The sequence below is a fragment of the Neopsephotus bourkii genome, unplaced genomic scaffold (assembly GCF_033783945.1).
Source record: "Neopsephotus bourkii isolate Nb327-2 ecotype Australia unplaced genomic scaffold, CSIRO-AGI_Nbou_v1 NB_1792, whole genome shotgun sequence".
NCBI lineage: Eukaryota > Metazoa > Chordata > Aves > Psittaciformes > Psittacidae > Neopsephotus > Neopsephotus bourkii.
The window spans coordinates 12061569-12349926 of record NW_026902266.1 but is presented as its reverse complement, the minus strand read 5'-3'; the positions used below and the strand labels follow the sequence as shown (position 1 = coordinate 12349926).

Below are 288358 nucleotides of genomic sequence, written 5' to 3'. Positions count from 1 at the left end.
ACCAGCATTTAGTAATGATTATGAAATGGAAAAAGGCACACTCTCAGTGACACAGCAGCTTCACAGAAGGCATCATTCAAGAGCTGATGTGTGAGAAATGGTTGTGTATGCACAGCTTATGTTAGGGGGTGAAAACACAGTGGTAGGGACTAACTTGTACTGTCAGTCCATTATTCAGACAGATCTCAGCACATAAGAAGAAATCTTAAGAGTCTCACTTGACATCCCCAGCACTACAAGTGATAACTATCCCAGCAGTCTGTTAATGATGCATCAGCCAGATCAGCCCAGACAGAGCCAGAAGCCATCCCTGAACCACAGAATTTTTGAACAATTAGGACATACTTGAAATAATAGGATTGTGGCATGCGAGGTCACAGAAGCACAGTCCTTATCACTTTTTCTGGTTACCAACAGTATCTCTTAAAGAGAGTGAATCTAAGGACTGGGTGTCCAGACTGCAGGAATTCACAGGAACATCCCAAGTAAGCCACCTGCACCAGACTTTCTGAGGCTAAGACAATGTGGCTGTTTATGGAACTTGTTCCCCAAAAAAAACCCCATGAAGGCTTAGAGAAAGGAAGGTAAACACAGATCAGTTGTACAAACTTTTCTCCATGACCCAATGGCTGATGTTTTCTACCATTGACGGGAGCTGCAGGAACAACCTAAGGCACAGGTTTTATCATCTTTTCTGTCAGTACTAAAGCAGGTCAGTGAGAAGATGAGGGTCGTTCATGCTCTGTTATCTTTCTTCTTTTACAACAGTAGCATAATAGGCATAAATATGATTCCAAGTGGAAACCTTAAGCCCCTAATTCTCCCTTCCAAAACAGGAACTCTTGAAAAGAAGCCAGCTGATAAAACTACAGTTTTTAAGTGCAAGAAGCATTTTGGCAGTCCAGAAGTTTGCATGGGGAATTAAAGCCAAGTCAGTGTTTACACACAGGTTATAAAAATCATACTGAAGCATGGTGGTGGGCTCAGCCACTACAGTGAGAAGGATTATGTGGGAACATACTCATGAGTCATCAAACTAACTTACAGAAAATCACCTTACTCTCAAGTCTTCTCCCAGCCCCAAAAAGCTTACACAACACCATCCTTTTCTGTGCTGTTAGATGAAGTGGTCCATTGATTTTTATATTTGAACTCCACAATCCCTCACTGAAAAGCTCTTTTAATAAAAAATCCAGTTTCACAACAGACTTAAAGTGACATGAAATTGACTGCAAAACACAAGCAAACTTCCGTTGCCCTGAAAAAAAGAGGTACGGTTATCTCAAGTATGCCTTTTGCATTAGTATTAAACAAATTGAAGGCCTGAACTAATTTGAAGTCACTTAAATACAGCATAAGGGTGATCTTTAGTAAGAGTCTCCCCACCCACAAGTGCACTGAACTCTGTCATTTTTGTGTCACAACTTGATTCAGCAGTCAGGTAGTCTGTACTCGATTAGTACATGCCAGAGTGCATGCAGAACTATGACATGATCTTTCTTGCACTTAGCATGTGATTGGAATTCTTGTAGCATCATGAGAGGATAGATTTGGGCATCCTTCTGTATCCCTCTCTGATTTTATTTTGAAAATTACTTAATGTGTATAAGCCTGAGAGAAAAAGAGAAGTGCCTGCTTAGGAATACCCTTACAAATAAAACCCAGTTCTCACTGCTGCTCATCAGTGCCCAAGAGGGTTGCACGTGACATCTGACACTATAGCAGCTGCTTTGCACTTCAAGCAGCCTTGAGCTCTGCAGTTGAGAGATTCTGTTAACTGTAAGGGATGTTAATGTTATGACCTTCATATGACACTTTAGCTATTAAAAGAAAGGCACCTCTCAAGTGTGTCAAGGTCCCTCTGGAAGGCATCCCTTCCCTCCAGCATATCAACTGAACCACACAGCTTGGTGTCATCAGCAAACTTGCTAAGGGTGCACTCAATCCACTGTCCATGCCACCAACAAAGATGTTGAACAGGATCAGTTCCAATATCAACCCCTGAGGGACACCAACCATTACCCATCTCCAGTTGGACATTAAGCTGTTGACTACAACTCTCTGCGTACAGCCATCCAGCCAGTTCCTTATCCACGACATGTTCATCAAATTGATGTCTCTCCAGTTTAGACAAGGTAGTCATGCAGTACACACTTGAACACTTTGCACAAATGGAACAGACATCTTCCAGTCCTTCCTACCCCTGTTCCAGCATTCATCAATTCTACTTCTGTCTCCTGACACATCTTGTAATTTGCTATGGATTAACTATGCAACTTTTATGTTATTCACAATTTTTGCCTAAGTTGTCATTGGTATAATTTGACCAGAATCAAACTTACACCAACTAATTGCAACTGGGTGATGTGTCAGTTTGTTGGGAGTGGAGTTCATTTTCTTAGCAGTTTCTTGACATCACTTACTTCTATGATGAAGATCATGCTACAGTTGCCTCAGCTGGCAGTGTGATCAGGTGGCCAAGCAGGACAACAGCATCCTGGCTTGTATCAGACATAGCGTGGCCAGCAAGACTAGGAGAGTCATTGTTCCCCTATACTCAGCACTGGTGAGGCTGCACCTCAAACACTGTGTTCAGGTTTGAGCCCCTCAAGACAAACATTAAGATGCAGGAGCAGGTCCAGAGAAGGGCAACAAAGCTGGTGAAGGGTCTGGAGCATAAATCTTACAAGGAGTGCCTGAGAGAACTGGGGTTGTTTAGCCCAGAGACGAGAAGGCTCAGGGGGAACCTTAATGCTTTCCACAACTACCTGAAAGGAGGATAAAGCAAGGTGGGTGTCAGTCTCTGCTTCCAAGTAACAAGTGATAGGACAAGAAGAAACAGCCTCCAGCTGTGCCAGGGAAGGTTTAGATTGAGTATTAGGGAAGATTTCTCCCCAAAAAGGGTTGTCAGGTATTGTAACAGGCTGCCCAGGGAAGTGGTTAAGTCAACATCCCTGGAGGTATTTAAAAGACCTGCAGGTGGCACTTAGGGAAATGGTTTAGTGATGGACTGATATATCTAATTTAACTGAGCTCTGGTAGAACAGATCAAGTTGGATGATTGCACAGTTTCAGTGCTCAGTGGCAAGCCATGAGTTTTATGTCACTTCTCCAGGTTTTGGGGCAAACAGAAAGCCTTTTGTGGACTCTTACATGATCAAAAAATATGCTCTTACCCACAGAAGCCCTTCCATGTGGGAAAGGGCATGGCAAAAGCAGAATTTGTCCTATATACCACCTACGGCAGCAGGCAAAGGACTAGGCCACTGCCTACACCCTGTCATGAGATTAAGCCTACTGCAGAGGATGTGGAAAGCTGCTGACCTCAGCACACAAAAGGCAAAGGTAAGAAGCTGATGAGTTACAGACAGCACTGCAAAGAATGACTGGTCTTCACAGGTGGTAACAGGGAAGATTCATGAAACACAGATGGAGTCCATTGATGACTGAAGGAGACTGCGCAGACTGAAGATCAGAATTGTGCTATGCCAGCAGCATTTAGGTACTATCAGTAACACCACAAAAGGCTGGGATTATCTAGGTAATGCTATCAGAAATGACAAATCTGGATACAGTGCAAAAAACAGGGAAAAAAAGCAGGGAAGGAATAAGGCAAGGCAGGGAATGCAAAAGACTAGGCTGGAGAAATGGAGGTATGTCGGCAGCAAAAATGAGGTCTAGGAAATGGGAAAATGGATAATAAGGTATGAAAGTCTTGCTGCCTTCATGTCCTAGTTTCAGCTAGGATAGAGTTCATTTTCTCCCCAGTAGCTGGTGCAGTGCTGTCATTCAGCTTTACCTGAGAACAGTGCTGATAGCACACTGATGTTTTAGTTGTTGCTCAGTGTTACCCCAGTCAAGGACCTTTCAAGTCTCTCATGCTCTGCCAGTGAGGAGGAGCACAAGAAGCTGGGAGGCAGCAGAGAAAGGACACCTGACCCAGACTAACCAAAGGGGTATTCCATACCACAGCACATCATGCCCAATATATATACTGGGGGGAGTTACCAGAAAGGACTGACTGCTGCTCGGGTGAGACTGGATATTGGTCAGTGGGTGGTGAGCAATTGTATTGTGCATCACTTGTGTTTATTGTCTTTTTACCTTTTGCCTTTCAGTTTTATATTCTCTCCCCCTTGTTACTTCCCTTTTCATTGTTATTATTAGTTGTAGTATATTGTACTTTAGATATTAAACCATTCTTACTTCAACCCGTTGCGTTTACATTCTTTCGATTCTCCTCCCCATCCCACTGGGGCAGGGTGGGGGAAAGAAAGGGAGATGTGAGCAAACACAGTGCTGAGTTACCAGCTGGGGTTAGACAATGACACTTGTGTGCTTGCTGGGAAGCACTGTGTTCAATCATCTCAGCCTAAATCAAGACAATAAAATAAAACCTGTTGTTCTGGCCATGCCACACAGCCGAAGCCAACTCCCATAGTTACGGGACACAGGAGGAAAGAAGTACTTTCCATAGCAAGCAAGGGAACCGCCAACATACAGAGTACGCATGCTAGTATTGTGATGGTGCCTGTTCCAGAAACATCTCATAGTATTATCACTTCCTTAAGAGACTACCAAATGTTTTCTGAGTCCCTGACACCCTTGGTTAACTAAACACTATTGTGACAATTATTCCGATGCTGCTGAATCCAGATACAATACAGAAACTAGCTAAAATATGCTGCTTTTATCAGATTAATAGAGGTCTTAGAAAACTTACTACCCAGAATGAAAGGAAACCTAGACTTTGGAATTTCCTGCACTGCAACCATCACTTACTGTCATGAGCATACAATTGGCATGAAGATCCTCTTAGCTAACACACTCCTAACCAGGATAAGGACAACTTGAGGTCCTTACAATATAATTTGCAAAGCAGTGAAAAGCTGCATTTTGAGATCCTCAGAACTAATTATTTACAGATCAACTTTTTGCCTCAATGGAAAAGCACATGACTAATTCAGTGTTATATCCATCACAGTACTGAGTTTAACTACTGGCTCAATTTAGAGTTCTACCATCCAGCTATAACTGACACATGGTTGATGGCTGTATATAAATGCCAATTTTAACACTCTCTGACTTGGATTTTTAGTAAGAACGTCATCTGCTTCTCACTCTCTGAAGCAGGAGGAACTGCTAGTGGCTGTCTGTGCCAGACATTAACATAATAATAACATTCACATGTATTCCACGTTTTCCTCTGAATTTCTGAACATCCCATTTTATGGAGCTTGGATAAATGTGAGCATCTGCATCACAGGCCACGTAACTGCAGAACTGTTAGACAGTAACAGTGAAAATATCTTTTCATCTGAAAGAATCCATTCTCACACTTTGCTCAGAAAGGATCACTTTCCATAACAGAGGCTGCTATTGGCCAATAGCCCCTTTTAAAGCCAGACTGCAAAGCAGCCATATAAGCAAGAGACCTGCTTATGCAGGAATATAGTGTTAACTGAAGAAGAGATTTATACATATACACATATATAATTTTTTTTTTCTTAAAAAAGGCAAATACAAACCATTCAGTATGCCAGGAGCTACCTATTTTAGGTTACCTAAGCAATGACATACAAACAGGCTCTAAAACTATCATTACTAATGAGAGTAATAAGACATTCTTAAGCCTATTTCCTATTTGGTTTCTGAGCTTTGAAATTCTTGTTCAATCAGAACAAGACTGAAATGTAATCCTTGTTGTATTTCAGGTAATTCTGATTCCAGTATAGAAGGTCCTAAATCAATTAATATGAACACAGGTAGCTAGAAAGCTAGCTTGCATCATTTTCTCCTTATATTTTCAGATGTTACTAAAGCTGTACTTAGAAACTGAAGAATTGCTTGGGAATTGCAAGTGTTCAGGAAACTGCCTGTGACAGGAATGACCTCGTTTATCCCAGATAATAACAGAAGGGGTTACAGGCTGTAACTACAGTTACAGGGGTTACAGGGGTTACAGGCTGTAGGACTGTACACTGAGCTAACCAGCTTCCATGTCAGTGGATTTTGATCAGCTTATAGTTATATATAATAGTTATGATTCACTTTCTTTGCTGTTTGTTGGACTTTATCTGCAGCTTGAGCAGCATCAGTCATTTAATTAATATCGTGCCAAGGAAAATGTAAATGCTGTTTAATCTTATCTAGAAAAAATGAGTTTGTAATACTATTGTCAGCAAGCAAGCTTGGCTAACATCGTTTGGATCAACACACTAGGAAATTTTAAGTTGACTCAATTGTGCTTCTCACAGCACTAGCAGTAATCCAGACACGCATCACTGCACACAAGAACATCCATAAAATCTTCACAACAGCAAGTTTCTGTAGAAGTTAACCGCAAACCTTTTAGGTTATTTAACATTTAAATTCATGCAAAAAGTCAGCATAACTTCAACAATTAAGTCCAGCTTTTTACAGTTAGATTATTATTTTCAACAATTCCAATTTTAGGTGTTCATTAGAGCAAGCGTGAGCTTTGCCTATGAATTGAGGCCGTTTCTCTCTTCTCCATACAGAGGGAGTTATATATATGTATATGTCTGTGGGTGACAGATAGAAATAGTTAATGAAATGGATCCAGGCATTATTGTCCTGGCCCGGCTTAAGCCTTGTGAATGGTGAAGAAAATACCAGGTGCTGTTGCCCTGGACGGGCTCAATCCTGGGGAACTGTGAAGAAAACATCAGGTGTTAATGCCCTGCTCGGGCCTAAGCCTTGGGAACTGTAAAGAGAACTATGAAGGGTAAAGATGGTTAGCGAAACAAAGCAGGCGGTTTGCAAGATAAGGCAGAATGTGCATCTCAAACACAGACCAAACAGCGTGAATATTTGTAACCCTTAGTAGTGTTGATAAATCGGGATGATAAGGGAGTAAAAGAGTGGAAAGTCATGGCTTAGCACTTAGTAGACTATAAAAGGGATGAGAGGCAACCAATCAAAGAATGTGTGATCTCGTGTAATGGAAGTGGAATGAAATAAATATGCGCTTGTCACACAATAAAGGGTCTTATGCTGGATTCAGACTGGATTGGGTATAGTCCATTTCCTCCCTCATATATCCTGTAGGTTCTGATCATTTCATAAATATCCTGCTGCAGCAAGTCAGCTTCACAATCCAAGTAAATTGGTCATCAAAGGAAAAGTCAACACTAAAACCAGTATGATAACCAAGGCAATGGAACTGGATTCATCTCTCAGCATGACAAATGCTACTCTATTATCAGAGCTACAGATTAGGACGATAGCCCTGTAGAAACATCAAAGTATTTCTGCCAACCATCAGTAGAAATTAAGTAATATATCCTGCATTACTTCCCCACACACTATGAAATGGATTCATATGAAAACATCTGATATATTTGACTGATAAAACCCAATTTCACTATGCAAATTTTCTTTAAGCTGGATAGGTTGGTGTTAGAAATGCTTAGGAAATTTTTAACAAGAAAGTGTTACCTTGGGGGGGGAAGGGCAAATGGGAAACAGAAAATACCCACAGATTTTTCCTTACTTTTGGCATAGCTTCTGTGAAAAAAGCACTTCCTTATGTACTTTGGGTCCCATACATATAAAAGTACAAATGTTGTGCCTTCTCTCCTCCACCATTTAAAAATTTCTCTGTCTCTCTCTGGATCAACCTGTGACCCAGGCTCACTCCTGCCTCCACTGTGTTGATTTAATTGTGTGGAACGTTGCTTCACAAACCAGACAACTGAAATATTTGAGTTAAAGATGTAAAAAGAAAAGCTCAGTGGTTAAATCATCTCCTCAGAATGCAAGAGAAATTCTGAACAAGATTTACATCCAAACACTCTTCTCCATTGTACATCATATATCAAGCAGTGATTGACTTCTTTTTTTAATCCCAGGGAACATCCAGTTTGAAAGGTTTTTTATTTAAAAACGGAGATAAACCGGGGAGGGGGGAAATGAGAGAGGAAGCTATCCAAGCAACAATAGATGAACAAAGAAATAAATCTTTAAAAATCCTTACAAGATCACAAGACAGGAATGTAGGTTTTCACCTGTGCAATAATTGGCTAACTAGCTTTGATAACATAGACCCTTCTATCATCAAGATAAGATAGGTGTTTAAAATGTTTTCACTCATTTGACTAGGAATGGTGGCAACCTCTTTATAAACCAAGTCAGCTTGAAAAAGAAAACTCCCATAATCTTATGAGGAAAAAAAAACCACCGCAAAACCAAACACACAAAAAACCCAAACTAGAGCCAAACAAATCAAGACTAACATTTCCTGGAATTCTATGTAGAAAGATAGCGTTGTAAGAACATTGACAGGAAAGCTGCAAAGAAGAGTTCAATCTCTCTTTGAGCTATAAATAAAGTGACTAAAATTGTCAGAAGTTGATATCTTTTCCGAAGGGATTCTAAAGCTTCTGAACTTATGTCAGTTGGTATTTCTGCATTCCTAAAACACCAAAGAACTCTGACATTAAACCCTAATTCCACAGCACTGCTTTGATGATGGCTGTTTAATGAGGAAAGCTCAAAGGTACTCACTGCAGAACATATAATGCAAAGCAACAACAAAAGTGCTATCTTTTCCTTGTGAAGAAAACAATAGTAATGCAACACAGACAGAAAATTAAGTAAACTGATTTTACAAAGCTTGATTCAATAGCAATCCTTCAGCCATTTTCTTACTACACTATTATTTAATTCCACACTCATTGGAAATCTTGGAAAAAAATAATAATGTTGGTGCAGTAGGGTCATTGGTTTTTGTTCTGCAGAGGAAACAGAGAACCTGTTTCCTCTTCTATCTACTGCCAACTTCCCCATGGCATAAAGTGATTAGTAAGCTGTCAACTTTTCATGATGATAACTTAAAGAAGAAAAAACCTTCAAGACTCCCAATAACATGCTGAATGTACCTTAGGAGGAGAAATAATGAAGCAAAAATGTAAAAAGTCAATACTATGTTTAGGGCATTTTCAAGACAGAAATGGTGCTATTTTAATGCAAATTAAATGCAATTTTTAATGCAAAATGTCCTGTATTTCCATCTCTTCAGGAGCCCCCAAGCAGAACGAGGAGTCTGATTCTTTTTTACCTTTTTTCAATCCCTTTACTTTTGCCACCTTTCCATGCTTTAATTCTCTAAAGGCTCACACTGTTCAGAAGTAACATATTCCTGGACTCTTGCCTATATTTAATATTTCACATATTTCCAAGGAAACCAGAAGTACATAGATTCCTATCGCTATGTTTCCTGTTTCAGCTCTAGAAAACACAGCATTGATCCCTGTGTGTTGTATTTACATTATTGCCAAATGTAAAAAGAGAAATTCTCCTTTACTTCATACATTTAGCACCTGCTAGGTAGCAGCAATTTCATTTAACCCATGTGTCTTAATCTTGCCCCAGTGAGAGCATTTCTAAGATGACATCTATACACAATTTAAATGTTAACAGTTTAATCTGTGAAGTCATTAAAAGTGCTAGTGAAAACAGGGCTAGTCAGAACAGGATTTCAAGCACCTGCAAATAAATTCAGTGCCTAAATATAGTGTCAACACACTTCTTGCACCCTACTATTTCATATTTCCTAGAGCCACCATTGACAGTACCACATACAATTCAGGAAATTATCTGATACTTCAGTTACCACTGCCTTCTTCCTTTATATGATGTCAAAAGCACAGATGTGGTTAGCTATAGCAACTAAATAATTTCTCAGACTGGTATGTTTCATTCATAAATTGATTCCCACAGTGAATTGGGACAGCATACTGGACCAGTCTGACTCTTAGCAACAAATTACTGCACTGTCCAAGATACACTGTGCTACTGATCCATGTGTTTGGATCACTACCCATGGCAAGAAAATTGACACATTGCCAGTGTGTAAAAACACCTAAATGCTACTCCAGTATTTGTTTATGAATTGTAATGTGATTCAAGAGAAAAAAAACACTGCTGTTCAGGGAGATTCTTGCCATTCATTTCCAGAGTAATAGGTAAGACACAGTCCTTTATATACACTGTTTCCTGTGAACTTATTTAAGCTCTCTTCCTTCCACACTTTCATTTATCTGGATATTTCAGATGATTTATGTATTTTTTTCCAGTACCTAGACACAGTCCGCTGCTGCTACCACCACATCTGCTTTACTGCAAGACACATTCCCAAATGTAAGAAAACAGAGTGCAACTTCTTCCAGTTTAAAACAATAACAAATCCATTACAGTCTAAACAAAATACTAAATACGCTGTTACTGAAGCATAATCAAACTTCAGAAATGAGTAATATTTAATGGAACAACTGATCTAACTGATCGCATTGGAAAGCATCAGTATCTCCCGCTAAGCTCCAGGCCTGCATGACTCCATCAGCTCCTTAGGCTTCCCTCAGGCAAGATTCAGACAATAGTCACACATTAAGGGATGCTATTTCAGCACAGAAACAAACACAAAGCACAATCTGTGATATTATCCTTAAATTGCATCATTTTTCTTTTTAACAGTGGTGCAGAGTTTTGAATTCAATATTGGAAATTTAAAGAAGTTTACTTTTTTTTTTTTTAAGTCTTAACAAGCATATAAATGAATCTACAAGTAATGTGAATACAACAGAAGAGCTTTCCTCTATAAAAACTGATACCAGAACAGTTCTGTAAAGCTATAATATGCCATTCAACTCATGTCTCTCTATTTTTTGCCAGGGGGAAGGTGAGAAAACTTCTTTCAACAGGAAAATCATGATGAATGGTATTATGAGATAATCATACAATCAAACCCATCAACAATGTGCATTTCAATGTCTCAAGCAAACATATGTTCAGGATAAGATGAAATAACCACACCTTATTAAGAATTAAGCAATTATGGATGGACACAGAGAAAAGGGGTGTAGGTTTACTATCACATATACCAAATGTCTAAAAGAACCTGAGGGAGGTATATTTCCCAGGTGGACAAATATCTACATATTCAGAGTGCCCCATCCCACCCTTTCCAGACTAATCAGGCTATAAGCTATGAGGCGTATTTGTAGATCCTGAATACATACTGAATACTATTAAATATACTAATCGTTATAATTGCCAATGTTTTCATCAGAAACCTCAAGGAAAATGGAATATTAATATTAAAACTATATTCTTCCAAACAGGAACAAAAAGTCTGTATAGGAGTAACATGAAACCAAAGTACCAGAGTACCAGATCAATTCACAGAATGACCAAAAAGATCTTAGATTCCTCACTGCATTTAGTAGAGCAGATGCTGCAACAAATAGTCCAAGTTGCTGCTCTCTGGATAGGATGTTTCTTGGTGTTCATGCAGATGTTTTACAAGCACAGGTTCTAATCCCATCTGCTTTTTCACTATCCTTTCATTTGTTCCCCACTCCAGAGGCTGTACATGGGTCAGGTGATCATACACAAACTGTCAGCCATCTCTTTAGCAGACACTAACAAGAAATCAGCTTTGTTAGTGTCTGAAAGATCAAAGCAACAAGGCAGCCAAGGGCTGTGTGCATAAGCTGCAATAATTTAGACCTGCTTATGTTTGTATAACAACTCACAGATGAGACTGGAATATAAACAAGTTGATTTGGCATTTATGGCACACACATGGCATAAGCATTACTGACAACTGAAAAACTTTGTAAGTTAAAACAGATTGGCATACTTAACCTCTGTGTTGTTTCTAGCTGTTCAAACTAGCTCTGTGAGAGCAAAAGCCACCCATAGTACACAACTTCCAAACTTCACTTTCAGCTCACGAGTTTACTGTAATATGCAGTCACAGGGAAGGGAGAGGAGGTTCCTGCATCTATATAAATTTTGTCCCCTCTGCTCTGACTTTGAATTAAAGCAGTGTGACAGAAGTATCAAAGACATGAACTTCACAAATCACCTTAAAGGAATGTTGTTCATTTCAAAACTCATTTGTGGCCATATATGCTGACATTGTTAGCATCAAGCCAAAGAGCCAAACACCCAGGTTCTGTCATTGAAATGTAATCACAGAGGGTCAGCTACGTGCTGGTTTGTGTGACCCTGAGGGGCACTGCAAAATAAAATGCCACAGAACCAGAAGCATCCTGTGACAGCTTAATAGAACACATGCTAACAAAGCCAAAGTATGGTATATTTTAAATTGCTGCTTCTAACAGAGCATTGCAGAATGTCAACTAATAGCAGTTTAGCTCACTGGCATAACCTAAAATGACTTTCAGGAGTATATTTATGAAGGTCAATTCTCTCACGTATACTGAATGTACAAAATGGGCAGCAAGTGATAGAAAGGAATACAATTTTGTCTATGCCACACACTTTTGTCTTGGGACTGTAGAAAAGCTACATCTCCCACATGTCACTTGATACTGGAGACAGGAATGGCTTTATTTGTGGATGCTTCAAATGAAATAGATAAACACATACTTGTGTATGCAGAGGCTCTGCTGAGGATTAGGAAATGCAAACACTGTACTGGCATCCTCTCATCCCACAGTATCCCACTATGACCCACAGAGATCCAAGGGCATTAAGCAGAAATAGGATTGGCAATGCTGAAACACCCTCTTGTCTAGGGAGGATGCCCCTTTTGGGTCCATAGAATAATGCTCCCTGCAACCACTGGAAGCCATTCTGTAAGCTGTAAACTAGGAAGTTTGAGGTCAAGGATTAGTGAATATAGTCATATACTGTATGGCAGGCTGCTGCATTTTTCCCCTAGAAACAGGTAAAAAAGAAGCTATCCTTTTCCTCCTGAAAGCCACGTCAGACAACTAACATTTTTTTGTCTTATTACACATTATTTTATCCACTGATAAAAATAAAGATGAATAATAATGAACACAGCATTTAATCTACTCTTTGAGATTAAAAGCACATAGAATTCATGAGAACATGAGTTTACAAAGCTCTAAGACAAAATTAAGTTTTCCATCGATATCCATCTGTATAGCTAAATTATTATGTTTTAGCAGACATCTTTCTAGCAGAATCTTTTTATTTAACAGCTCCATTAAAAAAAAAAAAAAAAGCCAAGGAGACGAAATAAGAAAACCTTAAACATCAAATGAAAAAGAAAGCCTGTTATGGAGTATCAGGTCTACCAAGCACAGAGGAATTGCATGCACATCCTCTTCACCACTGAAAATCTTACCCAAGTACTTTGCTATATTATTAAGTTCCACAAATTCATCCCTATTCAAAAACACACTAGAATCACACAAGTAAAAACTGACTCCACAGATCATCGTTAACATTTTAAGCTCTTTTTTCCCCCTTAAAAAAGAAATATTTTAATATATATATGTATATATATATATATGAATTCTTAAAGGCTTCTATAAGGTTACATAAACCTCTTTAAAAAACACTAACCAAAACCAAACAAACCAAGTATCAGGTTTATGTAAACAATGCCTTAGCATTAGGCTACCAAAGTTCTAAGCTAAGAGTGACATCCAGTGGAAAGACAGTAAGAAGGTCTATATTCTTTCCTTCATGCTATTGTGGAGGCAGTTTTTAGTCAGATAAAACCCATCATAATACATTTAGGTTATGAATATTCAGAAAGGTAGGGCTATCTTGTATTATATATGTCACTGGGAAGGCAGAGGTGTGCCAGAATGGCAAATATGGCTGGATTTCCATAGAGATGAAAGTTCTGCCATACCTTGATTCATTTCGCCCAAGAGAAAAAATTCCTAATGTTGTTTCATTGCAACAAATAATCTGTTTTAGAGTTAACTATTAAACTAGGGAGCAACTGGACATTTTGCATTAAAGAGTAACAGGCTTCTGATAACACATTTGCACAGGTATTTACTGTCATAACTAATCAAGTTATCCTTAGGAATACTCTATCCAACATCTTAGTGGCAATTGGTTCTACAAGGAAAGAGAGATACTATAAACTCAGAAGCTGCTGTGTTTTGATCTAATGGAAGTGAACTATGAAAAAGCTAGATGAAGGCTGACAAAATGAATTTTTTTGGTAACAAGATGGAAGCTAATCCCTTGTATATGAACAAGACTGTTTCTCTGACTCAGCTCTTGAGTGAAGGGGAGAAAACCAAAGAAAAACCAAAACCAAACAGAAAAAGCTAGACACCACGCACAAAAAAACCCCGCCTCAAAACAAAACACAGACACAGAAAAAGCACAAGAAGAACACATTTCATGAAATCCATGTACACTTGAGAGCTGTGGGAGAAGTTAATACTTAAGCAAAGGGAGATGTGCTCCACATCACCAGAATCGTTTTCCCTACTTTCTTTCCTATACATGCAAGAAGGAAGAACAAGCACCCATGATGCTACTCTCCCTCTTCCTCTCTGGGTTTCCCAATGGTTCCAGCACACATTGGTTCTTATTTCATTATTGTCTGATCAGAGTGGGAAGAAAGCTTCCCACTATTCTGGCTCTATTTTAACAATCTCTGCCTTCTACCATGGAGCAGTTAGTTGTGGGAATAAGCGTAATGACTAAGCAATATTGCATAATAGAGTGTATTTTAACATAAACTAGAAATCAAGTAAAACAGAACACTGAAATAACCCCTTGTAACAAATAGAAAGCATGCATATCTTCTAATTACTGAAGAAGATAGAGCTGGTTAAACCAGAACACAACTGGAAATGTGAAGTATTGGAAAGATCTTTCTTCCGAGACAGAAATAGTTGCTATATAATCAAGAATGATTATGTCATAGGACATTCTGGACTGAAAATATGGAACACAACGTAGATAAAAATAGAAGGGCATGCCTTGATGCACTGGGTATGCTATAATTATGAGTGCAATTTTCCTCAGTAGAGGAAAAACTGTTCCTGATTACTGAATCTTTTGAAAGTAGATTGTCACTTCCCTCCCCTCCCCATCCATTTATACCTCAGTCCTGCAGCTGAAGACGTATGAAGAGACATTTATTCTTTTTGTATTACACCTTTAGTGGAGATTTAATTTCCTTGAAAAATATATCAGCCTTAATATCTAGCACATTTACGCAACAGCTCAAGAAATATTCTTCTTAAGGACAGAAAAAAAAAAGAATATAAAGTCCTACTTCTCAAAAACAGAAAAGTAAAAAGATACTATAAACCTAGTACTGAAATCATTGAGCACATCTTAAATTGCAAGCACTGCAACTAGCCCCAGTCATTTTTCTGTGGCTACTTAAGTATCTACAACATAGCATGTACAATTTGAGAATCACAAAACATTAAAAACAGAGGATATTTCTTTCACTGGTTTAAAGCAAAATAATTTCATTTAAGTCAACAAACTATGAATACTGCATCAGTTCAAATGAGAATTTGTCATATTGAGAAAAAAGGCAGTTGATTACAAAACTGTTGTTTACATGTTTTACCCTACCACACCAAAAAATTACATAAACAGGGAGCTGACACAACTCCAGTAGCCGAAGAGAAGACACAACAGATAAAACAGGCTTCAAGCTACAAACAATAACCAGAACCCAGGACACTGAATCAAACAGCAATCCCTACAAAGTCAATATTGTGAATGAAACAGAGGAACAAGAGCAACAAGACATTAGGAGTGACTTGCACAGGCAGCATAGAGGACGGGACTAGAGTCCCTCACTAGAGAATAAGAAGAGATCAGAAAGAGTAAGCAGTAGAAAATAATGTTTCTGTTCCTCAAACCTCTCTTAACAACAGAAGAATAAAAATTTTCCCTCTGGTCCAAATTCTGCAAAGGGAGGAAAGATAACTGCCTGCACCAAACTTCCATCGGCCTTGGGCTTAGCTTCTATGCACCCAGTGATTTGTCAGTAAAAGCTGACAAAAAATTTAAACAGTAACTATGCATCACAGAGGGCAGCAAATTAATAGTAAAGAAAGAGTTTTGTAAATAGATTTAAATTGATACCTAATAATATCAATATAAAAATATATTTAATTTGTATTAAAAGGCAAAAGGAATTTAATTTCACAGTGTAAAGCACACCACCTAGGGACAAACCAAAAGAAAGAACTATATATTAAATAAGACAACTGTACTTCAAAGTTGGTAAAAAGAACAAATGAGGCTCTCTGAAGGCAGTTACAGTAAGTTACCAGCTCACAATGACAATATGAGAAGGAAAAATGGGTACAAAGATTCATTGCCTTCACAGAAAAACAGTTACAGAATATAATGCAACTCTCAGGGTAGGTTATGTTATTGTTAAAACAAATTATGGGTAAGCATAATCTGTGTTTCCTTACTTAAGGTTCTGAAGCTTTGAGGGACAAGCAGTCATTAAATTTGGAGCTCTAGGTTTTCCCAGTACCTCATGAGGCATGACACTCAAATCTGAACAGGGATCCGCTAGCTATTCACAGTAAAAACAGGAGGAAGGAGAACTTTTAAAGTACTCACCTTTTCCCTCAATTATTTTTTCTGCATGAAGAATGTGGCCTGAAACACTGTGAATAACACTATGCATTAAGTCATTGTGTTTTACTTGTCCAAACAGTTTCAGAGGGAATGCAAATCAGACTTTCCCCTCTTACAGCAAGAATTCCACAGAACTAGAATTAAATACGGAAGCAGCAAGACATATCTGCCATAGGTACCAGGAAAAGCTTAAAAAACATCATGAAAATAAAAACAAAACAGAAAAGAGGACACGAGCCTTCTAACAATACAACAGTTTTGTTTTTAAATGAAGTGGGAAAAATTGTCAATTTGCTGTAAATTATAGCCCTGATAGAATACTGAACATTAAGTAACAACACTGAGTGACTGCTGTAACAGGCATAAATTCTCTAGAAGTGGCTGGTACTACAGCACTGACAAGCAAAGTGAGCGTCTCTAAGGCACTCAGGAACATACCATTACTGGAATGGTCACTGCAGATTCCTTTTGCACAACAAAACCTAATGAATTCAAATAGTAAAAAAAGTCTGGATCCGCTGTGGTTGCCTTACAACTAATGGTCCAGGATAATGCATACCATGAGGATTATAAGTGCATTGAGAAGTTCTGGCATGCTGGGGTGGAATTTGCGGTTTCTTGATGTTTGTTTGTTTGCGTATTGTTTTATTTTGTTGGGTTTTTTTCTATATGTATTGCAGCTACAGGTTGGGTGGAGAAGAGATACAGAGCAGCCCTGTGGAGAACAACTTGGGGGTGTTGGTCAATGAGAAAATGCCAGCTTCAGTGAGCACTGGCAGCCCAGAAAACCAACCGTACCCTGGGCTGCATCAAAAGGAGTGTGACCAGCAGGTCAAAGGAGGTGATCCTGCCCCTTTATTCCGCTCTCGTGAGACGTCCCTCACTTGGAATATCGTGTGCAGTTCTGGTGTCCTCAACATAAAAAGGACATGGAACTGTTGGAACAAGTCCAGAGGAAGGCCATGAGGATGATCAGGGGACTGGAGCACCTCCTGTATGAAGATAGGCTGAGAAAGTTGGGGCTGTTCAGCCTGCAGAAGAGAAGGCTGCATGGAGACCTCATAGCAGCCTTCCAGTATCTGAAGGGGATGCTGGGGAGGGACACTTCATTAGGGACTGTAGTGATAGGACAAGGGGTAATGGGTTCAAACTTAAACAGGGGAAGTTTAGATTGGATATAAGTTCTTTACTGTAAGGGTGGTGAGGCACTGGAATGGGTTGCCCAGGGAAGTTGTGAATGTTCCATCCCTGGCAGTGTTCAAGGCCGGATTGGACAAAGCCTTGGGTGACATGGTTTAGCGTGAGGTGTCCCTGCACATGGCAGGGAGGTTGGAACTAGATGATCTTAAGATCCTTTCCAACCCTAAGCATCCTATGATTCTATGAGTTTACATATATGTGTATATATATATTATTATCTTTTTTTTCCATTGTGAATTGATTTCAATGGAGGGAGAGGTAACTACTGTGAAAAATGTCAGAAAAGCAGTTCCAAAAAAATAGCCCAATTTCTCTTGAAAAGATTTCAGATCCTCATTTAAAAGCTACAGGTTTCATTTTTTTGCCTAAGCATGCGGCAGGAGACTTCTGGAAATCGTTTTAATTATGCTGAAAACACTTTTTTAAGTTCTGTGCTTAATGGGTGGTTAGAAAATTCATACTCTTACTTAAAACATGCTATAATTACAGAATGGAACAAACACTAAGGAAGCACACAGAAATTGATAGCATAACTATTGAAAGTACGAACTAAGTTGGCACTTAATCATCTTTTGAAGCATTTGCTTTGTTGCAACCTACATTTCACTTAGACTGCCATTTTACAGTCCCTCGAGGACTGGTAATTTCTAACCTCAAAGCCATGGTAGAGTTCGAAGCAGTAGCATTTAGAGAATTTAAGCTGCTTAATAAGCAAAATTTGGAGATGCATGAGAAAGATCTCAGTAAAGGATTAAACCTATCTTTAAGGGGAAAAACCCCATCTTTAAGGGGAAAAAAAAAAAGGACGGTCAGATGAAGGCACATTTCACATTTTCTGTGTACTGAAATGGGACACAGGCTGAGTCTCCAGAGACCCTGAAATGCTTGTCCCTTTGACATCGTATTCCCTCAGTCATTTCACTGCCATGATAATTCTGAAAGTTTATACAATTAAATATCAGTATCGCTGTTTTCTTGCTAATTATTGTACTTTAAAAAAACAAAATCTAGTTGAGGACGTCAGCCACTGTTTGGGATGCCTTCACTGTGCAGACATTGCAGAACACATACTACTGCAGGATTGTGATGGTAAGAAACTGGGTGTTCAAGACATTATCTTTCATTCTAGCACAGAATGATGCAATTTGGTAATTCATGTTTGAACAAGGACTTGATCCTTCAAATAATCTTTCTCCCCCCTGCCCCTTCCATTTCAACACTCAGGAAATAATTTGGTGTTCTGTGATATAACCACAACGGAAATGTTAAAAGTGACAGAAATATAACTTTTCTGCAGAGAGCTAAGGGGGGAAGGCTAAAAAAGGCTGTAAGAAGGCAAGCCTACTTTTAGAAATTAGTATCTGCTTTTCTAGAGGGTTCTTTCACCAGATATCAAGTAATTTAATTTATTTTTGTTGATTTGTCTGAAAGTTTCTTCCAGTGCTATTACCCCCTTCAGATGCATTAAAAATAAATTCAAATATTCAACAGAAAGCAAACTAATTGCTTGGTAATGACCTTTTAAACACCCAGATTAACCTTAATGGCTTTAAATGGAATTCTAATGAGTTATTCCAAGTATACTCAATTATTTACTATTTATATGCATAGACACGGTCAGAGTATTGTTGATTAAATTAATTTTTAGCTTAAGATGTTGTTTTAAGCTTCATTATTTGCAAAGAGATATACCACAGTAGAAGCATACATACATATATTTTCGCGTACACTTGTGCTCTGACTTCATAAGCCTGTCTAATGGCATGGTTTGAAACAGAGGATCCATATTCAGGTCCATGCTCTGCCTGACTCTGGATAATGCAAGATAAACTGCTCTGAACCAAGAACAGAGATTTAAATCTAAATCTCCCACATTACACGCTAGTGCCCTATGCACAATATGCATATTGGTGACAGACAAATGCACACTTCCCAAAATGAAAAAGCTGAAATTCTGACTTTAACAACCCAATTTCATGAAAATGGTCAAAGCATTTCATAGTACTCTGACATGAAAAAGAACCTGAAGTATCAGAAGCTCCAGAAAAAAAGTAGAAAAAAAAGTGTATGGAGTGTAGATTTTCGCAAGTGCCTGACTATGAAAAAATCCATTTTATCTTCTGGAGGAAGGAGGTAAGGAAGCCACACCTGCCAGAGTCCTCATTTATTTACCCTCTCAGTCAACTGACAACATCAAGACATGAGGTTTTGCTTTGTTTTCAATGTGGGTTTGTTTGTTCAAAGGTGTTGTGGTTTAACCCCAGCCAGACAGCTTGTTCACTCACTCCCCCCCTTCTTGCCCTGCCCCTATTCTCGGAGGGACGGAGAGGAGAATCAAAAAGAATGCAACTCCCACAGGTTGAGATAAGAACAGTTTAGTAACTAAGGTATAAAACAAATCACTACTGCTACCACCAATAATAGTAATGATAAAGGAAATAACAAGGGAAGAGAATACAAGACCTCATCACCAGGCAACCGATAACTCGCTCCCCCCAGCTCGACCAAGCACCGACCGAAACCTCCTCCAACCCTGCAGTTCATTCTGCCCTTCCAGGTAACTCTCCGTTACCTCCTGGGCATGATGTGCTGTGGCATGGAATACTTCTTTTGTAAGTTTGGGTCAGGTCTCCTGTCTCTGCTTCCTCCCAGCTTTCCTCCTCCCTGGCAGAGCATGAGGCTCACAAAGTCCTTGGCCAAACCAAAACATCATTTTTATCAGCTCTGTTCCCAGCCTGAAAGTCAAAACACAGCACTGCACCAGCTACCAAAGAGAAAAATGACTGCTACTGCTAAACCCAGGACAAAAGGGATAGACAAGCTATGCCTCTTTTACAACTCTGAATTCCAGTCTCTCCGGTTCCAAGGGTAAAGACTGAGGCAACAGACTACTACTAATTAAATTTACAAAGGCTAGAGAGAAAACAAGAGACAGCATTAGAAGTTTGCTTACAAGCTTGGGAAGGAGATGAAGAACAGTGGATATTTTGAAAAACTGGCTTCCTTCAGAGGTCAGTAAAACCAACTCTGATGTGTGCTGTAGCACAGCATAAATGTGGACATAAGTATTAGTATTCTTGAGTTTGAGCTTGAACATTTATATATCTTACAGATAACTGTCAAATGAGCTTCATCCACCTCCATTTCAGCTACCCTAAAAACAAGTATCAAAATGTTTTAAATAAGGCTGCATGAAATTGCCTTTAACTGAGAGCATTTCACCTCACTATCACCAAAGTTCAAGATGTAATAACCCCAAAAAAAGTGCAGATAATTGAGTTCTACTCTGTTGGTCTTAATTTAGATTAATTCACTCATTTTTATTCTACCTCTCATTAAAACAAATGTAATATCTCATCTTGTATGACATCTGCCATCTAAGATGTTCATATACAAAACTGAAAGATCTGAAAGTTACTTAAAATAACTATGAGAAAGTGACTTTTTCCCATTGGTTTCCTATATGATGAAAGTTTTTACACACCAAAACAAACCAAAATCAGGTTTTAAGCCACATTTAGGAAAACTAGTAAATAGCTACATTAATTTCTTCTCAGGTAGACTCAGCAAATTAAAAAAACAAACAAACAAACAAACAAACAAAACCCCCAAAAACCCCACACAGGTACACAGGTGGGATTACCTTACAGGATCTGAGAAAAGAGATATCAAATTTGGGAACCTACGGCTAAACACCATGTCTTTGGGCAAAACGCACATTTGCTTCAATTAAAGGAGCATTCTACTTTGCTTTTCTGGCAAGATATCACCCTCATTGTATTTCCTAACAACAAAGGAACCAGGAACAGGAGTCAGCCACAATCATCCATACCCTCACCTCTCCAAAATTCTTAATTGAAATTATTTACAAAAATATTTGGGGGGTGAGGGAGGAGATTTAACTCTAGTTCAGATTACAATAACATCTCGAGTCAGGTATTCTACCATGATGTCTAACAGGTATCTCACACTACACTAAAACCAATGGCCAAGTTCCTTTATCAATCACATGACAGCTTTTATGGGCAAGATGCTTTATAATGAAGAGCCTAGCCACAACAGAAGAATATAATAAAAATAAAAATAAAGAAAATCATGCCTTTGAGTGGGAAAAATGAGGGCAACAAAATACAGTTTGCATGAGTTAAGACACTGGAAGAGCAGAATTCGTATTTTATAAATTATTATAAGATACCACCCCCCAGACACTATCAGATTCTTTTTTTTCTTGGTCAGTGTATCAAAACTTAGTTCTGAATGGCAAGTTTTCAAACAGAACTGAACTCAGTGGAAATTAAAAGATCTGTTCATCCCTGTAACAGTTAAAACAGAAAATCTTCAGAGGAAAACTGTTATTTAAAACCCAAAACTTGAGTTTCCAAAGATGAAGTGTTCCATTTTTGGCTTCCTAAAGTGACTGAAGACATTTCAGCAATTTCAGTATTAGTGCAGGCTTTTCCTTATTGCTGCACTACTCTTTTCATTAAAAGACGTAAAATTCATTCCAATATAGATACTTTTTTTTGCTGTTGTTTTTCAATGTTCATATGAACAGTTTCAAAATCCCATGAGTTTCATGTTTTATCATTAAAAAATATTCTAATGGAAATGTTAGTTTTCTGTATGTTACATAATGATTTTTGTATACATAAATTTGTTAATGTGTTCAGCAATCTTCATCCCTTTATCTTTTCATATTTATACAATATGCTTCTGGCTACAGTAACTTTTCTTAATTACCCTCTGAAATACATGCAAATGTCAAACAGAGCTCTGGTTTTAGCAGTTCTATTCAAAATCATGCACTGATTGAAATAACAAAAGAACTCAAGTCATATTTTCACAAGTTTTGTAAACTGGTTCATACAGTTCTCTACAAGAATGTTAAAGTAATTACACATACCTTTAGGTAGCTAACAAAAAAAGCAATGCAAGTTTATGAGTCAGCTTAATAGATTCTTTACAGGAACTGTTGGCAGAATTCCTCCAAGTAGCTACTATGCTCTGTCATATTTCTGAGAGTAAAGTTATCTTTGAAGTCTGAGAAGTTCACTGGACAAATCTGGGTGCAGAACCATTCTAAAAAGTAATAAAATCCTAATATAATACTTTAGAGTACAAGCAGTGAGCAGAGAAGAAGGACATGTAGCCTAAATCCTATGAGGACCTAGGTTCTCACACAGAACCTGTATCTTCATTGTAATTGATACATCCTGATACCCTTAATCTTCAGCAGGGCCGATTACAAGGCTACAATGTACAGAATACTTTTACATTTATTTGGAAATAGAGGTGTTCCTTAGACAAACATGTATTTGCCATCATGCCAGACAGTACAGCAGTACATGTCCTGATACTAGTAACAATACAAATAGCTGAGTAGGTCTTCTATTTTCCTGTTCAGGAAAGGCAGAAAACAGAAAGAAAAAAAACTCAAGCTTTTTCATTTGCAATTCTTCTAAACATAGGATACAGTATAACCTGAAATAAAAATAAATAAATAAAAATGGATACTCATAGACTCAGAAAAAGTTGTAATTGTGTACCAACATTTGCAGAGCTATAACACTGCTACATATCACAGAATTCCCATACAGTGAATAGCAGTACAGTGCTATTAATACCACTTTCAGTTTCATGGTTAACTTATGAAATCTTAATTTAAATGTTCTTGACACCAAAGGGCTAGCAATTCCAGATTAACAGAGGTTGGTGGGGGTTTTTTTGTTGGGTTGGGGGGGGCTATTTTCAGTACAAATTAGGCATATCTTTAGTAAGCGGATCACAGGAATCTGTAAGGGCTTGGGGGTGGGGTGGGTTTGGGTTTCTTTAAAACACTCCTTACTATCATCTCACAATTTCAACACATCAGCCTGTGAGGAAGAGCATCTGAAAATCACGACATGGCAAAAATAAAAGCAGTTTAACAGTAGCTGCAGAAGATTCCACATTAAGTAAGCATAATTAAAGTGTAAGTAGAATAAAGTGATAAATACAATAAAAAGCTTACATACAGATGCTGTAATAGGTATATTTACCATTGCCCTCAAATCAGAGTCCACGACCTTCAGAGAAGTTGCCACACACCCTACACTCAGGAAGGGATAAAACTCAGGGCTCAGGAAGGGATAAAACAAACTTAAGTCACCAGGAAAAGAGCAGCATTGCTAAAAGCTAGTATAGACAAAACTTTTTTTATAGACAACAGTATGTCTCTAAATATCTTCTTCAGGTTTCATGGAAAGTATTTCATTCTCTAGAGATCCATAGCCTACATCTCGCCCCCCCCCAGAAATGTATATATTTCTTAAAGAGCTCATTGGCTTCTGTTCTCCTCCTGCAGAACGTAACTTAAGGAAAAGTTTCTAGTGTTCATGGAAGAGTCTCATTATCACCTATGAAATAAAAAGCTCAGCTCTGATTTTCTCCTGAGAATGAGGGAGCTCATATTCACATCCTCCATTTTCCCAGAGAATGCATTAACAAGCAAGCTGGAAACTATTCTACAACTTTCAGCTGAAGCTGCACTACTGTAAGGAAAGTAATTCAAAACTTCTCAGGCCAGGCAGAAGGATCACATGTGAGAGTGCAATTCAGTGTCTCAATAACAATTCTTACATTTGTTCTTAGTCATAGAAACTTTACCGGAAGCCAGAACAAGCACTCAAGATACTCCTCTTACACAGATGCTCTACTGATGGGAATACAAAAATAACTTACATAGGCCTTTAAAGCCTACTCACCACATACTTACTTACACAAAAGAATAACAATTCCATTTTGTAGCTCTCAAGTGGTCAAACTGAAGAAGTTTTAATTGTACCAGGGAACTTCCAATTATACAAACAAAACAAAACCAGACTCCAGATGACACCAAGAAACATTTGAAAGCATTTTCAGAATTACAATTTAAACATGCAAATTTGACAAAAATTACATCTTTAAATGCCTAATCTTTTGGGAAAAGGACTAAGATGCAGGCTTTTACTCTATGACAGTGAACACGTACAAACAGAAAACAGCCACAGAAAACCAAACCAAACATACAAAAAAAAGGGCACAAAATCCAGAATGTTACAATATGCTATAGTCTTCCACTGTTAGTCTTCTGACAGGGGTTTGGTGTTTGAAGAGACTAAAAGTCGAATAAATCCTGTAACTTTTAGCAGGACCAGAGACAGGTCAGCCAGGAAATATGAAAGTTAAATTTCTACCTTGTGTAGTCTCATTTTCAACACAAAATGCTACAAAGAAACAGGCATTTTTCCATGTCTAGCCCTTAAACACCATCCTTCCTTCAATGTAAACTTACCAGGGAGAAAGATGGCACCAAACTGACATCCTGAAGTGCTAAAAATATATTTCTGCTTCCCTACTGCAGCTCTGGGGCAACTGAAGCACGGACTCCAGTTGTGATGCAACCAAAATAATTTATTGAGCGAGCTTATAGGCTTTTTATAGACCCCTGCCTAGCGATCAGTAATTGCTGTTTCTTTTTAGCACTTTCTGCAACATCATATGCTTTTCTCAACCAATCACATTATTGTTCATGCGCCTTTGCTTGAACAACTTATTTTTCTCAGATGTATAAGCACATTTCTCTGTTAACACTTTCTGCCACATTATTACTTTCCATTTTCCTTGAACACACATTCTTTGTCCCCTTAGTCCACAATGGAGACTTTCATTAGCTCCTGGGAAAGTTCAAGGTACATTACATCTTTGTTTTCAGTGACTTCTTTGTTTCAACATCCACAGTTCTCAGAGATTATCTCAGTGTTCTGACTCCTCTTGACTCCCATGGTTTGCAGCTGATGAGGGTCAGGATGTTTGTGCTCTTGTTCAGGTCTGCTGGTGCAGCCTCTTGTGCAGCATTCCCCACACAGCTCCAAGCTTGAAATTGTTCCATAATATTTGCTCTATAATGTCTACTGGATAACGGTATTCTTTCTCAGCCTTAATGACAAGAGAGTTTTGAAGTTAACTTTCTGGAACATTTAAAATAACCCATATTTGACAATTGCAGCAACGGGTGCTACATAGACATATGCTACAGGGCATAGACAAAACTATGCCCTGTACCCCTCACAGGTAGCAACTCCAGCATTTTAACCTCACTTGTAGAATACCTGCAGAATGGCAAAACAAAGGTTTTTATGCCCTGTAAAAATAGCAGTGTAAGATCACTAGCATTAGACCAGACACAGACCTCCTAAAGAGGCAAGACAACAGAAAGTTTATTTAAAAATCTCCCCCAGTTAAGTGTTCTTATCTCAGGTGATTAAATAACTGCCTGACTAGTAAAGATGTCCAAGAGAGTAATCAAACAAGTGGACTAGCAAGCAGGTAAATACTACCATTGTTTGATAGAAAGTTAATTTAAAACCAACAAAATTCATAAATAAATAAATAAATAAAATCTGTTGATGCTATTAAACTGAGGAAAATATTTGGCATTAAACACGCTCAAACTGTTCACATTGCTTGTCACAATAACATTCTTGATAAATAACTGAATAAATATGAGTCAAGCTCAGTGTACTGCCTCTGAGGAACTAGAGGTCCCTTACCAATATCATTATCTAAACCTAATTAGTAGTTTTATTGATGATTGGTGATTGTAGCCTGATGGAAGCTGATTAACATTCCTCAGAAACAAACAGGGCGGGGGGGGGGGGGAGGTATTTCCCTTTTGCTCAACCTCAGTAGAAAGGGAATTAAATAATTAAATATTATACCTGTGCACACTGAAGTTCAGTTTCTTTCATTCATCTATAAAACATGGTGATATTGAAAGTGCACGAGGCATTTTCATTGCTTGACATCTATTGAATTCTGAGTATTTTTGCCTGGTTGAATGGAATGACAGAAATAGAACACTTTAAGTGTAATTAAATATTTTATTACCATAGTCTAATTAAAAAAATACTGGATTAACTTGTCAAAGCAGATTTCACTGGAATGTTAGAACAGCATTTTCAATTTTCTTCTTGAATGTAATCTGTGCCTAAACACTGTGATGATTAGTATAATTACTTTAAATAGTACTAGGTGCATTCAGAGGAGAGGGATGGACCAATGTCCTGGGTTCAGCAGTAACAGTCTCTTTTCTCCTTCTTAGTAGCTGGTGCAGTGCTGTGCTTTGACTTTCGGCCTGGGAACAGCACTGATAAAACTGACGTTTTGGTCTGGCTCAAGGACTTTGTGAGCCTCATGCTCTGCCAGGGAGGAGGGGAAGCCAGGAGGAAGCAGAGACAGGACACTTGACCCAAACTGACCAAAGAGGTATTCCATACCACAGCACATCATGCCCAGGATGTAACTGGGAGTTACCTGGAAGGGCTGCGGGGTTGAAGGAGGTATCGGTCGGTGCTTGGTCAGGCTGGGCGGGCGAGCTATCAGTCAGCTGGTGGTGAGGTGTGGTATTCTCTTCCCTTGTTATTTCCCTTATCATTATTATTATTGGTGGCAGCAGTAGTGATTTGTGTTTTACATTAGTTACTAAACTATTCTTATCTCAACCCCTGGGAGCTGCATTCTTTTCTATTCTCCTCTCTGTCCCTCCGGGAGTAGGGGAAGGGCAAGAAGGGGGGGAGTGAGTGAACGAGCTGTCTGGCTGGGTTTAAACCACGACAACCAATTACTGGGTATTCCATGGAAAACACTTCCTTTCATTTCCCTAATATTATCCTATGTAACCATTTTCCTTCTTTCTGAATTGAAGAATGAGTTCATTTAAAACTCCTAAACTGAAGTTTAGGTTAAAGTTAAGTTCTGTTGCAGAAGAAAGCCCTGTAGTGTGACACAGAATCATAGAATCACAGATTGGTGTGGGTTGGAAGGGACCTTAGGGCTCAGCTAGTCCCAGCCCCCTGCCACAGGCAGGGACATCTTCCACTAGAGCAGGTTGCTCCAAGCCTCGTCCAACCCAGCCCTGAACACTGCCAGGGATGGAGTAGCCACAGCTTCTCTGGGCAACCTGTATGCCAGTGCCTCACTATCCTCATGGGGAAGAACTTCCTAAGACATAAGTCTCCGTGTCTTATTTAGCGGACAAAGAGTCAGTTTGCACAGAAATTAAAAAGAATTTAGATATCTGTATTGGAAAATTTTCCTTTTGCTACTATCCAGCCTCCATGTAAAACATATAAATAGTTTATGCCCAATGTAAATCCCCACTGTAGTAAAAGATCAGATGAACAGGAAGAAGTGAAGTTTTACTTGTATCTCTGTTGGTGTCTATATGGTGAGAAATACAAATCTACGCACATATATTAACATACATAGACACATATGGACAAAGTATGGAAAGAAAACACATCCGTCAACCCTGCCTCAGACAAAGCAGGGTGAGGCTTAAACTCCTTTTTTTGATTAAAAAGCCCTAGATTTAATCACTGTGACACAGCTGGGAGGAGTCAGTGCTAAGCAGCACACTGCGGGACATTACTGACCTCCAGTGGATGCAGGTGTACAGCATTATCATCAAAATTCTTAGGGCTTTTTCTGAAGGTTTCTTCATTAGTTTAAATATTTTCCTTTACTTGGGATGGGAGGAGACATGATTATCTTTTTATTTTTAAGTACTAAGAGAAAGCTAGCATTCACAAAGTCGTAAGTACACAAAAATGTGCTACATTAGCATTATAAAGTATACTTGCTTTGATAAAAAATTTGAGCCAGAAATAACCATGGCACAAATTAAAGGACAAATAGTATGCTGTATCTAAATCTAAAGTCTGTATTTGTGCTATACCTCAACTACAAGTTCTAGAAATTTTAGTCAAAGTCATTTATTTATAACAAGATTAATTACAACTCACATATTGTGTGCAACATTCAAATCAGGGCTTAGTGCTAGAAATACACAAGAATGAAATATTTGTATAATGGACTTTGTTCATCAGGTTAGAACAAAACTAAAACCCTTATGTTTCTTGAGCTTTGGATTTTAATGAAGGTATTTATAAGGCTGCATTTATACTGTTCAGAATCAAAAGAAATTCAAAATTCATATGCAGCAACAGAAATAAAATTACACGGATCCTTCTGATTAGTCTGCAAGCCGATAGCTACCTTTTATATAAACACACGTGTGAATGTTACAGAATTTTCCAGTCTAAATTGGACTGCATGCATTCAGTGACTCTAACCTAGGTTAGGAGGACATCATGTGGCAGAATAACATATGAATGGATCCTGTAATTCCCACAGTGAAAAAACCTTGTCTACAGTTGTTACTCCTTGCAACCAAAAATATTAAAAACTGTTGACAGACTCTGTGATGATAGCTAAAAGACAGGATTATTAAAATGACCTAAAATTCTGTTACAAATGTTGGATGAACATTTGGACTCAGAGGAGGTTTACTAAGCCCTAAGCAGCCATTTTTAAATGTTAGAAGTACACAGTTCCACCTACAGGATAAAATTTCACCTTTGTACGCACTTAGCTCAAACTGTCTTTGCAGAGCCCTGCCAAAAGCAGTAATTTGTGCGTCTGTGACCTGAAAGCACCAATAAGCAACTGCAACAAATATATGAAAGACTCCCATCCCACCTCATCAGTAAAATCCCCCCTGAACCAACTCCATGATTACTAGCACATGAATTCAAAAAATACAGTGCTAGACAGGTATTTCTGAAGCTATGTAGTTTATTTTGCATTTCTCTAAAAAAAAATTCCATATTATTTCGTTTGGCAGAGTCTGATATTAAAATCCTTAGAATATCAGATGAAGATGCAATCTACTTAAACCTTAATTTTTTAATTAAAAATAAAGCAATCCACTTTAGTTAAAATAGTCATAAACTATGGAATCTATTCAGATTGTTATGGTACCAGTCCAAGAAATCAGACAGAACTGGAAGAATAGAGAACAATTTAATAGCATGGCTAAGGATGGACAAACCTCTACATGTTTAGAACCTCGTTGCAGATAGCCACTGAAGACAAAGGAAGTTGTGAATCACAAAAAAAGCTGGAAATCAGAAATTCTAAGGAGATTTTTCTGTTTCCCATTTCTGGCCAGAAAACATAGGCTCAGGTTATGTGATTATTTCACAGAATCTTAGAATTGTTCTTGAAGTTTTGGTTTCTTTTCACTGAATTGGAAAAGCTGACTTAGCAGTAGTGCTGTTAGAGATGGGGAAGCTTATTATGAAGAGCTAGCAGTGAGCAGAGCTGAGGCCTTTGAAGTTCATGAACAGCATTTTTAACAGCAGGATATTTCAGTAGAGGTGAGGTGGGTGAAGAGGTAGTTTCAAGACTGAGTTTGGTTGATTTTAGAGGGATTTATAAAACGTGATGCCTGCTGCAGCAGGGAGGTGGATTAACTGATCCAAAGAGACACTTCCAGTCTCATATTCCTATTCTACAGGCAGAAAATTGGGAAGTATTGGAAAACTAACAGCAGCAATTCGCACCAAGATCATAGTTCTTCACTGCTTTGGTCCAAAACAGACTTTAATACAAAAGAAACCTGCTTTTCAGATTACCCTGACAGGGCAAAAAGGAAAAGTGTATGACTAAAATCACACCATATGAAATGGGTCATAAGCTCATGATATCTCCCAGTGGCTACATAAAGAAAATTTGTGACTCAAAAAAAAAAATAAAAAATTACATTTACCTGCTCTCATCAAACCTGCCATTGAGTAGTGAACAGTATAAAGGTGCTCTTCTGACATGCTCACTTCATCTCCTCTACTTTATATGCTTTTGCTTCTCCCTAGACAAATACATCAGTAGACACAATATAAAAATAGAAAAAAAATCAGTATAAATGAAATCACATTGGTATTGCAGAGGAGGCATGTACTTGAGCATCCCTCCAGATCTATTCAAGTCACACAGGGATTACAGAGAATGTACCATCAGAGCTTTATTTTCCTAGTGAATGGGGGAAGGGAAAAGAGGTATATTTACAAATGTACATACTGGTTTTAGAACCCTCAAGGAACACCTCCTGAAGTCTATGTACCAAGTACTTCCTGTAAGGACAGAGGAATCTCAGCATGCCAGCAAGGGAGCTTACACAATGGGATTTGTCTTGCCTGCTCACTTTAATCGTGACTGGTAAAGCTAGCTGGGTGAAATGCAAAAAAGTAGGAATGCAAATTTCTTCAGTCACAGTGTTCAGGCAGCAAGGAAAAGGCTTCTATCAGCCAGCATCTAAAATAACCTAAGGTCAGATTTCCTGGAACTCAGCTGCAGAGTGCATGCACTTGAGCATACAACCCTCTGCCATTCTTGTATCTCTTGATTCTCTCCAGGCTACTGATTTACATCTCCCACCTGCTGGGTAATCATACGCTATCAGTAAGATCAGTAAGATTTGTTCACACTGTTGCATGGATTGCTGGTTTTATTCTCTGGATTGTTGAAGTCCAAAATCTCAGGTGACTACCCTCTGATACAGTTCCAAATGTAATCTGAAAGGAGTTTTTAGTTGCCTAAGTCACAATTGTACAGACTTGCTTGGCAGGTATTTTGAAAGGATTTTCCATTTCATCTTGTTGCCTGTCAGCAGTCAGATGAAAAATTTCTTGAGCATCTGGGATGACATATATTTGTGGTTTTACACTTAGTCAAAAAATATTTATCCAACAGATGGAAACATGATAAACTAGTCTCTAAAGTAAGCATGCCTTTTGAAAATCTCATGCCTGAGTCAACATCCATAGCTGGCAGTAGGCTGCTACAATTTCAAAAGCGTCACTGCACACAACTAAGAAAATGTCAGAATCAATCTTCCTTCTTTTTTATATAAAATACAATGTGTTTATAACCTAAGAAACATATGGGTAATCTGAGTAATTGAGAAAAATTTCATACCTTAGAGGAGCTATATATACACAGAGCGAGTCAAAATTACATTTGCTTTATGTACTGTAATAAATTAACCCAATCTTTGCTAACATCCTCAATAAGGCCTGATATGCAATTCAGAGTTCTTGCCATCCTAGCCAGGTTGACTAGGGGGAAGCAGAAAAAATCACACCCATATTCAATACTTTTATGCATCAGTGTAATACTTCAGGCACTCCATGAAGACGTAACTGTATTTGAGAAAATAAAATTGCTTTAGAGTTTATTTTATTAAGCTGTAGAGGCAAAAAAATTATCTGTTTAAGATGGTTTTATGCAAGTGGAGATTGACAATATAAGCACAGAAAACTATGGCAGGAAACAAACTAAACACTAGACCTAAACTAAACAACAAATATAACATTTTTATTAAATTGGTCAGTTTTGGTATTTAGTTCCAGATTTGAACTTTACAGACAGAATTTTTATCTAACTAGTAAGAGGAGGTACAGCTGTGTTTGTATTAGCAGACGTAAATTATTACCACCATTTTCCATCATATATTGTGGCGTTAGAGGTACAGAGAACTTAAAAACCTTCTGAGCATGAAGACATAACAAACTCTTTCCTATGATAATGAACAAAGATTACAGGGGCAAAATATTGTGGAGTTATTTGTTCTCCTAGGTCTCAGGTCAGCTGGCAGTAAAATTCCTGACCCTTTCTGTTTCAGCTGTCCTACGAAAGGCTGGGGTAGGGAAATGTCATTTTGGTATTTTACTGTGACCATTTTTAATTTTTTTAACTATAGTTGCTTAGCTGCTGAATACATATGAACATGCAGAAAGATCCAGAAAACCAGACTGGGAGTTGAAAAAAAAAATACAATGACCTGCAGGGAATTAATGAATTCTTACAGATGTCACGGCCTAAGGTGGGTTGTTTTTTTTTTTTCCAAAAAATGACCCTGAGGGACCAAGCAGTATTTAATAATAAACCAACAGTTAGAATTACTCAGGCCCTAAATATGATTAAAAAGTAGATGTTCACAGTAAGATATTAAAGCTCAAATATTCAAGAGGTCACAGACTTTTCAAATGTGTTGCGCTAGACTATGCTCTTCTTTGCCAAATGAGAGGCTGAGGATGCTGGCAGAAACCTAGCAGAATTTTAAAACTCCTCCAACTCAAACAAATGAAACGCTGTTCACCAGACCAAATGATCTTAAAATCAGCAGTATGATGAAAGGACTTTCCAACTCCTAGATTTCTGCTGAGTTGTGAGGAAGATACGGGTTCTCTTAGCCAACTCCCTCAATATATTATGGCTACTAGCCCCATGCTAGCTCTGCTGCCAGCCTTTCAATAATATGCAATAATGGCTTGACACTTTAGACTGCAAAACTCTGGCAAAACTCCCACTGACCAGCAGACATGCTGACATACTGCGGAAGGAAGTACCACACATGGAACCAATATATGTGGTTCAGAAAATGGGGAAGTTTGAGTTTAAAGAAAGTGTGTACAACTTTTAAATTATGGATTGATTTCCTTTACATAAAGCCAATAATACTCATGTTTAAAGCTACATAAATGCTTCAGCTATCGTGTAAAGGTTTGTAAAAGCTTTGGTAACAAACTTCAATATGGTTCATTATCTCCATTCACTTGATCCACTACCTCTTTTTAGCAAAGTCTGAATAAAAAGTAAGATGGCCTCTCTTTTTAGTTTTACCTATGTAGTACATATTATCAGTTTCCACTGAGAACCATATCAAACATAAGTGCAATAAAGCATCGTGAATTCAGTTATTTAAATAGAGTTTGAACACTAAGATGTAGGGTTCATGCTTTAGTATTCCATTATTAGGATACCTCATGAAAATGAATGCATTCACTGCTCAGTCCTGATTCACCTCAGTAAGATTGCAGAATTAGCCTCCTCATATCATCTTTCTTCATGGCTTCTGTATTAGAGCTCCTGTAAACAACCACAGTCTCAGAAGACAAGCCTTGGCAAGAAATACATAATTCTACTGATTTCACAAGTGTTTGCATTACATGACCTTCTTCAGTTCCATCATTATTACAGAACTATTTTATTTCTCTGCATTCACTGCTGTAGCATTTTACAGTAAGGACTCAGAAGAATAAAGTTAGCAACAGTGTCCCTGTATTGTCTGTGATTAATATTATAGAATTAAGCGGTGTACTGGACTTCATGCAAGACCTTAAATTTATCAGTTTTCAGATTATGGAAATTAAAAATTTCAAAAACAGGGAAAGTTCTCGTCATTCTATATATTAAAAAAAAAGTAAATAGTGAAGGCTTTCAAACAGTGATTTCACTTACACAGAGGGCACATTTCTGTTCATGAACCCTCCATTTTAGTTTTGAAACAGAATGTCTTATCAGCTTAGTCCTTTGTTATTAACTTAACAACTAGCTTCCACTGTGAACACCCTTATATTCTATCATGTTTCCCCACCCTAGCACAGAGAATTTATACTGGCATAATTCTTTTAAGAATCAGTGAATACAGAAATAATTTATTTTCAAAGGGGAGAAGGTACTAATTCCCTGCAGCCTGGTTGAATATGTTAGCTTTTCAAACCATCCAATCAATGGATGCACCTACATGAGTCTGTAAGTTCAGATCACGAGTATGCTTTTGAAGTAAATCTCCTATTCAGTCCCCCTTACTTTACTTTGTTTTATGCAGCACAGGTCAGTGTACAGCTAGATGTCCCCCAAATGAAACAAAGCTGAAAGATTTCCTCCACAGAGCATATAATGTGCTCCAACTACTAACGCTCTTTCAGTTGACAGGAGCAAATTATAGCTAGTTCAAAACAGATTCCCACCTTTTCCCCATTCACATATAATGTGGATATAAGGTTTTTGGCACCAACTATAGATTGGCTCTTCCTGCACAACCCTACTTGTTAATACAGACATGGACAATATTAGCTCAGGTGGTGGGGACGCTGGAGCCAAATTCTGTGTGTCAGGATGTATTTCCTTCTTCCATCTCAGCTTTCCTCTTCATAAAATTTCCTTTGATGAAATGATTTTAAAAATAGAACTTCTTGTTTGCATGGGAGTAATGGATGCAAGTTAGAGTCACGTATGTCAGGAAGTCTGAGATGAAAAATCCAAGTTCTAGCCATCACAGCCTGACACATTATATGTATGTGCACGTTACTGGCATGTACAAAGATGTGTGGTTTATACAGTTCTTTTTATCATGTTTAGAATCTGCTATGACACTTATCCTGTGACTCCACTACATTTTACCTGAAGTTTAAAAATCCAGGTATTTAATTCAGAACATTTTGTGGCAAACAGATTCATGTCTCCATTGAAGTACTGTATATAATATAAAAAAAAAAAAAAAAAGCAAGGTTGGAAATCACAGCTATGTCACTGAGAGAGAACTAAGAAATCTGATAGATTAATAAAATGCACTTATTTAGTTTGGGTGTGAAGTCATGATTGAGATGAGTTTTGCTATTTCTGAAGCACCATCATGGAAAGGCTGAGGAGGGTGGATGAACAAGCTCTATTATAAGACTGAAGTGTTTTTTTTTAAATAACATACATTTTTCTCTCAAGCTGTAAAATAAATGTATGAAAAGACAGAACAGCTCATTTCAATTGGAAGGGACTTACAATGATTATCTAGTCCAACTGCCTGACCAGTTCAGGGCTGATCAAATGTTAAGGCATAATATTAAGGGCACTGTTCTTAACACTGACAGGCATGGGGCATTAACCACCTCTCTAGGAAGCCTGTTCCTATTATATTTTCACAGAATCTTAGTTCACAGAAAATGTAGATACAAGTTTGTATGATCTATAGATATGGTGATGTAGTTAAGAAAATTCTTAAGAAAACAAAAACAACAGGCTTTTTTTAGTGAAACCAAGCTAAACTCACAAAAATATAGGGGGTTTCATGGGATAAAATATAAAAATATTAACATTGGAGGTGTTATATATAATTATTTAGTAGTGTATTGTTTTCATGCATTCAACTGTAACATCTTATAAATAGCTACTCTGCAACAGAAATCTCATATTCCAAGGGAGAAAAAAAGACTGGCTAGAATCAGTAAGATAAAATAGCCAGTGTATAATATTGTATTGATAATAATATTTATAGTAGATGCAGCCTGGTTGGATGTAGGCACATGAGATTTAAACTTAAATTTATAACTGAACAATATGAAATATTATAACCTTATTTTGTGGATATTGGGCAGCTTAGTGAATTCCTAAATGGAGGATGCAAGCCTCTCTTTAATCTGAAAGATATTTGATGTCTTATATAGAATACATCTGCATTTGTTTAGTTTACATCAGAGATGTACATCACCACAACCAACATTATGTTTTGCAGCTCAAGGAAAGGCTAACTGCTGCAGACATACGTAACAGTGAAATTTCCTCTTCAGAAGCACTCTCTTCCCTGAAGAAATTGAGAGAGAAACTTACTTTCTACATGTTCTGTGCCCTCAGCCTTCTTTATGCACTCAAGACAACTGATGACCACAAACTGTCACATGGACTAGCCTGCGGAACTGTGCTGTCACTCCCACCAGAACACTTGGCCCCATCAGCCTGTGTTTTCCTCCACTCCGGAACAGTAACAATGTCTCTCCAGTACAAACACCTGAATCTGCACAGACTGACAGCAGAGGAAAACAGAGAGGGCTTCAGCATCTCCCTTCTGATCTCCCACATCTTTGGCACAGCTGACAACACTACCAAGTATAGTGCAGGCCTACAGTTTTCCCACCTCTCCTCAATGGTACTTGCCAGATTGCCTCAGCTCCTAAATACAGCGAGTGAGACTGAAGAGGTGAGAAAAGCAGTGGTGCTGTGTGGGAAATGCAAATAATAGTGGTGCTATGACAGCAAAGCAGAAAAAAAGGTTTAAACCCTACCTCCACCTGAAGCCCCATTCCATGGGATCACCCACAGCATGCGATCATTTCTATTTATAAATGCTATATTTTCTAACATGAGTCAGTTACCCATCTATTTCTGATCGGAACAGGAAGGACAGGGGAACAACTTTAATCACAGCTGAACTAAAATTAGAACTGAAAATGGATCAGTTCAGTTCCTTTATTTATACTAACCAACTCTAGGTGTGCCTATATGAGCCAGTCAGAATAAAAAAGAGCTTCTTCTGCAGATACCTGAAGATCAGAAGTTGGTTTAAAGTGTAATTCAAAACACAGAACAGGGTATTGGAAGGCTCCCGTTCTCTCCAAAGCTTTTTCTTAGAAAACTGGCTATGTAATTCAGTCAGCTAAATCAGGTGCTCATCTAAGGGGTGGTGACAGTAGCATGCCTAAGCAGCGCCTGTAAGATTCACCTCTCCGTCACCTTGGTTTCATCACAGTGTTTGTGTGGATCCAAGCACATTGAGGCCCTGGCAGAGATGGGAGCTTCTAAACAACAATACAGAACAGGGGAGCATGTTGAACGTGAGTCAGCAATGCTCTTCCACAGTTATGATGACAAATCACATACCCAACCTCTTCAGCACAAGCGTAACTAGCATACTGGGGGAAGCCATTACTTCCTTTTAATCAGCACTTGCAAGGCCGCATCTAGAATACTTTTACTGGAATATTGTGTCCAGTTTTAGCACTCAGAAGAAAGACAGACAAACTGGACAGAGTGCAGAGGCAGCCTCCTCCAATGTCTAGGGGACTGCAGCACATTACATGAGACAAGACTAAGAGAAATGGGCTTATTTTATTTAGCAAGGAAAAAAAACCACAAAAAAAACCAACCCAAAACACATAAAAAGAACCTGCAAGGAACCCAAATGCAGTTTACTGCCACCTGGGGAGCAGTTACAGAGAAGACAAAAGCAGATGCTCTCCAGAGCTGCAAAGAACAAAAGGCACAAGGAAAAAAGTCTTCATCACAGGACTGCAGCAAAGTCCTGGAGGGGATGCGCAGACTTCATCTGTGGAGATTTTAAAAAATCGAACAGGAGAATCTGAGATTAAGCATGCCTTGAACAGGACTGTGAATGAGAGCACCTCCACACATCCTTTCTGACTTTAATTCTACAATTCTAAAACTGAGACTCGGACATCGCACATATGAATATACATGCTGAAAACATGACATGAACTAGTTAAAAATCAATATAAAAGTTTTTTTAAAAAGGTCATGCCAATCTGACATCAGAAGCCTTTTTCTCCATGGCAGAACACTGATTCTCTAGCTACGAAAATGATGTTGATGAAAAGAAGTCTAAATCCTTAGTAATAAGGCTATAATGTTATTGAGAACATCTTATCAGAAGATCAACAAAATAAGCTGGATGGCACTGGAAATGTAATCAAGCACCAAGATAACAGATATGAACTCATTAAAATATTAAATGTATAGGCTTTCTTAAAACTTCAGAGAGGCTACTGTCTGTACAATCTTCTGAAGCCCTGCTGTTGGGTTTTCAAACTAACTCCTCAGTCTCATAGTTGCTTTCGAAAACCTGCAAAAAGAGAATTACAGTAATCAAAATCTTACAGAGACATTAATAAAAATATGGAAGTATCCTGATGTAAGAAGATAGAGATGGTAGTGGTTAATATATAAACAGCTCTTCTTTTAATAGCCCAAATACAAAAGTAATTTTCAGCTCTAAGACTGCCCTTACAGCTAGCTGCATATGAAGGAAATATATCTAAAAAGGGGGAAGTAAAAACCCATGTCTTTTTCCAAGCTATTTTGGCTACTAAAAACTCAGTTTCAAGATAAATTCAATATGTGTAATATATGCAGCATGTTTATATTTGGTGTTTACATCTGCACTTAGGTAATTTTACAGATGTATGGGTAGATAACCATAGGGCCAGACATGGATACAGCAAACTCCGTAACACAGAGATGGAGCCTTCTTGTTTAGTTGCCTAGCAATAAGATCTGACTCCTGAAAGCTAACAAGTACAGATCAGAAAATGGAATAGAGTTAGTTCATGTATCTAATGCATCATACAAAAAGGAACATAAGGCTATTGAAGAAAGAGAAATGGTAGGGCAGGAAAAAAAAAAAAAAAACAACACAAAACCAAAAACCTTACAATTCTGTCCAGAGGAAATATGTGACAGGAAGAAACTACAGTATCTAAATTAAAGAAAGCCTCAATCTGTTCACTCTGTCTGTATTTTTCATTGTTTTTTTTCTTTTAGCAAAAAGTCTAATTCCATCTTGGCTAATGGATCTGGCTTTTGGATTGCTGTCTTTAACTTTGTCCAGCCCCCTCAATAGTGTTTGGAAGCTGGAGAAAGAGATTTTTTTTTAATTGCAATCTGTGAACATGATGGCATTTCTCTTCTTGGAAAGCACAGCATGATACTAATGGAAAGTCAGATGACATTTACTATACTGGTAGAGAGGCAAAAATTCACACATTTTATTTGTTATGGAGAGCTTTAAAATTGCACTGATGCCTTTTAACACATTTATAAGGTCTCTTGTCTCAGTTCTTTCAGTATTACGAACATTTTTCTCTCAGTACTTCAGAGGTAGAACAGGAAGGTCACAAGCCAAGGATAGGCAGCATACTACAAGTCCAACACACTGGAAGTACTTCATTTTTTTGAGCAGTACTGACATTTGATTTTTGTCCCTTACTCTCTAAATTTAAATAGATTAATCTGCATTAAAACTGAGAAAACAGAGACCACTGGATAGTATTCCAGCATTATAAGCAGTGTGGACTTGTAATGCACTATTCATGCATTATTTAAACTTGAAACAAGAAACGTGACTCCTCTTTCTGCTATTTCCAACCTTTTTTAAAAATCTTCTTTAACAAAGCCTTTAAATGCCTCTCAAGACCTGCTTCTATTAGATCTGTCAGCAGTATTCTGTCTGCTTGGGAGAAACAGACATAAAATTTCTGTCAAGTGTCCTGCTACAGCAGCATCAATCTAGAGGAACTCCACAGACTTCCTGTGTGACACACGTAATTGGGGTTTGTCTACACAAGGAAGTATATATAAAGGAAAATCAGCCTCAATTCAGAGCACAGTACCAACTGTGAAGTAACTGCCAGTATAAACATTCTTACCACCCAGAAAGCAAAGGCAGCTTTTCCCACTCAGAATATGCATTAAAATACATTGAACAAAGACAGTCCTAGCAAAATCCAAAGGTGTAATCACATTCCCCAACACAAAAATAAAGTTTTAGTATCAGAAGCAGCATGTCTTCCATCTAGTCATATTATATGTCCTGCTTCTCAAATGTTCCCTCTTTTATTTAGGGGTAGTTTTAGATACTACACATAGCTTTGCATTTTGGCATGAAAATACCCTTTCACTGCCCATAACATACACTTGTACAGAATAGCCACAACTTCCTACTTAAATAGCACTCATTTTTCCACTAAGAATGCCTTTATTTTTTAATCTTCCTTCCCCAGTTGCAGAGACTGCTACACAGACTAATTAACTACATCTTGATTTGGTCTTATGTTATGCTCCTTTGTCCTTCTTACAGCAGTGTGAAACATCCTTTAACAGGACATAAATTATATTTACTACATGAAAAGTCTTGATAAAAAAGAAATTTATATTAGCAATTTTTCTATGTTGTGCAGCCACTATGGTGATAGAAACTACAGAAATACCTAGAAAAGCAAAATCAGATTAAAATGCAGGACATGCGAGTGAACATTACCCTGATATGAATCATAGTAAGCAATTCAACTAGTGTTAATTTACTGAGATGCAAATTCATTAATGTTTCATTACAGTACCTTCTATATAATAGTAATTTACAGGTTTCTAATAATTGACTCACTTATGCTCCTGCCATCTGTATGTTAAAAAAGCTAAGAGACAGTAATACTTACTTGCACACAACATCCCTTAGCAGACACTTGCTGTTTACGGAGATCTGCCAAAAAAGAATAGATGGTCTGGGATGAAAAGCATTGTTCCTAGCCCTTTCTACACACATCTGCCATTTTGAGACTGTACAAAAACATGCAATCAACCATCTCTTCTCATCTCTCTCACAGATCCCCACAACAATCTGGTACTAAGGAAATCTACATGTTCAATGTGAAAAAAATATCTCATTGGAGAGGGAGTAGGGACACAGAGTTGGTTCTGCTCTCTTCTTGATTCTCGCAAGTTTCATAAACATTCTGTGGTATAAATGGTAATTTCAGAGTTTCTGAAATAGAAAAACTTGAATAAAAATCCTCCAAGGTGGAAGTAATTAGTTTATTTATCTGAGGCATTGTGGCAATCTTTGCAGCTATACTCACACTGTAAGTACGGAATCCAACTTTCACTTTTTTTCTTATGCCATAAGAAATAATAGCTTGAGCTATTAATGGGTCTGCAATTCACACCTGTAATTGACCTCTGCTCTTCACTCTTTTTTTTATCTCTTTTGAAAACTCACAAGGAATTTAACATACTGAGTTAGAACTTAGTCAATTGTGAATTAAGAGTTCTGTCTACCCCACTTCACTGTCTACCCCACTTTCCTATTTCCACATCACTATTAGCTTAAACAATATTCAAAGATCTGCTGACAATTACATAGCAAAAGATCATGTCTAATTTCTAAAATTAATTGAAAGGAACTGGTGTTTATGAACATATTTACTTACAATACTACTGCTTGCAAACAAATCTATGTTGTCAGTGTACAAAACACTGTTTCTTGGTGTACTGTGACAGTAACAGGTTATTCTGCATTTGACATTTTTCAATGTTTTACACTGCATGAGAAGTAAAAATGCTTCATCTTCCCAACCAAGATCCAGTAATCCTGGTTACTTATGGTTACCCAAGTGTGGAAAATGTGAAAAGGAGATGCCCTGGTTAGCATGTATACACCCCTTGTATGAAGTGTGATTACTCTTCCCTTTTTCTAAATTATACACCAACAAATAGTAAAAAAAAACAAAACAAAAAAAAACCCAGAAACAAAAAAAAGAAAACACGCAAAAAACCCCTACTCACAAACCAAAACCTGTTATCATATTACACATATATATATATTTATACACATATATACCAAACCATTTTTTAGCCTGGCTTAATAGCAAAGGTTATCAAGCCAAATGCACCATATATTCTACCTACTCACAGTATCATAAGCAAGGTAGTAATGCCACTGTTTCTTCAATTAGATGTCAATATGGTGTATGTCACTTCAGGTAGTCTTACTGTCTTTCTTTTTTACCACCCAAACTACAGACCTTGCTTTCAGCGTCTAAAATTTCTTTCAAAAAAATTAGTGATTATAAGGCCTGCATAAATTCTGCAACTGAGTAACAAAAAAAGACATTTTGGAGCAAGCATATCTTGTATACTTTTATCTACAGATTTGGAAATTTACACTCCTTGTCTAAGCAAGCAGACATAAAATTGAGATAAAGCAAGTGTTGTACTTTCTCACTCTAAGTAGGAAATTCACATCCCACTTTTTGTGTTTACTGTCCTCTTAGCAAGGTACAAGGCAATATATTGTCCTTTAAGCAAACCCCTCTGAATTCCCCTTCTTAAAAAACAGTCCATGAAAGCAAAAATCAGTATTAAAGTAGTCTGACCGTAATTTTTTACTTAATTACAGTTGTTATCTGCAATAGGTTGTAACACCGTACAGAGGAGATGGCATCATGAAGCTAGATCATCAACTGACATCAAAAGGCCAACAGTGTTCTCAGTTGGTTTTTTGTGGTGTTTTTCTAGGCAGCCCCAGTTGCATTAGTAGTGATTTTCCTTCATGAGTTTAGTGACAGCAGTTCAGAGAGGGGACAGTAGAAGTGACAAGTTCTTGCATCTTGTAAAAGAACAAACTGTTTGAAACATTAATGCCAACCCTTTTAAGATCAGCTCTAGCAAGACTGAGGAGTGAGACTTCTGACACCAGGTTTTTTTGATATTTCGCAGTAAAATTGTACATGCAAAAGCTTCTTTTGAGTCCTGAGGTTCACCGATTATGAGATCTTGCTGGCCTAGGGTATAAATGCTGAAACTTTTTTTTTCTTAATAGCTGGCTAAACCCGAAAGAAAACAACAAATGCTTCTTAGTAATATTTACAGGGATTTTTTAGGGAAAAAAAAAAGATTACATTTCACTGATAAAATAAACATGCAATATTCTTGATATTAATTCATATCTGAAAATATAAATACCATAATGATTGCATTTTTAAAAGAAGCCTAAAGACTTCTTTTAGATTCTTTCTACCTAAACCATGGAAATCAATGAAACAGCAGTTTGAATAAAGGAGCAATAACTGATCAAATTTTCCCATAATAACTAGGATGTGCTCTCTGCTGAAATATCCTAGATCTTGATAAAGATTTGTAGCTTGTGAAAAAACATCTGTCCTTCAAAGATTTAAGGAAAGAGACCACTACCAGAATAGAGGAAGTCACTAATGAGTTAGTATATCACTGACGCAAGTATCAGGTCTTCAAATGCTTTATCCTACTCAGAATTTCTGCCAATCCAGACAGTCACTGGACCTGAAGGAGAATTATAACTTCTTTTAAAAGACTTTTTGTTCTTATTTCCATTGAGGAATGACAACAATCTCCAGCAACTATAGAGTTAAATTTCCTCTCCTGCTTTCACACAGGTGCTCCAGGTAGGTTACAGAGGCTGCACTGAAACTAGGTAAGATTATACTCAAAGGTTTATGGTGTTTATTCAACTTTGATAAGAGGAGAGAAAGGACTTCAGAAGTATACAAAACAGAGCTGCCAGAAGGTGGAACACATGCTCGCGTGAGTTGGGGTTTTGTCTATATTCTATATGATGTTTCTGTAACATTCATGACACAATTTGGGCAGGATGAAGCTTGCTACAGATAGAATCTGTCTTCTGTAACTTGGCTTCTACTGCTTTGCAACTTCTGCTAAAACATAAAAGAAAAAACAGTGAGAGAACTCTGCACCCAAAGTTCACCTCCAGTAAATTCTGAGCATACATGTTCTTGGCACCTTTATTTGCCTTGACTCTTCATGCTGTACTGCTGTTAATAATTTGGAGTGCAAAGCAATTGCAAGTACATTTATATGCATATTAAAAAAAAAAACAACATTACTTGTTAGACCAGTAACGAGTGGTGTCCCTCAGGGATCGGTGTCTGGACCAGTCTTGTTCAACATCTTTGTCAGTGACATGAAGAGTGGGGTTGAGTGCGCCCTCAGCAAGTTTGCCGATGACACCAAGCTGTGTGGTTCGGTTGATACGCTGGAGGGAAGGAATGCCATCCAGAGGGACCTTGACACACTTGTGAGGTGGGCTGATGCCAACCTGATGAAGTTTAACCATGCCAAGTGCAAGGTCCTACACCTGGGTCAGAGCAATCCCGGGCACAGCTACAGGCTGGGCAGAGAAGAGATTCAAAGCAGCCCTGCAGAGAAGGACTTGGGGGTGTTGGTCAATGAGAAACTTAACACAAGCCGGCTTCAGTGTGCGCTGGCAGCTCAGAAAGCCAACCGTATCCTGGGCTGCATCAAAAGGAGTGTGACCAGCAGGTCGAAGGAGGTGGTCCTGCCCCTCTACTCTGCTCTCGTGAGACCTCACTTGGGAGTATTGTGTGCAGTTCTGGTGTCCTCAACATAAAAAGGAACTGTTGGAACAAGTCCAGAGGAGGGCCACGAGGATGATCAGGGGACTGGAGCACCTCCAGTATGAAGACAGGCTGAGAAAGTTGGGGCTGCTCAGCCTGGAGAAGAGAAGGCTGCATGGAGACCTCATAGCAGCCTTCCAGTATCTGAAACGGGGCTATAGGGATCCTGGGGAGTGACTCTTCATTAGTGACTATAGTGAAAGGACAAGGGGCAACAGGTTAAAACTTAAACAGGGGAAGTTTAGATTGGATAAAAGGAGGAAGTTATTTACTGTAAGGGTGGTGAGGCACTGGAATGGGCTGCCCAGGGAAGTTAATGCTCCATCCCTGGTGGCGTTCAAGGCCAGGCTGGACAGAGCCTTGGGCGACATGGTTTAGTATGTGGTGTCCCTGGCCATAGCAGGGGGGTTGGAACTAGATGATCTTAAGGTCCTTTCCAACCCTAACTATTCTATGATTCTATCATTTTATAATAATAGGTACCTTTTCTGTGAGTAACCCTCCTGGCAATGCACTATCTGTAAATACAGTTGTGTGTTAAACAGGAATAGTACCATTTGGCTGATTTACAGGTAGGAAGGCAGATAATCTCCTATCCATTATATAATGTAGTTTTGTACTAGTTCTTCCTCATCTTAGTCAATTGATGAGACTGTTGCCTACCAACCTTAATTATCTATTGCCTTGAAAATAATGGTAACACTGAAGAAATTAACAGTATCCATGGTACGTACTAGGAAAATACAGAGGTTAAGGATCCCACCCTAAATCAGTTGTTAAAGAAACAAATGTACATTAACTTTTTATTATTAACTGAAAGGCACAAATATGAAAATAAGGAAGCTGTATTTTTTGGTTATGAGGATAATTTAAGTCAGGAACAGACAAAAAAAATAGAAGAAAATTGAAGTTCATGCTCAAAAAAAAGCACAAATGATCTGTTTTCCAGGTTTAGTACACACAAACACCATGGCCTATGTCATTAATATTTCTGAAGGAACAATATACCACTTGTTTTCCCCCTTTTGCATATGTTAGTATTGAAGAAAAAAAAAAAAAGGCATTTTTCCCTGTACATATTCTATCTAAAATCAGTCCTTTATAGGTTCTAATTGCCATGAAAAGTGAAACTAGGAAACATAGCTTAGAGTAGTGAAAATAGAGAAAAATTTTATAAATACTCCACAGGATATAGCTGCTGCTTTACTCCACTTTAAAGCCAGACATCTTCAGCCCTTGTTTACCTATTGCAGGTGAACTGCTTTTCTTAAGCCCGTGGACTCTTCTCTCTGGTTTCTGTGTAGGTATACACAGGAAAAGTACTCTTGGTTATGTGTGGGGGGTTTTTTTAAATTATCAGTTAAACTGTGCTATATTTCTAGATATTACTATTGCTCAAAATTAATTTGGTTTAACTCTTGGGTTGTTTTTAATTTATTAGCAAGTGCTTTAATAATTTAAGACACTCAGCTTAAAGCATCCAAATTCTAATTTTAATTGATCCATAAATTCTGAGCATTTGGACTCATCTTCCAGAGTGTTCTGATGACACATTCTCAGCCTTGTTCTTTTTCTGTTTGTCACTGTGCTATCATGATTCTGTATGTTTGGCAAAAAAAAACATCATGTGAGTATATTTACAATGTGTTTGCTGGAAGCGAGATGAATGGGGAGCTGGCTAAGAATGTATTTATTACTTAAGCAAATCAGGACCAAGGAAGAGAAGGGCAAGCGTAAGGAACACCAGAAAGCTTTTACCAAGCTGACTGAGAATAGAAATACCCATTGACAGGAATAGCTGTGACACTGTTTATATATGTTTTGGATTCTCTAGGTATTTTAGCCCCTTAGAGTAAGAATCTGAACTCTTACTGAAGTTTCCTACTGCTTCTAATCTGCAAAGCTGGACAAAGCTGTCTCCTTTAATCAGAACAGGCTCTAAACTTAAATTATTGACTCCTATTTTTCTTAAGATATTCCACCAATGTTCATTCATCAATGTTTAGGAAACAATGTAATTAACCTGTTATTTTCTAATGGAGCTAGATGAAAATAGACTTCTTGTATCTTTTAAGCAACCACCCTATAGCTTTGCTCCCAGCTAATTCTCTGAAAGCTGCTGCATTCAGTGAGTCAATAAAGTATGCAATATGGATAAAATGCTGAGTCAAATTAATCCCTATGAAAATTAACACTAAGTCAGTAGTTACAAGGCTATGGCCTTTTGTGTTTGTTTAGGGCCTAAACAGAGGTCCGCTTGCCAGAAATACAATAGTAGGAGTCTATAGAAGGAATAAAGGCTTTTGATTAGCTCAAGAGTGGTTTTTACATCAGTCTTTAAATACTTTAATTCCAGCAGTCTCAGCTCTCACAGTACCTGAACAATACTGAAACCAGAAATTATCCAGGAACTTAATCTCTAGAAAACACTATAATTCAACCCCGTATCATCCCAGTCTAGGGATTCAGCTATTTACATCTAAAACAAATACGTGCGTGGGCAGATGTGTTAACCTGGGATTCAGTGTATGTGGGACTTCTGCTTGACACACAGTATGTAAATGATAAGCCTGAAAGGTTTGTAAAATGAGAATAACTTCAGATTTAACATTGTCATAGAATGGGCTAGGTTGGAAGAGACATTTAAAGGCCATCTAGCCCAAACACCCTGCAATGAGCAGGGACATCTTCAACAAGAGCAGGTTGCTCAAAGCTCTGTCCAACCTGGCTTTCAATGTCTGTAGGGATGAGGAGGCCACAGCTTCTCTGGGCAACCTGTGCCAGTGTCTTATCACCCATCTCCTATTGAAATAAATAAATTAAAAGAAAAAAGATTATTATCTTCCTTAGAGGCTGAGTCTCTCCTCTTTTAGTTTAAAACCCTTACCTTCTGTCCTGTTGCTAAAGGCCCTATTAGAAAGTCTGTCTCCATCTTTCTTATAATCCACCTTTAAGGACTGAAAGGCTACAGTGAAGTCTCTTGGAGCCTTTTCTTCTTCGGGCTGAACAACCCCAACTCTCTCAGCCTTTGCTCACAGGAGAGGTGTTCCAAAGCTTGCAAAGAATGACAATGTAAGAATAATCTACAGAAATTGAAAACAATTTTAACACACTAAGTAAACTGCATTTAATAAATAGGTCAAGCAATGGAAAATCTGTTTATCATAATCTAATGTTCTTCAATCTATTTAAAAATTCAAGTTTGTAATAACATACTCATATGTACAAGCAATCATCTTTTCATATTAAGGAAAGGTTTTTAATTTTTCAGGCAGTTAACAAGGGAAAACACACGGGCTTCTGAAAGGTTAACCTGGATTTACTATTTGCCTGATTTCCCTGTATTTTTTGCTTCCTCTTGATGGCTGAAAAGGCTAAGTAGCTCTTCCTCACCCTTCTAGCTCAAGTGCACTTTTGATCCCTAAATAACAGAAATCTGGCCCTTACAGAAACCTAACAAGAGTATTAATGCTATCCTTTGTCATTAACAGAAATCGTATTAATAGCAACCATTGGTAACTCGTGTGAATATATTTTAAATTGTGAGAAGACACACTACGTCTCTCCCCATGCATAAACAGCAAGGAGTAGCTTACAATGTTCAACAAAAGCCCTTTTCTACAAGCAACTAAAAGTATATACATGTTCTGTGGTATATTCCTAGTGTTTTTACACACACACAAACCATGACACAACATTTTCTGCTATGAAAAGGTAATATGAAATTATTTTAATAACAGTAATATTCCTATCCATGTTTCTGATTTCATCAACAATCTATTTTTATAAAGTAATGCAATGCAGCTATAGGACACTGATGCTCTTCCAACTTAATCAACTGCAATTTGTGTTCAGCTCCAGCAGATGTTTATGAATATGATAAATATTTTATATAGAAGATAACTGCCACAAAACCACTTAAGCAGGCAGGTTACAGTGGAATCAAGCCAATACTTTTTAATACTGATAGGATTATCACTTCTTAAACACCACACAATTAAACCACAGAACTCATAAAGACATGATACTGGTAAGGCCGAAAGGGTGCCAAAACTGGACATCAACATAGAAAAATGAAATACTACTAACTATAAAATATGCTTTAAGGTAATTCAAACATGAACTGGCAGTGGTTAGGAGATAGAAAAGCTCTTCTCTTGGCAAATAATGAAAATGATAAATTTTAAAGCTTTCTCACTTTACTGTAAATCTGGTGCTAACCAATGTCAGACACAGAACATTGCAGTATACCACACTCACTCTCTTGATGCTAAAGAATATGAACAAATCTGTCATTTTAGAAGACTGGAGAATGTAGAACTTTTGCAGTTTACGTGTTCCACTGAATTAAACCTGCTGAGAAGACAGCCACTGTTGGGTTTGCGGGTTTTTGTTGGTTTTAGAGATGTATTTGGTTTTTGTGGGATTTTTTTGTTTGTTTTAGGGTTGGGGGTTTTTTATTCCCTAAATCACTCTGGTAATACATATGCAATCTTCCTCTTTGAAAGATATTATTATTATGCACTAACATAATTGTATTAGCTAAAAATATTAACTGTCTAAGTAAGACTCTGAAAGCAAGCTGTGAGCACTGCCTCACTTTAGCTGCCTGTATAAACATGTACTGATCAAGTATCAGTATCTGACACCTGAATATTCTAGGCAGTTTTCACTGGCTGACTATAAAGTCACACCCCAAATATCTTTCCAGCTTTCTGAAAAAGAACCACCATAAGAGTCCTGTGCAATTGTAACTGCAGACTAATCGTTATACTTAAGAAATCCAGCTGAAACCAGGACAAGGGTCTTAAATAGAGAATAAGATTTATTTAATGTATCTGGTAAAGGACTGGTTCTGAGCAGCAGGAAATCCAGGTCCTGAGTTAGGCTGTAGGCAAAAGCATTTCAGAAGACAAACAGATGAAAGCAAAATCATGGGTTTCATTACACAGAAGACTCACTGAAATCTACAAAGGATTTTCCAAAGAAAGGGAAAAAGAGAAGTGACCTCCCAGGCAGTTAGAAGTCCACCACTGTTTTGAAGGGTTGACATGCTCTTGCCTCAGTGAGTATCGTTAAATTGGCCACACTAAAACTCTACAGATTTTCAGAAGTTCAATACCACCATACACTCTGCAAATTAAAATCCTGTAGAGTACAACACTTTCACACCATCAGTGCTATACTGCGCAAATTAGGCACATAACCAGTGTATGAGTGCGTTTTTCCAAAACATAATGCAAGTAACTCTTACAATAGTGCATTTGCACAGTATAAATGGGGTTTTTGGTAACAGCATTCTGCTTCAGTAGAAGTGCCAAAAAAACTGTTTAAGTGACAAATATAGGTGTGTTTTTTAGTTTGGGTTTGATTTTTATTGTGTCATCATCCTCCCCACCCCCCATTTGTCCCCAAGCCTTTTTTCTACAGAACAGCTCTCCTTGAGACAGACTTCTATCACAGCAAAAAAAATTGTATGCACACATTTGGTTAAATGTTCATGACTGCTTCATTCATGAGGTGGGCCAGGAACTATATATGCATGGCTTTGGAAAAAACTTAGGCTCACTTAGAAAGCAGGCAGAAAAATTATCTGGAAAGTAAGAAGGTGCAGAAAGTGTGTATGTTGGAGAAATTAGCATGGAGTAAACTAGGGTGTGAACTTTCAGTGAATTACTCCAGACTGGTTCACATTATATGCACGTCTATACTACATTAACTGGGCACTCTGCATAAAACCCAACCTAGCAAGATCCACAACCAGTACAGTGATGAGATGAAGTATTTACAGAAGATGGTACAGTGCCACTGCTACAGCTACCCTGTCATCAGCAGTCTGGAATCTCCACCCAGCAGGGCTCAGTTTTGTAATCATGTCAATGCAACATACTACACAGGAAAAGTTATGGCAATTCCAGCTTGGCAATAGTAACGAAAAATTCCCAGTTCTGCAAAGCTCTTTTTCCAAATTTTATGGCTTGTTTTGGTAGATGACAGCAGCTAGTTCTGGTTCTGAGCAATGCCATATGCACTGCAAGAGATATTCCTCTTCCTCTCAGACAGATGCTGCATCTGTGCCAGCACCTCCTGCATCTGTGCCACACAGTCTGCAACACAGCAGGTTCCTCATGACACTTAACAGACAACCTTTGTCCTCCAAATAACCAGTGGCAGTGCAATCAAGTTGGAATTATGCTTAGATTCTGCAAGTTCAGACTTGTAGAAACAAATCCAGAACTACCACTATGTCAGTTGTAAAACAGCTTATTTGAATTAAAGCATCAGTGGTGTTCAGGGCAAGTAGAAGAAAGAAAGGGGAAAAAGAGGGAGTGGACACTAAGGTGACCAATGGATGCAAAGTGATACTGAAACTGACAGCTATTAAATGCCATTTGCTGATTTCTTTTTAATTATTTTGTAAATCAAGGAGACATTGAATAAGATTCCTTAGGCAAATTTGTTACTGAATAATCATATGAACAATTGGGCTGCTGCATTTTCAGACATGAATAATGGTGTCTTCCACATTAGTTCATGGAATATAAAAAGCAGGTGAATTGTATAAAATAGAAGCTATTTCACAATCTTTTTTTACCTCTGTACTACAGATTATTGCCTTCAATTGTACTAGTGCAGTTGGTCTGAGGCTGACAAAGCATGACACAGATGTGCAGAAAAGCTATGTGCAGCCAAGCACTGAAGCTTCTTAGGTTCCACACATGCCAAAGTCTGTGTGAGATGTAGAATAGCATATATCCTGCTGATGCAGCACTGAGTCCTAAAAAAACAATCAGAGTTTTAAGAAAACAGTGATCATTTGCTGCTGTTCTCTTACTGACCAAATGTTGATGGTTGTTTCTGTTGTTATGGTAATAAGTATTTTAGAGTATGCTTTCAAACAAAGAAGATGGTACTCTGGTCTGTCGATATGTACCTACCATGTTTTGCAGGTTTTCTATTCTCTTCTCTCATGTCCTCTCCCACACATCCCACCAAAAAAAAAAAAAAAAAAAAAGATAAATTCTCCTTCATTTTCACTCATGGGGTCTCTAACCCAAACAGTGTTGGAATGCTTATGCTGGAAACACTTTATGAGATTATTCTGCAACCCAGTGCAAAACAAAATCCTTAACTCTCACTTCTTTTTTAAGATTTACAAGTATTTTTACTAATTTATTACACTGAGAGTGTTTTGTTCAATAATATGAACTGAGTTTAATATTAGTTTAAATCTTGACTTTGCTGCTTTCTCTGTGCCTACTGACCCCGTCTTTGAAACCAGATTCCACTGATTTTGACTGATATCCAGACAGTTCTGTTCTTGCAGAGTCACATCCAAGGTCCAAGCTTTTGCAGTAATATAACTATTGTTAAATGCAGGAAAGTGTCATTACATAAAAATTCTGGTATCAGAAGTATCTGTCACAGTTATGTTCACCCTTACGCAACATATACATGCTCAAAACTTACTTTCAGGTAGTTTATTCATGATTTTCTGTAACATGATCTTATAAGCAAACTGTCCTTAACGCTTATGGGTATGCGATAGGGAAAAACCTACCTTGAACAACCTTCACCCCAGATAAGATGTGACATAAGAACTCCTGCATGACAGCACCCTTTAGGTCTTATATAACCCTTGGGACATTGTGGCACAGTGTGTTGAAAGCATTAGGAATGAGGCTGGCTCTGGGAAATCCAAGTTCTGCAGTATAGTTTGTTTGGACTTACTGTGTATATGGTTCAAGAGTTATTACCTGGATCACTTTCTCCCAGTCATCTGAATTATGAGTCATACAAACCGAAAGCGGAAGGCATGTGTGAGAACAAAGCAGATGTGGATGTCTGTGAAATTTGTTATAAAGTTTATTTAATTCTTGTTTTCTGTCCAGCCCAATCTAGGGCAAATAAGTCTGAATCTTTGGCAAGTCCAGGTAGCCTCAGTGACAATCGAGGCCTGAAACCTTACTGTTAAAGAATAAAACCTCACATTGATAAATCTCTGGAAATCTCTCAAGCCTCATACTTCCACCTATAGCGTAAAGCCTGGCCATCTTTGTTTTCACTGAGAAGACCAAAAAAAAATCCCACCAGCTGCATGCTTAGCATGATAAGTATATAAAAATGACTCTACAAAATCCTGGTTGTCCATGGGTTGCCTACAGGATGCCCTGCCATGGACAGGCCAGTTACCAGCCAAAAGCACATGCAGAGAGAGAAATAGTTTCCAAATCCAGAAAGCAAACCTGAAATTGGATCCATATAGACAGGCTCTAGGATCTCAAATGGCAAGTCTTCTCCTTTGGATCTGACTGCAAGCTCAGGACTATAGTCGACAATCCGCTAAATTCTTACCTCAACCAAATTTGAAATGTGGTCTGACTGAGGGAAAACCTAAGCTTAAATAAATCTACAATTAAAAAAAATCCCACAAAACCAAACCAAAACCAATCCCCAAGCCAAAAAAAAACTTATTAGAATATATATATTAAACTAGCCTTCTGTGAACGTGACAGAACTGTAACTCACACTCTAGGCCTCTAGAAGTAGGGCTCTCTGAAGGCTGAAGCACAGGACCTAACAGAGACAGCAAAATGCATCCAAGCTGCCGCCATTAAGCGGCTACGCCACTTGCGCAAATTTCCCTTCCCTTCTAGACCCTATCGCCAGCAACGTGCCGTAATGGCTTTCACGAATACGGATGCTGCACTGCGGCGCCGATACAATTCAACCAAACTTCCTTCCTCCTCTGCCCACTTGGGTGTTAAGGCCACCCCCTTTCTCGGTTGTGATTGGCAAGACGGGCGGAGCCCTTAGCGGTGATTGGTGGGTGGCAGAGGAAGGTGGGGTAGGTTGCGTGAACGGTAATAAAGTTAGTGGGGCTGGCTCGGTGCGCCTTAGACGCGGCAGCGAGCCGGCTCTCTATGGAGGTGGCGGAGAGAAGCGTTGTGCCGTTGCTGTTCCTGCTGTGGTGACTCGGAGGCTCGCCCTGTCTCGCGCGCTCCCCCCTTCCCCTCCCCAGCCCCGGTCCCCGGCTCCCTTCCCCTCCCCCCCCTCTTTTGCCTTTTCCCCTGCCCTTGGTAGCCGCCGGGACCCGGGGAAGCTGACAAGGCCTTAGAGAAGGTGAGAAATGCACGAGTGGAGGAATGATCTGGGGCCGGGAGGAGACGGGTACTGTTGCAGCTGCCGCCTAAAATGGCGGCTGCCTTAAGTGGCCGCCATTTTCTCGTCGTCTTCTTCTCCCCTCCGCGCAAAATGGCGGCTTGGGTCGATGGCCGCTTGTGCTTACCACTGTCGGGTTACCGCGGGTGCTAAGAGAAAACGTAAAGGAGATCGGCAGTCCCCGCTAAGTGCGGTGTGGAAGCTGAGTAGAAACGTTTGAGGTTGGAGCCTGCATATTTGCAGTGAGAGAGATGGGGTCGGGTCGTGGAGTACCAGTTGGAAGCTCTACTTCTCGGGGGATCGGATCAGTTGCCGCATCCAAATTCCTGGCTGAGGTCTTCGGCGGTCCCGGCCTCCGAGCTGTTTGCCCTTGAAGGGGGGTAGCTTGGGGCCGCATAGCTGACTGCCATGTTAAGATCTTTCAGAGTACGGGCTGGGGGAAGAGGGAGTTGCAGAGGGGCAAGTTTGTATGCAAGAGCAGGTGGTGAAAGCGTTTTTATATATATATATGTATTTAACTCGTATATTTGTGTTTTGTGTTTCTCGTTGGTGGGGAAGCAGACTACTGGAGAAGCCCTGTCTGCCGGCAGCAGCCTCGCCCATGTTTCCTGTTCAGACTTAGGCGGCGAGTAACGTGAAGGCGCTGCTTGAGCGGGGGTGGTGATGCGGGGAGGTGATACCGGCTGCTGCCTTCCCCTCCTTTTTCCGGGCCGACCGGGGCGGGTGCCGCGAGTGGCGGGCGCCGTTTTCCGCCGGCGGCGGAGGAGCGGAGCCCGCTCACCTCCTTCGCGGAGAACAAAGAGCCGGCTGGGCTCTTGACGGCGCCTGAGCCGGGAAACGGGCGGCGCCTGGTGGGGGAAGGGGAGGTGGCTCGGTGCACCCGGAGCCGCCAGTTCCATGCGGCAGGGAGGCGACTGCCTCCTGCGGGGGGCGCTCTTCCCGCTCCCGCAGCCCTTTTGTTCGGTGGCCGCCATGTTGAGAACCGTCCCTCGTGCCCGCGCAGGCGGTTTCTCCGGCAGGTTTTCCGAGGAGACGACTCTCTGCTCGGTGTATAGTGTATCGGAGCAGATCTGGGATGGAGACTGAAAATGTTTGAGCTTTTTTTTTATGTGTTTCTCGAGAGTTTCTATCCCCGTGACTTGTTTTCTGCAGCGTGAGCAGGGCAGTGAAAGTTTGATGCCTGCTGCTGTCTTGCAAGCTGAAATCTGAGGTGGGGAGGGGTGATACTTTTTTCATTATTTAGTGACATAATTGGCCGTTTGGACTTGGATGTAGAATGCATCACTCTTGCTATATTAATAGTTGTATTTTGTGGTCTGGAACTTCTCACTTTGAAAATTGCCTGTTTCGTGATACCACAGTCACAGTTTGTAAAGCATGGCAATAAAGGATTCATTTAATTGTACTGTACTAGCAAGGGGGCAAAAAACCACTTTAGGTCTTTTCTGCAAGTGCTTTTGGGGGGTTGACAGGGTGAATTCGAGGCACTTACTTTCTCAGTCTGCGATTCCATTAGCTCTGCTCCCTCACCCTCGTTGGTGAACATGGCTGTAATGATGAAACTGGCCTTTCTGTGAATATCCCATGTACTGCACAAGCAAGAGCTTTATACTTTTTGTGAAGTTTAGTGCTTGAGGGCTTTCCTTCTCTAACAGACGTTTGTATTTTTATTGTAAGGTCGATACTATGGATGCTCGTAAAACAGCTATAATATAAATGCTTGATTTGTCTTTCTAGGTTTTGTTTTTCCCCACCCCGTCAATTTAATTTTATTCTTTTGAAGATTCTTCGTTGTCAAGCCGCCAAAGTGGAGAGTGCGATTGCAGAAGGGGGTGCTTCTCGTTTCAGGTACTAGTTCATTGCTGTTTTGTTTGAGGACACTTAGTAGTGGGCACTGTTATTTGGGGAGAATTTAAGTTTATCTTAGGTTTATACTGAAAGTGACATGTAATTGAAAACTTTGGTAAATTAAACTCACGCGAGATTTCATGGTGGTTTTTAACAGTGCTTCTTCAGGCGGAGGAGGTGGTAGGGGTGCACCTCAGCACTATCCCAAGACTGCCAGCAACAGGTATATCATCTTGCTTTTTGATTTGGCATGCTTTTAAAAGCAGAGACTGCTTTATGGTGAATGCTGAGTTGAAAATAAAGTCTTTTCAGAGTTCTACGAGGAATGTCTAAGGATTTCATGGCATCTTAATGTTCTGTAGTCTGTGGCAGGGTAACATACAATCTGTTGAAAATGTGTGTCATGAGTGATACCAGGTGCTTAGGCTTTTTCATGCGTTTCACTTCAGAGGGTTTTCTGTGATTTATTGTTGTTGAGGCAATATTATGCAACGGATGTTGCAGTGTTTGTAAGTGCATGTTCTTAAAGTAGCAATGGAATTAGAGTAAAGCAATACTGAAAGGCTAGACAGCCAGTTCTTGAAATTGTTTTTGTTTGACAATCATATTAAAAATTTCACAGCGAGTTCCTGGGGAAAACCCCAGGGCAAAACGCTCAGAAATGGATTCCTTCACGAAGCACTAGACGAGATGACGACTCCGCAAACGACAAAGAACGACATGATGCAATCTTCAGGAAAGTAAGAGGGTAAGTTCCCTAAGATTGTTGTTCTGTTTTCCTTAGCAGTATGTATCTAATAAATGGGCTGGTTTAAAGGAAGACATTTGAGTCTTGAGTTCTGGGGTGGGGTGGGGGGGCAAGTATGTGGTCTTCTTTGGAAGGAAGAAGGCAGAATTTAATAGGCCAGCCAGCAGTAAACACTTGTGAAGTAAATCTTGAGAGGATTAGTCTTTTTAGTAATACTTTACACTGTAAAGATATCTAAAAAAAAAAAAAGGCAGGGGAACTGCACTACAGTTTGTTACGTAGACTGAAGAAATAAAAATTAACTTCAGTCTAGCATTATTTGTAGCATGCTTTTAGTATCTGTAATGTAAATTTTTATTTTTGTTTGCTCCTCTTTAGCATACTAAATAAGCTTACTCCTGAAAAGTTTGACAAGCTATGCCTTGAGCTCCTCAATGTGGGTGTAGAATCTAAGCTCATCCTAAAAGGGGTCATACTGCTGGTAAGCCGGTTGCATTTCTTTTAACTGCACTTTCCTTGCATGTTAAAAATGGAGATTGGCTGGTCTTGAGATATGGGAGTAATATTGCTAATGTTAATAATCTAAGTATACAGAAGAATCACAGATGCTTTTTGTGTAAAAATGATATGCTTGGGAGGAAGTGGACTTAATGCTCTAACTTACAGCAGTCTCAAGAGTCGCCAAACATGATTGGGTGGGGTTTTCTTTAGGGTTTTTTTGTTGTTGTTCATTTGTTGGGGGGGCAGGGAGTGGATTGGTCTGGGAATTTTTCATTTTTTTGGTCATCTGAGGTGCTAGCTAGCAGTCTTAATTCCCTGCCCTCCCCCCTCCTCCATTTCTCTTCCTTTTTCCCTGAAGAAAAGCCCAATGGTCTTTGAATAGTTACCACAGTTGATCTCTTAGTAGTCTTGTTTTAACTGTCATGTTGCTTTAATTTAAGATCAGATTGGGAAAACCTTTGTTCCTGGTGATAAACTTTAAATTTGTGCAATTTGTTGGCTAAGCATTATAGAAGCTCTTGGTAACACAGAGTAGCTATAAAAGCCACTTTTGCTTCAGCATTAAGAGTAGTATGAAAGCAGAATCCGTTATTTCTGTGTGTTTGAAATAGCAAAAACCAGATGTTCTGGATCATAGAGTAGTGATATTCCATTGTGTGTCTTGCAGCTCACTTAGCTAATGTTAGTTTGCAACCTGCTTCATCTGCCTACATACTACCTTACTTAAATTTATTTAGATCGTAGACAAAGCCCTTGAAGAGCCCAAGTATAGTTCACTGTATGCTCAACTATGTCTGCGACTGGCAGAAGATGCACCCAACTTTGATGGCCCATCAGCAGAGAGTCATCCAGGACAGAAGCAAAGCACAGTGAGTTTACCTTTCAGCCTGGAATGTAAATCTTGCTAGTATGTGTGGTTGCAGTGATTAACTTAATTGCTTTCTTTGTTCTCTCTTTTTAGACATTCAGACGCCTCCTAATATCTAAACTTCAAGATGAATTTGAAAACCGAACCAGAAATGTTGATAGTAAGTTTTAAAACCATTCTAATAAGGAATTAATTGATCTCGTCTTTCAAACCTGTGTTAAACAGGCTTCTTTGTTTTCCAGTCTATGATAAGCATGATGGTCCCCTCCTCCCTGAGGAGGAGGAACAGAGAGCCATTGCCAAGATTAAGATGCTGGGGAACATCAAATTCATTGGAGAACTTGGCAAGCTTGATCTTATTCATGAATCTATCCTTCATAAGTGCATCAAAACAGTGAGTATTCAGATCAAGTGTGAAATAGAACTTCTAAACAAGCAAATAAAGTAATGTCTGTGTTGCTTTGAGAATTTTGAAGCATAAAATACCACAAATATTTTTCTATCAGTTGTCTACACCCTGCTGTTTGAAATAGTCTGTTGGTGTGAATAGGAAGTAAAGTAGTCTTTGTTCAGTCATGGGAGTTGTCCCCAAGTAAAGATGTAGCTTGCTCTGTACAGAAACACCACAGGCACTTAAAAGCATAAGCACATACTTCAGTTATCAGTTCTTGAAAATAAGTTTTCAAGTCCATTTAATGTCAGAACAAGACACTTTTTGCAGGTGCTTGCACAGGAATTTGTCGATCATTATAAATTGTCATAATACAGTGAAATACCTAATTCCCCTTCAATGTTTCAGCTTTTGGAAAAGAAGAAGAGAGTCCAACTCAAAGATATGGGGGAGGATTTGGAGTGCCTCTGTCAGATAATGAGGACAGTGGGACCTAGATTAGACCATGCAAAAGCCAAGGTATGTGTATATTCACTGCAATCAGTCATTTAACCAGTTAAATACTATGGCAAAGACTTGTAATTGTCTGAACTTTCTGTATTCAATGTTGTAAGTATAATCAGAGGTCTGGATTCCAGAGAACAGGAGTGCCAAGTACTGTTCCTGCATCAGCTCTCTTGATAACAAAAGGGAGCTGATCTTTGAAATGGCTTTAAATGTCTTTCCAAAATGCAGGTAGGTGCACTGGGAAGTAATACAAGTGAGAATATTGTCCTCTAAATACTGACTGAAAAGATGTGCTGAGGACCTCCTACTCTGAGTTCCTGAGCGCAGTCTGTTACCTTTTATGTTGGCTGTCTTTGAATGTGGTCACCTTGCCTGAAAGTACTCAAGACATTGATAGAATTAGTCCTCACTTGTAGCCTCATTTCTGTTCCTCCAGTCCTTAATGGATCAGTACTTTGCCCGTATGCGCTCCTTGATGTCAAGTAAGGAATTGCCAGCAAGGATTCGTTTCCTGCTGCAGGTACGATGATAATACAGTTTACTGTTTTCTTTTTTTATTCTTTTAATCCTTTTTTTATTCTTTCTGCAACATTGTCTCAATTATTTTTCTAATAACTCATTATATTCCAAGGATACTGTGGAGTTGAGAGAACACAACTGGGTTCCTCGCAAAGCTTTTCTTGACAATGGACCAAAGACTATCAATCAAATCCGTCAAGATGCAGTAAAAGTAAGTGTTGCATATAAAGCCCTCGTGCTCAGCTTTTGCTGAAGTTAAAGGTGAATCCTCAGGCTGCTTACTCCATGTCAGAAAAACTTAGGCTGTGCAATTAGAGTTTAGGCAGAGTGTAACAGTAAAATTAAATGGACTTCTGTAGTTCAGAGTTAAAGCTTTGACTTTCTGAGTGATCATTACTCCAAACTAACTAAAATGGTAATTCCTGTTTTAAAGGATCTGGGAGTTTTTATTCCTGCTCCTATGTCTCAAGGGATGAGAGGCGACTTCTTTCTGGAGGGACCGTTTATGCCACCCAGGATGAAACTTGACAGGGACCCACTCGGAGGGCTTGCTGATATGTTTGGACAAATGCCAGGTACGTTCAAACTGCAAGGCTGCTTGGGATGACTCTGGGTGTGCTGCAGCTAACAACTAAAATTGTCTTTTGTCTCCATAATACAGGTAGCGGAATTGGTACTGGTCCAGGGGTTATTCAGGATAGATTTTCACCCACCATGGGACGCCATCGTTCCAACCAACTTTTCAATGGCCATGGGGGTCACCTCATGCCTTCTGTTCAATCCCAGTTTGGAGATCTAGGCAAATCTTTTCTGAAAAATCAGGTAAGGAAGATGTTGTTCACAGGATGACTTCAGTTTGTTTAGAAGCATTTCTACAAATGCGTGTGCTATGGATTGTAGTCTGCTTATGTTGGGAGACTTCCTCAGAATTTATTCTGATAAGAACTGATGCTCAGCTGATACGAAAATTCTAAACCACTTTTAAAAATTGTGCAAGAGATTCAAGGAATACACTTTTTTTTTTTTTTTTTTTTTGTTCAAGAAAAGGTGCATGTGGCTTTGGTGGGTCAGAAAGGTGTGTTTTAAATAAGATAGCCCTGTTTTTAGGGATAGATGCTACTCTCCCACCACCCCTGCTCCTTCTTTCTCCCTTCCTGGCGAGTAAAATCTTTGTGCCTCTGGTCCCTCTGGTACTACTTACCATATGATGTACGCCACTCCATCATCTGCACTTCTTTCTCTATATCTCCCTTTCTGAAATAGGGGCAAAGCCAGCTCTACCATAACCAGAATCAGGGACTCTTATCCCAGCAACAAGGACAGTCGAAGGATATGCCACCTCGGTTTTCTAAGAAAGGACAGCTTAATGCAGATGAGGTACATGACATGACTACATTACTTAAAGATTATTTTTCAATATTGCCCAATGATTATAGCAAGACGCGTTATTATGAGGACTAATGCTGGAACTCTTTCTCCTCCTCTTCCTTCTCCTTTGTCCCTTTCTCTTTCACCTTACCCCTCATTTTCCTTGGGGTATCCAGCGTCCTATGAGCAAGACTGAGATATGAGGGCAATTTCTTGGGGTGTCCCTTCCTCCACACCTCCCCAAGAATACTACTCTGACATCAGTTCCCATGCATCATACTGAGAACGACACATACAACTTCAGAAAGTCCTGAACTTCATAAATCCTGAAATGCTGCACCAGGCTAAATTTTTTTCTTTTGTTTTTTAGGATTGGTTAATAGGCAAAATTCCAAATGCATAGTAAACTACATTATTATTTTGAGTGTTAACCGGATGTGTATCCTGATTTCTGAGCAATTGGTAGACTCTTTAACTTTTCTGTAAAGTACATCAGCAAATCTGTTAGTATGTTTTTTGGGTGTCTAACATACTGCATCTAAAAGGAGCAATTCCAGGTACACCAGTGGAGCTAAATACTAGTAACTTCCAAGCACACAAATCAAGTTGTGCTTTTGGGGGAAGTGAGTACATGTGGCTTAATCTGTGCCCCAAGTGTTAACATTGTAGAAATGGAGAAGTCGTGCTTCAGTGTGATCAGTTGGTACTTTGTCCATGGCTGTGTGTTCTTAGTCAGAATAATTGAAACAGTTTGAGGTTTTCTCTGACTTATCTGTTTACAGATTAGCCTGAGACCTGCTCAGTCTTTTTTAATGAATAAAAGCCAAGTGCCAAAGCTTCAGCCCCAGATAACTATGATTCCTCCCAGTGCTCAACCACCACGCACTCAGACACCACCTTTGGGACAGGTAAATGTAAAAATTACTTAATATTGGTGGCTGTATTTAATTGCTCTACACATCTAAAACTGAAGTTAGTGTTCTTAAACTATATAAATACAGGTAGATGTACTGTGAAAAAACAAGTTTTGGTATCTTTTTCAGCCTCCTCAACTTGGTCTTAAAACAAATCCCCCACTTATACAAGAAAAGCCTGCAAAGACCACCAAGAAACCACCTCCTTCTAAAGAAGAACTACTTAAACAAACTGTAAGTTAAGTAGGTAGTGGTGATTCTTGAAGCATTGTATATGTGTGCCTTTAAAAATGAAGGTTTAACTATACTCTTTTTTCTAGGAAGCTGTTGTGACTGAGTATTTGAACAATGGAAATGCTAATGATGCTGTCAACACTGTGAGAGAAATGAGGGCTCCAAAGCACTTCATTCCTGAGATGTTGAGCAAAGTAATCATTCAGTCCCTAGATAGATCAGATGAAGACAAAGAGAAAGCAAGTACACTGATCAGCTTGCTCAAGCAGGAGGGAATAGCCACAAGTGACAACTTTATGCAGGTAATGTGGTTTTGTAGGCTCATGGTCCTAGTGCTTGGCTATTTGTGGTGCTTAGCTTGTGTAAAAGCAGTATGCAAATTCTTTAAAGTTCTGAGAGGTGACATAATGTATAAACCTATGAGGGGCCTAAGAAATGATGAAAGGAAGACATGTAGGTACAGGACTTCAGGAACTGGGAGGGGCGACTACTTGGCACGTCACTCAGTGCAGAAGAGAAGTATGAAACTCTTATGCAGTGAAAGTATTACTGTGCACAACGACAGAATTGCCTCAGAATTTCAACGTGTGTGTACTGTTTCTTAGGCATTCCTGAATGTATTGGACCAGTGCCCCAAACTGGAGGTGGACATCCCATTGGTGAAGTCCTACTTAGCACAGTTTGCAGCCCGTGCCATTATTTCAGAACTGGTGAGCATTTCCGAACTGGCTCAACCACTGGAAAGTGGCACCCACTTCCCTCTCTTCCTGCTTTGCCTTCAGCAGTTAGCTAAGTTACAAGATCGTGAATGGCTAACAGAATTGTTCCAACAAAGCAAAGTGAATATGCAGAAAATGTTACCAGGTAAGAGTTACCACATGGCTCTTCTGACACGTCATAGTGATGAGTATGCTGGATGCTTTTTCACGAGCTTTTTACACCAGAGTGAAATATATACGAAGTTAAATACCTTTGATACTCAGTATGATGTATGTACTCAGTATATATACTCATATAACTCAGTATAATGATAGTGTCATAATTATTAGGAGTGGTGTTTCTTAATAGGTTGTTAAACCCATGACTCATTGAGTTTATCTTTTGATTAGCACTTGACCTAAGTGTGTCTTGTGTTCTTTACTTGTCAGAAATTGACCAGAACAAGGACCGCATGCTGGAGATCTTAGAAGGGAAGGGGCTTAGTTTCTTGTTCCCGCTTCTGAAACTGGAGAAGGAACTGCTAAAGCAAATAAAGTCGGATCCATCCCCTCAAGCCATCTATAAGTGGATTAAAGATAACATTTCACCCAAACTTCATGTAGATAAGGGATTTGTGAATATATTGATGACCAGGTGAGATGGCATCTTGATGTAGTGAAGTAAATCACCTAGGTCTCTAAAGTCTGTCATGCAGCTCTGCAAAAAAAAAACATTTAGTACACAGGAGGGTAAATGGGCCTGAGTGAACCTCCCATGTTGAACAGCTGTTGTATTTGATACGTAAAGCAAGTCTCCAGGCTTGAATCAGTGTGAAGTGTTGTGGCCTTTCCTTAGGAAGGAAAAGTCTAGACTTGTATCTTTCTCCAAAATTCTAGAGCCATAAGGGAAGCAAAGATAGGATTTTCATGGTGCAGTCAAACCACAGTGCTAATCCACTGTGTATGCACCTAACTTCTGATACAAGCAGGAAGGTATTTTTAGTAATAGACTAAATTTGAGAGTACTTGCTGGTTTAGAACATTGTCTGGATGTTACATCTTGGCTTACAGAACTGTCTTTTGTCCAGTTTTTTGCAGTATATTTCTAGTGAAGTAAACCCACCTAGTGACGAACCGGATTCTTCATCTGCTCCATCTAAAGAGCAGCTAGAGCAGGAAAAACAGCTGCTTCTTTCCTTCAAGCCGGTAATGCAGAAGTTCCTCCATGACCATGTTGATCTGCAAGTGAGTGCTTTGTATGCGCTCCAGGTGCACTGCTACAACAATAACTTTCCAAAAGGTAGGTGCATCAGATCTTGCCAAGGTTCAGTGTGCGTCTGCTTGTGTCGGTATGGCTTTCTGGCTTGTTGATACATTTCTTGGAGTTGGTTAAGCTGTTCAGTAGGTTGTAAAGCTAACAATTCAAATTTACTTCTATAGGCATGTTACTGCGCTTCTTTGTTCATTTCTATGACATGGAGATCATTGAAGAAGAAGCCTTCTTGGCATGGAAAGAAGATATTACTCAAGAGTTTCCAGGGAAAGGCAAAGCTTTATTCCAGGTAAATTTGCTAATGTTGAAGTAGAGATTTGTCTTCTGTACACTGTCAAAGTATTTTAAGACTTGTTAATGTGTAGAAACTTCATGGAGTGTTCTACTAGGAAGGAGTGACAAAAGATGAACTTCCATCTTCTTTTATTTTGCCAGAGGCCTGCATTTAGTGCAAATTGGCTGAAAGATTTTTAAAATCAGTTGAGGGCGGGAAGCAGTGTTTCACCAGTGTACATAGTGGGGAATTAATTCCTGTTCCCTTAAACCAATTCTTTGTAGGTAAACCAGTGGTTAACTTGGTTGGAAACTGCTGAAGAAGAAGAATCTGAAGAAGAAGCTGACTAGAGAACCAGCCAAAGCCTTAAATTGTGCAAACATACTGTTGCTATGATGTAACTGCATTTGACCTAACCACTGCGAAAATTCATTCCGCTGTAATGTTTCACAATATTTAAAGCAGAAGTATGTCAGTAGGATATTCTCTGCAAAAGGTTTTTGTAGTATGTCTTAATAGTCTACAATAAAAATATTTTAGAGTATCTTTAATGTTTAGGTAACAGTGTATTAGCAGCATGCAATAATTACATCATAAGTTCTCGAGCAGAAGCAGTCTGTTGCAAGGGTCTTCTTTGCTGCCAGTTATCATAGGCTGTTTTTAAGTTAGAAAACTGAATAGCAACACTGAATACTGTAGAGATGCACTTTGCTCAGTGTAATACTTGAGTTGTTGCAATATTTGATTATCCATTTGGTTGTTACAGAGAATCCTTAACTGTAATCGATGGTTGTTGCCGTAATAGTATATTGCCTGTATTTCTACCTCTAGTAATGGGCTTTATGTGCTAGGTTTTAATATCCTTGAGCCTGGGCAAGTGCACAAGTCTTCTAAAAAGAAACCTTTTACTTGCACAGAACTGATCAGCTGAAAAGATGGTTTAATGCCCTTTGGAAGAGGTTTTCGTGGGTGTGAAACATGACATGGTGAGAAATTTGAATTGGCCCCTCTATAGTACTGAAATTAAATCTACTTAATTTATCAAGACATGTTCATGCCCTGATTTTATATACTTGTATCTATCAATAAACATTGTGATACTTGACCTGTTTCTGAATGTCTCCCAGTAGAAAACCCTTGACTGGCAACCAGATACTACAGAGGGACACAACAGTAGGAGCCAACTTAGACTGGGAGTATTTTAAGACTTTTTCTGTAACAGTTCTCTGAATATGCAAATGAATTAATGTCACAGACAAGTTTAGACACTACAGATTTGTTATGAAGGGAGGAAAATTTAAGAACTTCTGCAGAAGAACTGGTAGGACTTTGCCTTGTGGTCCAGTGTATGCTTTATCAGTGAGTATATGCTTTTTAACTTCCTAATTAATGCTTTGAACTTTCCCCAGGGCAGATGCATGTTTTTTAATCAAGTGGCATTGACTATTAGTTGTTTCTCAAATTAGCAAAAAAAAAAAAAAAAAACCACAGAAGAGTTCAATGTTGTTGCATTGTACAGGCTTAAAGTGTCATCTATTAAATACTACAAAGTAGCTTACTTCCTAGAACCTTGTCCTTAGTGAATTTTTTTCTAATTTGATACTTGGACTAACTACTGAAAAAAGATGTATTTGTAATGGCAAAACAGTAGGGTCTCCTTGACTGAAACTTGGTGTTGACAGTGGTGGAAATGCTTCAGGCTAGAATACTGTTCTCTTCATCATGGGAGATGGAGAAAGCATGAGAAAACAGAGATCATAAATGGACTTGCTTTGAGGGGGAGGGATTGTGTGCATTTACGTACCTTAAAGTGCTGTGACGGGGAGGTAGGTCTGGTTCTCCAGTTTTGCTGGCAGTTGAGTATGAAAGGCAGTCTTCCTACCTATAACTGTGAAGTAGTGGCCTCTTGGATGTTCAGTTCTTTCAGGGAATTTCTTCAGATGCCTCAGTAATTTGCTTTACAATCCCTAGCCCAGTAAATTGAGGTACTGTGCTTCTGTAATACCAGCAACATTTATCTAGGATATTGAAGTTCCTGAATTGCTGACAAAAATTGTGACACTGAAACACTATTTCAGAAGTGTGGTGTATCTAGCAGTCCTTGTGGGCTGTAGCTCCGTGGAGAGAAAGGAAAGTACTAATGAGGCCTTCTACAGGCAGCTGAGAGCAGCCTCACAGTCACAGGCCGTGGTTGTCGGGGGAGATTTTAGTTTCCCTGATGTTTGCTGGAAGGACTACTCGGCAACCCAGCCGCAGTCCAGGAGGTTCCTCCAGTGTATGGATGATAACTTCCTCATGCAAATGGTGGATGAGCCAACCAGGAGAGGAGCGCTGCTGGATCTCATCCTCACAAGGAGGGTCTGGTCGAAGCAGTAAAGGTTGAGGGCTGCCTTGGTTTCAGCGACCATGAGGTGGTGGAATTCAGGATCTTGTGTGATAGGGCCAGTAGAATAGCAAGTAGAATCGCAACCCTGGACTTCTGGCAAGGCAAACTTTGGCCTTTTCAAGCAATTGCTAGGGGAAATCCCATGGGCAAGGCTGTTTGAAGGTAAAGGGGCCCAAGATGGTTGGCATTCAAGGATTGCTTTTTCTGAGCTCAAGATCAGAGCATCCCAGCATGTAGGAAGTCAAGGAAGAGGGCCAGGAGACCTGCATGGCTAAATAGGGAATTGCTGGGTATGCTGAAGTGGAAGAGAAGAGTTTACAGGTCATGGAAGGAGGGGCTGGTCACTTGGGAAGAATATAAGGCTGCTGCTAGAGGATGTAGGAAGGCAGCTAGGATGACTAAGGCCTCTTTAGAATTAAATGTGGCAAGAGGGGTCAAGGACAGCAGTAAGCTTTTTCAAATACATGGCAGATAAAACTAACACCAGAGGCAGTGTAGGCCCACTGATGAATGGGATGGGTGCCTTGGTGACAGAAGATACAGAGATGGCAGAGTTACTGAATGACTTCTTTGTCTCTGTCTACTTTGCCGGAGGCAGTACTGAAGAGCCCTGTACCTCTGAGACCTCAGATGAAGTCAGGTCAATGGAGCAGTTTGCCTTAGTTGATAATGGGTTAAAGACCAGTTGAGCAATCTGGACATCCATAAATCCATGGGTCCAGATGGGATGCACCCACGGGTGCTGAGGGAACTGGCGGAGGTCATTGCTAGACCGCTCTCCATCATCTTTACCAAGTCTTGGGAAATGGGAGAGGTGCCTGAGGACTGGAGGAAAGCAAATGTCACTCCCGTCTTCAAAAAGGGCAAGAAGGAGGACCCGGGTAACTATAGACCGGTCAGGCTCACCTCCATTCCTGGGAAAGTGATGGAACACCTTATCCTTGGTGCTGTCTTAAGGCATATCAAGGATAAGAGGGTTATGAGGGGCAGTCAACATGGCTTCACCAAGGGGAAGTCATGCTTGACCAATCTCATAGCCTTTTATGAGGAAATAACACGGTGGATGGATGATGGCAGAGCGGTGGATGTGGTCTACCTTGACTTCAGCAAAGCGTTTGACACAGTCTCCCACAGCATCCTCGCAGCTAAATTGAGGAAGTGTGGTCTGGATGATTGGGTAGTGAGGTGGACTGTGAACTGGCTGAAGGAGAGAAGCCAGAGAGTTGTAGTCTATGGGGTGGAGTCTAGTTTGAGGCCTGTATCTAGTGGAGTGCCTCAAGGGTCAGTACTGGGACCAGTATTATTTAATATATTCATCAATGATTTAGATGAGGGAATTGAGTGTACTATCAGCAAGTTTGCTGATGACACTAAGCTGGGAGGAGTGGCTGACACGCCAGAAGGCTGTGCTGCCATCCAGTGAGACCTGGACAGGCTGGAGAGTTGGGCGGGGAATAACTTGATGAAATATAACAAGGGAAAGTGTAGAGTCCTGCATCTGGGCAGGAACAACCCCAGGTTCCAGTATAGGTTGGGGAACGACCTGTTAGAGAGCAGTGTAGGGGAGAGGGACCTGGGGGTCCTAGTGGACGACAGGGTGACCATGAGCCGACACTGTGCCCTTGTGGCCAAGAAGGCCAATGGCATCCTGGGGTGTATTAGAAGGGGGGTGGTTAGTAGGTCGAGAGAGGTCCTCCTTCCCCTCTACTCTGCCCTGGTGAGACCTCATCTGGAATATTGTGTCCAGTTCTGGGCCCCTCAGTTTAAGAAGGACAGGGACCTGCTGGAGAGAGTCCAGCACAGGGCAACTAAGATGATTAAGGGAGTGGAGCATCTCCCTTATGAGGAAAGACTGAGGGAGCTGGGTCTCTATAGTTTGGAGGAGACTGAGGGGTGACCTTATTAGTGTATATAAATATATAAAGGGGGAGTGTCACGAGGATGGAGCCAGGCTCTTCTCAGTGGCAAACAATGATAGGACAAGGGGCAATGGGTACAAACTGGAACACAAGAGATTCCACTTAAACTTGAGAAGAAACTTCTTCTCAGGGTGACAGAACACTGGAACAGGCTGCCCAGGGAGGTTGTGGAATCTCCTTCTCTGGAGACATTCCTGTATAACCTTATCTAGGTGTCCTGCTCGGGCAGGGGGATTGGACTAGATGATCTTTTGAGCTCCCTTCTACTCTCTAGCATACTGTGGTACTGTGAATTACAGTTAGCTTGAGGTCAGGAGCTGCCTGCCTTTAATAGAGCTGTAACTCGTGTGTGATTGGCAAGCAGCAACATCGTGGGGTCTCCAGAAAAGTTCTTGATGGTACTGTTGCTCCTAGTCATGTTGGCAGAGTAATCTTCATTTTCTGAAAGTATTTCCTGTCTGTAGAATAACAGAGTTGATGATACATCTACAGGGCTTTAGGGTTTACTGCTCATTTCATGTCCATTCTTGGGGGAGACAAAGATGCTTCTCAAGTGGATGTCCTTGATAGTCACTAAAGTTTTGCAATTAAATGCACTTTATTGGGTTGGAAGAACATAAGTATAGTTTCAGGGTTTCACTTACTCTGAATTTTAAATGCTGCAGTTTCAGAATTGCAGTTTTGAGTGTAGTGACATGCAGCATTTGTTTCAGTAACAGGGTTGTGTTTCTCTAAGTCTGCTAGTTTCATTGGGGTTTAATCTTTGCTGTGTGCCACTATAATACTACCTTTTGTGTTCTTCAGCTACAGGTCGTTAGTAAACAATGCACTTCATTCCTATGTGCTGCAAAGCTGAAGATGGGAAGGTACCACAAGTCACAAACAGTCCTAACCGGTAGTTTCCAACTAAAGTTAAGGTAGAGGTGGGAGACGAGGTAATAGTAAAATAAGGATGTGCAGGTAAAACAGTTCCTAGTCAAAACATACGGGAGTAGAGCCACATCCTGCAACTAATTTTTTGCCAAAGCCTTGTATTCTTGCCCAGTCTAAAATGTAATTACTACTATCTTAGGCACTTGTGTACAGAGGCTTTGCTGCTTGGCTTGTTTGTAACTAATCACAAAGTTAGGAACTCTGAAAACTCCTACAGGATAGAACCATGAACAAAAACGTGGACTTGAGCAGAGGCAGTAGAAAAGCCACTAAACTGTAGAACTACTTTCCATGAGACACTTCTGCAAAGTCTACATGCAAATAGCACGAACACATCTTGTTTTATAAAACTGGTATATAGAAAAGGCTTTCGTAACTGCAGTGATACATCACAATGGTCTTTCATAGATAGGGAAGGGGAGCAGCTTAACTTGATTGTTAACTATTATGTTTTCAGTGGTTGACTGCAGTGCTTGTGAATAAGTCAGTCTGGAAAAGGGGATGGGTATCCAGTTGGTCTGACTTTGTGTGGCTTTTAACTATGAGTTGTATTGTACTTCAGAGTGTGCTCAAATAGTAGAGTCAGTCAAAATTAAACCAATATAACTGATCAATGATAATGGCTTTTATTAGTGTTTTGTTAACTGTTGGTATAACAGCTGCACTCACAGGAGTATTGGAAGAAATTTCACACATATTAAGCATAATACCACTTAAATTTTACCTTCTGAAATGCTACCTAAACTGCAGTCACCATTTGGGAAACTCCATTTCTGTATGCCCTGGTTGCCTAATGTACTTGGCAGCCATGTGCGTGAAGGGCATGTCCCATCAGATTTAAAGGTTCCTGCAAGAGAAGATACAGGCTGCTTACTGGAAATTGTCACCTTTTCCAATAAATAATTAACGTAATAGTGGGATCCTGTTGATTGTCACTGTACATACCAGTAGAAGATTTTATCTCACTTTTTCAAGCTGTAATTGTACCTGGTGCTTTGTTATATTAAATTTGGGTATTTCAGGAGAAAGTGTTCTGATGAAAGCTTCTAAAAGTCAAAGCATCATACCTCCATGTAGACACTCTTTACTTTGGGGAAAATTGCAGGAAGAGGCCTTGGGGAGAGGAGGTTGGGAACAAAGCAAAATTGGTGTGAGCTGACCTGCCTTTTTGTAGATGGAAGTTTCCACATCAATGGGATCTGGAGGTGGTTTTCACATAATCGCAGCAGAGTCTTGAAGAGATGTTGCTGTAAATTTTAAAATGCATCTGAAACAATTAATGAAGCTTACATTGAGGTCCAGGTTAGTAGCTGTAGAGACTAATAAAATAATTTATGCCTAGTTCTCTGAGATGATGGAGAGGTGATGCAGTGAAGGGGAGAGGTTAACTTTTAAGCCTGAAGAAACTTCAGTGCATTAGCTGTTGCTTGCTACCATGTTCTCCTCAAATACACTGCTCACATAAAGCTTTGGCTGTTGCAAACAACTGCCCTGTGGCAGCAATGGCATCATGAGTACTCCCCTAATGTACAATTAATTAGGAGGAAGAGGTTGATAGTTGGAAAGCTGATGAATAGCAGTAGTGCAACTTGTACACTCCCCTATGTTTTAATTTGCTCTACCTCTCCCCCTGCAGCATGAGAAGTGCTGTGGGGCTGTTGGAGGAGGTAGTACTGGTACTGCTGTGCATACAGCCAAGGTGGGCTGCAGCACCAACCTGAGGGGGAAGCTAGGATGATAGGGGAGAAAGAGTAAAGCAGCAATAACTGCACCCTCCTGAAGGAGAGGGCCAGCTACAGAGGAAAAGGAGGGTGGTGGTGGATGACACATTACGTTGAAGTAATGCAGCATTGCTGAGTTGTAAGTACACCCTGATTAAAACAAGCTATGTTTTGAGTATTTTTTGACTGTTCTTACTTTTGAGACTCATGTTAATTTGAACAGTTACTTAAGTAATTGCAACACAAACCAGTTTTGAAATTGGAGACTTCATACAATTACGATTTGAACAAATACAGAAAAACGGAAATTGGAATGTGAGACTTAGTGACAGAATGTGTCAAGATGTCACATGACAGAGGGAGTACTTACTTATCAGATGCATGTGTGTGAAGCTGCTTTTCTCATCCCCTCACATAAATTGCTGTATCCTCTTCTAAATCTGCCGCTGCTTTTTATCTTGAGTAATGTTTGCCAGAGATCAGAAGTATTCAGGAGTTGTCTTGCTTCTACAGGCAGATGTGGACTCAGGTTTAGGGGAGAAATACCTGCTTATAGGCACATTGAATAGGTGTGGTTACTCATATCTTCAAATGTAAACTGGAGATAACTACATGCAGATGAGATTTAAACTGCTTACTGTAACAGGAAAAGAAGAAGAGGAATTGTATGGCAGAGTGGTAGTTGTAGAAATGGGTCTGGTAGAATGATAGTCATTTAAAGGAGACTGTATCAGCATGGCTCTTGAGATTTCTGCTGAGTTCTTCTGCATCTGCTTCCAGAAAAAACAAGACAGGCCATCCAAAAAGAGCTTACTGTTGCTTAAAAAACAGCTGCATGGAAAAACTTGGCTATCTAGTAAGATACACACTGGTTACAGGACCTCCCTGGATCCACTCCTGTCCAGGAATACTAGAATAAGCTTCACTTCTAAATGGGCAAGAATTCTCTGGAACAAAATTGGGCATTTACCTTTGAAGTTCAGGCACTGAGATCCTTTAGGTGGAAGGAGCTCCTTGAGTGGTGCAGCTTTTGATGTGCCGATGTTGAAGCAATAAAGGCTTATCTAGATTCATTTTATAGAGCCCACATCCATTTCCTCTTAACAGATTCCATATGGCTGGTAGTTGGAGACTAGTGAAATGTTATTTTTAATGAGTTGACTAAGCAGCCATGACAACAGTTACACTGGGCATAAATACAGGGCTGGAGTGAGGAAAGCAGCAGTCTCAGTGGGATATTTATCTTCAAATATTTTGAAGTTTATAACAACGTAAATCTTACGTTTAGTTTATGTTAGGAGTGGAAATGCCTGAAGGATCTGATGTGTGAGGTATTCCCAGAATTTTATTATCTAAGCAGCTCTGCAGAACACTATGATCCCTTTTTCTTTCATAAACTTAACTGGTTTGATAAGTGTGGGGAGGATGAAGAGTTTATAGAATTTGTTCTGATGTAAAATAGGATGGTTTTTTTTGTAGGACAAGGTGAAATTTGAGAAATGAAGGGTTAAAATACAAATACAAGTGAAGGCTTGATTTGTGTTCCTATGGTGATTCTGTTTAACCCTTTAAGGAGTAATTGCATATTCTTTCAGACTTCATAACCAGTTTTGTCTCCAGAGCGCAGAACACTGGGCAGCTGTCCTTTCTGAGAGGAATCTTACAGATTTGAACTAAATCACACCAAATTTAGCTTGCTTTACTTGTGCTGTTGGCCAGGGCTAGTACCATCATCTGCATCGGCTCAGGGCCCCTGTGGTGTGATCCAATACTTGAAAATGCATTTAAGTGGAACTGGTCTCTTACTATTTTTTGTATGTATTAGTAAAATTATAAACCCGAAGTCTAATACGTCTTTGTGTTGGGAATTTACACTCTGAGGAAATTAACTTTGCAGCTTCCTGTGCTGCTGGTCTGATTCGGTGATAAGGTGACATCATACAGATACACCTACGGAGAATCACTTCACAGCTGCTTCTTCGGAAAACAGTTGCTCTCCACAGCGAAGGAATAAACAAGGGACTGAGCACACCTGTTAGGCTCTCCCTGTATTTCTTCCAAGCCACAGGCATCAAGCAGGGGAAGGCCCCATTCTTTTTTCTGAACATACATAAACTCACATAAATGTATATTTAGTGTATTTGTGATATACATATCTAACCCACTTATCTGTGTTCTTTTTGTTCTTTTCAGACAAATGTCATTCAGTTACTCAGTTATTTTCAGCTTATATTGCTTGCTGGTTAGTAGTACAGATTTTGATTAACAGTAGAAGAACTCATATTAATCCCCTTTTCCAGTCTTGACACAACAAACCATCAGGAACCGTATTCCTGCCATTTTAACCTTAAATATTCTCAAAACACGTAGTGTGGTGAGCCAGCCTGAGAAGTGTAGGACGATCTCAATTTCATATGAAGAAAACTGCTTTAAACTAGAGCCTGAGCTAGGGTCAGTGCATGGCATTTATCTCTGATAAAATACAGCAGTAGTATAAGTCATGTGGAAGAAAACATTATTTTACCAGCCATCCTCCCTGAATTCTTGCCATTTCAATTCCATAATAAGCATGAAGGGCTGAAACAGAATTGAGGAAGTGGTCCAACATGCAAATGATGTAATGTTTTACACGTTCTCCTACAAAACACTGCATACAATCTGGTTTGTAAGAGAAAGCTTCACTGATTCAAACTCTTCCTTTCCCTCTTTCTTTTACAAAACAGGCTTCTCCTTGGTCAAACAATTAAGGTAATACTGTTATTTCTGGCATCATACAGACTTTGAATTTCATATTTAAATAGGGAACATACAAATAAAAAAGATTGAGTTGAATCGTGGTAATCCACCTATTACCTGTGCAGTAAAAGACATAACCAGCAGTTGGGAAAGCACACACTGCCCTAAAAACACTAGAACCTCAGAGACATCGGACTGGGCTCTCTGTGACACCAGTACATGCACGCCCACACTCACAGAGGAGCTGTTCCCCCATGCACTGCAACACTTAGTCTGGGTAAGTTACATGCTGTACAGCCTGTGTACTTGCCACAGCATCTGATAGTTCCAGCTTGCTTTCTCAGATGCTAGTTTGCTAGGTACTGTTAAGAGATGCTCAAGAGGTAATTCTTCAATTTAGCAGATGCTATGAGAAAAAAAGCTTGCTGTTGACTGAAACAGAAGACCTAACATACAATTTGGGAAAAACCTCCAATGTAACAAGAAAAAGCAATCTCAAAAAACCAAAATATGAAAGGATGTGGCAGATGGATACCAACTGGATGTAAGCTTGTTCTTGGAAAGCTCCCCTTAAGTTTTAGAGTGTGATCAAGGCTCATATAAACTTGATCCTACCCAATTGTTCTTGGGGCAGAGGGGGGAAGGAGAGGGGCAAGTTGAAAATAAGTAACAGAAATGTCAGAGCTACTGTTTTTCTGGGTGGGATTCCTCTTAAATTTAACTATCCAAATGTGTGTCTAGACATCTAGACACTCCTTAGGCAGCAGACAGAAACAGGCTCCTCAGAAGGTGAGTCATTCCACCTCCCTTAGATGATTATTCTTAGGATAGGATGCCAGTCCTCGTGCCTGTACAAGGTTTCTAGACTCCTCATTTTGAGATGTCTGAAGATAAATTCTATTTAGCTAAATCACCTGGCCATAGAGCACTGAAACAGAATTTACCGTAATGCCGTATTAACACATTACTATACGCAAAGTGTGTGCTGTCCTTGACCTCTGCCATGAGACGGCATACCCATATTCTGACACCTGCTGAAGGCACATGAGCAAGTGCCTGCTGGTTATCAGGACTAAGTTGTTAAAAATACATTTATCGTGACTTGATAAGATGAAATTAAATGCGGGAACCTAACAGGAAAGAATACACATTGAAACCCAGTTGCAAACTGTGTCTGTGGAACCAGCCAAGCTTCCTGCTTCTAGCAGTGTTCTACAAATACAAATATCTAGATTTCTAGAATTGACAGAAATTTAAATAGTTAATTCACAGAAGTTACCATTTCTTTTAAACTTAGTTCTCTGGAAAACCTAAGACCTTCTCTGGGGCCTGGCTGGGGACTCCTGACATTTTCCTACTTGGGTGTTTTCCAGCAGTTTTTAATTAATTCTTAAAAACTCATACCTTATTTCCTGTTTAAGTGATGTTCAGCTTTTAATCACAGTCTTGTCTTCCTTTTGGTGGTAAAGGAAAAGTGAAGAATCCAATTGATCTAATCTTAAATATCTTTTTTTTTTTTTTCTGATCACAGTGTTAGATTGACAACTCAGCTTTAGATAGAAGCTTAGAAATCAACATGGGAATTTTCTCCATACAGCACTTACAGTAACCCATTTAATTAGCATTTGAAATTCAGATAAATGACCTGTAAGAAAAATGAGATGTAATGTGATACAGGAAATGCATATATCTACATGAGAGAAAAAATAAATAGCAATACACGCTAAACCAATCTTGACTATAATGTCTCTCAAGGTCTCTAAAATTATGAGGCACTGGAACACGTTGCCCAAGGAGTTTGTGAATGCTCCATCCCTGGCAGTGTTCAGGGCCAGCTTGGACAAGGCCTTGGGTGACATGGTTTAGTGCAAGGTGTCCCTGCCCATGGCAAGGGGGTTGGAACTTGATGATCTTAAGGTCCTTTCCAACCCTAACTATTCTATGATTCTATGATCTCCCTTCCAATGCTCATTTTATCAAATTAGTAATCATTATATAGAGACTTACTTTGTCTTCTTGTTTTGTCTCCTTAATTTTCCTTCTGGAGACCTCAGGAGTTTATCCAAAACAGCTACAGGGCTACTGCGCTCTTTGCCTCTGTGGCAGTGTGCATGCCAGGTCATGCAAAAGGGAAGAAGCTGGTACAGTTGTACCCTGCTCACAGTGTTGGTTGGTTGGGTTTGGTTTTTTGTTACATACAATATTCCATGAGCTACTTAAGGCATATACAAGAAAGTATCTCCCACATATCAATCAAACCTGTCATCCTTGTCAGATAGATGCAAATCTGAAGGATTTCTGCTTTTAGAGAAAGAAATCTATTGGCTACAGAACAACTAGCCTTACTGTATCTTTTCTTCTACGCCCCTGAAGTTAGAACACAAGCTCATTTTAGTCATACCAGATTTAGTCATTCTTAGAGATCATAAAAATGCATTCTCAACACAAATGTCACATGGAAGTGATGCCTGCATTTGTAGCAATTTACAACATCGGAAGACACTTGACTAGTGAGTTTGTAACAAGATTACACGTGGGTGTTAAATCAAACTGGAAGGCAGGAGGAAGGATACAAAGACAAGCCTAGGCCTAGGGAGATACATTCACTAGGCTGCATCTAATGCAGTTCTAGTTAACTGATTCTGCTGTCATCTGTGGTCTTGTGGGTTTGTCTAGTGAAGCTTTTGCAGCCAATCCACGTAACAGAATTTATATCAGGCAGGATCTATACAGTTGTTTGAAATTATTCTTGATGTGAAGGCTGCTCCTCTCTGTTCAGCTGTTTTCTTCTTTTAAACTGTCTCAAGTACAGTTGTTTTTTTCATGAAAACTCTGCTTCTGGTTGTAAGCTTCTGCACAGAACTTCTCTGCCTCAGCTAGAGACAGAGACACCTCTGGTAAGTGTAAAGCACCAATCTGCTTTCTGCTGGGAAGCATACAGCTCTGGCCTCAGCTGCAAGAGGTCCAAAAGAGAAGATGAAAATTTCTATAACCCAGCCTCAAGCATGACACAAACACCAAGAAGAAATTTCCTAGGTAATTGTTCAGTTGGGTAGCTTCTTCAATAAATGCTGAAAGAAACATCTAAACTCAAACACATCTGCCACGTCCCCTGCTGTTAGGCAGGTCTGGAACCCTTTTTATCAGCTGTCTCTGAAATGATGCAGAGCACTGCAGGTGCCAGTGCCAGAGGAACTGGAACCTTAAAGGTCTTGGTTACCTCAGGGAAGGCTTAGTGTGCTTCTGGCACCAGGAAAACATCTCTTTCACCTCTACACTAGAAAGCTAACTACAGCATGATACTTCTGATGCAGTAAGTTAGCCAAGTTTTCCAGTGATTTACAAGCTGCTCTGTCATACTCATCTGCCTTTTGGGAGGTTTTTTTATGGGTTTTTGGTTCTGCATTTCATCTTCCCCCTGCCCCGTGATTGTTTTTTGGGGTGGTGGTGGGTTTTTTTTATTTGGGGGTTTTCTTTATTTGTTTGGGTTTTTTTTACCAAATCATCATGGGAAATATCCACAAACAAAATAGACACATGTGATGATTTGGCAATGTCTATGTAACTATAACTACAGCCTATGCTGAAGCTTTATAGAAAATATTAACTGCCTACAGAAAGTATTCTGAACAAAGCAAATATATTGTAGCAGTTTACTTTGGACAGGAATTGAACCAAGGCACTGCTGGCCCAAAACCTAGCTCTTCAATGTGGAGATCAGCAATGAAGATTAGCTTTTAGAAATAAAGGCTTAATTTTGCAAGACAATTCTGGCCCTAATCGGTTTGCAAGTCAGAGTCTTGGCCAGGACATCAACCTTTCTAATAGTAAAATTATGTGTTTATATTTTTCTCTTTTTAAATTAAACCGTACAAAACGAAACCCAGCTCATTTTCACTGGCCATTCCACTATGCAGAAGAAGTTGTAGTACATATTGGAGATAGTAATCTATTATTAATCAAACAATGCTTGTGATTTTATAAATCAAGTAAGATACAGTTTGTGCTCCAAAGATACCTTATATCAGTTAAAAAGTGTCTGATATGAACTATGGGACACTGCATTCTCCTGTTAGGAATTAATGGCTAAAAAAGATTGTCATCTTAGAATGTGAGGGAAAACACTGACCCAACATGTATTCTACTTTTTACAGTGATTTTTTTTTTTCCCCTCTGCCCATGGAAATGCTTATACATGCTTTCAATAGTCTAATTAAAGACAAGAAAATAAAATGGTTACAAACAGTCCAATAGTTTAAGAAAATATGTTATTGCATTATTATTAAAAGCAATAACCATAAAACTTTGAGAAATACTGGTTTAAAATAACAATTAGGTACTGTACAACTCAGTAAGAAATCATCCTGGCCCAAAGCAGCCTAAATTCTACTCAAGTCACATAAATTGTGAAAGGGGCAAAAAGACTGATTATTCCTGCACACAGAGGTATCAGCCAGAACATACTACCTGCAGTTCAGGTCTCCTGACGTACAGCATGGAGCCCAGCTCCTTGTCCACTATGCTTTCTTACACATTTCTTAAAAGAAACATCAAAGACAAATGTATGGAAGCAGTAAGAAATACTACATCACTTCAGCTGGGATAACAAAATGATACAGTACAGTTGAAGGTATCTGCTAATGTTTGTAGACAATTTAGACCAAGACAGTGAGCAAATTAAAATCTGCAATTCCTTTTTACCAAGAAATATTTCTATGTAAATCCTAAATATTACCAACCTTCCTCTTATGTACAAGCTTGCACTGCAGCCAGCTAATGTGAGCCTTGAGTTCTTCTTGGATGTCAGCACGATTTGATTGAACTGGAAAAATCTGCTTAGATTCACAATGTTGATAGACCATGGCAGTTGAAAGAGGTGGCGCCAAGGTGTGCTTTAATCCACACGGTTCATTCAAACTTAAATTCCCTTTACAAATGCATGTGACACCACTGATAATTCTGCTGCATATACAAGTACCTCTGCAACTGCATGGAGTGCTGATCTTACATGTTAATGACTGCCTGTCTCTAGATCATGTATTTTGTGATATATTTCTATTTTTTATATGTATTTTGCTTGATTTTACTGTTCAAGTTCCATTGTTTGATAGTGTCTTACAGTCTGATAGACCAATAGCTCTTGCATCTGAACTGAAAAAAAAAAAAAGTAAAAAATCCCTTCCTTTGCCTTGTTTAAAGACAACAGAAATGTCTGGAAATGGTCTTGAGGAAAATATGTGCCTCTGGGCATTAGTTATGAGTAAGTGAGTGCTGAGCAAAAGAGTCAGAAGTTTGAAACATGAAGACCCACTTAATAAAGTAACAAGATCATAAATAGTATCTATTTCAAACGCTGATCTGAGACATTGTTTCTTTCCTTGCCTGTTCCCTAACACCATTTTGTTTATATAGCAACACCTAATTACCTTATATCCCTAACTCAGCCAATGCCTGTAGGGCTCTTCTGCCTTGGACAAACCACAAACGGCCTACAGACTGAAGGAAGAAACAAGGAACACTTTGAGAAAGAGTTATGGGTTAAAACTCCTGCACGTACACATTAATTCCTCTGATGCTGTCACCGTAAATCAGAACAGATGCATGAAGATGAGGACTACTCTTTATGAACACTAGGCAGAAAACCCAGTGTATCCAGGTATACTTCTGGGGAAATGCTTTCCATTTTCTAAACCGAAAAGTCACCCTCTATAAACATCATTTAATAGAAACTCAAGTGATAATAATCTGAAAGAGATAAGATCTGACCAGAAGTAACAGCTCTGATATTGAGAGACAAAAAACTCATGAGGAGAGTGAGCAACTTGAGTACCTCTTTTAAGACATCATCAAAAGCAGACAAGTATGCCCCAGAAGCACTCTCTACCTATCATAAAGTGTAAGAATCCTTAACAAGTATGTCCTTGCTGAAATCTAGAAATAGGTGTGCAGGTGGTTAAAAACATATGTGCCTGGAAAGTCAAGATTATTTTGACTAAAATCACCAACTTGAATTTGTACATGAATATGCTTAGTTCCTGCAAACCCAAATGAGACATAATTCCACCTTCCTTTTTAGTGCTAGAAAATAGCTGCTGACAAGAATTCTTCCTCTCCAGCTGGTCCAGGACAGCTTCCTACAAGAAAAAATGAATGCTACCTTTTGCTTAGTCAGACTCCCAGGAGAATGGGACATGTACATGGGACATCATTTAGTACAACAGGGCAGATACAGACAGAAGAGCCAGTTTAGAGCAGTTTGAACTGCACAGAATTGGAACAAACCAGTTACCTGTCCTGAAGGAATGGAGATGGATGAAGAGATATTTCATATTATCTGATGCATCTTCAAAATTGGTAGTAAACTGTCACCAATGCAGGGAAAGTGAAGACTGGTATTTATTAGTATCGGTCTGAATCATGGGTCATCTACCGTCATCACCTGCGACTCCTGGAACGCTTTCATCAGCGCTGCCTCCGTACAATTCTAAACATCCATTGGACTGACTATGTGTCTAATGTCACTGTCCTCGAACAGGCAGGGGTCACCAGCATCGAGGCCACATTGCTGAAACTGCAGCTGCGCTGGGCAGGGCACGTCTCTAGAATGAAGGATCACCGCCTCCCCAAGATCGTGTTTTATGGTGAACTTGCCACTGGTAGCCGCAAGAGAGGTGCCCCAAAGAAGAGATACAAGGACTCCCTGAAACAATGCCTTAGCCTTGGCCATATTGACTACCATCAGTGGTCCACCTTGGCCTCCAATCGGGAGACTTGGAGGCACACCATACATAATGCCGCTGACTCCTTTGAGAGTTCACGAAGAACTAGTCTCGAGGAGAAAAGACAACGCAGGAAGAATCGTGTCCCACCTGTTCCACCCAAGGAGACCTTCTGCTGTGCTTTTTGTAGCCGGATTTGCCTATCCCACATTGGCCTTCTTAGTCATCAGCGCGCTTGTAGTAAGCGTGGGTAAATGCCCTTCCCAAATCTTTGTTCGCGAAGTCAAGCCATGATGATGATGATGATGATGCCTCTGCTTCAAAGAGTCCTGCTTAAAACAGCCTACTGATTTAGCAGATATAGTCAGAACCTTCAGGTGCAAAGGTGAATCTAAAGACAATTCTCCAAACAGATTCATAGTAAACAGCCAGAGGAAATGTAGCACTGCTACAATCTCCTCTGTCCTACTGTTATAAAATGAGCAGCTACCAAAATTCTCACTAGCTCTGTAGCCTGAATTAGAAAGTCACTTATGCATTAGAAAAATCAGTCTAAGCCAGAAAGTTCCAGGCTGTATCTATTACTGAAGGAATTATGCAACCAGTGAACTGCACTTTTGACAGGAGACCAGTGATCTGAGCCCCAAATGCTGGAGTGGACCCATGATATTCCCAATGTGTCCAAGAATGTGCTGGCTGTTGCAATTAGCTTCAGGATATCTACACAGTCTTCAAGAGAGGCCAGAGAGCATTCATCTACTAAGAACTCTGAAGGGTTAAAAAATGTTCAAAGACCCAGAACACTGCCTGGACCCTTTTAAGGTTACAGAAACCACGACGGAAGTCACTGCCATGTGACTAGGTGCTAACAGAAACTCTCTGGTTAAAGCAGGGTATTTGTATTTTAATTGACAAAGAATGGGTGGGAAGGTACAAGACTTGCACTCTATTCAGCCAAACACAGCACATATGAAGTTCAAGCAACACCGTAAGACATTCAAGGCCAGGCTGGATGTGGTTCTGGGCAAGCTGCTCTAGTTAAAGAGGTCTCTGCTCATTGCAGGGGAGTTGGACTAGATGAACTTTAAAGGTCCCTTCCAAGCCAAACAGTCAGATACGGGACATGCATAAGATAAGGATGATACAGAGTTAGAAGTAACAACACAGACTCTTCAGCATGTATTGTTTCAAATGGAACCGTCAGAAAAACGTAAACTCAATCAAGTCTAACAATTTGACCCGGTTTGCAGGAAAAATACTTTGCCGGTCCCAAACTCTGAAGGTTGCAGAGAAAGGAGGGGTTTTGGCTAAGAGTGAAGGAAAATTATAGAAGGAAAACAGGGGGACACCTCTATCCCTGACAATGAATAAACTTAATTCAAAGAACAGAACTATGATAAGCATTCTTAATTTCACTCACACTTACAGACCACAGGAAGAAAAATACATGAGCTACATGACTAATAAACTGTACTTTCTATAGGTCTGCCAAGACTAAAAAAAAATAAAACCCCATTTCTAGTATAAACAGCACAAAGTTTGGGTGGATGTGGACTGAAATTCACAGGTAGAAATACTATAGATTGCCAGTATACTTACTTTTAGTTTATTTCTTAAGTAATCCCATATTTGGTATTCCCTTAGATTCTGCCTCCAAATCCTTTTCTGTAGGGCAACTACAGTCTTTAGCTAAGTAATAGAAGACTATATATTACTAGGGGAGTGTAAGTACTAAGAGCTATGAGAAGAGTAAGTATTTGGTTACATACCCTTTTTCACATTCATTTTCTCAACTTCTTTGGTTACCCATATTAATACTGAATTTGCCCTTGCTGATGGCAGCTCCAGCTGTAGGAATTTTTCCAGGTAACTTCTGAATTCAAGGTTCATTTACTGTAAGTTACCTACTATCAAACAAGTAGATTATCAGAGCACTACATCCTCAGAAACCGCACACAACAAAGAAGGGAGGAAACTTGTTTCAGAAAACCTGCAAGTTTTAATACGTCAACAGTGTAACTAATCAACCCCTAATGTGACAGTTTAAATCTGTGCAGGAGGAAAAGGCCTTGCTACAACAAACATTGCTCTAAACAGTGAGATACTTAACATGAAAAGCAACTTATTCCCAGAAAGAGGCTCTTCTTGGTAAAAAGAACTGATAGCATTTTAGCTGCAGGGTTCCCATCGTAGGTATTTCTTTGTCCAAGGCTTTCCTTGGCAGCACATTCCCCAGTGCATTCCTGCACCTTGCTTCTTCTATGTGGAGAGACTACTGTTGTTAAATTAGCAGGAAGTGAACATTTAGAAAAGCAATGTATTAGTTTACATACAACTGCCTTGCTATTCAGCAGCGACAGCTACTCCATCCACCAAATATTGGCCTTGAATAGTTTCTGAAAGGGAAAAACTTGAGTAGGTCAATTACAATAAAACAAAACAAAAAAACACCCTGAAACCCACACAACTCCTCAGCAACTTTTTTTTTTTTCATTAAGTTATATTTGAAGTCTTGTTCTGTGAAAGGCCCACTCTATAAATTTCTATTTCAGGAATGAGATTTTTTTTTTTAATACTTCTGCTTGCTAACAGCAAACTCTGCACGATCCTCTTGTGTATTCTAGAGCAGATGAGCTCACATGGGAAGAGAGAAAAATGCCAAGCTGCAACAGCTCAATAGGAAACACTTTTCATACAGTCATGCAACTTGTTACTGGATCCATAACAGAAACTAGGAATAACACACTTCTATAGCAATGCAGTACTCCACTTTTAAATCCCTGTATTTTGTTCTGAACTAGATTACTGCTATAAATAAAGGAACATAATAGGTGCAAGCCAACCGCCTACTTCAGAAGAATGCTGCCAAGAGAGAGAAGGACAGCAACATTATTCCACTACTGCACTTTCAAAAAACAAGCATTAGAAACTATAAATTAAGCTAAACACCGCTTTCTCTCCAATTACAGCAACATGTTGACTTTTTATATAACCCTAATGCTCCCATTAACCCTCCTAATCAAAGAGAAGTAAAAAAAAACAGAACTGGAAAGTGGACTCCTGTGTTTTTTTTGTGATTTTCTGTTTGTTTGTTCCCCCCTCCTCCTTTTACTCAGGAAAAGCAGAGGAAGAGAAGCAAAAGCATCCTGTGCCTTTTCTTTCCCTGCTCATTGGTCTCTTGTACATCTTACTATTTCAATATTTCTCTCCAACTGGATGTTAGACCTGAAGACCCGCTTAGCATTTTATCTAGAGCGAACTTTTACCTACAGAAAATATGTTCTGCTATGTACAGCACCAAACCCCCAAGATCTTTAGACCTTTCAAGAGAAAGATATGATTAATAACACAATAGAAAAGGCTAAGATAGTGGAGTCATATTTGGGACAGAAAAGTTTCTAAGATCCCACAGTAACTACTATACATTTTTTTCCTTCCTGTTGTTAACAACTGGTTACTGTCATACTTGCCACTGCTCCACTTGTTTCACCTTGAATGTGTTAATTCTCCTTAGTTGTACAGATTTCCTCACACTTCTTCATAGCTTCATAAGTAGTGGCACATCAAGCTTACATACCTCATTTATCCACTGCTTCTTTGGGATTCTGAAAAAGGTGAGCACTTGTGTCAGAATTCTCTTGACAGGAGAATCACTTCCTACAAGGGCCACAAATTTTCCTCAGGTGCATGTTTTCAAAGTTATCTAGCTTCCAGTCTTAGACTGTCACAAGTCTTCCACCTAAATGACTATATTAGCAAGAAGACTGAGTTAACATTCATGACAAGCACAGTAGCTGTACTTCAACTCTAATGTTACCAAGCAGTTAAGGGAACAGCACATACAGAAACTTCATACTAAAGTGAGCCACGAAGAGAGACATCTCAACTGTTCTACATTCTGCTTTGTCTGCTATGGTTACCAGCAGCCCATAAACACATGAAAAACTCCCTTACACAATAAGAACAGCTAATGCTCACAGCAAACTAGAAATAGCGCCATGGGAAACTTAGCTTTCAGTTAGTACTTCAAGTGAAATACCAGCAGAGACCATCTAGACCTTCTAAAAACAGCAACAGAGCTGCGGCTGTACGAGCCATTAAAAACAGTAGAAACCACTACCCAGATCTACAAAATACTCTTAGCGAATGCTTAACGCAGGACTTGACCAAAGAAAAGAATTAGAAAAAAAATTTTTAGAGCTGGCATGAAATGCTGACTTCTTCAGAGCTGCAAGGAAAAATCAGATTCACTTCAGTCTACAACACAACCATTTGCCACTACTGTTCCTGTACACATTACATCAAAGTACTTAATTCCAAAAGCCACGTAATTAAGCTAAAAGAAAGCTAAAACTACTTCCTCAAAACAGATTCCTTTGTCAAATTTAACATTTTAAAATAAAAATAAATCAATCAAAGTAAACAAGCAGGAACAGTTTATTGTGATACCAGCAGCTTTACCCTTCTCAAGAAATACAGAGTTCTCTAAATGTGGTTTTTTTTTACTTGCCGATTTAAATACTTCATCAACATCATTACTTCACAAATTTTCTTTAGTATCTGCATCTTTTCAACTGATTTAACACAAAAACAGAAGGAAAAGAACAAATTCTTGTAAACACAAGGAGTTGCATCATGGCAAATGTATTCTTTAATAGAAAGTAAGAAAAACCTCCCTACTGACCTTTAATCAAAATGAGGAAAAAGAGAAGTATCACAGCTCTTTGTTCCATTTGGTAAGATTTAAAGATCCATCTATGCATGTACAAGCACAGAATACACAGTTTTAGTCACACTGGAACCACCTAAGCAGAGATGTTATGTTCCATAGTTTTTACATGCATTCCATCCTTGGTGTGCTGATTATAGTACAGGGATTCTGTTCACTTACAGCAGTTTAATTTAATAATATACTATAAGCCAACTTACAAACATCCATCAGTTGCTAACAGAAAGAACCACAGGAAGGTCTCACAACAGTCTACTAAAACATTAAAGGTTTTTTAAACCACGGTTTTCAAATATAAAAATTAGATTTTCCCCTACAACTGAAATATATTTACAGGAACATTTTTAAAAGATGGTCTCTAATTCAGATCTAATCACTGTCATCTGAACCACCTTCAGACCCCTCATCATTGGATCCTTCTGGTTCAGATTCGTTACCAGATCCTCTGCCAGAACCCTCGTTGTCAGATCCTCTCTCAGAATCTCTGTCTGAGTCAGCACTGCGAGAAGCTGGGCGAGACTCATTTTCTGAACCACCAGAACGACTTCTCCCCGACTGCACAGACTCATTGTCAGACTGCTCCGAATCTGAATGTCTCCTTTTTCTGGCCGATCTGTCACTGTCAGAGTCTTCCTCAGATGGGTGGACACTGGACCTTCTCGGACTACCTGCCTCACTACCAGATTTGTTTCTGTTATCAGAATCACTATCAGAAACAACGCGCTTACTGTGCTGCTGTTCCCCATCATCTGAATCACTGTTGCTATTCCTAGCACGTCTGTAAGGGGGAAAAAAAAAAAAAAAGACAAAAGCATTAAAAGATGTTATCTTTAGCTTAAAAACAAAACGAGACACCTGGACTTGAGTAACACTAGCTTTATCTGAATGGGAAGAACGAGTGGAATTAATCTGCAATGAAAAGTGATGCTCTTGACTACAATGAAAAGCTTCTCATAACCTTCTCATTGCCTTATTAAATTATAGCTCCTACTGAAAGCATGCATTGAAACTTCCATACAAAGTTAATTAAGGTTCTCACCCCTCATCAGCAATTTTGAGTTTATCCTCATCAGAAGAATCATCACTTGATGAAATGATAGCTTTTGATTTGATCTTCCCTTTCATTGAAGGAGGCAGACGTTCTGGTTTGGCCTGTAGAGGGGGATAAAAGAAAATAAATAAAAGAAATGGTTGCTTGTTCATGTGGCTGGTTAAAGTACAGCCCAAATGTAGAAACAGGCTCAGAAAACCAAACATGCTTGTAAGAATGTTCCGTTTACAATCACTTAATTGTAGATGGCTTCAGAAATATCCTTTTTATCCCTGAAGCAGCAATAGCTCAAAGGCAGTTACAACATGAAGTTTTGTAATTTTCAACATTAAATAAATCTCTTGACAAGAGTAATGTTTAATTTCACACGCATACTTAGAAAGTGATGTGGTTACTCAGGGTTTAACTTACAGCCTTCTTTTTCTCTGCTTTGGGTGGACGTCGTTTTTTAGGTCTTGGACCATTTTCATGTTCTTCATCATCACTCCCCTCATCTGCCTTCTGGGGTCTTAAACAAAAACATATTTTATAGGATTTAAGGCACAACATCACAGAAAAACTTAACACATGCAGAAATATAGTCTCAAGAAAGTCCAGTTTATCACGTGTTACTCAGTTTCAGAGAAGTCTGAAGCATCAGTTACCTCCTCCTCTTCTTCTTCTTCCTCTCACTCTCCTCCTCTTCCCCATCTTGTTCACTTCCACTGCCCTTCCTCTTCTTTTTCTTTCTAGATATGGGCAAATCTTCATCACTGTCATCGTTGACGAACTCATCAAATTCCCCTGCTCCTTTTTTGGAACGCTATAATAAATAAAAGCCCCATATTACAGCCCATTATTCACCTTCCAGTTAAAAAGCTGTCAAAAAAAAATTCAAAATAGGAACTTTATCTGAACATATTTTCAAAGATATGAAAATACAGACATTTTTATGCCAACTTTCCCATAGTCTCTAAACTGATATAATTTAGGAACTGATTCCAAATTCACACATAATAAAATAATCCTCTTCTGTTATTTTAACATTTGAATAGGGCAGATTTTGGGATGCCTCCATGCTGGAACTTTTATGTATTAGCTTCCAATTATTAAATCTGAGTAAATCTGTGCAATTTCACTCAGCAGCACCTAGGATCTTGAAATTAAAAACCTGTGCTATTGCAAGAGACCATATATAAAGAGATGAAAATAAAAGAAATTAAAAGAAACCTCAAAAAAAGGAAAAAATAAGGAAAAAAAAGCATTGTGTTCTACCCTGCCTCCACCGCCACCACGTTTTTTCTCCTTTGATCCTTCTACTTCACCAGTGAACATCAGAATATTCTTGGTTTTCTCCACATATTGAGCTCTTTGTTCCAGAAGTTTCTTCTGTTCTTCTTTTTCTCTTAGACGCTTCTCTTCCTGAAACAAAGAGAAAACAAAACATTACTGCTGTATATGCAGCACTGTGGTGATTATAATCACAGGCATATAAGTGATTTGCTGACAAGAAATTGGGAAGCTGACTTTTAACAGACTGTCGTAGCAGAAGGTCCACATGGAAAATAAAAGCCCATGCTAGAGTAGGCAAAAGTCTGCAAGAGCTGTTGCACCAAGTGCTTCCTCATCCGGCCTGTCAGTACAGAAATCTGGTGGCAGAGCTTATGGGAACTAATTTTATTTCATTATAAAAATAAAAATCTAGTTCTGAGACTATGGGGAATAGTTATCACCTGTCAGTGATAACATTCTCTGCTAGCTCTTGTAAGAAAAATGGTTACTAGATGTTTTATCTTTAATGCCAGGTACCACCACAGAGCAACAACAGCTTACATAATTGTAATATGTATACTTTTTAAAAGTAAAGCATACTTAGTATATGAATATAACAGAATAAAACCTGCTCTTTAAGTAGCTTTTGGCGAAGCAGCTCCTTTTCTTGTTCTTGCTTTGCACGCAGCTCCCTCTCTTCTTCATCCTGCTTGCGTGCCCGAGCTACATGGTACTGGGCTTGACTCAGTAAATCAGAGCATTGCCTGTAACATGCGATGTTTTCAAGTAAAGGAAGGTGACAGACACATACAAGAATAAACAGTCTCATAAAAGGCATGCATCACAACACTATGTTCATATCACCAACAAACAAAAACAGCTACTTAAAATAGCATAAGAGTAGTACAGCTTTTAAGTAAATTAAGCACTTTCTAGTAAGCTAATTTTTCTTGCAATGTACAATATTAGAACATATTGCTTTGCGCTTAAAATTTAGCGAGTTCATATACAGAAAAAAACCCACACAAACATCAAAAGAATCACCCCAACAAATTTGGACAGATTTGGAAGTATAGTTAATAACAACTTGTATGTAACCACAAAATACTAGCAAATATAAGCAGAAAAATAGGTAGAAATTCTATCTTAACAATACCCCACTGTGTAAAAAGTTTAGGTTGCATAAAGTGTTCAAGGCTCATGAAACATTAAAGGAAGGCGCTTTCAATACCCTTTTAGCTAACATTACAATGACAGCTCTTCTAATATTCCAATTTTCTTCTATCTACAAAGTGCTTTAATTATGCCCATTTAAGATGCCCAGCGCATGATAGTCAACAGACGTTACTTGCATATGGCTATAAAAAAAACTTAGAAAAATGTGCAATAAATGAAACTTAGGGCATACTGAGCGAAACCCTAAGAAATAAGCTTACAGTGAAAATGATTTGAGTAGGCTTGTGTACAAGCTCATTACCCTGAGCAAAAGTTAAAGCAGACTATTCTCCACAAACCAAAACGTTTTCATGTTTCACTAACTTTCCCATGCTATCACCCATGAACTACCTCAAAAGACCTCCATGAAATCAATCTCATTGTTCAGTTACCAAGTTTAAAGTCAAAACAGTGAAGACTAGAGATGTTTAAGTAAATGTCTCTGCACTTTCATTGATGGAAATTTTGCCATTAAACCAGTATCATATTTTGCAGGCTCCAGCTAACAGCAGACACCACAAGGTGAGGCCCGTAAGCTACACAAAAACATTAGAAAGTGAAGACAGGAATAGGGAGGAATCCTGCACTCGTATTTCTACTGTTGTAAGAAATTCCCATTTGAAATTTAGGAATCCAGTTTTAGTATGAAAAAAAACCCAACCAAGAAAAAATATTCCACTTGGTATCTGAATGAAGGATTTGTTTGTGGTTTAGTTGTCTGAGGCCTTTTTACCTGGCTTCCGTAGCAGCAAGTGCCAAATCAAATCTCATCTTATCACCTACTTTACTCAAGTAACTGAAGTATCTGGAGGAAAAAACAACAAACAAAACTAAGCAAATATGGCTTTACTTGCGTGTTTATTGCAATTTTGCCTTAAAACAAAGCATTTACTGCTGAATGACAATCCTCTAAAACTCAGCAGATGAAGAAACGTCGCCAATTTTCCGTGCGCAGCCCCTTTTAATACAACAGTGTAAAAGTACATTCAAAGTTCTCCAAACATGAAACATTTAAAACCACTCCAGAGCAGAACAAAAAGACAGAAACATTCTGTCTTATTAAGAATTAAATCTTAAGAATTAAGATTTCATTTACTGCTTCCAAGCAATGAGTACACTGGTGACCCCAGCAGATTTATTCCTTATCTGTCATAGCTTAAGTGCCTGAAACCAGCATAAGGAAAGAAATACTTTTTTTTTTTAAAATCCTTCCTGAACAGGCTCCTTGAACCTACCTGACAGGCTCTTGTGAATGTAACAAACCTTCAAGTAGATGGGCAAGCTATGATGACCAGAGTTCTGAAAGCAGTATCTCCAACCCATTTAAAAGAAAACAAGCTTTCTAATTTTCAATGTTAACAGTTTCCTCCCACATTCCAAAGACATTTTAAAGGACGTGATTTTGTGCTACTCTGAACTCACAGTTCTTGTGCATATGAAAAAAGTAATTCCTTGCTCAAATTTTAGATTATGGAACATATTTTCCAATATATGATAAGTATCTGAATTTTTAGTTAATGGGTAAAAACAAAGGCTTTCATGCGACTTTCTCAAGATAATAAATAACAAGTTTTTAACTTGAATTCAAGTTAGAATTTGTGTTCAAACATTTAGTCTGCATTATGTAAAGCACTAGGATTGTGAAATGCTTGCTTGTATGAAAGGCTTGCCTAACTTGACAAAATTACTGAAAAGCAGTATCTACCCTCCACATAAAAACAGAGCTAAAACTGCATAAAGCAAGCATCAGCTACACCTAGGAGCAGAATAAATGACTGAAACTTTCTGTTCAACGACAGCGATGATTACATTGGATTAATCACAGTTTTCTGACTAGATTTTTAGAGAACTAAGAGATCTGAAACACACTTAAGGAACTGCTCTATGAAAACACTTTGGCTTTACTTGGCAAAAGGAGCATGAAATTAGTTATCAAGGATTATAAGTCATTAACTAAATGACTTACATAAATAAGATACTGTTTTGAGCCTTATAGTTTGCTTTGAAGGAAATCATCAAAGTAGTAAAGAGTACTGATTGAATATTTTCACTGTTTTTTTCAACTATTCTCTTCCAGGAAGAAGTACATCTTGGTCACAGTAATATAAAATACTTTGAGAAATACATTTTGGCCACCTGGCCAAACACAACTGGCTCCGGCACAAAGAGTGAATGTACAGTTTTGTCAGGCCCAATCCTTCTTTTCCTGCTAGAAACTCCAGAACTGCATAGTGTTTCACAGATGATTGCTCTTCTAACCAGACTGAAGACATATAATGCAAATTCACGGTAAAGGAACAACAAAACAGATTTTAATAATTAGAAATAAGTCATCTTTACCTGTGGGCTAGCTCCAGTTCCTTCACAGCATTAAGGACCTCCTTTAGATTGCTTTTTTCATCTTTCAGGACTGAGGTAGCTAGTCTTTGTAGCACTAAAGCCACGTTAAACATAAGGACTGTGTCACTTGGCGCTACATGCCTGGCCTGTCAATGAAAACCATGCTTTAAAAATATGCTACAGGCAATAAGCATCCTCATTTCAATCCCACATTACTGAATTTAAAGACACACGTGTTGGTTTATATTTGTACCTTTAACAAAGTTTGTTTGCACTCCTGTAATTTGCCACACTTGAAGAGAGCCCGGGCCAAATATAACAATACTTCTGTATTTTGATGCTTATAGAACTTTCGGAGGCAGTTTTCATACTGAAGTGAGACAAAAAAAAATAAAATTCAAATTAAGAGGTGGCAATGGTTATTTTAGTGAGCTAACTCCAGCAACTGTTTCAATTCCTAAAAACCATTACTGCTAATGTACAATGCACTAAATTATTGCCTTTTGGTTTTTTTAAGCAGCATGTTCTCCTAAATGGATGCTTCCTTTTCACTGGTCAAAAATTGTTTCTGCTATTCCATAGCAAAACCCTGATTTTTCTAGAAACTGGCAGCATTCCAGGAGGTTCTGCAGATCTTAAAATACAGTAGAATACTTTGCAAGTACCATCTATTGTAATAAAATCCAACAAATCTGACTCATTTTAAGAGCACTCAATTATTCTCTGCAGTATGTGGAAGAAGTATATTTTCTTTATTCATACAAGATACGTTACAAATTGAAATATATTTAATATAGTAATTCCATATACCTGATGGAATTAGTTAAAAAAACCCCACACTTTTCTGATAAATCAACATCAGATTTGTCCTCTCCACCTAGCTGAGTAACTCGGCATGCCAAGGCCTATGGTTGTTGTAAAATGTAAAATTAGACTTGTCACTATAGATTTTGTGGGGCTAGAATTAAAGCTTCAAGCAGTGATGAAACATTTCATTACGAGCATCTGCTGTTTGACATACTCTTTTCTCAAGGAATCATTCAACCTTTCTAAACTTCTAAAATAGTAAGAAATACAAAGTAATTTTTATTTCCAGCTCAAATACAGAAACTGCCCTGAACCGTAAAGCCTGAAGTCACTACTCTTGGATCACACTGTTTTGTGAGCAGGCAATTTTCACTCAGCTTTACTGTAAAAGTTTTTGTATTTAGCTTAAGTCTTCCCCAGATTTGTATGTTTTACGACAGAGAACTCAGTAGGGTAGTTGTTGCGGCTGCAGTTAAGCTAGGGTATTAAATCCAATTCATTTCTCTTTGAGTCCAATACTGTGGCTTGTACTGCCTGCATAGCAGAACCCAGGGAACAAAACACCTCAGTGAATAAACACATTTCTATTAACAGTTTCACTTAAACACACTAGTAAGTGAATACAGTATTTTTTGAACAAATCAAAAGGTGAAAGTGATACCCAGTTTCCCACTGTAACTGCTTAAACATTGCTAAAATTAGACTTTTCATTAGGCTCTTTGTCAATAAAAGTGAGGTGTTAAGAAAACAAACAGACCCCATTCAAACACAACAGAATGAATCTGATTTTGTTACCAGAACTTGTTCACTGGAGGATAGCAACTACTCAGGTCTTGATCAGGTTAAGAAAGGTTCCAGCACCTCTTCCTTATAACCATCACAAAAAGCTTTAAGATGCCTCTGAATTAAGTATTTTTGAACCTCAGTGTGAAGTCAGTCTTACTGAAACACATTTGTTCTGAGCTTCTGCCATGTCCCACAATTTGTTTGTTAGGTATTTTTCCTTTTTTTTTTTTTTTTCTTTCTTTTTTTGTAAGCTTACTTGTATGCTTTTGATCAACTAATTGAGTCAATTGAGTTACAAGAGGTTGATACTTGGAAGCTGGCTTGCTTAAACAGGTTGAACTATGTAACATCAGCAGATTTCTTCCAACGTCAATTACCTTGTGATGCTAACTGTGGTGAAGGAAATCATGGCACATTCAGTTCTTCAGACATCTCTGATTGTTATTTATACAATCATTATCAAGAACAAAAATAGGAAGTGTTGCTATTAAAAAAATTCCAGCAGAAAACTGTATTTGCTTACTTCACTAACATCAGAATTTAAATCACATACAGTAACTACACCGACTGAAACCTCTCCAACTAAAACTTAATTCAAAGACCATAATGCTAAGCTAATTATGGTTTGACTGCTACCAAAAAAAAAACCTCTACAAGTTGGCAGGTGCTTTGTCACCCCTTACCCACATTTGGCAGTTTGTTTTTAAATCCAGACAGCCAATGGCACTCTAGAAACAGACCTTTAGCTTGTTAAAATGCTATTCAGAAATTTTTGCAGCTGCTAGGACAGCAGAGAAACATAAAGAAATCATCTAACCCAACATATTATGTAGTCCAATTTAGAGATGTTACCATCTGCACAGCACTGATGTACTGTTTCTGTTCTACGTAGATATGTGCCAAATTCAGCCACACATCACTGATATCTGCTGTTGCCTCTCTCACTTGGGCAAAAACATCACGAGCTTCACGGAAATATCCTTTGTGTGCCAAGACAGCTCCTAAGGGGAAAGTAATATGTACATCATAAGCTTCCAGGTTCATGGACTATGTCCTTCTATCAAAGAAGATGAAACATTGCCTGAATAAAGTTACCCATAAAAAACTAAGAGTGATAGCTGCCATGCAAAAGCTATTCTTTCCTGTGCTCCAGTATACAACATTCAGGGCCTGCAAAATCAATTCTACATTAAAGCATGAAATACAAGAATATCAACATCTCTGAAGGAAAACAGAGTCTAATATTCACCTATGCCATTAGCAGCATACAAATTTTTTGGATCATTTCTGAGTACTTGCTTGTAGATTGCTAATGCACGGTCTTGATGACGCTTCTCCTGCAGGAAAAAAAAATACCCCAGTTATTACTCATTTTTATAGTAGGGTATTGCAAGATCTACACGGAGGTTTTGTGTACTATAAGATGCCAAACAGGCATCAAGAAAAGGTTTGAGTAGCTAAGAGCATATTAAAATTAAATAAAACCATACACAGGGCAGAAAGACGCCTATTACCTTTTCTCTGTCTCTCGTGGGTTGATGAAGAGTCTGCAACCAGACATTGCCAAGAGCCAGCATGGAGTAAGTATCATTTTGTGTGGAGGGCTGTTTCAATATTCTTTCAAATTTCTTCTGTCCTGGACCCCACTCTTGTTTAGCCAAGTGAAGATTGCCAATCAGAGACCAGGCATCCGGGTGGTCCTAAAAAAAAATAATAAAAACCTTTCTAAGTTGCAAAAGCACCATTTTCGCTTGCAAGCTTAATTTTCCAAGTATAAAATGCTGTTTTTCTTAAAAAGAATTCCATACTAAAAACCAAACAAACAAAAAATAAACCCCTAAAAACGAAAGCACACAGTAGATTACGGTAGTTCCCTCCTAATTTATATGAACAAACAAAATTAAAATGCAACAAAAGGAAAATAAAATCTTGAGTTATTAATATTTCAAGTGTTTTAAAACTTTAAACACTTAAAGGGTTACAAACCTGATTTATCTGAAGTGCTTCTTTAAACCAATCAGAAGCCTCATAGAAGTTTCCTTTATCCCTAGCCATAGCTCCCAAGCGTAAGTAGCCTAAAATAAAAATAGAAAACAATATAAAAATCAGGAAACAGGTTAAATCATCTCAAACAAAGAACTGAAAGAATTTCAAAAGCAGTCTTTTCCCTGTTCAGCAAAGGACAGCAAACATTAAGACACCCCCATACTCTATTCATATTGAGACACACCACGTGAAGAGGAATGTTCATCCACAGTAGTGATAAAGAAGTTGCAGATTTCTAACAGTTAAAGTAATATAAATGTTTTTAATTGGTTTCCTAAGTTAAAGACCATTGAGAAACCTCAAAGGAAGGATACATCAGTTATATCATTTTCTGCCCTTCAATTTAAACAGCTCTCCTGTCTCCACAAGCTTTGAGAAGAGTACCAGCTAGCAAGGTGAAAACAGAAAACAAGTAGAGAAAGGGCTATAGATTAGGCTGGGGTATGCTGTGTGCTGCAGCTTGCTGAGCAAGGGCTACCACCTCACCTTTGCAGAAAATATCATATGGCAGCTACCCGGTGGCAAGACAAAGAGCTGAGCAAGGACTAAAAACAGGTGCGCCACAGAAGTTGTGCTGAGACCCTGAACAGCATGTCGTCCCTGAAGGAAGGTAAGGATCCAAGACATAAAGTGATTCTCCCAAAGGGTTTCCATTTCCACCCATGTAGGTATTGCTACAGAGCCTGGGCATATCAATTTGGTGGCCTTGACTGCACCTGAGTGCTGAGATGCTAATGCTTTGGTGGGGGTGCAGAGCAAGTAAGCAAAGGCATGCAAATCTAGAGAAGCTAATATTGCCAGATTTCTGGAGTATAGTATGATTTACCTAATAATTAGAAGGCTTAAAGCTGGAGATTAGACTGTAAGGATGATGCTGGCCTTAAAAATACAAAACAACAAAAACCAAAACTGCTATGAAATAAAGTGAGACAGATATAAGGAGACCAGAAGATACAGAAAATGGGGAAGTTTTTGGGTATTGTAAGGAGGACTGTGCAAATAAAATACCAAATGTTTCTTACAATCAACGTAATTAGGATGCTCTCTTAAAATGTTTTTATACAGCTTTTCCGCTTCGTGAAATTCACACATAGCCTCATATAGTCTGGCGAGGTTATAGGACGTTGTTACAGAGATAGCATTGTAGTAATGCTCATCATGTTCAGCTTCTGCTTTCGCACGATCCAGTGATGCCAAAAAATATTTCTAAAGTATAAAAAGAAAAAATAATGAAGCATTCCAGAATATTCTTACAGGAAACCTCTGGGTGAACTCAACTCAAACTCAGAGTAATTATATACCTTTGCTTCTCCCAGGTTTCCCAGCCTGAAGTGCAAAGCACCCACGTTATTCAGGATCTCTGGTGGGACATCAGCCTGTACTTTCTCTTGAAGAATGCGTGTAGCTGTACCATAAGCTGACAGTGCACCCTTCACAAAGAGAGAGAAAATGGATAAAAGCATTAAGAGAATGAGCTCTGTATGCTCTTATGAAAAGCACACAATTTACCCAGTATATATTAATAAATACCTGTATATCTGTCTGTTCTAGAATTTGGGCTAGCTCAATCCATGCCTCTACATCATCAGGATACTGTTCTGTGACTTTTTTTAGATGCCCCTGAAAACCAGCAGAAAACAATTATTCCTCTTTGTGGACACAAACAGTTTAAAGGAAAAAAAAAATCAAAATAAAAAGAGTAAAGGTATTAACCTTAATACTAAAAAGATGTAACGGACTGCAAAAGAAACTATCCTAAACATCTGCAAAATTTGGTCACAAAAAATTGCATTAGTTTCCTTCCTTTGTTACTGTATTTTCCTGTAGAACGTAACACCTTATGTGTACATATTTTCTTAAGCTTAAAGTCTTAGAGAAACAGAAACGACTACACCAACATGGGAAACTAGTTTAACAGTGATGTCTATGATTCTTTGCATTTATTTACCTAACATGAGATTTTAAAAACAGTTTCATTTAAAAAAAAAAATAACAACACTGTCATTCCATATGAGCGAAGATAAATATTTTCTGGAAATCACTAGCTAATTTGCTGTCTTCAGGATATCACTGGCTAATTTACCATCTGCAGAGAATTTTAACTTATATAGGAAAAATTCTGCCCTTTTCATACTACTAAATACAAGCATGAGGCTGGGGTTCCTCTTAAGTTCCTGGACTTGCTTTAGGTAGAGCCCAATAGGAGCCTCAGTTCTGTCCAGAAGTGGTGACTCTCCACAGTTCAGAGGATCTCTCTCATGACAACCAATATTAAATATTCTACACCTACAACCAAGTAATCCTGAGTTTCATGCAACACAAGCTCCGATTTGCAAGCTCTACTCTTGTATGCAAAAGTATGATGCTGGCAGAAGCAAAACTCACCTTCGCAATGTCCCGTTTCTCCTGATCTTCTGAAGCCGCATAAAGAGATCCAAGGATTTTCATAGTCTCATAATTGTTAGGATAGGCTTTCAAAACTTTTTCAAAGCATTGTGATGCATTCTCTTTGTCCCCTCGATAAATGTACATTTGACCCAACCCAAAAAATGGAAGTACAAAAGAAGATGAAGCAAACTGAGTGGCCTGGTAATAATACTGGAAAGCTTGATCATAATCTTCCTGTTAAAAAGAAATGAATAAATGACAGGTAGTATATTCACAAGTAAGCTTTGTATAAACTTTTATAACACATATTTTTAACTGTAATCTCAAAGGATGCTTTCAAAAACTGCCCTACCTGTACATGAAAAGACCTAGCCAGCTGATAACAACTCTCTGCCTGCATCGCTTCAACTTCTGTATTATGGAAAGCATGAAGAGCCAAGTGTTGTACCTTACCATAGTCCTGAAAAAAAGGAAGTTAAATGAAATTTAAAAACTTTCATTATCTGTGGCAAAGTGATTTATTATTTAAACAAGGACAGCTTGAAAAGACAAGAAAGCTTTAGACATAGCACTGATTAAATTATGAGATTTAGTTTTAGTGGTTATTGTGTTTTCTCTATCTCATATTTTAAAGCATGGATAGCTAGGGGGGATCAGGTAGGATGACACCCAAACCAAAAAAAAGACCAACCAAAAAACCCCACATCTAAAACCCCAAATGCATTCAGGACACAAAGGCCACCTTGAATTAAGAAATAAGTGTACCTTTTTCTAGCTTTCTTGAAAAACATTTATACACAATTTACACTTGTCCACCTAGATTAACAGTTCCATATTAGATACCACTTTGCCTGATGAAATGAGACTGAATCTAACACCAGAATCCTTCTGTTCAGAGTTAATCAAGTATCCAACTATAAAATTCCATAGACTTTTTACCTTCTTGAAGAAGAAGTGATTAGCCAAGTGATTCAACACCATTGGATTACTGGGATCAATTGTGTAAGCCCTAGAGAGGAGTTGAACACCGTTCTTGATGGAATCAGCCTAAATAAAACATTGACAGGTATTAGCAGCATCTCAATAGCTGTATCTTATTAACACCTTCAAAACTATTCTTCAATCTGCACTTCGGCAAGAAATCTGACAAAACCTTGGTGGGCTCACAGAAAAAGTAAATTCAGCTATTAGCTTTTCTCCCTGCAGCATACAGATGGAAAATAGAAAATTAGGCCACTACACAAGGCTGGAAAAAAGCAGAGCAGGGAAAAATAAAATGCAACCTTTAATCTTAGTGTCCTTTGACATTTCACACCCACACCCCGAAATCCTTCCTTCTACTGTCCAATGTTCTTAGCTCCTGCCTGGTGTCAGTTTCAACCTTTTACACAATTCATCCAACAGTGAAATGAAAATATTCATATACTTTGTAATTGAAAATGGCAGAAGTTTGTCGTACTTACACAGGGATATCATTAAATCAACTTAGTCTTTGCTGAAGAAATTTTAAAGAAAGTTGTCCATGGATACAAATTTGACCTACCAACAAGTTCAAACCCATAACTGATAAAATAGTTGTCATTTACTTGGAACACCCATGAAATCTGTATCACAAGCACATCAACTTAATTCTGTATTTATTTCTTAACAGAAACACCACAAATAGTATCTAATAACCATGTAACATCTGTGCTTTACTTTGCAATTATTATCAGCAGAAAGCTATCTTATTGAACAGATCAGGTTTTATGAGGTTGAGACACCAGATGAAGTTGAACAGGCAGCAAAAAAACACAGTACAAGTTGTGAAAACACAAGTGGAAAGGCACAGATGATACTTTTCTTACAAACAAAACAAAACGTATTTGGGTGGTTCAGCTTTTAAAAGCTGAAGGTGAGTGTGCTCATTCCTTGACTTTGGTCAAAAGACCTTCAGGAAAGAAAACAGAAGGAAGATACTAGGTTTCATTAGTTTCTCACCCATAAAATTACTTATTAAAATCTGACCTAAGAATATTTTTGGTTGTTTTCATAGTTTTAGGAAAGAAAACTCTCATACCCATATATTTTAAAATTCTCGATGGAAGTCTTCACAACTGTTTTTTTTCCCCGCCCCCCTGGGAAGCAATGAACTAAGTAATTTTCAGACAGTCTGTGTTAACAGACCTTTCTAGGGATGTATGTGTTCTACAGATAGCATAACGCTAAAGCTCAGCGACACACCATTATTTATATGTATTTTATTACTGAAAAGTTCCATCCTCCACTGATAACTTCCTTAGCACAGATTACCCATCTCAGATCTTATGATCCCAACTAAGATAAATGAGCATATGTATTTTAGTAGTGACACAACATCTGGAGAAGTAGGACCACCACTTTGTTGTGGTTTCATCAGCCTAGTTATAATTTTTTCTTGCCTACTCCCTGTTTTACCATGTGGCACACATGCCAATGTAGCTTGAATACATCTTTAACACTTGTTTGAAAGCTTATGTTGCTTAAAGGCCAGGACTAACTCCCTGGGACTGTATCTCAGGAATGATATTTTCAAATCAGCACTTTTGGATTTTTTTTTCCAGTGACATAAATTCACACAGATATCTCACCAGGGATTTTTATTATTTTAATTGTTAGGCTTTTCTTAACACCTCTACAAGAAACAGAGTTTAAGATTTTAACATCAGAAGAAAGCTATTCAGAATGTGGTGCTCACATAACAAGTATATACCTGTATCATCATTCAGTAGTGACACAGCCTTAAAATGATTTAACCACAGGAGTTATTGCCCCATTTAAAACATGGACTAAATTTCAAAGGATAAAAAGTTTGCTTCTTCAGATAAGAAGTAAACCAAGTATGGATTCTTGTTAAGCGAGACACACCTCTTTATTATTGAGTTCCAGAACAGCCAGTCCAACCAAAGCTCCAACGCATTTTGAATTCAGTTCCAGAGCCCGGCTGAATGCTAAGCGAGCTTTTTCCAACTTGTTCAGTTTCACGAAGCAGTGGCCCATGCCTAATCGAACCTCAGCTAGAGAGCAAAATGACACCATTAAGAATCCCAAAATTTCAGCCTTAAGACTCTTTTTTACATTCTGGACATCAATTAAAGTAAAAGCAGAATTTTTAGCATTTCTTTAAAACTGGTAAATCCGTCTAACTACTTGCTGGTTTTAAAGGCAGCCTCCCACACTTGGCAACAAAACTAACTTTTCACAGATTAGTAAGACTTTGTTTCTTCATCCACCCCAGAACACTGGCCTAGTATCTCCAAAAGACACTGATACTAAGTAAATAAAAAACTGCTATTATGGAAATTTATTTAAAAGTTAAATAGACATTTAAAAAAAGCCAGATCAAAGAACTGGACATTTCTTATGCAGGGTAAGTTCAGCCAAGGCTAGACAGCCTTCAGAAATCACAGACAAATAAGTTAGCTCATACGATCAACTGATTCACTGCTAACAAAACGCTGTTTATCATCCTCTTACTTGCGTGATCAAATGAATACAGAGAATTTACATCATACTGCCCTTTCAAACTGCTTGTGAACTAAGAATGCAAACATTTATGAACAGCAGTGTGTGTCTGTGTAATAAAGGGGAGTAAATCAGAGAATCATAGAATACTTAGGGTTGGAAAGGACCTTAAGATCATCCACTTCCAAACCCCTGCCACGGGCAGGGACACCACACACTAAACCATGTCACCCAAGACTCCGTCCAACTTGGCCTTGAACGTTGCCAGGGATGGAGCATTCAGAGTTTCCTTGGGCAACCTGTTCCAGTTCCTCACCACCCTCACAGCAAAGAGCTTCTTCCTTATATCTAACCTAAGGTAAGGCTTGCATTTCTAAATGCACTGTTGTAGCAATGATTCTTGCACTAAATCAGACTATAGAGTACACATCAACTCTGTAATAAATTTTTTTTCAGATGGGTTATGGCTAAGTATACCACATCTCTCAAGAGACTTTAGGGTATTTATGATTCTAATGCAAATATCCTGAACTAGTATCTTCAAATCACTATGCCAACATGTAATTTTCTTAATCCTTATTCCAAGAGCTCAGAGACAGATTCTGCAAGTCTTGAAGAGGTCAGTTCCCAAAAAAATTTTTACTTCTCTTACATACATCTTCTCATTTTCAAATAATTATTTTCAAAACGTAATAATTAGAAAAAAATGAAAAGTATTTTCCTAAACACAACTACCTTCTCTAACAATTAAGGAACAATTCAACAAACACCTTAACTCCTCCATAATGAGGGTTGAGTCTTTTTTTGACAGCCTAGGTCATTGAATTAGGACTTGAGTTAGTTTGCAAGCACAGCAAATACTTCCACTCACAAATACTTTCTCTGTTACCTGGGCAACCTGGATTGGTACGCAATGCTTTCTTGTAGTAAGCAAGGGCTCCTCTATAATCTTTCTTGTTGAAAGAAATGCATGCTTTACCTGTTAATAACACACCAATTACAAATAAATCAGAACAATAAACAAAGCAGTTACAAATCAGAAGCTCCTAAGTATTAAAGTTGTACTGTGCTGATTTTCAAAAGTTACCGTTAAAACCAGGAAATTCAGACAACTACAACTTATTATTTATGATGACGTCAAGCACATGGAAAAAAATAAAAAAAAAAAATCAAACATGGGAACATACGAAGTTACTAAATTCACTTTTTCATGGGTTTCTGCAGAAACTTAATTCCTTCCTGGTCCAGAGGAAAGACACTTATTAAAACTAGATTAATTAATGAAGAAGTTAAAATCCATGTGTTACAGCCCATCACTACTGTTATCGTCACCTTCAAGGGAGTCTACAGCTTCACTTGCACCATCAGGGAAATACAAGTAGTTGGACTGGATATATACCCATGGGTCTCAGAAAATGCTACCTAACAGTATACTTTTTCCTAGGTCTTCCACCTACATATACTCTGCAAGTTTAAATCTCTGTCATGTGTTTCTGGTCAAAAGTGCCCACTTCTTGATCACATTTTCATCTCGCATATGTACTCTTCTTAAGCACATGATTCATTCCAAAACCAGAGAGACCAAGTTTTTACACAAATACCCACAAACTCATACCAAGAAGGGCAGGAATATTATTTGGAGACTGGTTGAGCACGAAGTGGAACTGTGCATCAGCTTGGTCCATCTTATCTCCTTCAAGCAGACAAAAGCAGGCTCTTCCCAACAAGTGATTCTAGATAAGGAAAAAATTGTGACACATTCATCTTTGTAAAATATGAAGAATTAGACCACCTGAAATATTAACTGGCTATGTCATAATGTTTTCTATGATTAATTTATTTCTCTTACATCAGGAAGAAAAATAAAACAAAAAGGTTCTTTATCATCCACTTCTAAGGTTCACATATTATCAAGATAGTAACAACCAATCCTGCCTCCCCAACCAACCAAAGTTGACTAACATAGCTTATCAGGTGTCCCAAGCTAGAGATAATTATTCACGGTGGCACTGCACACATTTCAGATACTTAAAAGTTTTGCTTATATATGCTACACTAACAGACTTCAAAGCCTAAGCAGTTTCTATTTTCCTTTTAGTGAATCAATACTCGTGGGTTTTTTTACAATCACTGGATAATTTAAAAATATGTATTTTTAAACTGACTTTGGTTTTTACCTGATCATACATGATAATTTTGTCAGCCATAGTATATAACAAGGTAGCTTGTGTGATGAGCTCCTTCTTGTTATCTTTGTTCTTCTCCTTCCGAGCCTGCTGTACATAGTACGCTGCCAGAGTATCCAGACACGTCATTTGGTCTTTTTCATGGTCTCTGTAGTCCAAGTTACCATCTATGCGTGCAGCTTCCAACAGCTTCACAAAGTCTTCTGTTTTTCCTTGTTTGTAGTATTCCAGCTATAAAACAAATAGTTTTATCAGACAATACTACTCCAGAGAGTAATATATCGAGCTGATGCTTTACGTGCTACACAGATTCTTTTTCCAAAATGTAGAAATAAATCAGACATAAATGTAGGGATATATCAGACATAAACATATGGATAATCATACAAAGGCATTCCAATACCACAAAATATTTTTCTGTCATCATACCAACTTTGTATTTTTACATTAAAACACAAACCTTACAGCTGTTTATAAGTGAAAGATGAACTGGTTTTCCTCTGAACTTCTTTGACTTTTTGCATATTTCACCGTATCTATGGTATAGATATGGCACCCTCCTCTTTCATGAAGTGCGAAATCAAAGGCACAAACCAGAAAACTATGGGTTGAGGGGAAAAAAATCACACACACACAAAAAAAATCAAACTTAAAAAATCAGGCCTCAAGCAGCATTGTTTCAAGAAAAAAAGGTGTAATTAAAATCTTTATATGCATATGTCAAATCCAAAATATCTGGCCTAGAACCAGCGACTGAATAACTCCATTCAGTTCCTGCAGAGTTCAGTTATCCCTGGTCTTAACAGTAAGCAAGTGGAAGTTATTCTTTGATTATTTAAATATAATATTTAAATATATAATTTGTATATATACTAACCGCTAAGGCAATCCATATGTGCAGTTGAGTATGTTCCTGTTTCAGTATACTTATAACTTCATCACCCTCAGGTAACTGATCGAAGTCAAGCTCAATAACCTAGAACCAAACAATACAGATTTTCTTTTTACAAAGCATTAACAATCATAGAGCTCAAAGGAACCTGAACATTTCACTGCAACAATTACTTGTGTTTAAACAAGGTTATGGACAAAGAAGGAAGTGATAATGTATTGTATTCTGTACAAACAAAAAGTGATGGCTTTTCACAAATGTCAGAGAAAAGACAGTTCCATGCTTAGGATACTAGTTAGAGAAAATAAGCAGAAATGCTTTCATATTAGTCATCTACATTACAGTTTAATTTTACAGCAAGGAAGAGATGCAGTTGTTGTACCCAGGCTTGTACCCCAATTACCAGTGCAGGGACTCTTTCTCCAAGGACTGGATTAGAGCAATCCAGTTCATAAGGGCTTATAGTTTTGACTACATGAAACTCGAGAGTAGCAGCAAAAATATTTCTGCTACTATTGGATTTCCTGTTTGACAGATAATGATGTTTTTAAATGTGGGCAACTCTCATTCATAATCTAAAATAATTATTAATGAGAAATAGATATCACCAACACAGCAAATAAATATGGAAGTTAAAAAAGGTCGTTAAAAAAAAAAAGGATTTTGTAGCAATCTGTAGTGATTAATTCAGAACTTCAGCATCCAAGTAGTCCTAGCCATAACTCGAACAGCAGCACCAAGAAAAACTACTCATGTTGACACCTGACATAAAAATTTCTATCACAGAAGAAAAGGCCCTCCAACATGTAGCCTCCAGACAGCAAAGTACCTTTCTGAGACTTAACTCAATGGAAGTTATGGAAATTTGTCAGAGTACAAATACATATGTTCACAAAAATACGTTCTTCAACTTAAGAGGCAGTATGTTTCATTATCTTATTCAGCTATAGTATTAATTTAGTACCTGCTATGGAATGATTTAACTTCCAACTTTGTAATACCCTGTGAACTTCTAAATATTTCTCTTAAGACGTTTTTAACCTTGGCTTGTGACAATCTACCTTAAGAAAAATAAATTTCTAAACCCACACTGAAGTAACTTTATAGAGTTGATAAACTATCCTACCTGTGTCTATATGCTGATTTAGGAACATGCACACTACTTACAAATCAGCGCAGTCACGAAAATCAGCATCTAAGGAACTAGGGAGAGAATTTAGCTGGACAAGGCCACCATACACAAGCCCAAAGTGAAGATCAGACACTGTTTCCAGCAGGGCCATCATTCCTGAAGGTTGCATATGCTTTAAGTATATACTATCGGAGAAGAGGCTGCCCCTTCCTCACCGACGTGTGGTACCGAAAGATTCCGAATAGACTGCCTGCCCCCCGCGGCTCTCCGCCAGCACCGAGGCACCAGGCAAGGACAGAGAAATGATTGCTTGCAGATAGCAGACATCGTTCACCAGATGAACCGAGGTTTCGATTTCTCTCCGCAAAGCAATACACCTGTTTGAAGCAACTTCTTCCGCTCAGGGAAGGGAGCTACCGTCTCCCTCGAGCCCGAGATCCAACTAGAAGAGACTACCGCCTGCGCCCCGTCAAGCAACACACAGCGCGCTCTTTCCTTCCTCCTCCTCGGGTCCAGACCCCGCTACCGCCACCCGCCAGCCCCCGACTCGCCTCATCGGTGTCCCGGAGAGGGATCTCAATAGACCCCCGCGACATGATGGCGCCTTCACTGCCCGCCGAGCCGCCTGCCCGTCGTAGCCACCGAGCGCGCACTTCCCCTCACAAGCACCAGCTGACCCGGACGTGTTCGGGCCAAGGCGGAGGGAGGTGGGACGAAGGCTCCGCCCCCCGAGGCACGAAAAGCCAATCGTAGGGAGCCTCGAGCGTCGCTTTGCTCCCGTGAGCGCGCGGGGTTCTGTTGCTACGGCAACGGCTTCCTCGTGGCCGCCCTTCAACAACGAACCGGGCTGCTGGAGGGAGAGTTGCGTTTGGAGGAGTCAGGCGCCTACTTAAAGCGGGAACAGGCTCCTCAGGATGGAGCGAGGGCTTCTTGGGGACTTGCAGGCAGGTATTAGTCCTGCTAATTTCTACATATGGACCACTTACCTACAGAAATATATATAATACCCAGAAATAATGCTGTGCGTTTACACGCTCGTAAATTGAATAGATTTACACCTGGTTGTTCTGGTCTTCATACCATTGTGAGGTATATAGGAATGATTCGTGTCAGCAATTTAGGAGTACTTGTCATCTTTGTACTTTGGGTGGAATCGAAAATCGTGTAGAATGTATAAGAATGATCAGATTAAGATAGATGTTCCTGTCGATACAATGAAGAAAGAGAAGGAACAAAGGAATAATCCTTCCTAATCAAATGCTTTGTTACTTTAAGGGGTACTTTAACTACTTGAATGTCTCAAAGGCTTTGCTAATTACAGGGGTATTTTGTTTAACTGCTTGAATGCCTTGAGGGGGTTAGGTAATCAAGAGATACATCCTGTTACAGGATGAGGTGAAACTTGTGTATTGAATAAGTAACTATATAAGAAATGGAATTTAGGGGGGCTAAGATGGTGGTTAAGCTTGTGACAGACATCCCCCGTTAATGTATTGCCAAGGAATTCAATAACTTTTTAAGAAGTTTCTTCACCCAATGATAAGACCCCAGCAACAGGAGGAGAACAGTGAAAAGGAACCACGTCGGGGTGAAGGAGACGACAGGACTGGTTGAAACCCAAGACCAAGGAGTATAAGAGACTGTACCCCAGAAATCTCGGTGTGTGTCTTGGGTGGAGAGGAGACGCCCCGGCGCACCCAGCGCTGCTTGCTTATTGCCTCTCGATATCAATCAATTGTAATAAAAAATTAATTAGATCATGGCCAAGATGGAATTTTTATAACACCATGACTCCCTCAGGCTGTGCCTCATCTCATGTCATTTTAAAATCGTTAAAGATTTCCAACTAAGTGCATTAAAATGCGTGAATTTTCCCTGTCTTCATGGAAAACAGAACAGTGTGTAAATCCGGCTAACTTAAGTGGTGTAAAATTGTTATTATATGTTTGCAAGTTTTTTTAGCCACAGTTTGCCCACCTCTTTTTAAATTATCTAGTTTATTTTTTAACTAAGAATACTGAATCTGATAAAATTCTGAATCCTGAACGTGGGCCCTGACCCTGAAACTTGTTTTCTGTGAGGCCTTAAGCCATATGGAGGTGCATGAGTAAAGAAGAAATTATAAAATTGGGTTCCTAAATTATTTCTTTCAATGGTGATGGCAGATGCACTGATGTATTTGGATAAAACACGTTGTGCACGGTAACATACAGCCAATCTTAGTTATTTTTGCGTCTATATCAAAGGAAAAAGAAAAAAGGTAGTAAGACTGAAAGATCCTCTGGCACGTTTCTAAGATTTAGAAAAAACCCACATCTGTGATGTATCAGTTAAAAAGCGTATTAAACCCTAAAACAAACTTAATTTTGTCCCACAGCTAACCATCCACAGAATACTGAATTTTTACTGAACTGATAGTCATAACTGTAAAGCATTAAATTACTAGATTTTATTTTAAAAATTATCTATGGATTACTATGATACTGTATATTATAATAGTAATGACTAGCGTACTTGCAATGTCGCCTGTTCTCTGAAGCCAAAGCAAGTAGCATTTTTAATTATTTAACATTTTGAATCTCAATTTATTATTTTTCTTCATGCACTAATTACTCTGAACTAAGTTACCTGGTCCAGTGAAGTGTAACTAGTACTTCTTTTACTCATATAAGTCTTGGAATAGGTATGTGCTGTAAATACCTTTTGTAGGGAAACTTTTGCCTGTGACAGGAAGGCAGGATGACATTAAAATTAATAGGAGTCAAAGAGTACATTTCTGTCATTAAAAACATGCCGAAAACAACATTATGCAGAGCAAGAGGCTAATTAATAGAGTTCCTAAGCCTGCTTTTCTGATTTATAGGCTGATTTTTCACAAACAAACTACTTTTTTTATATTTTAATTATTGTTGAAGCAATTTGGATGGAAAAGGCAGTCTGTTCCTGAGGTTTGTTCATCAGTTACTGTCTGTAGTAAACTGACTTTCCTGATGGGGAAAAAAAGAAAAACAAAACAAAAGCTAAAGAAACCCAAACCCCAAAACCCACCAAAAAAATCCCAGTTTAAATTAAAGATTATATAAGGTCAGGCCTTAAGAATATTAAACCAAAGTTAAAGAGGGAAAGTAATTCTTACTTCCTGGTATAAACCTACTAGAAGCATTTTAAGTTGTTTAAAGTTTTATTACTCTACTATGCAAGCTATTGTCTTTTATATTGTTTGAAGGATGATTCTTTTTTTCCACATACGCTTATAACAATAAAACACTATAGGGGTTGTAGCACCTTTTTAAATTAAACTTTTTAAAATTTAGTAAAATATTGTTCTTGTGAAAAGAGGTTGGGTTTGTTTTTATTTTTCTTTCTTTCTGTGTGCTTAGCAGCATTTCCAGAAGAGAGTTGTTTTATATTGCTGCCTTTTGTTTCTATTTCACTGAAATCTATTATTATGAAAATTTAAATTACTACTGTCAAACTTGGCAGGTTGTCAGTATCAGAAATGCTTATATAAATAGCAAGTAATATATAGCAAATTGAACTTCCACTTGTGATATGTATAGTGAAAATAGTATTTTAAAACTTCATTACCACATATAATTAGAAGCCTTTTTCAGGAATGAAAATTGAGCTTAACTAAGTTCCTGTAATAATGTATAAAAAAGGCCTATACCTACCTGACATACTACTCTTTGCAAGCAAATTACCATTGATGTTTGAGGTGTCTGTGTTTAAATAAATAAGCCCCCATCTTCTGGTTTGGTGGTCAGAGCCGTGTATTTTAGTAGCAAAGTTTCTTTACTTTTGATTGTTATTAAAAAAAACAAACCAACCCAACCCACCTTTTTTTCAGAGATTTCTTAAGAATAAGGATAGGGACACTTTTAGAAATCTTCAGACTGCAAATTAATTCTAACAGTGCAAATCATCACTTGTTGACAGTAGTCAACAGCAGTCACAACAGTGCAGTAGTCACTCATTGACCTTCTCATTCTGAGCTGTGAAAAAAATGAAGTCCAACACTGGTGGTTTGAGAGCTCAGCATGGTGCATTAGGGAGCCCTCAAGGAGGAAACCCAGGAACTGAGCACATACAGACAGCAAGGCAGGGGCTTTGCAAACTGAGACCCACCCTAGAGTTCCTGAGCAGGGCAGGCATCAGTCAAGTTCACAGTGGTGAGGCAGGTCTGAGGTCAAGCTGGAAGTGCCAGGTATTGATGCAGAGTCTAGCACAGCCCAGTAATTGACAGACAGGTCCTTATTGGCAAGGCAAGACTAAGGTAGAAATCACCCCTTGGGTACAAGTCCAAGTAAAGAGAGTCTCTAGGTAGGGAACCTTAACTGTGACTGAGCTAAAGACCAGCATGCTTCGAATGTAACTTGGAGCAGAACTGTGTCCTGGCCTGAGCTTAGGTGGAGCTCCTGGGCTCCTAGGCAGTGATATGGCAGGATACATCATGTTGGGCTTGTCAGGGCTATTAAACCTTATTAATGCTCTTAAGGCCCTGACATGGTATATGTATCTTGAAGATAGTAAGCAGGTTTAGTAAAATGCTGGGTTGGTTGTTTTAGGAAGCACTAAAAATGGGCTTAATAGTATAAGTTATTTTATTAGATAGTTTACTATTTTTATATTTTTATTTTTATTTAGTTCTAAAGGCTGCTGAATTATCCATGTATCTCAAACTTACTACAGTAAGGCATTAAGAATCTGAACTGCTGCTAAGGAAGCAGAATATTAAATGTGCTTTGAGTGGCATTATGGGTATTTTCTTCCCACAGAATTAGCACTTTTTAAAGAAGAATGTGAAATTTAACAAGATAAATATCATCTTTGCTGCTTCATAATAGTTTTTATTTTTACATGCCAAACAACTTTTTGTATAGCTGCCAAAAACTGTGTTATTTTGTGTTGCTGGCATTAGTAACTTTTTTGGTTGTGGTTCACACTTCTTCATGTGACTATTATTTGCCTTATTTGTCTGATAAAGACAATTATGTTCTACTAAGAGAGTTATAAATCTAAAGAATAGTTTTGCAAGCAAAAATTTGATGGGGTACTGATGCAGAGGGTTGACCAATGTACAGGAATTTGCTTGCTTAACCAAAGGTATTGTCCATACCTATCATGCCTACTAAGCAGAACAAGGGCACTAACTATTGACAAGGAAAAGCAGACGCCTGAATCTACTGTTAAGGGGGAGAAGCAGATGGTTTATGTCTGGAACCAAACCCTAAGGCCATACATGAAGACTAAAAGGTGAAAAGTTCAAGAAGAGGAAGACTCATTTACTTCAACTTGAAGACCCCTACCCACAGGAGGAAGACTCATTTACTTCATCTTGAGACCCCTGCCCATGACCAGAGGGGGCACTGCACAGGCGCAAAGGACCTTCTAGCTCATTGTAATACGAAGTGGGGATAGGACATGAATATGTATAGGCGTATGGTGCAACCTTATAAATGTAGAGGGAAACAACACTAAGGCACGCATGACTTTGAGGAATTATCCCCGTGCGTCTTAGCGCTGAATAAAAAGCATACCTACTTTACAACTTTTAATGAAAAAAAAAAAAGTTTGTGTTTTGCAAGTATGTTGTGTGTTTGAAGGTGGAGAGAGAATGCTTATGTATTTAAGGTACAAACCCATGAGACCTTAACACTTCACGCTTAACTGTAATGCTGACATATTTCAAATCCCTGTTTGTCAATTAACTAGTTGCTAGCTTTTATTAGAACTCTAATTTCTATTAACTGTATGCTTATTTGAATTCCTAGCATCAGAAACGCTGAAGTAATTTGAATGGCATGAAAAGTTTCTTTTGTGCGCTGCAGATTGAAAAGGTGTTAAGCATCCTCACAAAAAAGGGTGTAACATTGTCCTTGGTCTCAATACTTCTGTCTATTTTGTAACACTTAAGACTGTTACCTTGTAGATCCTCCTGAGCACTAGCAAGCCAGGTGTTTAATCTTTGTATAGGTCTACTTCTTTTTATTATACTATTGGTTGTAGTTTACTGAGTTGCATAAAATGTAAGCTGTTTCTACTCAGGAATATTGTAGAGCTGAGATTAAAGCTGCACTTCTCTTTGGTGCTCTTTTTTATGTGGAGTATAAGGAAGCCTTTCTGTTTGTTCTGTGGATGCTGAACCTGATCTGACACTAGTACAGTTCATGGTTGGTTTTCAAAGTATGATTTTTTTTTTTTTGAGGGGGTAGTTTTTGCACTGGTAGCCTTCTGACATCTGTGCATTGCGTTTAGCTGTGATTCGTATGTATAAAATGTGGGTTTATAACAATCACAAAAAATGTACAGTCTTGCTTTGCTTTGTAGAGTTTACCTTTTAAGAGGCAGCTATAGGATGCAGATTTTCGTTCTGTTCTTTGTGGTACTAATGGGAACTGAACACCATTTTAAAAAGTTAACAGTAAAAGTGCAATTGTGTAAAGTTAATTTTTAATACTTAAAAACTTTACATTTCTAAACATAAAACTGTTGATGTAATGTTTTGTAAGTACAGTATCATTATTGCCATCTTCGGGCAACAAAAAGAGTGATTCGTTATCAGAGTCACAATCCAGCATTCTATTTACAGAGGGTTTGGGCTTATACTGTGGAGCATACTGTAGAGTACAGTATTTTTCCTAGTTACAACATTGCATTTACCTATTGGGGTCATCTTTTTTTTTCAGCCATGTCAAAAATGTGCTTACTTGTTCCAGCAAGCTGTGGTTGATAAAAAGCTAACTGTTAAATGATATATTTCATTTGAATGATAAAACACTGATGTATAAAGAGCTACTTAGAAAAGGCAGATTTTTGGGTTTTTTTTAAAACCCTTTCTCTTCCTGGTGAAGGCTTTTTCAGGGATTATGTAACAGCATTACAGATTTTAAATAGATGTCAGCAATTAATAGGACAAGTGAGAATTATGCACAAGATTGTAGAGGTATCAGATAAAATTGCAGTGCTGAAATGTAAAGAATGAAAGTATAGACAGTTTGCTAGAAAAAAAAGTGTCTTTAATCAGATTTAAACCTAGAGATTATTTTTTTCTTAATTTATGATGAAATTCAGGAATCTTGCCATTCTGTATTCTCTCTCTTTTAAACATACTTAGTTTGCTAGTATTTGCTAGACTACAATGATTATTCTTTGCCAGAGCTTTCTTCCAGGAGGATTCCTAAGTTCTGATGCCATGTTCTTTGAAATGAAATAGCTCAATGCGTAAATCAAATCTACCTAGTGTTTTAACAGAAATATTAGTAGCTGACCCAAGAATGTTGGGATCTAGCACCTCCATCGTCCTCTAGTCTCTTTGATATACTTATTTTTCATAAAATCATTTTTTAACAGGTACTCTAAAATGACATTATGACATTTAATAATGACAGTTATAGTCCATAAAATGGGTAAAATATGCTATCCATATTCAATGAAATGTTATTTGTGTACTGAAAATTGAAGGTAAGAAATAGCTATAGAACAGGTACAGAAATCAGTATCTTCTGCTACTAAAATGGTGACTTTGAAAATGTTATGGAAGTAGTGGACGAGCTACATCAGTTACAATATCTTCTCCTTGCTTTGTATCATTGTCAAAACAATTTTTTCATTCTGAAATCTGTGCATGGTCTGTAAGACCCAGGCTTTTAACAGAAAGTTTAAGGAAAGGAAAATGCATTGTATGAGCAAGTACTTGAGTGTAGAAGTTGGTTCCAAAAATAACAATGAACACTTGAACTGAAATTCTCAGGAAGGATGAAGCCTGAGAATTGGCCTGAAGATGCAGAAAGCTTTTGGGAATACGTCAACAAATCTTTCTCCATTTCCTGGAGTTGGCTAGTTGTTTTCAACATCCTTTTTGGTAATGTGCTTCATAATATAAACTATATGCTGACTTCTATACATAGAAATTGAATAGAAAAAGCAATTAATTTTCATGTCTATAGCATTCATATGTATAATTATATGTACATGGAGATATAGTTCCCTTCCTTACACATGTGTACATAATATATAATGTATAATAAGCTTATAATATTCTGTGTAATACATTTATGTATACATTTAAAACAATAACCTGTAAGTAATCTATGTCTTCTATTTACATATCCATGAATGTTTCCTTTGACCTGAATAGAAACACTGCTAGAATACATAGCTACAGACTGAACAATATTTACTCCTAACCGTAACATTAGTTATCAGAGATGTTGGGACTTTATTAAAGTTTACTTTATGTTCTCACCAGGGCATTTTCATGTAACTTTGCCCCATTAGTTCCTGTGGGGCAAAGTTGATTCTCATTCACCTGTTTCAGTAACAACTCTTTAAATACAAGTGCCCTCATTTTTGTTAGACATACTAATAGTTTTAGGTACTGGGGAAGGAGGGAATGTTTGGGGGGGGGAATCCAGTACATTTCTCCCTCTCTTATTTTTTTTTTTTCCCCTCTTATGTCAGAAACAATTGTTCTACTGGATCTAATTACTAGCTGTTAAGTAGGTATATTTCCTGTAATTCATTTCATCCCAAGAGGAAAAAGTATGCTAGTGATTATCTGTAGTGTCTTAACATGCATCCTCCTAATGGAAAACTCTTTATTTTTTATCATCTTACCTTGTGCATGAAAAACATAGATGAGATTACCTTCAAAATCCGGGGTAATGGCACAATGTGTATCTAGTTGTTAACTTACTGAGGAAATGTCTGTTCTGTGTTTCCTTCTATCACTTGATGTGCTTATTTCTACATTTTTCTTAGAAGGCCAGGGATGGGGTTTTTAATTTGCTACTTGAGAAGCAGTGTGGATGAATGGCTTACTTAAAGACTGTTTTCATACCTCCTATCAATACGTAACTTATATTTACAATTAACTTGATCATGCAAGTGGAGCCATTGATTCGTAACTTGACTAGGCATATGTCTAGACATCTTCTTGTATTAAGGCCTCGGATTGGAAGAGAACCAGTAATTGTTATCAGCCAGAAACAAATTTTATTTCGAGATGCAAGGTAGTATTCCAGGCTCTGGTCCAATAGATAATTTGGAACCTATTTCCATGTATTCCTCTGAGTATGCTTCATGCTCAACTTCTAAGGCATGTGGCATGTGGATAATGCTTATGTGTGAGCAGCAATGAATATGTTTAAAAGTAATTTTACAGTGCAAGTACCTGTTAACTGTAAGTTCCCAGAAGCAGGTAACAACACTTAGAAAGAACAATAATTTAGTTAGTTTTAAGTTTTCAGACATTCCTTCCTCCTTCTGAAGGCATATCTTAAAACCCGTATTCCCTGATATGAGATACTGGACTTAGTATTCTCATCCCATGTTGTTCATGGAGTCTAGGTTAGAGTTCACAGCAGCAACAAATACTAGGCTAGAAATACTGTATTACAAACTGCCTAGAAATTTTTGAGTTTACATATTAATAGAATAATATCTGTCATCCTCAAAGACTGAATAGTGGAAGGAATGAAATTGGCCTCTTGGTAAGCTGCATATGGATGTCTGTCTGGGGTTCAGAGGTGATTTGATTTGCCAAAGGGCAGTAATGGTACTTGTGTTTTCTAGTCCCCTGCTGCTGGAATGGCTATCCATGATGCAGTATGTTTATAAATAAAACTGTTCTATCTGCAAGCTCAGCCTGGGATGTAAAGTCAAGCTGTGTTCTTTCAGGCTTGAACATCACCACTAATTGAGCTGCTGCTGGAACTTGGTCAAGAATTCTGTTGATTCAGAAGCCAGTAAAGACTCTCAGAACTATGTTTCAAGTATGAGTAAAAGTTTATTTATATCAGCCAACTGATTATGCAGGCATACAGATCAGATCATTTAAATGAAGGAAGATGCAACTTTCACAAGTTACTCCTGGTTATTATCTTGCTGGGTCAAGAGGGGCTCCCATTTGCACCTCAGGGGATTATTTTGCAATTTCAAGCTATATGTATGGTATCTATTAATGTACTGGAAACACAAAACTTCTAAGAGAAATATTTTTTACCTAATAACTAATTAGTGTTCAGGAATAAATCCTGTTTGTCAAATCTTAAACAACTCAAGAAACAAACTCAGCAGCTCATGCAGGCAGAACTGGTAAGCAAAGTACACTTGAGCCATGTGACTCAAGTCTGGAAGAACAGGTATGTATGCCTTGGACTGTCATTTTTTGGTTTTTTTTTTTTTTTTTTTTAGTCAGATGTACTTCTAATATGTCATTTTTAATAGTGACAAGGGTGGTTGTGTTCTCTAATGTGATCCTAAAAATATATGCTTCTTTCTTAATTTAGCTGTGCCATTTCATGCTGAAGCTCTACACAGTACTGGGATTAATCTGTCTGAAACTAGTGCTGGAAACTCTTCAAGCCTTGTCATGATCCATTTCATTATTTAACTTTGCTGCTCAAGTTTTTCAGAAAGCTTAGCCTACATTTCCCTTGCTGATGTTTAATGCTGTTATGCCCCGTTCAGCAGTACATAGAAAAAGATGCCTCTCTACCTTTTCTTAGGATAATCTGTGTTTTACCATGGCCACATAAATGGAGCAGTCTGTTTGGTTCCTTGTAAACAGAAGCTGTTTATGAAAGCCTTCTATACACCATCATAGGAGATGTGAAAACCATGAATGCTTTGAATTCATGTGCATGTGATTGTCATGTCACTTCAGCAAACATTTATTCTAATATTTTAACTCTATATGACTCTGTTACTTCCCCACAGAAAAGTTCAATCATGGTGATTTCTAAAAGGTTATTATTAACTAGGGAATACAGTCAGTTTAATAAGATCTCTTATTGGACATTGGGATTGTAGGAATACACAAGAAAAAACAAACATGCTTAAATTTAGCAATTATATGTCTAAAATAAGAAAAACACTTCTGCAGAAAGCCTCAAAAATTGGACATTAAGCATTAGAGAAAAGATCTTTATGGAAAATTTTAATAGAAATTAAGTAGATTAGAAATTTTGAAGGGAAAACTTTTACATCCTTTTGCAAAGCTTTATAGCAGATTTAATAAAATTCTCATACAACTGATAGATCTCCAAAATAGCTGTTCATGATCCTGGTGAGTGTTTGGAGAAGCTGATATTCTGTTGTGTGTTGCGTTGTTTTGCTTTTTACATATGTCCACCTTAACTGTGTCTTAAAAGCATTTTTGATGTTGCCCTCTTAAGTGACCTGTAAAGAGTTAATGATAATAAATTAGACTAAAATCCTTTCTTTACTAAAGATTATAAGTAGTTTACTAAGTTCTCTATCACTTGCATGGTTTTGTATATATAAAATTATAGCTTAGGCAGCTGCAAGTGAATGGCTGCTAATTCATCTGGTTACTCTGATCTTCCAGGTTTAGGAGGTTTCTCCATCATGTCCTTTTAAATCTCATCCTCCAGGGTGAGGATTAAGTTCATCCTGCATTGACTTGCTATTGTTGTAGCAAGGAAGGCTCATAGTTCTCTTTGGAGTTTTTTACATGCTCTGGATAGGGTTGTTCTGTAGCTCTGAAGGCTACTCTGAAGCTTTCTAAACCTTTTTGCCATGAGGGAGAAGAGACCTACCTTGACCTTAAACATATGTACATATACTTTCCAAAGTGACCTGGCAAAGGTGTTGATCACCTCAGCTTGCTGTACTGATTTGAATGCAAGAGAACAAGACCAATCGTCAATTGTGTCCTTCTTTCATTTGCAGAAAAAGTGTTAAAAAACATTAAGAAAACCCTCAAAATTTTTCTATGCGAATAATTAAGCAGTAAAACGATCAGCAGAGGGCAGTATTGAGGTATGAATAAAATAATGACAAAATTGACATAAAAAACACGTGTTGCCATGTGTTTTCAGTTTCCCTTCATAGACTCACAGAATAATTTATGATGATAGGTGTCTGTGAAGGTCATTGGGTCAATCCTGTCTCAGAAAGCCAAATTCGAAGTTAAATACAATCAATATGGTCATGGTAATGTGTCTACGTTGTTGAATATTGTATAGTAACCTGCAATCAGATCAGTTTTCTCTCCAAACCACTTTTATAACCTGTTATGAGACTGGATGGAAAGCATGCCCAGTGCTGAAGTGTAGTTAATTTGTCTGGATAATACTGGGGGGGGGGGGGGGAGTGTAGCTATTTTTGCTTGCAAGGTCTTGAAATAGTGTTTTTTAACAATTGCTCTTATGTGTTCCATCAACTTTAATAATAATAGGCAAGCATGTTTAAAAAAATAATAATAAAAATTTCACTGAGTATTTTGTCTGTTGCTTCTGCAAGGCACGATTGACCAGCATGGTTGTATCTATGTAGCTTCTGTTGAAACTATGTCATATCGTTGGTTTGGGGTTTTGAAAGTATAGTGTCTATAGTATTTGCTACTAATAGTGTGATTTTTATTATTTTTTTGTTGTTGTTGTGTTGTTTTTTGTTTCTTTTTTCCTGCACCTTTGAGAGCTGAGATAGTGACAGAAAGAATTTATAAAAGTGAACATTGCTCTCACATTTAAAAACTTTTTCAAGATGTGCTGGACTGAATTTGTGAACAGATTTATAGAAACTGGAGCCTTCTCCAAATCAGTAAGCTTTAATAAGGATTTTTTCTTTTTTTAGTATAAACAGTTCTAGCCTGTCATCATTACTTGAATTGATTCCAGTTCCTTTTTTTCCAATCTGCTTGCTTATGTTAGCTAAAATTTTATTGGCTAAAATGGTGAACTGTTCAGTTTTGTAGGATACAGCAGTTTCCTTTAGTTTATCCAATTCTGCAGTGCTTTTCAAGAGTGTATTTGAGTCAACATTGCAGATTTCTGAGCTGTGGAACAAACGCCTATTGTAAAATACTAAGCATAATGCTATGTTGCTGAGTTTAGTGGCATTCATGTCACATAAAAGCAATTTTGACATTTACTTAAACCATTTAGATGCACTAGGAATTTGTAAAACTGACTTTAAGATGAATGTTTTACTACTGTCTTCGGTCTGAGTAGTATTGCAACTCAGTGTCCAGTTTTCAATCTTTTTTTGATAAACTTATTTACAGTGTTTATTCAGAGACAATATTTGTGATTCTACATATTAAATAGAGCTGCTAAAAGGAGAATATGTGTGTTTAAAATTCTTTTTGCTCCTGGAAAAGTGAATGCCAAGAGCATTCTAAAATCACTCCTATGAGTAACACTAATGTTGGCTCGTTCCAGTTTACCCTCAGCAGGAGTAAGTCACAGAGAGCTTGTTGTCATCTTGAAAGTACTTCCCCCTCTAAATTAAACCAGCAAGGTTTGAAAGCTGTTCAGTTAGAATTCTAGCTCTTCTCAAACGGTTAGCTACCCCTTTAAGATAAGCAGCTGGAGTTTAGTAAAATAGGCCGTTTAGATTCTTGGCAACTATCCAAACAAATTAGTTTCAGCTAGCTCAGTCAAATGGCTACAGGAACCACATACAATTTTGAGTGTTGCTGTGCATATCCTTGCGAGAGAAAATACCAGTTGGTGTGGAATTTGGTGAATGCTATAAGTTGCTGCAGGGACCTTAGGTGGATGCAGACAGAGCCTGAAATGTTCTGTTACTGGTATCCAGCACAGCTTCAGTATATAGCATGTATTTTGGCTATGATGAGAACTTTGGCAGGGATTATATGATGTTTTATAAGTTTAGTTACAGTGCTTCAAAGCCTGTACAGCTTGGGTGGGCCAAGCTCACATACCAGTGCTGTGCTTCCCAGTATCTCCAGTTCCTGAAGCAGCATGAGAATGCTCTTTCTGCCACTGTTAAAATATCTGAGTGTAGAAGTTGGAGGCAGGTCCAAAATGAGTAGACAATATATTTTTGCCACTGATTAAGTTTTCATCTTTGTGGATGGGAGTGTTTGTCATGTAGGAATAATACAAATTCAGAAAATGTACTCCTTATTAGTATAGTTTTTTTTTAAACATAGCAAGTATTTTTTAAAAATCTGAAATATTCTTAGTTTCAGAATGTTAAAGATCTTTTTTGTTTGTTTGTTTACATAACATCAGTGGGGAATTTTTTCATTTGATTTCAGTAATAAATATTTTGTATTAAACATGTGGATCAGTAATACTAGCTGTAGAACAGAGGTAAGCATAAACATCTGTGAGAGTAATGCAATAGTAATGTGTGATGGAAGATGATGGCATGGAAGTGAAAAAGTATTTCTTCAGTGAGTTTTAAATGGTGTACAGTGTGAAAGATTTGGGGCTTTGCAAGGTACAAAAGAGGAAAAATCAGTTTAGGACAATGTTAATGATAATACTGTCTTTTCTGGGTATTAAGACTATATGATAGCTGGGCTTAAAGCAACACAATTCGTAACTTGCCGGTCCCAGTAGTGCTAATGTGGGAAGGCTGTAAACTTGTATCTCTCCTGCACGAAATGCAGCTCAGAAGGGTTTATTGGGGACAATGATGAGGGTCTGACCAAACCTTAACAACATGGACCTTATAAATGGCCTTTGTTTAAATTATTGCTCTTAACTCCCAAGGTACAGTGGTGAACACCATTGTAAACAATAGCACATTAAACACTCCTGCTGACCATCCTTCTTGCTGGGGGTATTTGGAATGTTCTTGGTGAAAATGAATGCAAGGTTGTGCATTGCATCATTCACTACTGAAAAGAGTTGGGATGCATGAAATTAAGTGGGAAAATGGCTGAATTATACCTGGTAGACTGCAAAAGGAGGATTTCCCTAGGGCTTTCAGAGCAAATCTACAAAATCACAGAAGTAACTATTTTGGCCATGACCTTGTGAGAGAGAGGTTATTTCAATTGATTAGAATCAAGCAGTTAGCACTACAGGTCCCTCAGGTAACACCCTGTTTTGCTGTTCCCTTCCTACCTCTCTTCCCCCCTGCCTCAAACCCTAGCACACTGCCCTCAAACGGCTGCCAAGGAGCTTTGTAGTTGCACGATGAGATTATATTGTGTATACTTTTTATTTTATTTTTGGTTTTTTTAAGGCATGTAACTGTCTGGTTTTAAAAGACAAGAATTACTTCAGCTTCCTAGCAAACTATAGGAGAGTTTTGTGATTTTATTTTTTTCCCCCCTCTTACCTTAATACGGTGAAGTTTAATCATGATTCTTTTGGTGACTTTCCATGTGAATAACCAATTGTGCTCAAACTTATTTTATATTCTGTTACTATTCTGATGAAGTGAGTGAAGAGGTATTGTTTATTTTTACTTTATTTTGTAAGGTTTTGATTTGTGAAACTTCTGTGAAATTATCCATATGTTTCCTTGGTAGTTTTCAAGGAAGAGTTAAGTTCATTTTTATACAGAAAACAGTGATGTCCAAGGTGCTGTCTTGTTTTGGCAACTTCAGTTTTGTTCCAATTTTTTTTTTTTAATAAAATCAGTGGGATTTATTGCCGAGGATGTTTAAATGCTTCTTGTCTTGTGGAATAAGTTGTACTGCATTTTAAATCCTTTGTTTTCCCAAATTTATTTAAAAAAAAAGCAACACACACACACACACACAAAAAATCCCCCCCCCCCCCCCGAAATACAAAGAAAACAAATGTAGGGGAGGGGAATTTCTCATAAACACTAGTTGGGGCACTTAGGAACATGTTTCTTGGATTCCTGGAATTCAAAGCAATTGTATGGAGTGCATCTTTCCAAATCCAAGTGCCTAACTATCTACAGTGAACTTTCTAAAAGCAAACAGATTAGATCAGTGCATCTTATAAGAGAATTACATGGGTGCTCTACCTCTGATCTGGAAACAAAACTGGCATGATTTTGCATTTATTTTGGTTATACTGACATTGGTAATGCTGGGGTTTCTTACTAGTGAAATGTGGTCAGAGCAACTGTATAAAAGAAGCAAGCAAGCAAGCCTTTTGCTTTGCATTCATTAACTTCTTTTTAAGAAATGGTAAATTACTTTAGTAGTTACATTTCCAAAAGTTAGAAGGTGTGTCTGTACTTGGTAGTATACAGTGCCTGTCTTAATGGGCTTCTGAGCTTGGATCAGGTTTGTAAATTCTATTTAATTCTTTCAGTCAAGTTCTTAACCAGTAACTCAGCTCACAGATGCTTAATGGAATTTTTTTGCAACACTGCAAGTAGAAATGGAAGTTTAGTTCAGAGCAGATGGTACAGCACTCAGGAATAATTGGTGAGTTTATGTTATTTAAGTAATCTATTTTTAAAGCAGTATTATTTTTCTTATTCTTGAGATTCTGTAAAAAAGAAAACCAGACCTGAAATTCTGCAGTGGTTGAATGTCTGGGTATTTTGTGCATAACTAGAGCAGTGGGTGTAGGCTACCTTACCTTGCTATGTGGCAGTAAGCTTGAGTGTCGTGGACTATCAATAGCCAGATCAGTTGTGGCTTTTTCCTAGCATTTTTTCATGTCTGTGTTCTGAAAACTCACAAACGACACCAGTTGAAGGACCTTCCAGCAACTGTGCTGTATCTTGACTTGGTAGTTCAAAACCATAAATCTTCAAAGGCCAGTGCTAGCCCTGCTTGCTTGTAAAAAAGGTGGGGCCATGCTTAAGCCTGCTAATTCATTCACTAACTAACTTCATATAAGTGCTTATGCACTTGGTATGTTCTATACAGTAGGTGTTCTGTGTGATATCAGAACAACCAAAATGTGTGTCATGGAAACAATCAATATTTTGGAGGAAAGATTAAGAAAACAAGATGCTTTACAGCCAGGAAGAAAAGGGCTTACAAGGGGGAGTTAAATGCTTTGGAATGTAGTGCAACTTACTGCAGCTCCTAAAATCTAAATGTGTACATGAACTAAGCTCATGTACTTCATGAGCAGCCATCTCAATGCTGTCTTGTGACGACTACAAAAAATACTAAGGCTTTTATTAGCATATTCGCAAACTCTTGTCAGCTTTGTAGAGTTACTGTGTGCAATGTTATATGCAGTGCTGCAAGCATTGTATTTGCTTGAAAAATACAAACCTACTACTGATTAAGGTGGGGGGGAAGGTGGATTAAATTCTATGCTGAGTGATTCAATGTTGCACCTTCTTGTTAAGCATATGAAATGCTAACCAGTTTGTTAAATGCAACTCTTTCTACATGAACGTGGCTTAAAGCCAATGCCCATGCTGGGGGGTAGGAAGTGACAGGCAGCTGCTTCTGCAGGCAAGAAACTGGAGCCAGCAGACAGAATATTCAGAGTAGTGGCATCTATCGTATTGTTTGTCTGGACCATGTTTACTCCCTCTTTAGGTCAGGTCTGAAGAATGAAGCTGACTAGATTAAAAAACGGCTTTGTTACCCAGATGCAGAAAGCTTGGAAGAAAAGGACAATAAAGCAGTAGCATAGACAGACTTTTCTGAAGAGCGATAGGAGGGGGAGTCTGGCTTCCTGTGGGCAGGCAAAAGATGGGAAATCCTACCTCATACATGTACTCATATATATATATATATATATATATACACCCACAGACACATATATATCACACACATGTGCATATATATATTTGTGATGGAGGTGGGGAGGAAAAGCTTCTCGGAGGAGGAAAGCTTTGTGCAGAGAGGTGGTAGAGGGTGGTGGAGCTAATTTTGTTGTTCTGGGAGATTGGTTGGGAGATGTTATTTTATACTGGTGAGATATGTTTGGGAAGCTGAGGCTTGAGTTTTAGAATCTTAAGCCTAGAAATTTATTCTGTTGTAAGATTAAATCTGCCGTAGCCATTTTGTTCTTGACAGTATTCATGTTTGCATGAAAATAATTGGATGCAAATGTCCAAGGTAATCTAGCAGACTGTGCCTTGCCCCATCTTTAAAATCAATGAAGTATATTTGGAGGCTGTATGTTTTGCTGTTGATGGTTTTTGTGGTGGATTTTTTCTGTTGTTTGGGGATTTTGTTTGTGGTTGGTTTTGGGTTTTGGTTTTTGGGTTGGTTTGTTGTTGGGTTTTTTTTTTGGGGGGGGGGGGGTTGTTATTTTGTTTTTCTTCCCTGGATTGAACCATGGAAGCTGAATTCTCAGTTCAATTATGAAGCAGCTGTGAAACCATTAATGGCATGGCATAACCTTACTTCCTTTTTGATTCTGCCATTTCTGTTCACATGAATGTTAGACATTAGTGCATAAGTGGCTGCTAATGAATGTGCTGCCTCATGGTTTATAAAATACCATGGGACATGTCTGCTAACCTTTTATTTTTGTTTTCTGATTTTCTGCATACTATGAGCACTCCATTCTCTGCCAACTAATGCAATTAAAGTGCAAATTTATGCCTCCTAGTTTGGGGTGTGCCATTGGGGGGTTTATGTAAATACATCGTTCTCTTTGCACCTCATCTTCCTCTTTTTTTTTTTTTTTAGGCTCTTACCTTAGTAGTGGCTGCTAACCTACTTCAGTCCTGCAGTTAAGCAGACAAGTGCTTTGTACAAGCATAGAATTTTATTAAACTTACAACTGGCCGGGTATTTGCTTCATGGTAATAGCCTATGTGGATGCATTGTTCTTAACAATCTGAAAAATTCATAGTACTTGCCCGAGTCTAGGAAGAGAAGTGTGCAGGTGGCTTTGGGTGTTGCTATTTGGTGTTTTATTTATCTTTTTTAACAACTAGGAACTTCAAATGAACATCAAAGGAGCATTGGTCGTTTCTACTAACAGACCCTTTTTCAACAATCTGACTGTCCAGATATATCAGGGTAGGCTACTTGAGTACTAAATGGCGATGGCTGAATGGAGAAGTAGAGACTTACGGTCTTGAAGGCGACACAGGTCAACCCAGAGAGATGTGTCTGAAAACAGTGTTTGCAGTACTGTTTAATTTCATTAACCTACACCATTCATACTGTATAAATTCTGTAGAGGATGTCTCCTGGGAACAAAGACCTAGAAAAATAATGATAAACTTCAGAAGCACTCAGTTTTTACTAATTGTATATTTGTATTTTCTCCAAAACTATAGGAGAAAGAGGCCTAGAACTGGTGAGAAATGCTATGGAGGGATTCAGGTATATCAGTAGTTCATCCCCTTTAAGTAGGTGGAGCAAGAGACCTTCTTGGCTTAACTGCAAACTTCTGAGTCTTCTGAAAACCGGAAGAGACGCATACCAGAGATGGAAAAGTGGATGCGTACCCAGTGAGAACTACAAGGACATTGCCAGGATGTGCAGAAAGGCAGTTAAAAAAGCAAAAGCTTAGCTTAAATTGAAATTGGCCAGGGATGTCAAAAACTACAAGAAAGGGTTCTTTAGAATATAAACAACAAGCAGAAACAGATGGAAAATATTGCTGGAGAGGGGAATTAGTCACCAACAACACTGAAAAGGCAGAGATTCTTAACACTTTCCTCACCTCTGTCTTTATCAGCACTGTTGAGCCCCAGGTCTTGGGAACAAAAACAGGTTGACGCAAACAGACCACAGTGAAGGATTAGTGTATGACCTATTACAGAAGCTTGAACCCTACAAACTGATGGGCCCTGCAATAGCCACCCAAGGGTATTAAGAAAGCTTGCTGATGTCATTGTTGGACTGATCTCCATGATCTTTGAGTAGTTGTAGAGATCAGGGGACATCTCGGAAGACTGAAAGACTAGTGACACTCCCATCCACGAGAAGGGTTTGAAGGAGCTTCAGTCTCTGGGAAGCTATGGGAAGAATCTTCCTGGGGGCTATCACAAGTCAAATTAAACACATCATCAGGAAAAGTCAGCATGGATTCACAAAGGGCAAATTGTGCTTGACAAACCTGATTGCCTTCTATGATGAAGTAACCTGCTTGGTTGATGTGGGATGAGCAGTGGATATTTCTCATCTGGTTTTCTTCAAGGCTTTTGATAGTTTCCCACAGCCTCCTCCTGGATAAACTGGTACATTACAGTCTAGGTAAGTAGTTTATGTGGTTGATGAGGAAATGGTTGACAGGCCATATACAAATAGTGGTGCTTCTATGAAAGCTTAAGGCAGGCAAATTTACTGAAAGTTCACAGCAGTTATCTTTATTAGACTGAAAGCCTTCTCTTTTTACACGTACCAGAGACTAGAAGTGCTTGCGTGCTTGAAGGCTTATTTTTGTTCCTTTAAGTTATCAGAGTAATAAAGTATGTCTTGCATAGGAAATTGAGTAGTAGCTAAAGCAGTTGCAAATCCAAAATAGCAGTAGGGCTTGTAAAGCTGTCAGTATTTGTAAAGGGAAAACAGCCAGAATTCTCATTAAGAGTGGTATTTGTTAGACAATGGCTTTATGATGATGAGACTGAACATTCAAATACCTTGCAGCCCGCATATAACAATACCTGCACCTCTCTGGAGCAGGTGAAAAAGCAGATGCTCAGATGGTAAGCTATTTATGACAATTTCAACTTACAATATAATGAAGTAAAAAATGTAAGGAAGTGAATAGTAGAACTACAGCTGAGAAGTTAAGAAGACTGTTGTCTTCCAAGTGTCACAGGATGCAAGTTTGTTCCCCTGACTGTTGTATTGATTGTCCTTTTCCTTTTGCTAGGTATTCATGAGTAGTTTAATTCTCAACATTAAAAAAAAAAATCACAAACAACCTCTTAAAAAAAAAGCCCCAATGAAATTACTAGAAAAGACTATGCCCCCAAAATATTTTAAAACATATTAAAATGAAAATAAATTCCAGAATTTTGCTTATTTTTTGTCAAAGCAGTTTTTAAAGCTTTCTTTGGCTTAAATTTAATGAAATAGTTACAACTTTAAGCATTTGGAAAGGCAGCCTATCATGATTGGATTAGTGAACATATTTTAATAATTCAGTGCTTAGCTATCTTCCCTGCCACTGCTGCCTCCTAGCCTCCCACCCTGTTCTTTCTGACATTACCACTTAGCAGGATACTTGTAAATGAGCCAAGATAGCTTTGCCTTGGCACTCTTCCATTGACTTCATTTGGGTTTCAATGGTGAAACCCAGAGATTGAATAGAACCACAAGTGTTTAACAGTGCTAATAGCAATGCTGCAAAGCATCAGATGTATAAAGAATCCTACTACAGTAAAGTAGCTTTCTGAGACAGTCCTTGTCGAGGAAGTTATTTCTGTGGGTCTTTTGTGTGTTTGGATTTCTTGGTTTGAATTTATTTATTTATTTATTTTTAAGCTTGGAGTTGAACTGCAAAGTCTGTATCATGTTCAAACCTTAGCTGTTGTAACTGAATGTCCAGCAATGTAAGAATTCGTGTATCAAGCTAGTAGAGAAAGGCAGAAGCTGTAATTAAGTAGGGTTTTAGAAATAGGATACTCTTAGTTTATAGCAAAGAGGGTATTTCTTTTATTGTTTTTTGTCTGGTTTGTTTTACGTTGTTGCGTAGATTTTTTTTTGTTGTTTTGTTCTTGTTGTTAAGCAATCTAATATTTCTCCTGCTCATAACTGTCATGGAATATATTTTTCACAGAAATACAGTTGTGTTACAGCAAGTGTAACAAAACCCCAGAGTGCTAATCAATGTTACAGCCAGTTTATTTGTAGGTGATAAAACCCTTTTACACCTATGTTTTAGTTGTCCTATCATACACTCATTAACATAACATACATGCTTGTATTTTCCTAAAGGAAGCAGTTTGATAGATGGTAGTCATCTCAAGCAGCAAAGGGAGAAATTTAATCCACTATTTAACTGCTCTCCTTTTTTTTTTATGAGAGGAGAAAATGAGTAATAACTAAGTCAGGGGAAGAATAAAATAAAAGCTGCTCACAACAGCTAATAATAACAGTAAGTACCATTATGGTCTTAGGATCTGGCTGTTGAGAATAGTACATTTAATAGCAACATATCTTGTAAAATCATGAGAATGAGTGAATGCAGGTATTCCTGCATATTGAAAAGTGTGTGTGTGGTTGTTTTTGTTTGTTTGTTTGTTTATGTAGCAAGCTTTGCATAAGACTGTGAACAGGAGAGTAATTTTCAAAGCCTCAGGTGCCAAAGTACATATCCAGCTCTTACTAAAATCAGTGGCAAAATTATTTACTAACTTTGCAAAATTGTGAAATTTGTAAGTTCCAAGCACCATCATTTTTTCCTTCCTCTTCTGCTTCAACTTTTGATCATGCTTCTGCATCAAAGTTCCTTATTTAATTGACAGGAGGACACAAAGATCCTAACATTGTCTTTTCTGACAATGTAAAAATAACACTGCCCCTGTCCTGAAGATCTTGCAGTCTAAACATGCTTCCTCTTGATATAGCTATTCATTATTAAGTTGAAAAATATTGACTTGATTTTACCAAGCAGATGACATTGCCAAGTAAAGCCATTTTAAATACTTAAAAGTATGAAGAGGCATTATCAAAGGGACATAGATGGCAAGTACTTGCTTCATTCACCAGCAGACTCTTTATAAGTGACTCATGGCGATTGTCCAAATACCTAGAGTTTATTGAAGGACTTCAGTATTGTTGGGTTAAGTTTAATCAACTACAATAGAACAAGCCATTGGAAAAGTACCTTAAGCTAGTGAAGGTGTCATTCTTGATTCAAAATAAGCACATAATAATGTACTCAGAGGGCTCCCTTCTCTACTTTAAGGAGAAAGAAGATACTTTTTTTTTTAATTAAAGTAAATATTGATAAATTATTTTGCGCTATTTATACACCAGCAAAGATCTCAAAATACAGACTCTGTTCTTGGAAAAAATCTAATGCAACAAAGGATTTGTCAGAACAAGGTAGAAGAAAAGCAGAAAATCCAACCATTACTGAGACTGATAAGTAAGAAAAATTTTCTTCTGCTATCTTTCTAGGCCATGTGAACTTTAGTTATCAAACTAAAATTAAAATCCAAGATCAATTGTCATCTCTATTTCACACCAGATAAAAACATATGGGAGAGTTCTTTAACGCTGTAGAAGGAAAAATTGAAGACTGGTGTGCAAATGTTTCAAGCAGCAGAGCTGTGGCTTTCTGACAGAGAAAAACTTAGACTTCCACAATGCCTGATAAAGGTCAAAATCCTTTTCAAAACAATGAGGAAGGAGAGCAGGTGTGTAGCAGGTAGAATGTATAAATAAGGTAGGCATAAGTCTTGCACAAAATTATTGCCAGGTATGTTAATTTGTAGGACTTCAGCCAATGTAAATTAAAATTATGCATTCACGGGAATGGACAATAGAGTTTAATTGATCTTGTTGAAGCCATAACATCTTAAGGAAGCAAACAACTTGTGAAAATATCTAGAAAAGACTAACATGCTGAAATGTTTCAAATAGAATACTTATCAAGCAGGTAATTTGAAATATGTATAAAATTTTTTACATAAAACTTTGCAAATCAAGAAACAGATCGAGTGGAAATACTTTTTCCAGTCTTAGCATAAATGAAATATTGCTGCTTTTTCACTATATAATGGCATATAAGGCTTAAATTGTTACGAAGCCTGCTTTTTTCAGGTGACAAATGCTACAACTGTTTTCCCTTGGAGATGTTTCCTTCAACCATAAGCATGCAGAAGGTTTAGCACAGGTATTGTATGTGATTAGTAATAATTTCAGCCCCCTGAAACCTTCAAACAAAACCTATTTTCAATGAATTCAAAGACAGTAAAATCAGGCCCTCAGTTAGGAAGTGATATTTTGATTGCATTTTTGTTAACATCTGCTTAAAACCTCTTAAGCAGATGTTAACTAGTGCAGTTGCAAACTCTTATTTGTGTATATGTTGCATAGTTTATATTGGTACCCTGAATTTTATAAACAGTTACAATTCAAAGACATTCTGACATCATACTTTCACTTATTGTCAAACATACATTTATTCTCAGTGCTTTTGGATTAGTTAATATTATCTCTGTTTAAAAGGAAGGAATATTTAACTCCTGTAAGCCTTCAAAATCTCTGTTAATGTCTTTTATGGTACTTGTTGGTCCTATACCCATGCTGCTCCCTATCTTTCGAAGCCATATCTGACCTTGGAGAACCTTTATAAGCAATTGAATTTTTAAGTTTTAAGGGGGCGGGGGGGGTGTTAAAAAAACCACAAAGGAATAATTGCGTGTCATTTTGTGGTTTTGTTTTTGCTTGCACCATGACAAAAGAGAAGGTCTATTAATCACATATTTGTCTTCCAAGCATCACAGACCAATGCTTTTGTTCCCTCAGCTTTCAGCTGAAGAGGATTTATGCAGCTGACCTTCACAACTTCTTTTAAAATAAAATCTTCATTTTGAGATCTGGCACAAAACCTAAGTATTGAAATGAGTGCTGTGTTGTCCTCCAAAACATGAATAAAGCTGGAAATTAAAATCAGTACAACATACTAGCACTTAATAACAGTTGTAAAGAAAAAAAAAAATCATATAGCATTTTCAAATCACTTATTATTGTAAAACTGCCTTTTTTTTTAAAGAAAGGATCTAGCATTAACTTGATAATGGTGGAGGCATAATTGTGGTGCAGAGTGAATTTCCTGTGACTTTATTAATTTTCTGTGTATCTTTTAGGTAAAATCAGTTTGCTAAAAATGTAAATGAGTTTTATAATTTCTCTCTGCTTTGCAAAAGCAATTTTGGCAATGCAGTGCAGTTTTAATTTGTGAGGCAAAGTAATACAGTGCAGTTGAGTGAACTCTTGAGATTTCTGAGCTATACTTTTATGGTATACTTATGGTCAGGTATTCAGCTTCTGTGTATCTCAGAATGAAGCTTCCATGTGTATGGTGGTGTTCAAAGTAAATATACCCAGTCCGCTCACTGGGTTTGTGTATGGGGGGAAAAAATATATCAGCATGTAAAATCGTTTGACTATTGGAAGAGTACTGTACAAGAAACAGGCAACCCATATTGATTCAGCTCTGCTTCAATAAGTACTCCTTCTGCCTATAGTGAAGTTTTAGTTCCCTTGGGATAGATTTCTAAGTACCAAAAAAATTTTTCACATTTTCTGAGATAAGTCACAGTTCTCAGTTTAACAGTGACTTTAACTGTACTCTAAACTTTGAAAACCAATTATTTTATTTAAAGTTGAAAACTATGTTTCTGGAAAGTGCAAAGAAGTTATTTATTCTGGGTAATATAGTTAGAAAGCTGAGGAAAGGCAAATAAAGAGAGATTAAATCATGAAGAATTATATAAACCAGAAAATGGAATACTGTATGGGATGGCAAGCAATATTAGAGAAACCATTAAAGGTCAGAGTTTCAAATCATCTCATTTTGAGCTTGTCCTGGGTTCAGCAGTAGCAGTCATTTTTCTCTTTCTTGGCAGCTGTTGCAGTGCTGTGTTTTGACTTTTGGGCTGAGAACAGAGCTGAAAACAATGATGTTTTGGTTTGGCCAAGGACTTTGTGGGCCTCATGCTCTGCCAGGGAGGAGGGAAGCTGGGAGAAGGTGGAGACAGGACACCTGACCCAAACTGACCAAAGAGGTATTCCATACCACAGCACGTCATGCCCAGGGATGTACCAGAGAGTCAGCCAGAAGGGCTAGGACTGCAGGGTTGGAGGAGGTATCGGTCGGCGCTTGGTCGGGCTGGGGGCGCGAGTTGTCGGTCACCTGGTGATGAGGTGTTGTATTCTCTTCCCTTGTTATTTCCTTTATCATTACTATTATTGGTGGCAGCAGTAGTGATTTGTGTTATACCTTAGTTACTAAACTGTTCTTATCTCAACCCGTGGGAATTGCATTCTTTTTTGATTCTCCTCTCCGTTCCTCTGGGAATAGGGGGAGGGCAAGAAGGGGGGGGAGTGAGTGAAAAGCTGTCTGGCTGGGGTTAAACCACGACAGAGCTAAATGTATGAGTGATACAGTCCTGTTGAGGAGTAAGGTAGACATCTGCAGTAAAGTTAATTAGTGCAGTGACCTGAGGGGAAGTTCAGGTTAGATGTAAGGAAGAAGTTCTTTACTGTGAGTTTGGTGAGGCACTCGAACAGGCTGCCCAGAGAAGTGGTAAATGCTCCATGCCTGGCGGTGTTCAAGGCCAGGTTGGACAGAACCTTGAGCAACATGGTCTAGTGTGAGGTCTCGTTGCCCATGGCAGGGGGGTTGGAACTATGACATGGTAGCTGTCCCATTGGTTAGGTTTGGTGGTTTTTTGATGTGCTGCTTATCTGGACCTACACCTTTACTGAAGGAATATATGATGTGGTATGGATAATATAAGCCAAAAAGCCAGATCAGTGAGATGGGATATTCTGTACTGTAGAATTTATGCTCTGTGTTCCTGGTTCCCAACCCACTAGCTACACATAAAGACTATAAAACCACCTTCTACGATCAGAAGGGTTTGAAGAAAAGGTAGGATGACTGAAAAGCATGTGATGGCAACTCTCAAGGCTCAAACACACAGCAGTTATCACGTGTCAGCTACTTGAAGTAATGAAGTATGTGCTCACCTGCAGCTAAACAGATAGTGAAACAGATAGTAAAACAAATTCTGACATGTGAGCTAATAATTATTTGCTTAAACCTCATTGAGGTGTAGTGGATGTTTGATTGCTCATTAAATTATCATAAGACTCATAATAATTTCTTCTTTGAACTGAGGCTTTAGGAGAAGTCTAAAATGTCATAAGAATCAGTAAAACCTTTTACTAAACATGTATCTGAATAATATTCTCATATAAGGATATGGCAGGCTAAATTTTGAACCAGTTCTCAGACCTTTTTCATTCAGCTGATGTAATGGCTGTTTGATTTCCTTTTTTAGTTGCTTGCTACTTCAAAGCATGTTATTGCTGTTTTCTAAAATGCACAATTATTTATCTGTTGCTGCCTTTTATAGTCTAAAAAGAATGTCAGACTTGCAGTGAGAAATGCAAGTACAAGGAGGTGATGAAGCAGCGACTTCTCTCCTAAAGACAATGCTGTATGTTACGTCTTTTCTCAGGCTTGTTTTCCTATGTGCTCACTACAGAACAATATGTGGAAACAGCAGGCAAATGTGCCTCTGTATCAAGCATACAAAAAGGCAATAGCTGATTGCTGTAATTGTAGCTGTGTAGCTTGCATCAAAGCGAGGGTTTGGTAGAGTGTTGTGGCAATAGGAGACTGTTTTTCCCCCTGAGAACTACTGCTAGTAGTTTATAAATGTTATATATATATATATATCTCCTTAAGAGATCGTCTCTTTTTATTATGAAGTAGAGAGAAACAGTATTTACATCTTTAATTTACTATTCAAGTCAAATCTATTGAATACACACTCAGGGCTAATAATAAAAGAAATTGGCTGGCTTATCATGGATGCTACCTGCAATCTCTTGGCACCCCTCATGTGATACTTCTTTTTTATCCCTTACTCTCTTCCGAATAACAATACCACCAATATGCTTGTTCTGTATTACATCACTTGTTTAAGAGAACCTTGGTAAAAGACAGCTTTCAGCAAGCTTAAAGAGATCATTGGTCATTGTGATCACTGAGTCTAACAGCTGACACATCCTTCACTGGCTTTTTCCTAGTCTTTGAAATACTGAAGTTGTGTTTCCCAGACTGGAAGTTTGTGCTTCCTTCTTGTTAAAATTTCAAAAGCAGTTGAAAAGTTCATTAAGTAATGCTTGCTCTTTTTCTGTGCTGCAGGGCTGCTGTTTAGATTCAGTTAAATGTAGTTCAAGAATTGCAATACTTAGTGCATAATCAATGTAACCTTATCTAACACACTCATATTTGTATAAGGTTATTAACTTTAATTTTTAATGTCTGTTTTAATGCATGCCTTATTAAATATGTTAGTAGTCTCTAAGTAGATATATTTAAAACACATCTTCCCCACTGAACTTTGCAAATGTGCTGCCACTTTTTTTCCCTGTTTTTCTTTGCTCCGTATGTGATAGGTAGCTGCAACCCATTTGTTGTCATATTGGTGCTGTTCATTTTCTATGTGAAGAATTGCTTGTATGATGCAGCAGAACTGAGTAACTTTCAAAACACTGGGGTTTCTGTAAGGAAATGAGACCTATAAATAAAAAAATGGTATTGAAAAGAATTAAATTTTAAGGTATTTAAAAGCTAAACTAAAAGTAACCATATGAAAGTATAAAAGGAACCCTTTAACTCCTATCTATTCTTTTTTGCTAGGCCATTGTAGTCTCTTTAGATGGGATATCCCAGCCATTTTGAGCAATATTTGTATTTGCAGAGGTGAAATGGGGAAGTATGAGCTATCTTTCTCAATCTACAGCAAAATGGCTTTAATTCATGATTTGTGATAAAAATGTTCTTGCCCTTTCCAAATGCTAGAAGGGTGCCCTCTTTGCAGACACTGATAGCAATGTATTTTTTCTGTTGGCATATTGTGTTTTTGTTCACTTGAGTAGCAGGGGATGTTTTCTATGTGGGTGACTTCCTTTTCTGCTGTAAGTTTGAAGGAGACTATCAGGTTTTTTCAGTCTTATGTCTGAAGTTTCAGCACAGGAGCTGGGCAGTAGAACATGAGCTGGTAGTGGTTGAAATGTGTAATCAAATGGGGAACAATATTTTTACTTCATTGGCAAGGTAAACTTCAAGGTAAATTTTGAAAAGAGAATAACTGGGCAGATGTGGTCAGACTTTCAAAGCTGTGTTTTGTCTCCAGTTCAGTAAGAAAAACTGGCACTGTGTGTCTGTGTGTATTTGCAGGGCTATGTTTTGTACATAATGCAAAGCCGAATTTACTCACACTTAAGACCTGTTGTTAGGCTTTTTGTTAGTCACAAAATCACATGCAAAATATAATGAAGGGAATCCAATCTACTGCACATGAAATGCTTATGTAGCTTAGCTCTGTTGTGCCTGCTTATGAGGGTGCTGTCACCATAAGGCCTGTTCTTTAACATTTCTTCTAGTGTTTCTTTCAGGACAGTGAGATCATAGCATAGTATCTAATGCTGAGTATCAAATCTTGTAGATAATGAGTTTGAATCATAGCATGAACTGTTTTGGAAAAGACCTGTAAGACCACTATGTCCAACTGTTATCTCAGTGATACCAGGAAATACAGGGTTAACATTGTGCCTGCTTGCTTAAGCAGTCACTGTGCTTGATGAAGCAGAGCCATAGGAGTTAAAGTTGCTAGAATGGTGAAGCTGAACTGTAGGAGTTACAGCTGCTAGGCAGAATTGTATTAGTTAAGATTCATAGCTTAAGACATTCTTGTTCAAATAGTATCTTTAGACAGAAAAGGAACAAAAGATAGCCAGAGTAACAACATTTACGAACTTGACAAGTTTCTACTTTAAGATACATAAAACCGGCTTGTACCGAACCTGAGGTTTGGACAGGAGCCGAAACCCTATTGAGTCTGTGTGAAAGCAAGAGGCTACTCTTGGTGATGAAGAGGAACTACAGGCCTTCATCCTCATGACCTCCAACGACCACCATCAGGAGGCACTGTGCAGGCGCACCAATGGGACGAATGCCAGAAAACTAATTAAAATACTAGACAGGAATAGGTTTTGCATATGTATTAGGCGTGAAGCAATCTCATGTTTACATAATTATTGTATGTAATAAAAACGAACTGAGTGGCAAAGGGGGGACGCACATGCTTTTGGAGGAGAAACCTCCATGCACCTCAGCGCTGAATAAAGCATACCTACTTTACAACTCTAGCGAGTTGTGGAGTCAATCTGCATATCACCAGGACTGCCAAATCCACCACATCACTAAGGGCCTGATTTACACAGTTTTTTGCTGTTGTTGTTGTTGGTTTTGGGTGTTGGGTTTTTTTCTGACACTTCCAGGAGCGGTGGTTCCACCACTTCCATGGACAGCTTGTTCCAATGCCTGATCACCCTTTTGGTGAAGAAATTCTTCCTAATATCCAGTCTACACCTCCCCTGGCGCGGCTTGAGGCTGTTATCTCTTGTCCTATCACTTGTTACTTGGGAGGCCAGCCACCTCCTCGCTCCATCCTCATTCCAGGTAGTTGTAGAGAACGATAAGGTCTTTCCTGAGCCTTCTCTTCTCCAGACTTAACTACTCCAGTTACCTCAGCCATTCCTCATCAGACTTGTGCTCTAGGCCAGATAAAATACATCCCTGCAGTTGAATTTATGCATCCTAAAACCCAAATACAAGGTCACTTTTTTAATTTGAAAACGCTGTCAGTTTGAGGTCTGTTTTGATCAAGAGTGGTATGAACTAGATCTGCAGTCATTCAGTTGTGTTTTGCTACAGAGTTGCTTCTCATCTCATTTTCCTTTTCAGAGAAGCTGTGTGAAGTTTCCAACAAGCCATGGTAGTTGCTCCTGTGACCATTGAAATAAAGTTTACCCAGAGCTCTTTATTATTGAACTCATGATCTATAGTTTGATTTAGTAGAAGTTTGGCTTCCAAAGTGGGATTAAGCTCTGCAGTTGCAGAGGTGGGGAAGACAAGTGTTTGCTTAGCAGTACCAGGAATCTATTAAATGTTTGAGTGAACATAATGCAGGATGTAGTGCATCAAGGGGCTTATTGGTGTAGTGAATTTAATCCTTATAGTCTTTATACACAAAATACAAACATTGTTCATAAAATATTGTGATCCACCCAACAACATATGTCTAAAAGTTATAATGTGCAAAACAGTAAGAGTAATATTTGAAGTTCTTAGGTAGTGTTGTGAAAGAGCTAACTGGATCATTGTGAACAGAATTAAAGGTCCTGTAGTTCAGTGACATGTAACGTCTTACTTAACTGTGTGTAGTAAATTTTTGACCATTGCTTCCCAAATGAGTAAATCTGGTATCAAGTGGGATGATAGAGAGATGGATGCTACATCTAGTAATTTTAATTACCTGGATTTCTTCCATTGAAATGTGGTTGCCAGGATATTGTTGCCTGAGATATATAGAGACAAATAAGATGCTATATTCTTGCTTGTACAGAGTATAAGGATGACATAATTTTTGTAAAGTTTTCCCATAGGAGTGTTTTTCATGCAGTTAAAAAATAATGTTTGTCATATCTGTATACTTGAAGTGTTGTATTATGTCTGCTTCTTAATGTGAACAAAGAAGTTACTTTGTATGTGAAGACTCCATCTTAAATGAAAGAAACAAGAGAGACCTCAGCAAGGTAAGAGATTAAATTTGAGACAGATTTTTTTCATTTTGTTTCTGGTTTTATACTGCTATAAATCAACATATTCAGATCATTAACTGAGCATACTGCTCCACTAATCTTAAGAGTTTTATAGACTAATACAGGATTATACAAGGGCTAAGTTAAAGTAGAATAGTTCAGGCTGCTTTTTCAGATGACCTGTTTTGCAAGAATTTATAAAACTGTGGCCCCTGTGCACTGTAGGCTGGAGTGTGTTTACCAGTACAAAGGCAGCACAAATAACCTAGCAATGGCAGCACAAAGCTGAGTAAGTTATTCCAATTCCCAAAATGTCTTCAATATCTCACTTAAAATTGGCTTAGCTATATTTGGCCTAGGGCATTAGGACTGTACAGGTTTGGAAGAGGACTTCTTTTTTAAAAATCAATTAATGACATTGTGTTCCTAGGGAAAAGAGTGAAGTTATTCCTGCAGGACAAACATGCAGTTATCCCACGGTAGGTAAGACATCACCTGTGTTCAAATGCTAATAGGCTTTAAAAGAACATCTTTAGTTTATTTCTTCCTTCCTTTTATTAAATTTTCATATATAGAGTATTTGAATGTAGAACATACATGGTTTCTTTAATCATCTTTTATTAAAAAGAGCATAAAATGTATCTTGGCGTTAGAAAATGTTGAGCAATCTTTGATCAGTGTGGTTTAAGGTCTATGCGTTTGGATCAGACTACAGTGATTTTAGATTTTTCCTCTTCTGGTTAATAATTCTCATGTGGCTAAAGGCTTTTGGGGTTAGTTTTTGGTTTTGTGGTTTGTTTCGTGTTGTTTTTCTCTTTCTTTAATGCTTCATCAATAAAGCATTCCATAATCTTACTTTTTAAAAATGATCACTTGTGGTCAGGATTTCTAACAAAGTTCAGGTCGTATCCTGGGAATTATGTCTGCTTAACATTCCATTTTTGCATTCTCCCATGCATATGCAAACAACCCTTCTTCCCCACTGCTTGGTCCTGTTCCTTGCAAAAGATAAATTCTCTAACAATCAGAAGAATTGTCCTAAAGTTCCTGTGATTTGGTTAAGAAGTAAGATCTTATTAGAATAAGGCTTACCTTATGGTCAGGTTAAAGGAGATTTTTATTAAAAAATATAAACAATTAACAAATGATAAAATTAAAGAGCTTATTTTGTAGTTAATGTACTTAACATATGTTTGTATGTATATATGTATTTCAGCAGCATAGAAAATTCTTTCATGCAGTTTATAGAAAAAGGGGGGAGGGAGGGAAGAGAAAGAGTTTGGAGGCTTTCTATGGTTGTTTTTCTGTATTGGTGAGGGATTTGCAGCTTTCTGTTGAAAGCCTGGATTTCAAAGTGATGGCAGGGGATGGTATGTTTTGTGGCATCTTTAGTATGCCAAAATATATACACAGATATATCAATATTTCACATTTCTCTCTGATGCAATTTTTAAATTGGTGTGTTTTTCCTGTCTTATGTGGGCCTCTCCAGCTGCACTGGGACATCCATGTGCTGAAGGGTATGTTTTGTCATTTCCAGTAGCAGCATGTTGGGATCAGGTGTTTTCATAAAACCACTTTATTGTCTGGGTAGTGAAGAAATAGCAAAATTTTCTTCTGTTAATGTGGCACTGTTCTGATAAGGGAACCATTTTGTTTTTCTATAGTGCAAGTGTAGTTTGGTTTAAATCATGCTGAAACTTACATCATTTTCATTCTTGGAAAATCTGAGAAATAGACAGGAATTCATGTTTTAGCAAACAATATATACTTGCATGAGGCCTCATGACTTACTGCTTATAAGATTTTAAACATATGATCTGCTCTTAAATTGTGACACAAATGTGGTCATACTCTTCTTGTTCAGGCTATTGTTAGACTCCTGTGCTAAGCCCACAGGGCTTATGTACAGTGAGCATCCAAGGATTTTTGTATGCAGTAACAAGGTTTCCTTTGGCTCTGGCATTTTTTCTTTGCTGCTGCTTCACAGTAGCTGGAGTCTAAATACCAGATGTTTTGGAAACATCCTGCATGTTTGGTTTTTCTGTCTTGTTTGAGGGCAAGTAATTGACTAACAGATTCCTCACATTATTCCATAGATATGTTGTCTAAGGGCTATAGTTCAACACTTCCAAAATTGATAGAAACAGTACAAGAAACAATAGTTTTGAGGGAGTCCTAAACCAGCATGAAGCTTTATTTAATGCCATGAAAAATACCCAATTTCAGTATTCCTTTGTCTTTGTCTTTTCTCATTTGCCTGAAACAGTCTGGGGGATGAAAGATGTCCAGAATCTCTGTCATCATTATTGTCTTCTAAATCATGAAGTTCATCCAACATTTTATAATTCATCATTTATCATCAATATTATTTAGTACATTTTATCCTGACTAGGTTCTTGCTACTTACTTGCCTGTTCCTTATTGTCTTTCCTTTTCCTATCGTTGTGAAGTCTCTTATTTGTTTCTGTGCATTTAGTGCATGACTTTTTTTCTTTTTCCTTGTTTAAGGAAAGGTGATTCCCAAACCACACCAGTGATAAAGATCAAAGTATTAGCTCTCTCTAACTCTAGCCAATATCATTAACATTCTACCTTTTTAGTCAGAGCAGTGGAGAAATTTCAGCTTTTCCCATTGTTCCTAGGTTGTTTAATATATATGCTACTGGCAGAAATAAACTTATTCTATGGATAGAGTAATTTTTATAGTGATATTTTATGATCTGTTTTTCCTTAGTGGTACACATAACAGTTCCCCAAATCATTACATATGGTCCATGGACTTCCACTTAATTTGCATGTATAAACTTGGTCTGTGGTAAAAAATGTAGCAGAAAAGCTTAGAAAAACTTTCTAAGCAGCCTTTTTCGCTTGTCATAAATTCTTTTCTTTAATCCATGATGCAAGAACGATTACACATCACTCCGCTGGATTTATATTGGTAAAAAGGCTTATTGCCACAAATCGGAGGAATCTTAATAGAATTTTATATGTAAAATTCAAATTACTAAGGTGACTTCTGCACATTTTCTGTTGCCAGCTCCTGATGTAAGGTGTTTTAACAGTTTAATCACTAAGCCACATGTGTAAACATCTGTTTGTTGCCTCTTCTATTTGATGGTCACCTTCTCCCTGGAAGTAGTAGCAGGCTTTGTATTTATAGTTTAAAACTAAAAGTGTGGGAAGGCTAGTTGGTCATCTAGTGATAGAACAGATCACAATTGGTATCAGTTATTAATTGTGGTCACTCTACTTATTTTAAACTGGCTACTAAATCTGGATTTGAGAGGAATTTTCTCCAGAGTATACAAATAAGAACCTTTTGTTCTTTTGTATGTAAGTCTTATTGTTTTGACAGGAGGAAAAGCTGCTAGTTTGTGTTTGTTGGGTTTGGTTGTTTGTTTTTTTTTGTGGTGTTTTTGTTTCGGGTGGTTGTGGTGGTAGTGATTGCTTTTCCTTTCCATCCTAAATTTAGGATGACAATGCGTAACTGTAAGAGCAGAGGCCAGGTAGGGGTCTGAATGCCAGCCCCCTCTCCCCTTCTTTTATTTCTGTTACCTATATAGTAGGTTACTGGGTATTTCAGTTTCAATTTCAAAGCATAAAAGATGCTTTGTTGCAGATTTGAATGAATCCCTGTAAAATTCAGGCTGATGAAAATCTACTGAAATTTCTGCAGAAGTCTAGTGTAGTTTAGACTCTTTTATATAGCTATATCTGGCTCTATCTAATGTATCCTTACCAAAGGAAAATGATGGAATTATGCAGAGCATTGACTTAGCTCAATAAATTTTCTGATTTCTGTATCTTGTAAAATTGCACGGTATTTGTACATGATTAATTAAGATTTAATTTCCTATTTTACAGGATATCAAGCTGATAATGAGAATATGAGATTTCACATCTTAACTTTTTTTTATGTTTAGTTGCCCAATATCAAATAATTGTGCATATTCTCTCCTGTAGCAGAAATTAGCAAATAGCTTCTTTGCACTTCATTGTCCTATTGACTGAATCATTCTCAATTAATCCTGTTGTTTCTTGTTGGTTACTTTCTGCTGAATGTTTTCACAGCTTTATTTCAGTTGGTGTAAACTCAGTCACTATAAGAAACCATGTGTGAAAAGAGAAATCTGAGTTAAAGGATTTTTTTTTTATACATTTTTGGATATAAAATTTTGTCAAAATAGAAATAAATCAAAAGCAGTTGGGAAAAACATTTGCCAAATAGAGTATTCCATTTTTCTCCTGCAAACAGTGTAGAACAGCAATAGCTGTGTCAACAAATACCAGTACACATTGGATCAGACTTTGAGGAGCTGGTAAGAAAATGCAAGAACCTAGCACTGATTTAAGAATACAAGGACTAGTTTTTAGAGACAAAAACTGGAACAGAAAGGAATCTAAGAAATGTGAGTGTGAAGAACATATAAATCACTGAATAGAACAGAATGAGCACAGTAGGTTTTTCTCAGGTGACACCAAAGCAGGAATAGAAAGCAAGTTTTAAAAAATTTATCAGAAGGTATTAGCCAGCTGTGCATTTCCCAAAAGAAGGATCAGATACTGGAGTGAACAAGCATCACTTTGAAGCCCAATACTTTAATATGGGTGTTTAGCATGCTCTTTCTTGTTGTTCTCTGGACCAACCTTTGCGTTACAATAATCAGTACTTGAGGTCTATAAAAAAGTAGCTGTCCCTATAGTCTAAAAGATAGATAGATGAATCATACTATTTAGCATGATTTTCATCACCCAACCCTATTATGTTGGGATTAGGGATGGGAGGATGACTTTCACGCCTAATAATACCCTTGACTTTTATTGTCTCTTATTCTTTTAAAATTGTAATTGTTTCTTGTCAAAACTGCAACTGCATGGTTTTCCAAGAGGACTAAAATTTCAAAAGAAAGAATTGTTTACTTAGTGACTTTTTTTTTTAGGCAAATGCCTTTGGTATGTGGTATTTCATGCTTATATCTGAGTGTATTTCATGCTTATATCTGAGTGTATTTCATGCTTATATCTGAGTGTAACAAGTATTTTATGTATGTTTTTAAAGATGTAGCTGTCCAGATAAGTAATCATATGTGAATTGCAGCCTATAGCTGCATAAATGTAGGTTGTATTACTTGAATGCTTTAATAACATTAACTAAACAAACAAACAAACAAAAAGATTGTGATACCAAGCATCATCACAGTTTTAAAGCAATTACATCCAGCATAACTGATTCTGGTATGAAAGACCACCATGTGGATTCTGAAGATGAAGACATGAAATTAGGGTTATTTTACTGTATTTATACTGAGGAATCAAACAAGAAAAAGTATTTCTCTTGGTGTCTTGGCAAGTTTCTTTACCCTGTGCAGCTGAACACTTTCTAATATTAATAAAACTTTAAAAGAAATACAGGTCTGAATGCACAAAGAGAGGTAAAAATTATCAGGTAATCTCCTTGATGAAGTAACTGTTTTTCCAACTCTGTATTACAGTTTAAAAAAGAAAAAAGTCAACTTACAATTGGTGAGGGGGGATACACACCAAAATATATGTCAAGGGAGGTTTAAAGTACATTGCCTGAAGCAACAAGTTGGAGAAGGGTGAATTGTGTTTAAATCTCAGGCTACCTGGGATGCTATAATTCAATAGCTATAGAATTTGTCTCTCTCATAATGTCATGCAACTCTGCATTTTTGCTGTGAAATCAGCTACTTTATAGCTGATACCCCTCCTTGGTTTATTTTTCTGCCTGCAGCTGCCTTTTATTCTCCAGGTCTTCCCACAAAGAACATGTACTTGAATTGCATTGTACAGTAGCCAGACTTCAGAGGGAAGGGAAAGCAGAAGTACTTTGCAGTTCACAGTAAGGGAGGGAATCATAAGCTTCAGCTGACAAGCTGCTTTTGAAAATACTGTAAGTACCTAGAACAAGTATATGGCTTGTCTGGAAAATAAAGACAGCACCTAGAGTACTGTGAAGTCATGCAATTAACTCAGAAAGCAGTGGGAGCATTTCCAGGGAAGAGGAATGCTGGTAGTTATTTGTCCTAACTGAAGCAATCCACTGCAAATACAATTAATGCTGTCAGTCAAGAGAGAACTATGAAGCAATACAATAGTTTTTTTTTTTCCCTTTGTGAAAGCTATGCAGCTTGTTCTAGGGAAAACATTAATCTGTGAAAGCCTACACCACCATCATCTCCCTCACTGTGTGGAGGATTGAGGCATGTCCTTCTCCATGCTGTGTTTACATTCCAGAGTATAATGAAGTGTTTCAGGGGATTTGGGCACATGCTTGTTTTTGAATCCCTTTCAGGGCGGGAAAAAACTGGCTTTAGATGCCAAGCTGCTACCAGCTATTCTTGTCCTTCTGGTAAAAGACTAGATGTTCTGATGATGAACATGTGTGGGATAGGAGAGCAAAAGTGGAATGGCTTTCAACCTGCTGTGTTTGTTCTGTATTACATAATTAGGAAAGCTGTTTCCACTCTGTTCCAACCCTACTGCAGGAAGACAGAGGTAACGTGAGCTTGCTACCATCCTGGGACCTGCAGTACTATGCACCTGTGAATATTGATACCTTATGCTATAGAATTGACTTCAAAGATGCAACACCCATCTTTAATTCATATATATGGGTATAGTTATTGGCACAGTTGTATATCATACTGGCTTTTTTTTTCTTGCTAAACTGTATTAATATGGCAGCATCTGAACATAAACCAGCCAGACTCAGTGCTAATTAGTACATTCACGTTTAGTTAAACTCCTTCAGTTCCATGATTATTATATCTCATCAAAGTTTTGGGATTCTTACATATTCCCTATAATTTATATGTTCTCTTCAGGTAGATACCTCTAAATAATACTGGACTTGTTTTGGATTTATCTTGAATTTGTTGGGGATTTTTTTTTGTCATGGGATAGTAGGTGAAAGAAAGGTCTGAAGCAGTTTTGGATGGGCAGTGTATATTTTCAGTGAAGCAAACACTATCTAAAACAGTGAAATCTCTTTCTCTGATGATGAAAACACAACACTGATGAATGTTTCATTGCCTTATTGCAGTACGGCATGATCCAACTCTGAGTATGGATTTCCTACTAAAAGCATGTCAGTCTCTAGTTTTGTAAAAGTTCTGTATATCATAAGGTGACACCAATTTTTATATATAAGCATAGGTTAGGGTACCTGCTTATCAGATTTTTTTTGTGCCGATTTTCTTTATACAAGACTGCTGTTAGAATCTTAACATTTTTAAAGAATAGAAAAACAATTTTTATTATGCTGTGTGTGATGAACTTGTCTATAAAAATAGGAAATCTAGCTAATAGCAAAATCCCTTGGCTGGTGTTTCTGAACAAAAACACTTGTGTCTTTTAGAACTAGGATATTCCGCTTGAAGTGAATCCTAGAAAGAAAACTAACAGAAAAACAAGTCAGCTAGTTTCCCATTAAAAAACATCCACCAGGAAATTATTATCAGACTGAAGTACCGGAAGAAATGTAGAAAGGGGCTATTAGGTTTCAGATTTGAGTTGAAAAACAGTGTTAAATAGATGTTACAGTGTTAACCAGATGTAAGGATGAAACAAGTCATAGAACTGTGATTTAGCCAGCTCTGAAGGCAAGACAGATATGCAGTGTGTTTTAAGAGTGATCTGGCAAAAGTTCTCAATGGAAACATGTTTTTTTAAACACTGGCAAAGAACAAAGCACCAGTCTTATGCCCAACAGCTACTTCTGTGTGAAGATAAGAAAAAGTAGAAATTAATGATGCTGTTAATTCCAGCTTTCTCCTTGTAATGCTTAAGGCAGCCAAATACTTAGCTGTGTGTACATATAGTGATACTGAGTATGTACAACCAGTTAATATTGTATTCTAAAACTGCCAGACTCTTAGTACATGCTTAGTATATATGTGTTGAGACTTCAAAAAATTTAAAAAATTGATAATTTCAAAAGGCAAGCAGAAGTCATGGTTGCATTCACAGGTGGAATGCCCTTTCCATAAAACATCAAGTAACTTTAAAAGTTACCAAAAATGTTCATACATATTGTCATGGTTTAAGCCCAGCCAGTAACTCAGAACCACACAGCCGCTTGCTCACTTCCCTCCTATCTTCCTCTCCATGCTCCTGGGGGGAAGGGAAGGAGAATAAAAAGAATGTATCTCCCACAGGTTGAGATAAGAACAGTCCAGTAACTAAGGTATAACGCAAACCACTACTGCTACCACCAATAATAATAATAATGATAAGGGAAATAACAAGGGGAGAGAATACAATACCACCTGCCAAATGATGCCCAGCCTCACCTGAGCAGCAATCTGGGGCTTCTGGGTAACTCCCCCCAGTTTTTATATGCTGGGCATGACGTGTTGTGGTATGGAATACCTCTTTGGCTAGTTTGGGCCAGGTGTCCTGTCTCTCCCTCCTCCCTGCTTCCCCTCTTTCCTGGCAGAGCATGAGACTGAGAAAGGCTTTGCTCAGAGTAAACATAGCAACAACTAAAAACATCGGTGTTATCAGTGTTGTTCCCAGAGTGAAGGTCAAAAACACAGCACTGCACCAGCTAAGGAGAAAAATGCCTGCTATAGCTGAACCCAGGACACATATATATTCAGCATATATAAAATTTTGCCTTTTGGGGGGAAACAGTTGAACCATGCTGGCTGAAAATCAGTGTTTTATAGCAATCATTTTAACTCAGTCACAATTTTGTCCTATCTCAAATAACTGAGACTGAAAAAATGCACTGTTACAGTGAAAAGGGGGAATTTTATCTATAGACATTCCTATTGATACTCTTCTTTTGCCTTTAAGTGCCTCCATTAAACTTCGAGGAAAAGTACAAAGAGGCAAACTATTTGATGAACACTGCAACAGTGTAGCAGCAGCATTCTTCCACTCAACAGAAATGTGATCTAAAGCTTTTCTCTAGAATCCTACTGGTAGGGCTGGAATAAGTTTCCTATCTTTTTTTTTTTGTTTGTTTGTTTGTTGTTTTTTTTTTTTTGTTAACAAGCTGCTGGACATATTAGAATAAATGACAAAGATTGAAATTACAGAACTGAAAACAAGTATTAACCAAAATTAGTCTCTGCTCAGGGTTTGTACGTACTATTACGTTCTGCTGTAGGAATGGAGATCACTTACTCTGTCCCTGATAAGAGCTTCTCATATTACCTCCTGTTAAGTTTGTTTTTACCATGTGGCAAATGTACTCTTCATTCTGCAACTGATTCTCAAAATCAAGGGTTCTTAATTGACATTGTGGATCAATTTGGTACAATAAATGCTGATATCAAGTGTGATTAAGAATTATTGTTTAGGTTAATTCAGTGAGGGAATGTCATCTCAAAGCCTAAATAATTGTCTGGCTTGGGCTGTCAAAGTCTTGCTTTTCTTTCTATGGATTAAAGTATCTTCTTGTATTATTTTAGTTTCCCATTTCTTTGACTGAAATAAGATAGGAAGTCCAAACTTCAATATGCATACTGAATTCAAGAAGAAGTATAACTTTACTATTCTGGCCTAGATAGGAGGTTAATTGTAGTGAGTATTAACCTCTTCAGGTTTCTAAAAAGATCCCCAGAAAAGCAAATACAAAATTTCACCCCTCCTTTTTTCCTGTAATTGTGGTATCGCAGATCCCTTTTCACACAGGCTCACCCACCCCAAAATCAAAACAAAAGATGAGCTCTGACAGGAGGTGTTTTCTACAGATAATTATTCACCCTATGGCCATGATTGTGTCAAGTCTTCAGAAATACTCTCTGTGATGGAAGAACTTTTTAAACTTTTTTCCCCTTCTTTTTTTTTCATCACCCCTCCAAAAAAGATCAAAAGCATGAGGGCATTTTTCCTTTTTTTATTTGTATCATCTTCCAAAAAGGTTTTCCACAGAACAATAATTTAGCAATGTATTAAACACATTACTTGTACACATGCTAAGGTTTCAATTACTATTAGCAGAAATTAAAGCTGAACCTCAGAAAATAATGCATTAGAGTAAGGGAAATGCATTAGTGACCTTGGAAGACTCTATGTGCTAAAAAGTATTAGATATGTTTAGCTTCTTGGCATACTAGATTTAAAGTAATGGAAACAGAATAATTTCCTTGCCCACAAAGGTTAAAAATTGTGATACTGTTTTGCTTTCCATGTAATCTACTATAAATGTCTTAATATGGTGCTTTTATTGGAACTTCACTTTTAAAGCCACTTTCTTAAAGGGAGGAAAAAAATAAGGAAATGATAATATGATGGTTTCTGTAAATGTTTTGTGTAACACTTAGCCAGAAGGACTTGGCTATTTAAACTGTGTTCATCAGTTCGGATCTTATGATTGATTATCTGGCAATGAGTGCTGGTAAACAGATAGACATTCTGTTTCTCGGGCTCTGTTTCTCATACAGAAATTAACTGGTTATTTTGAGACTGAGAAAAACATTAACTTTATAAATAAAAAGACTCATTATGGCTTAATTAGTAGAGTTTTTGCAAGCTCTTTGAGTACTTACCTAAGTTCTCAAATCTCCGCATAACATGGGCTTGTTTACAGGATCATCCATTCTGCATGCTATTCTTTTCTTCTGCAATTGTATGTTTTTCTAACTTAACATCTTAAGGATGGAGATCAAAGAATGTGATCCTCCTTGCAGGTCGAAGGAGGTGATCCTGCCCCCCTACTCTGCTCTCGTGAGACCTCACTTGGAGTATTGTGTGCAGTTCTGGTGTCCTCAACATAAAATGGACGTAGAACTGTTGGAACAAGTCCGGAGGAGGGCCACGAGGATGATCAGGGGACTGGAGCACCTCCCATATGAAGAAAGGCTGAGAAAGTTGGGGTTGTTCAGCCTGGAGAAGAGAAGGCTGCATAGAGACCTCATAGCAGCCTTCCCAGTATCTGAAGGGGGCCTATAAGGACGCTGGGGAGGGACTCTTCATTAGGGACTGTAGTTATAGGACAAAGGGTAATGGGTTAAAACTTAAACAGGGGAAGTTTACATTGGATATAAGGAGAAAGTTCTTTCCTGTGAGGGTGGTGAGGCACTGGAATGGGTTGCCCAAGGAAGATGTGAATGCTCCATCCCTGGTGGTGTTCAAGGCCAGGTTGGACAGAGCCTTGGGTGGCATGGTTTAGCGTGAGGTGTCAGTGCCCATGGCAGGGCAATTGGAACTAGATGATCCTAAGGTCCTTTCCAACCCTATCTATTCTATGCTTCTGTATAATCATAGACTGATGTGATTGTCGTCAGATTCATATGAAGTGCTGTGGAAAGTTGGAAGCAAAACTTCTGCTTTTCAGAAGACTAATCTAGAAAAGTTGCTTCATAAACATTGTTACAAATACCATAAGGTTTTGTTACATTTTTCATTAAAAAGTCGAGCGCAGCTGCTCAGCTGACTGTGGCAAAGTGAATACTAATACCATCCTGTGGAGCCAGCATACATTTTAGTTCAAGTATTCCAATTGTGATTTAGTATTCAGTAGAATAAGTTACTCCCAGATGTAGAAAGCTTATTGCATGTTTTGCCTTGGGTTTTGTTTTAGTTTTTTGTTGGTTTAGGGGTGTTTTTTTTAGTGTGTTTTGTTACCAGATCTGTTCTTGTATGTTTTTTCTCCTGTCTGGATGACGCTGGCAGATCAGTTTCCTGCACAGTGTTTGTTGCATACATAAATGAGATCTGCATAATGGATACCAGCGTGTGAAATAAGATTACTTCACTTTTGTGTTTGATTATAGCAGTAGCAACATACAAGCCAGAAAACCCATTGAAACCACAAACCTGATGCAAGATTAAATGTTCCAATTAACAGAAAAGAAAAATCTGTGCAGGAAAATGAAGGCATGCAGGAACATAAACTTGAACTTGGTTAACTAATTTTTCTACACAGTTTCAGAGAAATGAGATGACGAGGATGGCTAATACAATTGATTCAATAGACAAAATTGTCAGTGTTCATTAGCAGTTGTGCAGAGGACCTGCGGTTGACAGAAATGCATTCTAGATGTGGTAGGAAGAAAGCTCTAACTGACAAAAATACTTTGGGAGTGTTTTTAAAATTAAATACCAAAATTCATGTCATAGAACTCTGGTTTTAAGTGTAAATATCATTTCTGCTGCAATATTTAGCCTGATTAATAATCTTCATATTTTAGTTACTGAATAAAGAACAGAGCATGTAATCATGTGTTGTCATTTATATTTTGTCAGCTATAGCATGCTGCTTTATTGCATGGATAGCAATTATCCATAGGCAGAAAGGATAATAAGCACACAGAGTTGTGGTCAATGGCTCAATGTCCAGCTGGAGACCAGTCATGAGTGGTGTCCCTCAGGGATCAGTGTTGGGACCGGTCTTGTTCAACATCTTTGTTGCTGACATGGACAGTGGGATTGAGTGCACCCTCAGCAAGTTTGCTGATGACACCAAGCTGTGTGGTTCGGTTGATACACTGGAGGGAAGGAATGCCATCCAGAGGGACCTTGACACGCTTGTGAGGTGGGCTGATGCCAACCTCATGAAGTTTAACCATGCTAAGTGCAAGGTCCTACACCTGGGTCAGAGCAATCCCAGCCACAGCTTAAGGTTGGGCAGAGATGAGATTCAGAGCAGCCCTGAGGAGAAGGACTTGGGGGTGCTGGTCGATGAGAAAATGAACATGAGCCGGCTTCAGTGTGCGCTGGCAGCCCAGAAAGCCAACCGTATCCTGGGCTGCATCAAAAGGAGTGTGACCAGCAGGTCGAAGGAGGTGAACCTGCCCCTTTATTCTGCTCTCGTGAGACCTCACTTGGAGTATTGTGTGCAGTTCTGGTGTCCTCAACATAAAAAGGACATGGAACTGTTGGAACAAGTCCAGAGGAGGGCCACGAGGATGATCAGGGGACTGGAGCACCTCCAGTATGAAGATAGGCTGAGAAAGTTGGGGCTGTTCAGCCTGGAGAAGAGAAGGCTGCGTGGAGACCTCATAGCAGCCTTCCAGTATCTGAAGAGGGCCTATAGGGATCATGGGGATGGACTCTTCATTAGTGACTGTGGTGACAGGACAAAGGGTAATGGGTTAAAACTTAAACAGGGGAAGTTTAGATTGGATATAAGGAGAAAATTCTTTCCTGTAAGGGTGGTGAGGCACTGGAATAGGTTGCCCAAGGAGGTTGTGAATCATCTTCCCCGTCTTGTGAGTACCTCCAGAGTCCTTCTGTGTCCCCTAAACACTACCTAAACAGCAGTGGTCATGTTTGTGTGGTAAAAGTGCATCTGTCAGACAAAACAGAACTGAAACCCTGTTGCTATAGGTTTCTGCCATAGCAGGGGCAGTAGCTCTCCTTTGCAAGTTACTGACTTATCAAAGTTTCTAGGAAATGAAAATATTTTTGAGACCTCTTTAATAAATTTTGGCTAAATTTGACTAACAGTGGTTACAGGATGCAAGACCAATGAACAAGCAACTTAAGAAAAAATTTTTTATTTCCCAGAGGATGGTAATGCTAAAAGGCAGTAAGCAACTTGTTTTTCCCCCAGATGGGTTCAAAGCAGCAGTTGCTATGAAAGGGATGCATGCAGATGTAAGAGAAACAAAACTTCTGTTGCAGATAAATGAAACACTTGGCACTTGTGGTCTGAGAAATTCTGAGAAAATAAAGTAGGAAAATGATGAATTGCAGGGGCTGGTGAGGCTCCTGTAGTTGCAGGTAACTAGATGGAAGACTGAAGTCATGTTAAACCACAAGAGAGTATTTCAGTTTGTGGGTAAAAATGTAGTTCAAGAAGGTGGGAGATGTTAAAATGTCAGAGAGCCAGTATTCATACCAAGGACTGTCAGTGGACAAAGGACATCAAACCCCTGTTTTTTGAAACATGTAGCTACCCCTTTTGCCTTCAGATCAAGCTTAAATGCCAGTGTTAAAGAAGTTTTTCAGAACTTTACTTATTGTGTTGATTCTGGGGACAAAGAATGTCTGAAGTGTAGAATAATAGACTTCCTAATGCAAGATCACACATGATAGGGCACAAATGAGGTGTCCAACCTCTCGTTTCCTTATGTTGCAGGGACTGTGCTATGTTTCAATGGACTCATCTTTGCCCATTTCTACAAGTATGCTCATGTTTCCTGCATTACTCCATTATGGAATGTGTTTTCCAAATGAAATAATCAAATCCTTGCTTTGCTTTGATTTGTTTCTGCCTTGCTGCCCTTATTAACCATTATCAAAAGGAAGTTAATTTAGTATCATTGTTTGCTTCCTTCTCTTAAAGCACCCCTAATATGTCCTCACCAAACTTACTATATAATATTTTTGCATACATTTTGATGCAATTTTTTGACATATCCTACCATCAACTCTCTTGTCTGTACTTGAATTGTGACAGTTTTTTTAAACAGGGTTTGGCTTATTTGTATTTAATAACTTTACAACAGCTGGTGTAAGTAGAACTCTTAGGATCTGTGGATGTAATTGTAATACTTAAAAATGAAGAGGCTGAATTGGTTAAAGGACTGCAGTAAGATCTATGTCTGTTTCACAGCTGAGAGCTCTGAATCATATGCATGTGATTCTCATGCAGGTACCTGAACATTGTGTGGTAAATGTTCTGCATTTCCCTCTCCATGCCCCATCTGTAGTTACATTTTCTCATGAGATACAAACAGCTTCTGTGGACATCAGTGGGAATTGCTCATACTCTGCAAGTGGAAAGCAGAACCCATGACTGGACTGAAGCCAATGTTCTTTAAAAGTTCACGTCTTGTATTGGCTCTGTAATTTAGGATCCTTCTAACCAAACAAGGGGGGGGGGGGGAGAATGTGAATAATAGCAGCTGTTTCAGTAAAAAATTCAAAGGGTTAACAGAACACGATGTAAACTGTTTCATCTGTTCTTCCTACTTGTCCATTTTAATCAGAAATGAGTAAGTAGAGCTTATATGCAATGAACTTGAAGAATGCTAATGGCATGCCTGCATCATGTTGTACTCAGAGTACTTATGCCAGAATAGGAAAGTCTTTAATTCTGTAATTCTCTGAGGCAAGAAAGAGGCTTTCTGAAGAGTTACTTTAAATTTAAACTCTCATTCTAATGTTAGACAGCCTGTTGGATCTCTGAGTTAAAAATTGCTTCAGCTTTAGTTACTAGAGCCAGATGTAACATTGACCTTAAATGGTAAAAGCTCCCAGGAGTGAAAGAGAGGCTGGCCTGAAGGGAAAAAGAGGAATAACTGAAGTTTTAGGTAAGTAATCTCTGTAACTGAGAATAAGCTCTCTTTCAGCCGTGAAACAGAACGGAACCATGTTTCCTCCTTAAAGGTACAGTACCTTGTTGTGCTACCGAATAGTTGTTCTTTCCAAATTTCCTCCCCTGCACCCTTCAAATTCTACCTCTTCTTCAGATTTTAGCTGCTTAAAAAGTGAGTGTAGTTAATGAAATCTGGTGCACTGTATGTATTCTTTGGGAATGTACAAGAATGAAAAAGAAAAAGCTGTGTTAATTATACTGAGACTTGATTACTGAAGGTCTGTAGTCAGTAATTCAAGGCAACCTGATTCACAGATACTGTTAGCTGTATTGTGCTAGAGAGTCTTAGTTAGCAGCAATACAAGTTATAGATACAAGATTTTTTTATCATTATTATTATTTATTTTTTTTTTGATTACATGACTTTCCTTCCTACAGGCTCCTTTTTAACAGTGCCGGAGTTCATTTTGATGGATTACGTACTTGTGTCTGGAACTTATCTTTCAAAAAGGCACTTCCAGAGCTTTTTTTTTATGCCCTGTGTTTAGTTTTAATCCTATTAGATGTAAATTGATACCATTAAGTGTGTCTAATTGGAATGTTGCACAGAAAAAAACCTGAAACTAAATCAACCTTCAAATGTTACAGCATGTTTGCTTTAATATGAAAAATCACAGTATTTACATCGCCTGGTATTTTGTTCTTCAGTTTTGTCTGTGCCATTTGGTAGGTACTCTGCACTGAAGCGTATTACATTTTCTTGGCAAATTGAAACACTTTTTGTCTTACGAATTTGTATGTTAAGCTTTTTTTCTCAGACAGTAGTATGTAAACAACATGAAAGAATGAGGTCAGTTCAAGGAAAGTGAAGGCAGGGGGTTCTGTTACTAACTGAGTAACAATTTCTGTTAGTTGATTTTTCAAATTGTATATAGAATGATTGCATCTTGTGAAAAAGTCTTCAATCAGCTGCAAGATTCCATCTTTGAGGAGTGATTAGACTGTAGATTTTAGTTTATGCTATGCAAAGATCAGATGAATTTAAAGTACTGAGTATAGACAGTGTTCCTGCAAGTGCTAGTTGCTGCAATTATATTTGATATGGTAGGTGTTGTACATACTTTAAAGAAAGGTTACTTCATTCAGGTTCAAGAGAATGTGGTAAATGAGTCTTATTTGTTAAAGCATTTAAAATCCAGTTGCAAAACTTATTTTCCTTTTCTCTGGACTATCATTGGTGAATAGCTTAGTTTTAGGTTTATCTCCTGCCTAACCTTTGCATTTTAGATCAAATTTTCAAATCATTATTGAGACCAAATAATTCAAATTTAGATCAACCAAATACCCAAAATCAACAATTATACTGAACTTGGAGCTTGATAGTCTAACAGTGCAACCCGTAGAAAACTAAGTTAATTAGAACTAACACTGGAAATGGCTCTAGGTGCCCCTGCCTTGGCAGGGGGGTTGGAACATGTGATTTTCAGAGGTCCCTTCCAGCCCTAAGGATTCTGTGCAATTAAGAAACAGCCCAATATAGTAAATGCTGAATGCTAGAGAGCCCTCCCTGTTTTAATAATCTTGTGGTTTTGTAGCCTCCAAAGCCACTTGCTCTGATTTGCTGGTCCAGCATGTGTTAGTTTACTTGTGACATTTTATGCACCCCTTGTGCAAGGATATGCAACTTTAGAAGGTGTTTAAGTTTTAATTAGTTATTTTTAACTTTGTATATGGACTGAAATAACTATTCAGTGTCTAACTCCTTCACTTCTGAACTAAATATATATTTCTAATATATCTTGTAGCATTTCAGCAACTATTGTCCTTAATGCATGCAACCTTTTTTTTTGTTTGAATATATAATATAGTGCTATGTGTAAATTTATCATCAGTGAAGATGTTATAATGACAGTAAGTGTAATTTAATACAAAAAGTACAGGTTGCTCATTTGTACACAGTGAAAATTCTGTGTGAATGTCAGCCCTATGATAAAGTACATAGGATTATCAATGTATTTCATTTATATAAATTCCTCTGCTTTGCATCCATCTGAATTAAGCTCTAAATTGGTTGCGGATGTGAAACCTGAATACCTCACTACTGCCTATCTTCTTACGCATTTGAGTCAGGCTTAATAGCTTTAATAGTTATAATTTTTTTTAATAGCTTTCTATAGTCCTATTTATTTGAAAGCAAAGCAGTGGAAGTTAAAGTATTACCTAGGAGTCAGATTTGTAGTTCCAGTCTTGAGCACCAACCTTTTCCATCCTCCTTTCGATCAGTCTGCTTTCTGACAGCTTTTAATGATAGTATGGTGTCAAACCACTTTTTGAAAAGCTGACTTAGAGTATGGCAACTGAGGTAGAGAGAGCTGAGAAGAGACAGATGTTGAAAGCTGCTTATTTCAAGGATCACATGTGTATGCTCTTTACATGTCATGTAGTTCTTTTGATTCGTCTATTTGCTCTTCTTAATGAAGTGTGTAAGTCCAGGAAAAAGAAGCATCAGATGGCTTGTGACTGGAAGGGGAAAGAAAATCCATTCTGTTTCAAGGTTTGTGGGCTATTAAAAGATCTGGGGGATTTATGGGCAGAGAGAGATCTTTTCTGTCCTAACTTGCAGCCTTCCTGTAAACTAAGCAGAAGAATTTCCTTGTGGTGTGTTCTCCACTGCTACATCCTTTGAAAAGTGGGTTGAAGAGATGGTTTGGATCTCAGTATCACTGACAGAAAATCTGAGTGGGTGATGGATCTTTGTAAGCTTATAAACTAGTGACTCGAGAAAGGAATTGTTGTTTATGTACATGGGAGTTGTATGTTATGTAGAACTGTAACTGTTACAGTAGCATCGGGAAATAATAACTCAGTTTCCCTCCCTTGAAAGTAGGTCCTAAGAATTCTGAAAAGGATAGAGTGATCTGATACTTAGAACAAGTGGCCTTGTAGCCTCAGGTTTTGTTGGAGAGCTTAGGCTCTAAAAGCATTCCTGGATTTAATCCTCTTCATTAGATAGATGCAATTTATTTTTTTTAATTTTCTTTACTTTTGTTTATTTCAGTGTGCCTATTGTTACTTATACAATCTGAAAAATAATTTGAGATATTCAATTTTATTTATGAATTACCAAATGTTTTAAGTACTGAAAGATTTAAAAAACAGTATACCCAACAGCACTGACATGTCACACCCACACTCTTCCCCCCCCCCCCAAAAAATCAAAAATACCATGTGCTAGAACTTTTATCTGCCTTTAAAATGTACAAACCCCAAAATCTTTTGGTATCACAAGTTACTAGGGACCCCTAATATTGTTGATGTGATCACCTGTGGTTTTGGATAGGTCAATCCTGTGGAATTTTATTTTATTTTATTCTTTTATTTTATTTTTAATGCTAATATGAATTGCTTGGATCAGGGAGCATGAGAGAGGCAGGGAGGGAAACATGCAAACCTGGCAGCTGATGTATGTCAAGTTTGTATGTAAACCTGAAAGTTTGTTTCCCCAGCTAATGCCGAATTATGTTTTGTTGAGTTCTGTCATGGTACAAAGTTATACTTTAGTTATATTTTAGTTATACTGTGCTGTCCCCTAATTTACCTGCAAATGCACTTGGTGATTGTCCAGCACAGCTATCTCATGGCTATAAAATAGGGTCCGCTGGGCTAGTTACTGCAATTTCAGCAAAGAACAAAGGAGTTAAAAAGTTGATATTACAAAGGACTGCATGAGGGAGCAATTTCATTTAGGAATCGCACATATAAACATTAAGATGTCTCTTCCAAAACATATATATTGTGTTCTAATGGAATAGACTGACTGGAATATTAACAACCTTATACCCTTAGAAGAAGCTGTTGACATTTCCTGTTGGATTCATTTTTTAACATTTCCTGTTTAAAATGATGGGGGTGGATGTTGGTAAAATGGCAAACATCAACCATTACACTCTCTAAAAAGCTGACACATAACTGTAACAGAAAGGTGAATAATACCTGAAGATCCCTCCAGGAAATTGTCCTGTTGCTGCTTGTCATTTCCATGTCTAAGGATGTGTTCAGAAATTACATTAAACACCAAGCAATGTTTTTCACTGATCACTTGCAGAAATGATACAGAACTTAAAGGACCCAGAGGAAAATACTATACCAGAGAAAAATAGTCTTTTTTTATTATGAAATTATGAATTGTATTTCCTTAAATCACATAGCAAGTCAGACTCTCACTATTTGTAAATAACTGTTGCTGTGTTTGGAATGTACAGAGCTTTGCCCATGTGTACGAACTAAGGGCTTGTCTTGATGGATTTTAATCCCTCCTGAGAATCTGACCGCACTTAATATGAAGACAGTTTCCCTTTTCCTGTTGCTTGACAGATAAAGATCAGAGCTGATGGAAAGTTCTTCCCTTCAGAAAAGGACCTTGTAAATTTCTTGCATATCTTTTTACAAAATGGGCACAAATCAACAAAGCTTTTCACCTAAACTTGTTCTCTGCTTTCTCAGAACAAAATCCTTTAAACTCACAATATTCCTTACCCTTACCTGTCTGCTTATATGATTCAGAGGTTGTAAAGTTGGGAGATTTTTTAATTTATTTTGAAGGTGGATACTGTACAATCATCTTGTGTACTTATCTCCTGAGCATCTGCTTAGAAAATAAACCAGCATGCCATTTTGACATCCAAGAAAGAGCTATAAAAAGTCTGTTGCTATGTTTAAATGCCTACACTCAGTTGCTATAGCAATAAAAATATCAAAAATTATGTACGAACTGCATAGTGCATTACCAGCCCTTTCTGGGACAGGAATATTGCAGGACTGAGAATATGAAAAAGGTGCCAGCATATTAGAGTGTGGAGCTGCCACAGATTTCCAGGTGGCTTGTGCTGTTATATGTGTGCAAAATGCAAAATGTGTTCACTGTATAAATCCCAGAGTGGCTGTGTCAAAAGGGAAAGTCGGATCCCTTCTAATTGATTATTTTCTTTGTGACTTGTGTAACAGTTCAATACTTCGAGCAACTTCCCATTTGTCTGCAGAAGTTGCTGAAAACATTGACCTTTCTCTCAATTCTTACAATCCCATGATATCAAGTGTGAAAATCGGCATACAGAATGAATTGGACTGTGTAGATTTCCTCTCTGTAACATTACAACAGTCATTCTGAAATGCCCTTGTTGCTGAGGCAGCTATGGGAAACCTATCAAAAGGAAAAAAAAAATAGTAGCTAACGGATTCCTTAATATCTCTCTGGGGCTCAGAGCCTTAAACGTTGGATTGCTTCTTGAAGAGAGCAGGAAATTTAACTTCCTTCATAAAATATAGCAAGTAATGGAAGGCAGGTTATTTTGGCAGCTATAAGTTTTCTTACAGAATTGAACTGTTTCTTCAGGCATCTCTATGCTTTATTTTGTCTTCTACTGAGAAACAAATTAGGGAAAAAGAATTGGGAAAAATGGAAACTTGTTTGAAAGCAATATAACTGTTCTGTTCTCTTTATTCCCAGTTGCTTAAAGAATCTTCAAAGTTCAAATGAGATTGGCTCATGCTACATGGCAGTGTACTGTTCAGTTTGAATATGGTAATGCAGAATAATCACATAATTATTGCAAGCGCTTTCCTTTAACATACGCTTTGCATTCTAAAGGAGACATCTGGTATCAAGACTGTATCAGTTGTAGAAATACCTTTTTCTTTTTTTTTTAGGTAGTGATCAGTGCTGTTGTTCAAGGGTCATTATGGTGGTAAACATACAGATGAGGGGATTTAGATGAGGGGATCCAGATGAGGGGATCCTTAGAGGCACTATGGAACTCTGTAGTTTGAGGGCACACCTAAATCGTCTAATGCTTGTAAGTATTTTTGAGCTACTTTATTTTTGTAAAAAGTCTGAATAAACTACTACAATGTACAAGGCTTACAGTTTTTCTTAAAACAAGAGTTGAGATGTTACATACTATCACCCCTCTCTACTACAAAGTAGCTTGTATTTGCAATGTAATTACAGTATTCTTATGCAATGAATTTTGCGTATATTTGGAATTGAATTTTAATGTTTCAATTTTGCTTTTAACTTTTGAGAAATTACACATTTTGTAGCTTTATAGCTGCACATGTAGAAGCTGTGTCTTTCACAACCTCTGTGTGGATTCTTTACTTTCCTTCTTGACTGTTCTGTGTGATGTACTGGGAAATCACTTTCCAAATGGTTTTATTCTGAATAGGGCGGAGTGTGGTTTTGGTTTGGTTGTTTGGGGTTTTTCTAACAGATCTCATGGAGGAGTCCAAATGAGATCCATAAATGTTTATTGATAGTTGTTTGTTACAATTTTCTTAGAATTCCAATTATTAGCTTTTAGGTCAAGCTCTAGAGATGCTCTTGTGGTTACACACAGTATGCCTGTAAAATTAGCACATCTGTGCTTCATTTACAATATTGTAACTTTTACTGTTTACAATATGTAGTTATATGAATAACCAGATTGGGGAGGTGAAGAAGACAATGGGAGGGGGAGATGGGTGAAAATTATCAACTGCAGCTTTTATGTTTCATGAAACTTTCAGGTACCTGAAATACAGAAACCTGATTTTCCTTAGAACTGTCCTCACCAAAATTGTTATGACATCAATTTATTCTATATTTCAAAGATATTCTATACAGTCTCTGTTTCTGATGCTGTATCTCTGAACTTGCATCTGCCATGGAAATGCTCTGGGTCAGCTTTTGTTGAAGCTGGTCACCAGCTTCAAAACTATTGCAACGCAGGAGTTGAAGAGAGAGAACCGAACAGATAACATAGCTACATAAGCTTTTTCTCAAATAATAAAGAATTATATGGCTATTGGTTAGAGACACATTTCCCATTATGTATTGTCCACTAGCCTTCTTTAAGTGTTAGCTATGTATTTATTCTTTCCAAAATCTATTTTTGGTCTTGTTTTCCTTGGAATAAAAATTATGCTGTTATTCTGGTTATCAGCCAACTATCCTTTCCCCTTCTTCCCTGCCCTCCTTTCATTCCCTCTCAGTAGCCTTTGAACTTATCCAACTTGTTGAATTTGGCAGAAGATCTCAAAAGTATTAGATTCCTACAAGTGAAAATCAGTGGTGTCGTAAAAGAGGAGAGACACAGCTTCATGCTGCTAAAGAGGAAAGGCTCCACTGTGAGCTGATATTATTGATTCTGCTTGATCTGCCAGCTGGCAGCCTGGCATGTGTGAAGCTTAAAACCAGTCACAGCAAATGCTATCTCTTGTCCCTTCAGACTGTCAGGAGACTAGGAGACAAGTGAGCTTGTTATGAAGGAGATAAGATATAAAATCATTAAAATCAAACACTTAAAGAGCAGGTTCTGTTAGCTCAGCTGCTGAGAAAGAACTTGATGCTTAATGTAGAGGGACATAAGTTATAAAAGTGTCTGTTTATGCACCGATAACTTCATTTTGGAAAACTTTTTCACATGTTTTTGAAACATATTTCGAAAGCTACATCATGTGGTTTCAAGCTGATTTCTAATAGTTAGTGGCAGTCCATATGTTTGACTTCTTCCAAAGCAGTGCAGAGCACTATTAGGTTGTAAAACAGATCCTCATCAATTTCACAGTCTTTTCCATCAAGGCTTCAGTGCCTAAAGGGAAAAGATCAGAGGTTTCTGCAGTCATTTGGAACAGGCTATAGCCTCTACTAGCTTTGCTCTTCAGGCATGTCAGTCAGGCTCATGGGAATGTTGTTAGTGGACAGGTTCTTCCCATGGAGAATAAATGCAGCCATTCTGATTAGACTTCCCTTACACAACAGATGGTTTGAAGTTCAGCCAGGCAGAATACAGTAATAGGTAGAGACAGCAGCCCTCATCTGCTTTATGGTCATTTGAAGAAGGCAGTTGAGGCTCAAGAATCTGTTCCCTGAAGATTTCCTTGCATCTGAAGTGGTTTCTCCACTACTGATGTCCCTTTGTGCATGTAAGAGGTCAGTATACAAGCTTGAATGTTGATGAAACTGCAGGAGTTGCACATTATGGACATTGCTCACTCGCACCTGCCCCTTTAGGTGCCCTTTTAGTCATCTGTCATATAGGTAGTTTTTTTCTTGAAAATATACAGCAAAATACTGGACTCCTTCTCTGGAGATTACTCAGAGTAATGGATCAGGTTTATGGATCAGATCCATGTTTATAAATCAGATCATGTGTACCCCCATGATTTCATGGCTTTTTTAAAAAATTGGGAAAACCAGAAACACTATTCAGATGCTCACAAAACCAAAGAGAGATACTAAACCAAAGTGCTAATTCATAAACAAATTTTAATTAAATTGTTCACGAAAATGGTATGAAAAGTCTAAATGAGAAGATATGGAAAACTAAGAAAATATTTATATAACACCTGTTTCTGTGTTAGTGCATTATTGAGGCCAACAATGATAACTTACCCTCTGTGAAAATGTTAACCCTTTGCAGTTCCAGATAAGAAACTTCAGTTAATGAGCTAGAAGATAAAAATTGTTGAATTGCCTAACTAATAACAGAAAGCTGTATTTTTATCCATAACTTTCAAACATAATTCCCACTGAGTTCAGTGCTCCACCTTAGATGGATGTAGAGGGGTGGAAACTACATCATAAAACTCAGTTGTAACTATGCATTCTTGCTACCTGGAAGTGTGGTATGGTTTGGGTATGTGACATTTAGCTTAGAGATGTAGAAGAATGGACAGTTACTGTTCAATAATGTAATGAGTTTTACCGTAGTTAATAATTAGGACCTATCCTGAAGCAGCATTGCACAATATCAACATCTGATAAACAGTTCAGGTGATGAAGTAAGATACAGTGACTGGTTTTACTTGAGAACATTTGGGAGCGATCATTGCTTCTTCACAGTGATAAATCTTAGCTGCATTAGCAAGTGTTTATTAGGAAAAGCTGAAGAATAGTGTGGCTAGTATTTTTAACGTTCTACGGTTCTTAAATAGTCTTCAGAAAAACAGAATAACAAGCCTCTACAAACCTCAGCTTTCCCAAAATATTTGCAGGATATAGTGAAAGATGTGCTAGTACACAGTGAAAATATACACTGAAGAACCAGATCTCTTGAATAGTTCAGAACTGAACAGTTGCATCCCTCTTTTTCTTAAACACACTGTTCTAGTATTTTCTGCTGCATTTGTGCTAAGAAATAATGATTTAAATTGGTGACATTTCAATGTTCTGCTCAGCTACAAAGACTGAGTAATGTATGAATACAAACCATATTGAGCATGGTTTCAATATACTGACCTCCCTAACCAGTGTTAATGCATCATAGTAGGGGTTACAGATACGTAGCTTTGTGGAAGTCAATTGAGCAAATAATTCTGCCAGCCTTTGCAGGGTAAATTGACTAGAAAATTTATGTGACTTACTAGTGCCTGATTTTTAGCTTGATATAGTTGCAGAAATATAAGACGGAGTATGAACCCAGTGAGTAAACTAAATAGAATTTCATTATTTCACTGCTGCAAAAATTGAGGAAAAAATACTAAAAGCAGTAATACTGTGTAATTGGTTATTTTGTCATTAAATATTCGCGAAGCCCTGCTGTACAATGTTCAGTTAAGGTATTGGTTGCAATTAAAATGAGCTATGTGATTGAATTTTGCTTTTTTGTTTCATCTTAGTTCAAAAGCATGCTTAACATGCATTTAGAAGTGTTTTTTTTCCCTCACGTGTACGACAGAAAAGTGTGGTACGATTCAGCCAGGTTAGGAAATTAATTGTTATGGAAAGTATTATAGTTGCCCTGTTTGTTTATCTTCTAGATTCTGTTGTTTCTTCAGAAAATCATTTCTATGTTACCTGGATAATGAGAATTTTTTTGGGGAAAAAAAAAATCATCATAGCTGGCTCTAAACTTAAGTATTTCCTTTACCAGAAAACCAGCATGTTCAGTTAAGTAACTTTATCTTCTTCATTCTGTAAAAATATACTTTTTTCATTTTTTTTTTCTCTGAGAGGATTAAAAACAAAAGCCTTGGAGGGAACACTTAGAAATGAATTTGTAGGTTGCAATTGAGCACCATGGAAATTAAAATAAATATTGTTCTAACTAAGAAGCATTAACAACAACAAAGAAGTTTGTGTTGGAAAAAATCTTTACATGCCTTAGAAACATGTTCAACACAATTTGACATCATCTTATTTACACAGATCAAACAATATAATTGCTATTAGTTTATCTTTACGTAGATCTTTTTATAATTTATCTTTACATAGATCTTTTTAGTATATATATATACATTATATACCATGTATGTTAAGCTAGTTTGGCAAGCATTACTTCTTTGTAGTGAGTTGTTATGTATTATAAGGAAGAAATAAAGGAAAGATGTGAAAAAAGATTAGTGGAACATACATTGTTTATGAAAAACCTAGTAACTCTAGTTGTAGTTTGCTTATTTTTTGCAATTTGTGAGGCAAAACTATCAACAAGATGGTTTCCTAATAACTGCAGCCTGGGATTTGGATAGCAGATAGGAAGGGAATTAAGATTTTACTTCTTAAGAATTCAGTTTTCTGGCCAATAAAATTAAGAACTAAGAGAAGGATAGAAGCGCTCTCTCTTTAGCCCAGTATCCCTTCCCCTGCCCCAAGCAAGTTTTTTGGAAGGTAATCTGAAGTAAGTAATTTCCGGAAAGGGGGTTATCTAAAAAAAAGATTAATTTTAGGCCAATGAAGTTTATCTCCCTGGACTTCCCCTGTAGTCAGCTGAGGAGAGAGAGGTTCCTCCAGAGTACAATTCAGAGAGCCTAAATTAAATTCCTAATTTTAGGGTAGGATCATAAGTTGACTTAAAAACAAACAAAAACCCAAACCAAGCAACCAAGCAGAAAACATAGGGCGACAATGTCCTTAGGCTAAAGTGAGTCTCCATGGAAGTTCCCCTTTATACATATTGTCATGCCTTTCAGTCTTTTGAAGGAATGTGGTATTATGGTAACTTTTATTAAGGGTGATGAACAGAATGGAGGTCTAGGCTGTTTTTCTTCTCTTGTTCCTTCACCCACAGAGAACATCAAATTTGGTGTTGCTGCTTTGGGTAGAAACATTTGAAAGGAATCTTAGATAAGTATTTAGCAACTGTATCCAGCTGTGGTTGTTTAAGCCCAGCTGGCAACCCAGAAACCAGGCAGCCGTTCGCCCACTCCCCCCCTTCTTGCCCTCCCCCTGCTCCCAGGAGGGATGGGGAGGAGAACTGAAAGAATGCAACTCCCACAGGTTGAGATAAGAACAGTTTAGTAACTAAGGTATAACATAAATCACTACTGCTACCACCAATAATAGTAATGATAAAGGAAATAACAAGGGAAGAGAATACAACACCCCATCACCAGGTGACCGATAACTCGCCCCCCCCCCCCCAGCCCGACCAAGCACCGACTGATACCTCCTCCAACCCTGCAGTCCACTCTAGCCCTTCCGGGTCACTCCCAGTTACCTCCTGGCCATGACGTGCTGTGGTATGGAATACCTCTTTGGTCAGTTTGGGTCAGGTGTCCTGTCTCTGCTTCCTCCCGGCTTCCCCTCCTCCCTGGCAGAGCATGAGACTCACAAAGTCCTTGGCCAAACCATCATTTCTACCAGCTCTGTTCCCAGGCCGAAAGTCAAAACACAGCACTGCACCAGCTACCGAGAAAGAGAAAAATGACTGCTACTGCTGAACCCAGGACAATCCCTCTTTGCTTTCCTTGAAGAAATTGTCAGTGTAGCTATAGAGCAACAAATTATATTTCGCTCCTACTTTGTAGCAAATGTGCATGGATATATTTTGTTTAGGTAAACAATTTTTTTTTTTTTGAAGAAAATATACCATATTAAATGCTTGATAGTAAAGTGTTGTGTTTGTATCACAGAAGCTTTGAACTTGGAATGATGACTAAAATTTTATAATAGTTCTTCTCTGGGCCAAAACCAAGAATTGGAATAAAATCTTTTAAAAAGGAAAAGGCATACCTGTAGAACTGACTATGGAAGCAATCACACATGGTAGACTGAAATTACATATCTTTCCCTTATAGTAAATCAGTTGTTTTAATGACATATAAAACATTATTTTGTAGCTTAATTAAATGGAATTTTTCTTAAGACTATTTCTCTTTACAGCCAAAAAGAAGAAATATGTCAAAACTCTAATGGAAGCAAATAATTTTTAATAAATTAGTGACGTAAGCTATTTTCTATCCTCAGGCATAAATTTGCAGTTTCTATTTTGAGAATGCATGTGCTAAAAAGATCAAGTCTGGCCTTAGCTCCTCTATCAGTATTATGTCAGGAGTGCTGCAGTTTTGTGGGACAGATTCTCACCACTGAAAATTCTGTACTTTGTGTACTGTAAATTCAGGTATAATTCAACCTGTGTTTGGCCAACCTCAGTTGTAGAGGCAGTGAACTTGAACAGTGTATTCCTGTCCAAACAAATTCTGTGTAAATACTGTTGTTCTATTTTTGTCTGTCCTCTTCCAAAATACTTTTTAAAAGCTTTATCACCAGGATTTGAAAATATTCATCCTCAAAGTAAAACTTTACTTACTTTCATGTGCTATTTCATGTGTAGCTACTAGCATGCAATGTGATACATAGCTGAAGTTGTTCTGCAAGGTAACAAGGGCCATACTAGACAATAGAACCCACATATATGGTAAAAGCATGGAAAATTACATCATTTCCTAGAAAACACGATGTTTCGTGTTTCATTATTTGGTTGAAAAAGGAGGCAGTATTGTAGCTCCTTACTAGTCTGCTAACAAGAGACGACATTTTCTTTTCAAAATATTTATACTGGCTATATCCTGAGTAGTCAATTGAAGCTCTTGTGATGTCAGTAGGTAAGAATTTTGGCTTTTTATATTTTAGAATTTATTAATCACTTTAAGTACCTTAATGTTCAATTATTGTGCTTATACTGAGAAACACTCCCCTTATGCCACCCCAAAAGACAGATACTTGCTGCTTTCTAGTAGCTGTTTTCTGAGTGAAGGCGATAATGGTATTCAGAGACCATGAATGAAGCATAATAGCTCTTTAAAAATGAGAGTCATCCCTGCTTGGTAACATCGTTGTGCTTGTCTGTACTGCCAGGACTTGATGTTTATAAGCTTTCCTTGCCTGGTTCTGTCCTACAGGCCTTACAACAAGAGGACAAGATGTTGTTAACCCCTAAGGTTAATGACATGATATTTAACTTGGTGTTACAGTGACCGAGCACAGGGAAAACTTAGATGCAAATGAAATGTACTTTGAAGAGTCTCTGTCTTCAAAGCCTTTCTGTAGTGAGTGGAAGCTTTGATTGTGATTACTGGAAAAGAAAGTAGATGACTTACAAAGTTTGATAGACAAGAATTAAATTAAAAGTAAATTAAAAATGAGTTTGCTTTGATCTTGTTTATCTACGATGTTAGAATCTAGCAGTAGCACATGAAAACTTATATGTATTATGTATTTGTTATTAAAACAATCTCCTTGTGGAGTTTTTCTTATATTACTTACAGTGTGAAATAACTTTTAGAGTCGTAAAATCTGTGGCTGATATATAGTATGTGTAATTACTATTTTTTTTCCAGAAGTTGAATACCTTAAGGGGGAAGGCTCTCTACCCTACCTGAGACCAATCTTTTACATTTCCTTGCCTACTGAGATCTGATTTTTATACTGACTTAAACTAGAAAGAAATATTTGAGAGATACTTCCAGATTCCATCTCAGAAAGTTTGATATATTCTTTTCCACTCTCCTGGTATAGACTCTGTGGGAGAAAAACAGTGGGAGTTGCAGCAGCATCTTATAACATTCTTCCAGTTTGTATTGCTGATTTGGGAAGAGATTATTTTCATGTTTTTTCTGCCTCAGCCACATGTGAGTCATTGGGAGCAGGAGTGTGGACAGTACTGTGCAACTGAGGATATTTGATATGTAGGGGGGTGGCAAAGGAAGAAAATGGTAGGCTATGATAATAAGAATGAAAAAAGACAGAGAATGGCAATAATCCTTTGTGGTTGAGGGGTGCGTAAACTTTTGTGCCAGTTTCTTGATCTTCTGGGAGAAGACGGAGGGAAAGAAGATTCTATACAAGTTTGCACCTGTATCTCCTATTACATAGTATTGCAATCAAATAGAATTTTCTTCATACAGCTATAAAATTGAGGGTATCATTTGGTGTGTCTGTAAACAAATGTGTGTATGTATATGTAAGACTGCAAAGTTTGAAAAGTGCTGGCTCAATGTCTTTTTTCCCTGTGAAATCCAGTACTTCTTGGATTCATCATACAAGAATTCAGCATTCTTGTATGATAAATTTTAACTGAAAACACTTTCAGTGGCCTGCCACCCAAACAGCCTCTTAAAAACATCTGAAGCTTGTTCATATGCAAGAATCTAAAATGTGACAAAGCAGGGAGATGCCAGACATTCTTCAGACTGAGTTATGTTTACTTTTTCAAGAAGGCTACTTAGGAAACCAGTGTAGTTCCATCTTATGGCAGCAATATCTTAGTCCTGGCTGTGCTCTTAGCATGCATTGTCTTGTATTGACTAGACAAATGGAAAAAACCCAAAACTTTTATCCACTACTTTCTTCTCTCTATTGTTCTATCCATCCCTTCAGCATTGGTAATTACTCATAATGGGCATAAAGGCAATTTTTCTTTGTGCAATTTTCTCATAATCAGTTTCTTTCAGAAAAGAAACCTGCTTCCACCAGAGAACATTAGAACTGCATATGCATAATCAAACCATTCATTTAATCCCACATGAGGATCATGTTTACATTACCCTGAAACTCTGTTTTCAACCATCTGCAGGTTAGGGCTTTCCAGATCCAGAGGCTATATAATTAATTACCACTGTACCTCTCCTCTGGGTGCATCTAATCTGCTTTCAAACTTGCTTATATGCTCTTTTTACAACTTTCTGTGATAACAAATTTGATTATTTAATTATATACTGTTCCAAAGGAGCTTCTTTTGTACTTAAACTATTGCCTTATAACTGCTTTTGGCATCCTTATCCTTGTGTACTGAGAATTGTGAGCAAATAATGGCCCACCCTCTCCAGTTTGTCTGTAGCTTTCTAAAATATCTATCCTGTTTGCTTTTTCAAGTTGAAGTGATCTAGTCTTTTTTTTGTGTGGAAACATTTTGCAATTTCTCAAAATTCTTTCTTCTATGTACCTTTTGTGTTTGTGTTGTGCTTTTTTTATTATTTTTTTTTTGAGATATGATTAGAACTGTTTTGAAAATCTGGGGATAATATGCTCCTACTCTGTCTTGTTCTTAGTTATTTTTTACTAGTTCATAACATTTTTGCATTTTGGCCTGCTGCTGAATGCTATTTTCAGAAAACTACCCAAAATCACTTAGGTATCTCTCCTGACTGGTAAAACATAATGATGAGCTCTGACTTAGCTACATATATTTTCATAGAATCATAGAATGGTTAGGGTTGGAAAGGACCTTAAGATCATCAAGTTCCAACCCCCTTGCCAAGGGCAGGGACACCTCGCTCTAAACCATATCAGCCAAGGCCTCATCCAACCTGGCCTTGAACACCACCATGGATGGAGCATTCACAACCTCCTTGGGCAACCCATTTTAGTGCCTCACCACCCTAACAGGAAAGAATTTCCTCCTTATAGCCAATCTAAACTTCCCCTGTTTAAGTTTTAACCCATTACCCCTTGTCCTATCACTACAGTCCCTATTGAAGAGTCCCTCCCCAGCATCCCTATAGGCCTCCTTCAGATACTGGAAGGCTGCTATGAGGTCTCCACGCAGCCTTCTCTTCTCCAGGCTGAACAGCCACAACTTTCTCAGCCTATCTTCATATGGGAGGTGCTCCAGTCCCCTGATCATCCTCATGGCCCTCCTCTGGACTTGTTCCAACAGTTCCATGTCCTTTTTATGTTGAGGACACCAGAACTGCACACAATACTCCAGGTGAAGTCTCATGAGAGCAGAGTAAAGGGGCAGGATCACCTTTGTGGTTATTTTTCCCCATGTGATTTGATTTGCATTTTTAGCAATGTATTTCACCTGCCATTTTATCATTCAGGTGCTCAGTATCCCTCAACTGGCTTTAGATCTTATTATCCCATCTCATCTTTAATCAGCTGTACACACCCTCTTTTCCAGATTCTTCATGGCTATGTTGAACACCACAGTCCATGTTGAAGCGTAGTCTCTGCAGCAGAAAGGCAGACTTCCAACTCCTATCCTTTATTTTCTTCCTTAAATTACAAGAGGCCTTTCCCTCTTGTCCTGTGACAGTAGAGTTTTCTTAAGATAGTTGGTAGAGAGCTTTGTCAAAACCTCCCTTTGAAAACACATGTTGCCTTTATTAAAATGCTTATCGACTTCAGTAAAGAAGTGTAATGAAGTAACGAAGTTTCTAATGCTGTACAGCCCTGTGTTATTTTATCATTCTCACATCAGCCTCTATTTAGTAACAAAATATTAATTTTTATGTAGGACAGTTATCATCTTAAAGTTAGTAGTTAAAGTTAAGTAGTTAATGTGCAGCTTTTTGTCTTGGCATTTGCTAGAATGTTGTTCATAGGCATACTAAACCCCTGAAACTTTGACTAATAATAAAACTTTTGAAGCATTGTTATTTCAGCATCTCTTCTATTTTAAATTATAGTCTTATCTGTGTCGTTCCCTGGTATTGTTAAAATTACAATGACTTGCTATGTCTTCTTTTAAGATGCATTTTCTAAATATTTTACCTGGGTTTGTATTTTTTGTTTCATAATTATTAGAGTAATTGAATTGCTGTAATTCAATTTTTTTTTTTATTTAAAATGACTTAGCCACATCCATTACTTCATTATAACTTTAAGTTTTTTCAATATAAGGAAAGACTAAAAAATTGTAAGACAATAGAACTCTATGTGTAAGACTATATAGTTATTGTACTACATACTTCTATACTAATGGTTTGTAAGTAGTCAAATACAGAATACCATTTTGCCTGATTTTTATGTATAAGGTTATAAAATGAGCATAATTAGGCACACATCACAGTTTCTTAAGTAATAACAACAGCAATATTAAATTTTAGCATAGCTGATAAAGCACTGTGAAACAGGGCTAAGAAAGGTGAGTTCTGATACATTTAGCTCAGTATCAAGATGTGAATGCTGCTTCGCCCCTTCTTGTGTCACTTTGCCTCTCTGCCAGGAGTTACCAAACTTCTAGCAGCTACAGTGAAACAGAACAAGTCATACAAATTCAGTCATTAGCAGCTTGAGCTAAACTGCCAGTTGTCAACTGAGATGACCGAAAAGCATGTGCCTTATTTACTTGCTTTTACTGTTGACATAGTACATTCTTTCAGAGACACAGACTACAACTGGAGTGGCATGTTAAATTTGTATTGCAAATTTTGACCCATATATGTGTGTTCTGTTTCTCTTTTAAAGTCTCTTCTATGAGTAACTCTGCTCCTTTTACCCCCTTCTCATCTCTCCCATTTTCATTTCAGGCTTTGAGGTCAAAATTGTGAACCCTAGGAAACAAAACATAAATCCTAAAATAATTCACAATTTAATCTCACCTTGGTAGGGGCTCCCTGTGCACAACACAAAACCATAGTGTGAGGGTTTTTTAGATATTGATGAGATTAGATTGTACATAAAGCTGGTATGTTGTGTTTTGGATCAGCTCCTGGATATAATCAGTGATGGAGTGGTGTTGGCTAAATAACTTTATGGATACCATAATGTAGGCTGCTTGCAAAAGGGTTTGTCTGACAAAGCTCACTAAATGTTATTAATGACTGTGGTTTAAATCAGTGCTGGGGTTGCGTTATGAAATACCCTTCTAGAGAATGCAAATGAATATTTTAATGTGTAAGATGTAAGAATAACCACATCATGAGCACGTCTAATGAAACAGTTTCTGTGCTAACACCCTATTTCTGCATGATATGTGAAGTCTGGAGTATTTATTTTACCTGAGTCTTAATTGCTGCATCATCCTGTCTGATAGAATACCTATGCAGCCTTCACATTATTAAATCAAATACTTTTTGTTGGTTTCATTTCAAAAACACAACTCAGGAACTTGTTGCTTTTTCAGCCAATATATGTACCTCATTGGCGAGTCATCCAATCCATTGCTAACTTGGCCAGTAAAATGCACATAGAATTTCTTCACCAAATTCAGCAGTAACAGCGTGGTCCTCCTGTCTCTAGATGTTGTAGGTCTTTGTTTTTAAATCCCAATATGAAAAAAACCATCTTCCTCCAAACTACTGAAAGTCTGACTTTATATAGTACATAAATTGAACTGTCCGGTAAATACACTGCCTTTTCTCATCATACCTTTTAAAAATTAATTTTAAATTAAAACCAAATTGGTTAGGGAATACTTACAGTAGCAACTTCATAGTGTAAAAATAATACTGTATGATCACATCCGAAAGGTACTCTTTAATGTATTTTTAATATGGTCTCAGAAGCATACTGTCAGCATCAAACAATAACACAGTCCACATCAAACAGCAGATGTGGACAGGCAAAAGACCTTCTGCAAAGTATGTTTGCAAAATCTTGTGTCGCTTGAATAGATATTTTGAGCAAGAACAGGGGTTTTGGCCCTGATTCTGCATTGACATTACACCTAAGTGAGACACAGAACTTAGAATCATAGAACAGTTAGGGTTGAAAAGGACCTTAAGATCATCTAGTTCCAACCCCCCTGCCAAGGGCATGGACACCTCCCACTAAACCATGCCACCCAAGGCTCTGTCCAACCTGCCTTGAACACCACCAGGGATGGAGCATTCACAACCTCCCTGGGCAACCTATTCCAGTGCCTCACCACCCTTACAGTAAAGAACTTCCTCCTTTTATCCAATCTAAGCTCCGCTGTTTAAGTTTTAACCCGTTACCCCTTGTCCTATCACTACAGTCCCTAATGAAGAGTCCATCCCCAGCATCCCTATAGGCCTCCTTCAGATACTGGAAGGCTGCTATGAGGTCTCCACGCAGCCTTCTCTTCTCCAGGCTGAACAGCCCCAACTTTCTCAGCCTATCTTCATACGGGAGGTGCTCAAGTCCCCTGATCATCCTCATGGCCCTCCTCTGGACTTGTTTCAAAAGATTCATGTCCTTTTCATGTTGAGGACACCAGAACTGTACACAATACTCCAAGTGAGGTCTCATGAGAGCAGAATAGAGGGGCAGAATCACCTCCTTGGACCTGCTGGTCACGCTGCTTTTGATGCAGCCCAGGATGCGGTTGGCTTTCTGGGCTGCCAGTGGCCAAGGAAGTTGTCAATGCTCCATCCCTGGTGGTGTTCAAGACCAGGTTGGACAGAGCCTTGGGCTGCATGGTTTATTGTGAGGTGTCCCTGCCCTTGGCAGGGGGGGTTGGAACTTGATGATCTTAAGGTCCTTTCCAACCCTAACTATTCTGTGATTCTATGTTTGTCATCAGATGTGGCTTACTACATTGGGCCCCCAGGATGTTGATAAACTTGAGCAGATCCAGGGAAAGCTGCTATGTCAGGAGGCACACATTCTGTGAGGGGATGCTGAGGGAACGCACTGGTACTGCTTAGCCTGGAAAAGGACCTAGTTGCAGTCTTGCAGTACTTTAAAAAGATGTTACTAAAAAGATGGACTCAGGCGCTTTACAGAAGTGCATATCAGGGGAATGAGACAGTGATCATAAAACACAAGGGATGTTCTTACCAGATGTAAGGGTGGTGGTGGTGGGGATTGCTGTGTGTGTAATTGAACACTGGATCAGATCTACCATAAATTCTGCAATTTCTGTCCCTGGAAGTTTTCAAATTCCAACTGTATCAAGTCTAAAGCAACTTAGTCTAGTTCCTTCAGTGCTGATCCTATGTCAAGGAGGAGGTTGGTCCAAATGTCCTTCAAACTTGAAGAATTCCGTGAGTTTGGAAATTGAGCCTTCAGCCTCGCCATTATACGGTAACATAAAAGATACTGCAGTCAAATAATCAGTCAGCAGTCAAAATCCATACAATGGCTGAGTGTTTGAATAAGTTGATAGTATAGTTATTCCTTTCCTGGTGTACAGCAATATTTAAAAAGAACCTCAGTGGAACTGAATTCATAATTCTTTTTTTCATAAAAAAGAGATGAGACTCTCATGCTCTTCTGGGTGTATTGATTTTGCAAAGCAAACAAAAACATATACATCTGTCCCTAAAGTAAGCAAATGTGAATCTGATTTTGTCCAGAAAGCATAAAAGGAGAATAAAATACTTGCCTTGCTGCTTTGCTATTTATCTATGCAAGATGGAAAGCTGACTATAATCTGCTTGCTTTAAAGACCACAATTGCATTTTAGAATCCTAAAGAAAGCTATTTATTGTGCCCTCTGGGATTACGCTTTGTAACAGGGAAATAAAGAATTTTGATTCATTTCTTCATTTGGAAATTTTTTTGCTTGACTAGCAACAAAACTCTTGGGTCACTGAACAATAGTGTTCTTTCCTAATTGCCTTCGACTTATTTGTGTTTCTAAGTTAGGCTTTTGGTACTTATTTTTTCCAAATTATATAAAGTTGATATCCAGTGATCCTGGAAAAGAGAATAGTTTATAAAATGCTTCTATGTAAAAGTTGCGTTTGAAAATTTTGCTTTGTGTAATAACCTGAAGGTTTTTCTTAAACAAGAATTAATTGGCACCAAAGGATACACATTTCCCCTCCTCCCACCCTGATCTTATATCTCCCGTCCCCACAAGCCCATTTATTATCTTTTTATATTAACTAAGGATATAATCAAGTGGCAAATTGAGAAAATACCATCTCAAGCTCCCAATTCTGCCTACATCATAGACAAAAATAAATGTGTAACTAGAATGCGATGTATAGTGCATGCAGTGCAGACAGTAGAAACATAGGTTTCTCTGAATCTAAGGAGTAGAAGAAAAAGAACCCCAAATGACTCTGTGTTACTTAGTGTATGATGCTCATTTGGGCAAAAGTATGTTTTGTGGCAATACTATCTCCTGGTATTCTTAATACTACTATCAGTAGCAATTTCTTTTGGGTGATTTATCAGTGCCCAGGTCTTTCACGACCTTAACAATTGGTCCAGTCTCCTAAACAAATTCACATGTTTCTTTCAAATAGTAAGTTGTTCAAATAGTAAGTTGGAGGAGGAAGAGAGCAACATTTTTACTCACTTAAAATTTTAGGATTTTCTTCTATTTTAAGGTCACTGCCTTTCTGTTGTAAGACAATAAGATTTTCCAGATACTTCCTAGTTCTAGATTCCTTTTTGAACTACCCTTCTGAATAAGTGTACTGTTCTTCCACTCTTATCTTCATACTTTCTTATATGCTGTTCCTTTTGCTTAGAAATCCTTATTCTCCATGCCAAATATCCACCCACTCCATGTTCTCATTTTTCCTTTAAATTGCATTTCTTTAAAGTTTATCAAAAATAATCTGTAAGTTAAGAAACATCAACTCTGCCTTGGGTTCTGACACTCTTGATTTCCTACTGCAGGCTGAGTACTTCAACTTGTGCTGCTGTTCTTGTCATTCTATGTGAATGGAAAAAAATGAAGTCAGTAAGAAGTAGGATGAGTTGGAATTTTTGTTTGCATGGTAACAGAACTTAATGGAAACATGTATCTGAATCACAGATTGAAGGGGTTTTTCACTTGGGGGGAGTTATTTGTGCTTTGAAGGGGGAATGTGATTGGGGCTTTTTTTTTACACAAAACAAGGGAAAGAATTTTTGAAATGGTAAAAACAAATTTATTTAAGAATGATTAGTTGGAATTTAAAATGCAAGAGGCATACCTAAAAACTTTTGGATGGTAAGATCCATTAGGCAGTTGTGACTGTTTCATGACCTAGTCTGGTATATGGCATGCTTGTGCAAAGGTTTGTTATGTGGTTTGGAAGGCAGTTTCCTGTGAGGTAGAGGATCTACTGTAATTAAAATTTAAATTGGTTCAGGTTTGGAGAGCTTTCACTAGGGATTTGAGCATAAACCTTCAGTAAGCTCAATGAAAAAAAGGTATAGCTTTCTCTGGTATATTTTGAAAGACTGAACATATGGCTTTGTATTTACTTCAGCTTCTACTTTCTGAAGAAGCTTCCTTGTTTTTGGCTAAGAAATATGCATGAGTATTTGGAGAGCAATAAAAGAACAAAACTGTAGATAGCAAAAAAGAAAAAAAAAAAAGAAAGGATAGAGATGTGTGCATTGTTTTCTCTTTTGCCACAGAGCCCCAGAGTCATTGGCCATATTAGTTCTCTGCTCTGGAGATTATCTCTTAAAAGTGACCCTGGAAACAGCTGCCAGTTAAATTAATGTAACATTAGTTCATGCTGGATGCAAACCATTGAATGAGAAGGAACAGATGAGCAAAAGTCTTCAGGTCTGGAATCTGAGGAAGCGACACCTTCCTTTGATTCTTTTTCCACAGCTGTCATCTCCAGCACAGGGATGTGGGGAGTGGCAGGTTCTTGCAATGACATGACTGGAAAGGAGCCTGTGCTCTAAAAGCCTCACAAATCTGTTCTTTCCCATAACTTCCTTTGGCTGTTCTTTCCACACAAGAGCTGCGTTCAGTATCTTAGGCACATACTTCAACAGACAGATTTGTATTATTGGAGTTTTGTCTTAAGCTAATTAGTTCAAAGAAAAAACACGGAATGAATAAAAACTAGAACTATTTTTTTATGAACTTGTGTACTAGTTTTAAAACCCTGTTTTCATGGGGAAGAAATGCTACTCATAACTTAATTTCCTTAAATTCTTTTTAGTGCTAAATAAAAACAAAAGCTGGAACTAAAGACTTGCATCCAAACCAGAATAATTTATAGAATTTTAATTCATGAAATATTAACTCCTAATTGCCCCAGAAACAAAGTGGAATCAGGAAACTTTCAGGCTGCCAAAAATGCAGTTACTTTAAAAGAAAAAAAGGGGTATTGTCTTCCACATCTGTATTGTCAGGGTGGTGAGGCTGTTGATGCCCACTCCCCGGAAGGGTCTAAGGCCATGCTGGACAGGGCTTGGAGCACCCTGGTCTAGTGGAAGGTGTCTCTGATCATGGCAGGGGGGCTAGAACTAGATGAACTTTAAGGTCTCTTCCAATCCTAATCATTCTATGATTTTACTTTGTACAGTTGTATGCATGCAACTCAGATTATTACAGTTATCACAGGGAAGCCTTTTATTAGTCCTGGGGTTATGACTTTTGTGTTTCGGTAAACTGACTGAAGCAACATCTTATTGTCTTGCAAGCTTAAATATCTAATATGAGAAACCACTCTCAAATTAGATGCAACAGGAAACAGTATTTTCTGTGTTGCAGACAATAAAGAGTATTTCAATTTCCATGTAGTATCATCATATAGGCCAAGAATGTAGATGAGTCAGATTTAGTTGTGGTTTTATTTTTTTCTTTTTGCTTTTTTTTTTTTCATTTCCAGTGACTGTATCTGTTATATCAAAATTTTGAGGTCCTACTGCAAAATATTAAAGGTTTTCTATTAAGATATTCTGGATCTGTTTGTTTTGTTGTATTGTTGTAATTTTAGATTTAGACATTGAGGTAGCTAATGAATGCAAACAATATTTTTTTGTTCGTTTATCTAAATTCTATAACTGTGCCTTGTGTTTGAAAATTTATTTTATGGTATAAATGTAAGAAAGACCTTGTTTTGCTCATGCTCGGTTTGGGTGAAGTAAGGCTAGTGTGTTTTTTTTTTAAGTACTTCAAAGCTGCAAAACTTAATTCAAAATACGATGTGAATTCTATATACTTTTACAGCTATACAAAAGGAGTGCAAAAAGATACCTTTTTAATACAGCAATGTTTTACAACCACTTTGCAGGACAACAAAGAAAAAAGTTATAAAAAGCAGCTCAGAATTGTGCAGTTCAGCTATGTTCATGAGTATGCAACTCCCATTGTTGACAAATTAGAGTTTCCTTACTTGACGTGGCGCAGTATGAGGTCAAGAAATATTAATAAAATGCTCTCTTAACTGTTTGTTTCTCCCTTTTTTTATATATCCTTGTTGTGGCATGGCAGCTCATTTGAGGTTAACTGCTAGGCTACCAGTGGGGATATGAGGTAAAACACCTTTAAGCTTTTGCTAACATGATGCTTGGTGGTGATTCAGAGAGGGTAAGTTAACTGATTACAATTAGCTTTCTCTACTATGGTAAAATGAGTTGCATAGAGAACACACTGAAAGCCAAGGGCCTCTAAATACTTTTCCCTTTTATGGAATAGAGCTCCCTGATCACCATTTCCTGGAGATTGTACTCTAAGCCTACACAGTGGTAAAAGAAAGTTCTCTGTATTCACTGGTCTATATCTGACTATGTATTTGAGCTCATGGGATCATTTTTTTTCCTATTTTAAGCAGTAAGCTCACAATAACAGAGCAAAACATTAAGAAGCACTTCATCCTCTTTCTTTTTTTTTACTTTTGTTTTCATTACATTGTCTCATCTTATTGTCGGAATACACAGAATTTGGTGAATAGGATAGGTAATTTGCTGTTTGGGGGGTTTAATCTCATTTTGTAGGTACATATGGCTTGTGCAGACTAAGGTTGTAGATCTTTACCCACATCCGCTTTTCTTGTGACATGTGAGATAATCTCTACAAGTATTTAATTTTAAAAGGTAATTTTGAAACTCTTGCAACTTCTAAAATACCAGAATTTTTGTGAGGGAAACATTTAAGCTGATAAATCACTACAACAATAACATAACATCTTTTGGTAGGTTAAAAGTAGGCCAGGCAGTGTTTGATCAATACCTAATGAAAGAAATAACAGTATCTTGAAATTGTCTTAGTGACTAGATGCTAACATCTGCTTATACATCTTGACTGTTTTTAAAGTGCAGATGTATTTTTTTTGTTGTTTATCCTTTGAGTATCTTCAGGGACAGTAATTACAGTTGTTTCAGTTGGTTTCTCACTGTATTGCATATATTGTTAACATATCATTTCCTTCTTTGGCTGAAACATGTTTATGCTTGTGGAAGGGAGATAAAGCTGGCAAAGCTAATGGTAGTATGAGTCCAAAGGTTGTTCAGCTGGCAGATGAGCCAGGCTTAGAACCAGGATAGTCATGCTCTTTGCACTTTAATTCAGGGTTCAGTAAGGCTGTAAATGGCATTTGTAGACAGAGGTGTGAATTTCTGTAGGTTCAAAGGCTGTAGTCCTCCCTAAATCTCTACTGAAGAAGTAAAAAATGCACCTTCCAGGAAATAAACTTTCTAAGGACATTCCTTTCTTTTCTTCCCACATTTGTGAGATGCTGATAAGCTCCTCTAATTCTTGTTAGAGTGTTCTCGTGAAGCCCCCTTTTCTTATGTTTTGACTCTTACCAACATTTACTGGGGCTATTGTCACTGCCCAATCAAATAGAAATAAGGTCACTTCAGCAGTGATGGATGATCATTTATTCACTAGTATCTTAAGGATCTATCATTTCTAAATATTCACCTTTCCTACTAGTATCAGAAGGCAGTAATTGATTCGGAAAATAGCAAAACTACTTGCATTGAAAACTCACAGCATGGCTCAAGAAGGTGGCTTCATTGAATATCTCCACTTGTATTTACAAAATGTGATGTTTGTGCTGGTTAAGCACCAGGAAGACTACTGATTTTAAGAACACTGCACAGTTGAAAAATAAGCTTTTAGATTGAAAAATAATAATTCAGGAGTTATAAATTATATAGCTTATGAATAGAACAATGCCCTTCCATATTTTGTGGAGATACCAATAAGTACTAACCCTTGCTTTGGCACCATAGAGGACTGCAGCAGTGCAGTCAGCATGTGCAAAGGCAGAATGTGTTTTAAGAAGCCTCAGAATATGAATAACTGTATGCAGCCTTTTTGCTGCTCCAGTAGAGTGCTCAGCACTGGGGTTATCTGGAGAGATGTTAGGGAAAATGGAAAGTTAGAAGAAATTTTCCTACTGATCAGCACCACAAAGATATGGAGCTTTTTCCTAGTTGCAAGATAACTCTGTAAGGAAATCAGAGAAAGGTTCTAATTGTGTCACAGATGGACTGAACTCCATCCACTCCAAATCTGGGGCTTGTTAAGGTGGCATAAATTCATCTTTCTACCCTCTGTTCTCCCTTGGCTGTACTTTCTGTGCTGCATCTCTAAGACAACATAGCTCGGGATTTGTCCCTTTCTATTCTTAGACAAGACTGCTGATTATTTTCTTTTTCTTTTAGTTTTTTTGTTTTGCTTTTGAAATGTGAAAAATGACCTGAAACATGATGGGCTTAATAGCTCGCTCTTGTTTCTTTTCTTTTTTTTCTTTATTTTTTTTTTCTAAGTTTAGTATGCACTAGGAACTCAGTTAAGACTAGGAATAAACTACCTTGATGCAACAGCTTATACAGCTCCACATAGGACTGCATACACTCGTTGGTCATGACTTGAGATAATCCTGATTTTTCAGGCCCAGCATTCATTAAGATTATCAGAACCCGTATAATTTCATAAGGCAAACACTAAGAGGGATTAGATAAACAGACATATTTCTATCTTCCCTTTTTTGTTTTTGTTTGAATTTAAGTTCTTGCAGACCCAAAAAGCATGTAGGATGCCATGATTTTGTTACAGAGGTGAAAAGGAAGTCCATGTAACTTTTTTTAGCTACCTTGCTTCTCTTTTGTCTTCATGTGTTGTTAATAGCTGGTGATTGTTGTTTGATACAAAAGTACTTAACTGTGGAAACACATAGATGTTTAATGCTACTGCTATCTGCCTCATCTCCATGAGTTTATTAAAATACAGGTAATCATTAATGGCTGTTTTCCATCATGTTAGGGCCTTTAAAAATATTTCACCTTAAAAACATTTTAAAATCTTTTTATTTATATAAAGCTTCCTGTACTCTTATTATTAAGTAAGAGATGGTAAAATCATGATACAAACACGATCTTCCACTTATTGCGGTAGAGCTAGAAATTCATCTGTAACTGGTTCAAAATATCTACAAAAGCTTGAAACGTGCTGTTCCTACAGCATATACTGCTCTGAAAAAGATTATACTCACTGTTTAAAACTAAGTTTATGTCCTGGTCTTCAGAATGATATCATATATGCTAGATCTTTTCCACAGTCTTTATCAAAGAACTTTAATTAAACTATTTTTTTCCTGAACACACTAATACTTGTGTAGAGATTATTTCTACAGTCAAATAGTTCTACATTGAATTTCATGTGAGGTGGCCCTGTATTCCTCTTCTAGTAAAAGAGAAAATTCTGTTTCTAATATAATGTGAAATAAATCTAATAAAAGCATGGGTCTTAGTTGCTTCTGTAGTCCAAAATTTTCATGCTTTCTGCAGGTTTTACACCACCAAATTTTTTCTGTGAAAGCTGAGGTGAAAAACTTGTCATTACTGAGGCTGTTTTAGTATTTCCTGTTAATGGGTTTTTCTCTTTCTGGTTGGTGTTGTTTTATTTGTTTTTAAATCAACGTAAGTATTTTGACAGTTTTGTCAGTTTCAATAAACTGACGTGTTCCTGAATACATTATGAATACATTTCTTTGCCCTTTCCTGAAATTGAAAGGAAAACTCTAGAAGGTTAATCTTGCAATGCTGCTAAGTGCCTTGAACATCAAATCGTGTCTTCATCTGAAACTCCTTGTTCCAATTATCTTGGTTTCCAGAAAAGTAAAAGAATCGAGAGGAGATTCGTAATACAGATCTGGGAGAACATAACACGTTTTGGAAGCTGAACTCTTATTAAAGAGTTACTATTAAAGTTGTTCTGTTATTGTTTGAGTGTATAGCTCCATTCTGTACACAGCTGTGGATTAACTGTAAAGGAAATATAGTTAGCTTTTAGTAGTCCAGACAGTGCACCAGATTGTCTCAACAGCGTCGTCTGTCATCTGTAGGCACTACCAAGGAATCGATTATGGGAGCTGTTCCTTAACTAGCCGGTAGGTGTCACAGTAAGTCTTGTAAAACATAACGCTGTAGCTACAAGGATTAGTACTTAAAATTTCTCGTCTCAGGTTACTGTACAGGCTTTAATGCTAACAATATCCTTGTGAAGGCAGTAGCTCCCATAGATAATAACAAGAATCTTCTCAGATAGTGGGCAGTGATTTTTTTAATTATTATTTATTTTTTTATTTGGGCATTACAGCATTTTTGCCTGTGAAATGCCTGGCGCAGCATTGTCTTCTGCAGGTGCACACCAAGTCTTTGTACAATTCACTTAGGCCTTGAGCTTGCTTAAAGGAAGAGTGTCACCATCTGGGTTTCCGGTTTTACTTCTTTCTTTGATATCTGAGCTCATGCTCTGTCGCATTAGGACTTTGCTGGTTACTAAAAGGCATCTTACATATCCGGGATGCTATTTCCCTCTTAAAGGATTCTTAGAGGTAGTTTGATCACAGGCAAAACAGTCATAGTAACAAAAAAAAAAAAAAAAAAAAAAAGAAAAAAAAAGAAGAAGAATTTGTAAAATAGGGGAAAGAGATGGAAATAGTGTCAAAATGGAAGGTTATCCATTTTGAATATTTTTACTAAGTTATACTTGACCTTGAAAGCTTTAGCTAATAAACCACAATATAGCATTTTTAATTTTAAACTTCAATACTGTTTGTTATTGTAAGTGATCTCAGTGGATATAGAGTTTTAAACAGATTTTATTTGGTTTTTTTGGCATCTCACACAGCCTGCAGATCGCGAGGCCTCAGCACTAATGCCTTCAGGCTAACTGGAACCAAATATTCTCAGCAGTGCATGGTCCTGTTAGTCCACCTTGCAGTTCCACGTGCTTCACACTGCCCACCATGCCAACCTTACCTGAAGACAAGGGACAATCAGAAGAGGCACAACACAACATCTCTCCTCCAGCCAAAGTAAGCATTCTTACAATGGTGTTTTCTGACAGTTCTTAGAAACTGGAGATTGAAACCTCTGTGCGTATTTAGGAATGCATAAAATAAAATCTAATCATTGCTATGTATTAGTATGTTTTGATTAATTGATGAAGCTATGAATGACCTTTCAGTTGATATTCTTAGAATTCTTCAAATATTTTACAGACTGAGGAATGTGAACTGAAGTTGCTCAAGCATTTGTTTATCAACTTGATCTAGAGAATTATATGGCTGGCTGTTCTGAACCAGTTATATGTGAAAAATGTCCATTGTGGTGCTATTACAGAAAACTTAAACCTCTGAGAAAAGAACTTAGACTTGTACTTCACAGTAGTCTTGAAACATCTAGCGTTGCCTTTACAGATTTAGAAGATGCTATGCAATTCATGTATGTATGAAAGATGGGAATCTGCTTTTTTGGTTTCTAGTCTTTCTCTGTGCTTTATTTGCCACAGCAGTAGCTGAACATATACTGGATCTACACAGAGAGCAAGTGGGTGCTCCCCAGATTTGCTAATAGAATTTGTGGCATTTACATGTTTTTACATGTTTTATTTGCAGGCAATTTTTAAAAAAATCAATAAAACAGTATCATTCTCCATTTTGAGTAATTCACACCACTTCTAAAAAGTAATTTTGTGTTCTAATAAAGTGAGGGGTTTTTTTTAATTGTTAGATTAGGTGAAGTAAAGAACCTTACTGTGATTACAACATCACTGGTTGTACGGATCATCCTGTTTAATGCATACTGGTATAAAGAAAGAAAGGATTTATAATCTGGCACATCCTCAATTCAAAATGTATGACTGTCACTGAGGACACTATATTCTACATTTTGGGTGAAAACATCCGCTACTTTAACATTGTTGGAAAATATTGTCAGCAGTGAGCCTTACACTGATTTGTCATGCATTCCATCTAAATTGCACATTGTGCTGAGTATTAGTTTTCTGGCTTCAGATAAACACCCCAGATACATGCAAGTTAATTAGAGTATTAGCTGAGAACATATATTAGGTCAAGAAGATTTTAAGGGTTTTTTTTTTCCTTTCCCTCCCTTTTTTTTTAACTCACCCGTGTGAAGAGTATTTTGGTAGAAAAGGCTTGCTGGGTCAGATATACCCAAAGAGAAAAAAATGTGAAAGGCTAGCAGACATCAGTGAATCTAAGGCTGAGTGTGCTTGTCAAATGGGAGACATGAAAAATTCCAACCACCTAATCTAATATATATATATAAAAATACATTATGCAAGCCTTTTAGAGATAGGTCTTAAATGAACTGCGATAATGTGATAGTTCATGAATCAGTTAACTGTGCAAAATGCTTCTTTGTAGATAAATTGGGATTTTAGGCACAAAGTAACAGTGAAAGAATTGTAACCAACAGGCTGTTCATGAGCCTACTTAAGGATTGCAACTAGTCAACGCTGTGAAGAATTCCATCTTGTTCATACATTTTATCACTCTTGGGTCTTCCTGCAGTCCAAGTTGTACAGCATGGCTATATAATAAGGAAAATAGCTTATCATCGTGCGATAAGGACTTGCAAGCAAGAAGAGGTCATCAGAGGGCACACACAACTGGTGAACTTGTTTTCTGCATTAAACAAAACTTTCCAAGTCTGGAATCTCATCTTATCTAAAGTGGTGTCTGGTATCTAACAATTTCCTCATTCTATTTCAGGAGATACTTCCCCACCTTTTCCCTGCATGCACAAATGCACACACATTCACAAAACAGTTCTGAGAAAAGGAAAATGAACTTTACATCACATATAGTTTCTTGTTTACTTCAAGTATCTTTTACATGATGGGAAGATCTAAAATTAAAGTTATTTAAAACCCCATCTCATTTAAAAGACTGCTTTCTGAGATACATAACTTTTCTGAGGCCTTTCAAATAAGTGCCTGTTTCAGGCCAAATTTGTTCAAATTCAGTTGAGACCTTTAATTAATTTCTCAGAATCTGGCCAGCTGGCAGAGCGTTTTCTTATTATTATTATCTTATTTTTTTTTCCTCAGTGCTTTAAAGAACTGAGGTGGTGTTCCAGGAAAGTTTTCTCATCTGACTGGCCTGGCAGAGTAGCTCTTTCAGCAGAGATTTTTTTTTTTTTTCCCACCATTCAAATCCAGCCAAATTTGGATGGATTATAAAACACCTAAAAATGCATAAATGCATTTCATGTGTGCTTAATGAGGGCTTGGTAGAACTTAATAGCTGGAATCTTGGATCTTCTATGGGCCATACTGCTTTTGCCATCCTCTCAGCCCTGCAAAAGACTCCCTGATAGACTAGATGCCACGTGATCATCCTTGTAGAGCATGTGGATCAGTTTCCACCAAAGTGATAGAGGTAGAGTCAGTTTTACCCTACATTTTTATGGAAGCAAGGGATTGGGACAAAAAGGAAGCAAAAACTTGGTAGCAGGCAGTCAGTGGGAGGGTTATGGAAAACTTCTGTATCATCTTTGTGTAGATGTACAACTCTAAGCTGTGAGACAGCTTAAGCTTCCTGTTAAAGCTTCTCCTCCAATATCTGTATATAGTAATCTTCTGAGTACTCTTCAGAGTATAAAGATATCTCTTGATTCAAACCAGCTGGCCCTTCAAAGAGCTTCATGCTCTAGCTCTTCCTGCCCCACTTCTATGCAAATGTATGGTAGGTCTGGACAGTGGGAGGCATGTGTCTTCACCTAGAAGCTCAACTGCTGTAGCTGTTGACAGAGGTTAATACTGTATTCTACCTGACCTGAACTAGCCTCGACTACAGCAATTTTCTTGGGTTTTTTTTTGTTTGTTTTTTGTTCTTTTTAATAGGCTGGTTTTAGAGCCCTAAAATGGACTTGGGTGGCTTTAAAGCTAATGTTACATCATTCAAAAGCTTTTGCTTGTTGGTAATCATGAGATTAGTATCAATGTGCATGTGTACTCAGCTGCTTTGCCCCACAAGCTGGGCAGTCACCTGAATTTTTGTCATTGACTGTTAGGCAAAATACATTGTTACTTAGTACCACTTTCAATAATATTACTAAAGATTGCTTCCAAACTATTATCATACAATGTGAGCTGTGAACTTGAATCACATATCATGCTTTTACATTCCAGCATTTCCAATATTGCAAGGATATTTTCCTTGAAGTTAATCTTGTTATTGTTTTCTTGGCATATTTCCAATTGTTCTCTCATGACTGATAACCTGCACTTGCCAAGGAATGTCATATGAGAATTATGAGCATAGACGTGTGGAGCTGTCCAAGCAAAGCATATTTTATTGCCTTTGAGAGGAAGAAGGGTTATGTTATATACTTTAATATTATATCACTTTCAAAATGCTTCTCTAGTTCTTCAATGTTACCAGAAAATTATTTCAACAAGAATAAAACGAACCACTGGTTGCAATGGTGAAAGGAGTTCTACTGTATCTGATATATATTAGCAGTCACATAATCATTAGCTTTCTGTGTGTATGTAATTCCATTTCAGTTTCTAGTCTTGGCTACTTGTTCATTATGACAAACCTTATGACTATGCTAATTTCTCCACATGACAGTAGTTGACTGAAATATTCATTGATAGTTTTTGTTTCAAATAACTGAAATTATTTAATTTTCTCTGTTCTAAAATGTTAACTTCTGAAACTGTGAGCCATTTTATATGCTTCATTCTGTAAATGCCTAAAGTAGTGCTTATAACAGCTTTATTACCTGCCTGCTTAATATTAGTAAAATAAATGCTATTCTGAATTCATTACACTTGTGTCAACTTCTAGCAGGTTAAACATCCTTAAAAGGAGTAAGCAGAATAGAACAGCAAATGTTCTATCAATAAAAACAAAATTAACAGTTGAAGGTAATTGGCTTTTTGTCATGGATAACAAACATGCTCTTTTAGAAAATCAGAAGCATCACTTCCTTGAGTAGTTCATGCCCTAGGCCTGTCAGTGTTTAGGAGGCATTTGAACAAAACCCTTAATACCGTACTTTAACATTTGGTTAGCCCTGAAGTGGTCAGGGAGTTTGGCCTAGATGATCATGGTGGGTTCTTCCAACTTAAAATGTTCTGTTCTGTAATCTAATACAATGCCCACTGAAGTAAAAATTTCTTATGAAACTGGGATGCTAGTTCAAGAAAAACTGAAATTTAAATAATAAAATAAAATAAAATAAAATACTTGTATACACAAGTGCCTACCAGGAGCAATTGGTATTGAAGAATTTAGAAGTTATTCTGTAAATTTTACAAGTTGGTTGATGACAGACCCCTGGCACTTTTGGGAATCTTTCCCTCCAGCTATAAATACTCACAGTACTATGGCATGTTCTACTTATCTCATGATTGGAACATAAAATAAAAATTGCAGCTTCTAACAGGTACCTGCCCTCTCTGCATGATTTTATGTGCATCGTTTTTCAACAGCTTGATTAACTGTAAACACCAGATTGCTTCTGTAGCCTTTCAGCAGTGCAGGTTGATTTTTTATTTTTTTTGGTGAATCTGAATGTAGCACATGCAGTACAAGTAATATTTTTGACTATGTATTTTAAATTTCCCTTTAACTGCATTTTTGTATTTGTCACAAACCATCCAGGACACTATCGTTGAAGGGTCAGTGTGCAGTACACCTTCCATTGTTCTTCCAGAGAATGCTGTAGCACCAGACATGGAAATTGATAAAAATCTGATTAACAGGTACTGTGTAATACATTACTGAACTATGCATGACTTGTGTTTCTAAAATATTCTTTGAAGTGTATAGTCTAATAAAACATTATCACTGTATCTCTATTTGTAATTTTATCATATTGCCTTTGCATTTTGATGATTTTTTTTTTTTTTTTGATGCAGGAAAGGGGGAAGGAGCAGGGATATTACTGATACTAAAAGAGTAGAGTTTCATATAATATGAAGCCTACCACCCTGACTCAGTATACTTTAAATTTACATGTATTTTCCTATCTTTCAGAATAGCATAATTTGAAACTAAAGCAAAAATTTAAATTAAAATTTTGTGTAATTTGGACCAAAAGCTGTAACTTTTGAAGTCCAACCTCTTGGTAGCAAATAGAATATAGCCTGATGAGGGGAAAATTGTTTGGTCAAATCCTTTTGTAGACATACAGTGATATGCATGTGCGCTACAATACTACACCTACTACAGGGATGACTGACAGTTTGATTCCTCCTGTTCTGTGTGTGGTAATGAGCAATACTGTCCTTCTGTCCATTTGAACCTTTACTTAGATCCAGTCAGTGAGCAACTGGGACCAAAACAAGTACAACTGAGCATTTTTATGCTTCCTGAAGTATTCCCCACTGTGGGAATTTTTCACTCCAGTAGCTAAATCCTAATTCTGGTCTACTAATTATATAGGTACACCAGTAGTGCTGCCTTTACTCATATAAACATTTCCACTGAACCAATAAGATCTTTGTAGACTTATGGAGATTTAGGCAATTGATCATTATAAGACTTAAAAAATCTACTGTTTTTCAAGTACTGAAGATAATGAAGATACTGAAGTTCCTTAAGGTGTGGTCAGCCATCAGTGTTGACTCTCACAAATGAGTGTATCTTACATACAGAGTCTGTGTTGTCTGGTTCCTTCTTGGATTAAGGAAGTTGTATTACCATTGTATGACAATATTTTTAGTATCATACTGAAAAATAGACATTGTAGCAATAATATTTGCTATCTGTTGAAATTTTTTTGTCTATTGAAAGGAAAATGCAGCAACAAACTGCTGTTTGCTGTGTTATTCCTAAAAACAATCTGTTTTCATGATCAACTGAAGTGTGTTTTAATGAAGAAGGAATGGTTTTGGCAAAAGATAAGCTTGCAATGTAATACAGTTTGTACAATAAGGTTTATTTTTGAGGGCAGAAAATTTCTAAGGAAGGCTTATGATCATAAGCTGCAATTTTTACTAACAGTTTTTGCAAGTATTTTATTTTTTGCACTTGGCATTTTATAGTTTTATGAACTGCTGAAAATCTTCTTCTTTTGACAGGTTTAGCATATTACATATATCTTTCGAAAAAAATGTACCTTCCTGTCAGTCTTGTGGATATTATCTTGGTATTGACTTAGAACACATACTGTTTTATATAACTTAAGGTAATGTTGGTGAAGCTACTGTTATTATATATTATAATAGAGTCATAGAATAATTTGGTTTGAAGGGACCTTCAAAGTTCATCCAGTCCAACCCCCCTGCAATGAGCAGGAATACCTTCAACTACATCAAGTTGACTAGAACTCCATCCAGCCTGGCTTTGAATGTAGACTGACATTGCTGACTAACTGTTTCATAGGATAACATTCTGAGATATTAGAGTACCACAGTATTATTAGCCAGCATCTTCTAATTTTTTCTTCTAAAGCCAGTTAAGGTTGCTCACTTCTTTTAAAGTCCTGAATTAAAAGCATTGGAAAATGAATTACTGGGCTATTTTTTTTTTCCTATCTAAAAACCAGGTGCAACAACTGTAGGCTTCTTTTCTAGCTCTCTTCTTTCCTTCCTCTCTTGTATCTGTTCAGTCCTCCTTACTGCTTTAGTGAAGCTGCAAAAAAGCCTTCTGCAGCACCTGGAAACTGGGATAGGACCACATTCCTGATCATGTGAAAGAAAACAAGTATCAGCTGAAGATTCAAGAAGATAATGTCTCTGAGCTAGGCTGCTGGACAACTTAAATGTCTAGCTTGAGTATTATAGTACAGTACATTTTAAAGCAGATATTTGAGCCTGTTCAGGCAGACAGGGCAGGAACACCACCTTGAGGTTAAGCATATGTGAAAATAAGCTGATGAATGGAAATAATAATTCTGTTTGAAGTTTAAAACTTCAATTAAATTTTGAGTTGTTTTAAGGTTATTTTCAGTCTTCTGATAAAGCATACTTCCTGACTGGGATTCTTGAATTATTGACCTGCCATTAGACTTAAAATATGGGGGGAAATTGATCAGAAAGTATTGATCATAAATCTGTACTATAATTTCCTTTTATTTTTAAAGTGTACTACACGAAATCGCAAGATTATTTAACAGTCAACGTTACAATGCAGCCATTTAAAAGCAGCATTATTTTCTGGATCAGCATTTAATTTTCTGCAGTCATTTGAGACCTTCACCTGGTTTTCAATCTAGAAAGTTCCTAGATTGCTATATAGGATTGCCATTGTGGGAGCAAAAGAAATTCTTGCAGTCATAAAATGTAGTTTAGGAAGCACTAAAAATTTACAAAGCCTTTTTTTTTTTTAATGTACTATATTTACATGAATTTTAACTAATGATAATGAACTAAAGAAATGCAGGGTTTTTTGAGAAATCAAAATTTCGCAGTGTATGAGTTTATCAGAACTCCTTTGTGAGAGCAAGTTCTATAAGTTTCCTTCTTTCCGCAGTCTTCCTCCATTTTCCAGTTGTTTGGATATGAGAGGAATTACAATAAATTCTTTTAGTTTTAATATTTTTTTAATCAAAGTGCTTTCTTTTTAATGATACTCTTTTTTTTTATAGAGAAGTAGAATGGGTTTTGGTGGCATACTCTCATAATTTTGTTTGTTCATTTTTTTCTCTAGGCCTCATAGTCCTCATAGGAGACATTCTAACCGTGCCACTAGGAATCCAACAAGTTCATTGACTTCTGTGGGTAAGAAGTAATTCATTTAAGCTAGGATGTTTTCTCAGAAAATGTGATGTGCAAAAAAAGGCCTAAATATAGTGTCTGACTGTATTGGCTACAGCCTTTTTCCTGTGCATACCGACTGTAATGCATACACAGGGAGGGAATACTGCTAGCATGTTGAGTTGTGATAATTAATTTACTATAGTGGATTTACTGCAGACAGAACTAGGGAAATATGCATATTGTTGGTTTCATAAAGTTGTTAGGTTAGCGTGTTAGCTTAACAATTTTAGAAGGTTGGAGATCTACATGCTTAAAATTCTTGTTGTATGCAAAATACTGTTTAATAAGACTGGTTTTGTTATTTTTGAGCAACTGGGATTTTATTAGCAGGGACCTTAAAAGACAGTTATGTCTCCAGTTATGTAGTTTGGATTTAACTTCAAATGAAATCAGGCTATCCAGGGAAAGATTTTCTTCAATTCTTCACTTTCTAATTAATCTCTTAGCAAGTATTTAGTTGTATTAGTTTTCTGGTAGCTACCTGTGGAGTAAATTGTTATTCAAGGGGACTAATGTGGATGTAGATCTGTGCGTACTACAAACTGAGATAAAAGTTTATCCTGTTAAGTGAGTGGCAGAGTTCCCATTAGTTCTTAGTCTTGGTATGTTTGCATTTGGAGTGTTACTTGTCTCCATTTATGTATTTAACGTAAAGTAGAAGTTGAACAGAGTCGATGGAATGTTTATTCTATCACATATAAAGGATGAAGGAATAAGGATATGAGAGCTCCTACCAATACAGGATGGACTGAAGGGGAAATCAGAAATACACAATAAATTTTTAAAATTCTTTTTATCTTTCAAACAATGTTACTTTCTCTCAGCAAGTAATCTGATGCGAGCCATTATCACTGCTGTATGCTGTATGTATAAATAACAACTTTTCACTCACTACAGAGTCAAGCATTGGAACAATCTGCCCAGACAGGTTTTGAATCTCAATCCCTAGAGGTTTTTGAAGACCAGATTGTCCCGAAAGACCAGCAACCTGGTCTGATTGCACCATTCTGCTTTGAACTGGTTGGACTAGATAACCCCCAGTAATCCTTTCCAACGTGCATTACTCTATGATTCAAGATGTTGCTTTTCAAAGTTAGGCATTTTCTAATTGAATCTTCTCAGAGGATGTCTGTCTTGCCTGAAAGAAATGTAATTTCATGGACATGTACAAAATCATAAACTTGCAGACCTGAAATAATCAGTAAGCTATTCTTTGAACACTTGTCATTTGTAACTAGATGATGAGATGGGAAACAGGAGGAGAAATTAAAGGGAATTTGATGGGGAAAAGAGAAAAAGGCAGCAAAAGGGAAGGGAAACAGTATTGTGGTGAAGGGGCAGAAGGCAAGGCAAGTATAAATAGGCAAGATGTTGAGTATAGTGAGGAAAACATATCTGCTTAAGGAGGATAGAAATTACCACACCTTGCAGCTTTCCTCTTTTTCTGGCCCAAGGAAAGTGGCATGGGAAGTCCTTCTCTCAAATTTTCAACACACAGATCTTAGTGTAAAAGAAGACAGATATTTCATTAAAAATAGATTGCTTTAAGAGTATCCTTCATATGGGCATGCTTTTTGACAGCCTTGAAATTTGAATAAATTTATGGAAATTAGAAGCAACCTCCAAAAAACCTCCTGTCTCCAAACCAAAACCCCTTGACTTTTTGCTGTTTACTTATGTCCTTAGCTTTTCTGAGGACTGATTGTTCTGTAATCAATCTTAAATCAAAAAATATTTTTCTTGTATTACCTGATGACTTCCCATCCCCTCACCCAAGCTGTTCTTTAGTTAGGTTCTTCTTATTGTGAAATAGTGTTAGAAATTCCCTCCTTCCCAATAGAGGCATCTCACTGTGAGGAGACAGTCACAACTGATCTTTCTTTTTTTCACAAAGCTGTTGTTAATGTGATCAAGTTGTTATTAATACCAGATAACTCTTCACACAATCCAGATTCACTCATACAATTCACAGATTTTCTCATAGTTACCTGAGAATAAACATCTGACTTGCAGTCTGTTGTTGATGCTAGCGTGTGTCAGTGGCCTTGAATGGATTGAGCAGACTCTTGGTCATCTATTTATCAATTCTAGCAGATCCAACAAGCTTGTTAGTCTGTAGAGTTTATCAGCCCCTGAAAACCCTTTGCGTAATCATAGTCTGGAGAACTGTAAAAATCAGTGTGTCTAATTTAGTGTTTTCAACCAATCTGGAAGCCAGGAATTAGGGGGTTCTTCTTACAACTAAATAAAAATTGTTCAGAAAATAATGTATTAATCTAATGGTCTAAGTGTAAGGCAGTGGCTTTCAGTTTGTGGTCCATGTATTCTCCTGGGTTACATATTGAAAATATCAACATAAGTAGGCATGAGGACAAGTAATCTTTAACAGTCCTTAACCATTGGATGTTCTAATGGGATGTGCAATTCCTTTGGAAAATTCTTGCATGTCCCCCACATGGTAAAGATTAATTAGCTTTTGACATAGCTTTACATTTCTTATGATTTAGCTATTCAACTTCTGCCTACAGCTTTGCCAGATGCAACATTACTGTTGCTTCTTGCATCTGTGTGAAAAGCTCTTCTATCTGCATGGAATAAAATCTTTGTACTTTCAAACTCTTCACTTGATTTTACAGATTATTTGATGCCATCACCTCTATGTTAAAACTAATTGCAAAGTGAGTTTGTAGGACCTCAGCCTTAAAAAATGACAAACAAAATCCATGCAAAAACTGGATCTCTGGCAGAAATGCTGTGACTGCTAGCTCAGATGAATCTTTTATGCTTTTATTGATAAATTAGAAAAACTTTATTAGGGACACAGCCAGAAAAGCCAGCTTCACGTATCAGAGCATCTTTGGTCGTAGTGACTTAATCTTTGTGAGTTACCAGTGGTTTTTGAGGACTTACTCTAAACTTGGGAATATAAAAATATTAGAAATGAGCAGAGATTAATTCTTGTGAAATGCAAGCTCAAAGATATGTAGATTTGTTTCATAGTTGTTAGTCCAAAATGCCACAATGTATCACAATGTTTTTATTCTGATGTTTCAAACCAGACAACAGCGGTCATGTGATTGACCTGGTAAACGATCAGTTACCTGATGTAAAAATATCAGAGGAAGATAAAAAGAAGAACCTTGAATTACTAGAAGAAGCAAAGAAAGTGAGTGAGAGGTTTCTCATGCGCAGAGGCAGAAAGTCAAGAAGCAGCCTTCCTGAGTCACCCACAGGTAGGTGCAGATTCTGAAGACAAGATCTCACGTTCTACTTTAGAGATCCTCAAAGGCAGAAACAAGCATCTGTAATACATACACTGATACTGTGTACATACACTTTGTTGATTTTAAGGTCAAAATCCCTCTGCCCCTCCTCACAATTCCATATAAAATAGAACTGACCAATCTCTATATTCAGATGTAACAGTGGAAGACCGTGTAAAGTTTTTAAATGTCCAAATGACACACTGCAGACACTGTAATGGGAATGCATGCAGTATTTCTGTTGAAATGTGAAAAATGGTCATAAGTTCTTGTTCGTGAAGATTTTCATCCTAAAGTTCCTATTGCATATAAAATTATATTTAAATGGCAAGATTTATACTGCTGAAGAAAACTTTCCCAGACATAATTACACAGACTTGTATTCTGAGCGTATTCATAAACTAAACTAAATGGATCAAATCCTCCTTTAAAAACAGCAGAAGAAAATGTTTTGTTCTAGAATGTCAATCAAAATGATTTTTCCCCTCATATGAATTGCTTGAAAACTAGGAGGAAATGCAATTTTATCATGGAGTAGGACTTCCATTTAGCTTTGAAATACCATTTCAAAACAAAGTTCTGTCTTAAAATCACTTGATGCTTTCTGGAGGGGGGGGAAAGAAAGGAAGAAAGGAAGAAAGGAAGAAAGGAAGAAAGGAAAGAAAGGAAAGAAAGGAAAGAAAGGAAAGAAAGGAAAGAAAGGAAAGAAAGGAAAGAAAGAAAGAAAGAAAGAAAGAAAGAAAGAAAGAAAGAAAGAAAGAAAGAAAGAAAGAAAGAAAGAAAGAAAGAAAGAAAGAAAGAAAGAAAGAAAGAAAGAAAGAAAGAAAGAAAGAAAGAAACTTCAAGCTAAATTTCGCTTTTTCTTTTTTCTAAACTTCTTGTGAATCCTTCTCTTGTATGTACTTCTCTGCAGAACTTCCGTCAGAAAAGTGAGGAGAATAAGAACTTAAACAGGGGAAGCTTATATTGGATATAAGGACGAAATTCTTTCCTGTTAGGGTGGTGAGGCACTGGAATGGGTTGCCCAAGGAGGTTGTGAATGCTCCATCCGTGGCAGTGTTCAAGGCCAGGTTGGACGAGGCCTTGGGTGAGATGGTTTAGAGCGAGGTGTCCCTGCCCATGGCAGGGGGGTTGGAACTTGATGATCTTAAGGTCCTTTCCAATCCTAAATATTCTATGATTCTATGATTCTGTACACCAATGGAATCTCAATTAAAATGACTTGTCAGGTTCTGGACAAACACACGACTGATGACAATGTGATTCATGTTTTAATCTGAACTGAATTTTGAAAACTCAAAAAGTAGAAACTTGGAAAGTAAAATTGTTGTGTTTTTGTCTTTGTTTTAATGAAGCAGTTTCCCCTACACTTAGTCCTAAAGTTTCACCAGTAGCATCTCGGAGCAACTCTCTCACTCTTCCAGTTCCATCAGGTAAAATGATCTATGCAGGCTCAAACTTTAACTTAAAAACTCAGAAAAAATGTATTTTTAAATACTCCTTGGGAAGTCAAAATCGGTAGATTCAAGGATCTCCTCCTGAATATGGCAAAGCTCATGAATGCCCACATATATATTTTTACATAAGTATTCAATTGTATTGTATTTTTACTTCTGTGGTGCTGCTAGATTACACCTTCTGTTTTTTAATTCTTTTCAATAATGGAGTTTTGAGAAGCTTTAATGATTTTTCACTTACTATCTTTTAGATATTATCCCCCCTTTTGAATAATATTTTCCACATTTAAATTTTTTCTTAATATATTATGTGGATCTGTATATCTGTGTGTTTGATAATGCTGTAGTAGTAAAAATTTTGGGCAAATTAGCATGTGCCCTAATTATATGTATGTCTCTATAGGGTCTGATGGATGCACAACCACTTGTGTTGAGACAGTATGTCCAGGGCAGGTAAGAAAGAGCTGAATAGTTTGTACAGTAACCTGGTTATTACAGTACTACATTACACTATGCTTGTCCCTGAGGAACATGGAATGGTTTGAATACCATTTTATATACCAAGACTGTATTACTAATATGTTTCTTTTTCTGCTGAGTGAGGAACTAATAAATGTGTATTCTAAAGACAAAAATCCATGAGGTAATAAGCACAGAAGGACCACAGAGATATTTTAACTGTAGAAAATGGGAAAAGATCCAATATAACTCTAATCCATGGAAAAAAACTAACCACTAAAATGACATAATAAATAAATACTTCATAAATAAATGCAACAAGTGTAAAAGTTAAAAAATTCAAAGTTAATCTATTAATATCTATAGCTAACATTTACAGCATAGATGTGAAAGATAACCTTGTTAAGCAAGTTTTTTCTTTCTTATTTTGCTAGAATAACAGAACTATGAAAGAGAATGACAGGCAAACTGTAGAGGTAAGTGTTTCACATTGCTTTGAACAAAATTCATGTGTTTGTCTTGACATCTATGATTTATTTGTGCGACTAAGAAGGCTAAAAGACTGTTTGCTGAGTGAAAAGAAAAATTATGCCGCTCATTTGCACCTGAAAATGTAGCAGTGGACTTAAGTAAGCCTTTGCATCCTATCATGCACTTTGCTTTAGCTCTATTAAAATCAATATACTAACTTTATAAGTAAGTTTGAAGTACCTACTGTAGCTATTTCAGTTTATTCTGGTGTTTTAAACAGACATCGTCTTCCTTTGATTCAGTAGAAGAGGTTACTGTAGCTCATGCTCTGTACCTCTGATGGGATGTTACTGCTCCACACAACTACTGGTGAAGCATTTTATATGCATGTTTCCTAATTTGTTTTAAGTAATATCAGATGGCACTCTAAAAAGATGTTGCTGTGAGTGGGTTAGGCAGCAGAATTTTGGGGCAGCAACTATAAAGGATGGGAGAGTAGCAACATATCCAAGGCAGAGACCACAGTTAGGTTTTATGTTGGTTGCCTTAAATTGCTCACACAGGTGCCCTTAGGCAAAATACAGATTCTGTACCAAAGTAGCCAAGGTATAGGCAAACATTCTTTTGCCAGCTGTTCTGTGCAGATTGCAGCCAAATTATAATCTGTGGTACTGCACACAAGGAGAGAAATGACAATAGCGTACAAGTCCATGCTTTTTTTTCCCTTGGGAGGTAAGGAACTAACGGAAAACAATCAAAGGAAAGTAACAGAGCTATAAGATACAGCCTTAAAGGCATGTGCTCAGACAACTTTACATTAAGATGATGAGAGACTTGTCTATATGAAGATTGATACATTGCTGTAATGGATTCTAGGATAGGAGGACGTTCTCTCAAAAGTTCAGAAAAGAGATTCCCAATTCAGTGTTCTGTCAAGTGCATTTTAAAAATCATTTCTCTCATCAGCAGCACATGTTTAAAAGCAAATGTCACTGAAAAAGTAATGGCTTTGTACAGTGAAATTCTACCCTTGGGCAGAGAAAAGAGAAATCTGCACTTGTTTCTCTGTTTTATGTGTGTCCCTCTGCTTTCAGAATGCTGCAAAAGGACTAGTTGATCGAAGGCAGAATGATCAAAGAAAGATTTCTCAGGGAAGGTTGGTTCCTCGTTCTGCTGGTTTTGAAAACTCCAAAGAGAAGCTCTCAGAACAAAAAGAAAACTTTGATCCGCGTAAACACATGGATACTTTACCTAAATGCTCCCCTTCAGGTGGTGATGGTGGCAGAATGTCTCTTAATTCTTACATGAATGTTTGTGAAAATGAACTCGGAAAATCGTTCCTCAAGAAAGCAAAAGAAAATGATGTTCCTCTAAGAACCCATCTACCAACATCAGGAAATATAGACTCAAAGCTAAAAATCCCTTTTCAAGAAATGAGGGACCATAAAGTTTCATTTAAACCAGAATTTAAAATGTGTGGTCTTCGTCCCCCTCTACTACGGGCTGTATCATGGGATAGCTTGGAGCCTGGACAGAAAGATAAAACACCTTTAAAATTACCATCTGAGGAAGATAAAAACTTTGCTGTTGGTAACAAATCCAGCAATCAGTTAAAAGCATTCAAAGACCTTCAAATCCAAGTTCAACCAGTTCGAATGCAGAAATTGACAAAGCTCAGAGAGGTGAGTCCCAGTCATCAGTCATATCCTGTTTTAAACTTATTTTACTAAACTTTTCATTTGCTTAGCATTATTTTTATCATTGCAAGAAACATACAGTAATATAATGGGAAACAGTTTCAGGAAAATTAATACAGAATTGTATCATTTGCAACTTTAATTGTAACCTGTAGCTAAATTCCATGGAATTGTCCCATTCCTTGGTTGTCTTTAAATATGCATCAACTGCACTGTGGTATTTTCAATATGCACATATATGAATGTGCATATGCTCTTCCACATGCAGGTTTTGGCGCCAAGAATTAAAAAAATATTGTATTGGTGTCAATAAAGTAATAATTGCTTTCACTGTGACAGAAACGTGAGTTTAAACCACAATACATCTCATGTTTGCATCATCTACATGACCTATAAACAGGAAATGGTTGATTAACAATCATGTCATTTGTAAAATGTACTTGGGACTAAAGCGATCTATTTTGATTTCGAAAGTATTTTAGATCTGAAGAATTTTTCCTTCCTTAGGATGTAACAACATTCTTTTTAAAAGTGTCTCTTATGCTCTTTTACTTCCTTTGCTTCTCTGTAATATGTTTTTTCTGCTCCTTTAGAATTGTCCTCAAATTCACAGGCTACCACAGTACATTGAGTAATTGACAGATTTCGTTATGTGGGGGATGAGACCTGTGTATGAACAGAAATCTTTAACTGAAGTTTGTAGACAGTTACTATGCTCTTGTTTAAGTGTTTACAAAGTCTCTGCATATCATAAACTATTTGTAAACTTTCTTTGGATTTTAAAAATCCAAATTTTCAGCTGAATGGTTTCGAGTCCTATATTATTGGTTGGTATTCTCCCTTCTAAGGGCAGTAGTCCTGTATTTCAAGAATAGTAGCTTTTGCAATAGCATTACATTTGCAAGCCTCAGGGGACAGGAAATTGTTCTGGTATGGTTTTTTGCTTGTTGAACATTCTCAGGAAATGTCTCAGTGTCCAGGGTTGTAAAACCTTACATCTTGCAAATATGTCAGCTTCTTGAAGGGTAGACTTGCACTGCAAAATCTATCAAGGAATCTATTGTTAAAGAAAGGTCTAAATGGTTGGTTAAAATTCAGAATTAAACCCTAATAATTAATCAGTGTATTGAAAAAAAGTCAAAATGAAATGATAACCCACCATCATAAAGTAACCACCATGTGTATAGCAAAAGTTACTTTGAAAGGAAAAAAAGAAAATAGTGCTTACTTTACTTAACAACCTAATAAGACTATTTTCTTTGACTTCCAGTAGTTAATACTTTAAGATGAACATAAGGCTGACAGGTGAGCACCTCAAATTCTGTACTTTGGTTAATTTCTCCCTAGTGTATTGCTTGGAAATGGTAGCTTAGTTATTCATGTTTTCCTGTTTATACTGCACACAACTTCTTAGCATATGTGTACTGGAATTCTGATGGAATTCTTGATTATAGAGACACTTGAGCCATATGATTTTGAAAGTCCTAGAAGCTGTTAAGCACAAATAATATTTAGAATCAGAAAAATAATACATGATGCACGGTTGTGGTTAGGTGAGATTTGAACTCTGTCTTTGGTAGTAATTGCCTACTTGTTAGCAAAAGCAGCTGCATGTGTATTTTAAACGTATTTGAGAATACTAAGGTAGAAAATCAGAAGATGAGTACAGTCTTCCTTACCTGTAAGGAATGGAAGCAGGGTACAGTAACAGTGAAGTATTAGCTTACAGCTGTAGCATTCTCTCTCTTTTCTGTGATACTTAACTATTGCTGTAGCTATATCCAAAACTGCTTTTTTTGCTGTTATTTACTAAACCTCTCATTTACCAAAACCTCTTTGAGTAAGGGGGACCTGCTCCACATCTCTGTCTGCATCACAGGAATTTTTCTAAGTGACGCGTGTACGAAATTTGAAATATGTAATATTTAAGATGTTATGTTTGTGAATGTACGTGTCCATGCAATGTAGCGTGTGACTATAACAATATAATTGTAACAATATAAATATCTCTATTCTGTTTATTAGCTCAAATAAATGTTATATTTAGTGTCCACATGGCAGGGATCTTTAAATTGAGATTTCTAGTAAAGTTACTTAGAAATTTTACTGTTTTTCTTAACAGGAGCATATTTTGATGAGAAATCAAAATTTAGTTGGACTCAAACTTCCTGAACTTAGTGAAGCTGCTGAACAAGAAAAAGGTGCAGTATCATAAAAGCTGTAATGAGTGTCTATTATACACTGGATTTTATAACTGACTACTATGGAAGGGAAAATAAACCCCAACACTTCAGTTGCAATAATTGTGTAATGAAGCGGCCATGAGGAAGGGGTCTAGGAGTAGAAATACCTGAATTTCTTGATGATCTGAGGCAAGAAGATACTGTGGGTATTATTACAACCAAATTAAAAGATACATGCCTGGAACAGAGTTTAGGTTGTACTTAATAGATGAAGGACTCTCTCAAATTTCAGCCACATTCTGAAAAAAGTTTCAGTAGTGATGGATTCAATGGATGTGTCCTCTGCAAGATATTCTGGCTATAAGGGGGAATTTGATCCTTGAAAGTATTAGTAAGAGGTGGAATGCTTTATTCCTGCTTTATTATTCTACTATATGTGTGGCAAATATTGAAATGGCATGTCCACTTTCTGTCCACAGCTCTACATCAATGTGGATAGGCAAGAGTAAGGCCAGAGAGGAGACACAAAAGTGATTGAAGGATTGCAAAAATATGCCTATCAATAAGTGGGGCTAGAGGTTTTTTTTAGCTCAATTAGTACAATTTTTAATAAGAAAAAGGCTAATACCTCTACATAATTTTTTTTTTTCAAATCTAACACAAGCAAATGAGATTTGATGCCTGTATGCTGCATCTAAAAAGATTCAGAATAGAAATAAAGAGCAAAGATATAATCCTGAGGACAATTCAACAACTGGAAGAACCAAATAGCAGTAGCTCTGACTGATCAGCTGAAAATATTTAAACCAAACCTGTATGTTTTCTTGGAAGCAGTTAAGTCAGAACTTGTTCTAAGTGTTTCTAAGGCCACATTAAGTGACATGGAGAAAGTGAAAGGAGCTGAAACTGATTATCCAAGATATAATCCAAATAAAATTTCCATTTTTCCTAATACTGTTTATTTTGCTAATTCATAGATATGCTTTGGGACTGTTTCATAAGGCCTTAGAGTTTCTGTCGCATAAGATGACAGAGAAATTATATTTCATGTTATCTCTGAAAACAGACTCATCATGACTGAATGAAACAAGATTAAAAGAGGCTTCTTGTCTTCTTCCTGTCTTTAGTAATCTTTGAATTCTTAGGTATGGTAATATTATTCCTGTTACTATGCTAACTTATTGTTTCCAAGAAATTATTTAGCAGGCTGTGTTTAAATGTAAAACAGCTGCCACTTTACCAGCCTATTACATGATTTGAAACTTTTGAGGAAACTGTCATGAAAAGCTAAGCATTATTTTATCCAGCTTTTCAATCAAGATCTCAAGAACCTCACAAGTTTTTTTAAACTCTGGTGACTTATCTAAATGATAGCCAGAACATTAAGAGTCAACTCCTTGTCCTTGGTGGGGAAATCAAGTGTGGGGTCAAATCCTTAGTTCATTTGTTAGGGAGACTTACTTCCTCACATTGTCATAAAAGCCACCTTGTAATTTTTAACTGGAGTAGTAATTTTGCTTAAACAATAGGAAATAGCCAGATACTTCATTATTATTGTTATGAATCAAATATACTGGCTTCATCATGTTTTGCTCTCAATGCCAAGTTATTCTGATCGTCTGAGTAAACACAACTTTGCACCTACAGAAGTTTAGATAAGTAGGATATATTAGATTTGGAGACATGGTGTCAGGCTGGCTTTTCTTATAGGGACATTCGTGACTGTTCCCAGGTAAATACTGAAATTTTTATGCATGGAACTAAAATGCAGCTAGAAAGAATCTCCTCTTCTGTGTTTCATTTGAATACTTTCCACCTTTACAAAACTTGAACTTTGTCGCACAATTTGTTTTGCAAATTTAAGAATCTTTGCGTTATGCCAAATATCAAAACAGCTATACAAAGATATCTTCCCAAGTCTGAGATTCAGACTGAGAAACCTGACTTTCCTGTAGAAGAGTCCTTCACTAAGTTCTGGCAAGATAGAAGAACATAAGGAGTTACTATACATGAAATTAAATAAAATGAAAAAAAAAAAAGTAACGTGAATTAAAAAAAGAAGTATTAGCTGTATCTTGGTCCTTCTGAAAGTGACAGAAGTAGAGAATGCAATTATAAACTTTATGTGCTGTTTCAGTGAACATGTACTGCAAACAAATACATGCTGTAGACTCATCACCGTAAACCATGCACAAAAATCTGTAATATAGTACTAGGCTTCATCTTGGCAGGTAGCATTTAAAGCCTTAGAAAATTACAGTACTCTATTAAAAAAATCTAATCTAAAATATTCCAGAAATTATGTCACTGTACTGGCAAAACACAAATGCAAAATATTAGGCTAGATGTTCCAGTAACGGAATTTGGGTTCCGTTTGAATTCTAGGAAAAATATTAATAAAATAATTATTTTTCAGTGCATTAGAAACTGTCAGGGTACTTATTACTTCAGTATTTCTTTATAAAGAATTACAAGTGTACTGATTACTTTTGTTGCCAGTGCTTGAAAGTAAGACAGGAAGTAAAGTTGAATCACCATACGCAGTAAAGAAACTATCATTCTGCCTGAAAGAATGAACCTTTTCTTGTCACTTCGCTCCCAGTACAGCTGGGGTGAAAGGCTCATTGACTTTAAAATGACACAGGCTAAACGGTCTCACTTGGCTCTGAGATGCTGCCTATTAATAGTTAATGCATGACTTTTCAAATATCATAAAAAGGTTTTTGTCCGACAATGTCTTTAGGCCCTTCACCTCTCCCTTCCCCCACTGAAGAGGAAGAGACAAAGAATAGCTCTGATGTCATGCCCAGCATTCCTGATGTATTGCTGCGAAAACTACGAGTGCACAAATCACTTCCGGGAAGGTAAAAGCTCATTAGAAGTAGAAAGACATCATGTGGGGGAAGGCACGCTAATGGTTTCCAGTGAACACCCTTTATGGAGTTCCATTCGTATGGGATCCACATAAGTAGCAACTGAAAATGTGCAACACAGATTTTTCAGAGAAATTTGGGGAATGCGCAAAGTTTCAGTAACTCGCCAACTTTTTAAATTAATTTATAAGGTCTGTATGAAAGGTCTGAAACCTAACTTCCATGCTACAAGTACGTTTTTGTACAGATTTCTTCCACTGGTCTGTCCACTCCTGGTTTTCAGGACTGCTGCTGCAGATACAAATTCATGTTGAAAATGTTACTGTTTCTTTTCCCCAGAAAAAAATAATCAGATTAGATAATGCTTTTCAATGGTAAAATTTGGGCAGGGAAGAATTCTGCAGTTTTTTCTGCAAGTGACAGTTTTTCAGGGAATTTGAGTCTATTTTGCAAATTCCTTGATCTTTTCTGTGCAAGACACTGACCATATTTTAATTTGTATTGCATTAGAATAAGGCTAAACTTCTTCCATATTTCTGCATAAACCTTTTCTTTGAGAGAAGTAAAAGAAATAAGCTTTGTTTGTTTGTTTGTTATTAAAACAATTCCAAAGATATTTGGCCAAAACTATTCCTAAATTCACCCATATATTTTTATACTATAAACACCAGAGGCTTTCAATCATTTGAAGCAGTCACTAAGTGTTCTCTGTGCAGTTGGAATAAATACTTAGCATTTGTTGTGATGGAACTGTTGTATCAATGGATGTGTGAGGTGAAGAAGTCAACAGGCCATTGCTTCATTGTAATTAAATGCTGAAAAGAAAAACAATTTCATAGCTTAGTACAAAATAGGCAAATGCTGCTGGCTTTGAGGATCAGATAATACACAGATCTTCTGTTTCTCAGGCAATATTCTTTAATCAGTTAGCTTAACCTTTTGAATAAATACACACATTACTTTTCATTCTTTAAACAAATTTCTCAGAACATTCTCAGTAAAAATCAAGACATGAATTTTACCATTCTGTGCTGTGTTATATGACACATGCAGATGCTCAAACTTTCTTCTAGGACTATTCCTTCTAGTAGGCTTCCTCCTAGAATAACAGTAAGTAATATGAATAATAATACTTTAGGCATAGAATGGTTTTCCAACACAGGGAATATACTGGGCTCCTTTCTTCTAGTCACCTCTCTAAGTATTGTCATCCTACACAATGAAAAAAATCTGCTGCTCAGTGGTGCCAGATGCATTGATTTCTATATTTGGGACTAATGATGTAATGACTATTACACTAGTATTTTAATTTAAACTTAATTTCATAGAATCATAGAATTATAGAATAGTTAGGGTTGGAAAGGACCATAAGATCATCAAGTTCCAGGCCCCCTGCCATGGGCAGGGACACCTCGCTCTAGACCATATCACCCAAGGCCTCATCCAACCTGGCCTTGAACACCGCCAGGGATGGAGCACTCATAACCTCCTTGGGCAACCTATTCCAGTGCCTCACCACCCTAACAGGAAAGAATTTCCTCCTTATATCCAATCTAAACATCCCCTGTTTAAGTTTTAACCCATTACCCCTTGTCCTATCTCTACAGTCCCTAATGAAGAGGGAAATATGGAAAAAGGGAAATATAACCCCTATTTTCAAGATGGGGAAATGAAAGACCCAGGAAACTACAGACCAGTCAGTCTCACCTCTGTGCCTGGCAGGATCATGGAGCAAATTCTCCTGGAAACCATGCTGAGGCACGTGAAAATCAACAAGGTGCTTGGTAACAGCCAGCATGGCTTCACTAAGGGGAAATCCTGCCTGACGAATTTGGTGGTCTTCTATGATGGGGCTGCAGAAGTGATGGACAGGGGCAAGGCAGTTGATGTCATCTACCTGGACTTGTGTAAAGCGTTCGAAGCTGTCCCACACGACATCCTTGTCTCTAAATTGGAGAGACATAAATTTGATGGATGGACCACCTGGTGCATAATGAACTGGCTGGATGGCTGCACGCAGAGAGTTGTGGTCAAAGGCTCAATGTCCAACTGGAAATGGGTAACAAGTGGTGTCCCTAAGGGATCGGTGTAGGAACTGATCCTGTTCAACATCTTTGTCAGCAACTTGGATAGTGGATTGAGTGTACCCTCAGCTTTGCTGATGACATCAACCTGTGTGGTTCAGTTAATACACTGGAGGGAAGGGATGCCATCCACAGGGACCTTAACATGCTTGAGGGATGGGACAATGCCAACCTCATGAATCTCAAGAAAGTGAAGTGCAAGGTCCTACACCTGGGTTGGCGCAATCCCAGGCACAGCTACAGGTTGGGCAGAGAAGAGATTCAGAGCAGCCCTGTGGAGAAGTACTTGGGGTGTTGGTCAAGGAGAAATTCAACATGAGCCGGCTTCAGTGTGCGCTCGCAGCACAGAGATCCAACCATATCCTGGGCTGCATCAAAAGGAGCCTGACCAGCAGGTCAAAAGAGGTGATTCTGCCCCTCTACTCTGTTCTCATGAGATCCCACTTGAAGTACTGTGTACAGTTCTGCTGTTCTTAACAAAAGAGGGACATGAAGGTGCTGGAGCAAGACCAGAGGAGAGTCAGGAGGATGATCGGGGGCTGGAGCACCTGCTGTATGAAGACAGGTTAAGAAAGTTTGAGCTGTTGGAAGGCTGGACCTCATAACAGCCTTCCAGTATCTGAAGGGAGCCTACAAGGAAGGGACTCTTTGTCAGGGACTGTGGCAATATGACAAGGGGTAATGGATTTAAACTGAAACAGAGGAAGTTCAGGTTAGATATAAGGAAGAAGTTCTTTACTGTGAGGGTTGTGAGGCACTGGAACAGGTTGCCCAGAGAAGTGGTAAATGCTCCATCCCTAGTGGTGTTCAAGGCCAGGTTGGACACAGCCTTGGGTGACATGGTTTAGCGTGAGGTGTCCCTGCCCATGGCAGGGGGGTTGGAACTTGATGATCTTAAGGTCCTTTCCAACCCTAACTATTCTATGATTCTATTCTTACAATTTTATGAATTTTCTGACAGTATCATGCCTGGACAGATCATGATAGATATCGTCTGGCATCCACTAGAATTTGTATTTACAGCTCCTGTCATTTCTTTCAGGTGTTTCTCATCTCTATTCACTTGTATAACACTGAATAGCCTCTGATGTTTGGGAGCGATTACAGGGACTAAGAACCTGTAAATTCGAACACTAAAGATGACTGCATTTAAGTGAAATCTTCTAATATAATGTTGTCTATCTCATTTTTATTTTTTTTCTTTAATATCTGTATATCTAGTATTCTATGAAACTGCATTTTGGTAACTTTTTGTAGTTTTTATATAGTCAGTAATCATTTTTGTGGTGGAAAACGCAAAACTCAAACGTAAAATTTGTCAATGTCAAAATAATTGTTAGCTAACTTCTAACAAAAGGAGCAGCCAAACCAGAATAGTTCAGTAAACAGTGAGCTGCGCTTTGAATTCTGTACATATGTGGTTATCTCTTAATGGAAGGAAAATGGGTAAAGATAATATTCCAAAGTGTAGCATATTAAGTCATCCACAACTCCAAAAGGGTAACTTTTGTCTTTCTCTTGTACTCTCAATTTATCACAGTGCAGTAAAGATAGCAGTATTTCTGGTCGTCACAAACTTCGGTATGGTTTTGCCAGTACTCAGGAGATTCTCTGCTGTGCCTAAAAAAACCTCCAAAACCAAACAACACGATGTGGGGTTTAGCCATAGCAAGTACAATTTAATTAATAAAATACTGATTTCACCTAAAGAAACCATAACATATTTACCGGGAGGATGGGGATTTTTTCTTTTGGTTTTGGTTAAATATAAGAATAGCTCTGGTTTTAAAGACAAAAGTAATTAAAATATGATTTCTGCTTGCTTTTATTTCTAGCTCTCCTCCACTTACTGAAAAAGAAGTTGAGGTAAGTATGTTCTTAAACTCATTATTTTAGCCATATGCCTTAATTTCAAGTGGTTACTGTAATCCTAAAGGTTGTTACTAGAACCAGGTAATGGGATTTTTATTTCCTAAAAATGTTTCTCAGAAAAAAAGCATATTGAGCACAATGAAAATAACAATTCTGTGAAATATGAGCAGTTGTCAGGGACAGTATAAACTGTAAAAAGACTTACGGTAGGAACAAACAAAACACTTGTTTGTGCATTCTTCATAGTGAAATACAATTCATCATGGAAATTATTGTAATATACATAAATAGTAAAATAGAGATTAAATGAGACCAGAAATTAAATGAGCTTAATTGCATTTTTGTACTGGCCACTAGAAGCTTTGGAGCAGTTTTTGATTACATCTTGCAATTAGTTTATATAATTTTAATTATTTTTTCGGTTGCTCTTTAGCTTGCTGGCTTTTTTTCTTCTTTTTTTCCACATGCCAGACAAGAAAAAGGTCTTTATTTGCATAGCTGCAATCTAATGAAACTGTTGGTACTTTGTGCTTTGCCAAGTATTTATCCTAAGAAATAATACACCTGGTGAAGAAAGAAACAATATTTAACAGTTGAGGGCAGGAGAATAAAAATGTTAGCACTTAACGTTTTGCTGGCTTCAGTGGTAGGTATTTATCCCTTATGTGAAACAATGCTAATGGTGAGCTCATCCCTGGACTTCCTTTGCACAGACTATCTGTTTAAAAACCTTGGGGACCCTTGGAGGAAGTCCAGCTAGAAAACAGGTCCATTGTGATTCTGATACTTCTGGTAGGCTACTTCCTTCATTGTGTCTCTCTGCTGATCTAGAAAAACATTCAGAAAAGAGGCAGCAGGGCCTGTTGAATGTTTATTCCTATTTTAAAAGTAGTAAAGAGATTATTTTTTTTTTAATTTAAAAAGCATTTTAGATTTTCTCTTTCAATACTTATGTAAGCACCAAAGTTTCTTAAATACATACCATGTCAGTTGTTACTGAAAATGACATTACTGTGATGCTTATTTAAAAATGCTTTTCTTAAATCCAAACAGAATGTATTTGTACAACTTTCCTTGGCCTTTAGAAATGATAGTTATACCTTGGAATCTAGAATTAACCAAGCAGAGCGAGAGAGAAATCTTACCGAAGAGAATGCTGAGAAGGAACTGGAAAGCTTTAAAGCAGCCATTACAGTAAGAAAACAATTCTTCTATCTATAACGTACATGAGAGCATGCACACTTTTGAAATACGTGAGGCTAGGTTTCCTTATGCCTATTGTAAATTCAGCCCCAGAATACATTCATATTTTGCTGCCTGAGCTCTTTCCCATGATCTGCCTACCACTCTGCACAAGAGGGAGCATTTTCTACCAGGAGGCCGCCATTGCTGGAAATTGCCCTCTCTTGCAGATTTCAGGAATAAATACTGTGAATTTGCTGTTCGCTACTTGGAATAAGCCCTTGACAAAGCTAAGGGTGTTCAGAACCACAGTCTGAACACTGATCCCTGCCCTCCTGGGTAAGACCTTCTTTAGCACTAAATTTGAAGTGTCTAGTTAGGGGAGATAATGAAATTACCTGAAGCCTGAGTCCTGAGATTTGTGACATGAAAGACCTCCTAACTGCAGATAACAGAAGGCGATATAAGAAAGGAGACAGCAAGAATTCCTTCAGGAATACATGCAACCTCAGGATCAGGTTATGGGCATTATTACACTTCAATTCCAGCTGTCCCTGACGTTCTTTTATCAGCAGTAGTTTTCAGTCCTTTTTGCCAGCTTTCTCTGGATTTTCTAATTCAAATGACAAATACATTTTTGAGATGTGTCATTTTATATGCTGCACACATTTTTGTGCAAATAAGAAGGGATGCTCAGATACCATGATGCTAAATGAAATACCTGTAGACCCAATTTGAATATTACAAGGAGGTGCTGCCATACTTTCAAGAAATAGGGGAACATGATTCTCCCTTTTTCTTTATCAAGACCATCATCAGGTAAGAAAAGATACAACTAAAGAAAAGATTGTGATATTTACATCTTTTCATCTGGAAAACACTTATGTCTTTTCAAAAAATATTTGCATCTTTTCAAATCTGAATTTCCACACTGTTGTTCCTGGGGAAAAAAATAAAAAGTTTTTAATGTTTTGCTGCTCTTCACTCTGCTCTCTGTTTAGAGAGCAGGCAGAAGCAACATATTAAATCAGAGGGTTCAGACTGAAAAAAGTCTGTTAGATTTGATCTCTTAAGAATCTGTAATTAAGCACCAAGGGTCACGCCAGCATACAACAGATGTGGTTAGCTTTTTCCTCCTTTGTGCAGTTCGCACGCTACAGTCTGGCTTTTACAAGCTTTTCTACATAGTTTATAAGAAAGTAGAAACTGCCATTCATATGAAAGCTTTTGTTCTATACAATGGAATAAACTAACAAGCAATTAAATGAAGTGATGGTTTCTGTGTAATCTGTATAATATTAGACCTAGACTTGTTTCAATCTCAGTATGAGGTTATCTTCATTTCTGTAGAACAGGCACATTATATGGCTCAATGACAGTGTTACCAGTCTTCATGATTTTTTTTAATCAATCTTATGATAATTGATGTTTCAGTAAAAACCCAACTTCAAGTGAAAGCTGATTTACATGAACTTCAGATATGTTCGCGAAAACTAGCGTGTTACAGTTGCCAAGAAAAACCTGAAAACTGGAAATTTTGTGCATGTTTGTTTCAAACAGATTCCTTTATGCCTTCATGGGTCTTACATTTGCCATTTGATTTATAGGCCATATTATTTTTTATTATTCTCTTACACTTGGAATTCTTGAGACTGTAATTTTTTTTATAAGTGAAGTATCACAGGACTGAGAGAACATGAGCGGCTGCTTTAACACCTTGGGCCCAGCAAATTAAAATGTTCTTTGTGTTTTGGCAATAATTTGCAAATAATAATAATAATAACCTTGGCATTTGCAAAGTTCACAGGTAGCCAGGCATGATTGATCATTAATTTTAAAAGGAAAAGTATTGGAAAAGTATTGCAAAAGCCCTCTTTAACTCCTTCTAAGGTCTGTCTGCAGCATGCAGCGCAGCATCATTCTGACACACAGTAGCAGCACTGTCTAGGTTATCTATGGTAATAGCTATGGAACTGCTCTGGGACTAATTTGTACTCCATGTGTAGTTCTGCCTAGACATCTCAACCCTGCTTCTGTGGCTCAGGCTACTTTATCTGAACTAAAAGTGGCAAGATACGATGATAAAGCTTCTGTATTTTCACTTCAGTCTTCAGCTCACTTATGGCATCATTATGAACACAGAGAAGCTTACCAGAAGCTATTGGAGGATATTGCTGTTCTACGGCGTTTAGCTGCTAGACTCTCTAGTCGTGCTGAGATGGTTGGAGCTGTTCGCCAGGTAAGAACACCCTGGTGTCTTAACACATATCCTGGCTGCATATGTTCACTCTTTCAGTCATATCTGAAGGTTATATTAGCCCTTTGAATTTTATTTGCCATTTTCAGAGATTAAAGACATTTATTACAATGTCAGAGAAGACACTATTTCAGTATGGGAGTAGAATTCAAAAAGAAGGTTGGCCGGGAAGCTGCTAAACATCTGTGCAATAGGAGCATGCATATTATTCAGAACTATAACTGCATCACAATAAACTTATTTAAAATCAGCGCAGCATGAATAAGAATACTTTCTGGGTCAAAAAGCTCATCGAATTTAGTCATCTGCCTTTGGCAATGACTTAGTCAGGCAACTATAGTAATAACAGACCAAGTATAAATGAGAACACAGCAATATCCTCCCAGATTCAAGACTTTTGCCTATTTCCTTGGAAAAAACTAGACTGATGCCAGTGACTAAGACCTTTGAGAGTTTGAAAACAAAAGTGCTTATACAACATAAGTAATAAGATAGGCACACAGGCAGAATGTAGAAAGATATGACAAAATAAATTGTAATATTCTGTGAATATATATGAATGCATGTACATTTGTGTTTAATTAGCTTCAGAATTTTCAGACATGGAGGTACCATATATTTCTTTAAGAAATACTAAATATTTCTTTAATAGCTATTCCAGATTTGGCCCTGACAGGGAGCATTCACAGAGGCAAATAATTTGTTTGAGAAGTGTAGAGGCTCCTGAGTATTCCCCTCTTTTCTTCCTTAGGAGAAGCGTATGTCAAAGGCAACAGAAGTAATGATGCAGTATGTGGAAAATCTGAAAAGAACGTATGAAAAGGATCATGCTGAGCTAATGGAGTTCAAGAAGCTTGCCAATCAGAATTCTAGCAGAAGCTATGGGGCATCTGGTAAAAAAACCCAAACATTTAAGGGTTTGTCTCGCCTCCATATGGGAAGGTGTTGGTGCTATCAATGATAAAAAGTGAAGTATTGTGAAACCTGTTCATGAAGTTCTGATGTACAGGAGTAGACTTCAAAAAGCTACAGATGTAACCATTAAGATATTTCATAAAAAAAAAAAAAAACACACAATGCTATGGTACAGTAATTTAAAATCACTATCACTTCACAAATTCTGATGCAATCCAGTGACATTTTTGTTGGCCTCTCGCACATACACATAGCTTGCACAGTTTCAACATAGCTGTCTAGATGAGGTATGATGGCAGGATTTCATTATTTAAAAGTATTTTTCTTTTTCTAACCTTTTCTTTCCTAGTTTGCTGGAAAGGGATATATGAGTATTTTCTTTTGCCAGAAGTTGTATATGGAGGCAAAAGATAGTAACGGTTCATTTTTTTGCAATTATTTCAGGTTTCTTCTGTAGGTGTAATTGAGACCAGAACTGTATGGCAGATAAATACGCAGTCACTACAGACCTTATATATAAGTATACTACATCAGAGTTTGAAATGCAACAAGGGCTCTCTGATTATTATTTATACAGATACTCATATAGTGTAAGACTGCTCTTTATCTACTTTTTTTTTTTTGCAGAAGACGGAGTACCTCGTTCAACTAGATCCATGTCTCTTACTGTTGGAAAGGTATTTCTATAATATTAAGAAAATGAACGTTTTATATAATGAAATTTCTGTCTACATACACTTTCTTAGGCTGTGTTCAAAACATAGTGCTGGTAAATATTCAATATTATTCATGCAAGTGTTTAGTAATTTTGGATACATGATTACATATGACTTTGTGCAATAATGATAATGCTTGCTGTGGAACCATAAATAGTAAAGGGACATATTTATTTAAGAATAATTGTATTCCAGGCCACATACCTGTGCAGAGAATGGCTGAGGTCCTGTGCTTTATTCTAGTTCCTCATTGAGGAAGCTGAACACAAAACTTACTAAATGACTTGGGATTCCATGATCATACCATTTTCATTATCTTAAGAATTATATCATGTTCAGAGTGCCTTAAGATGTAAACAGTTATTTTTAAGCGCTGCTCATTTTCCAGTTAGCATTGAAGTATCTTGTTCAGTTTGACAAAGCATCCAGAGTGAGCTATTACATCAGATTGTTTTGGCTTGACCAATAACATGGCCAGCATTCCATTTCTGCAAAACTTCCAAGCACTGGACATCAAGTTTATTACAAAACTTCCTAAAACAACCAGTGTTTTGAGGGAACTAAGTCTCAATGTGACCATTATGAAATTTGGTGGTCAGAGGCATTATATGCAGTCTACTATTTATTTTCATATTTTTGTTTGCTTGGGTTATAGCTCTTTGGTTTTAATTTACTTCTGCCACCTCTGAGTGCTGGATAGAGAGAATTAGAGCACAGAGCATGCTGAGGGCAAGACTGGCTTTAAGAATGAGAACCAGATCAGCTGAAAAAGAGGTCCCCCCCAAAAAAATTAAATTTAATAAGAACAAGTTCAAATCATAAAGGTGAGGGGACCCCAAAACACTAAGATGGACTGCCTAACATGGCTGCAGACTCCCCAGTATAGTTTTCAGGAGCACATTAGATAAACCTCTGTCATTAATGAATAGATGTACTGGTTTTGTCTAGAACTGGGATCATGGAGTAGGTAACTCCTTCCATATATTTACTAGATCTATGTTTCAGTCCTTTTCTCTAAGGCTATCTAGAGCAGAATTGTAAAGCATTTAGATATGCACTAACACAAAGCTGTCAGATACTACAAGTGCTTGGATTTTTTTACTCAGTTGGAAGTGTAGATTTTACTATGTGTACATCATTGGATGAAAAAATTGCCTATTTACCTAATGACATAAAAAACTTATATGATCTGTACTTCAGCTAGAATATATTGTGTACAGCTAGCATGTGTTTATCATATAAAGAATTTCCATGGTCTTTGGGAAACGTAAGCAATGTTGCATGATGCTAGACAGCTAAAAACTCAAGGGTTGGGGACAAGGCTCTGTTCTTTTGCAGATGGAACAGATGTTATAACTTGTAGGTTTAGAAATAATTGTGGGTACAGCATATCACAGCAGATAGAGCATATCATAATGAGTACATCACAAGAGTTTCATGTGTAACCATTATCCGGTCACTGAGACACTGGCACTTTCCCCTGTATTATTATACTTCTGATTTAACCGTGATAATAGCCTCTAATAAGAACTGCCAGTATCAACTCAGAACATATCTGTTGTGTGACTTTGACTGGGCCTTCAGTGTGGAAGGAAAACAGCAGCATCCCTGTACAACACCTCATTTCACACTAAGCACTTGACATACCAGTTAGTACTAGAGGACGTTTTGAGGAAAACTACAGCCATAACAGCCATTCATCTCAGTTTTGCTTCTAACTCTCCTTTCCCCAAGGCACATTAACCTCCCTTTTTGCCACCCCTATTAACCTGTGGAATTGTTCTTCAGTCTATCTCGTTGTATGATTAAAAAACAATAAAAATTGTTTCTCACAGAATATGCCTCGGAGGAGAGTCAGTGTTGCTGTTGTTCCTAAATTTAACTCCTTAAACATTCCTGGTCAGTCACCGACAGCTTCACCTATACCTTCAGTGCCATCCCAGGTAAGTAAACCCCACATTGTAAAGATACTGCCTTTTGTTTAAATCACTTTTGCTTAGGACAAAGCTATAGTTACTTAATAAAAAATAAAATTTAAGCCCTTTTGTTGGTTTAACTCTTTTGACTCCATCCTAGTGAAGGAGATGGACAAAGTTAATTCCTATTATGTAGGGAACATAATGCCTTCAGAAACTACCTCCATAAGTAATTACTTTGGACACAGAGCCAAAAAAGGCTTGCTGGTGATTCAGAAGCATTAGACATTAGTTGGGGCAATTTGCCTTTTAATCATACTGGGAAGGAGTAGTAAATATAGTTGTCCACTGTATGAGAGAAGTTTTAACTTGAAACCATAGAAGATGGTTGGACTGCTTCTCTTCATTGCTGAAAAGTCCCCTAAACAGAAAAACATATAATTAATGTACAGAAATATATGTGGTACAAATTTAGACCTTCTGTGATGGAACTAGAGTGGAACTATCAGACTCTGTCTTGATTTTTTGTTTATAAAATTTTAATAAATTAAATTGAAATCTATATAAATACTTTGATGGAAAAATCCAAGGCATGCCAAGTGTTCAGACATGAGCTCTGATAGCTTGTCATAAAAAAAAAATAATACATGGTTTTCTGTTTCAAATGTAGGGCTATTTAAATGAGAGGTTTTGCTGAGAAGCTAAATCCATTGTGGTTTTCAGTTTTAAGGAAACAATCTGTTTGTGCAATCTAGGTATTATGTACTCAGAGTCAATTGTTTCAGAAATGAAATGTGTTTGTTTACCATGATTTATTATGATTTAGGTTTTTTTTTAATTTTCCACTGAAAGCTAACAAATTAATGCTCCTAGGATAATATGGAGAGAAGCAAATAGAGTGATTTTGCTGTTAAGTTATCAAATATATGATGAAAGACTTTTGTTGGGAAAAATAAACAAGATGGAAACGAATGTCACAGAAAATTCTTTATAGTATGCAAGTCCGCTCTTTACTTTCATTAGTGGGAGTAATTGAGAAGCTCTATATTAAGAGCTCTTGCCCTCGGGTGTGGGAAGAAAACCTAAGCAGCACATTGACTTTGTCATTTTATTGAAGACTCATTTGAAATTAATGTAACATTTATTGCTGTTTTTCACTGACAGTCTGAACCACCTAGTAATGGAAGAAGCAATCTAACATCTACTCCTGTTCTGCCAGCACTTTTAGAAAAGTAAGTTTTGTCTAGGTCATCTCATTACCTACTAAATCCTAGTATGAAATGAAAATTATATAATTTCTATCTTTCTTAATAGAAGTTACATCAAGGTATTGAAATCAGCAACACAATACTGGCTAGGTTGATTCATGGTCTGGTAAATGTGTTTTACTATGTCACCATCATATGGTTCTTTTCATGTTGAAAGAGCTTACAAGCAGTATCTCAGAACAAAATTAAGAATATGACAAAAAATGCACATGGCTGGGTTGTGGGGTTGTGGGGGGTGGTGGTGGTAATATATTTCCTGGAACAAATTAATGCTGTACATACAGTTGGCCATGACCACTCCTGGGTATGAATATACGTTAACTTGACTATCCCAGTAATAGAAGTCTGTGTCATGTAGCCTTTTTAATTTGCATGAATAAACATAATATACAAAATTCAACAGTATAACTTATAATATTAGATAATCAAATTATTGCAGACGTAAAAAAAATTATTGCATAGGAATTATTTTCTTAGTATAAAATGAACATTCAGCTAAATTAAAACATTCGGTTTGAGATTTTAGTTTTAACATCCTGAGACTTTAGTTATAACAGGCAGAGATGTTTGCATTTTAAAATTAAAAAATAGAGATACAAAAGAGGGGACTTTTTTTTTAGCCTGGTAACAAATATCTCAATAAGTATTTTTCTAGTACCTATAAATTGCAAAAATATTTTTCGTTAAAATAGTTGCCCTTTTAATTCTATATCATTTACCACTACTGTAGATGTCCACACTAGATTAAGGTGTGCTGTAGTTATCCATTTTTCATAATAGTTCCATGAGTCATTCTATGGGATTAAATAGTACCACTTTAAGAGCAAAATAATAGCTATAGGAACAAGGAAAGCAGATAATTGCTCTGCCAGAAAGAGCACACATATACACATTTCTGGAAAGAACTTTTTTAACTTCTTCCAGTTGAAATTCATGTAGTTTAGTTTTACGCAAGTTATTGAAACATAAAGCCCCTGCAGTAGTAGAGTACAAGGGTGGGCAATAGGAAAACATGTGAGACTGGGATGAGAACAGGAAGGCACACCTAAGCTGTTCTACAAGGTCTTTGTAAACAGTTACTGTTATGGATACAGGTACTGTTGCATTTGCAAACCCATGTATGTATAATATAATCCGCCCAGAAAGCAACAAAAAAAAATGTCAGGCATTTTTCCAAATATATATCTCTTCCAGGAAATGTTGCACATTCTAGGGAAGTTGCTTGCTGACATTTCAGAAGTAAAACTTATTAAAATATCAAACCGATTTCTGTTGTTGTTGTTACTACTTCTACTGCTACTTTGGTTGTTTAGACTGTTTACAATATCAGAATAAAATATCTGTAATAATAATTTAAAGTTTGTTAGAATGATTTAAACATGCAAATTAAAAGCTTTAAAATACGGAGATCTCACATCAGTACAGAATATTGAATTTCACATATTTTAGATTAGTGCTGAGGGAGGACAAAATTTATCTTATGACTTTACTTTATCTCTGTGCTTTACTAAGAATGAAAATACACAACAATTGGAAAAACAAAACCAGCGAACTATGGCACTAGATTTTACAAATCAACAGAACTCTGTAAGATTTTGGCCATCTTTTGAAACTGTATAGAAATTCTGAAACACAAAACAAACCAAACAGCAAAAAAACCACCACACCAAAACCAACATCCCCCCAAAAACTTCCTAGTATCTGGTAAGTATCTTCCTGGATCTTAAAAAACCAAATCATGCTATCAAGTAGTAGAACTTTAAATTCAAATTTAAATGTATGTATGCGTGAGCCAGCTGCTATAGTAGTGTAAAATTACATAGTCATCAGAGTTTTGTATACTTAGGCAGTTCAAGCTTATACTCAGGATTTACTTGAAGTCCAAGTGAAAATGACGTGAATATGCCTTCTTGAGAGAAAATCAATTGCCCACAGATAGTGTCAGTCAGGATATATTATTCTGCCATTGATTTTAGTGCCAGAAAAATCAGGCCTACAAAAAGGGTTAGATTCTGGAAGTTGAAAATGAATCCACTGTTGAGCTTATAAAACATTGACTTGATTTGCTAAGTCATGTCTGAATCACTTAAGCTCTTTGTCCCAGCCTTAAATAAAGGAGGACAAGTGAGCACTGCAGAGAGAAAGCAGTATACAATTGCTTATCTTTAGGCTAAATTCTCATGCCTTTCACTTAGGAAAAATTTCAGTGACAAAAGCTATGCATGTTTTTGTATTTTTTAACCTGTATATTGGTTCAGGGAATAAAGTCAGCGGAGGGAAGTACCTAAAAGGTACGTGAGAAAAATGTTTTGCTAAATTAGAATTTGGTATTATTTCTGTTCTTTTCCTCTGGAAATTATATCCTACAATTTCTAAGATGATTTTTATAAAGTTGAGGGAAATGTTTTCAAGAATAGCAAATAAATGCCATGGATAAGCCAGGAAACAAATGCTCGTCTTTTTTTAAAGAAGAAACAAAATGCAAGTTCTAATACCTCAGAAACATATTAATTACTATTCTTAAATTACAACATTTTGAAACTAAAATATTGCTTAGTGTTTAATTTTTCTCTTTTGAAAGACATTTCATTTCTCAGATGTACATTAAAGAAAAAAAATCACAAAATTCTGTGTTTGTTCTTGTTTGGTAATATACTACAAATAAAATTTATTTCAGTGGTGTTGTTTTCTATGTGATTGTTTCTTTTGTCTTGGCAGTGGAAAGAGTAATGGAGAGCCCGACTGTGAAACTGCTACTTCTGTGCTGACACACAGTGGGTTGGAAGAGATCAATCCTGAAACTAAAGCCAAGATAGAAGAGGAAGCATATAACAAAGGGTGTGAATATTTTATGCGCACTAAATCTGTAAACATGTGCTATGAGATGAGGGCATATGTTTTTACAATGTAATTTTAAATGCAAAATGGGTGGCAATCAATATGAGCTCATATACAGTCAGAATTGAAGGAGAATGTGGGAAGCAATGCAAGTGAACTTTATTCACTGCATTTGCATAGTAGCAGTTCACTTTCATCCATTATTAATGTTAGCCAGACTGTGGGAGGGCAGTTATATCAGAGATTCTCAATTGGGTGCGTGCTCTTATGTTAGTAGTTTTCAGCTTCATGATAGAATAATCCAAAACAACTTTCTAAAATGTTTATTCTGAAAAGTTTACATGGAAATCAGTAAAAGTATCAACTCTTACAGTAAACTTGTGTTATTTGAGTCACAGAGTGCTTTGCACAGCATGTTTTGGGGCACAAAAGGCTGTTTTACCCAGCTTTGGCATCTGTTTCTGAATATCAAGCAAAGATCTTTTTAATACATGAGGAATAAGACAAAAATTTTTATCATCTCCTGCAGAATCCAACAAGCCATCAATCTTTAGCATTGATTTGCACTTCTGCAGGAAACAAAAATATGTAGAGGGTGTTCAAAATGATTGTAAAATAATACAGAAATACTTGCCAACCCCTTTACAAAACAGAGAAGTTGAGCTCTCCTGAGGACTATAATCTGTTTCAAGATGACAAGTTTGTAACAGAGCTAATGTAATTCCCTATTAAGGAAGGGTGGCTGGCTGTGTGACATACTTACATTCTTCAGCTAATTTTTACTCTTGCCCAAGTGCTGCAACACTGCTAGTTGTGTTTTACGGCAAGTGACAAAACATGAAGATAATTTTTTATTACATAAGAACAGGCTTAGACAGCATGCTAGACTAAGAAAATGTTCTATGTGTTAAAGTTATCGGGAGGGCTTGAAGAAAACCAAAGAACTTCAGGAACTGAAGGAAGAAGATGAAGAGACACTAAAAGAAAGTCCTGATGAACATGAAGAAAGTGAAAATGAACATGAGATAAAAACCCTGAAAAGCAGGTGAGACAGTGGTGCAATATGTCCATGCAAGACAGGCTACTTTTTTTCAATTTGTGGCACCCAACGAAGTGTTTTGTACTATTATCTTGACATGCTTTCTTCCAGTGTAGGGAACTATACTTGAAATAACAGTGTTTTCACAGTAATGCATATTCTGAGATAAATAACAGTTGCAAAATGCAAAACTTTTTATATTTCAGCTACAATTGTGTTGACATCAATATGCTTCATCTTGACGGGGTTGGGTTTTGATTTGAGGTAAAAAAAATTCCACAAGATTTCTTTAGATGTCAGAATGTATCTCTCAGTAGGCATGTGTAGTCTCACAAAAGTTGTAATTCAGAAATCTGATGCCTGTATTTGTGCCGTATGTCATTCCCAAAGAGTCTTCACAGGTGAGTCTTTCAATACATCTACAAGGTGAGTACAGATTAAGACAAGCTCCTCAACTACACTGGACTTGCTCTGGTTTGAACAGGCAGGTGCTTGCTCCCTCTGCAAGCTGTGTAGAGGCAGCAGAACAGTATTATGCTGGAGTTTCCTGCCTTGTGGCAATGATATTTATTGTATTAATCTGCCCAGTGTTCTCTGTCTGAATCATCTGCTTATTGTCTTACCTGAAGCAATTGATGCCTAACTAGAAAGCTTTTCTTAGAGTTAATTATTGAGTCTCCTCATTGGTTCTACCACCCATTTCAGTACACCTGCAATGTCCTTCTATTAAAAGCAGTGAGAGAGGCATTAGAGAGGCATTGAATGCTAGCCAAAGCAAGTAATATGTCAAATCCCAGGCTAAGGTGGGGATCCTTACCTGATCACCTGATCCAGAAAAATTAATTTCCATTCCATAACCAATACAGTTACAAACATGTGTAATTTGAGATTTCAGCCATATTCATAAAGGCGGCCATTTCAGTGGTCATGAAACTCTTAGGAAGAAATGTTTACAGTGTGTTCTAATGTTTAGTTTAGTTGAGCAAGGTATGAACAGTGCAGAATTTTACATCAGATCAAGCTCTGAGATTTGCCAGTTGACAGGTTGGAGAAATAGAAATTAAGTTTTTGGTCTTCAGCTGTCTTGCAAATATCACCCATATCTGAGTGTACAGCTCTTCTTAAAAGAACTTAATAGTCTGATTCTTCTTTGACAATGTGTTTGTATTTGGAAGAAAAGTGGTGCACCATACATCTATCCATACATCTGTGAAACTTCTCGAACTGAAAAGCTTAAGATAATAAATTTGCATATGATTAATCTATAACAGTTTTCTTTTCATTTTACAGCAGACTTGAAGTCATCATTAATTATTTACATATACTGTACCCCAAACTGTGTAAACACTGGAATGTGGTATGGCTGGTAGTGGCTGCAATAGTAATTTTTGCTGTGGTGTTGGGAATCTACAATTCATTCAACTCCTGTGATGAAAAATCAGAGGGACCTGAAGGGAAGGCTAGCTGTTCTGCTGCCCATCAACATTCCTGGTGGAACTCAGGATTTCAACATGAGCAACGCACTGAATAATAAAGGAACAACCATGTACTTACGGTACCTGAGCAAGTATGCATATTGGAAAACTGTTGTTAGAGGTAGTGCTTAGTCATCCTTATAGCTGTTAAATGCAGTCTGTTAGACAAGAGAGTTACTCCACACCATGAGGTCTGGGGATACACTGTGAACATACCTTATCAAAATGACAATCTGATAAATAATCCTATCTGTCTTTTTAGTGTATATGACTGATACAAATAAAGTAATACTGAATCATGATAAAGTTGTGGCAGTAATCAGCCATCAGCAAGACATTGAAAAGAAATGGTTTGCACAGGACAGTAATAGCTCTGCTATGACTTTGAAGAAAATCATAAACCTGCATTTGCAGTTAATGCTTTGCATTCCCTGAATTTATTAGTGATTGTTGAAGTACTAATGGCATTTAAGTCCTTTGGGTTTCAAGAGACTAATCTGCTTCCTTTTTCATGATTATTGGGTAGGTAGAAATAGAAGCTCTTCTATGGAAGGTTATGGTTGTATTGTCAGACTAAATGCCTTGATGATAAAGTTATTTTACAGGAGCAATTATCTGTATAATTATTTAAATAGAAAACTAAGTACATGCATAAATGTGTTTTATGGTATACTTTAAGAATTGGACCACCACTTTTTTTTTCAAATGGGATACACAACAAACTGTGTCTAGGTGGCACAGACGATACCATCAAATAAATGTATCAAAGCTCTGAGACGAAAATGCATGTCACTAAAGGTATACCATATGTACCTGCTGAACTTCAGTCACTTCTGATTGAAGATGAACTATGTCTTTCCATAACTATATGCTTGAATGTAACCACAATATCAAAATCAGTTTGATACCTGATAGCACTTGTGTCTTGCATTTTTCTGTCAATTTCTGTCTGATTAACAAGTCTGTTTACAGCTGAAGGATAAGTATGTTGTGAAGTACTGTTATTTCAGTTCAGATGCAGTTATTATTGTCTTGTTTGTTAGTGTAAACACTGAACCTCAAGCTATCAAAGAAACCAGGTTTCTAACTCTGAAATTTAATTCATATATCTGGCACTAGTAACAAATATCCTGCTGGTGAATTTCATTTGTTACATCTTTTGCCATTAAAAAAATTAATAACAAGTTTAATAAAAAAAAATCATCATCACTTTTTTTTTTTTTGGGTGGGGGAGGTTGGGGTCTATAAGCAGTTGGGAGGTTTGGTTTTTTATTTTAAAGTACATGTTGTTGAGGAGTGTGCTTAAGAAAGTTCAAAAAGGATAATGGGAAAGTGTCATTTGGTCTAAAACTATAATTGTTAAAGAATAAGACAGAAGACAGCTTCTTGTAAATTATTTGGTATCTGTTTGGTTCAGTTAAAATATCTGACTATGAAGAACTACTGCAACATTTCACATACTTTCAGTATTTTAAATACTTCCAGTATTTAAAGAAACTTGTCAATTTCTCTTTGAATACTTCTTTATTAAAATCAGCTTATTTAACTTAATATTCTTTACAAATAGCATTGATAATAAGGCAATAAAAATTGAACATAAATAGTCCTGAAGATTCAGAATCCCCTGTGCCAAAAACTATGATGCAAATTTGACTATGATTGCGGAAATGTTGAACTACAATGAGTAAAAATAATTAACAGTACCTATAATTAAATTAATTTGCTCTGATTTACATCTCCATTGATATGGGTCCAACACATTATTGTAAAGAAATGTAGAAAGTTATTGATATCAACAGGACACTTGAACTGCTTCATGTTAAGTATGTGCTAAGGTTTTTTTGGTCAGTGGATGAATAAGGTCTCCATCCCATCTTGAAATACATCACACTTTTTGTGGACTTAATGCACAAAGGCAGATTTCTATAAGTAGTTGTACTGGTGTGAACTGAACTACTTGCATGTCTAAGGCAAGTATAATTTATTCACAAAGTTATTAGTTGTGGGGAATGTACTGAAAGAGTCAGGAGATTTTAATAGGGATGAAAAGATGAAGATAATTTTTTTTTATAAAAAAAACAAAAGGTTGTTCTTTTTATAACTACTTTGAGCAAACTGTCCACTAAAAATAATGAACCACAATGACTAATAGCACGTTAAATACTTTTGCTTATTTTTTTCAGTTAGTTAATGAAGACACTTTTTTAATAAGAAACTAGATTGAGCTCAAAAACTATTCTAAGTGTGATTTTATCTGTTGGATATTAGTTTTCTTTATCTGGAAAAAAAACCCAACAAACCAATCTCTTCTGTGTTGAAAGATCACATCAAATAACAAGAAATAGATCTATTATTTATGCTATTAACACTGAAATAGTTTTCTTGAGGTGCAATATTTATTTTTCTGCTTTATCAAGACACGTTTATTGTTTTTCCTGCACAGCACATATGTTTCTAGTAAAAGGAATTTAAAAGGGCACTATTTTTGTGTATCATATTTAAATTTGTACTATTGTAAGATTTTGCACAAGTGTGCTGGTATTGTACTGTATAGTATCACATACTTGAGTTTTGAAATAAAAGTATGGTTTCAAAGTCCTCAGTGTTGCTGCTTTAAAGATTTGGGTTTTTACATGCACTCTGCATATTAATGGCTATCTTTTTATGAAATACATACTGCCTTGTCTTTACTGCATAGTGTAGTGCCATGGTACACACAGCAAAGATCTTGTTCTTAGTCTTTCAGTTCTTCAGGAAAATTATGTAGACAAAGCAAGCAAACTCCTGTTTCAATAGAGAAAGTGTATGCAGGGTCATCCCTGTCATGCCCTAGAAAGATGAGAGAAGAAACTGAAATATCCTGGAGAGAGTTTAACTCCTGCTTCTGAGGGATGCTGCCTTTCACTGAGGAGATTGAACATGGGAAGCCACAAGGGAAATCTGTAACCAAAAGAGACTGAGTGAAAGATTAGGATTCTTTACTTTATCTTCTTGTAGGCTTGAGAGGTCTGGGAAGCCTGGGCTTTGTGGGGAGCTGAACGGCCATACCTGAGGGAAGGAGAAAATGCTATCTATTCCCAGAAAGAATAGAAATGTCACTTCAGAATCTTTTCTGTTTAGCAGCCCTCATCAGCATTTTAAAACATGCTGACACAAGATGTTGGGAATTTTCCTTACAGTTTACTCTAAGTATTGAGGTCAATTACAGCCTTATACTGAATGTTTAATTATCTTTTTTTCATCATTCAAGTTATGATGAAGACCTACAAACAGGTTAAAAACCCTTTGTACTTTTACAGTCTAGATAGCTGATTCTTCCACACAGTTTTGGAACAGCTGAAATATAAAAAATAAACTGGACAAAATAAAAAAAAAAGTTAATTTTATTATCACTTCATCATCCTGAAATTCTTTTCTCCCTCTCCTAATCTGTAGTTTCCTCTTACAAATCCACAGGAAGGAGCTTATATTTTTGTTTGGTATTACAAAGGTGTTTATCTCATTTTTGCAGCTAAAAAGACTACTAAACACCAATAGCATGGATAGAATTTGACTAAAGGAACTTTGCAACAGTAAGGATAATAGGCAAAAAAGTGTTAAAACATGGTAGGACCCAGCTTTTTATTTTATGGTAGGAAATACTTAGCAGTTCTAGGTAAGCATGGAGATGGTAAGACTTTGTTTAATGTTCTCAGTGTTTTACAAACACCACCTAGTAGTTTATGACAGCCACAGAATAACTATTAGTTTCTGTTCCTATATTGTAAATGCAAGTGAATCCACCTAGAACCTGCTTCAATGAGTGTAAGTCTGATTACAGTATTTCAGATTGCCATCACTTTGTAGAGGCAGGTAAGTACAACACAATAAAGGAGTGACTAGAAATTGTAGCAAGAAATTTGTCTTAAGACCTCAAGGAGCTTCATCACCATTCAGTTCCAAACTGCAGCCCAAACACAATCCAATTTTCATTTATTATTGCTCAAGAAGACACCATTTCATTAATCCACAGCATTCTCCACTGGTCCCTGTAGATGCCTGTCTAGATTATTAGTATACCCATAACCATATTATAGGTTGCTATACGAGATTGGGTATGTGCCCATATAAAAACTAATACTACCTTAATATATTAAGCAGGAACTTTCCACAATGCAAACCACAGTTTAAAGAGGTAGCTACTGTTACACTTGTGTTTACAGGACCTTGAAAACAGTACCGGGATATAGAACCTCTAGACTGTATCACAATGTAAACATGATGTAACAAAATTATCCTGTTGCAGAAAAAAGGCTCATACCATTCCGAATTGTATAAGCAAGTAAAGTAATTTATTAATCAGTACTTGGTACTGGCAAGGCCTCAGCTAGAGAGAGTGAGTAAGTGGGGGTTTCTTAGTTGAAAGAAAAGTGGGAGTGGAGGCATAAGTATTTATGCCTCTTCACTCACTTTACCTTTTAACAGTAGAGTGAAGCACTGGAATAGAGCATTTGAGGACACATTAGGAATTTGACACTGGAAGTCTTTAAGAACAGGTTAAACAAACATCCATCGGGAATAACATAAATACAGCTGATCCTACTGACAGTAAAGCGAACTAACTGATCTCTTGAACTCCATTCCCACTCTGTTTGTTGGAATCTCTGCAAAAAAAATAATCTGAGTTTCTTTGCTAAGACTTCCTGAATGTTTCCCATTACAGCTATAAGGTTCATCTGTATTTTGCATGAGGCTATTGGAATCCCTATTTGTTTCAACTTCACAAAAGGCAGCAGGAACCCCATTTATGGTAGCATAGCTCCAAATCTGTTCAATACTAGATATATTATCTCTGTGTTACGGTACCTATTTTTGCATTGGAAGTCTAACGTAAAGGAAGGTAGAAGTACTGCATCAAGAAGTGTAGGATACGAGGGAACGGTTGCCGTTTCAATTCCAAAAGAAAACTCGTGCCTGGCATGCTGTGATACAATAGGGAATTTGTTTTATTTACCAGATGAATAGACAACATGAGTAATGAGCTGTTAATCAGTAAAACAGGAAAAAATAGCAAAAGAAAAAGTTCTGTCAGTGTTTACTGACTTAGCAGTCTAACAGTCTTATCTCCCTTCCTCAGCTGTGTTTTCTGAGTCAGCAGTAGTTAAATTTTCCAGCAAGCCCTACATGAAAGAAAGCGTAAAGGGGGATTAGGGATTTCCACTAAGTGACCTCACATTTGAGTGGGACGGTCAACACATTTGCTCTGACATTCTTTTCACAAAGCAGTGCGGTGACAGCTGAAGTCATCTCGAAGGTGATCTGACAGCACCAATACCTTAGCTTTTCTTAGCAGATGAGACAATCACCTTGAATTTCTTAATTTTTTTGAGTTGGTGACAATGGCAACTTATTTTGGAGTTACCTCTGCAGTATTTTTTGTCTGGGCTGCAACATTCATGGCTCAAAATTACTTTATAACAGGTACGTAAAGTTCCACTTTTTAGTCTCCTAGTTGAACAGTAAAGTACTTGGAAAAAAAGTAACTAGGCTTGCAAACAAAAATGGGGGGCAAAGAGTGTGTGTAAACTTGTTTCTGGCATAGGAAACCACAGGGTTTTGAGAATACAGTGCAATGAAAACTACTCTAGCATATAGGGGAGCTTTCATTGTTAGTGTGATTTAATTACTGTCTAAATGTTGTAGCATTATGGGATAAATGCTACAGAACTGCTTGTTTTAAAGCTTTGGTATTGCATTGAGGATTAAGTTCTGATCTATTGAAATGTGATTTTATTTTGTATTACTTAAAATACAAGAGCAAACAGTTTTGTACAATCCTCAAAGAGCAAAACATTCATGAAGCTAATTGTGTGTGTCTGCTAAAATGCCATCTTTAAAGCAAAGCGCTTTTCTCCAATTTAGCAACATCCTGATGCTGTCTTGATTTGCAAGATTAAAGGAAACATGTGGCAGGGATCTTGCTGTTCATCTCCAGACCAGTCACGCCTGTCTCTGGTTAATACAGTACAAAAGTTCCTATTTTGTCTAAACTATTTGTTTGAAAACATAGGGAATAGCCAACATCAACTTTATCACACAGTTCTTAGACAGCCCTCAAACACTATTATATAAACCTTTTTTTTTCTTTTCAGTCAAGGTCATGTAATACTCCTTTCTTTTATATGTTAGTAAAATTTGAATGTCTTCTTCAGACTTCACAATTAATGCAATCTATTCTAACTGCAGAGGCTACTAGGATATCTTCTGATACCTCAATGTACATCAGATGTTTCCAGATGTTTCACTGTAATTTGCAAGAAGTAAATACTTGTTCTACCAGTGCGAAAGGGCATACACCATTGCTGCAGACAATTTATTTTCTGATCTGCTAAAAGGCTTCTGAAGGAAACCTGGACTGAGAGAATTAAATGCTTGAGTCTTATTGCTTGTAGTCTTATCTCCAGGATGGACCTTCTGGATGACCTCTGCATCTGATTCATTGTCTTGCTCTCTCTGGGGCTGCCAGTGAAACCTGCCACTGCCACCACTGTTCAGGTACTATGGGACTGTGCCCTGGTCAGTGATGTGTGCACTGTGCTGTGGTCACCTTCAGCTCCTGACTCCTCTTTCCTTGTGGGACAGCCTCATTCTTGCTGCTCCCTGACATCAGCAGCCAAAGGAAAGTCTCTAATAACGGAGAGTGAGGGCCTGGTGCAAGACAAAAGTGACAGAAACAACAGCTTCCCCCCAAAAAGTAAGAAGAGAAATAATGCACAACAGAGCCAATACCCAGAGCTTACAAAAATTACTTTTCTTCCTGTCCTATGACAACTTTGTCATCTTGTGAGATTCTTTCCACCTTTCTCAGAAAAGCTTATTTTTCACACAAGATCAAAATACTGAGGAGAATGTCCTGTTATTTGTAGGTTAACTAAAAGGAGCAAAGCTTAAAATATAGCTGTGTTCAGCCTGTGGACCAAAAAGGATAATATCAAGGATTAGTCTGTCTCTCATACAATCTCAGCCATCTTTATAACAGAGTTCAGGTGTGATTTAAGAAGAAATAAAAAGACTTGAAGAGGCTATTGTTCTCTTTCTGGACTTCTTTTTCATATTGTAAACCCACCTAGAATTTAGATTGAAATTGGTAACTTTTACAAAACATTTATTTTACTTCACTGTTTTGTTTTAAAAAGGCTTGGCAAAGGTCAAGGTCAGTTTTGGTCCATTTCCTATAGAGTCTCTTTTCTTATCTCTTCAGATTTAATTTTACAGTACTAAAGTTTTATATTATGCTATGTAATGAAGCAATTATTATGTATCATGCAATTCTCATGTAAAAATATTTGTATATGTTTGACTGACCAAACACTGCAACCGTTTACAAGTATCTAGGGAACTTTCTTAGGTTTCAGGAAATTCCATTCATCCAGCTGCTCAGCTTTATTTGAAATTTATGAAGTTGGTCATTGAGAAACTTCCATTCTCAACATTGCATTTTTAAATAGCTATACTGAGTCAAATCTGAAGGTAGGAAAATAACGAACTAAGTGATAAGAAGGAATTCTGAGCATGAAAAGGAGTAATTAAGCATAAACCCTAGAGGAGGAGTGGGGTCTTAGAAACTAGGACAGAGAAATTGTGGAATGTGCCCCAGCAGCTAAGACAGGGAATTATTCAGGAAAACAGAAATCATTCTCATGAGGACGGGGAGAGTTGACTGTTAGCAAGAAGGAATCAAGGAAACTTAACACTGGAACACCTGGAATAGAATATACTATTTCTGCTGGAAGTAATCTTCCATGATCATCTAGTCCACCTGCTTGAAAAATTGATGGCTGAACAAGTTAGAGCATGTTAAGGGCATTGTCCAAAAAGCCTCTTAAAACACTGACAGGCCTGGCACATTGACCATCTCTTTATGAAGCCTGATCCAGTTTGACCTCACTGCACAAGACTACTTTGGCCACAATTAAGAGATGCAGAACATTCACAAAGACAGGGAAACAGGAAGGAAGAAATTTGACAGCTAAGGATTCACACTGGGACTATCTGGGTAGACTTGAGGTCCCTGATGCCTAAAGACACATCTTCATTGTGCAATGTGGCTTCTCTGCATCCTTATGCGATATGTTTGGGCTTGTCTTATGTTCAAGTTGGGGCTGGATGCAGCCATGATTTGGCTATGGGGAGCGTTCAAGTGTTCAGTGGTTCATCTGCCATGTGATGACCTACACCATGCCAGGAAGTGTTAATGGGAGGCCACAGCCTTCATCACTGCTGAAATAAATCCACCTAACAATTCAATGATTGCTCTTCCAAAAATTTAAATCCAATCAAACTGAGTGTAAGGACAGTAGAGATGCATCTCTCACCAGAAACCATTTCCCATCCTACCACACTCCATGGCAGCAGGAGTGAAATGCTTATCTTACTTGGAGCACTCCACACAAGCTTAGTCATCTTTCCATCCCCTTCTCATCATGGGAGTGGCTTGGCTGCTAGTTCATCTTTTCATTCATAAAATTCAATTCAACCTCTGTTGCTAAGAAATCATGTAGGGAATCTGCAGGCATCGCTTCATCCTGCCTTGAGAGTTGTGGATTGCCTGTATTCTGATGCATAGATTTTTATGAATTATTCATCAGTGTACATACCCGGTGTGCACACAGTCTGAAAAGCATATTGAGCAAAGAAAGTAACATCTGTGACTGTTGGTTATCTGAAATGTTTGCAATTAAAATGTTGAAATGTTTCATTTAATGTGGCAATTACTGTATGTAACTAAAAAAAAATATCTGTTTTCCAATATATGCCTCTGGTGAAATATGGAGGCAAAAGAATAATATCCTTCCTCCTTGGTGTGTCCAATCCTGAATCCTACCCCATGTCCTTAACACAGACTAAGAAAGTAGAGAGCAGGTGTAATCAGATCTAAGGTCTGCATTTCCCAGTGCAAGTGTCAGGAACAGTGTGCCAGCTGTGGCTATCTAAAAAAGCTGGATGAACCACCTATGGAGGAAAAATGGGGAAAATGGTCATAAATTCACCTAGCCTACCCCCTATTTTCCTGTTGACTTCCAAGCTTTCAGTAAATTAAACACTTTACAGTGGCTGCAGGGTGGAAGCATCATGCTAGCTAGGAAGAAAAAAAAAAGTTTAGGAGCCATAAGGAACATAAAAATGATAAATCTTTATAGGTGTATTTTCTTATTGGCATGTTTATTACATGAAAAATTACATGTAATGTCTTAGATAGAACTCATGCTGGTAGGAGTGGTGTACTGACGGAATCAGTGCTGCAGTGCAACTGTTAGTTTCATCATTTTAATTAAAAAAGAAAAAAAGGGAAAAAAAACCCTTGCATGAATGGATGACTCCTTCCATTTTGCATGTATATGCATGACAAATAAGAGTGCCTTTAGTAAGAAAATGACACCAGATAATGACTCAAATGCCAACTGTTTATGTCTTTAGCCTAATAACAGCCAAACCCCTTTAAACTCGATTATTGTGTTAATATGTCCTAAGGTATGTCTTCTTTTGCTAGAAATTTGTTTTCTACTATCCTCAAGCTAGAAACTTTTAACAGTGTTCAATTTAGTTTAACGTGATCCTAAATTCTTCAGGAGGAATAAATGTTAATATTCGGATACTAACCTTGAATATTTATGTCTAAATTACAGGTTCCATTCTTTCACCTTGCAGGATCAGAGGTGTAGGAATTTATCTTGAGGAAAAAGTGAATTTCTCAGAAGCAAGTAATGCATGTAATCAACTGAATCTACAACTGGCAAGTAGAGATCAAGTTGAAAATGCTCTGAAACATGGCTTTGAAACTTGCAGGTATATGACATTTGTTAGTGTCTTGTTACCTTTGGTGAACACCTTTACACACATCTGAGGCTGGAGATAAATCTAATATTTAAAGGACTGATATTTTCATTGTAGCTATGGATGGGTGAAAGATGGATTGGTTGTCATTCCTCGAATAACATCCAACAAGAAATGTGGCAAGGGCAATGTTGGACTAGTGCGATGGTATGCTGAACCCTTCAAAACATTTATGGTTTACTGCTTCAACTCCTCAGGTATGTGAGCATGACAACTACACTTTTTGTGTTTTGGTTTGGGTTTTATTATTTTTTAAGTATCTGCATGAAAAAATCATAATGACTTCCTACAATCTGTTGGCACTTCCCCCCCAGTCTTAAATGCTGACAAGCTGTACTTAGCTCTGTAGCTTTAAAGAAATACAAAATGGTCACTTTAGTTAATCCCAATTAATAATCTGGTGCTGCCATGGAAGCTCCTGAAGAAGAGTTGCTTTAACCATTCTGTAATGTCAAGACAATGCTCTCAGTAGGTTTTGATTATTTACGCATATGAATTTGAAGGACAGCAAATTAAATCTTTATCCAGGATGTCTGGGTGGTGTGTGTTTTCTTGCAAAATGACCAAGAGTGGGGTACTTCAGGAAAAGCTGACTGTTTTATGATTAAAGGAAATTTATCCATTAAACTAAATTAAAATATAAGGTAGAACAGCCAAGAGACCACAGAACTAGATTCCCAATCTATTGTCAGTAAAGTCAAACAGCTTCCTTTAATAAGCATCATCCCACATGTGAAAAGACCTGTCCTTCCACCTCATTCTTGACTGTCTATTCCCTGATTGAAGACACAACAATGGAACTTGAGCTTTGATATAAGTGAGATCTTTTCAGCACAATAGATCAGTATTTTGCTGAATGACTTGTGTGGTATTAACTGAAAAGCAGTATTTAACTAGAGGCATTGTGTTCCTGCTGGTATACCATATCTGCGGTTATTACATAACAACTATCCCAGTAATTAGACCATATACACAGGTTCAGTCAATTATTTCTTATCAATCGCTAGACCTTGTCGATGACTTCTAGATGAGAAGAGCAAGACATTATGTACAAAATCCTGGAATTTTTCAGGAAAGATATATGAACAAGAGTTGGAAAGAGCAGGAGAAAGAGATAGGTATGCAAGATATACTCATGCAAAGATATAAACATCTGAGTGTCTAGTGGCTGTGAACACTGGAGCTTACGAGACTGAGGATAAAGCTTTTAGGGAAAAGGCCATGCCTCCCTCACTGCAACTTTTTTCATGATCCTGGGCCATTTTTGTGAATAAAGGTAGGTAATATAAGTAGTTGGCTTATTCAGTGTCTGCTGACAAGAAAGCACTGCAGAGAAAGCACTGCTAAATACTGACTTATCACCTGACCTGTAAAGTTAAAAATTACATGATTAGGCTAACTTAGTTTTTCTCTATAGAAAGTCCATAGATTTTATTTATAAATGCATAGGTGAATTAGTACTATGGCAACATCCTCTAAAAGAAGCTGCTCTTGTTGTGTTATTTTTTCTGTTCCTATGCAACACGGTGTTTCAGTGTATGAAATACGTGTCATTCTGCATCAGAAATGTCGGGTAGGTTGGCTAATGCTAAGGAGGTAGCAAGTAATTCCAAATTATTTGCTTTGCTTACTATTACAGTATGTGAAGAAAGTTAAGCTTGCCAAATGGTTAGAAAATAATGTATACTTAACATCAGGTTTATTCTGCACTTTATCTTATTTGCCTAACTGTTGCCTATTCCAGGCATTTCTTACCAAAAAATATTTGGCAGAAGCTTTTTCTGTCAATTTTTCTTCATGCCAAAGAAATGCCAAAAATCACTTGAAAACTATAGTGGAAAAAGTAAAAAGCCATTTAGCTATTTATTCTGTGAATGTAACTGCGTCATCAGGCTTCCCGTGAGGATTCATTTGGAGAACAGTACCTACATCATTTCCCTGTTATTTATGTTGTAATCTGCTTGTTACTTCAGTGAAATTTTTATAGCTTTACAGAATATGGAAAACTTCACATTTTCACATGAGCCCGATTCAGAACTCAACTTTTTCATTTACATATAAAAGTCCACTTGCACCCATATTTTTACATAGACAACATCTGCATCATTTAAATGACTGAATTTCAGAATGTGCCTGAAGTTTGTTTCTTTCTAGCCCCCATTAGAATTGTGTCACACTTATAATGCACGCTGGTGCCTGGTTTACCTGAAAGTTTTATTGGCTACTTTTCTTTCTATTAAATCATAGTTTTCCAAGTATCAAGAGTGCATGCATATGTTTTGAACATAAATGTAATACAATAGAAATATTTTTTTAATCTTGGATCTGTAGGTAAGGCTCCTGCTCTGCAGGATGTCATCCTGTTGTTTTTATATGCGCTATTATTCTAAGTACTGTTCTAAGAAACCTTGTTCTTGGTATGCATTCATAAAATGCACCCTGCACGTGCTCAAAAAAGTGTTTAAATATGTGAGCAATTATAAAAGGTAGGTAATCTGGGTTGTAGCCACATGTTTGAAATAGGTGTGCCTGATTTGGGTAAGGCTTCTGTGAATAAACAAATAATAATTTCCAGAAGGGAACAACTGAGGAACAATTTCAGTAAACGTGTGTACAGTAAGTACAAAACTAACATCCAACACAACTCCTATATATTTCTTTTCCCTGCTGCAGATGTTCAGATTAATTCATGTATACCAGACCCAACTACAACCATTATACCTTCATCAAGTGCACCAACAGATTTAACTGCATCGTCAGGCTCTGATTTGACTGAGAACATCACAGCATTGCCCAATGTGACTGAGTCAGAACAAACCCTGAAAAATATAAAATTTCGTGTAATATGTATAACTGAAACCATATTGCCAACCGAGGGGACTACTACAAAAATGCCAGAGGAATACTCACCAATTGATTCTCCTAATTATACTTCCCATGCTGCTTTTAAGAACAATGCTGTTGTCTTTGGAGGTAAAGGCTGTTTATGGTAACTATTTAATCAGAAGGACTACTTATGCAGATGTTAGTAGCAAAACTACTGTTATTTTTGTTTGCTACTCCAGCATCCACAGAATATGAGTGTTAGGGTTTTGCAAAAGCAAAGCTTATAAGACAGAGGATCTTTAAATAATTTTAAAGTAGAAGTAAGATCTTGTCTTAAACTTTTCATTAATATTTTAATATGAAATGGTGGAAGCTTATTCTGCTTAATGGGATTTGGGATGAATACACTTCTGAGAAATGCATTAGCAAACAGCCTGTGCTCAGAGTAATAAGGGAAAACTCAGGAGGCTCATAAAAAACAGAAAAAGCCAAGAAAGTTGCTGTTCTCCAAATATGGAGGTGTTCTTGAGATACGAGCTGTGAATAAGTAATTCTACTATACAATCACTGAGAAATGGACTAAATATGAGGAAAAGCGTTACAACTGTAAGGACAGTTAATCAGAAAAATGTGGTGTCTGGGCAAGTTGTAAAAACCCTCCAACGAGCAAGTTAGACAAACATCTGTCAGGGTTTACCTAAATACCTGGTTTTAGCCTTTTGAAGAAAATGAGCTGTAGCATAACTAACCTTGTGAGATTCCTAATGCCTCTATTGTTGAGTTGATGTTTATGTACTTCTTACTCTAGACTGTTTTTAGAAGAATCTGGGTTTGTACTCATGAGCCTTTAGAAAGTCAGAATTAAGTACATATAAAAACTCTGTGCTTATCCCACTTTTATCTCCAGGCATCCCTACTGCACTTCTTGTACTGGCAGTCATCTTCTTCATTATCTCAGTTGTTCTAGCAGTCTGCTATATCAAAAAGTAAGTACTTTTATTTTTTTTTTTTCTCTTGGACTGACTTAACTCCTAGAGTACAACCAGTGAATATTTTAAATATATAGCTAAAGAGCAGAGAATTAATGGTAATAACAGTTTAGCACAAAGAACAAAATCTTAAACCCTGCTGTTATGCAGATACAGTTTATTGTTGCTGTTGCCATTCCCTGCCTTAGGAAAGGAACTAAAGACAAATATTGCCTATTCTTGATTAGTAATTCATACCTAGTGTGAAACATTTCCAAGTATGCCAAATAAAAACACTGAAGTGTCCATCTGTTCGTTTATGCAGTTTTCTTCTTGTTTCTTTCTTTGTCAGACTCAAGGTAAAAGTTTTTATTCTTGGACTATGATTGTGTCCAGAAAAAAAAATAAATAGAGCTCGTTTATCAAGTGGAAAGATTTTCAACACAGTGCATCACTAAATCGTATCAGAAAGCTGTGTGCATTTCTCACATCCCAGCCCAGATAGCTTTATTGTTACGTACCAAGAATCCTGAATACACATTGTCTGTTTAAAAAAAAAAATACAAAAATATTGCTTTAAAAGCACACTGCTTGAGAAAGCACAATGATCTAGCATCCCACTATTTTCTGTGAGACTTTTGCTCCAGTATGGCAAAGAAAGTTAATTCTAGGTATTTTTCACTTTATTTCTTGAGTGATACTATCAAGCTATGCAAGTGTTTCTGCTTTACTATCCTTTTTTTCTACTCAAAGGTACAAAAAAAACTTCCCATTTTCAAACAAGAATCAGCAAAAAGAAATGGTTGAAACAACTGCTCTTAAAGAGGCTAAGTCAAATGACAAAGCTGCTGAGAAGGAAACAAAGAATGGTAAAAATACAGAAGAGTCTAAAACCAAGCCTGAGGCCACTGTACAATGTCTAGAAGCAGAAGTTTAAGTGGAAGAATGTACATTGCTTGACAGAAATACAAAATGAAGTGCACTGAACTTCACAGTGCTTTTCAATGTGGGTGATTGTAAATACTGATGAATATTTTCTCTATCTTAACATATGAAAACCTGTTTTTTTTTTATAATTACATCTTTAGTTATAAATACTGTTGCAGAAGAATACGGGATATTATTTACTTGAAATAAAATATCCATGATGCAGCTCATTTTTCATCTTTAATAAGTAGTTAGGAATATGATATTAATGACATGCAGTGTGTTAACTATTTGCACAGAATTCACTTCAATATGTAATGAAAAGCATTTTTTCTGCCTGGCTGGAAGATCTCTGCTAACTTAATGTTGATATCTTATTCCCATTCAGTAGCTGCTTATCTTTTTTAAAAAGTCTGTTTACAAACAGAAGAAATAAGTCTGTTTACAAGTGAGTAAAAATATCAAACAACCCACCTACTGTCATGCAGATACCTAAGGAAGGGTACAAAGATGCCAATGTCTATATATATAGAGCACTGTATAACTTTCTTGGGTACCTTTGTCATACCATAATTCAATGTTTTATTTATTAAAACCTGTATCATTCTTCTGCATCAGATATTTGATGGGGGGAACATTAACTGTATCTCAACAGTCATATTTAAGATCTTTTATGTAGATTTAAGTGGGGATTTCATAATAAAGATCTCCAGTTGTATGGGACATTTACAGTACTTGGTAAAAATAAAGTACAGTAGATATGTTTGTCTGAAAAGTTTATTCTTATTAAAACTGTCTCACAGTAAAAAGAGCTCAGATAACCTTAATGTTACAGAAAAAAATTAGTTGTTATAAAAGAACAATACTAGCAATTTTTCAAATATTTTTTGAATAAATGGTTTGGATAATTTATTTTTGTATGTGAAGAAGGTTATTATGTGAAAGAAAGTTTCTTTTTAGATCCAGCAGCCTGAAAAACATAGTCTTAAAAAAAATAGTAATAGAACTGCTCACCTATATTGTGTTTTCTATACTGGGTTAGGAACTATTTTTTATTCAGAGAAATTTAGAAATTGGCCGGTGGTTATATATTCCACTAGCTACTAGACAGTGAGTTATACTGTACTGTTAATAGCAGAGCTTTCTTTTTCTCTTTTTTTTTTTTTTTTTTTTGATAGCTAGGAAATATTTCATGGCTCCAAGACTCTGGCCTGTGTTGATACACAGTCTACCACTACCATGACTGGGTCGGAACAATCCCAGACACAGATACAGGCTGGGCAGGGAAGAGATTCAGAGCAGCCCTGCAGAGAAGGACTTGAGGGTGCTGGTCAATGAGAAAATGAACATGAGCCAGCTGCAGTGTGCGCTCACAGCCCAGAAAGCCAACTGTATCCTGGGCTGCATCAACAGGACTGTGACCAGCAGGTCGAAGGAGGTGATCCTGCCCCTTTATTCTGCTCTCGTGAGACCTCACTTGGAGTATTGTGTGCAGTTCTGGTGTCCTCAACATAAAAAGGACATGGAACTGTTGGAACAAGTCCAGAGGAGGGCCATGAGGATGATTAGGGGACTGGAGCACCTCCCGTATGAAGATAGGCTGAGAAAGTTGGGGCTGTTCAGCCTGGAGAAGAGAAGGCTGCGTGGAGACCTCATAGCAGCCTTCCAGTATCTGAAGAGGGCCTACAGGGATGCTGGGGAGGGACTCTTCATTAGGGACTGTAGTGATGGGACAAGGGGTAATGGGTTAAAACTTAAACAGGAGAAGTTTAGATTGGATAAAAGGAGGAAATTCTTTCCTGTTAGGTTGGTGAGGCACTGGAATAGGTTGCCCAGGGAAGTTGTGAATGCTCCATCCCTGGTGGTGTTCAAGGCCAGGCTGGATGAGGCCTTGGGTGATATGGTTTAGAGTGAGGTGTCCCTGCCCATGGCAGGAGGGTTGGAATTTAATGATCTTAAGGTCCTTTCCAACCCTAACTACTCTATGATTCTATGATTCTAAAGCCATAACACTACAGAAGGACTGAGTCAGTACAGGCCTAAGAGATGCTAATTTCAGATGTCCATCAACAGAATTTCAGCAGGACGATGTGCGACAGAGGAAAGCACTAGATATAGCTTTCCCACACAGTTAGTAATGCCTCTCCTTGCAAAATACTGCAGTAATGTCATGTATCTCTCTTGGCAACCTGAATGAAAGTGCTGTGTGCCGTATGGGCAGTGAAAAGTAGACAGCAGGAATAAGGCCACCACAAAGGGCCATAGCCAACACTTGATATGATGGTGTTCTTACGCAAATGGGCTTAAGGTTACAGGCAGCACTACTGGATTCCAGGTAATTTTGAACTTGTCTGTGAGAATTTCCCTGCTGACTCTTTTTCATGTTTTAGACATTAGACATTACCTATTTATTCTTTCCCTTTCCACCAAGAGAAAATTATCTATCACTTCCCTTGATTGATACTGCTAGTATTACCCCTGATCCAGGTAGAATCCTGAAGGTATGAACTTCCTTTTCTCTCATATTGTCTATTCATGCCTAAAGGAATTAGAAAATTTTTCTCTAGTTCCACTCCAGCTGGAAGTTTGTTGCTTCTATTTTAGATCCAAATAAGGTGTTTCCCTCCCCCCCCCCACAGTATTTGCTTTCTAAAAGAATCTATGTATGTTAGCTAATATAATAGGATATTGCCTTAACCTGTAAATGTCTTGTTTTATCACGTACCTTAAAAACTCAGCTAGCTTCATCCTAACCTTCACACTTCCAGCTGGCCAGTACACACAGTTTGATCTCCCCCTCCTTTCTAATACACAATTTATGCCAACACTACAAAGGCTAAAAGGAACCTGTTACACTGTTCTGTAAGTAGTAAAAGGCATCTGTAAGGACTAATCAACCAGTACCGCATTTGATATTCTCTGCATATAATTAGTACTACTCAGTCACGTTCGCAGTAGAGTACAAAACGTTCTTGCTTAGCATTTAATAAAATTGCAAGAGATGTACCACTACAAAGCAAACAGGAAACATTTATTTAAGTCCTAGACAGAAAGTGACAAAACTCCCAAACCATTAACCAGTAGTAGCAGAAAATTAATGAAGGATTTCTCTTAAGTCTCTGACTTCTGTCAAGTGTCGTGCTTTTTTTACAAGATGTTCTCAACAGCTATGAGGTTCACTGATGTCTCAGAAATGGCACTGTGCTTAAGTGTCTTGGACAAGTAATTCATTCCCCTAGGAGGACATCAGTTTGCATTAGTCATTTGACAGTAACACTACCCAGATTCCCACACTGAGGTTACAGATGTTTGCTGACCTTAGGCGAAAGGGCTGGTTGGCCTGCAGGAAATACAGTGAGGTTCCCAGTCCAACCCAGTCCGTGTCTGGAATACAGGGTTGCCTTTGTCATGGGAAGTGCGTTTGTCTGTGTGCGAACAGACGTGGGCAGGAAGGGGAAGTACTACTCCTTTTCTGCTCTTTAAATTCAAAAAATAACAAAAATGAAAACAAACCTCTAGAATTAAACCCTCAAGCATCAGGACACAGCTGACCTAGAGGATGTTCTAGGATTTCTGTTCTTAAACAGATTATTATAATTTATGGGTGTTGGGTTACTTTGCCAAAAGGTCAGTGACCACTGACCTTTGCCACACACATCTAGCTCTCACATCCTTCACGTTGATGGGTGCTCTCTTCCTCACCCGTTACAGCAGGGAGTAGTAGTAGTTACAGTAGTAGCAGTTGCTGGCCTGTGGTGATCCCAGCACGGTAGGCACTCGGACCCCAAGAAGTATCATTTAAGCTGCTATTTATTAAAGCTAATAGAAAAGAGTGGATAGTACAGGCAGTCTTACGTCCCTTCAGAAGCTGGGAAAGCTGAGCTGCCCAGTAGTGCAAAGCAACCTTCTGAGGACACAGTATGGCCCGTTTGCAGTAAAGTTACTCCGTGTTGATTATTAAAGCAATTATAGGACTTTTCTTACAACAAAGCAGCTCTATACAACATCCTTACTGCACAACGGAAAGCATGCTCGGGCGGGCTCTGCTCCGCTCAACCACAGCGGGACCGCCGGCTCCCATGTGTATAATGCTCTTCCAGCCCGATTCGCGCCGAGGAAGGCTGGCACGGACCCGCCAATACCGCCTCACCTCTCCTTTTCTTTTTCCCTTTCCCTTTCCCTTTCCCTTTCCCTTTCCCTTTCCCTTTCCCTTTCCTTTCTTTTCTTTCCCTTCCTCTTTTTTCTTTCCCTTTCCTTTTATCTTTTCCTCTCCCTCTCTTCTCTCTCCTCCTTCCTTATCTCCTCCCCGCCTACAGCTGCCGGGGATCCCTCCGGGGGAGGGGGGGGGGGCGGGGGGGCGGGGGTCCCCCTTGGGCCCTCGCCCCCACGGCGGCGTCGGCTACGTCCAGGCAACTGCGCGAGCCGCGCGCTGGCGTCACCGCCCGGCGCCAGCAGCAGCAGTCGCCGCCGCTGCTGTCCCTTGCGCCTGCGCTGGGAGCCGACGGCCGGGTCGCGGTGGGGCGGCGGCGGCGAGCAGGATGTCGCGGCGCTGGGGTGAGGTTTGCCGGCTGGGCCCTCTTCGTCCGCAGTCACGGAGCCCTGGGGGAAGCGGGAGGCTCGGGCGGGGCGAAGCCGCTGGGCGCTTTTTGTCCTGAGCAAAGTCCGGCCGCCCACCTCAGCCGGGCCTCGCTGCGCGTCCGTCGGAGCGCGAAGGGTCGGTTAGGGGTTACCGTAGGAAATGGTGGGGGGTCCCGGCTGCGGAGGTGACGCAGGCGGGCTTGTGCGTGCGGCCCGTCTCGAGCGCGGCCTTTGGATGCGGTTAAACTCTGACGCGAAGACAGGTGCAGTGCCCTGGCCGTTGGGAGCGGTCGGCAGCACCCATACGTTCGTCCCCTCCTTTCGGAGAGGCCTGATGGTACATCCGGTTTATCTGTGTATAGCTTTGGGTATTGCTGATCTTGAGGGCTGCACCAAAGGAAACACTTTGTAAGCATCTTTGCAGAGGTTTTTTTGTCCAGACTTTTCTGTGGTAGGGTCTCACTGGTTCAGTAGGCTCACACACAGCGCTTCACTTCCACAGGAAGGTGGCTTTTCAGGCACAGAAACCAGAAGATAAGGAATGAACTGTGTTCGAAGCATCAAAGGTTATGCTGCGGAGAGGCTGTGAGTGAAGTGTATCGTTTGGGTGTATGCTCAGCAAACACAAGGCCCAGACAGGGGAGAGGAGGTTATTGGAGGGCTGTTTGGAAGGAAAAATGTCACTTGAGTGGGAACACAGGTGTCTGAGAACAGAATTTGGTCAAAATTCCAGATTAAATTGGAAGTTTATTCTTTTGTGTGAAATACCAGAACAGTTTGTAGAATGTTCTGATAAAAACCCACTTCATGTGTGCTCTGTTTTTCTTACACCAGGGCAAGATCTTCATAGCTGTAGACTGTTCCTGGACAGTTTGATGCCCAAATGCAGTTACATATGCAGGGTGAAGATCTGTTTTTCTTTAATGTCTCTCTCATAAAGTGTTTGTAAGGTGCCTAATGTCAGATACTCAGTGTTTAATTTAAGGCTGATATTCTGTAATTAGCTTGCTATTGCAGACCTCTGTCTGTAAAAGTCTTAAAATAGTGTGAAAGTACTGGATTGGTTTGCATTACAAACTATGAACTCTGTACAAACAGAATTAATTTGCATGCCTCTGCCAGTTTGAGACAAAGAGCCAGGAGGAATTTTGAAGAAATGCCAAATGAGAGGGCTCAAGGGGAAAATATGGATAAAGACTCAGAATCAGAAGACATACAGTAGATCCTTATACAGACTTCTTGGGGAAGAAGATACAAGTGTAAGGGAAGGTTAAAATAAGTTGGAGAGGTTTGAGCAAGTCAGTTCTGTAATACATCCTGAATTTGAGTGGTTTGTGCAGATAGGGAGGTTTCTAAATTGATTTATACTGATGCCATTCATTGGCTTACCAGTTTAAGAATGCTGTGAGAGTTATTTTGATCTGCCAGTGTCAGTCTGATGTAAGAAAGCTAATTCCTGATTTAATGTCTGTGTATAAACATTGATATGCTTATTTATAGACATTCTGACTTTCACATGCACAAATATTTAGGACAAACAAAAATTGTCACAAATTATCACTGTAATATTAAAATTTTATTTTCCATTCCACTGGATTTACATATCTATATGTGTGTTGGAGCTGCTGCAGAACCTGCATGAAAAATTATGTCACTTTAATATAAGTATTGCTGTAATCAAAATAGTACTTTTTTGTAAGCTGTTAATACCACATTCCAGTCTCTTCTATATGTTCTACTTTGACTGTTCAAGTTGTGTTACTGTAGAATAATTAGACTGTAATGGGTAGTTAAATTCTTACACTAAAAGAAAATGAGAGAGTAACCATTTGTAAAGCACACGATTGTAACCCTAAAATATTTTTAGCAGAAACTCTACAAGTGAATGAGAACTTCATTCTACGGAACTGAGGTGAAGAACTTCAACCATGGGTCAACAAATTTCAAACCACACACAAACTGTAATTAACAAGTTACCAGAAAAAGTAGCAAAGCATGCCTCTTTGGTTCAAGAAAGTGGTTTCCTAACCTATGAAGAGTTTCTGGGAAGAGTAGCTGAGCTTAATGATATGTAAGCCCTACTTTGTTTTCTTGGTGTTTTTAGTGTTTTACAGAGACCTTGTATGCAATATATCCCTCCATGCTGGCTAAGTCAGGACTGGCCATCTTGTTTTGAAATGTCTCCTGCAGCTTTTAAAGTTTCTGTACTGGTTGTAATTGGACTTCAAAACTAAAGCCGTTTTTCCTTCAGAAATTTACTTTTTCTCCAATACTCTTCTTCCAGCAAGTGTTGCTTCTCTCTTAGATCGCAAGAGGTAGACATTTAGCAATATCTTTCTGTTAGTGTTGCTTGTATCCCCTAATCTCCCCCCTCCACCAGCCATGTAAAGATGCAATGCTGCTTCCACTCTGCCCATCACTTTTCATACGAAGTAGCAATATGAGCCTTTTAAAGACAGTACAGCTACACTAGGAAGGTAAAACTGAGACAAAACCATTTGTGACCATCTTTTTCACCTCTGTGGACAGGCAGTGCTGTTCCTCATTAAAGATGTGGCATGTCTTACTATCTGAATCCAGTGACCAAGATAATCCCAAGCAAAAGGCTGCATAAGAAATATTTTTCAGTGTGAATTTTGTTTGACTCCACATTGATGGTAAAAATAAATGAACAAAAATGCAGAGTTGTCATTTTTACCCAGTATTTTTAGTATAAAATTATAGGAAGTGGAGATATACATGCTGATAAAGAGCTTTGTAGTGTGGGGGTTTCAGTCATGTTTGACAGTTAACTATAATGTGAATTTGTATTCAGTTTAGAAATTATCTTGTAGACGGTCATACTTTTATGAATGACCTTCAAGAACAGACGGGTGTCTTCATCAATAGATTTTGAAGGACATTACTTTATGTTTTGCCTGAGAATCTTAAGAATATATCAGTCTGACTAACTCCAAAATAACATTGTTATTCAAGGGTTTTTCTTATTTCTTCCAGTGCTTACTTCAGCCTGAATGTAGCATAGTTTGATCTCCTTCTTGTGGAATAGACTTCTGTGTCTCTGTTCCATTAAAAAAAAAATACAGTCCCCCAAAAATTTCAGGGTCACCCGAAGCTTTCACTTGACTGCTTCATTGTTAATATATACTAACAAAAATACACCTCATCTGCATCTGTTGATACTTGCAAGCTTTTTTTTTTTTTTACATACATGGTAAGGAAATAACCTTTTTAGATTGGACCACAAGATTGTATGATTACTATAATAAACAGTGAAAGCATATAAAATATCTATAAAGGATATTTGCTGATGCTGGATCAAAAGACTTGCACATCATTTTCTGAAATTTGCTGTGCTATTGAAAGTGAAATGGACCGTATTTTATATTTAATGACATGCTAAGAAGGTCATTAATTTCATGTCTCTGGGAAATACTGATAAAAATCTCTTTAACAATAACACATAGGTGAACAATAAATAATACCACAGTAGCTAAGGCTGCTGATCTTTGCATGTCTAGCATGTGGTATAAACTAGATGATTCTTTATTTCAGTACTGCAAAATTGGCTTCTGGACAAGACAAACATCTGTTATTTGAAGTGCAGCCTGGTTCTGATTCATCTGCTTTCTGGAAGGTGGTCGTTCGGATAATATGCACTAAAGTAAGATTGTTGAAAATTTTAATTTGGTGGGGGGGGTTCTTACAAATATTTGAGGATTTTCACCTTTACTGATAAAATCTAACACCTGCTACATACATTTTTAATGTTAGATATTATATAAATTGAGTATATATAGATGATTCTGTGTATCTGTAAATTGAGTATATGCAGATGATTCAAGGATACTATTTGAGGTAAATTAAGTCTGAAGTCTTAAGTTTCTGCAAAAAGCAGGTTAACAAAAACATTTTCATAGTTTAAAGGAGTATCTTCCAATGCAGCACTTACGGCCCATTAGTTAGGAATTCAGATTACCCTTGAGGTCATGTGGTAATAAAATAGTAGAACAAATTGGGAACTATATAGTTTGATAGAATTTAATCAGCAATTCCAAGCGCTATTAGTTGAGCTAGTGTAACTGTGTGTATTCTTATTCCTTAGAAAACCAATCTAAAAATTAAGTGTTTAACTAACTGACTAAGTTTTGTCGTGGTCTTCAAACTAAGTTTGCTCTTTCTAGTGGGGAGATTATTCCCTTCTATATCTTATGAAGTAACATCCTTAAATGGTCCTGAGAAACCTTAACATGCAAGTTTCAAGCAAGCCAACTCTCAAACTTGGTTTGAAACTGACAGTTTGTAATTTTGTGTTTGCTTTTGGTTTTCATTAAGGGAGCCATCATTGTAGGCTATTTTAAGTTCAAATATGAAATGACTCGTTATTCTGTGCTTTGTCTTAAGTTTAGTCCATTTTTTTAGGCATTAGGTCCATACTCATAATTTAATTCATTTGAGTAGTTATGGTAATTGTCTTGCCTTAAAAATGTAGTCCTAACTGTGGTATTCCTTAATATAAAACAACTGTGTTTTCAGGTCTTAACTTTATTGAGATAGACTGCAATTTGCTAGTGTAGTAATGGACACTTTGGAAGGTGGCTACTGCCATGAGAATTACAGTGCATTAAAAGAATTCTGGGCAATGTCATGTAAAAATCTGATATATAATTGTAAACAATTCTTATATCTTAAGATAAATAAAACAAGTGGCGTTGTGGAAGCTTCCAGAATCCTGAACTTGTATCAGTTCATTCAACTTTATAAAGACATCACCAGTCAAGCAGCAGGAGTTCTGGCACAGAGTGGTACTTCTGAAGAAGCTGCTGAGAATTTGATGTCTGTGGCATCTTGTCAGGCCAGCTTGTGGATGGGAAGGTATTTTGATATACTTCAGCTTCTGACCACAGTTACAACAACAGAAATAGTTTAGAATTTGTGTGTAAACATTGAGCTACTAAAACCTAATGATCAAAACCACATACTCTTAGCAGATGCAGACTTTATATCACCACAGACATGAATACCATGCCTTCTCTTGTACCAGGGGAGCTATGGTGTACTTGAGTGAAATGCTGTTGGTGCTACCATTCCTTAGCTTAAGAGCAATCATTTTAATGATTAATTCTAATATGATATATGTTGAACCTCCTGAATAAGGAAACAGGAGGAAATGGAATCAGCTGCAGCTACAAATTTAGGGGGTTTGACAGTGTTTGTTTAAACAGATTTTGTTATTGTTCCACTTAAACTTTCTCTTCCTCTTTTATGTTTTGGCATGTGAAAGTTCCCATCTGTTGCCACTAGACTCTCATCAGTTATAGTAATAATTTAACTTGTAAGACTGGAAAAATGTGAACTGTCTCACACATGTTGACATCCTGCTTTGTAAACTAGAGGAAAAGCAAAAGAGTGAGGTCAACACCTGCAAGAACTTCAGTTCAAACTGAGTGGAACAGCAATAAGCTTGTCACCCTTTCCCTATGTGGAAATGTTGCTACTAGTAATTCCTTACTTTTAAGTTTCTGAATTAGTTCAAAGTTCTACCTCAGTTTTAAGTGAGATAGAGGTTTCACAAGAAACAGTAGTGAATGGTATAGTTCTCTATATCAACCAGTGAAGAGCTGGTAGCCACGTATTTTAAGCGAACAAGTTGCTGAGCTAGTTAACTGTCTTTAGACTGTCACATTCCAGCTGTTAGAATGAGAAAGGGGTTGCCTGTGTTGTCATTCTACAGATAGAGCCTACTGTTTCTGTCAGTGGGTTGGAGAATGTGTTATTTTCATTTAATTTCCTGATTTTCTTTTTGGGGAACAAATAATCTTAAAGTACTGGCTGTTCTGACTTATTAAAATGCTAGAATTAGGTAGCAAATTGTGAACGTGTTTGGAAAGTGTATGTTCCTGCTCTTTCTGAAAGATACATGGTTATCCTAGAACACATGTGTATCTGGAAATGGCCTTTTACTTCAGACCAAAAACCCACAGGTGCTTATGCAAAACAGCTTTATCTATTGCTAAAGTCAACGAATAGATAGATTTCTTAGGTGAGTTTCTCTTTCAATTTGAGACTTCAAGATGGGGGAAATGAGCACCCTTTGTGTTTGTAAACTTAATCACTTGAGATAGTATTAATGACGAATAACAACAAGAGAAATCAAGTATAATGTTCTAATATGCTGGTAATATGCAGGAATTTAGTGAGCTTGTTTCTTACCCAAGTGTTTCAAGTCATTAAACAAAATACAGGCTGAGGCACCCTCAAGTATTTTATACTGAGGAAGTATGTTTAGTTTTCTGTGATCGCCTCCCATTTGTCTAAATTTCTCACCTTGAGACATTTTTCAGGTCTGTGAGAGCTAGCCACCACTGTCCAAAAATAGCAATTTTTATCTGTTTCATTCTTCTTCTTATCTTAACTTCTTCCACTGGAATAATACCCTAATTCTCTAGAACACCCACTTCCTATTTGGAGCAGTCAGAAATATCCGTAAGTGTTTTATGCTTTCTGATAACGAAGAGACAAGCATTTCCTTAGTTTGTCACTCTTGTATTTTACCATTTTTTAAGAAATTTAGTCATATGGCTAAGTCTTAGTTTCCAAAAACTATAAATAGGACATCTGTTTTAAGTATAATTGCTTGTATATATACCAGCAAGTCTCGAAGTGTTTTCAAAGGTTAGTACTCAGAGTTTGATGGGGAAAGGAAATGAAAGGGAACAACTCCAAAGAACATAGTGAGCTAATCAAAAGGATATTTGAAACTGTTGTCCTCACTGTGTGCAAATCACCATCTGTAATTGTATAAAAAAAAATAAATCTCCTAGCATTCTAAACAAATTTCTCAAAAAGCAAGTTGACAAGGAAACCCAAGGACCTACTGAAAAATAAAACAAAAGCATGTTAATTGCTGTCCATTGGCTGGGTGATTTCTACAGTTAAAAAATTCCTCTGTATTTGACAGGCTCCCAAGATCGCTAAGGAAAAGCAGTCTGGTCAGTAGTAGTTCAGGTGGACTGTCTCTGCCATTCTTTGTAGACTGCTACCTTTGTGCCCCAAGTCACAGAAGGGATTCCAGAATTGGGAATTTTGTAAGACCTGAAAATTTCAGAACACCTCTTGGCTGCATTGAAAGTGAGCCATGACTATAAAATTAGAGAACTTTACATGTCTAGTTAGGTAGGTGAAAGATGAGGATTTTGATAATGCAAATATGTGAGATAATACTGCTAGGAACTTCAGGTGGAGATACCTATTATTTGGGAAAAAAAATGGAGACAGATAAAATGAAAATGTCTGTCCTCGGGAGTGATAGAATTTTTAAACTTTTTTTTCCCCTTCCCTAACAACACCTAAAAGCTTATCTGGAAATGCTGTGGCAACAGTCAGCTTGAGAGCTCTAATTTGAAGGAACGACCATGAGGAGTGCATTACAACCTAAAACCATCCTTTTCAGTCTAATGAGCAGTTTTAGCTGATGGCATGTGAAATGAGTGAACACGCATTCTAGTGATTCTCTTGACATGTGTTTTTATCTAAGATACAAGCCAGCACATAGAAATTTTACAGACTTCACTATGAAATAGTTCAGCCTGACACTCTGTGGAAGGAAGTCAGATCTGCCTTCAACATAAACAGTGTTTCTGCTCTTTTGCCTGGTCAGGTGATGTTTAACCATTACTTCTCACACTTCTTTGTTGATATGAAAAAGAATTTGCATAACACATTGCAATACCGAAAGCAGCACATGAGACCAAAAATAAATGCGTATTCTAATTTTTTTAGTTCGTTTACTGTTTGTTGGTAGCTCGAGGCTATATCTGACAAACTGGGATGATGTAACTAGTGCATTCACAAAATTACATGTTCCTTGAAGATAAGCAGTGGTGTTCCTTTTTGTCCATGAATTATTATGAAAAATGTAGTAACTAGTGTAATCACTAGGGCATAGATATAAGACCTACTGGTTATGTGGAAAAAAAGCCTATCTTCTCTTCTGCAGGGTTAAACAGTTGACAGATGAAGAGGAATGTTGCATCTGCATGGATGGGCGTGCTGATTTAATCTTGCCATGTGCTCACAGCTTCTGCCAGAAATGTATTGATAAATGGTAATACATACTAAAGTATATTCATTATTTTATAGTGTGTACTGGTTATCTGACATGTTTCCATTTGGTCTGACCGATTCCTTAGTTCCCATACAATTTAATGTCTGAAGATACTAACAGGATAATGATACGTATGATACATAACAAGTTTGAGTAAAATCAGACCATAGCAGAAGGAAAAAAGGATTTCAGAATTTGTGAACACCTCATGAAGGATTTCCTTTTGGAAAAAGAAATGTAAAAGTGCTTTTCAGCATTTGTTATGTAATTTCTTACTTCTGTTCATATAAAATTAAATCATATTTGTGCTTGCAAACTAGAGAAAACAGAGTATATGCTGATGCCAGCATCTTATGCTTCACAAAATCTCAGTAAAAGCTGCTGTTTAAGGCAAAAATCAGTAGTTTGTAAGAATGTGCAAATATGAAGGCAAGTTGTTTATTTAGGAAATAACTATTACAGGGATTTTTTTTCCCATATATTATGCTTTCTTTTCAAATAAATCACATAAAATTTACTCATTGAAATATATTTTCCAAGAAAATATTTCTTCTCAGTAGCAATGCCTTCAAATTTATGTATAACATGTACCTTACAATATCGTGTTCAGCTTCATAGTAAACAGAACAGCTTTTCACCTTCTGCATCTGTCTGATGCACAGGTTGTTGGAAAACTCAGAAGAGTACAGCTCTTCTCTGACTGTGCAGAAGACCTGCAAGGATTAAGCAGGTGGTCCTGCAGTCTAGCATTAGGTGATACAGATATTTTCAGTTAAAGGCTTTTTTTTTGATGAGTTAATGATTATGATTTTACATTTAAGTCACATAATTTGTGCATAAAAATTTGTTCTGTGGCCTTTTCAAAGGCTTGTCAAAGAAGTTACTCTTAAAACACCATGCTCCCACAAGGGGAAAAGGTAGTAAAAATCGCTATATCTCACAATATAACTTTTCATCTCTCCTTTCAGGGAAAATATTTTAACATCTATCAGCAATACAGGGTTTAGGTTAGCAACTGTGGTAGAGAGTGGATTATTCTACTTTGGCTAATGAATCAGCTAATGAATCTTAACAAAGTTGCAGTTACACCATTCTTTTCTTCGTACTCAATTTTTAAGGCTCATCTCTTCTTAACCTAGGCAGACAACACAGACTCCCAGATCAGAAAAATAATTATTTGGGACCCCTGAGTTAGTCACTAAAGGATGGCACCCTAAGGACCAACTCTAAGCCTCAGTGGTCTGAATGACCCAGGAAATGGGCTTCTTTTTCTCTTTATATAGGAAGCTTATGGGAACTAGCTTCTGAAGGACTTCAGCTGAATATCTAAAGATTAGAAGAATTAATTTAGATTAACTTAGATTTCCATAACTTTCTGGACAGGTAGGTAGATGCATTCATGAGGAATATGGCTCCAAATTTATCACTCAAAGAATGGAGCTACGTTCAGAATTGTTGGTCAAACTTTCTCACCCAAAAAAATTTTTCAAGCAAAAAAATATATATAGGTGGTCTAGTCCAGCTAACCTGATCATTCTTAAAGTTTCCGTTGGGTTGTTGGTTTTGTCTGGGGGCTCTTTTGGCTTTTGGGGGCCAGGAAGAGACCGTCAATGAAAAATACTCATTTCTCTGGCTTTCTAACAGGAGTGATCGTCACAGAAGCTGTCCTGTTTGCCGTCGGCAGGTGACTGGAGCAAGTGATTCTTGGGTGGTTTCAGATGCACCTACTGAAGATGATATTGCTACTTATATACTTAACATGGTAGATGAGGTTGGCCAGCCTCACAGACCCTGATGCTGGCCAGGAGCTGATAATAGTATTTGAAGTACTTAAAGCTTTCATTTTCACAAATATCTGTTTTCGCCTCTCGTTGCTGTTCTTCCACAGTCTGTCTTCTGCTTCACTTCTTGGCTGCTGTGCATCTATGCTGCTCTTTTAAAGCACAGGGTATATGAGCCAGTGTATGTTTGGGCAGTCTTAATTATTAATCTGTACTTTCAGTAAATTCTTTGGTCATTACAGAGTTTCTTTTAACAACAACTTTTGATATTAACGGTTTGACTACTAGATGGAGTAGTTTATAACAGCACAACTACAGCTGCTAACTGCTGTTTCAGCGTCATAGAAGATGAACTGTCAGGTGGCTTGACCTCACAGTTCTTATCCTTAAAAGCACTCACTTTTAGTTCCATGAAAAACGTCAATAAAGACAATGAGTTAGCAATAGTGATTATTAATTTGAAATTTGACTTCTGAAACTTGAAGACGTCCCACTGCCTGCTCTTCAGTAGCCAGTTATTGCTGCTTTTAGAGTTTACAAATACTGATTTCAATCTGATCTGTTAGGAGTTGTAGTAGCATTTTAAGTCTGCTTTGGAGAGTGTAGGCAGCTGTGTAAATGTACTTGTGCACTTCTGTTTATTCTTCTAACAAGATTATCTCCTAGAATATTTTTTTAAAAATTATATTTAGCATAATATTATTAGTTTGGAAACACTAAACAGTTTCATACACAATCCTAAAAAAAAGTAAATCGGTTTCTGTATAGTTTTTGATAAAGAACAGCCCAAATTACTTTTAAACATTAGGCAGATCTATAAAGAATGCCATCATTGGAATTAGCGGTTAAGGTGTAGTTTAGTCTGATGCTTTGGTTTTATCTGCTTCTTTTTGAGTTTTTGAAGTGATGAAATCAGTTATAAAGTGATCTAAGTAAGGGTGCTGTGCTTTATATTTATAAGTGCAATATGCTTTTATGTAGCAGAGAGAAACTTCTTTAATTATGTTGCTTGCAGTGAGATGTGCTTGTGACAGCTTGGAAAAAGGGATATCACAACTGGAGTGCAACAGTATTTCTGGCTAGTAGAACAAAATCTTTAAAGTGCTGAGTTTAGACAGTCTAAAATTGTTAATATTCAGGAAACCCATCTGCAGCCTTATTGGCATAAATAGTGCTATGGAAATCAACTGCTATTGTAGAGAACTAATTTTTTTTTAATTATTATGTATGCATATATTAACAAATACTACTCTCTTGAGGCTGTTGAGTGAGAAATACTCAAGTTTAGCATTTGAGGGAATATCAGCATAAATTTTGCTTACTGTAAGACTGCCTTTTTAATTACCCTACTTGTTAAAATTTGATGATGCCATAAGGCTGGGGCCTTTTATCACAGACAGGTTCTGAACTAAAAGGCATGTGCACGCATGGATAGGCACATTTGGGTTGTGTTTTCATAGTTGGCTACAAAATAATTTAATTACATTGGGGGCAAGATCTTGGTGATATGTCTATTTTGTTAAGGAATGTGTGTAGCATATGGTACCCGTTTGAGCTTGGCTTATGCCACAGTTGTCAAATTGATCATAGGCATTAAGACAGATGAGCAACAGACTCTTGTATGTACATGTAAAAGCCAGTATGGCTTAGTGTATAAATCTGTATTATTGAAAAAAATCTGTTTATGGATGTATATAGCTTAGAACTAATTCTTTTCCCTTTGTTAATCCTTTGGTATCATGAGGTGTTCGGAAGAAAATATGTGGACTGTTTGGTTGCATATAGGCAACAACTAAAAACTGTTAATGGTCAGGGGTTTTCCACTAAAATATTTGCAAGTATTCCTAATCACATACTGGTTTGATTTCTTTTTGCTTTCTGAGCTTGCATTAATCCATGTTCAGAACTTGAACCTTTGAATTTTTTAAACTTTTTATATCACTGGAGCGGAAAGAACATCTAAATTAAAGCTTCAAACTAACTTTATTTTTCAAGTAATTCAAGAATTATACTTCTGAACTGAGATTTTATAAGTTGACTTTCTGCTGAGAACTTAAATGGACTTTTTAAAATGTAATTTTGTAATGATGCAAACAGGTTGTTAATTGCAGGATGGTAACCTTGCAATTGCAATATACTCTAGTGCAAAAATTATTTAAATAGTGAAAAAGTAAGCTTTGTATTCGGTACAGCTTTTTTTAATTAAGTTGCTGTAATTCACACTACTGTGATACAGGTACTGTAATGTGTGCCTTGTAAAATATATGTACTGTATGTAACATGGGATAGCAGGTCTATTAACACTGAAAAACTAGAAATTTGGTAGTGGTTGCTGTTGCCTAGTCTGAAGTGCTACATTTAGCAAACAGTTTTGGAAATGGTAAAGGAATGATACTGGCCCAGACATGGCAATGGGCTCCAGAAACTAGGCCTTGAAATGTTACTATGGATACCTGTTAGTGGGGGCATTAGAACAAACTAAACTTTCTTGTGTTAAGTGATGATTTCTTACCGTTGTAATGTGAATTTGTAATTTAAACATTTTAGATTGTATTAATAGCTGGGGACATTCCAGTATATTAAACTTTGTGTATGAATGGTGCAAGTTACTTTGGAAGAAATGTTCTTTTAAGCTTAAGGAATCTCTTGGCTTTAATACCACAAAAATCTGAAGGTGAATATTAATCTAAATACAATTCTATTGTACAGGTGGTGTGGTTGAAAGGATGCCATACACATGGGTCAGATGTCTCTTAAACTTTGCAGTGCAGTACCAACAAATTAGCTTGAATGCAGATCTGCAGAGAAGACCCACTCTGATTCTCCTTTTTTTTTTTTTTTGTTTGTCAGAACAAATTGGAACATTCTGCAGGGATGGGAAAATTTAACCAAACTGCTCTACTTTAAAGGACAGTATTGAGGAGTGGGGTTCTTTAGAAAAAGGATAATTTTTTTTTCTCAGAGAAGTTTGATTCACTTTTTTCCCAAGTTATTTCATCATGTTTCTGAGAGTATTTTAAACCTTAAGAATGCTAAGGTTTGGAATATTCTGTCTTCTCAGATTTTACCTGTTTTTAAATAATAACTGCAGTATGTAATTAATATAACTGTTTCCTTTGTCTAGTTAGTTGGTTTATCTGCTTGGATCTTTTGAAGCCAAGTGAAAAATGGGAAAGGAATTCATTATAACAGATGAGGAAATTAAAATTTGAAACCTTACCAGTTGACAGTCACACCAGGAGGTGGGTGTACTTGAGGAACTGACAAGTGTTGGTATTTACGAGGTTTCAAGTTTAGACACCTTACTCATGTAATGTGCATGTTTCTTTTTTTAGTGAGAAGTGGCATACCTGACTCACATATCTTTCCTTTGAAGAGAATTCTGTCTGTAATTATAAAGGTTTTCTAATCCATACTAATGCCAATTTTGGAAACACAAGGTAGCCAGTGAAATCTCTGTGCTATAGGTTTGAACTGAGCTGTTAAATCCTCTTCTCCTCTCCCCCAGCCCCCCCACAGCTGTACATGCCAAGTGCATTACTTTTAGAAGGAACATCTTGGCCATGGTTCTCTGTGCTTTGTCCTGGTGAATCGTGGTATGGTAGCCTTCTTGGATAGCCTTGAAGATGCTGGATGTAAATAGGAGTTGTATGTTAACCTGTCCAGCCTTAATACTGCATACACATAATTCTTTAGTTTTGTATCCACTAAATACATGTCCTCTAATATCACTAATTACAGTAATTAGTTACTTTCTTTTTCTGTTGTTAAACCATTCTTGAAGATAACATAATGTTTTATCCTCACCTGTTTGGGTGAATAGAATTCTGCTTGCTTAGAAGTGTGTCTTTAAAATCAGTAATCTCAAAACTGGGTTTTTTTAATTGTCATGTCTTCAAATGCTTGGTTTTAATGTTCTAGAATTTATCATAGGCAACATACTGTAAAGATGGAACACTTTTCCTGTTGCTATGCATAGCTGAAATTAACCTGAGTGGGACAGTGTTGCTTTTTCTTTCCAGTAACTGCAGTGTAGATAATGGGTTTTGCTGTGAACTAGTCATGTTCCAAGGAATGTAATGTCTGAAGGATCTGATGACACATTCTACTTTCGTAGCTGAGCTGTCACAATGTCAATTAGCATGTGATTGCTTACCTCAATCTATCAATCAAGGTTAAAATATTTAATGGGGGGGCTTTGTGGGCCTGAAATTAAAAAGCCAGCCCTTTTGAAAACTTGGATGGAACTTTGTCCAGTATGTATCTATCTGGTGGTTTGAATACCATCCAACAGGTAATTAAATGAGCCCTCTTCTTTGGTTCAAAGTGCTATTTGAAAAGATACGGTATTCTTATGAATTAAGCTTAAATTAGTCGGAAACCTGCCCTTCTGGAATTTGGTTGTATATATGTGGAACAAAATAGGGGTTTGATGCAACAGTCTATGCTTCCATGTTAATGTGGTTCCAACCCACTTTAGTAGACCTTCCCAAAAGCATTTTTCATGTGAGATGGTACACACTAGTCATGGTTAATGATTGATGAATTAGTTAGCAGTGTTCCTGTTTCAATATTATATATACTATTACTCTGTGCTGCTTAACACTGATATTTAGTACTTTAAGAGGTATGGGTAAGAAATACACATTCTTCATTTACAGGTGGATCTGTAATCCCATGCTTCATTAAGTGCTGCTTGTGTACAGAAATTAAGGGTTTCTGTACAGAAAGAGACACATTTTCATCTAAAATTGTTATTACATGTATTGTGTTAAACTTTTTTTCTCAAAAGTCATCTTGACTGTAGCATAATGTCCATGTTGACACTCTTTCAATTTGTCACTTGTTGGCTCTTATGTTTTGTCAGGTAAAGCTGTCCTGTGTACTGCTTAAACTTTCAACTGTGACTGTTAGAACTGCTCTCCTGCTACCAAATTCAGGTGGTTTCACTCTGGTTAATAGCAAGGTGAGGCTCCAGGATCAGGAAGAGGTGTCACATGCCTTATCCTGATGCCCAGATGGAATGAGCAGGAAACCAGGGCACCCAGAGAGAGCAGGGCAGCCCTATAATACAGTTTCACTTCAGGACTTACTGCCAAGTCTTCTACTGGCACAAATCAGAGCAGGTGTTTTTTTATAACACTGAATTGCTTTAAGTCATTGTCCTGGGTTCAGCAGTCGCAGTCATTTTTCTCCTTAGTAGCTGGTGCAGTGCTGTGTTTTTGACTTTCAGCCTGGGAACAGCGCTGATAACACCTGTGTTTTTAGTTGTTGCTCAGTAATGTTTACTCTGACCAAGGACTTTGTGAGTCTCATGCTCTGCCAGGGAGGAGGGGAAGCTGGGAGGAAGCAGAGACAGGACACCTGACCCAAACTGACCAAAGAGGTATTCCATACCACAGCACGTCATGGCCACTATATAAACTGGGGACAGTTAATGCGGAAGGGTTAGATCACTGCTCGGGTCAGGCTGGGCATTGGTCGGCGGGTGGTGAGCGGTTGTATTCTCTTCCCTTGTTATTTCCCTTATTATTATTGGTGGTAGCAGCAGTGGTTTGTGTTATACCTTAGTTACTGGACTGTTCTTTTCTCAACCTGTGGGAGTTACATTCTTTTGATTCTCTTCCCCATCTCTCCAGGAGCAGGGGGAGGAAGGGTGGGGAGTGAGCAAACGGCTGCATGGTACTGAATTACCAGCTGGGCTTAAATCACGACAGTCAGATAAGCTTTTAGCTCCTTCTCGTAAATATTGGTTATTATCTTCTCTGTCTCCACTGCAGTTTCATTTTTGGTTGTCGTTTTTTTTTCAGTTTTCATGCTGTGGTAGTCCTTAATTTTGGTTTGGTTGTCTGTACTGCTAACAGGATTAGTTCTGCTTGAATGCAGAGATTCTGAGCAGCTACATTATCTTACTGAGAGGTATACACAGACAAAAGATATACCATATTATTTTATAATTTATTTATTGTTTTAATGTTTAATGCTTCCACAAGAGGCAAAAGATAAACATGATTTAACCCAGGCACAGAAAGAAAAAGCAGTTTTTACAGACATCCTTCCCCCCACCCACCTTTTTCAGACTTAGATTTTAACTAGGCAAATAGAACAGAAAGGTTTAGTGACAAAGAACAAAATGACAGCAGAAGGTAAGGTGGCTCTGAGGTGGACTTGCATAACCCAGCAGCAGAGCAAATGCCTGAAGTTTGCTAAAGGAATATAACAGAATGGAAGAGCATCACTAGAAACTGTTCTGATAGATATGTTGTAAACATCAAATAACCATAATTAACCATTTTACATGAAAGTATAAAATGCTCTGAGCTAATATTTAAGGAAATCTTGAATAATGTTTGAACCTTAACACCAATGAAATGATGAGAAAATAGGACAGTCTCCCATTCTGAAGCCAACACCCACCCCAGTAACCACCTACAATGATGTTCTTCCAAGTCCCTTTTTGTCTGAGTAAAACACAAGCTGTGATGTAACCAGGTTTGGTCTCAACACTGGGGGGGCAAGGAGAATCAGCTACTGCCCTGTCTTGCATTAGAGTAAATGTAGTTCACACTGGACCTGCCCTTCATTATACACATATCCTCAGACTGCAAGGTTATTTTGAACAGCCATACACTAGAACAAAAGTGCAACTTGGAAAAAAAAGCAGCTGAATTTTAAACTAAACTTGAGAATCAGTAACTTTTGCCTAATTAAAAGATGACCAAAAGAGGTGTAGTTATGGAAGCATGAAAGGATGTCAGGTTTGTTCCCCTAAATACAACACTATTAGCTCAACTTAACAGCAGCACACATGGAAGCCCAGAAAGCAGACTGTGCTCGTGGCCATTTGCATGTTATTATTGTCAAAATCCTAATTACTGTCCATTAACTGTATATTCAAATCCAGTTTGTGTTTTTTTCTTTAGTAAGAGCTACAGACATATTAGAACCTGATGAGTTTGAGGTAAGGAAAGATGAAAAGTTATTAAACATACACAAATTTAGTATAATAATAATAAAACTAAATAAGAGATCTAAGTGACAACAAAAGCGACACTAGTAGCAGTATTAAGGTGAAACAATCCAAGTACAGTAATGTTTGTCAGATGAAAATACTTACAATTTAGGTTCTTCAAACCAAGCATGTTACTTATTTCACCTGGACACAGATGCTTTTCTCAGGTAATTAATGTTATGTTGATAAGAATTGATTAGTAAGTTGTACTAAAGAAAACAAGGTATCTGAATTTTATGCAGCTAAAATGTTTGAACCACTGTTTTCAGACTTTGTCCTAAGAAAACTACATTCATCAATCCTGGTAATGGATTATATGAACTGCTGAAGTTTAACAGTGAAGCCAACAGGCACTGCTGACTTAAGAACTTTGGACCATTGCATTATTGTACAGTTGAGCAGCGTAGCACAGTTTTGCTGTAGCAGTTTTTTAGCTGCACTAGGAGTACAAAGTCTGGCAGCAGTTGAACACTGCAGACATTAGGCTAGGTAGCTGAAGAGCTGAAGTCAAGTCTCCCACCACCTGTCAATATGCAACCATATTTTAGATTAACAATGTCTGCAATCACTGCAGCCCCTATGCATGACACACTGTAATAGTGACTGGATGGCCAGAACTCTGTTCCTGTGCCTTGGTCTCCCTCAGAGCAGGCTTACTTCCAGGCTGCTTCCTAAAGCTCTTTAGGTTTAGTCTCCTGTGGGGCTCTTACGGGGCTGCACAGTTATAGGAGGTGATAAGGAACTCCTCCTTCCCTTACTTTGGTGCCATTTCCCTGCAATCACCATTTTAGGACAGCAAGTACATTTAAAACATGTCCTTGTAGGTACTGCTTTGACGTGCCACAGCCTAAAGGGAGAGTGTATGTCTTCAATGCCTATATACATTTATGCCATTAATGAGTCATTTGCTACTGGTGATGTCACCACTGCTACTTCTGGCTGCATTTACAAGGGGAAGTGAGACCTGATCAGCTCTTGAAAGGAAGGATGTAGGTGACCAAACCCTGGAGGAAGGGCATAGCCTAAGGAATGAAGTGGCACACATTGTCTGATGCAAAACATACAGGGCTCAAAGTCTAGTGAGGCTTGACTCGTTAGTATTCATTATTTGCCCTTCTTGTAGGTGAATTTTCAGTTACTGTCTGAAGCTGCCTAACCTCCCTCTGTATTACATGAGATCCCAAAGGCTCCAACCATAGGCTTGTTATCGTAGCTTAGGGAATCTAGGTCTCAAGAAGTGTAATGTTGGACTTAAAGGCATCAACATCCTGTGTTGCCCCTAGCCTCAACTCTTTTTTGGGTGTGAAACTACATGCAGTTTCCACAGTACATAAATGCTATCATGTTATAACCTTTAATCTTTTCTGAATGTGTAGTACTGTATCTTAAGAAGGATGAGCAAATAGAAAAAAGGGTGAAAGTGATAAATAAATATTCCGGTAGCTGTATTTTACTAGCCACTCTGTCATAAATATAAAGTTTAACATAATTTGAAATGCCATGTTTCAAGTGGGCTAGCTTCTGTACAAATAGCCAGTTTGACTTCTCATTCAACTCTAACTAACTAAAATACAAACTAATGCAAATGTGTAAAAAAGATGTCAGAAGTAGGACCAGAACCCAAGTCTGGAGTTTCTACCACTGATTCATAAGAACACTTCCTTTGTTCAAGTAAAAAATTTCTCTTTACATGCAACCAAAATTATTTGTGTGAATTTCTAAGTAATTTAAACTGGCATATCCACATATTCCCATTACAAACCAATAAAAAAAGTATTCTCACCTTTCAAGGCAAAGTTTTCATGATATAATTAGACTCATTATTACAACATACAATAGTGATGAATTTGACACTGTTTTCTACTTACTAGATTAAAAAGCATTAATCTGCTGTTCTTCACAGATATCCTACATGACAACAGGAAGTAGTTAGTCATTAAACAAGACTACCTGATTCTGTTTTTCTTGTTTTCCAGTCTGAAACATTAAGATAAAAACTGTGTCAGAACACCTTCCAGAACGAAAGGCTAGCCTCAAAATTATGCACCCCATACAAACTGCTAATGATAAAGGGTTAAACTTACAAGTGCTAAATGCCATGACTGCTGCTGAGACTAGCAGGACAAAACCAGATGGATGTGTATTGTCCACATCTGCAGAATCGTAAGGTGCATATCACAGATGTGCTATGAATATTCTCTGTTGTTTTCCAAGCTACAATACAGTGTACAGTTAAGACAGCATGAGACAAATATTACATGAGTCTGAGCTTGCATTTTTTATTTACAGCCATCTTACAAAGCCTAATGCTGATAAAAACTGAAGGTTTTGCAATGAGAATAATGCATTAAAAATAATGGCAAACACTGTTTACCTTCCATAAATAGATAATCTTTTTCTCTGTACTGTTCAGTTATGTCTTGGTAGCATCAAAGACAGATGATTTAATGTTAGTCAGCAATTTTTCCTTCTTAGGAGTGGGATGTTCTGGTTTCTTTGAGTTTATAATTACTTTGTCAGAGTAGAAATCTCTTCTGTTCTCATAGCATCAGACAGGAAACTAAGTTCATTGCACAGTGTCTCGTACCTGAAGGCCATCCGGATCTGTGCAACATTTGTCTTTCGAATGTCATTTCCCTCAGGCCCTTCTTTACAGTAATTCACCCCTAAGAATTTCTGTTTTTCCTGCGAGTGGGATTAAATATGAAAAGGAAGAAGTCAGTTGAATTGATCTGATTTATTGGCTGAGTGTTTGTTAGCTGAATGACTCCAGTGCAAGTGAAAAGAGCAGCTTCAGCCAGCTGGCCACTGATCTTTGCCTCAGAGTCTTAACCAGTTGTGGAGATTTTAAGGCCAAAGTTACATATATAATTACTCAGCACTGCATTCAGTCTGGCTTGCTAAAACTACTTGTCTTCACTACTGCACCTCTCATGTCAGAGGTCAAAAAGAGACTTAGATTTCTTTTGCTAGTTAAATATTGCACAAGAGGAAAATCTGTAGTTGTCACTAAAGAATACTGGAAGAAACAGCAGAATATATTAATAAAGCCCCTTCACATACCAGCTCCTTGGAGACAATGTTTTAAAATTACACAGAAGAGAAGATGATCTAAATTAAGTTGTAGAGAAAACCATGGATGTATGGAATTTTCAAGCCAAAAGGGATTTCTGTAGTACTCCCTTCTTAGCAAACACGTCTTGCTTTTGACAGTTTGTTTTATACTCAAACCAACACATGACTTATGAAATTGCTGGCAGAGGGATATCACCCAAATAATTAAAGGTTTGGGACTGGAGGCAGAGCCAAGTCTAAACATGGATCTGCTCTCTGCATGTTTTGGGAAAACATGTAATGTTAATACTTTTTAAAATGTAAGACTGCACAGCAGATACTTTGTGAAGATTTCTGGAAGAGAGAATAGGGGTGTGTGCAAATACATCACAGAAGCACCTCCTATTCAGTTTTGAGACTACTGACTTCACAGTTCCTACTTGCCCTGATGCTTGCAAAAAGGGATCTTTTCAGCCATAATTACCTTATCTGACAATCCACTCTGCAGTACGCTGTTTCTTGCTATTTCACACAAGTCACAGGTACTTAGTTTCCACACCTGGGCTGCAATAGCATATTCTTCCATGAGAGCTTCCTGTATCACCAAAATATGTTTAAATTAGATGTAAATAGGATGTATACCGAGATACGTACTCATTATTAAAGAAATTCACACATGCTGTTTAGGTAGCTGTGAAAAATTAGATATTTGAAGATTTTAACATCACAATTACTACTAAAAAGCATTATTGATTTCATACTTCTCAAGGGCAACTGTTAAATAATAGGCATGGGGTATCCAGTGATCTTAGGCTAAGAAACTGTAGCCCCCAGTCAGGATCCTTAGAGGCATTTCAAATGAGATCCCAGGGAAAATAAACGCCTTGGAGGATCTAGTCTTGTAACTCTTTCAACAAATGTCTACATAGACAGATAACTGGGCAATTTCTCACTTCTGACCTTCCACACAAGGAGGTTGGGTGTGACTAATGAATGGGCTGTCACAGCTTACAGTCTTCCACACTATGTGTAGCTCTGCTGGTGAGGCATTACACCCATGCGGCAAGCCCTCACAGAAGCTGTCTTTTCTAGCAGAGACATGTCATGGACCAGAAGCCTGAGTGAAGCACACCAGAGCTCAACTTGTGCTCACAACTCAGAGAACTGAGCAACGTACAGGCCACTGTAAAGCATAACATGACTCAAGTCAGTGCCAACCGCAAAACAGGAGCATCAGAACCAATGACCAGGGAGTTCTGTCCTGCCAGGCCACCAAAAGGCAAGAATCAGTTCACTGAGCAAACAGCTGTCATCTTCAGAGATTCCACATTGTGGTTTTGTAATGTACTTCCCCACATTTATTAGTAAGGAAACTGGACTTTCCTGGCACTCTAGAGGATTGTTTATGAAGGCTCAAACCTCCCTTCAGCCTCATCCTTCATTCTATACTTCAACAGCCAACACTGGAGAAGCAAGAGTACAAAAGAAACATAATTAGGAAATCAGACATTTCCCTCTGAAACCTAACAGTGAGTAGACTGAGAATGAGGAAAGATAATGAATGAAGTGACTGGAAGACATGAAACTTGGTATCCTAAGCAATGATATGAAATAGCTTTCAGGTTGTTCTGGGCCTATTTAGTACGGTTGCCAAATTCAAAGACAAGTGTTTCTTGTTCTTACCTTTGTATAATGAAACTGCATAGGATCATCCGTGGAGAGAGAGACATGAAGTCCCTTATGTAGAAACTCCCGTAGTGGATTTTTCGAGTACTCCAGGAACAGGCTGTTGTTACTAAGTGGGGACATAGCAATGGGTATTTGTGCAAGATAATAAAGATACTGGAGGACAGGACTCTGCAAAACAGAACACAGTCAGCGTTTAATGGTAATATGGGCTAATGAAAAAAAGTATTTCCCTTGGATAAAATGGAAACAGCATTACAGAGGGAGGAATAAGATCCAGAAAATTTGGTTGACACTAAACTATGACTTAGAAAATATTTTAAAGTCTGAATTTTAAATGTTACAGATTTTTATAAAAATAATTTACATTCTTCAACATATATGTCATTCTTTTAAAAATACAGTGACTAATGTTACTGCAGATTAGTAATTATATATGACTATGCAGGGCACTGCGTTTGATACTAACTGCATACCCTCCCCCAAAACCTAAAAGTCACAGGAAACAGATGTGTAAGAACTGCTAAGTTTTTCAAAACTGAAGTCCAACAGGTAAATTTTAGGTGCAGAAAAGTTTTATTATACGTCATGTGTGGCTGTTGCACATAATATGTGGCTGTTGCACATAATATAAACCTTTTGAGGTCACCTCATCTTTATTGCTATTTTTACTTAACCAACATGTAAACCTAGTAAGTGCTGTTATTATTATCGTTGTTATTGTTATCATCTGCTATCCCAGGTTATTGCACTGGGCGAAGCAGAAGAGAGTGAAGAGAAGAATGCTTTGGCCACATACAGCCTTAGTACTATTCTGGTTCTAATATTAGGTATTTCTGGTTCTGAACATAACGTCAGACATGATTTTAGGCAAGATTTTTCTTTTTTTCTTGTATATGTTAACAAACACAGAGAGAATTTTACAGCATTAACCAGAAAAGCCAACTTACATGAGAACGTTTTCCAAAAAATTACAATAAGCTCAGCGCAAGTCTGCCACCTACTGACCAATTATTTTAATTACAGGACACTGGCCTGGGGGATGACTTACGTGATAGTTTTCATTAACTGGTAACACCAGGAATGATAACATTTGTCCTGTCACAAGCAGCAAGCTGTAAAAAAATATTACTATCATGCTATTCAGCTATGTTAAATTTCTTAATCAATTGATCCCAGTTACTCTAGATGTAAATAATCATAACCTTAATGAATTTCGGAATGAACCCTGAATTACAGGGATGCCAGTAAGGGAAAATGACCTTTGTCCCTCTGCAGAAGAAACCAGAGCTTGTCTTAAGTTCTTCTGGGATCTAAACCAGGAAGTAGCAACAAGTCTAAGCAGCTTTTTTCCATTTTAGGTCTGCTTGCAAGTGCTGTCAAGTCCTTGACATATCTGAACAATTGATCTTCCCTATAAAGACATAGCTTTAACATAATTTGGAAAATATTGGTTTTGTAGCTTAAATAGAAAATTCAGCTGAGCTTATTTATTTCACAGAATGGTTTGGGTTGGAAGGGACCTTAAAACTCATCTAGTTCCAACCACTTGCCACAGGCAGGGACACGTTCCACTAGATTAGGTTGCTCAAAGCCGCATCCAACCTAGCCTTGAACACTGACAGGGATGGGACAGCCACAGCTTCTCTGGACAACCTGTTCCAGTGTCTTACCCACCCTCACAGTAAAGAGCCTCCTCCTAATATCTAGTCTAAATTTACCCTCTTTCAGTTTAAAGCCATTACCCCTTGTTCTGTCACTACATTCCCTTGTAAAATGTCCCTTTCCAGATTTCTTGTTGGCCCCTTTGGGTACTGGAATGCTGCTCTCTCCCCTGAACCTTCTCATCTCCAGGCTGAAAAGTCCAACCCTCGCAGCATGTCTTCTTAGCAGTGCAGAAACCCTCTGATCATCTCCTTTGGGTCTGCTTCAGCAGGTCCACATCCTTCTTATGCTGGGGGTCCCAGAGCTGAACACAGTACTCCAGGTGGGATTTCCAGTTGAAGTGAAGAGTTACTTGTGCCTTGCTAAGAAAACTGATTTTGGGCTGCCAGACAAAATCAATTTTGCAACTGCTGTTTGAACCAGTGACTGATGTCTAAGCAGAGAGTGATTAGTTTAGGTTACCTTCTTCAGTAGCAATCCATGAGAAATGTTGTCTGCTGTCAGAAAGGCTGATACAAGGTGTGTGATAGACCCAGCTTCTCCACAGTGCGGTCGAAACAGAAAAGTACACATGCCTCTTTCCCTAAGGAGATTAAAAGCAAGTTCCACTACCAAAATTGCACTGTTAATGCACTGGTTTTTATCTATTTTGCATATAATTAGCATTGATATGGGAATTAATAAGTTACACGTTTTCATACAGTTTGGTGTGACATCTAATCAGGCTGCTGTTGAAAGGGGCAGGTCCCTATACCCAACCCCCTACCATCATCTAACATATTTGTGCCTTCCTTCTTTCCTTCTCCAGTTATATCTCATTTAGCAATCATTTAATATTGGGTGAACAGTTATCAAACTGTTTTCAGCTGCAGGAAGTAGGGGAAGGAAAGCTAAGTGAACTGATGCAACCTATGGCTGCATAATTCCTATATTCAAAATGAGGGAAGCAGTGGAAGCACATTGCCGAGAGTTAGCGAACACTATGTAGTACAGTGACAACCTGCCATCTCACCACATTAAGTGTAGCATGAAGCCACAGCCTCAGCTGCACAGGAAGTGTTAGTTGTTACACTAGACTTAACACTACAATTTCTAGAACTATTTTATCATCTGTATTAAAAATTATGCTGAGTTTTAGGTTATAATGGACCCTATTACTCAGTGAAGACAAATGTCCCATAAGTATTGAGATTTAGATATATTCAAAGCAAAGAATTTCAACAAGGAGTGCTAAAGTAATGAGGAATTTTTAGGATGGAAGTTTAGTCACATTTCTCCATAAAATGGATGCAAGGATATAATGACTTTGCTAATACTACGAAAAGCATAAAAGAGTCTTCTAATGGACTGGCTGTGGTGCCTCAAATAGTACATTTAACAGGGTGAACAGTTTTACTGACTCATTGATGTATTGTGTCATTATCTCACCTAGCTATAAAGAATATTTAATTATTACCTAGGGAGATTTTCAAATAGTAGTTGAAATGATTTTGAGGTAAGAAAGAAATGTATGATGAAAGGGATGACTTCAATATCAGCTGCTGTACTGTGTCCTTTCCACTTGATGTTTTTATCGTGAGTTTTGATTCTATTGGGTGGTCAAGAAAGAAATGCTTGAGGTAACAGGGGGAGAGAAGAAATAACATTTTAAATGTTAACTTGCATAAGACCTGTGAAAATGACAGGTCTGTGCAACTCCTATAAGAAAATTCAAAAATATTTTATAAATAATAATGAACCAAATTCTTGCAAGGTACGTGATGACACTGTAATATCAGTGGATAACTCCACTGTGCCTCAATTTGAGTCAGTTGTGCAGATCACTCAGTGAGTCAGCCACAAAGCTGCGAACATAACCTGATGTTGAATTTCAGGCTTTACTGAGCGTGATGCCAAAATCTGCTTTTACAGTCATGATCTCACATTCAGAATCATACCTCTCTGCATTACTTGCCTAGACATTGGTCTCAAAGGCAGTAAAACTGAATGAGTCAATATGCATGCTAAAGTAAGTTAGCTAGATGTGCAGTTTATAATTATGTCCTCTTTTGTCTATCTTTGGTAACAGCAGCAGCCCTAAAACCAGTATTTCACAACATAACTTTGTACCTCTTAAATTACCAGGAGATAGCAAGCTACCAATAGTTACATTTGGAAATCCACTATGAATCCAAGCCAAGGTCAACCGTCAGTTTTGTGTCAAACCAGTATACTAACCAGATGCCTTTACAATTTCTGATTATTGCATTTGAATTCATTTTGCAGTTAACGTTTTCAAAATAACTTGTGTGCTCCTTTTGGACTCTCTAAAATAATTCAAGATAACCTTTGCTTCAACAGATATATGATCCAGACACTGATTTAGATTAAGACAAAGATTATCTATTTTTCTTTCTGAAAGCTTGTAAAAAATGACTACTTACCTTCTGAGGTTGTTTAGCAACATGATGTTCACATACATATAATACAAATAATAGCTATATGGGGGATTCTTCTCACTGGTCCAGAGGTCAGGATTAAGGCTTTTGTCAGAGAACATATGGCCACTGTGTTTGGACTCATCATCAACACTGTCAAAGCCAGTCACCTGGTGGGAGAAGAGACTAACAGAAATCAGTGTTTTCAAGAAGCAAATGTCAATGTTACTTTTCCTTCAGGACGTGCTTGTACAAAGCAACTAGTCCTCCTTCTTCACTTCCTCCTTATGCTAGCAGCCCTACCCTCCTACCACTCCCTGCAGATAGCAGGAGTAATGTGTTTACTTGAAGGCAGTTTCACACACCCCCCCCTTTTTTTTTTTTGAGACAAAGAAGAGGCCCAGGTGCACAAAAGCCTGTAAAATTCCCTCAGATCCGGATTAGAATCCTTTAAACTCATCTAGTTTTGTTATCTGAAAAGCAGCTGAAGGCCAGAGGCTCCCAGGAAACCTCAGAGTTCTGAACTGGGGCATACTTGGAAATGTCTTTTAATCATGTCCCAGCAGCTACATCCGCACTACTGAGTCCCATCAGGATCTACACAATGCTTCCTCTCAGTTGCCTCCTTTTTGAAGGCCAGTCCTAGAGGCAAGCTCGCGGTGCGCATCCTGGATTACTATGTTCCCTCTGCACAAGAGCATGCAAATGTCTTTCGGTCATAGTGAGGATTACTGAGAGGGCAGATAAAGAGGTGATGAGCTGTTTCAGGGAAATAAATAGCAACTATTTAGCAACAGGACCCTACCCAGGCTTTTATTAAATTGCCAGTAAAACAGTAATACAAGTAATCTATGGAGGAGGAAGATCTTAGTGTCTGGAAACAGCTGTGGACAAACAAAATTTATGAGTAGGAGAGGATCTGTTTCATGTGAGAGAGAAAATCCAAATATACTTACATATTTGAGGAAAAGGTGCAATTCTTTGTGGTCTTTGGGGTTGATTGTTGCTTCAAACAAAGGTACGAAGATGTTCTCCAACATCTTCCCAAAACTAGGCAGAATATTTTTTGACCTGAATATGTCACTGAAGAGGAAAAAATACACAGTTTTGACCTTTCTTTAACAGGCTTTTATTTTTCCTCCACTTTCACATTTGTTGTTATTTGAGTTTATTCTACAGCTTCAGTTCTGCCAGGATTAAGAAATTAAAAGTTTATGTTAGGGCAGGGCTTGTTTCTGTGCTCCATTTCCTGCACCTCCTGCCACTCTGCTTCATCCAGGCTCTGCTGGAGCTCCTGAGCACTCCAAAAATAGAGACAGTGTGCAAGGGTAGATGCTCTCTCAAAAAGAGTGACCCTTTCCTTTACAGCAATCCAAATATCAATAGGTGAGATAAGGAATTACCTCTCCTGAAACATTCTGTTTTCCAAAGTCGTTAACTACTTCAAACAAAAGTAGAATATTCATTCTGCTTTAGTGAGCCTCTCAGAACAGAGGGACAGTACTTCAGTGTGTCATTAAGTGCATGACTTAATGAAGGTGTTGATTCTGCTGTGTACATAAGAAATCATTACATAAGAAATTAAAGGACAGACACTTTCTCCCTAATGAGAAACACACTCTGGGGGATACATGGAACCATGACAGCTCTTTCTCTACTCATATTCCAACTATGCAATTTCAAAACATGAAGCGCAGCTTTAAGACTTGACAAAATTATCAAGGGACACTATTATAATATATGTGTTAGAAACAAACAACCATTTATCAAAGTCACAAAGAATGCTTAAAAACTAAGAAAAACTGATATTGATTTAAGCTTGCAAATCAGCAACCAGGGTTGCATTTCCAAGTTCACTGTCATTTAGTCACCAATCTTAAGGAAGTCTGGTGGTAACAGTTCACAGTTATGGAATTCAAGAGGTGATTTATTTTCATCAATAACTGTGTTTTAACTTGCCCTTGAATGCAGCTTAATTTCACCCAGTTGTAATTTTTTATTTTTAGTGTCTTCAGACTTACAACTAATTCACAGTAGTTTTGAATAGCTTCATAAAGAATAGATTCAAACCCCATCTCCTGTCTTCCACCCCCACACTGTCAGGAAAATTGCAGCAATGGTCAAAAATAAATTTCCCAGGCTGTTGCTTATAAATGGAACTCCAGGAAAGCTCATAAACCATCTAAAAAATATCAGAAATCAAAACGAATCATTGGTATGATTTCAAACTATTAAAATTACCAAGAGCTCCTGATTACTTACTAGATTCTGGGAACCTGAATTATCCAGCGCATATTAGGGGAATAAACTTTATGCTTAATGAACCATTTTGCCAAGTTCAGCCATTCATCTGGAGACCGTCCATAAATGGATAAGCGGGGTTCTGTATACTGGTACTTACTTTCTTCTAGTTCACGGGCTACTTCCTATTAAGTAATAAATATATTTGCTTTAATATGGACACTGAAGATCATTTACACCTAGTAATATATTTATTATTCTATTTTCCTCAGACCAGACATAATTGTATTTTCACTCTTTAAAGATAAAAAGGGAATCTTTTGTCTATTAATTGGTTATTTTACTTTAGGCATTTAAATATTCTGCTGGCAAGCTATCTCAGAATCAGTTCACTGTAACTAACTGTAACACCTAGCTTTAGAGGACAATATTGTGCAGTTATTGCTAACACCTTTGTAAGACATGTTTAAAATTGGTAACTCAGAATGACACTATTTAAACTGTAGTGACTACATAAAATATGCAGACCAATAGAGAATCTGACCCAAAATGCATGGTTGTAAGCAATTTTAAGGCTGTTAATTTCAGACAAGCACTTCTGTATGTTTAAGAAAAGCTGACATCTAGTTCATGAAAGCTACAAATTCTTTGGTTGTAAGAAATCAATTTGAAGCCTGTGCACACATGCAGGTACAGTTTCATGCAGAGGCACTGCCCTAGCCCCTCCTTCCCTAGCAGCTGTCACTAGCCTACTACATCCTCGCAAAATATTAAACCAGTGAATTGACTTTTGGCTGCTCTCCATTAATTCGAAACTGTACCCAGCACTGCTTTGAACTCATACACAGGTTATGTGTATGAGTTTCTACCTCATAAAATGATTTAGAAAGCAGCAGTGGCTGACTTAGCAGAGGTCTTTCTCTGATGAACTGCCAGAGCAAGGCCAGTACCCGGAATCACTTAATCATACTGTTAGCTCCAGATACAATTATGACATCACATACCTTTTACAAATCTTAATTTCTCTGTAGCTGGAAAAGCTTGAACCTCACTTACCTTGACCATACGAGCAAAATATTCACCACCAATGTAGTTCTCAGTTTTCAAATACAAGTCCCTCAGCTCACTGGCACCAACTGGATTGTACTTCGAATTGAATTTGTCAAATCGATGAAATGTTTGACGACCCTGGAGTAGGAAGAAACCCCAAATAACCATGGATTTAAGCACACACTATAGTTTATAAATTAAATTGCCTAGCAAGGAAAGGCACATACAAGAAAAAGCCTATGCTAATTTATGTCAAACATGCAAAGTAATGCATGAGTTCAAATTCTGATTTGGTAAGTTATCATGCAAAAACTGTAGAAACCAGAATTTCACACTGAAAAAAACCTAAGTGTTTTCTTGTTTACTTTGTCAGTTTGATAGACTTACTGCATGGACATCTAAAGAGTCTACAGTGAGGTCATAAGGATCCATGTGAAGGCTTTCAAAGACTTGCTTTAAAGTCATCTTCTTGCCTTTCTTCTCTGCAACAATCCTGTCCGGCTCCGTTTGATATGTGTGCTTAATAAACCTTAATAAGTGTTTCTGGTTCATGCAAGCAGCAGCATGGATATGAGTATCAACCTGAAATAAAAAAGTTATTCATGCTCATCATCCATATCCATGAGCTTAAATTAGCAAAGTATCTACGTCAGTGACAACGATGACTAAAGCCTTCTAAAATATTCTCCAAGTAACAAAAGGATTAGTGCCTAAGCAAGTCAAAATGTTTCAGAACCCTGAGATTTTAGGTTTGGAGGAATTATTCAACAAGCAGAACTATAAATGAAACAGCCCTCAATTAACAGCTCCCTACTTAAATATTTTTAAACAAGACACATTATAAGTGCCAATCACAGAACTTGGGTTCAGATTAAATTTTATACTTCCTTAGGCATTCTTTAGTATTCTTTACTTCATCCATAAAATGACAATGTCTTTCTAGTTTATGGACTGTAGTCATAACCACCCTCTCTGGCTGAAAGAACCCAGAGTTCTTAGCCATTTCCAAAAGCATAATTCATGTTTTTTTACTTCAACCACATAAAACAGCTTAGGTCACCAGAACTGCAAAATGTACATGTAAGAAATTTTGTCACTATTTTTTCCAAGTTTAATTATAATACAGCAACTCATAATGCTGACAGATTTTTCACTTTCTTCAGATCTCTTCACACACCAAGGGAGGTGCAAGCTTCACAGAAGGGCTGAGAGTACTCCTGCTGTTTTGCTGAAGTCCCATTTAAAAACAAACAAACAAAAAAAACCAAAAAGAACCAGATGTTTTCCACAGGTATGCTTTTTTTTTGCCCAGAGCCTACATATCTGTTTGAGTACCTATATTAGAACATAATCCAAAGAAACAACTGATGAGACTGGGGGCTTGTTTGTTGACTTGAGTTTTCCCTTCAGTATGTGTAATGCCTTAGTGCTGCCAGCAGGTATGTAAAATGAACCCACTGCAGTTGCTTGCAGTCAAGGGTTTATTAACTGTACTGAGAAAGAAGAAAATCAGGTATATTCCCCAACTTCTTGTTTGAAAAGGCAGATAATACTAATTGCAGTTCACAAGGACCAAGTACCTGAAAGGGAAGAATATGCCTTAGCTAGGATAATGGCCTTAAGGCACTTACCAGCACAACAGTACTCAGTACGCGGAGCAGCAAAGCTGCTGCTCCAGGGTCCATTTGTTATGAATTTCCTTGAGAAATTCTGACTGAACAATAGAACAGCCTAATGCTCTTTAAACCAAACCACTGTTCTGATAAGATTTCACAGTTGACACATAATGAGCACAGCGGCCCTGGGGACAAGTTGTCAGACTTTGAGGTTGCCTTCAACTCCAGACTGCCAAATCCTGGCAGAAGCAGTTGCAGCTCACTCAGAAGCTGCAGTGCTGCATGCAATCTGTCTGCTAAGCTTCCCGTTTCCCTCCAGCCCAGGCCCCACCTGGACATAGATGGTCATGAGCACAGGGATGTAGTCAGAAGCGATTGCCAACATTTACTATTTCTAACATCTGCCTTGTGTACCAACAGACTGGTACTGGAGACAAGTCTTACAAGACCAACTGACAGAATGGTTCTGCAGGAGTCGGAAGCCAGATAATGAGTTTGTAATACAACTTTCAAGATGATATATAACAGGGACAGGACAGTTCAGATAGTAAGTCTAAAAAGCACCATGCAGTACTGCCCTAGATATTGGTAGGTGATGGTTTGGAATCATAAAAGTTAACACTTGGTCATGAGGTCCTACGTAAAACTATAGTGGAAAGAGCTGTTCTACCTTCTTATACAGAGTAAAAAAGAGCTTCAAAGCAGAAATAAAAAATAATCTTGCTTCTGCACAGCACTGGTAATCCAGCTGTCAGAATGCACCCAGTTTTGCTGTCTGAATTTAAAGGTTTTAAAAAACCCCAAATACTGACAATGTTCCTAAGAAACATCACAAAAGGAAATAGGAGATTTCAGATTTCACCAACATAAGTAGTTGACATCCCGCTCTGCTTTTAAGGATCAGTAGGAAACACATCACCGAGTACCTGAACAAATAACAGCCACACTCCTGCAATGTAAAACTCAACTTATGCTATGTCATACACTCCACAGAAATGCCACTGGTTTATTTGGCATGTGTAGTGATTCAATTTCTGCTTATACATACAGAATTTGTTGCAGTCTTCTAAGGGCAAATCTATTTCCACGTGAATGTTAATAGTGTAACTAAAGACCAAGATATAAACTGAATCCTAAACATGAACACTTAATTGTTAATTGCTGCCCAGTTCAAATATACTAGACACTTTACAGCTAAATGAAAAAGCAAGAGACGTATTACTGTCTTGAAATACGTAACATGAAGTATATTACTAATGCACAGTAAACGATGCTGTGTCTAAAGTAGTCAAAACAGCTCCACTTAACGTATTATTACACTGCTCAGACTAATTATATAGACACTTGAACCCAAGTGCACTTCTGTTTTAGAAACAAATATTGTTTACTGTAAACACTTTCTGGACCAGTGAAATATTACAAACTACTAGGCTTGGTTGACTTATGTGGGAAAATGAAATAATTAATAGATGCCCTGTAAGCTCTAAACATTCAGAAAAAACGAGTCATAGGTATAGAATACCAGGGTTAGGGAACTTATAATGAGAGTAGGTTACTGAATTTCAGAATGCACTAGTTCCAGTGGTGGCTCAGCTACTGGAATTAATGAGTCTTGAAAAAACAAAACAAAACATTTCCTCTCTGTTTACATCAACATGAATTCACCACTGTTAGGAGGGCAAGGACACAAAGCCAGGAGACTTTTTGTTTCTTCTGTTTTGAAAGGATCACATGACACAGTAGCAACTGCATTTCTTTGAAGTCATGCTTCCCTCTCATAAATAATTCTCAAGTGTGCCTCAGCAACTCAGTAAGCTCCTGTGAAATCTTCCCCCGTCCCCACAAGCATATCACACACAGCTCTATAGCTGAGCTAACCGTATCAGGCTTATTCTTCAAGAACCAAGATTTTCCTTTATATTTTTCCCTCCTCCATCTCCCTAAATAGAATTATTTCCCAAGAGTAAAAAGATTTTCCTGTAGTCTCTTTCATGCTTTCTCCAGAGAATATGCAGTACTTTGGCTACCTTTATTAACTACTCAGTATATTTTGACCCTTAGGTAAGCAGCAACTTCAGTAATTCTTAGAGTATCACACAGCTTTTTCTTCATTGCTTTTAAAAGGAATGCAACTTTTTGGAAGTTTTAATGACTTGAGCTTTGACCTACCCTACCACATAATCAGTGTGTATGCTTTTGTGCATTTTCACGATTCAGGGTGAATGAAGTACCTGAAGACAGAATCCTTAGACATAGCTTTTATATGGTCTGATTCAGTTATGGATTTTAAAATTATTATTTTTATTTGAAGTCCTGTCATGCTAAGAATTTGTTTCTAATTTCATTTTTATTTATTATGAAGGGCATCTACTAAAGGAATTTTAACAGATTGAGTTCATGTAAGTGACAAATGCCCCCTTTGCCTCTTGTCTCCCACACAAAAGATAAAAGCAGTCCCAGTTTAAGCTGTTGCTATTTTGCTCTTCATACAATACATGAAGCAAGCTGAGGCTTTTCTGGGCTGTGAGTAACAACCCTCTGCCATAAGGTCTATTTGTGCTGTTTGCAAACATTCTGCTTGCATTTCCAAATTTGATACAGTGCTACTTCAGCCCAATTTCCCCTTAGTAGAAAAAAAACTCAGCTGCATGCCCTTAGCTAAATTTCCTGTTGCAGCTATTATTGTCCCCTCTCACCGGAGGAAACTTTTTACTCAAGGTCACCTTAATCTTCAATGAAAAAAAAAGAAACAGAAAGACTGACAGAAACCTATCTTGGTTCACTAAATATGCCTTCAGTGAACTCAACTATTTTAACAACTGAGTTAACAACTGTTAACACAAAGCTATCCTTCATTCTTTAAATTCCATCACCCCATTCAAGCAATAGTGGACATCAGTTTTCTTGCAAATAAAAGATGATCACTCAGCAATTCTCCATGTAACAAAGCCAGCCTGTCTTCCTTGGCACTCAGTTCAGGCTAGCCCTTACCTTTTTGACCTGACCATCCATGCCATTCTCTCTTCAGTCTTTGTGGATGAGATGCTTGTACTTCTTAGTCAAGATAGTTACATGTGTGTACAACTTCCAGCTTAAAGGAAGTTCTCACTGGCCTTCAAAACATGCCTCACCAGTACCAGCTTCCCTAAACTACTTTGCCTCCTTCATCTTCCTGCATTGCTTCTTTTTTCTTTCACTGTCTTTCAGATCTTCACAAAACATCTACCTCAGGGCTTCTCTGTGCATGTCAGAAATAGTTTTGCATTGAATTAGGCATATGCTCTAGATTCAAAGTGATAAATACAGCAAAAACAAACGCCAAGAGCAGCCTTTCTAATGATACTGAAATTATTCAGTGCATAATTCAGTGTATAGTAAGTAGTATCCACACTTGCAAACTACCTGATTTTTGAACACATGAACTTTTTAACAGAGAAACATTTCTACCCCGATAGCTCTGGGCTTGACAGTGCAGTCTTTACTTCAATGCTGGATTGAAGGGAAATCACTCCACATCCTACTGCTGGATTCTGTGTTCACCAATACATTCATACAGCACTTTTTCAGATAGGATGCACCAGCTTTGTAAAATGAGCTTGATTCTTTCCTCACAGCTCTGTAACAGGCATAAGTGACAGGAGATACAAAATACTCTAGCCTAGCAGAAGGCAGAACAGTAAAGTTCCTGGCAGCTGAAATAGTCCCTAAAGCCAGGCACTGCCCCTCAGGAGCTTCTCTAATTCATACTTACGGCATCCAGAGCAACCCCGAAACCAGGAGAGACAGGAGATGCAAATCCAATATCTCCAGCTTCTCCTGAGGCTGTATGCATTGCAAATGCACAGAATCAAGCCCTATAATGTTTGTATTCACACAAATACAGAAATACGCTGCTGAGAAGTAAAACTGATTTCTTTTAATTACTAAAAAAGAGGATAGAGGAAAAGCTTTCTTTATGGTCTGTACCGAATTTTTGCGTTATAATGATGGATGGCTTTCCCGGGTCATTATTTCATGCTTACTTTGCAAGACTGATGGTAGATGTAAAAATTTACCTCAGCACCTCTGCAAGACAGAAGGGGAGAAGTAGTATGCACAGTGCTTTGAAAGCACAAAGTACAGCTTTAATGTCAGTTAAGAGTGGTAAGGCACCATTACATGTAATACTAAGAGAGGTGCACAAGAGACACTCCTGTCCTTTGAATCTGGTGCTGTCCCGTAAGTCTTCACACTCACTGTCAGTAAGTAGCTACTGGATGGAAAAAAAGATTCAACCTCAGAATCGAAGTTCAGGGAACTTAAGTATAAATTCACTGTTCACTCATAAGGCTTTTAATCATATGTTTAAAAAACAGACATCGATTAATCTCATTCGATATTTTGTGAAATCTATAAAATTTGCAAGTCCATAAACCCATTCAAACATCCTTTCTCAGAAATAACAAGTGGTATTTCAACCCTGTGGTCACAAACAAAAGCTAGAATTTATTTCCTTTTTGTCTAACCAATACCTTAAAAGAAAATAATTAATCAGTTGTGATGACCTAGACCAAATGGTATGTCACAGCAGCCATCAGCTACTGCAACACACAATTCAGAAGGGCTGTGCAATCCACTCTAGAAACTGCATTCTTCCATTGATGGCTCCCCTGGCCTGAGCCACCCAAGGCCAGGCATCTGAGCTAGTGAAGCTGTAGGCAGAAGAATGCCATCTGGAATGCCATCCAGAGGGACCTCAACACACTTGTGAGGTGGGCTAATGCTAACCACATGAAGTTTAACCATGCCAAGTGCAAGGTCCTACACCTGGGTCGGAGCAATCCCAGGCACAGCTACAGGCTGGGCAGAGAAGAGATTCAGAGCAGCCCTGCAGAGAAGGACTTGGGGGTGCTGGTCAATGAGAAAATGAACTCAAGCCGGCTTCAGTGTGCGCTTGCAGCTCAGAAAGCCAACCGCATCCTGGGCTGCATCAAAAGGAGCGTGACCAGCAGGTCAAAGGAGGTGATCCTGCCCCTTTACTCTGCTCTCATGAGACCTCACCTGGAGTATTGTGTGCAGTTCTGGTGTCCTCAACGTAACAAGGACATGGAACTGTTGGAACAAGTCCAGAGGAGGGCCACGAGGATGATCAGGGGACTGGAGCACCTCCCATATGAAGATAGGCTGAGAAAGTTGGGGCTGGAGAAGTTCAGCCTGGAGAAGAGAAGGCTGTGTGGAGACCTCATAGCAGCCTTCCAGTATCTGAAGGGGGCCTATAGGGATGCTGGGGAGGGACTCTTGGTTAGGGACTGTAGTGATAGGACAAGGGGTAACGAGTTAAAACTTAAACAGGGGAAGTTTAGATTGGATATAAGGAGGAAATTCTTTCCTGTTAGGGTGGTGAGGCATAGGAATGGGTTGCCCAGGGAAGTTGTGAATGCTCCATCCCTGGGAGTGTTCAAGACCAGGTTGGACAAGGCCTTGGGTGACATGGTTTAGTGTGAGGTGTCCCTGCCCATGGCAGGTGGGTTGGAACTTGATGATCTTAAGGTCCTTTCCAACCCTAACTATTCTATGATTCTATAAGAGTATGACATGTAAAAGTCACTGCTATGATATACAATCAGGTCTGGTTTACCGACAGACTGAAATAATGGCTAAAAAGAGGAAGAATATGGAAGGAGGCTTAGGCTGTAATTTTCTTGTTTACAAAACTGTGTCAAACACAATACATGGATATATATTATCAAGGCAGTAAGTACATGTTAGGTAAACAAGTAGCTTGGTTTCACCTTTTTTTTTTAAACAAAAAAAGCAACAACCTCCTCCCTAGAAATAACAACTGAGACAAACCAAAGTTCCTAATAACAAGAACAGCACTTGGTCCTTTACTTTGAAGGTGTATTTCAGCTTAGAAACTGCATTATCAATCAGCTCTGAATTATCAGAGGCTGTTGAGCACAGTGGTCTACTGGAAGCTCCGCTCAAAAAGCCTCACACACTTGCTTTGGAAGGCAAGACACTCTAATAGACAAACTAAAACTCAGTTCTAAGTTTGTCACCACAGAGCTGCACTCCTGTTTAATTTCATCCTTAATGCAGGCAACCCAGGAGCTGTGGGGAGAACCTATTTTTACCGCATTTTTCAGTTCATCAGCCAGAGAAGATGGGAGAGCCCTGCTAATGGTAAACTCAAGAGTCTTCTCTAAAGCATTCTCCAACTCAGACAGTTGTCTACCTCCTGTGGGGAACCAAGTGGAGCCAGCCAGTCTTTAACACCTGTGGATTTTTGTCTATAGATGTATCTGTCAGGTTATTAAAAGGGAATTTTCCAGTTCCAGCTTGATCAGTGCAAAACATATCTTTGGTTGCATTCTGATTAGGTCCACTATGAAAGATACACATGTGCATTTCCCTTACTTAGCAGGAGCCTTATCTTGGGATTTATTAAATAGACAAGCTCACAGGAGAACTCCCATAAAACCTGGAAAACTAGGGGAGAAGGAAAAAAAAACAGCCCACACCACAGTAACCTTTCATTGTCATGCCAGCAAATAATGCTGGCCAGCTTCCTGTACCTTTCTAACTACAGCAGTACATGCTCACTGACTGACCTTGACACTACATTCATAATTGTTTTAATTTGGGCATTTTCCATCAGTTACATTGGCTCTTTTATGTAATCAAATGGATTTTACCAGGTTTTCCACACTAGTGTCTGAGGGATGTAATAGATAACTTCACTAATAACTCTGTTGGGTGGTGAATCTTATTTCTTGCTTTCCTTATAAGCAGTACACATTGTTTAAAGATTGACTAACAAAGAGACAACCTGAAAATGTAGGCCCTAGAAGTGTATTTCGTATTACAAGTTTCACTGCTAAAACTGTTATTAGGAAGGAAGCATTTTGGGGAAGTTACAGATCCAGTCATTAAATGAGTTAGCAAGACATGGAAAACAAGATTACTGGGGACCTGCAGGAACTCTACAATGCAATTTACTTTTCAGAGTGCTTCATAAAAATACTGCTTGTAAGCTCGCTTCAGAAGAATACTATTTTAAGCAAGACTAACTCTGCAGCAAGCAATAACTGGCAGTAGGAATGACCTGTGGCAGAGAAAAGCAAGCTTGTTCCTGCACTCCTCAATTTGAGTATTGATAGAGTGGAAGTGATGGAAATTTTGTAGTTTTGAACAACTTTAATCCATTTGTAGATTGCTTTATTTAATAGCAAATAATTAGAAAATAATTAAGATATGCTCAGAGACATGGAATGTTTGCTTTTAAATCAAAGGCTGAACTTAGCAAGTACAATCCTGTTAATTACAACTTCTCCGTAATCAAATTGACTGTCTAAGGCAGTTACCTGATCCACAACTCTGTCCTTCACACCTCCCCATCACCATATGTTTTATTATTAATGTCCGTCACCTAGGGAAATGTTTTTTCTGAATGTGGTATGGTAAGTACCTTCTCCAGGGTTATGCAAGAAAACTGTCAAGTTAGGAGTCAAGCCTCTGCCACTTGACTCCTGCTTTAAGTGAATTAGCTGATAGATCCTCCTGTTCATACACTTAACAGATAAAAGTGTGAAATTCATTAGAAATTTACCTACCAACCATCTGCTTCTAGCCTTGTGATAGACAGGAGTACATCCATCAAACACTTGTGTTTAGCAGATTTTGTATTTGATTGTTTTTACCACAACAGTGGCAAACATTCAGCAGACAGCATACTGGACACTACTGGAAAAAGCAAAAATGACTTCTTGGTGTAATTAATTAAATTACACTAATTAAAACATAAACAGATTGAAGTATCGATCTAAACCCTGAAGTTACAACATAAGGACCAAGTATTCCAGTTGCACATAGAAACAATGCAAAATGAGTCTGAAGTGGTTAAAAACACCAGCCACAATTACTGCTTTGTGAAGAAATCTCACCTATCAAAAAAGCATTCTCTCCCCACTAACTTCCTCTTAAGTTCAAGAAAGGGAAGCAAACAGAAGCAGGCTAACACTGGTGCTTCCATGCTTTGAAGAGAAAGCAGCTCCCCTGGGTGTGAATACATCAGGAAATTAAATCAGCTCCCTCATTCCCCTACCTGTCTCCTAATTACACCCCCAGCATATCTTAGAGACAGCTAAGAATGTAACTCAAATAACTTATTTCAGATTCCATAGACATTTTTTACCAGATACTGATGGCAGCACAAACCCTCTGTTCAGTTTCTGTGGGAGGTCTTTTTAATTTTTACACATATTTAAATGCTTATTTTCCATATGAAGTTAAATTTTCACCCAAAACCTATACAGCTGTTCCTACTACAGTCTAGTATGACTTACCTACATGAAAGCAGGAAAATGCATTTGACTGACTTCAAGTGAATTAATTAAAATAAATTGAACCTCCATGTGCATATTTCTATTCATAATCGAAGTGAGCTTTATTTGATTAACTCTGTTTCCCTCCTTTGAAGCAATCTACATACAATTAAGCTCCTTTGATTCTGGATAAGTAAAACAGATTCATTTAGCCTAATCCAATTAACCCACTTGCATTCAAGTTCATTTTCCTGGCATGTTCCCATGTAGAGCAATTTTAATACTCTTAAAATAATGTAGTTCAATTGAGTGCTATACACACATCACTTCATGTATATCATCTACACCTCATGCAAGAAAAGCAAAATTGCTGTAACTCCTACTCACAGTGGCATGCCTTTAACCCTTTTCCCACACTTACCTTTCTCACATTATAAAAGTCTCGATGGGGATTACTCTTTAATTCTTTAAATTCCGACATTTCATTTAACATCTCATGTAAACTAAATTTAGATTCTAAAAAGTTAAGCCTCCGATGACAATACGTTTTTCTGTAAAAGAAAACACAAAAGTCAACTTAAAACTATTTCTATTTTAAGTGCAGAAAGAACTTGAAAGTTTTCACAATTTCTTTTTTTTTTTTTTTTATGAAGACCAAGATAAATCCATTCTTCTTATCCTACTGGTTAGTGATCGATAGCCAATATGATTTCAGACCAAACCTCAAACAGAACTCTACGGAACTGTTATGTCCTTTAAGTAGTCCAAGTATTTATCACTGCATCTGTGCATATAATGCAGTTTTTTCAATAATGATGAACAGAGAAAGCATAAAGCCTGTAATCAAATGTGATTTCAACTGCTACAACTCTGAAACTATACCTTCAATAGAGCAGATCACCTCATATATAACAAACCACCAGGAATCCAGACTACAGATCACTATGGGTATCATAAAAAAACACAAAAACAACAAAAATTCAAACAACTCCCCAGGTTATTTGCTTTTTCAATGCGAACATAAGAAGCCAAGCTATGATCCAGTACACTTACATTTGTTATGCCTTAAAACACATATATTGTGTAGAAATACCTTTTTTCTAAAATACTTTCTTTTGTTCTTCTTTGAAAAAATCATGCATTTTTGTTTCTGCTTGCCTACTTTGTCTTTGCTTTCATCTTGTGTTATGGTTCTCTTTCTATTTTTAACCAATGATATGTTTTTTTCCCTTCACCATCTGTCAATTCTTAGTGAATCTACAATATTTTTGTAACACTAGTCAGGTAACAGCCTTCTTTTTTCTGCTTTATTGTCAACAGTGTCTCCTTAGTGGGACACAAATCCCATCATGCACTTGAAAGTCCAATTCAAACACAGTCTCTTTGTATCTGATATTGATCAAAACACATTTGCCCACTGAAGGAAGTCTTTGTTGGGTTTTCTGTTATTCAAGACACTGAAAAACTGAGGAGTACAGGTGAGACTTTCACCAGTTAAAGAACAGTGAAGTTTAGAGTAATGGGTTCTTGATCTCCAAGCAGCTCCATGTGTGACAGACATAAATGGCAGGAAAGCACTTGCTGCAAACAGGAAAACAATACCATATAAAAAGCTTATGCTCTTTACTTCCAGGATTACTGGACTCTTCCCTTTTGGTTTGTGTGTATTTACCAGGAAATGTGAATCACCCTGCAAAAGCTTAACCTGAAGAAGTGAAAGGAGTAGATAACTGCTCCTGCATTCACAAAGGTGCTGGGTGTTCTAACATCCTCCAAGGCCCTTCTTAAGGCTCCCTGATAAATATTGTTAACAAAAGCTGCAAAAAGAAGGGTCTTCACTATGACTTGTGTTTCAACTTCTTCCTCCTTGTCATTTATCTTCTCAGTATCTGTCTCTTGGAATATAACATGCTGAAACTGGAAATGCATTTCCCCACTGCATACCATAAACAAAGCATAATCAAACTAGCTTTGATTTGGAGCAGCAGTGCTGATAATGCTGACAGAAACATAGGCTTTGCTCTTGAAAAAGCCCTTAGGGAATGGGGCAGTTCTGTTCAGCCCATCTGCTTTGTCACTATCAATATGCAAGGAAGACAAATCACATTGCAGGTGTCAGACACAGAGTCAAAGGGAAAGAATGCACCAGGTGCGACTAACTTGTGACATTGTAAGTGATGATCTTCCACTGGCAGGACCAGAAATGTAGCGCTGGCAGGCAGGGCAAATAGTTCAAACAACAGTCAGATTCCTGCTTTGTTCCATCTAAGGGTAGATTCTTTTCCTTTCCTAGTGTTGAGGCCATGAGAAACCCTGATGGTTCCAGTCCTCAGCTGGGAAGTAAACTGAAAAACCTGGATGTACATGTTCATTATGTACTGGACAAGGACATTACTTTGTCACAAATGTGTCAGTGATTATTCTAGAGTTGTTAAGTTTCTAGTTTTTAGAGATTTCCCAGGAGTTTGACGGTTCTGGGAAATTTCAGACCTATTTTGATGGTGCGTGTGTGGATCAGTTTTGCAACACATGAGCAGTTAACTCACATCTGGAACAAATCAGACTGAGTTATCTATGTTTCTGAGCTGTTCTGTATGCTCTACAAATGCAGGGTTTCTCTTCATGCAGCAGGAGTAGAACAGACATGAAGAGATTCCAGACAACTGTTCAAAACCCTCAAATTCAGTACAGGCCAAAACAAGAGAGGCAAGGTTCAAGTTTCAGTTTCCATGCCTCAAGAAGTTTGGATGAGATCTGACTCCAGTGGGAACATTTGGCCAATTTCTTGCTTCTCTGTTAACTGCTTCTCATTTTGCCACAGTCGATGTAGATAAACTAAAGAAATTAAATATATCTGTACTTGGCTTTTTTTACTTTTAAGTAATGCTTAAGAGGAAAACAAAACAGTACTTTATAATGAGTATACTGAGGAATTAGATATTGCAAAAGTGAGAAGTATTAAAACAAGGTAACCAGCAGCCTGAAGGGACAGAGAAGAAAGAAACATACGTTGGACCATCTGCAATAAGAGCAAGAACGTGGCTCAGGTCAAGGGTATATGTCTCAAGGTCAGGATATGGCAGACTCCGAGGCTCATTGAGTTCCATCATTTCTTTGTTATCGTAAACAAAGGGAATGCCACCTTTTATCTTGATAACATAATCCAAATTGTCTGGAGCATCCTCAAGATTGTAAGGATCTTCATTTTCTTCTGGGGGTGAATGGAAATCTGGAAATAAATTTACATCACATTTAGAGAAAATAGCTTGCATAAAAAGCAAAGTAATTACAAAAAGGACCTTTTGCTTCTATAATGTTTCATTTAAAAAAGATCTTAATTTTCCTATTAAATTCACATTTTCAGTTACTATAAAAGACCTGTTGTAACAACACAGCTTTATTCTGACAAGCTTTAACTGCAGTCCCTCTCTAAGCTAAGTACCTACCTTATTTCAAATATCATATATTAGAGCTCTCTGAATCAACGTCTAAATAGATCTAATACTATTTTTTATTCATGTATGACAGCACAAGTTTCAAAATAAGTTTTCAGAAATACTTAATTTAGTATTGTTGAAAGTACAGTTGAGATTTTTGAACAATAAAACAGTTGCTAGTACCCAACATTTTTTTCCACCTTCTGACTCACTGTAGTAATTTTGTTAGTTTGTATTTAAGCACACAGTAATGCAGTTGTTCTCATCTTGAAACATCTGTCAGAAAAGAACAGGCTGTGCCTTACTTCACCTCTGCCATTCTCACAATCCAGTGAGCAGGAAATAACTTCCAACTCAGTGCTTCTCACTCTGACCAAGGCAGTGGATGGCTTGTAGGGTTTATTTGGGTTTGGTTGGTTTTGCTGTGTTTTTATTGGTTGGGGTTTGTTTTTTTGTGGGTTTTGTTTGTTTGTGTTTAGGGTCTGTCTTTGTTTGCTTTTTTAAATAAAACTCTTTTTTTTTTTTTTTTGTAGAACCAAGAAGTGTAGAAGCCAGGGATAGAAAAAAACAGCTACAATTTTCCCCTTGGCCTTCTGATCATGACCAAAATCATAAAGTACCAGAAGAACAGTTGGGATTTGTTCAGTGCAGTTTTATAATCCCTTTACAAAATAACAATTTTGGGGTTCGTTTTTTTTTGAGAATCAGGTAAATGCACACACTTCTGGGAGATTCAGCTTACGTGAACACTTAAACACTATTGCTCATGTTAGCGAATTTTCAATGCTGCTTCTACAATATCTTACCACTGAAACCAGCACAAAGTATGTGCCCCAACCACATTTATGTCGACTGAACCGCATTGTTGGGCTCAGACTTGTCAGGTTACTTCTTTTACCTATTCAGGTAAGCCAAGACAAAAAAATAATTAACTGGTCCTTTTATTCACTTAAAGCACCTGAATGTATAGTATCAATATTAGAAATAAGAATGGTATCAGTTTGTGACTATCCAGCTCAAATTTGTGCCAATTAAGACACTGTGTAATGAGATAAAGTTTAAAAATGATAACTGTAAATAAGTTATTAACTTAATAATAGCTTGAAAATATCTCGTTAGCTGTTCCAAAATATCTTTCCTGTTTTCAATATTCTTTACATTCTTTCTGCATAATAAAGGCTTGAAAAACATGTTAATTCATTTACCCTCTTTAAACCACTGAGCTAGAGAGTACTTGATTTAAAATGTCCCTTTATAGTTTAGAATACATTAAAAAAACAATATGGACACATCTACAGTGGCACATCTGTACAGACCAAAGTTTACTCCTCACACACAAATCCAAAACTAGCAGTGACAACAGTTTAATGCACAAGCAAAGCTTTCAAGACACAACCCACCTAAGCGACAAATATCACCTATGACATTTATCGTGGGGAATATAGTCAAGCTAATAAGTCTTGTTGAGTGATGAGGGTTTATTAAACTGGGCAGAATGCCCAACAAATACGACTATACAGCTTTCAGCCTTGACCTGGTAAGTGTACCATGACTGTGAAATTACTGACTCAGGGCTTGCTAACTGGCATGTCTGTACCGTGCTTCAGTTTACAATGAAGATGAGCTCATAATCCCTTTTATTTCAGTATGCCAAGATCAGGATAAATGACTCTTCACTTTAAACCATATCCACATAGCTTTTTTTTCTGGAGCTACACAATTGTACTCCTTACAAAAATAACGAACAAACAAAACAAAAATATCAATGAGCGTCTAGTGTGTGGGGTTTTATCTTTCGACAGCTTCAAAGTTTCAGATTAGACACAGGATTTATAACTCAGGTCCATCAGTAATTCTCCACCACTTACTAACAGAATAAACTACAGAGGCAAAGACACTCAGAAGAGATCATCCCAAAAATCCAACTTACCTTTAATGACAGCAGTGCATGGGTTTAATTCTACATTTTTAAAGAGAACAAGGATATTCACCTGGATACACTTCATCTTCAACCCTCCATTTTTCATCTTGCATGCTACACAAATACTGAGATGTTGTTCTTGGGAAGCGATGGTAGGCAAGACGAGAATACTTTTCTCGAATGAGAAGAGCTTTCACCAGGCTCTTGGCAGCTTGTTCATAATCATCAACTGTAACCTGAAAGGAAAGCCTAGATGAATACTGACAAAAACAAAACAGCAGTTTTAGCAACAAACTGAACCCACACCAGTAACAAGGAGACTGCATTTCCAGAAAGATTAGTGTATCTGGCTTGACAGTATGGATCTTGCCCAAAGTCTCAGGAAGCCAGTGACAGAAACAGAATTCAAATACAATAGGCAAAATACACATTTTTTTCCTCCTACAGTATATTACCCATTTATTGAATGCCTGATTATGCTTTTATCATAAAAAAACCAAATCCAATAGGTAAAAAATATAAAACGACCTGACCTTGACTTTAACTGTTTTACAAATTAATGGGTTCACAAGGCAATTTACAGTTTGTGGCAGGGAGCCACACACTGTCATGTCACACTTTATACACATTAGCTGCCCATGGTTTGGCATTCACCCTCCTCCCCCAACATAAAAAAGGTTTCTTACCCCTGCACAGTAGTCCCCACTAATTGAAACTCTCTGAAACTCTGGTACATTGTATGGCACTTGAATTGGCAGAAAAGCACTTGGAACAACTGGTGTTGCAGGAGACAGAACAGGATTGGTCGATGGCGCTTTCCATTCCTGAGATGGGATTTGTAATGACAAAGACTGGGATCGAATCATCTTGAAGCTTTTCTTCCTATAAATTCACGGTATAAAGCATAAAAATAAGCCATGGTATAAAATACTGAATACACTGGAAAACTGACTGCAGCAAAGAAATTACCCCCTATGAAATTTTACAAATGCTATCTCTCATAGCACAGGAAAAAATAATAGCCACAAAATATTTGTGCTTGTAGCTTTTTTCTATTGACATTTCACATGACACTGATACACACAACTGCACTTATCCTCCACATGAACACAGTATGACAGAATTTATTTACAATCCCTGTAAGATGCCCTACGTTTATTTTTTCTTCTTACAAATTTAGCCATTTAGTGCCCTGAGGGAAGGAATGGACTTGTGTATCAAAGCCATGCTATGTTACATTACTCTGATAACTAATATTAGCCTTTTGCTCAAGTCTCACCAAACACTGCCTAAGGAATGGCTACACGCTCATCTTTTTTTTCACAACTTTAACTGAATGACTACATGTGAAATTTTGATGCAACTGTGACAGACGCGTACCTCCAACAAATCAGCTAAAAAAAAAAATGTTGTATTTCTCCATGAAGTAGTATCTCAAGTGAAGTTTTGGAGTATCTCCAAAAAATTAATTTATTTTCCTTACTCAGTTTACATTTATATAAATGTATTTTAAATACTCATACAATAAGTAACTATGTTATAAACTAGTTGTGACATCACTTTCACACTGTGGAAATAGTTCCTTGTTTTATAAACTAGATGCCAAAATGTTAAAATGACAGTAAAACCACTAAGAAAAAAAAGGAATACTGGAATACTCTCTGGAAGTTGCATATTCTGTGAAATTCTTAAGAATAAGAACATGGAGTGCTGGTATAATTAATACCCTATGATTAAATTCCATCCTCTCTTAGGTACTTGTAGCCACCTTAGAAATCAGCATGAAATTCTTGAAAGGCAGTGTTGGATCAAATACAACTGAAACCAAAAGAAGTTTTAATCATGTAACTGTCCTTGAAGTACACTTCAGTCCCACAGGACAGGGATGAATACTTGTTCTGTTCCCACTTCTAAACAACATACTTATAATATCCCACTTCCCACAGTTAAACTGGTACAAAAGTTGAGGTAGTTTGACAGAACATATTTCTGTAAGACAGTTTCCTAAATTAGAAGTGAAACTTATTAAATTCAGGAGGAAATAGATACCAAATAGTTGTTTGAATGAAAACATCTAGTTTTTCCCTTCTGTGCTTGCTTATGTCTATGAACATGCCAACTGGGAAACACACTTGCACAATTCAAGACCAGAAATCTCAGCCTGTATCGTCAGTGTGTCATACCTTAACTAGATTAACGCTTCTCCCTTCTGTTCCAGAAATATGATGCAAAGCATTGCCCAACTGATTGTCTGCAGCTAACCTAGTACATGTGTTTAGCTATCACTTTCAAAGGCTTCCTTGTTTGCTTGCTTTTCGAAGAGTCTGTGTATGTCCAAGCCATTTGGTGTCAGACTGCTGCTAAGCTCATGTGACTCCAGGGAACAGTCCAGCCAGTCCACTGAAGTTCAGATACTGGAACAGCCTGATACCAGGATAAGGCCACCTCTTTCACAGGAGGTCTGGCTTCATTACATTCATGGGTGGACTGGCCTTTTTTTTTTTTCCCTGAGAAAATTCAAGATGTGTGCTTTTATGACTACTAGTGGTTAGATTTTATCTCTGAGTTAAGGAAACCTACAAATAATCTCATTATGCCAATGGCACTTTTCACCTTCTCCCTTGATGTTAAATGTGATGTCTTTGCTTTCATCTATTTTTACGGAGACTAAAAGAAACATCATGCCACTGTCATTTTCTCTGTGACAAAATTTTCTGGTTTTCCAAATTAAACTAGAATAAAGGGGGGAGCAGAAAGTGTTTCTTTTTCTGCCTCAAGTCTTTGGGTTGTGTTCACTTCTACCCAGCTATGCTGTCTGTTAAACTTGCATGAGCAGTATCCATGCTATTGCAGGAAATGCAGCTGAGACAACCTCACCAATCCAACCTCCCTACGACTCATCCCCACACCTTCTGCACAGTATAGGATAGTACACAGGTGCCCTTGATACCTGCTGCTGAACTTTCTCCTTAAGTATTAAGAAGCAGGATGTTATTTGCCAGTTATTTCAATATTAACTTAAACCCATTTAAAAAACTGTTTTCCACTAAGAAAGAAACTACTGAACAAACCTTTTAGCTGTTTCTGCAGACTGTTGTTCTGCCAGTTCCTTCTGCAGCTCCCTCTCCTTGGCCTCTTTCTGCCCAATAGGGCAGTCTTCAGGCACAGTGAATAGTGACAATGCATCTTTGCTGTCTTCTTCTCGGAGAACTTTAGCAAATACTTTCTCTGCTAGAAGTCGTACTTGCTCATCAACCTCAGAGATGTTCAACTTTGGAAACTGTCTGGGCATCTCAGCTAATAAGGAAGACAGTTGACACAGTTATAACTACAAGAATAAAGATGTGTGAGACTGGGGGGCGGTTCATGGTACACCTATCAAAATTAAGAGCTTAGAGCAAAAGCAGAATAAAGTAGAACAGCTACACGCAATTTAAACCAGTATGCAGTACACAAGAACCATAGGTATCCACTAAGAATCTTTACTTGTGTAGCCATGCCAATTTGTGAACCAGCCACTTCTTGGTTTTAAGACATTCTTAAGATATGTACGTACAGATTTGCCAGTAAATTCCACTTACTTGCATTGCCAGGCTATATTATTTGTGATATAACGTATACATAGCTGTACATACTTGTACTGAACTTGGAAATCACATTCACCCAGTTGCCCAGTGACTTTGAATGAATTTGAGAGCCACAAACAGGTTAGAAGAGCAGTTTGCACATTTCTACCTCACGCCATCCTTTCCACAAATAAGAAAGTAATGGAACTGCTTTGAAGTAAAATGCTTGCACAACAGGAGCAAATATGGTGTGACTTCTCCCACCTCCCCCCTCATTTGTTTTCAGTACTTTGTATCCTGCTTTTGAATTGTATGTGGGAAGCAGATAGGGTATGGGCTTTACACATATCTGGTAGCATTCTGGAGGGGAAAAAAATATAGGCTTTGTAAGCTACTGACCAGCATTATTCATTATGTACTATAAAGCTTTTTGAATGTCTTCAGTATGATGGAGCTTGTAACAAATAAGATTAAATTCTTATTACCAAAGTTAAAAATAGCGATGAACATGTCACAACAAATGGATCCAAGCACTGTCACAATGTGAAGTCTGGGTCCAAAACTGGCATTTCACAATCTTTTGGTTACAAAAACACAAGCATATTTTATAAGATGGTATTCGTTTACATAGTGATGTATGCTGAAAATGAGCATGACAGTTTTTAATTGCTCCAGGCATAACTTATCAGGGCCCCCACTACAGCATTTCTGCAGGCATGCTGCAAGTTTCAGATGTTGATATGTGATCCTTTTGATATGTGATCCTGTTGTTTTCAGCCTAAACGATTCTAATTAATGTCCACCTGTTTTCAGAGTTGCCTTGAGAACACTTGTGCTTTTATTCTAAAAGCAAATACAGTATAAAAAGGTGACAAGAGATATACTGGCCCATAAATGGCCCATAAATATGGCAATGTAAGGATCATCTACATTATTTTGTATTCTTATTTTGTAAAAACTACCTCACATCACAGCAGAAAAACATCACTGGTTTTGAAGAACTATGGATCTGACTCTGCAGCTTTTCTGCCTGGAAAGTATTGTTTTGCAGTTAGCATTAAGTCTTCATAAAATCAAGTACAGCTACATAAGAAACATAAAAATACCTACATATTTGGCTGAATGATTCAATGACAATCCAGTATGATGTCTCATAAGCATCCAAACTTAGATTCGGTTTCTCAATTTCAAAACTCAATGAAGTCATGGGAGTCTTTCCACTGACCTCAGTGAACACAGTTGTCAGCAACAGTAACTGCCATACATGTAGTTCCCAGCAACAGGGCCACTTTAGCCATTTCAGCCATGCAAGAACATTATAGGTAGTTGGCCCCATTAAGAGTGCTAGCAATAATAGTAAAATGTGGAATTATAATGCTTCTCCTGGTTCTAAATCAGCAATCAAAACATCTTCACTACTAGCTAAGCCAGGAAAAATCAATTGGTTGTATGTTTATCACTGGCTGAGCATTTGCCTAGCGTAAGTTAACTTTCTCTTAGAGAACTGTAACCAGAAACAAAATGCAGTCGGAACCACATTGCTTAAGCAATCATACTATATTTTAAATCTTTACAGTCATACCGAAGTCAAAATGAAGTGATACAAGTACAGTATTCTACCAAGACCAAAGTGTTGGGTATTTTTTCTTTCTTACAGAACCTGATCTCATGTTCCCCACTCAAACAAATGTGAGACCAGGGAGCAAAACACTTCGAAAGGTAGGTTCACCCACATCACTGCTAGCTTATGTCACTGAAATGAGCTTAATAAACCTAAAATAGTCATGAGGCACTTGACACAATACTCATGCAAGCTATGCCATCCTGAACTGCAAAAGCGATGAGGATCTTGTATCCAGTATCCCTCTATAGAAATGCTGTCCTTTACCCAAGGTGAGCAACTGGGAGAGCAGCAACTAGACATACTGATGGGATAGGAAGGGGGTATGAATGCCATCCAGCAACCAGCAAATGCTCTTTTCCTAAACCACTCTCACAGAAAGACTGCTTAGTTGTTCTTTGGTTCTGCACCTTTGTAGAAGAAAGCCATTGAAGCATACTGCATTAAAAAAAAATAAAATGATGGAATGATTATTTTAAAAGCAACTATTGATCAGGAATGTAATGAGCTTGAATATGTAATGAGCACACGCCATGAAAACAAGAACGACAACCGCCGCCGCCTTCAACCACCACCACCCCCCCCTCCCGTATAGCCAGCTGACAGCGCAGGGAGCCGCATCCCGCCACCGCGAGAAGCTGCGGCCCGACCGGGCCATGAGGCGCAGGAGCCCGGTCACGGCCGCCTCGGGTCCGTTCCCACTAAGGCGGCTGCCAAGGTCACCACCACTATCCCGGGCCAGGCCGGCACGGCGCTGCCGCCTGCCTCGGGACTTACCTAGTGCCCCGGGGAAAGCCATGCTGGGGCAGGGGTGGGTCGCGCCACCGGCGCTCCCGCCGGATGGAAACACTCTGTCAGAAGCCGCTGCCGGCGGAGAAGGAGGCGGCGGCGGCGGGAGGGAGGAGCTGCTCCCGCCAGATGCCGCCGCTCCCCTGTGCCGCATTCCCCCACCGGCCGGCCGGCCGCCCCGATACCGCAGTGCCGCGCCGCCCGCTCCCCGGCCCTTTATGGCCGCCACGGCCCCCGAGAGGAGAAGCCCCCCTGCCGCGTCCCCGGCCCCACCGGGGTGGCCCGCTGCTTCCTGGGCGGCAGCATTAGGGCCCGGGGCGGCTCCGCAGCAGGTGGGGCCGGCAGCTGGCGGAAGGAGGGCACTAAGGTGGGGGGCGGCGGGCGCAGGGTGCAGCATTGGGCCGGGCTAAGCGCCAGCCACAAACACGACCCCCGCCTCTCTGCTCGCGGGTTCGTTGGGGTGGGGGCTGCTTCCCGCCCCAGCCCAGCCCAGCCCAGCTCTGGCGCGGGGGGCGAGCGGCGCGGGGGGCCGTTAACGGTCGCCCTGACTGGGCGGGGCGGGGCGAGGGAACGAGCGCCCTGTCCGTACCTCAGTGAGGAGACTCCCGCCCAGCGGCGGGGACTGTTTCTTCCTGGAGGAGGCAGCCTCTGCGGGCACTTCTCGGCGTTGCTCGCTCCCGTGGTTGCACCTGCGAGAGTGACGGTGGCAGGGACGGCGCCTCCCCCTTGGGGCCGTGGCTTCAGCGGGAGCCGGAGGAGTGGAGAGAAGCCTTCTCCCGCCGCTTCCCCTTCGGAAGCTTCAGGACAGAAGTCGCTCTGTCACATGTCTCGACGCCGGTGTAGGAGGGGGCCACCCGGGCCGCGCCGCCTCGACCCTCCTCAGCCCGTCTCGGCTGCGGGACGCCCCGCGAGTGCCACTTTCTCAAGCGCTCGTTTCAAAACTCCTTTTCAAAAAGCGCTTTAATGTAGAAAACTTTGGTTTGAGAGCAGAACGTCGAGAGGCTGGTGCAAAGATGAAACCCGATAAGTAAGTTTGCTGGCGGTGTATCCCTATCAGAAATTTTCTCGGAAATGTCCGCCCTTCAGTGTAGCGACACGGCTCAGGTGTTCAGGTGTATTATTTTTTAATAAACTTACTGGATAAAGAGCTCAAGACAAATAACTGAAGGTAGAAACAAGCATGAGTCAGCAGGAATGAGGATCACATAAGGATCGTAATATGCAAAACAATTTGACCTTATTTTGAGATATTTTGGGCCCTGAAGTTGAAAGGTTTACGGATGTTTATGGTAAATTTGGGTTACAGTACTTGGAGTCTAACCTGAAGACGTTTAAATATGAAAGTATCTGTACAACACAGGGAAGCACTGGGAGCGTAATGACTGAAGAACAAGTCTATTTATGCAATGAGCAGGGTAGATCTCACAAAATGTGTGAGGAATCAGGCGGTTCTGTGGTAAGTGTGCTGTCCCCATGTCCTCCCAACTTCGTACAGGAAAAAAATGTTCCATGTGTAAATCTCAGAGGTTTTTGGCTTCAGAAATTCCTTCCCACAGCTGGTGAAGAAATGGAAGTGAAAAGTAGGTAACCATACAAATTTTGAGTTGCAAAGAAGAGTTGCAAAAGTTTGCGTAGTCTGAGTTGCAAAGAAGGGCAGATATTTTGACTAGTATCAACACGATCACCTTCATGTACTCATAAAAAAAGATAAGAATTATGGCCACAGCTGTTGTATGAAACATGTACCAATCCAAAGCATTTGAAAATGAGTCACAATCAATTTATTTTTTTATTTTGATTTTAAAATAATAATTCTACTGCTAAAAAAAAAAACAACAAAACCCGACATTGTTTCTTAGCTTGGGAAAAAAGCTTATACTGCATGTCCATGTTTCTCCTACAATAACTCTGAATGTCTTAATCAGCTGCTTGCAGGCTACACCCAGACAAGCCATCTGCCACCAGGAAACTTCAAAGTGTAAGTGTCTGCAAGTCTGACTCATAGTTGCTCTGCCCACACGATATATGAGTAAAGGACACCTGTTGCTGCTGGCCATTCTGTACAC

At 37.8% G+C, this 288358-nt stretch overlaps 6 protein-coding genes, 2 long non-coding RNA genes and 1 other non-coding gene across 17 annotated transcripts; 6 read left to right on the top strand and 3 right to left on the bottom strand.

Moving 5' to 3' along the window:
- Nucleotides 1-25656: 25656 nt before the first annotated feature.
- On the bottom strand, nucleotides 25657-33664 carry LOC133226627 (uncharacterized). Of its 2 annotated transcripts, none has more exons than XR_009729596.1 (4): nucleotides 33279-33664; nucleotides 30227-30325; nucleotides 26334-26444; nucleotides 25657-25756 (listed from the first exon to the last, which is right to left on the bottom strand). It is a non-coding gene; the product is annotated as an uncharacterized LOC133226627 (long non-coding RNA). The 2 variants fall into 2 exon arrangements; XR_009729595.1 differs by having other exon boundaries at nucleotides 25657-25724; nucleotides 33279-33660.
- A 19085-nt stretch (nucleotides 33665-52749) lies between these two features.
- Nucleotides 52750-64458, top strand: EIF4G2 (eukaryotic translation initiation factor 4 gamma 2). Its single transcript, XM_061380424.1, has 23 exons — nucleotides 52750-53019; nucleotides 53133-53171; nucleotides 54994-55058; nucleotides 55216-55281; nucleotides 55681-55806; nucleotides 56185-56287; nucleotides 57045-57176; nucleotides 57269-57335; nucleotides 57418-57569; nucleotides 57975-58085; nucleotides 58510-58593; nucleotides 58705-58803; nucleotides 59026-59167; nucleotides 59254-59414; nucleotides 59856-59969; nucleotides 60743-60868; nucleotides 61004-61108; nucleotides 61195-61410; nucleotides 61714-61972; nucleotides 62257-62461; nucleotides 62895-63106; nucleotides 63247-63368; nucleotides 63638-64458. The coding sequence occupies exons 1-23, from the start codon at nucleotides 52750-52752 to the stop codon at nucleotides 63701-63703; spliced, it is 3042 nt and encodes a 1013-aa protein (XP_061236408.1). The 3' UTR covers nucleotides 63704-64458.
- On the top strand, nucleotides 60012-60169 carry LOC133206503 (small nucleolar RNA SNORD97). Its single transcript, XR_009723795.1, has one exon. It is a non-coding gene; the product is annotated as a small nucleolar RNA SNORD97 (small nucleolar RNA).
- Nucleotides 64459-84186: 19728 nt separating the features above from the next.
- CTR9 (CTR9 homolog, Paf1/RNA polymerase II complex component) lies at nucleotides 84187-104765 on the bottom strand. Its single transcript, XM_061342425.1, has 25 exons — nucleotides 104625-104765; nucleotides 102927-103025; nucleotides 102041-102280; nucleotides 101479-101596; nucleotides 100753-100842; nucleotides 99267-99415; nucleotides 97320-97427; nucleotides 96733-96840; nucleotides 96378-96614; nucleotides 95523-95612; nucleotides 95294-95422; nucleotides 95015-95198; nucleotides 93933-94021; nucleotides 93461-93646; nucleotides 93196-93283; nucleotides 92799-92947; nucleotides 90607-90723; nucleotides 90354-90499; nucleotides 88747-88818; nucleotides 87427-87562; nucleotides 86802-86948; nucleotides 86192-86349; nucleotides 85959-86055; nucleotides 85536-85648; nucleotides 84187-85274 (listed from the first exon to the last, which is right to left on the bottom strand). The coding sequence occupies exons 1-25, from the start codon at nucleotides 104667-104669 to the stop codon at nucleotides 84866-84868; spliced, it is 3504 nt and encodes a 1167-aa protein (XP_061198409.1). The 5' UTR covers nucleotides 104670-104765; the 3' UTR covers nucleotides 84187-84865.
- A 62-nt stretch (nucleotides 104766-104827) lies between these two features.
- Nucleotides 104828-219449, top strand: IRAG1 (inositol 1,4,5-triphosphate receptor associated 1). Its single transcript, XM_061380444.1, has 22 exons — nucleotides 104828-105021; nucleotides 113755-113849; nucleotides 178991-179177; nucleotides 183786-183886; nucleotides 186777-186847; nucleotides 189946-190119; nucleotides 191505-191582; nucleotides 192010-192059; nucleotides 192500-192541; nucleotides 193631-194218; nucleotides 196356-196434; nucleotides 199160-199280; nucleotides 203209-203239; nucleotides 204299-204439; nucleotides 206535-206666; nucleotides 207436-207577; nucleotides 208227-208276; nucleotides 210151-210258; nucleotides 211396-211463; nucleotides 214218-214337; nucleotides 215251-215382; nucleotides 216667-219449. The coding sequence occupies exons 3-22, from the start codon at nucleotides 179109-179111 to the stop codon at nucleotides 216905-216907; spliced, it is 2538 nt and encodes an 845-aa protein (XP_061236428.1). The 5' UTR covers nucleotides 104828-105021; nucleotides 113755-113849; nucleotides 178991-179108; the 3' UTR covers nucleotides 216908-219449.
- Nucleotides 219450-221519: 2070 nt separating this feature from the next.
- LYVE1 (lymphatic vessel endothelial hyaluronan receptor 1) lies at nucleotides 221520-232456 on the top strand. Its single transcript, XM_061380459.1, has 6 exons — nucleotides 221520-222311; nucleotides 226517-226676; nucleotides 226782-226921; nucleotides 229398-229697; nucleotides 230458-230536; nucleotides 231272-232456. The coding sequence occupies exons 1-6, from the start codon at nucleotides 222230-222232 to the stop codon at nucleotides 231453-231455; spliced, it is 945 nt and encodes a 314-aa protein (XP_061236443.1). The 5' UTR covers nucleotides 221520-222229; the 3' UTR covers nucleotides 231456-232456.
- A 2042-nt stretch (nucleotides 232457-234498) lies between these two features.
- LOC133226522 (uncharacterized) lies at nucleotides 234499-234872 on the top strand. Its single transcript, XR_009729530.1, has 2 exons — nucleotides 234499-234667; nucleotides 234751-234872. It is a non-coding gene; the product is annotated as an uncharacterized LOC133226522 (long non-coding RNA).
- A 998-nt stretch (nucleotides 234873-235870) lies between these two features.
- Nucleotides 235871-248520, top strand: RNF141 (ring finger protein 141). 4 transcript variants are annotated; one of them, XM_061380462.1, is made up of 7 exons: nucleotides 235895-235999; nucleotides 236526-236608; nucleotides 237894-238094; nucleotides 239579-239687; nucleotides 240717-240898; nucleotides 244023-244130; nucleotides 245775-248520. In XM_061380462.1, the coding sequence occupies exons 3-7, from the start codon at nucleotides 237952-237954 to the stop codon at nucleotides 245923-245925; spliced, it is 693 nt and encodes a 230-aa protein (XP_061236446.1). In that variant the 5' UTR covers nucleotides 235895-235999; nucleotides 236526-236608; nucleotides 237894-237951; the 3' UTR covers nucleotides 245926-248520. The 4 variants fall into 4 exon arrangements, with proteins under 4 accessions (XP_061236445.1, XP_061236446.1, XP_061236447.1 ...); XM_061380463.1 differs by having other exon boundaries at nucleotides 237891-238094; XM_061380461.1 differs by lacking the exon at nucleotides 236526-236608 and having other exon boundaries at nucleotides 235871-235999; nucleotides 237891-238094.
- Nucleotides 248521-251857: 3337 nt separating this feature from the next.
- On the bottom strand, nucleotides 251858-287017 carry AMPD3 (adenosine monophosphate deaminase 3). 5 transcript variants are annotated; one of them, XM_061380441.1, is made up of 15 exons: nucleotides 286882-287017; nucleotides 283388-283613; nucleotides 281003-281198; nucleotides 280387-280552; nucleotides 277968-278187; nucleotides 275380-275509; nucleotides 265424-265618; nucleotides 265043-265174; nucleotides 264008-264171; nucleotides 262702-262828; nucleotides 261752-261915; nucleotides 259791-259911; nucleotides 257661-257834; nucleotides 256462-256572; nucleotides 251858-255608 (listed from the first exon to the last, which is right to left on the bottom strand). In XM_061380441.1, exons 2-15 carry the CDS (start codon nucleotides 283606-283608, stop codon nucleotides 255432-255434), a joined length of 2298 nt encoding a protein of 765 aa, XP_061236425.1. In that variant the 5' UTR covers nucleotides 283609-283613; nucleotides 286882-287017; the 3' UTR covers nucleotides 251858-255431. The 5 variants fall into 5 exon arrangements, with proteins under 5 accessions (XP_061236425.1, XP_061236422.1, XP_061236426.1 ...); XM_061380438.1 differs by lacking the exon at nucleotides 286882-287017 and adding an exon at nucleotides 286281-286764; XM_061380442.1 differs by lacking the exon at nucleotides 286882-287017 and adding an exon at nucleotides 284052-286028.
- Nucleotides 287018-288358: the final 1341 nt, after the last annotated feature.

What these genes read in the sequence shown, in the direction of transcription:
- EIF4G2 (XM_061380424.1), top strand. Translation starts at nt 52,750, where the DNA reads ATGCTGCACTGCGGCGCCGATACAATTCAACCAAACTTCCTTCCTCCT. An exon ending in CTGACAAGGCCTTAGAGAAG is followed by an intron (nt 53,172 to 54,993) that starts GTGAGAAATGCA and finishes ATTCTTTTGAAG; the next exon opens with ATTCTTCGTTGTCAAGCCGC. An exon ending in TAAAAGGGGTCATACTGCTG is followed by an intron (nt 56,288 to 57,044) that starts GTAAGCCGGTTG and finishes AAATTTATTTAG; the next exon opens with ATCGTAGACAAAGCCCTTGA.
- CTR9 (XM_061342425.1), bottom strand. Translation starts at nt 104,669, where the DNA reads ATGTCGCGGGGGTCTATTGAGATCCCTCTCCGGGACACCGATGAG. An exon ending in GAAACCTGGGAGAAGCAAAG is followed by an intron (nt 95,199 to 95,293) that starts GTATATAATTAC and finishes TTTATACTTTAG; the next exon opens with AAATATTTTTTGGCATCACT. An exon ending in GAACTGGAGCTAGCCCACAG is followed by an intron (nt 88,819 to 90,353) that starts GTAAAGATGACT and finishes TTTTTCCTCCAG; the next exon opens with ATACTTCAGTTACTTGAGTA.
- IRAG1 (XM_061380444.1), top strand. Translation starts at nt 179,109, where the DNA reads ATGCCAACCTTACCTGAAGACAAGGGACAATCAGAAGAGGCACAACAC. An exon ending in TACCTTCAGTGCCATCCCAG is followed by an intron (nt 210,259 to 211,395) that starts GTAAGTAAACCC and finishes TTTCACTGACAG; the next exon opens with TCTGAACCACCTAGTAATGG. An exon ending in CTGCCAGCACTTTTAGAAAA is followed by an intron (nt 211,464 to 214,217) that starts GTAAGTTTTGTC and finishes TTGTCTTGGCAG; the next exon opens with TGGAAAGAGTAATGGAGAGC.
- LYVE1 (XM_061380459.1), top strand. Translation starts at nt 222,230, where the DNA reads ATGGCAACTTATTTTGGAGTTACCTCTGCAGTATTTTTTGTCTGGGCT. An exon ending in TTACTGCTTCAACTCCTCAG is followed by an intron (nt 226,922 to 229,397) that starts GTATGTGAGCAT and finishes TCCCTGCTGCAG; the next exon opens with ATGTTCAGATTAATTCATGT. An exon ending in GCAGTCTGCTATATCAAAAA is followed by an intron (nt 230,537 to 231,271) that starts GTAAGTACTTTT and finishes TTCTACTCAAAG; the next exon opens with GTACAAAAAAAACTTCCCAT.
- RNF141 (XM_061380461.1), top strand. Translation starts at nt 237,952, where the DNA reads ATGGGTCAACAAATTTCAAACCACACACAAACTGTAATTAACAAGTTA. An exon ending in GTAGCTGAGCTTAATGATAT is followed by an intron (nt 238,095 to 239,578) that starts GTAAGCCCTACT and finishes TCTTTATTTCAG; the next exon opens with TACTGCAAAATTGGCTTCTG. An exon ending in CAGAAATGTATTGATAAATG is followed by an intron (nt 244,131 to 245,774) that starts GTAATACATACT and finishes GCTTTCTAACAG; the next exon opens with GAGTGATCGTCACAGAAGCT.
- AMPD3 (XM_061380438.1), bottom strand. Translation starts at nt 286,689, where the DNA reads ATGCTGCACCCTGCGCCCGCCGCCCCCCACCTTAGTGCCCTCCTTCCG. An exon ending in TGAAGATGAAGTGTATCCAG is followed by an intron (nt 278,188 to 280,386) that starts GTGAATATCCTT and finishes ATTTATTTCCAG; the next exon opens with ATTTCCATTCACCCCCAGAA. An exon ending in ACTTTTATAATGTGAGAAAG is followed by an intron (nt 265,619 to 275,379) that starts GTAAGTGTGGGA and finishes TTTTTATTTCAG; the next exon opens with GTTGATACTCATATCCATGC.